General features: G+C 39.3%; 11 protein-coding genes and 1 non-coding gene across 30 annotated transcripts; 8 read left to right on the top strand and 4 right to left on the bottom strand.

Annotated features, from left to right (window-relative positions):
• Nucleotides 1-3817: 3817 nt before the first annotated feature.
• On the top strand, nucleotides 3818-17075 carry LOC131952698 (organic cation transporter protein). The gene is made up of 12 exons (XM_059315471.1): nucleotides 3818-3864; nucleotides 8540-8682; nucleotides 9123-9336; nucleotides 9599-9702; nucleotides 10045-10199; nucleotides 11501-11669; nucleotides 12163-12420; nucleotides 13150-13287; nucleotides 14230-14321; nucleotides 14906-15087; nucleotides 15612-15763; nucleotides 16812-17075. Exons 2-12 carry the CDS (start codon nucleotides 8540-8542, stop codon nucleotides 17002-17004), a joined length of 1800 nt encoding a protein of 599 aa, XP_059171454.1. The 5' UTR covers nucleotides 3818-3864; the 3' UTR covers nucleotides 17005-17075.
• A 3596-nt stretch (nucleotides 17076-20671) lies between these two features.
• Nucleotides 20672-46600, top strand: LOC131952706 (organic cation transporter protein). The gene is made up of 13 exons (XM_059315482.1): nucleotides 20672-20771; nucleotides 32155-32304; nucleotides 39236-39455; nucleotides 40183-40286; nucleotides 40462-40616; nucleotides 41119-41287; nucleotides 42117-42404; nucleotides 42726-42863; nucleotides 43049-43137; nucleotides 43262-43443; nucleotides 44140-44291; nucleotides 44656-44758; nucleotides 44937-46600. The coding sequence occupies exons 2-12, from the start codon at nucleotides 32162-32164 to the stop codon at nucleotides 44741-44743; spliced, it is 1728 nt and encodes a 575-aa protein (XP_059171465.1). The 5' UTR covers nucleotides 20672-20771; nucleotides 32155-32161; the 3' UTR covers nucleotides 44744-44758; nucleotides 44937-46600.
• Nucleotides 46601-47237: 637 nt separating this feature from the next.
• LOC131952705 (organic cation transporter protein) lies at nucleotides 47238-57162 on the top strand. 2 transcript variants are annotated; one of them, XM_059315481.1, is made up of 12 exons: nucleotides 47238-47426; nucleotides 48375-48479; nucleotides 48757-48982; nucleotides 49522-49625; nucleotides 49995-50149; nucleotides 50437-50605; nucleotides 51058-51345; nucleotides 52000-52137; nucleotides 52539-52630; nucleotides 55779-55960; nucleotides 56358-56509; nucleotides 56966-57162. In XM_059315481.1, the coding sequence occupies exons 2-12, from the start codon at nucleotides 48421-48423 to the stop codon at nucleotides 57063-57065; spliced, it is 1665 nt and encodes a 554-aa protein (XP_059171464.1). In that variant the 5' UTR covers nucleotides 47238-47426; nucleotides 48375-48420; the 3' UTR covers nucleotides 57066-57162. The 2 variants fall into 2 exon arrangements, with proteins under 2 accessions (XP_059171464.1, XP_059171463.1); XM_059315480.1 differs by having other exon boundaries at nucleotides 48375-48528.
• Nucleotides 57163-64364: 7202 nt separating this feature from the next.
• LOC131952701 (organic cation transporter protein-like) lies at nucleotides 64365-99989 on the top strand. Of its 2 annotated transcripts, XM_059315474.1 has the most exons (13): nucleotides 64365-64466; nucleotides 65951-66105; nucleotides 67579-67733; nucleotides 68357-68600; nucleotides 69905-70008; nucleotides 70384-70538; nucleotides 85654-85822; nucleotides 87771-88055; nucleotides 88501-88638; nucleotides 89257-89348; nucleotides 94978-95159; nucleotides 95774-95925; nucleotides 98648-99987. In XM_059315474.1, exons 2-13 carry the CDS (start codon nucleotides 66103-66105, stop codon nucleotides 98730-98732), a joined length of 1764 nt encoding a protein of 587 aa, XP_059171457.1. In that variant the 5' UTR covers nucleotides 64365-64466; nucleotides 65951-66102; the 3' UTR covers nucleotides 98733-99987. The 2 variants fall into 2 exon arrangements, with proteins under 2 accessions (XP_059171457.1, XP_059171458.1); XM_059315475.1 differs by lacking the exon at nucleotides 65951-66105 and having other exon boundaries at nucleotides 64406-64466; nucleotides 98648-99989.
• On the top strand, nucleotides 71126-77003 carry LOC131952702 (organic cation transporter protein-like). Of its 2 annotated transcripts, none has more exons than XM_059315477.1 (7): nucleotides 71126-71155; nucleotides 72120-72404; nucleotides 72836-72973; nucleotides 73839-73930; nucleotides 74587-74768; nucleotides 75754-75905; nucleotides 76537-77003. In XM_059315477.1, exons 1-7 carry the CDS (start codon nucleotides 71148-71150, stop codon nucleotides 76619-76621), a joined length of 942 nt encoding a protein of 313 aa, XP_059171460.1. In that variant the 5' UTR covers nucleotides 71126-71147; the 3' UTR covers nucleotides 76622-77003. The 2 variants fall into 2 exon arrangements, with proteins under 2 accessions (XP_059171460.1, XP_059171459.1); XM_059315476.1 differs by lacking the exon at nucleotides 71126-71155 and adding an exon at nucleotides 71213-71241.
• An 8738-nt stretch (nucleotides 99990-108727) lies between the features above and the next one.
• Nucleotides 108728-203629, top strand: LOC131952683 (uncharacterized). Of its 4 annotated transcripts, none has more exons than XM_059315449.1 (8): nucleotides 108728-109282; nucleotides 156901-157133; nucleotides 195532-195655; nucleotides 198938-199084; nucleotides 200411-200554; nucleotides 200765-200977; nucleotides 201441-202061; nucleotides 202742-203629. In XM_059315449.1, exons 1-8 carry the CDS (start codon nucleotides 109165-109167, stop codon nucleotides 203044-203046), a joined length of 1905 nt encoding a protein of 634 aa, XP_059171432.1. In that variant the 5' UTR covers nucleotides 108728-109164; the 3' UTR covers nucleotides 203047-203629. The 4 variants fall into 4 exon arrangements, with proteins under 4 accessions (XP_059171432.1, XP_059171433.1, XP_059171434.1 ...); XM_059315451.1 differs by lacking the exons at nucleotides 108728-109282; nucleotides 156901-157133 and adding exons at nucleotides 174981-175034; nucleotides 180284-180765; XM_059315452.1 differs by lacking the exons at nucleotides 108728-109282; nucleotides 156901-157133 and adding exons at nucleotides 174991-175063; nucleotides 180284-180765.
• Nucleotides 203630-208576: 4947 nt separating this feature from the next.
• On the bottom strand, nucleotides 208577-262263 carry LOC131952686 (cilia- and flagella-associated protein 298). Of its 5 annotated transcripts, none has more exons than XM_059315458.1 (9): nucleotides 262247-262263; nucleotides 217291-217381; nucleotides 214245-214414; nucleotides 213622-213789; nucleotides 212487-212554; nucleotides 211959-212117; nucleotides 211270-211401; nucleotides 210348-210443; nucleotides 208577-209257 (listed from the first exon to the last, which is right to left on the bottom strand). In XM_059315458.1, exons 3-9 carry the CDS (start codon nucleotides 214381-214383, stop codon nucleotides 209147-209149), a joined length of 873 nt encoding a protein of 290 aa, XP_059171441.1. In that variant the 5' UTR covers nucleotides 214384-214414; nucleotides 217291-217381; nucleotides 262247-262263; the 3' UTR covers nucleotides 208577-209146. The 5 variants fall into 5 exon arrangements, with proteins under 5 accessions (XP_059171441.1, XP_059171438.1, XP_059171443.1 ...); XM_059315455.1 differs by having other exon boundaries at nucleotides 217295-217381; XM_059315460.1 differs by having other exon boundaries at nucleotides 214245-214385; nucleotides 217295-217381.
• Nucleotides 214681-214844, bottom strand: LOC131952715 (U1 spliceosomal RNA). Its single transcript, XR_009388560.1, has one exon. It is a non-coding gene; the product is annotated as a U1 spliceosomal RNA (small nuclear RNA).
• Nucleotides 220062-226341, top strand: LOC131952682 (DNA helicase B). Its single transcript, XM_059315448.1, has 9 exons — nucleotides 220062-220413; nucleotides 220597-220852; nucleotides 221534-221706; nucleotides 222417-222679; nucleotides 222977-223195; nucleotides 223755-223945; nucleotides 224520-224666; nucleotides 225314-225864; nucleotides 226142-226341. Exons 1-9 carry the CDS (start codon nucleotides 220218-220220, stop codon nucleotides 226312-226314), a joined length of 2169 nt encoding a protein of 722 aa, XP_059171431.1. The 5' UTR covers nucleotides 220062-220217; the 3' UTR covers nucleotides 226315-226341.
• On the top strand, nucleotides 226380-232456 carry LOC131952684 (DNA helicase B-like). The gene is made up of 9 exons (XM_059315453.1): nucleotides 226380-226536; nucleotides 226968-227151; nucleotides 227712-227796; nucleotides 228746-229187; nucleotides 230035-230106; nucleotides 230215-230370; nucleotides 231183-231401; nucleotides 231725-231833; nucleotides 232095-232456. Exons 1-9 carry the CDS (start codon nucleotides 226441-226443, stop codon nucleotides 232454-232456), a joined length of 1725 nt encoding a protein of 574 aa, XP_059171436.1. The 5' UTR covers nucleotides 226380-226440.
• Nucleotides 234529-263416, bottom strand: LOC131952680 (trithorax group protein osa). 9 transcript variants are annotated; one of them, XM_059315438.1, is made up of 19 exons: nucleotides 262815-263416; nucleotides 259328-260199; nucleotides 255264-255398; nucleotides 254929-255129; nucleotides 254748-254786; nucleotides 247615-247738; nucleotides 245634-245738; nucleotides 245297-245416; nucleotides 243979-245178; nucleotides 243363-243880; nucleotides 242462-242536; nucleotides 240310-240501; nucleotides 239995-240214; nucleotides 239072-239828; nucleotides 238611-238948; nucleotides 238370-238465; nucleotides 237910-238100; nucleotides 237678-237801; nucleotides 234529-237390 (listed from the first exon to the last, which is right to left on the bottom strand). In XM_059315438.1, exons 2-19 carry the CDS (start codon nucleotides 260090-260092, stop codon nucleotides 234716-234718), a joined length of 7875 nt encoding a protein of 2624 aa, XP_059171421.1. In that variant the 5' UTR covers nucleotides 260093-260199; nucleotides 262815-263416; the 3' UTR covers nucleotides 234529-234715. The 9 variants fall into 9 exon arrangements, with proteins under 9 accessions (XP_059171421.1, XP_059171423.1, XP_059171424.1 ...); XM_059315440.1 differs by having other exon boundaries at nucleotides 239072-239825; XM_059315441.1 differs by having other exon boundaries at nucleotides 245646-245738.
• A 13276-nt stretch (nucleotides 263417-276692) lies between these two features.
• Nucleotides 276693-288299, bottom strand: LOC131952700 (uncharacterized). The gene is made up of 6 exons (XM_059315473.1): nucleotides 288109-288299; nucleotides 283637-283821; nucleotides 283105-283161; nucleotides 281823-281974; nucleotides 281582-281738; nucleotides 276693-280784 (listed from the first exon to the last, which is right to left on the bottom strand). The coding sequence occupies exons 1-6, from the start codon at nucleotides 288164-288166 to the stop codon at nucleotides 280638-280640; spliced, it is 756 nt and encodes a 251-aa protein (XP_059171456.1). The 5' UTR covers nucleotides 288167-288299; the 3' UTR covers nucleotides 276693-280637.
• Between the last annotated feature and the right edge of the window lie 59 nt (nucleotides 288300-288358).

Below are 288358 nucleotides of genomic sequence, written 5' to 3'. Positions count from 1 at the left end.
CTCTACTTTAGATCTGTGTTAAACTGAAATAATCCTCTCTTTAGATATGTGTTGAACTGAAACAAATCCTCTACTTTAGATCTGTGTTAATCTGAAATAATCCTCTACTTTAGATCTGTGTTAAACTGAAATAATCCTCTACTTTAGATCTGTGTTAAACTGAAATAATCCTCTACTTTAGATCTGTGTTAAACTGAAATAATCCTCTCTTTAGATATGTGTTGAACTGAAACAAATCCTCTACTTTAGATCTGTTTTAAACTGAAATAATCCTCTCTTTAGATATGTGTTGAACTGAAATAATCCTCTACTTTAGATCTGTTTTAAACTGAAATAATCCTCTCTTTAGATCTCTGTTAAACTCAAATAATCATCTCTTTAAATTTGAAATTATTTTCTCTTTAGATATGTGTTCAACTGAAATAATCCTTTCTTTAGATCTGTTTTTAAACTGAAATAATCCACTGTTTAGATCTGGAATAAACTAGCACAACACACTCTGTAGGTCTGGGTTACACTACAGAACTCTCTCAACTCTCCCCCCAGTCAACAAATGTTGACACTGGCCCACCGATCTCAAGTCTAGCAGCGTTAACCCCGTCTAGCGTCCATTGATCCCTCTGTTGCTGTCTTGTTTACATGCCTACCCCCACTGTGTTGGACTACAGGACATACAACCCACCAATATAAACCCTATACCACTTCAAGTCCCTGGGTCATAAAACACCTTCGACACCGGGTGAGACCCATACACGTCGGCCGTGAAAGAGTTCATACACATACAGTCTATGTAATGACTTGTACATGTTATTCCTGTTTCGTTTTTTATTCGAGTGGCGAAAAATTTGAAAAAAAAAAAAAGCAATTATTTTTTTAACTTTCGCACGGCTGAAAAAGACAACTGTCTATTCGCACGGCTGAAAGAGACAACTGTCTATTCAGAGGGAAACGATTTCGGGATAGCTCTGCGGGTAATTGGAATTTTCAATCAGATCGATTCACTTGGACGAGGCGATACGGCCCAGTGATTCGGGCGTTTATCTCGCTTTCTCCGACCCGCCGCCCATTTCCGATCAGTTCTTGAAAATCGATCATTGATAGTGAATGATCTCATCGGCTTGTCGATATCCAATTAACTCCGATCAGTGGAATCGACTGCTGTAGCGTAGGCAGGGGTTAGGGGTTAGGGGGGGGGGTCAGAACCCCCCTCCCCCATAGACCCCTCGGTAGATAAAGGTTGAGCGGGGGTGCAAAATCAAAAGTCTGAGGGGGGGTGCAAATCAAAAGTTTGAGGGGGGTGCAAATCTAAAAATTTGAGGGGGGTGCAAATCAAAAGTTTGAGGGGGGTGCAAATCAAAAGCTTGAGGGGGGTGCAAATCAAAAGTTTGAGGGGGGTGCAAATCAAAAGCTTGAGGGGGGTGCAAATCAAAAGTTTGAGGGGGGTGCAGATCAAAAGTTTGAGGGGGGTGCAAATTAAAAGTTTGAGGGGGTTGCAAATCAAAAGTTTGAGGGGGGGTGCAAATTAAAAGTTTGTCCTCGGGGGCCGGGGAGGGACGCTACGCCTCTGATATATACATTTATGATGCGGGAAAAAACTTGAACCCCCCCCCCCCATGAGACGATCCTGGCTACGCCACTGGCCTGAGATTTACTGTAGCCAACAATATCAAACACGAGATTTACTATAGCCTCCAATATCTGAGATTTACTGTAGCCAACAATATCAAACACGAGATTTACTATAGCCTCCAATATCTGAGATTTACTGTAGCCAACAATACCAAACATGAGATTTACTATAGCCTCCAATATCTGAGAGTTACTGTAAGCCTCCAATACCTGAGATTTACTGTAGCCAACAATTTTCGTATTTAGTATAGCCTCCAATACCTGAGATTTACTGTAGCCAACAATATCAAACACTAGATTTACTATAGCCTCCAATATCTCTGATTTATTGTAAGCCTCCAATATCTGAGATTTACTGTAAGCCTCCAATACCAAACACAAGATTTACTGAATCCACAACTATCTGATATTTATGTATTGACATTCTGTGTGTAAAGAGCACTAAGCAAAGTAAAAAGGCGATATAACCATAAACTGTACTACTCGTAGTGCCAATAGCCGCGTCTTGAGAAGCGTGGAGCCCGCTAGAGTCAACTAGAGACAATTGTTTGACTGCCAAATAGTGCTGTTTCCCGACAGAGAAATGTACGGGTTCTGATTTATGAGCCGGCCCACACTATGTCTGGTGACTAGAGTCTTTTAGGTTATATTATGTGTAGACCTATTGGTATTTTTCTAATGCTGACAAGCTCGAAATCTGCAAGCATGGGTTACATTTTTATCACAGACTGAAACACCACGTCATAACGGGCAGAACCACCTCAACATGAAAGACTGAACACCCCACCATGAAAGACTGAACCACCCCACCAAAAGAGACTGAACCACTTCACAAAATGAGACTGAACCACCCCACCAAAAGAGACTTAACCACTCCAAAAGAGACTAAACCACCCCACCAAAAGAGACTTAACCACTCCAAAAGAGACTAAATAGAGACTAAACCACTCCAAAAGAGACTAAACCACTCCACCAAAAGAGACTTAACCACTCCAAAAGAGACTAAATAGAGACTAAACCACTCCAAAAGAGACTAAACCACTCCACCAAAAGAGACTTAACCACTCCAAAAGAGACTAAATAGAGACTAAACCACTCCAAAAGAGACTAAACCACTCACCAAAAGAGAGTGAACCCCTCCACCAGTCCACAACATAATAGAATCCTCACGTTTCCAAATTCCACTACACTACTGACCGAGCATTCAATAACACTTGGTCCCATGGGATCGATAATAAATAAGTTCGATCAGTCCATCTGAGCATACCTCTGTACTTTCATTGATTGGGGAACCGTACAGGCATTTTTCTAGCATATTCCAAACAGCAAGGAATTTGACCCGGGGGTCAAGGTGCCCCAGCCGTGTTGAATAGACCCCAACGAAGGCAAACAATCTTATGTCGGATCTTCTAAATGCAAACACAACCGTAGTTTGAAAGCGAACAACATTATATAGACGAGAAATCTTATTCAGCCTTTAGACCAACAATAATTTGTGTTCTTTACCTACACGAAGAAAAAACCTCGTAGGCTATTTCAAATGCAAATACCGTAGGACGATAGATTCAATGTAAACAACATTGCATAGACTGACGGGGGGAAAACATCGAGCGCCTAAACATAAAGTAGTCTGCTGTGATTGATGTTTGCATAGCGTTGTTGTTTGATGTTAGCAGTAGCAACGTTCTGACAGCGAAGGCCTTAAGTCTGTGATAGATTTTTGGGAGGGGGGGAGGTGGACTCACTGGCTGAAAATGTTAACGTGTATACCTACATTTTAGGCTGATATAATGTAGTCGCAATGAAGTGGCGAATGAATATGTGGTATATTATTATATTTTCAAAATCTGTCGGCTAGCGGTGCAACTTATTGATTTACCTAATCATTTTAAATAGCCACAATTTTGCGAAATAATAATTTTAATACTAAGAGTTAATGTATAACATCTCTCAAAATCACAACCATCCCTCTTTTCAAAATGATAAAACACCCCGATTCAGGTGATTTAGCAAAAGACATTTTCGTAAAGAATTATTATGTTTAATAATTATGTTTGTCTCAAATTTTTTAACTTAATATTTAAAAACATATAAAACACTGCCTTCAATTTAAGCATGAGATCCAATTAACTAAGGTTGGTTGAAAATTCCTTAATATTTCCCTGGCAAACAAATTCAGTCACATGATCTTGGGATCACTAAAAATAGTCACCTTTCATTAGGCAGATTGTTCAGGTATAGTTACACTAATAGGTAAAATCTTAGTTTAGCGTCGTAAATTCGGCCAAAACTAGTAATGTAGGAGAGAGTGCATTAATGAATATGTCATTAAATATGAGTATATTTTCGTATATTTTGATAAAATATGATAAATAATTGAATAATAGATCACCATTTATGGTTAAATCAATTTAAATATCCTGAAATTAATTTTTATCAACCCTGTTCGAGATAGTAAATTTGCTATTAAAAACAGCAGCCATCTTAAGAAAATGTTATTTAGAGTAGCTTCCCTTTCATTTCTATTCGTATAAAAATGTATTTAAATATGATTGTCTTGTTGTATAGTCCGTATTACAAAGCATTTTTTTTTTAATTCTGCTCTTTAAAAAATGAATTTCCTAACAAACAACTTTATTAATTCTAGAAGCATTGTGAGATGCAACTTGTATCCATGTTTTAAATCACGTTTTTTTTTACTAATGTTTATTTGATCTTACTATTACTATATAGTTTGAGTTTTTTCTTATTGTTTGAAAGTTCATTATTTTCATTTCAGGTTTTTCTTTTCATCAATTAGTGATTCTATCGTAACTTATGACATTTTTTACTTCTCTTTACCTTAATTAAACCCAACCTCCGTCATATTTTTGTTGTCAATGTCACCACAAGTCATAAGGGGTCATCCATAAATGACGTCACACTCGTAGGGGGGGGGGAGGCGGGTCGGTAATTTTGTGACGATGTGTGATGAGGGGGAGGGGGGGGTTCAGATATTGCGACGTCACATTTTTGCATTATAAAAAAGCAATGTTAGAAAACGAATTTTAGACGTTATTTCTCGTTTTAGGAAACTGTTTTAATAACTTGTAATAGTTTAGACAAGATTTTGAAAAAATATCGATGTTTAAAAAAAATTCAACTACAATTTTGAGGGGGGTTGTAGGTTGAGGTGTGACGTCATTTTAGGGGGGGGTCTGGCTTTTTGTGACGACGTGTGACAGAGTGGAGGGGGGGGGATGGTAAAAATCGTCAAAAAAAGCGTGGCGTCATTTATGGATGACCCCTAATGTAAAATATTACTCTTCGCTCTGCCTTATCTAAGATCTCTAGCCATAATTTTGACAACAATAAATGTTTGTCATCATTTATATATACAGAGAGACAAAATGTATTATCCACCAGCTTCCCTCATAAAACATCATCTAAAATAATCAGCCACTCCACCCCTTAAGTGCGTGTTGTCATTATGGTCGATCGCAAGTCTCCACCTGCCAGACACATTTTGGTTATCCTTTGTTGTCAAAATGTCAATATTAAGTACCCAAGTGAGTGATATGGGGTTGTCCATAAATGATGGGACATATGATTTGCTACGGGAGTGAGTGAAGATTTGTGACGTCAACTCAGGCGGCTCCGTAATGTATGACGTGTCGGTCTCATGAAAGGAGGTGAACGGGGAAAAATACCTAGGTGGTTGATGGAGAACCTCTATAATGCTTTGTTCAATCAAAATAACGATAACTAAGCATTAGTATACGTATACCTTGCTTAAAACGAATCATCACAAATGTTGCAAGCCTGCTAGTGTAAGACATTTGGCAAAACGGCCTTAACTTAACACATTATCCCCGTCAAAAAGGCTTGCCACCAAATGCCTGCCGACGAATAAGCCGCGTCTAATGCGGGGCGTTAGGAATACGGCCATTAGCATGGGCCGCGTTAGAGCACCAGTAGGCTATCGCGCTTTGTAAGAAATACTTAAATTCATCCTGTTTTCACCACGCTTCTTTTGGAGCTTAACATGGGTAATCTAGTTCTATACGGTGAGAGCTTAATACCTTTTTAAAGGGCCGAATGTCTCAAGACAGCAAGCTTGCAGAAATAACTACGTACGTTTAAATGGACGAGTGATAGGTATGTTAGGGGCTGTTTAATGAACACCAACTTAGGTAATCAAATTAAACGTCGCATAAGCGTCAAAAAGGCAGTGCTTGTTGTTTTTTTTATATAAAATTAGCCTAACGGTCGGCGGTACCGGTACATGACGTCACGTGCGAGCGTTAACTCCGTGACGATGTACTAAGTGGGTGAATGAAAAAGGTGGGGTTCAAGAAATGCGACTCAGCAAGCTTTTTACATTTCTTGACCCTTCTTAATGGTTCTATCGTCCCCACTGAGAAAATGGATCACCAATGAATGACGCGTCATACTTCTCCCACAACCATCCCCTGTTTTCACGAAAAAAAAAACCTGACCCGTCTCCAAAATCACATCGCTGAGTTCTACTCAACCTCTCCCCACCACAAATCACAATTTCTATCTGAAACAATATGTTCATATGTTTGTTCTGTAATAATGCACGCTGTCATTACTATCCTAAGAGCGACGCCATTTATGAGCGATCTCATATTGATTTGATTACTGCAAATAAAATGTTCAAAAAGTTCGACCTCCCAACAATTGTTGTGGTCTTGGATGCACACTATTAAGTCTGAAAAGGTCTATTAGTCATTCATGTCAACTATATTGGAAAAAAAATTACTATACAGGGGGATCATCCATAAATGACGTCACGCTTTTCTTAAAGATTTTTACCTCCCCCCAGTGGCGTAGCGAGGTCGGGTGTCACCCGGTGCGGCACTTAATGGTGTCACCCCCCCAGAGGCATAGAGACCCTTCCCAGGGACAAACTTTCAAATTTTCGATTTGCACCCCCCCCCTCAAACTTTCGATTTGCACCCCCCCCTCAAGTTTTCGATTTGCACCCCCCCCCCCTCAAACTTTCGATTTGCACCCCCCCCTCGAGTTTTTCTCTATATATTTTGCTATTTTTTGCCTTGGTGTCACCCCCCTAAATGGTGTCACCCGGTGCGGTCCGCACCCCCCGCCCCCCTCTCGCTACGCCCCTGCCTCCCCCCCTCCCCTCCGTCACACGTCGTCACAAAAAGCCAGACCCCCCCCCTAAAATGACGTCACACCTCAGCCAAAACCTCCCTCAAAATTGCAGTTGAATTTTTTTTAAAACAGCTATATTTTTCCAAAATCTTGTCTGAACTCTGTCAAAATAGAGTATTTTAATCAATTGTTACTACAATGTATTAAAACAGTTTTCTAAAACGCAAAATAACGTCTAAAATTCGTTTTCTAACATTGCTTTTTTATAATGCAAAAGTGTGACGTGGCACCATCTGAACCCCCCCCCCTCCCCCTCATCACACACCGTCTCAAAATTACGGACCCCCCTTCCCCCCTACGAGTGTGACGTCATTTATGGACGACCCCCAGGCATATATTAAAACAATACAAAACAATCATATTAAACCACAAAATCAACACAAAAGACATGCGAATAGACAATTTTTCAAGGGAAACTACTCTATTATTGTTTTTGAAACATGGCTGCTGCTTGTCTTTACTCATTGCTGTCTCGAACGGGGTAGTTTAAAGTTTATTCCAGGATATTTATGACTGGTTTGGTCTTGGATTGTGATTTGTTATTCAATTATCTGTTATATTATGTAAAATATGACATAAATATGGCCAAATTAAAGAAATATTCATTAGTTACCTTCATCGCTCATTACTAGCTACGTTGGAATTTACGACGCTAAACTAAGATTTTACCCACTAATACACTACTAGACTCTAGATCTAGATTCATTCTACAAGACTGTAGATCTAATTAATAAACTACTAGGTCTAGCGAGAGTCGATTTATTTTTTAGATCTAAACCAAACTAGATTTCAAAATGGTATAAGTTCACCTGAATTCTAATTAGTTTTTTTTATTTAAAATTTCCCGCTGAAAAAACTTTGACAGCCGAGTTAAATTTTTAAAAAGTTAAGATTTAAGACTAAGATTTTCTTCTCTAAAATTCTATTTCTTCCCTTCTTGATTCTAGAATAAGTCTTAGAAACTAATTCTAGATCTAGATCTAGATTCTAAGATTAGATCTAGGTTCTCTTGTTGTAGACCTTTAGATCTTACTTCTATACTAGATCTATATTAAGAATTATTAATTTAATACTAGAGTAGAGATTAGTATAGTTAGAGTGTTAGACCAGAATTTCTTCCAGGCATCTTTTCGATGAAAATGAAATTTATATAGAAAATATATACTTTTAACAGTGTACCCCCCCCCCAAAGAAAGTCTATGCCCCCCCCCCCCCCAGAGAAAAAAGTCTGGAAGAAAAACTGTGTTAGACTAGTAGTAAGTAGAGCCAGCATTATTCAATCATTAGTCTTGAGAAAATTTGAGTAACTGAACTAGATCTAGATCTAGATTCCAGTTTTAAAAAAAATCCACAGAGGTTTTGGAAGGAACTAAATGCTAAATGATCATAAAAGTAAAGTACACCTCAAATCTCTCAGTGAGGTAGATAAAACCTGTTTCAGTGACCTCGGCACATGTGAAGTAACAGTGATAGTGTGGTCAGCACTACGACCATCCATATTTACTTTCCATAGCATGATTGTAGCATTAATCAGAGCTGGGTAGACCCATTGGCATCATATGGGCTTGGGCCCAGGATCCAAACTCTAGACTTTCTGGCTATCTGTTGAATGCTGTACCATACGACCACACTTACCCAACTGAACAATTTTTACTAGTGGTAGGCTAAGGCTTAAAAGTATTGATTAGTTCATTTTATATATTTTTGTGTGATTCATAAAATCTGACAACAGATGGATTTTGATGATATTCTTGAGTACATTGGAGACTTTGGAACCTACCAAAAAAGAGTTTACCTTTTGCTTTGTATTTTAACAATATTTCATGGGATGAGGATGGTGGTGATGGTATTTATCCTCTTTGTACCTAAACACAGGTGAGATAGAAATAAATGGAAAAAAAAAGTTCTGTTAACAATTGTCAATGTAAGGAAAGTAAATCTAAACAAATATTCTCTGTTATTTCCCTTTACATCAATATTGGGGAAAGTCTCACCTGGAAGTATTTTGTTTTTTGTGACCTGGTTATGTGGTGTTACTGGCATACTCGCCCTATAAAGCTCAGTTTAGAGTATTGACACTATATATATATATATATATATATATATATATATATATATATATATATATATATATATATATATATATATATATATAGATAGATAGATAGATAGATAGATAGATAGATAGATAGATAGATAGATAGATAGATAGATAGATAGATAGATAGATAGATAGATATAGATATATATATATATATCATACTTTAAAAAAATTAAATGATTGTATTGTTTAATGTTTTGAATTTCCACTACAGATGTCTGATACCAGGGTATTTAAATGATACTTATGAAGTGACCACAGCAGAACATCTAGCAGCTGTAGAGAAATCCATTCCACCAGGCAGCTCATGCTATGTCTATCAGCTGGACAACTATACAAGTAGCGGGCCAACAACTAGTGCAAGCCTGGTCAAATGTAACCATTGGGTGTATGATCAGTCTATGATGTTTTCAACAGTAGCTAGTCAGGTATGTTGGCCATTTTAACTCCACAACCTGGGCACTCAATCCTTTTGAGTAGTTTTAGTTTTAAAGATGGAAATTAATTAAAGGGCTACAGAGTTAGGAACAAATCTATCTCTTGCATAATTTTCTACAACATTAAATCAAAATCTTATTTTAAGGTGTCAATATTTCCAAAACTAAAAATAATTTTAATGTGAGTTAGAATTTAAGAGTGTTTGATTAGGAAAGAAAGGATAACATTTTTACAACTGCAACTCATTACCAGTTCAACTTGGTTTGTGATGAAGCTCTGAAAGCCTCTCATGAGACAATGATTTACTACGGTGGATTTTTGGTCAGTACCTTTGTTATAGGAACAGTTTCTGACCGGTAAGTTACCACTGTGGTTTTTATCTGTTTGGGATATTTTTGTTTTTTTTTTTGTCACTTATGGGACAGCGTGTTTTGACATTGAATCCTTAAGTCTGTAGAAGGTCACTCAGTCTACCCAAGGGTAAATAAAGGTAGCTGAGCATAGAACTGATCACATTATCCTTTCATATGCTGAGTTCACAGGAACAGGTCAACTATACTTCTTCTGCCCTATTGACTATCAGGTCCAAAGGTTGTTTTCTATATTGTTGCCAATGTATTAAGATTAAATTTTATTAAGTTTTTTAATAAAATGTAAATATTTTAAAAATATTATTCTTGATGAACGTTGACTTTCAGTATTGGACGCAAGCTTTGCTTATATTGGTCCTTGACTGTTGCAGTTGTAGCTGGCACACTGTTAGCCTTCACTCAAAGTTTTCTCACCTTTACAGTCCTAAATTTTATTGTCGGAGCAGCTACTGCAGGCATCTTCCCCACAGCTTACGTAATGGGTAAGTCATCCCCACAGCTTATGTAATGGGTAAGTCATCCCCACAGCTTATGTAATGGGTAAGTCATCCCCACAGCTTATGTAATGGGTAAGTCATCCCCACAGCTTATGTAATGGGTAAGTCATCCCCACAGCTTATGTAATGGGTAAGTCATCCCCACAGCTTATGTAATGGGTAAGTCATCCCCACAGCTTATGTAATGGGTAAGTCATCCCCACAGCTTATGTAATGGGTAAGTCATCCCCACAGCTTATGTAATGGGTAAGTCATACCCACAGCTTATGTAATGGGTAAGTCATCCCCACAGCTTATGTAATGGGTAAGTCATCCCCACAGCTTATGTAATGGGTAAGTCATACCCACAGCTTATGTAATGGGTAAGTCATCCCCACAGCTTATGTAATGGGTAAGTCATCCCCACAGCTTATGTAATGGGTAAGTCATCCCCACAGCTTACGTAATGGGTAAGTCCCCACAGCTTATGTATCCTATGTAATGTATTAAATACTTCAAACAAAGTAGATCACTTTGCTGGATCTAACCTACTTGTCATTATTTAGTTGTTTTGTATAAAAAAATATCAATGTCTTGTCAGCGTTAGATGTTTGAGTGTCACCCACTTAACACATTAAAAAAAGCAGCCTGTTAATGTTGACCCAATAGGGATAGAGCTAGTTGGGCCATCTAAAAGATCTCTGACTGGAATGGTTTTTCTCCACAGGGATAGAGCTAGTTGGGCCATCTAAAAGATCTCTGACTGGGATGGTTTTTCTCCACAGGGATAGAGCTAGTTGGGCCATCTAAAAGATCTCTGACTGGGATGGTTTTTCTCCACAGGGATAGAGCTAGTTGGGCCATCTAAAAGATCTCTGACTGGGATGGTTTTTCTCCACAGGGATAGAGCTAGTTGGGCCATCTAAAAGATCTCTGACTGGGATGGTTTTTCTCCACAGGGATAGAGCTAGTTGGGCCATCTAAAAGATCTCTGACTGGGATGGTTTTTCTCCACAGGGATAGAGCTAGTTGGGCCATCTAAAAGATCTCTGACTGGGATGGTTTTTCTCCACAGGGATAGAGCTAGTTGGGCCATCTAAAAGATCTCTGACTGGGATGGTTTTTCTCCACAGGGATAGAGCTAGTTGGGCCATCTAAAAGATCTCTGACTGGGATGGTTTTTCTCCACAGGGATAGAGCTAGTTGGGCCATCTAAAAGATCTCTGACTGGGATGGTTTTTCTCCACAGGGATAGAGCTAGTTGGGCCATCTAAAAGATCTCTGACTGGGATGGTTTTTCTCCACAGGGATAGAGCTAGTTGGGCCATCTAAAAGATCTCTGACTGGGATGGTCATCCAACTGTTTTTCTCCACTGGTGTTGTGCTGTTGTCTGGTCTAGCCTACTTGACCAGGGACTGGAGGCATCTAGTGCTGTCTATAACCCTTCCTCTGATCATCTACTACTGTTTTTGGGGGTAAGTCACATGAGTTTGTCATTATCTTCTCTTACATCCAGTTTGATTTAAGTAATTCAAGCTATCAGTACACCTACTTGTTTCTACCAAACAAATAACATTGACCTATTTAGGCCCTACATATATTTTAGAAAGTTATTCTTAATCCAACATAGGGCTACCTCCTAATTATTTGTAATACATGTATCACTATAGAAAAAAAGAGCTAAAGATTTTAAATTTTCTTTAAGCCTCTATATCATTATTTGTGTTCTAAAAAATTGATTTTAGTCTTCTAGCTAGCGTTGTATTCATTTGATCAAGCCTTCTATATTGCACTAGCTAATACTTTATAATTTCAATGGAAGCAGTTAGCATTCAAATTTTTGTAAAACATCCTATGTAGCTAATGTAAATTTAAAAATGAACTGTTCAAACGTTAAAATTTTTGTAAAACATCCTATGTAGCTGATGTAAATGTAAAAATGAACTGTTCAAACATTTGACATTTCAGTTTTATTCCAGAGTCGACAAGATGGCAGATCCAGAAAGGTTACTTCAGGGACGCCCGCCAGACTGTGCTAGCTGTTGCCAGGATTAATAAAAGAGAGGTGCCAATCTCAGTTTTGGATGCTGTCATGCCAGATGTGCCAGGTAGAGTAAACTCTCAAGGTCACAGAGAGAAGGCTAACAAGGTCAAAGGTGGAAGTTTCTTTGAATTGTTCAGGTACAGGATTCTCTTCATTCGAACGTGGATTATCTTTTATAATTGGTAAATTCATTTCTTATACATTCATTTTTTTATAGAATATTCAAATTAATTTATAATGGCCTTGGCCCAGTTGGTTGAGAGGGACCAGGTCATTATTGATAACATGGACAAAAGTATTTTGGCGATTCTTTTACATTTTGTAAAGTTACTGAAAATATTAAAAACAAGAAATGCATCCAAAAACCACTCAATCAATTTTTAAATCACATTTAATAACATTGTGTGCACTGTTACAATAAATTCCTATCTCCCTTTTTCAAGACCTTTGGGCCAATGACATTTATAAATTAATTTTTCACAATTTTATTTTTGCAATAGGCCTACATTATTTGCCAAATTCAGTCATCATGCTAATAGTCAAGTGTTCTTCTGTTGCACATGTGGACATTTTACCTGTAGGGTTATTATTCAATATGTAAAGTAAGCTTAATGTAAATTCCCCTCTCGGACTGAATGATTCATAGGGAAGATGAAGTAGAGTTCATATGTTTCTTGACATCAGCAAATGAAGGTATGGTGTGGTCAGCACGATGCCCAACAACCTTAACTTTCATGTTAATGAGTCAGATACCCATCAGAGCTGGGGGACAACCTTCAGGCTCAGGACTGGGCCTGGATATGAACTGAGATGCTTGGTTAGAAATCAAATGCTTGCCCATTACATTCAGTAATGTTCTAATGAACTTGTTATATTGTTTACTGTGTAGATCTTGGTTCTGGTCTTCCCAGGTTTGCCATCAGCCTATCTTTTTACGGACTCAACTACAACTCCGGTAACCTTGGCGTTGGTTCCATTTTCTTAAACTTTTCTTTAGCTGGACTGGTGGAGTTTCCAGCCTATATTTATACTCTCTGCACTATAAACAGGTATGCTTATTTTACTTTGGTTTTTACTATAAACAGGTAGGCTTATTTTACTTTGGTTTTTACTATAAACAGGTATGCTTATTTTACTTTGGTTTTTACTATAAACAGGTAGGCTTATTTTACTTTGGTTTTTACTATAAACAGGTAGGCTTATTTTACTTTGGTTTTTACTATAAACAGGTATGCTTATTTTACTTTGGTTTTTACTATAAACAGGTAGGCTTATTTTACTTTGGTTTTTACTATAAACAGGTATGCTGATTTTATTTTGGTTTTATTCATTTTCTTTATGTTCAATAACAAACAGGCTAGGGGTCTGTGTGGTTGAGTTGGTTAAGCTCATGGTTGCTTAACTGAAAAGTCCTGAGCTCACATTCCGGGCAGATGATGCTCAATAGCTGGGTACAACAACCCATCTAGGAGAGACAACTCCAAAAACAAACAACTGCTCCCTTGTAGTTTGTTCTTGGATGGATAAAGGCTACAAAAAAAAGGCTGAAGTCAGCATCAACAGCCTATAAGACTCATAACATGCTAACCTTCAATGTTTCATTGTTTTTGAGGAAATCCCTTCAAACATTACAATTAAGAGGGAATAAGAAACAGAATAACAAAAAAAAATAGTTCTGGTGAGTTCTCAGCTAACATTTAACCCACTTTTGACCACAACATGTAAGGGACCTAACCAAGTCATTAATAAGACATGCAGCCTCAGTTGCAGGGATCATGCTAATGTTTTTAAAAAATCATCTTGTCAAAAGTGTAATTACTGTCTAGACCAAGGGAATCAAGAATTACAACTCTAAAGAAATGTATGGACCTATTCCAATTGAAACATGTTTTAAAGGTTTTTATGTAGAAATTATAAAGATAATGATCATGTAGCCCAAGTTTACAGATTTAAAAGTTGTAGAGTGTTTAAAAGCACTTGTTTGTACACAGGCTAGGGCGTAGGCTTGTACACTTCAGCATGATGGCCACTGGTGGGATGGCCTGCTTGTCTTGTGTTGTCTCCATCAAGTATGCTCCAAAAGGTAGGTGCCTCTAGTTACATGACAAATATTATGTTCCAAAAGGTAGGTGCCTCTAGTTACATGACAAATATTATGTTCCAAAAGGTAGGTGCCTCTAGTTACATGACAAATATTATGGTCCAAAAGGTAGATGCCTCTAGTTACATGACAAATATTATGGTCCAAAAGGTAGATGCCTCTAGTTACATGACAAATATTATGCTCCAAAAGGTAGGTGACTCTAGTTACATGACAAATATTATGGTCCAAAAGGTAGGTGCCTCTAGTCACATGACAAATATTATGGTCCAAAAGGTAGGTGCCTCTAGTTACATGACAAATATTATGGTCCAAAAGGTAGGTGCCTCTAGTCACATGACAAATATTATGGTCCAAAAGGTAGGTGCCTCTAGTTACATGACAAATATTATGGTCCAAAAGGTAGGTGCCTCTAGTTACATGACAAATATTATGCTCCAAAAGGTTACATGACAAATATTTCAACAAGGCAACAGTAATTCCATCTTTTGATCTCTTCACTTTACATATAGGTATTTGTATTTGTTATATGCTGCCTGTGTATTCACTAAATCATTCCTCTGCAGACTACCAGTGGCTGACTGTGGTTTTAGCAATGATTGGCAAGTTGGGTTCTGCAGGTGCATACAGCACTGTGTACGTGCACTCGACTGAACTCTTCCCCACGGTCATACGTCATTCAGCCTTTGGGGCCAGTGCCAGTTGGGCCAGGATAGGGTCCATGTTGTCACCATACATCGCTGCCATGGTAAGTAGCTCAGTCTTGTACCAACCTGAGGTCTTCCTTCTAGCACATCCACATGGGACTATAGTAGGGCAAAGTACCATTTTTACCTGATAAAGTTAATTGGAAGCGGTTACTTTTTGAAAAAAACTATACAGCTTGAAATAAAGATGTCTTTGCCAGTAGTTGAGTAGGCATTGAAAAATGTATTAATAATTAATTAAATATTTCTTTTCAAGTGGGTTCAGATATAAAAACTATCAATATGGGGTGGAGCGGGCTGACTTGAAGAGAATAATTTGTACATTTGGTGTATAAAATGAGACAACTTGGAGCCCATACCTGTCCCCATCATAATCTGACCAACTTGATTTATGTATCATCTATTAATAACCTTCATTGTACCTAATCCCCCCACCGACCCACCCCTTCCTGAGTTAGTTTTGATTGTTCTGGTTAGAGTTAATAGTTCATTCCTAACTTCAAAATTTAATTCTGTAATTGGTCATGCAGGGAAGTAACTCATGTTTCTGCTATTGGTTATGCAGGGAGCTAATGATAGTGGTATTTTTGGTCATGGTCTGCCCCTGTTGATCTGTGGCTGTGTGATGCTCAGTGCTGGATCCTTGGCCCTGCTGCTGCCAGAGACACTCAACAGGAAACTGCCAGAGACCATCACTGATGCCAGGCACTTCACCAGGTGGGTTGGTCTCTACAGGCACTTCACCATGTGGGTTGGTCTCTACAGCAGGTGGGTTGGTCTCTACAGGCACTTCACCAGGTAGGTTGGTCTCTACAGGCACTTCACCAGGTGGGTTGGTCTCTACAGGCACTTCACAAGGTGGGTTGGTCTCTACAGGCACTTCACCAGGTGGGTTGGTCTCTACAGGCACTTCACCAGGTGGGTTGGTCCCTACAGGCACTTCACCAGGTGGGTTGGTCTCTACAGGCACTTCACCAGGTGGGTTGGTCTCTACAGGCACTTCACCAGGTAGGTTGGTCTCTACAGGCACTTCACCAGGTAGGTTGGTCTCTACAGGCACTTCACCAGGTAGGTTGGTCTCTACAGGCACTTCACCAGGTGGGTTGGTCTCTACAGGCACTTCACCAGGTAGGTTGGTCTCTACAGGCACTTCATCAGGTGGGTTGGTCTCTACAGGCACTTCACCAGGTGGGTTGGTCTCTACAGGCACTTCACCAGGTGGGTTGGTCTCTACAGGCACTTCACCAGGTGGGTTGGTCTCTACAGGCACTTCACCAGGTGGGTTGGTCTCTACAGGCACTTCACCAGGTGGGTTGGTCTCTACAGACACTTCACCAGGTGGGTTGGTGCACTTCACCAGGTCGGTTGGTGCACTTCACCAGGTGGGTTGGTCTCTACAGGCACTTCACCAGGTAGGTTGGTCTCTACAGCAGGTGGGTTGGTCTCTACAGGCACTTCACCAGGTGGGTTGGTCTCTACAGGCACTTCACCAAGGGGGGTGGTCTCTACAGGCACTTCACCAGGTGGGTTGGTCTCTACACCCCTTCACACTTATGAGTTTCAACTAAAAATCTGCTCTGTTTATCATTCTCTTATATAACAATAGGCTCAATTTGTAACCTGCAAAAGAGAACTAGCTTTTAACATTGTGTTGTTTTTTGTGTGTGTTTTTTTTGTACACCTGTCATCTGACAGACTTTGTTTGCTAGTTATGGCAAGAATAGGAAGGCCTTCAACAATTTAAATATTCTTATTTTTTTCAAAGGTCAGCCTATATGACTGGTGATGTCAATATAGTAACAACAGGAATGAGTGTGGGTACAGGTGTTGAATTGGGGACTGATTCAGACAATGATGAGAGGACAGGAACAGACAATGATGTGAAGACAGGCAGTGATGTGAAGACAGGCAGTGATGTGAAGACAGGCAGTGATGTGAAGATGGAGACAAAAACTTGAAGCTGTTAGGCCATCAACACATCAAACATCTGGATGTTGCTTGAGTTTATGTGAACCTACCTCAGACATGACACCTATAATATTGACCTACCTCAGACATGCAGGCTACTTTATTTATCTTAATAAAGCAAGCAAATGTTCTTTATATAAGTGTCATACATTTGTTAGTTTATTTTTTAAACTGTAAAATTAATAGCTTAAGACACTCGTTTGTTCCAGCCTTAAAAAAACAACTCTCTGTCTATACGACTGAAGCTTTATTTTATTAGTCGTTTTTATTTTTAATGTTTGATGTGTTTCTGTCCAATTCATTCATTTCTTCACACTCTCCCCACCCCCTTACGCTTTTGGACCTTACGTGTCCCAGTTTTATATTCACAGTAGGCCTATGGATATAATTATAATACCAAGTTTCTTGTTGACAATATTGACCCACATTTTTTTTCCCCAAAAAAATGTGGACCAACAGCTTGAAACTTTTCCGAACGGGAAAACCCGTAGGTTTTCCAACGGATCCGAGCCACGTCAGGTCCGTGGGATTGTGAGCTTATGTGTAAACACGTTCTGGTGTCCGTATTTTTACGTGGGTGTTTTGTGTAGGTCTATATTTAACTATTGCTCAATAGAAATGAAATATGTAGGCCTATGATTTTTAAATGCTATTTATGTGCTTTAGTGCTAGGCTACCAACTATAAAAAATTGTGGGATTAAGTTTGAAAAGTGTGCACTATTAAAAATTCTCTCCTAGTCTATCCCCATACATGACGTAAATTTCCTGATAGTTGTTGCTATGTTGGCCACTTAGTCCTATTCTGTGGCTTCACTAGGAGAGGGCGACACCAAATGGACGGTAACCAAAGTTTACTGAGAATATGGGACAGCACGGTCGGACACAACTGAAAGTCTCGAGTTCGGATACCGAATCGTCCCACTCCTTTGGACACTTGACTTACTTTAGGGATGGTTTAACGGCTGTCAATATGTTGAGGTCAAATAAGTAGATGAACTTTAGCCCAATGGACTGAGGGGAAAAGTTGATTTAGCCTATCTAGTTAGAATTTGGAAAAGGGTGACACCAAGGCGAAAATATATTATCTCCATCCTACATCAGATTAAGTTCTACTGGGTATACGTGTGTATATATTAGCCAACACGTGGGGGGGGGGGGGACACGCTTGGTCAACTTAAAATGTTGTGACGCTGTCTCCAGATGTAAACAATCAACACGGCCATGTGACATCGAAGCTGATGCAACATCTGGTCATGCTTTAGACTCAGGGGTCTCCAAACTTTTTAGCCCGAGGGCCGCATTAAATATAAAAAATCAGTTCGGGGGCCAGAGTTTTTTCCAGGCATCTCTTCGGGGAGGTACAGCCTCCCCCCGAAGAATGGCTACCTCCCCTTCTCCCCCCCCCCCCCTCACGAAATATAATTTATATAGACATGTATACAAATTTCAAGTGTCGTCGTCCACCCCTCCCCGGAGAAAAAATTCTGAAAGAAACACTCTCAGAAGGCCTTTTGGTGGGTGTATAGATCAGAAACTAGATTTCCCTCTCTTGTAGTTTTAGGTTCAGGAATTTTAAATGGCGTGTAGTGTTATGTTTGCAGCAGAGGCCAATTTCTATACTTTTCATCAGACATTAATGACAGCGGCCTGCTTTATTTTCCATAATTACCTGTTTCCTTTCTTAACTTAATACCCTACTCAGAACTTTCTCACAAGTTAGTCATCTTATCGGTAAATCTTGCTATACTGTGTTTGTATCATTCATTCAACGTCTCTGAACTATATATGGTTGAGCCCATGTGACTATGTGACCTTATTAAATTCACCATCTTCAACACAGGATTCGCTACACTGCGTATGTCCACATATTAAGCACACAAAGCTTGCTGGTGAATAAATAATACAGTGCAGGAACATTGGTCGTAGAATGTTTTTCTCATTACACATCTGCTCCGCTTGTCCAACCAAGCCTTTCTTTATGCCACTTTCCTCCATCAACAGTCCAGTCCAAGTTACAATCAGCAAATTTTAACTCATTGAATATATCATCTACTGTAACAGTGGCATAAATGCCAGCTCTTGTGGTATGTTCATGTTTTCATCCACACCTCTAATAAACACAAGCAGTTGAGAGGTGGAACCGCTGTCCAGCGACTCATCCATTGCAATTGAAAACTTGCGAAACTTGCTTACATTTTTAGCTATTTAAGTCACAGTGTTTATACCAATGTCTGCTACGTAGTAGGCAACGGTAGTTGCACCCTAAGCTACATTTTCAAATTGTTATGAATTTTCTGGGCAAAGTTCCTCAGCCACCTCCAACAGAAAAAAATTTCCGTGGACAAAAAGATCTCCGCGGGCCGGATGAGAAGACCTCGCGGGCCGCATCCGGCCCGCGGGCCGTAGTTTGGAGACCCCTGCTTAGATGTACCCTTCTCGAGACTTGACGCACTTTACTCTGCTTGTTGTCAACAATGTTGATTATAGACAGATGTCTATAATTATTTACAGCAACACAGCCGGGGACGGGATCAAGGGGAAGAACTGGTATAGACCCTATGGGGTCATCCATAAATGACGTCACACTCGTAGGGGGGAGGGGGGTCCGTAATTGTATGATGAGGGGGGGGGGGTTCAGATGTTGCGACGTCACATTTTTGCATTATAAAAAAGCAATGTTAGAAAACGAATTTTAGACGTTATTTCGCGTTTTAGAATACTGTTTAAATAAATTGTAATAGTTTAGACAAGATTTTGGAAAAATATCGATGTTTTAAAAAAATTCAACTGCAATTTTGAGGGGGGTTGTAGGTTGAGGTGTGACGTCATTTTAGGGGGGGTCTGGCTTTGTGTGACGGAGGGCAGGGGGGGGGGGGGTAAAAATCGTCCAAAAAAGAGTGACGTCATTTATGGATGGCCCCTATGCCCCACATATTAAGAGGATTAAGTCAAGTTACAAGCTTTAACTTATAACTAATATAACCTATTCATTGAGTCTACTTGTTGAGTATAGATTTATTGTCTATAGATTATGTTTTATTCAAAATAACAGCTATGTTATAGCCTGTCCGTAAAGCCTTATTATAGTAGCTGGTCTTGCAGACTAACATTCAATGTAGGCCTACTACCTATGTGTTAGTTCATGACATACGCCAACACGTGTAGTTTTACGAGCAGTATGTGTGTCAAGTATTATTATGACAGCTGTATGTCGAAGAAAGACAAGTGATGTCAACTTAATTGCTTATAGACTAAAATGGGACAGACGAATGTGTGCGGACTACTCTATTGAAGTTTATTTATAGTCATTGGGGAAACTCACACGACCCACGCAGTTTTTCATATTTTTAACACGTGTAGATTATAAAAATGCGATTGAGACAAAATTAACAAATATTGTATACCAATTTTATAAATAATAATTTAATGTTATATTTATTTGACAATTGACAAAATGTTGAATGTAGTTAGTCAATAAAATTCTTGATCTAACATTATTAGGCCTATCATAATATCATAATGTTGCATAGTTTTTATTTGACTTTGACCTACTTACAATATCCGGGAAGTTGATAATCGAGAAACCTAGCTTTGGGAATTCCCGAACAAAATTTCCAAGTGGATTGGAGTTCATTTAAAAATACTGTGACACATCTCTATGTACTTTGGCTTAGTTTTTATTACAGACGGTATAAAACCGTATGCGGTGTAGAGGACTAGAGCAATACACACGACAATAAGCGATTTTCTTACAAGGTACGTTTGGTTTTAATATTTAACATATTTTTGTTATGTGTATAGGCCTAATTAATAGGTCTAGACATTTTTTTCCTACTTTTTAGTAGTTCTTAATTAGGAAATGTTAACAGAACCGATCTGAGCTAAATTTAACGTACATTTATTTGTCAAAGCTAGGCTTATTGGATATTTCATGATGTAATTTATTGTAAAATAAATGATCTGGGGCCCTACTTTCCATTTATGAGATCTTTAATCGATATTAATTTTTTTTTCTTCTAGTATAGGCGTTTGGTCAGAACAATAATGGGGAATATGTATGTCGATTCACAATACTATAAGGCTTAAGGGGGGAGTTGTGTTGCATTAGACGTTTTCTGTTGTAGTGGTGTTTATAGACTAGATATAATTGTGTTTATAGACTAGATATAGTTGTTTGGGGGATTAGGTGTAGTGGTGTTTGTGGGATTAGGTGTAGCAGTGTTTGGAGACTAGGTATTGTTTCTCTGTATTATTTCTATATTAATATCCAAATACACCTGTATAGGCTCCAGTAATGGTTTTACCACACCAACGTCCTATCACTACACCAACGTTCTATCACCACACCAACGTTCTATCACCACACCAACGTTCTATCACCACACCAACGTTCTATCACCACACCAACGTCCTATCACCACATCAACGTTCTATCACCACATTAACCTATCACCACACCAACGTCCTATCACCACACCAACGTCCTATCACCACACCAACGTCCTATCACCACACCAACGTCCTATCACCACATCAACCTATCACCACACCAACGTTCTATCACCACACCAACGTCCTATCACCACATCAACCACACCAACGTTCTATCACCACATCAACCACACCAACGTTCTATCACCACATCAACCTATCACCACACCAACGTCCTATCACCACATCAACGTTCTATCACCACATCAACCTATCACCACACCAACGTTCTATCACCACACCAACGTTCTATCACCACATCAACCACACCAACGTTCTATCACCACACCAACGTCCTATCACCACATCAACCTATCACCACATCAACCTATCACCACATCAACCTATCACCACACCAACGTTCTATCACCACATCAACCTATCACCACACCAACGTTCTATCACCACATCAACCACACCAACGTCCTATCACCACATCAACGTCCTATCACCACACCAACGTTCTATCACCACACCAACGTCCTATCACCACACCAACGTTCTATCACCACACCAACGTCCTATCACCACATCAACGTCCTATCACCACACCAACGTTCTATCACCACATCAACCACACCAACGTTCTATCACCACACCAACGTCCTATCACCACATCAACCTATCACCACATCAACCTATCACCACATCAACCTATCACCACACCAACGTTCTATCACCACATCAACCTATCACCACACCAACGTTCTATCACCACATCAACCACACCAACGTCCTATCACCACACCAACGTTCTATCACCACATCAACGTTCTATCACCACACCAACGTCCTATCACCACACCAACGTCCTATCACCACACCAACGTCCTATCACCACATCAACCACACCAACGTCCTATCACCACACCAACGTTCTATCACCACATCTATCACCACACCAACGTCCTATCACCACACCAACGTCCTAGCACCACACCAACGTTCTATCACCACATCTATCACCACACCAACGTCCTATCACCACACCAACGTTCTATCACCACACCAACGTCCTATCACCACACCAACGTCCTATCACCACACCAACGTTCTATCACCACACCAACGTCCTATCACCACACCAACGTCCTATCACCACACCAACGTCCTATCACCACACCAACGTCCTATCACCACACCAACGTCCTATCACCACACCAACGTTCTATCACCACACCAACGTCCTATCACCACACCAACGTCCTATCACCACACCAACGTTCTATCACCACACCAACGTCCTATCACCACACCAACGTTCTATCACCACACCAACGTCCTATCACCACACCAACGTCCTATCACCACACCAACGTTCTATCACCACACCAACGTTCTATCACCACATCAACGTTCTATCACCACATCAACGTTCTATCACCACATCAACCTATCACCACACCAACGTTCTATCACCACACCAACGTTCTATCACCACACCAACGTTCTATCACCACATCAACGTTCTATCACCACATCAACCAAACCAACGTTCTATCACCACACCAACGTCCTATCACCACACCAACGTCCTATCCCCACACCAACGTCCTATCACCACATCAACGTTCTATCACCACACCAACGTCCTATCACCACACCAACGTTCTATCACCACACCAACGTTCTATCACCACATCAACCAAACCAACGTTCTATCACCACACCAACGTTCTATCACCACATCAACCTATCACCACACCAACGTCCTATCACCACACCAACGTCCTATCACCACACCAACGTCCTATCACCACACCAACGTTCTATCACCACACCAACGTCCTATCACCACACCAACGTTCTATCACCACACCAACGTTCTATCACCACACCAACGTCCTATCACCACACCAACGTCCTATCACCACACCAACGTTCTATCACCACACCAACGTCCTATCACCACACCAACGTCCTATCACCACACCAACGTCCTATCACCACACCAACGTCCTATCACCACACCAACGTCCTATCACCACACCAACGTTCTATCACCACATCAACCTATCACCACACCAACGTCCTATCACCACATCAACGTTCTATCACCACACCAACGTCCTATCACCACACCTACGGCCCATTCACCACACCAACGTCCTATCACCACACCAACGTTCTATCACCACATCAACCACACCAACGTCCTATCACCACACCAACGTTCTATCACCACACCAACGTCCTATCACCACACCAACGTTCTATCACCACACCAACGTTCTATCACCACACCAACGTCCTATCACCACACCAACGTTCTATCACCACATCAACGTTCTATCACCACACCAACGTCCTATCACCACATCAACGTCCTATCACCACACCAACGTTCTATCACCACATCAACCAAACCAACGTTCTATCACCACACCAACGTCCTATCACCACACCAACGTTCTATCACCACACCAACGTCCTATCACCACATCAACGTCCTATCACCACACCAACGTTCTATCACCACATCAACCAAACCAACGTTCTATCACCACACCAACGTTCTATCACCACATCAACCTATCACCACACCAACGTCCTATCACCACATCAACGTTCTATCACCACACCAACGTCCTATCACCACACCAACGTTCTATCACCACATCAACGTTCTATCACCACATCAACGTTCTATCACCACATCAACGTTCTATCACCACATCAACGTTCTATCACCACATCAACGTTCTATCACCACACCAACGTTCTATCACCACATCAACGTTCTATCACCACATCAACGTTCTATCACCACACCAACGTCCTATCACCACATCAACGTCCTATCACCACATCAACGTCCTATCACCACATCTATCACCACACCAACGTCCTATCACCACATCTATCACCACATCAACGTCCTATCACCACATCTATCACCACACCAACGTCCTATCACCACACCAACGTTCTATCACCACACCAACGTTCTATCACCACACCAACGTCCTATCACCACACCAACGTTCTATCACCACACCAACGTCCTATCACCACACCAACGTCCTATCACCACATCAACGTCCTATCACCACACCAACGTCCTATCACCACATCAACCTATCACCACATCAACCTATCACCACATCAACGTTCTATCACCACACCAACGTCCTATCACCACACCAACGTCCTATCACCACACCAACGTCCTATCACCACACCAACGTTCTATCACCACACCAACGTCCTATCACCACACCAACGTCCTATCACCACATCAACGTTCTATCACCACACCAACGTCCTATCACCACACCAACGTCCTATCACCACACCAACGTCCTATCACCACACCAACGTTCTATCACCACATCAACCACACCAACGTTCTATCACCACACCAACGTTCTATCACCACATCAACCTATCACCACACCAACGTCCTATCACCACATCAACGTTCTATCACCACACCAACGTCCTATCACCACACCAACGTTCTATCACCACACCAACGTTCTATCACCACATCAACCAAACCAACGTTCTATCACCACACCAACGTTCTATCACCACATCAACCTATCACCACACCAACGTCCTATCACCACACCAACGTTCTATCACCACACCAACGTCCTATCACCACACCAACGTTCTATCACCACACCAACGTCCTATCACCACATCAACGTCCTATCACCACACCAACGTTCTATCACCACATCAACCAAACCAACGTTCTATCACCACACCAACGTTCTATCACCACATCAACCTATCACCACACCAACGTCCTATCACCACATCAACGTTCTATCACCACACCAACGTCCTATCACCACACCAACGTTCTATCACCACACCAAAGTTCTATCACCACATCAACCAAACCAACGTTCTATCACCACACCAACGTTCTATCACCACACCAACGGCCTATCACCACACCAACGTTCTATCACCACATCAACGTTCTATCACCACATCAACGTCCTATCACCACATCAACGTTCTATCACCACATCAACGTTCTATCACCACATCAACGTTCTATCACCACACCAACGTTCTATCACCACATCAACGTCCTATCACCACATCAACGTTCTATCACCACACCAACGTCCTATCACCACATCAACGTCCTATCACCACATCAACGTTCTATCACCACACCAACGTCCTATCACCACACCAACGTTCTATCACCACACCAACGTCCTATCACCACACCAACGTCCTATCACCACATCAACGTTCTATCACCACACCAATGTCCTATCACCACACCAACGTCCTATCACCACACCAACGTCCTATCACCACACCAACGTTCTATCACCACACCAACGTCCTATCACCACACCAACGTTCTATCACCACATCAACCACACCAACGTTCTATCACCACACCAACGTCCTATCACCACATCAACCACACCAACGTTCTATCACCACACCAACGTCCTATCACCACACCAACGTCCTATCACCACACCAACGTTCTATCACCACATCAACCTATCACCACACCAACGTTCTATCACCACACCAACGTCCTATCACCACATCAACCACACCAACGTTCTATCACCACACCAACGTCCTATCACCACATCAACCACACCAACGTTCTATCACCACACCAACGTCCTATCACCACATCAACGTCCTATCACCACATCAACGTCCTATCACCACATCAACGTTCTATCACCACACCAACGTCCTATCACCACATCAACCTATCACCACATCAACCTATCACCACATCAACGTTCTATCACCACACCAACGTCCTATCACCACATCAACGTTCTATCACCAATCCAACGTCCTATCACCACATCAACGTTCTATCACCACACCAACGTCCTATCACCACATCAACCTATCACCACATCAACCTATCACCACATCATCGTTCTATCACCACACCAACGTCCTATCACCACATCAACGTTCTATCACCACACCAACGTCCTATCACCACATCAACCTATCACCACATCAACCTATCACCACATCAACGTTCTATCACCACACCAACGTCCTATCACCACATCAACGTTCTATCACCACACCAACGTCCTATCACCACATCAACCTATCACCACATCAACCTATCACCACATCAACGTTCTATCACCACACCAACGTTCTATAACCACATCAACGTTCTATCACCACACCAACGTCCTATCACCACATCAACGTCCTATCACCACATCAACGTCCTATCACCACATCAACGTTCTATCACCACACCAACGTCCTATCACCACATCAACGTTCTATCACCACATCAACCTATCACCACACCAACGTTCTATCACCACACCAACGTTCTATCACCACACCAACGTCCTATCACCACATCAACCTATCACCACATCAACCTATCACCACATCAACCTATCACCACATCAACGTCCTATCACCACATCAACCTATCACCACACCAACGTTCTATCACCACATCAACGTCCTATCATCACACCAACGTTCTATCACCACATCAACGTTCTATCACCACACCAACGTCCTATCACCACACCAACGTTCTATTACCACACCAACGTCCTATCACCACACCAACGTCCTATCACCACACCAACGTCCTATCACCACACCAACGTCCTATCACCACATCAACGTTCTATCACCACACCAACGTTCTATCACCACATCAACGTTCTATCACCACACCAACGTTCTATCACCACATCAACCAAACCAACGTTCTATCACCACACCAACGTCCTATCACCACACCAACGTCCTATCACCACACCAACGTTCTATCACCACACCAACGTCCTATCACCACACCAACGTTCTATCACCACATCAACGTTCTATCACCACACCAACGTCCTATCACCACACCAACGTCCTATCACCACATAAACCTATCACCACACCAACGTTCTATCACCACATCAACGTCCTATCACCAGACCAACGTCCTATCACCACATCAACCTATCACCACACCAACGTTCTATCACCACATCAACCTATCACCACACCAACGTTCTATCACCACATCAACCTATCACCACACCAACGTCCTATCACCACATCAACCTATCACCACACCAACGTTCTATCACCACATCAACCTATCACCACACCAACGTTCTATCACCACATCAACCTATCACCACATCAACCTATCACCACACCAACGTCCTATCACCACACCAACGTTCTATCACCACATCAACGTTCTATCACCACACCAACGTCCTATCACCACATCAACCTATCACCACATCAACCTATCACCACACCAACGTTCTATCACCACATCAACGTCCTATCACCACACCAACGTTCTATCACCACATCAACCTATCACCACATCAACCTATCACCACACCAACGTTCTATCACCACACCAACGTTCTATCACCACATCAACCTATCACCACACCAACGTCCTATCACCACATCAACCTATCACCACACCAACGTTCTATCACCACATCAACCTATCACCACATCAACCTATCACCACACCAACGTCCTATCACCACACCAACGTTCTATCACCACATCAACGTCCTATCACCACACCAACGTCCTATCACCACATCAACCTATCACCACACCAACGTTCTATCACCACATCAACCTATCACCACACCAACGTTCTATCACCACATCAACCACACCAACGTCCTATCACCACATCAACGTTCTATCACAACACCAACGTCCTATCACCACACCAACGTCCTATCACAACACCAACGTTCTATCACCACATCAACGTCCTATCACCACACCAACGTCCTATAACCACATCAACGTTCTATCACCACATCAACCACACCAACGTCCTATCACCACACCAACGTTCTATCACCACACCAACGTTCTATCACCACACCAACGTTCTATCACCACACCAACGTCCTATCACCACATCAACCTATCACCACACCAACGTCCTATCACCACACCAACGTCCTATCACCACATCAACGTTCTATCACCACATCAACGTTCTATCACCACATCAACGTTCTATCACCACACCAACGTTCTATCACCACATCAACGTCCTATCACCACATCAACGTTCTATCACCACACCAACGTCCTATCACCACATCAACGTCCTATCACCACATCAACGTTCTATCACCACACCAACGTCCTATCACCACACCAACGTTCTATCACCACACCAACGTCCTATCACCACACCAACGTCCTATCACCACATCAACGTTCTATCACCACACCAACGTCCTATCACCACACCAACGTCCTATCACCACACCAACGTCCTATCACCACACCAACGTTCTATCACCACACCAACGTCCTATCACCACACCAACGTTCTATCACCACATCAACCACACCAACGTTCTATCACCACACCAACGTCCTATCACCACATCAACCACACCAACGTTCTATCACCACACCAACGTCCTATCACCACACCAACGTCCTATCACCACACCAACGTTCTATCACCACATCAACCTATCACCACACCAACGTTCTATCACCACACCAACGTCCTATCACCACATCAACCACACCAACGTTCTATCACCACACCAACGTCCTATCACCACATCAACCACACCAACGTTCTATCACCACACCAACGTCCTATCACCACATCAACGTCCTATCACCACATCAACGTCCTATCACCACATCAACGTTCTATCACCACACCAACGTCCTATCACCACATCAACCTATCACCACATCAACCTATCACCACATCAACGTTCTATCACCACACCAACGTCCTATCACCACATCAACGTTCTATCACCAATCCAACGTCCTATCACCACATCAACGTTCTATCACCACACCAACGTCCTATCACCACATCAACCTATCACCACATCAACCTATCACTACATCAACGTTCTATCACCACACCAACGTCCTATCACCACATCAACGTTCTATCACCACACCAACGTCCTATCACCACATCAACCTATCACCACATCAACCTATCACCACATCAACGTTCTATCACCACACCAACGTCCTATCACCACATCAACGTTCTATCACCACACCAACGTCCTATCACCACATCAACCTATCACCACATCAACCTATCACCACATCAACGTTCTATCACCACACCAACGTTCTATAACCACATCAACGTTCTATCACCACACCAACGTCCTATCACCACATCAACGTCCTATCACCACATCAACGTTCTATCACCACATCAACGTCCTATCACCACATCAACGTTCTATCACCACACCAACGTCCTATCACCACATCAACGTTCTATCACCACATCAACCTATCACCACACCAACGTTCTATCACCACACCAACGTTCTATCACCACACCAACGTCCTATCACCACATCAACCTATCACCACATCAACCTATCACCACATCAACCTATCACCACATCAACGTCCTATCACCACATCAACCTATCACCACACCAACGTTCTATCACCACATCAACGTCCTATCACCACACCAACGTTCTATCACCACATCAACGTTCTATCACCACACCAACGTCCTATCACCACACCAACGTTCTATTACCACACCAACGTCCTATCACCACACCAACGTCCTATCACCACACCAACGTCCTATCACCACACCAACGTCCTATCACCACATCAACGTTCTATCACCACACCAACGTTCTATCACCACATCAACGTTCTATCACCACACCAACGTTCTATCACCACATCAACCAAACCAACGTTTTATCACCACACCAACGTCCTATCACCACACCAACGTCCTATCACCACACCAACGTACTATCACCACACCAACGTCCTATCACCACACCAACGTTCTATCACCACATCAACGTTCTATCACCACACCAACGTCCTATCACCACACCAACGTCCTATCACCACATCAACCTATCACCACACCAACGTTCTATCACCACATCAACGTCCTATCACCAGACCAACGTCCTATCACCACATCAACCTATCACCACACCAACGTTCTATCACCACATCAACCTATCACCACACCAACGTTCTATCACCACATCAACCTATCACCACACCAACGTCCTATCACCACATCAACCTATCACCACACGAACGTTCTATCACCACATCAACCTATCACCACACCAACGTTCTATCACCACATCAACCTATCACCACATCAACCTATCACCACACCAACGTCCTATCACCACACCAACGTTCTATCACCACATCAACGTCCTATCACCACACCAACGTCCTATCACCACATCAACCTATCACCACATCAACCTATCACCACACCAACGTTCTATCACCACATCAACGTCCTATCACCACACCAACGTTCTATCACCACATCAACCTATCACCACATCAACCTATCACCACACCAACGTTCTATCACCACACCAACGTTCTATCACCACATCAACCTATCACCACACCAACGTCCTATCACCACATCAACCTATCACCACACCAACGTTCTATCACCACAACAACCTATCACCACATCAACCTATCACCACACCAACGTCCTATCACCACACCAACGTTCTATCACCACATCAACGTCCTATCACCACACCAACGTCCTATCACCACATCAACCTATCACCACACCAACGTTCTATCACCACATCAACCTATCACCACACCAACGTTCTATCACCACATCAACCACACCAACGTCCTATCACCACATCAACGTTCTATCACAACACCAACGTCCTATCACCACACCAACGTCCTATCACAACACCAACGTTCTATCACCACATCAACGTCCTATCACCACACCAACGTCCTATAACCACATCAACGTTCTATCACCACATCAACCACACCAACGTCCTATCACCACACCAACGTTCTATCACCACACCAACGTTCTATCACCACACCAACGTTCTATCACCACACCAACGTCCTATCACCACATCAACCTATCACCACACCAACGTCCTATCACCACACCAACGTCCTATCACCACACCAACGTCCTATCACCACACCAACGTTCTATCACCACATCAACGTCCTATCACCACACCAACGTCCTATCACCACATCAACGTTCTATCACCACATCAACCACACCAACGTCCTATCACCACACCAACGTTCTATCACCACACCAACGTCCTATCACCACACCAACGTCCTATCACCACACCAACGTCCTATCACCACACCAACGTCCTATCACCACACCAACGTTCTATCACCACATCAACGTCCTATCACCACACCAACGTCCTATCACCACATCAACGTTCTATCACCACATCAACCACACCAACGTCCTATCACCACACCAACGTCCTATCACCACATCAACCTATCACCACACCAACGTCCTATCACCACACGAACGTTCTATCACCACATCAACGTCCTATCACCACATCAACGTTCTATCACCACACCAACGTCCTATCACCACATCAACCTATCACCACACCAACGTCCTATCACCACATCAACGTTCTATCACCACACCAACGTCCTATCACCACATCAACCAAACCAACGTTCTATCACCACACCAACGTCCTATCACCACACCAACGTCCTATCACCACACCAACGTCCTATCACCACACCAACGTTCTATCACCACACCAACGTCCTATCACCACACCAACGTTCTATCACCCCACTGACAGAAGAGAATTGTTTTCAGATCGAAGATGAATTTTGACGATGTTCTACAGTACATTGGGGAGTTCGGGCTCTACCAGAAACGTGTTTACTTTCTGCTGTGTTTGTTCTGTATATTTCACGGGATGAGGATGGTAGTGATGGTCTTTACATTATACCAGCCAAAACACAGGTAAGATGGTAGTGATGGTCTTCACATTATACCAGACAAAACACAGGTAAGATGGTAGCGATGGTCTTCAGACTGTGCATAGGTATAGCTGCCACGCCCAATGAGCCAGCACCTAGATAAAAATTGGTCGTTTCACTTTACATCGAAACACCCCCATGCCTATACACGAATAGTTTCCAAGCGCCTAGGTGATTAAAAACACTTGAGTTAGCAAAGCAATTAAAATATCTTGGCCTAATGTCTCTTACGTCATTAAAAGTATGAGAGCGAAACATGTAGGCTAACTAGACCTAGATTGTTGCATCAGAAATACGGATCATATAGACATATAGGCTACATACAATTATTTTCTCATTTTATGGAATTATTTTAAAATTTATATTGCAAAAACATTTTAATTTAAATTTTTTAAATAGCTTAACATTGAACACACACACACACACATATATATATATATATATATATATATATATATATATATATATATATATATATATATATATATATATATATATATATATATATATATATATATATATATATATATATATATATATATATATATATATATATATATATAATATAAGCGGGCTGTGTCTGTCCTTCCTTCCGTCCGTCATCGCTATAGATTTTGGAACCATAAAAGTACATAAAACACACACACACACACATATATATATATATATATATATATATATATATATATATATATATATATATATATATATATATATATCTGTATATATATATATATAGGCCTATATATATATATATATGTATATATATATATATATATATCTATATATATATATATCTATAATATAAGCGGGCTGTGTCTGTCCTTCCTTCCTTCCTTCCGTCCGTCATCGCTATAGATTTTGGGACTATAAAAGTAAACTACGCACCATGCTGTGCTTTTCAGTGCACCGCAGTGTCTTATTATAAGTATTAGAGTAGGGTTTGTTTATATAGCGGCATAGAGCTATTTTATAATTTCCACTGTTTGTACAATTTTGCATAACGTAAAGAGAATATAAAATACACGCACATTGCTAAAACATATTAAAAGGATCAATGTCAAATATAGTTTTCGTTAATATTCCTAGAAAAAGTGGATACATTTTAATAACATAATAACTGTAGGTTAGAAAAATCAAATGAATTTAACTCTTTTCTAATTTTGACAAAGGAGGTAATTTAAAAATACATTAAACTCACGCTAATAAAAAATGTGAATGCAAATATATGTTCGTCATAGAAGGAATTAGTGTTGCAATAATATAATTAGCAAAATGTGAATGCAAATTATTCGGATGTGTAAGAGGAAATTATTGTTAGAAAATTATAATTAGCATGGATTGATAAAAGGCAATCTTTTATTTATTTTATTCACTGAATGTAGGCCCTACTGTTTATTACTTATAATTTTTAATCAACTATTCAGCACTATTATAGACGCGTCATCACGTTCATTAGGTGCGCAATGGTTTTAGTTATGAAACTCTATTGTAAATTTTTAAAATTTAAAGTACTGGAAAAAAAAATGCGTGAATGGATACAGTGAAATATTGTAGGTAAAACACAGATATTTAAAATACTGCCTATTATTTATACTGTTTACTAATTATTATTCTATCTTTCGGTTTGAGGACAAGCTAGGGGTTTTATAGGAGAGGCGTAGCGAGGGGAGGGCATATGTCCCCGGGTGCCGACCTTAGGGGGCGCCAAATTGGGTTGGAAAAAATTTGCGAGGGGGGGGGGGTGGAAATCGAAAGTTTTAGGGCGGGGGGGGGGGGGACAGGGGTGCAAATCGAAAGTTTGAGGGGGGTGCAAATCACCGGAAAGGGCGCGATTTGGCGCTACGGGCTAGACTGTGAGCAATATGCCTTTATGATTGCATTTAAATTGTGTTTATGTTATGAGTGTTGTGTTTGTTTTTTCGTTTTTTTTTTTTGTTTTTTTTTTGCGTTCGTTTATGTTGTGTTTAGTTTTGTTCTGTTCCCAAGTTGGTACATTTAAAAAAGATTTACCGTGGCGGAGCACGGGATGCAGCTAGTCTATAATATAACGCTGCTGGTAGTGTGTCAGTCCTTCCTTCCTTCCTTCCGTCATCGCTATAGATTTTGGAACCATAAAAGTAAACATTCGCACCATGCTGTGCTTTTCAGTGCACCGCAGTGTCTTATTATAAGTATTAGAGTAGGGTTTGTTTATATAGCGGCATAGAGCTATTTTATAATTGCCACGGTTTTTACTCTTTCGCATAACGTCAAGAAAATATTAAATACACGCAAACTGCTAAAACGTATTAAAAAGATTAATGTCAAATATCATTTTCGTTTATGTTCCTAGAAAAAGTGGATACATTTTAATAACATAATAACAGTACGGTAGAAAAATCAAATTAATTTAACTCTTTTCTAATTTTGACAAAGGAGGTAATTTAAAAATACATTTAAACTCACGCTAATAAAAAATGTGAATGCAAATATACGTTCGTCATAGAAGGAATTAGTGTTGCAATAATATAATTAGCAAAATGTTAATGCAAATTATTCGGATGTGTAAGAGGAAATTATTGTTAGAAAATTATAATTAGCATGGATTGATAAAAGGCAATCTTTTATTTATTTTATTCACTGAATGTAGGCCCTACTGTTTATTACTTATAATTTTTAATCAACTATTCAGCACTATTATAGACGCGTCATCACGTTCATTAGGTGCGCAATGGTTTTAGTTATGAAACTCTATTGTAAATTTTTAAAATTTAAAGTACTGGAAAAAAATGCGTGAATCGATAAAGTGAAATATTGTATATATTATAGATACTGCCTATTATTTATACTGTTTTCTAATTATTATTCTATCTTTCGGGTTTTATAGGAGAGGCGTAGCGAGGGGGGGGGGGCATATGTCCCCGGGTGCCGACCTTGGGGGGCGCCAAAGTGGGTTGTAAAAAATTTGCGAGGGGGGGGGGGTGGTGGAAATCGAAGGTTTTAGGGCGGGGGGGGGGGGGGGACAGGGGTGCAAATCGAAAGTTTGAGGGGGGTGCAAATCACCGGAAAGGGCGCGATTTGGCGCTACGGGCTAGACTGTGAGCAATATGCCTTTATGATTGCATTTAAATTGTGTTTATGTTATGAGTGTTGTGTTTGTTTTTTCGTTGTTTTTTTTGTTTTTTTTTTTGTTTTTTTTTTGCGTTCGTTTGTATTGTGTTTAGTTTTGTTCTGTTGGTACATTTAAAAAAGATTTACCGTGGCGGAGCACGGGATGCAGCTAGTCTATAATATAACGCTGCTGGTAGTGTGTCAGTCCTTCCTTCCTTCCTTCCTTCCTTCCTTCCTTCCTTCCTTCCGTCATCGCTATAGATTTTGGAACCATAAAAGTAAACATTCGCACCATGCTGTGCTTTTCAGTGCACCGCAGTGTCTTATTATAAGTATTAGAGTAGGGTTTGTTTATATAGCGGCATAGAGCTATTTTATAATTTCCACTGTTTGTACAATTTTGCATAACGTAAAGAGAATATTAAATACACGCACATTGCTAAAACATATTAAAAGGATCAATGTCAAATATCGTTTTCGTTAATATTCCTAGAAAAAGTGGATACATTTTAATAACATAATAACAGTACGGTAGAAAAATCAAATTAATTTAACTCTTTTTTTCTAATTTTGACAAAGGAGGTAATTTAAAAATACATTAAACTCTCGCTAATAAAAAATGTGAATGCAAATATACGTTCGTCATAGAAGAAATTAGTGTTGCAATAATATAATTAGCAAAATGTGAATGCAAAGTATTCGGATGTGTAAGAGGAAATTATTGTTAGAAAATTATAATTAGCATGGATTGATAAAAGGCAATCTTTTATTTATTTTATTCACTGAATGTAGGCCCTACTGTTTATTACTTATAATTTTTAATCAACTATTCAGCACTATTATAGACGCGTCATCACTTTCATTAGGTGCGCAATGGTTTTAGTTATGAAACTCTTTTGTAAATTTTTAAAATTTAAAGTACTGGGAAAAAAATGCGTGAATGGATAAAGTGAAATAGTGTAGGTAAAATACGGTATTTTAAATACTGCCTATTATTTATACTGTTTTCTAATTATTATTCTATCTTTCGGGTTTTATAGGAGAGGCGTAGCGAGGGGGGGGGGCATATGTCCCCGGGTGCCGACCTTAAGGGGCGCCAAAGTGGGTTGGAAAAAATTTGCGAGGGGGGGGGGGTGGAAATCGAAAGTTTTAGGGCGGGGGGGTGGAAGGGGTGCAAATCGAAAGTTTGAGGGGGTTGCAAATCACCGGAAAGGGCGCGATTTGGCGCTACGGGCTAGACTGTGAGCAATTTGCCTTTATGATTGCATTTAAATTGTGTTTATGGTATGAGTGTTGTGTTTGTTTTTTCGTTGTTTTTTTTTGCGTTCGTTTGTGTTGTGTTTAGTTTTGTTCTGTTCCCAAGTTGGTACATTTAAAAAAGATTTACCGTGGCGGAGCACGGGATGCAGCTAGTCTATAATATAAGCGGGCTGTGTCTGTCCTTCCTTCCGTCCGTCATCGCTATAGATTTTGGGACTATAAAAGTAAACTACGCACCATGCTGTGCTTTTCAGTGCACCGCAGTGTCTTATTATGAGTAATAGAGTAGGGTTTGTTTATATAACGACATAGAGCTATTTTATAATTTCCACTGTTTGTACAATTTTGCATAATGTCCAGAGAATATTAAATACACGCACATTGCTAAAACATATTAAAAGGATCAATGTTAAATATCGTTTTCGTTAATATTCCCAGAAAAAGTGGATACATATTAATAACATAATAACAGTACGGTAGAAAAATCTAATTAAACTGCTTAGTAATTTTGCCAATGGAGGTAATTCAAAGATAAATTGAACTCACGCTAAAAATGTGAATGCAAAAATCTGCAAGACGGAATAATTGTTGGAATAATATAATTAGCAAAATGTGAATGCAAATTATGCTGACGTGTAAGAGTACATTATTGTTGGAATATTATTATTAGCATTGATTGATAAAAGGCTATCTTTTATTTATTTTATTCACTGAATGTACTGTTTACTAATTATAATTTTTAATCAACTATTCTCCATTACTATATTAAGTCATCACGTTCATTAGGTGCGCAATGGTTTTAGTCATGAAACTTTATTGTAAATTTTTAAAAGTACTGAAAAAAATGCATGAATTTATAAAGTGCAATATGGTCGGTAAAACACGGATATTCTAAATACTGCCTTTAATTTAATTGCGGAAAAGCTAGGGGTTTTATAACAGAGGCGTAGCAAGAGGGGGGGGGGGAGGGTGGAAATCGAAGTTTGAGGGAGGTGGGAGGGTGTAAATCGAAATTTTCCGCCGGCGATCGGAAAGGGCGCGATTTGGCGCTACGGGATAGACTGTGAGCAATATGCCTTTATGATTACATTTAAATTGAGTTTATGTTGAGTGTTGTGTTTGTTTTTTCGTTTTTGTTTTTTTCTTTGCGTTCGTTTGTGTTGTATTTAGTTTTGTTCTGTTCCCAACTTGGTACATTTAAAAAAGATTTACCGTGTGTTGTGGTTGTGGTTGTGTTGTGGTTGTGTTGTGGTTGTGTTGTGGTTGTGTTGTGGTTGTGTTGTGGTTGTAATGTGGTTGTAATGTGGTTGTGTTGTGGTTGTGTTTTGTTTGTGTTTGTGTTGTGTTTTTGTTTGTTTTGTTCTGTTCCAAAGTTGGTATATTTTAAAAAGATTTACCGTGGCGGAGCACGGGATGCAGCTAGTCTATAATATAAGCGGGCTGTGTCTGTCCTTCCTTCCGTCCGTCATCGCTATAGATTTTGGAACCATAAAAGTAAACATCGCACCAATTAGTGCTTTGCAGTGCATCGCATTGTCTTATTATAAGTATTGGAGTAGGGTCTGTTTATATAACGACATAGAGCTATTTTATAATTTCCACTGTTTGTACAATTTTGCATAACGTAAAGAGAATATTAAATACACGCACATTGCTAAAACATATTAAAAGGATCAATGTCAAATATTGTTTTCGTTAATATTCCTAGAAAAAGTGGATACATTTTTATAACATAATAACTGTAGGTTAGAAAAATCTAATTAAACTGTTTAGTAATTTTGCCAAGGGAGGTATTTTAAAAATAAATTGAACTCACGCTAAAAATGTGAATGCAGAATCTGCAAGAAGGAATAATTGTTGGAATAATATAATTAGCAAAATGTGAATGCAAATTATGCAGACGTGTAAGAGTACATTATTTTTGGAATATTATAATTAGCATTGATTGATAAAAGGCTATTTTTTATTTATTTTATTCACTGAATGTAATGTTTACTACTTATAATTTTTAATCAACTATTAAGCACTATTATAGACGCGTCATCACGTTCATTTGGTGCGAAATGGTTTTAGTTATGAAACTCTATTGTAAATTTTTAAAATTTAAAGTACTGGGAAAAAAATGCGTGAATTGATAAAGTGATATAATATGGTAGGTAAAACACGGATATTTTAAATACTGCTGGGGGTTTTATAGGAGAGGCGTAGAGAGAGGGGGGGGGGGAACATATGTCCCCGGTTGCCGACCTAAGGGGGCGCCAAAGTGGGTTGAAAAAAATGTGCGGGGTTGGGGGTGGTGGAAATCGGAAGTTTGAGGGCGGTGGGAGGGTGCAAATCGAAAGTTTGAGGGGGGATTTTATGTTATGAGTGTTGTGTTTGTTTTTTCTTTCGTGTTTTTTTTTTCGTTCGTTTGTGTTGTGTTTAGTTTTGTTCTGTTCCCCAGTTGGTACATTTAAAAAAGATTTACCGTGGCGGAGCACGGGATGCAGCTAGTATATATATATATACGTATCTGCTTTATTATGTATTTAGATATCTAAAAGTTCCTAACTTTTGAACAGGTGTGCTATTCCTGGCTATTTGAACGACACGTTTGATGTGACGTCACTAGAGCACCTAATGGCGGTCAACAGTTCCATTCCCTCTGGTGACTCGTGCCACATATACCAACCTGGCAACTACACATACGACGCTGACAACCGGCCAATCAACGCCAGCCTCGAGAAGTGCACGCGCTGGGTCTACGACGAGTCCGTGTTTGTGTCAACGGTGACTGGCCAGGTACTAGAGCCACTTGTGCAACCCATTTAAAACTGATTTTATCCCTTAGATCAGAGATTCTGCTGCTTAAAATCATTGTACTTCCATGCAGCGGAGTAGCTAGCAATTCATAGATATGATATTATGTTTATAGAAAGCAGGACCTATTCGAGGGAGGGGCATTTTCCAGACTAGCCTCAGGTTGTTATCTATATCCATCAATATTTCAATCCAGAGCCTCATATTATACACACACACACACACAAACACACACACACATATATATATATATATATATATATATATATATATATATATATATATATATATATATATATATATGTGTGTGTGTGTTTATGTGTCTGTATATTCACATGTTTTAACTTCACATGTTGCAATAAAAACGCATATACCAGCTTTCTATAGAATTTGTATGTGAAAATGAATTTCAATTATGCATGTCTCCCACAGAGTTTCTTCCAGGCATCTGGAAAAAAATTTACCGCCGCCCCCCCCCCCCCCCCCCGAACGAAATGAAATTTATATAATTTATATAGAAAATATATACTTTTAACAGTGTCCGCCCCCCTGAAGAAAGTCTACCGCCCCCCCCCCCCCGAAAATTTCAAGTGCCCCCCCCCCCCTCCCCGGAAGAAATAAGTCTGGAAGAAACACTGGTCTCCCATGAACTACAACGAACCTCCACTCATGTCAATATTACCGTTGTTTTTATCTCATTATTCCTCAGCTGGATCTGGTTTGTGATGATTCCACCAAAAGATCTCACGCAGCCATGGTGTTTTACGGCGGATTTCTGATCGGCACTTTTCTTTTGGGAACAATCTCAGATTAGTAAGATAACTCGATACTCGTTATTAGCCTTCATTATCGGTACCGCCATCAATGAGCTGGTAGTGCCGACAATCGAAGGGGAAAACCCTTTAAATGTTGGGGGAAAGTTAGCTAATCCTTATGTTTGAATTAATGGTTTTAATTAATGAGAATGTAAATATCTGACTGATTTCAGTTTTGGCCGGAAGATCTGCTTGTATCTCTCTCTTACTCTGGTGGTAATATTCGGCACCGGCCTCGTTTTCACCAAAAGTTTTATAGCCTTTACAGTGGTCAACTTTTTTCTGGGGGCAGCAGTCCCTGGCATGTTCCCGTCTGCTTTCGTTATCGGTAAGTTTCTTTTTTTAAAACGTTACAAACTAGCGAACGCTTGTTATTTGAGAATTAGATGTCGTAAGTAAATATAGAATCTAGATCTAGATCTAATTCATTATTTTAAAATGATGCATTTGATTATTAATATTAAGTTTATTTTAAAATAATATTAATTAAATAACTTGTTCGTGATTTAAAAAAACAACGAAAAACAAAATAATTTTTGAATCATTAAAAATACCTAGATCTAGATCTAGATCTAGGTGTCTAGATCTAGACTAGATCTAGATTAGTAGATCTAGATCTAGATCTAGTTCATAATCATAGTTTTGTTAAAATTTACCAACTAAGAGTAAATAAAAGAAAATAGTCTAGGTCTAGATAATACTATTAAGATATTTTTGCTTTAAAAAAAATACTAGGATATTATTATATTTATATGATGCATGATATGCATACAAGCAAAACTCATTACGGAATCCTAAACAAACATGTCTAAACATGATGTTTTGTCCAGGCATTGAACTGGTTGCACCAGCTAAAAGGACCTACACCGCCTCCATCATCCAGCTATTCTTCTCCACTGGGGTTGTCATCTTATCCGGGTTGGCCTTTCTGATCAGAGACTGGCATTATCTCCTGGTTGCCATTACAGCTCCCCTCGTTCTCTTCTACCTCATGTGGTGGTAAGTTGATGTTTCATAAACATTATGTTTATCTGATAAAAGGGGTCGGCATGGTCGAGTCGGTAAAGCTCATGGTTGCTAAACCGAAAAGTCTCGAGTTCGAACCCTCAGGCAGATGAGGCTCGTTAGCTGGGGACAGCCACTCTTCTATGAGAGACAACTCCAAAATCAAACAACTGCTGCCTTGTAGTTTGTTCTTGGTTGAACAAAGGCTATGGAAGCAAATCCAAAAAAAAAGCAGGCTGAAATCGGAGTCAATGGCCTCAATGGCGCATAACCAGTTGACACGTAACGCTTAATTGTGTTGGAGGCATGGTCGAGTCGGCAAAAAACTCATGGTTGATAAATTCGAACAAAGTCTGGAGTTCAAACCCACTGGCAGATAAATCTCGATCCCCTTCAACACTAATAATTAAGAACGAAGAAGAAGAAAGAATATCTGATAAAAGCTTTTTTTTTTTTTGCTATAAGTAGTATAAGTCATAAGTATAAGAGGTACAAAAATACATCATGTAGTCTAAATTTTATTTTGGCGTATTTCGGTTAGGATGACAGTATAATTCATTTAATTGTAACACACATTTAAATGTAACACATATATATATATATATATATATATATATATATATATATATATATATATATATATATATATATATATATATATATATATATATATATATATATATATATATATATATATATATATATATATATATATATATATATATATAAGAATGTGCTGACTATAGTTATTTACCATAAATATTTGTATAAGTACATATAAGTACATCTATACATATTTTACACTTGGAATTTTTGTTATTAGCCTAATCCCAGAATCCCCCAGATGGCAGATCCAAAAAGGACGCTATGAGAAAGCACGCCAGACGGTGCTTCAAGCAGCCAAAGTAAACAAAAAGGAAGTTCCCAGCGAGATTTTAGATGCCGTCATGCCAGTTGACGAGGATGAGGAGAGTATAGCCTTGTATGACCTGGAGAAGAATGAGAGAGAAAGAGAGAAGAAGGCAGCAGAAGTCAAAGAAAAAGGTCGACTGATTGATGTTTTCAAAAGTCCTGTGTTGTTTGTTAGGACAAGCATTATCTTTTTTAACTGGTAAGTTGCTTTTTTTACAATTAATTTAGTCTAACTAGTTTCGTAGTGAGGGATGAAGAATTCTATAATTAATTACTCTTAAATCACTTACCACTAAAATAGCCTACCATTGGCCTGCTGCATATTAAATATCCATATCATTTTGTTTCTGTTTTGCCTACAATTTATCTAAAACAGTTCATGGAATTTTAAATTACTGTTTATTTTTTTAAAAAACTTGATCTTCATATTATTTTTTTGTGTTTTTCTTTGAAATATTGTGTACATAAATTTTTAATGTTACATTGGACAAACAAATACTTAGTTGAAATAACATTTCAGGTTTGTGATCAGCATGACATTCTATGGATTAAATTTTAACATTGGAAATCTTGTGGGTGCTTCCATGTTCCTCAACTTCTTTATATCAGGACTTGTAGAGTTCCCAGCTTATCTTTTACCAATGTTCACAGTAGACAGGTGGGTTATTGCCCTTGTGTTGACAAAATTAGAAGAAAATTATTAGAATTAATTCTATTTACGCATTTACAAAAAATTTTTTTTATAAATCTAATGAATTTTTTAAACAAAAGTACCAGTTGTACTAAGAGGAAATATTTAGGCCTATGCTACACATTAATCTTGATAAATAAATCTCTCATCAGATTTGGCAGAAAAGCTGTACATTTTGGCATGTTGATATCAAGTGGTGTTGCTTGCTTAGGCTGTGTTTTTTCAATCATATTTGCATCTGGTAAGTTTTACCACAAATTCACCAAACATCAAGTGCTATGAAACATAAGTTTATCATTTTATGTAAATAACATCACAAGATGTAGTTAACCAATTCTCTTGATAAACCCAAATTTCCTCTGCAGACTACCCTTGGATAACAATAACCTTGGCCATGATTGGAAAGTTTGGAGCTTCCGGAGCCTTCTCCACTGTGTACATGTACTCCTCCGAGATCTTCCCCACCGTCATTAGAAACTCTGCCCTGGGGATGAGCTCCAGCTGGGGTAGAGTGGGTGCCATGTTTGCTCCCTATGTTGCTGCCATGGTAACGATACACATATTTTATATTTTTTCATGAGTTTTTGTGAATATATTTGTCTGTCCTCAATTAATTTTCATACAATGTTTTAACAAACCACAATTTGATAGTTACATTTTTAAAACTCAATTTTTCAAAGTTTTCATAGAAACAATATCTTAATTAAGACATTATAAATCGTATTCTTAAAGAAACTGGAGCTTGAGGCCTATGGTACCCCTACTATGTTCTGTTATACAAGTACACAACTGATCAATCCTTTAAATAATAATATCACTAAATTTATAAATGAATTAGACAGGTTACAAAATCATGCTTTAGTTATTGCATATACAACTGAGGTTAATAACTGTAGCAAAAGGCTCTAAATATCCAGTCTGGGCAAGGATGTGAGCAGTGTTTCTTCCAGACTTTTTTCTCCGGGGGGGGGGGGGCACTTAAAATTTTCGGGGGACGGTTAGACTTTCTTCGGGGGTGGACACTGCTAAAAGTATATATGTTCTATATAAATTATATAAATTTCATTTCGTTCGGGGGGGGGCAAAAAATTTTCAGGGGCCCCCCTAAAGAGATGCCTGGAAGAAACTCTGGATGTGAGACCAGGGTGACAGTCTAATAATTGATGATATTTATGATGATATTGATGATGACAGATACTAAAAGTTATCAGCAGTCTAAAGTAAAATTTCAAACATTTTTCAGGGAGCAAAGGCAGAAGGGGAGCTGGGCAGAAGTGTCCCCCTGCTGGTCTGTGGGTGTCTGGTCATCTGCGCTGGCATGCTGTCCTGCTTCCTCCCTGAGACGTGGGGGAGGAAACTTCCAGAGACCGTCAATGACGCCAAGAATTTCACAAAGTAGGCCACCTTAATGTTAGCTTTTGTTATAAGTAGGCTGTGTTGATGCTAGCTTTCTATTAACTTCAGAATAAATTATCTCTAAAATACACAATAATTGAGTTAAAATGTCCATGAGCTTTCCAAATTTTTTTTTAAAGTAGAGTTCCTCTTAAGACGGTGCAATCTATTGGGTAGATGTTTCTTGACCTCTGCATAGCTGTCTTTACCTGAGTCTCCTCAGCTCTGATGAGTACCTGGCTCCAAATCTAATAATCATTTACCTATAGAATCTGCAGGTTTGAAAGGGGGCATAGCTAATGATTATCTTATGTTTACACCTGAAATATTGTAGTAATAAAGTATATAACCACTATTTTCACAGAATTGTTAAGGAAAATAGTTTGTTGACCAAGGTCAATACAGATACTGACAATTCAGAAACAAGCTTGGCTATAGAGAACTGCTGTTAAATCCAATGTTTACAGGTATTAATTTATAGTTTTCTTACATTGCATAAACAAAAGTTATCTTAACTGGCAATATTTTTATATTTTTTTAAAGGTAGTTTGTATGTTTATGAATTAATATAGCAATACTTTTTTTTAACAAAAAAAAATATGATTTGTATGTTTATGAAATAATTGAGCAATATTTATTACCTAGGATGATCCACACTTTCAATATAACAGATCTGATGAAAGGGGCATAACTGTGAACAGGTTGGACCAAGACAAGATTAGTCTATAATATAAGTGGCAACACAAGACAGTTTGCTTCAGTCAACTTCTCTTAAATAATGACTTCAGCTTCTTAGTAATCTCCCATAATGAAGAATACTTTAGTAGTACATTAATCTGACTTTGTATATGTTAGTCTATTGGACCATTGCCAAGCAGCAATGCACGTAACTGCTAAACTAAAAGTACAAATACTGGATTTGAGTCAGCTTTGATGGTTATCTTTCTTGAGTTAGGGAAAGTAAAACCAGCTGGGCAAAGAACTGACCACACTATTTCTTCATATAACTTTGAGACATTGATTTGTAGTGCATCAATTAAGAGATGTCATGGCCGAATGATAGAGTGTATGAGTGCTAGACTGAAAGCCTTAAGTTCAGATACCCTGACTAGACTTCACAGGATGTCCACCCAGCTCTCTTAGCTAGGCCAACTTGACCTGTTACAAAAGTAAAGGTGGCTGAGCATAGTGCTGACCACACTATCCCTTCATATACTGAGGTCACAATTGAACTCTACTTAACCTACCCCATGGACCGTGAGGTTTAAACGAGTACTTGACTTACATTAATCTGATTAAAGCAGCCCATTAATGTGCCATAGCTAAGATGACCTTTAAAGATTTTTATCAAGAATGATTAAGTACAGATTAATCTGCCATTTTGAAAATGGACTTGCTGTACTTTTTTATACCTTCTTAAATATGAGTTAGTAGTTCACTACTATAGAATTGCTTGAGCATTATATTAACCAATCATAATGAAGTAGTAGCTCATTCATTGAGAGTGCTTTTTGCAATACTGAAATCTATCATATTAAAAAATACTCAGGGATTTGAGATAGATCTATATGTTTTATGCAAATCCTAAAATTGTAAGAAATTATTCATGATAAATGAAAGGGTATTAGCTATAAAATACTTGATATTTTGATTTGAGCTTCTTTATTATTGATATTAATTATTCATTATAGTATCTGCTTCATGTCATGTGTAAATATGGATCTAGTGACTTGGTGTAGAGAGAGATAGGCAAAATATGATGATGGCATTAAATTGTAGATTCACTATGTAGCCTAATATATTGAGTGATGAAATATGTGGGCTTAGTACGAGATTTGTTTTTGTTTTTAATCACCCCATTCCATTTTAAAAGTAGCCAATATTGTTAAAAATGTAGAATCTATCATTTTTATGTTCACACAAAAACCCAGGATTAAATTGATATGATTATACAGCATGCAGGTTTTGCCAAAGCTGTTGTTTGCTCATGAGGAAAAATTCACTGTTTACCTTGGAATTTCATGACATTTTACTAAAAAATGAATGAGCTTATTATAAAAATTTATTTTTTAAAACTGTAAATGACTTTTTATGTTATAACATATAGTTACTATAGTACCTCATGTGTGAAATTTAAGGTTGATATTTCGTGTCTTTGCTATTTATCTAGATCTGTTTGAGTTTAGTGTAAAGATGGTGTGAGTTCTGTTTAGGTTCACTTGTCTTAAATGTTGGACAGGGTAAATGATCTCACTCTACAATACATTGTGTAATGTTATTTATTTCCTAATTAAAGATATTTCATGATTTGATTTGCAATCTTTTTTGTGTACAATGGTGTGAGAATGGGGTTTTGTAAATGGTAAGGGGTTCAGTTTTCAGGTGTTATACTCATGAAGTCACTTAGACAATACAATATAGGCTAGTTATAATCTAGACTAGGGAAGAGTTTAGATAGAAATAGAAGTAGAATCTAGATCCAAAGTGAGTAATTGGCCTACAAGTTCTCAAAACATTGTTTGGTAAAAAAAAAACCATCAACAGTGTAATTGATATTTCCTTTGGCCGATTCTAGTCGGAATAAGATACGCATGCGATACGCATGCGCAATGGAGAGAAACTACGACTTAGCGGCGATGTTTTCGATGGTACTGCGCATGCGTGTGTTTACAACCGCAGAACCCTAATACCAACCCTAATCCTATCCTATCCTTAACCCTAACCCTAGCCCTAATCCTAACCCTATCCCTAATCCTACCCCTAACCCTCATTCTAACCCTAGCCATAGGTCACTGCGCATGCGCAGAACCATCTTTTAATCCTTGTATGTTACTAAACTATAATAGACAAATCAATTCGAAATTTTATTTTATATGGGTTTAATTGAATAGGGGGCTAATATTGCTAATAATATTGAAGCTTATCTCTAGTCTATTATTAAAATTATACAGTAAAAAGACGAAATAATAATTTTACTAAGTTTAGCGGGCCTTCACCGGCATAATATGACCTTCATATCAATAAAACCCGCTATTCGTAAAATATAAAAGGCAAAAAAGAAACCGGTTCTTCTACCGAGTTATAATATAATAGATCTAGATTCTAGTAACAGTAACAACTAAAGTTAAAGGAAAGGTAAAACTTAGATCTAGTCTAGATCTGTGTCTTGATTTTTTTATGCTTGACAATTTAAAACTAACATAGATCTAGATCTTAGTTAGTAATAGTACTATTACTAACTAAGATCTAGATCTATGTTAGTTATTAATTTATTAACCGCCAGAGTTTCTTCCAGGCATCTCTTCGGGGTCGGTCCCCCCCCCCCCCCACACCCCGAACAAGATAGGATTCCCCCCCCCCCCCCCCCCCAAGAAAAAAATCTGGAAGATACTAGATCTAGATCTAGTACTTTTCTCTTAACATGACTTTTCTAAATAAAATAAAAGAATAAAGTATAGTATAAACTAAAGAAGTTAAAAATGACCTCACACTCAAAGGCCACAACCCAGTCCAGTAGTCAGTGAGTAGTCTGTAGTAATTTAGTAGTAAATCTCTACTCTAGAATCTAGATCTCATAATAGATCTAGAATCTAGATCTAGATCTACATGTCATTACATTTAGATAGATAGTAGATAAATCTAGATCTTTAGTATTCTTTAGAGATCTAGATCTAGTATACATATTTGATAGTCTAACTAAGTCTTGTTTTGTAAGTAGATCTAGTACAGTCCTAGATCTACTACTAGAAGAGCAACTTCAGGTTATCATCAAGTAAAGCAAGTAGCTCATTATTTATAGGCCCCTAATCATTATAGATCTAATAAAAATTCTATAGTAGATCTAGATATTAGATAAATAGACAAGTTACTGTACTAAGTAGCAACGTCCTATAAAAATAGATTTAGTTGTCTGAGCATTTATTTAGGTTATGTAGGTCTTTATAAACCATATGCTTCTAACTTATTATTGTTGTGATAATAGCCTATATAGGCCCATAGCAGGGCTAAGGCCTATGGCATACAGTAAAGCCTATTGTTACATATTACATGTCTTTAGTGTGAATGTCAACATATTTTCCTCAGGTTCTAGCAACATGAGTTTTGATGACATTCTTCACTACATTGGAGCATGTGGACTTTACCAGAAGAGGGTTTACTTTTTACTCTGCTTGTTCAGTGTCTTTCATGGTATGAGGATGGTGGTGATGGTGTTTTTGCTTTATATTCCCAAACACAGGTGTGGGTTAAAATTTACTTAAACAACACATTAGTTTTTATAGCTTGATTAAAATGCTTGTTTTCTGATTGTTGCCTATTATAATATTGGGCACTGCGATTGTTCCAATTTTCATACATAAATAATTATTTTATATCTAACTTTTATTAAATTGGATGGATACATCACTCATAAATTTTTTTTTATATTATTATATTTTATCATTCAATATTTTAATATTTATTTCAGGTGTGAAATCCCCGGCTATCAAAATGACACCTTTGACGTGACATCGGTTGATCATCAGGCTGTCTTGAACATGTCGATGCCACTTAGTGATAGTGACTCGTGTTTTGTGTATTTACCTGATAACTACACATACGATGATCATAATCAGCCTGTTAATGCTACCAGAATTAAATGTAGCAAATGGGTCTATGACCAGTCAGTGTTTTTTTCTACAGTTGCTAGTCAGGTCAGTTGTTATATTATGACATAATCATGGGCGTAAAAAAATGTATAAAAATTAATAGGGATACATATTGTTCATTCAGCATCCTGTAGTAATATAACTAAGATAATACAATGAAACTCTAGATGTGTACTTCGCTAGATGACTGTCTTTAGATAATTGTATTGTAACAAATGATGCTGTTAAAATATAATGCAGAGGAACCACATGTAGATAAAAAGATGGAAATTGTTTTGTGTGGTCTAATTCACACAAATCCAACAGATCATTTATCAACTACATAAATTCATGTACTGTATTTGTTAGGGACATAATGATGAGCTATAAGGCGAATAGTTCTCTATAAATAGGTCCAGCATTGATACTTACTATTTAGATAACTTTAGGTGAATTATTTTGACCTTATCCAAACTCAACCTCCGTAACTAGAGACATTGGGGTTACCATATTACAACCATCTCTTCATTTAACATTTTTAACATTTAACAGTCTAACAGAAATTTAAAATGTTGTTATGAATTAAATCCCTCTTAACTCTACAGTTCAACCTTGTATGTGATGACTCTCCTCAAACCTCTTTGACCACAATGATATTCTATAGTGGATTCCTAGCTGGCACATTTGTACTGGGCACAGCATCAGACATGTAAGTAAAGATGAAATTTTTTCTTTCATCAAACATTCTAACTAGTTTTATTTCTTTCTCTTGATACTTTTTTTATAACTTGCCTTTGGTTTTCTATCTTTATATATATTATTTTTGTTGTGATTTCCCCTTAGTTATGTATCCTCCTTTTTCAGCATGGATGTCTCTTCTTCCTTTATAAATTTCTTATTTTACCTTCTTGATTCTATGCCATTTAATGAGCTCTGCTAAAACACAAACAATTCTGAATATTAAGTACAATCAGATAACAATTCAAATTTTAAAAAGTGATCAGAATAGTTAATCTCCCGTGTTTACATACATTATTCAGACGTCTTATTATTTAATATAATTATTTTTGTTCAACAGTCTGGGCCGCAAGGTCTGCTTGTACGTCTCTCTGACGCTTGTTACCATCATGGGGACTGGCCTCATTTTTAGTAACAGTTTTATAACATTCACAATCCTAAATTTCTTTGTAGGCCTGGCCACACAAGGGATTTATCCATCTGCCTATGTGATAGGTAGGCCTGTTTATGTTTTCTTGTGTTATAGGTAACTTATAAGTCAAGGCTTAGTTTCTCTAAAAGACTAAAACCCAAAGATTTATTCATAATAACTTGTAAAATAAGTTTTTACTTGTAAGTGAATTTTTTAGTTTTTTTTTTTTTAATTTTGTTATGTTATCCTTCAATACTTAAAGTATTGATAAAAATGCATGTTCCTGGGGTTAAAGAAACATAAGTTCATTTTAGGCTATTGTTTTGTTCACAGATTTTTATTAAGGTTATTTTTTTTTTTCGTGTTTCAGGTATTGAGCTAGTTGGGTTATCTAAAAGAACAAATGCAGGGATGATAACTCAGTTGGCCTTCTCCACTGGAGTTGTCTCCCTGGCTGGTCTAGCTTTCTTGATCAGGGACTGGCAGTATCTGCTGGTGGCTATCACAGCACCTCTTATCATCTTTTATTTCATGTGGTGGTGAGTTCGACAAGAATACTACTTTAAAACATTTTTTGTATGAAAGTTAGTGATTTATTTCAATTTATTTCAATTTATTTCAATTTCATACCTCAAAATAATTTTTAAAAATGTGTATAGTAAAACTTGCCTATCTCATAAAAATCCTACATTTTTGTAGTAGTTGCTTTTAAAACAAAATTGATCTGATAAAGATAATGTAAAACTGATGGAAGATTTTAGAAAATTTTAGCTAATTGTTGTAATGGGACAATTTTTATAGAATATTTGGTTAAATTATCTTGTTTGTTTATTTGCATTGATTAGTTGTTATACTTACATCTTGTTACTTTAGGTAGATGAAGTAGACTACACCAGTTTCTGTTACCAAGGCATAGACAACATGATTTTATGATTTTATTAAACTCTGTTTAAGAAAAAAACCTTAAAACTTGTTTAAATTTATTATCTAGCTTTATACCTGAATCACCAAGATGGCAGATCCAAAAGGGACACTACTCTAAAGCTCGCAAGACAGTGTTAAAAGCAGCCAGAGTAAACAAGAAAGAAGTGCCAGACTCTGTATTGAATGCCATTTTACCCCACAAAGATTGTGAAAAAGAGTTCATGCTTGCTAAAGACACTGTTGATAATGGAGGGAATGTTAAGGATAAAAGTAATGAAAACTCCAAGGGTCGTTTAACTGACCTTTTCAAAAGTAGAGTTTTATTTACAAGATCAATTATTATTTTCTTTAATTGGTAAGTCTGAAATTTTTTTTTCTTTATTTTTTTAAATGTTATTGTAAGTGTAATACTGTTACATAAAATAGAGACAGACATTAAACATAGGATCAAGGTGAGGTAGAGGACATGATCGCCCAACATGTCCATAACATTCAATTTAGGACACTGGTCTTTTGATGGAGTCAAGATCATTCTCATATTTGTTGTGATCATTTTCCTTATTGTTAAGGCTCTGGTTGGACTGAACTTTAGACTTGTGATAAGCTTGATCTTCTGGCTTTATGATAATGATCAGGCTATTCCTGAGGGTTTTTTTCAGACATTTTTCACAGGGTGATTGCACTTGAAACTTCTATGGGATGGAGAATGGTTAAAGTATATATTTTCTATATATATATATATATATATATATATATATATATATGTATATATATTATATATATATATATATATATATATATATATATATATATATATATATATATATATATATATATATATATATATATATATATATGTTTATTTCATGTGTAGGTGGTGGATGGTGACCCTCCGAGAGATGTGCCTGAAAGAAATGTCGCTTTTCCCTGACATTCAGCTTTTATTATGACTTTCTTCATGACTTTCAGGTTTGGGAAATGCTTTAATTTATTTGTCCTTGACCTTCAGGTTTGTGATCAGCTTGACCTTCTATGGCCTGAACTTCAACACCAGGAACCTGGGGACAGGCTCCATCTTTCTCAACCTGTTCCTGGCTGGCCTGGTGGAGTTCCCAGCCCACCTCTTCACGTTGTTCACTGTTGACAGGTAGGCTACATACACAACTTTTTTACATGTAGTGGAAGCTACATACACAACTTTTTTGCCTGTAGTGGTAGCTACATACACAACCTTTTTGCCTGTAGTGGTAGCTACATACACAACCTTTTTACATGTAGTGGTAGCTTTATACACACCTTTTTTTACATGTAGTGGTAGCTACATACACAACTTTAAAAAAATGTAAAGCTATATCCAGAACTTTTGAAATAACATGATGAAACACTTCATGCTTAAATTATTTAAGCTTTTACAATGCTGTGTTACAATAGCAACTGATTTTTTTAATGTATCAAACAACAATTGTCCATACAAAATGCTTTACTGTTTTAGTTTCTTCTACCTGTAACCTATTAACACATTTCTAAATCTATGTCTTGTCTCCCCAGGCTGGGTCGTAAAGTTGTCCACTGTCTAATGCTGTCCACCAGTGGTGTGGCCTGTCTCAGCTGTGTTGTCACAACTGTCTTTGTCTCTGCTGGTAGGTCACATGTGTTGCTGAGTTACAACTGTGTCATCTCACTTGTTTGTGGGTGCAACCTGATTTGTCATAAACCGGCTTGTTTTAGTATGGGTTTATGATGTATTCAACAAAATAATTAAATTGAAGAAGAGAAAACTACAGATAAATAAGAAATTACAAGCTACTCATAATTGTTGTCACATGCGCAAGGCATTAGGGATGCACACTGTAGGGTTACATTGTTTAGAGTTCTCAACATAATTAAAAAACACTAAGTAGCCACCTCCAAATGTCATTGAGACAGCACAGAAAAAAACTGCAAGTCATGTATAAATTATAATATGAACTCTATATTCCTAGGAAGGAGATACAGATTATATTTTAATGACATGGTTGACTGAACAAAGTATATCTTTATTCATAGAGAAATATTGTTTATTTAACCCTTTGAGCCCGCCAGGCCGGTAAACCGGCTTCAACATTAGGCATATATGTCCGAAAAGCCGGTTTTCCGGCCCGATGATCTAGCGTCTTATTCCTAGCGGCCGGTATGACGTCTTATTAAATATAATTAGCGGAAGACTGACTAAAACTGCGCATATGTCTTTTTAGTGCGGGAGTGCGGGATTATGATTCTAAAAGTAGATTTTAGAAAGTGAAAGTGTTTACATTTCGTAGCAATGCCGCCAAAACGAAAAGCTGAGCCACAGCCATCGACTTCAGCACATAAAGTTGGTGCAAAAGATGAAGCAAAAGACCGAAATATCAACAAAAGAAGTAGAATGACTGCATCTCAGGCAATACAACTACTTATTGAATCTGATGAAGAAGATAATATTCCTGGTCTATATTGAATTTGAGACTGAACACAGTGACATAAAATTGACAGTGACAATGAAACTGTTCAAGTACGTTCTGATGCACGTGATGCCAAAGACAAAGACTTGACGAAGCGAAAAAAAACTGTTTACTGGTGCAAAACATGCGAAGTTTTTCTTTGCATCGGGTCCGGCAGTGATAACTGTTTTGAAAGTTATCACACAAAAGTGGACTTCTGGCGTTGAACTAGTATGGCCAGGTATCAATAATAACAAAACAATTACTAAATGTAAATTGGTTTCTTCTATGTTCTATCAAAACAATAATTATGTGTTCGTTTTATATACATTGTTCTGTTCATACATTGTAAAAAAAATGAAGAATTTCAGAATCTTGCTGCATTGTTGTTTGATCCTGAGTCTGGATACCAAATTTGGCTTGATTATCTCAAACGGTTCAAAAGTTATAGGCAAAGTTAGGAGCAGATAAGTGAAAATTGGTTTGGCCCTGGGAGCTCAGGACATGGGAGAAATTAGGCCAGGGAGGCCAGGGCTCAAAGGGTTAAAAAAATAATATTTCATTCAACTTCAACAAATGCCTTGTACTGTTTTTTTTAATATTAGCAGAAGGGGGATTAAATCTTAAAGCTAAGGGAATGGTGGTTAATTAACAAATTAACAAAAAAGGGTTGTAAATTGTTACACTGTTTTCACTTGAATTCTTCCCCCAGATTATCAACAAATAACTTGAAATCTTCCCTCAGATTATCAACAAATAACTTGAAATGTTCCCTCAGATTATCAACAAATAACTTGAAATGTTCCCCCAGATTATCAACAAATAACTTGAAATGTTCCCCCAGATTATCAACAAATAACTTGAAATGTTCCCCCAGATTATCAACAAATAACTTGAAATGTTCCCCCAGATTATCAACAAATAACTTGAAATCTTCCCTCAGATTATCAACAAATAACTTGAAATGTTCCCCCAGATTATCAACAAATAACTTGAAATGTTCCTTCAGATTATCAACAAATAACTTGAAATGTTCCCCCAGATTATCAACAAATAACTTGAAATGTTCCCCCAGATTATCAACAAATAACTTGAAATGTTCCCCCAGATTATCAACAAATAACTTGAAATGTTCCCCCAGATTATCAACAAATAACTTGAAACCTTCCCTCAGATTATCAACAAATAACTTGAAATGTTCCCCCAGATTATCAACAAATAACTTGAAATGTTCCTTCAGATTATCAACAAATAACTTGAAATCTTCCCCCAGATTATCAACAAATAACTTGAAATGTTCCCCCAGATTATCAACAAATAACTTGTAATGTTCCCCCAGATTATCAACAAATAACTTGAAATGTTCCCCCAGATTATCAACAAATAACTTGAAATGTTCCCTCAGATTATCAACAAATAACTTGAAATGTTCCCCCAGATTATCAACAAATAACTTGAAATGTTCCCCCAGATTATCAACAAATAACTTGAAATGTTCCCCCAGATTATCAACAAATAACTTGAAATGTTCCCCCAGATTATCAACAAATAACTTGAAATCTTCCCTCAGATTATCAACAAATAACTTGAAATGTTCCCCCAGATTATCAACAAATAACTTGAAATGTTCCTTCAGATTATCAACAAATAACTTGAAATGTTCCCCCAGATTATCAACAAATAACTTGAAATGTTCCCCCAGATTATCAACAAATAACTTGAAATGTTCCCCCAGATTATCAACAAATAACTTGAAATGTTCCCCCAGATTATCAACAAATAACTTGAAACCTTCCCTCAGATTATCAACAAATAACTTGAAATGTTCCCCCAGATTATCAACAAATAACTTGAAATGTTCCTTCAGATTATCAACAAATAACTTGAAATCTTCCCCCAGATTATCAACAAATAACTTGAAATGTTCCCCCAGATTATCAACAAATAACTTGTAATGTTCCCCCAGATTATCAACAAATAACTTGAAATGTTCCCCCAGATTATCAACAAATAACTTGAAATGTTCCCCCAGATTATCAACAAATAACTTAAAATGTTCCCCCAGATTATCAACAAATAACTTGAAATGTTCCCCCAGATTATCAACAAATAACTTGAAATGTTCCCCCAGATTATCAACAAATAACTTGAAATGTTCCCCCAGATTATCAACAAATAACTTGAAATGTTCCCCCAGATTATCAACAAATAACTTGAAATGTTCCCCCAGATTATCAACAAATAACTTGAAATCTTCCCCCAGATTATCAACAAATAACTTGAAATGTTCCCCCAGATTATCAACAAATAACTTGAAATCTTCCCCCAGATTATCAATGGATCACCACAACCCTGGCTATGATAGGCAAGTTTGGTGCTGCTGGATGTTTTGGTGTGTTGTTTATGTACTCATCTGAAGTTTTCCCCACCGTCATCAGGAATTCTGCGCTTGGGATTAGCGCTACCTGGTCGAGGATTGGGACAATATTGGCCCCATTTATAGCAGCACAGGTACTGTTTTAAAATAATAATTTAATAATAAAATATTTTGTCACTGTTCTTTTTTAAAACGGTTTTCAGTGTTAAAAATGTTTTACTTATATTGAAACTGTTACAATCTTATAGTGGCTCCAAATCGTTTTTTTTTCAAGATTATATAGTAGTCTGGTTGGATTTTCATTTTTGTATTTTCTTATTCTTGGAACTTTTCTTTTGTTTTATGCTTCGTTTCTATTTTTTTTTTTTATTTGGGTAGGTTTTGTTTACTTTTTAAATTTGTGACAACTCTTTAGTTGTAGCATCTGTTGAATCTGACTGTAAAATTATGGTGTAAATTTAAATAAATCCACCCATAAGTGTCTATGAGTTTATTAAATTTCTACGGGGAAACTATTTTGTTTTAATCTAGGGTGTAGAGTCAAGTGGGGGACTTGGCACCAGTCTGCCTCTACTAATCTGTGGCTGTCTCATTATTTGTGCTGTCATGCTGAATTGTTTGCTGCCAGAGACTCTCAACAAAAAGTTACCAGAGACACTTCAAGATGCCCAGTCTTTCACTAAGTGAGTCATGGTACCAGGGGCAAATAAAGGGATGTGACCAGGGGTAAATAAAGGGATGTAACCAGGGGTAAATAAGGGGATGTAACCAGGGGCAAATAAAGGGATGTAACCAGGTGTAAATAAAGGGATGGAACCAGGGGTAAAGAAAGGGATGGAACCAGGGGTAAAGAAAGGGATGGAACCAGGGGTAAAGAAAGGGATGGAACCAGGGGCAAATAAAGGGATGTAACGGGGTAAATAAAGGGATGTAACCAGGTGCAAATAAAGGGATGTAACTAGGCATATGATGCTAAAGATAATTCAAAGGTATTTTTACTTCCAGCTTACCATAAATGACAATAACCATTTCAAGTCATATCCATACCTTCAAACTTGGGCATTTGTCTTATATTAAGTCCACAATTCTATAACTTACGTTTGTTTAACTCTAAATTTTTCTACTTTTTATCTTTCCAGTGGCTCTTCTTCCAAAAAAGCAGACCCAAGTAATGGTGATCAAGTAGTGCTTGATGTGAATAAAAAGCTGTTGGTGGCAGATAGAATAACATCATGTTAAAATTGTTTTTATCATTTGACTCTGGTACAGCAATAATACAACAGGGATTCTTCCATTGCTCAATAAGTGCTTTAAAAAATGTTAGTGTAAAACTGTGTTTCTGGGATAATTAATTGTTTAATAATTATTTTAGATAATTTTATTGTAAAACTATGTGCATGAAATATTTAATATCAAACTAAGAAATAAATTCTTTGTATTAAATTATGATTGAACAGTGACACATGTCTATTTGTCTAAAAATTAAGTAACGTGTGATGTTAGAGTATGGTTTAGAGAGGATTTTATTTTGGCTGGTTTTTAAAATATGGGATGTTTAAGTTAACGTCCTCCATGGTAATAAATATTTGAAGTTAGAATTTTTAAGTGCATAATAGTATTATGTAATATGCTGTGGCTTCCAATTAGCTGCTGCAATTTTTTCTAAAACATGTCGGTGTTTATATTTTTGATACATTATTTTTGTATGCAATATATACATGTTATATTTTGTCAGTCTACTATTTTTTTTTATTGACAAATGTTATTGACTAATTCATACACAGTTATTATTTTAAAATAGTCTCAAAATACTGATGTATTCTTTAGAGATTACATTTTTTTAACATCCCACTGAATAAGGTAGTTAAAGAAATTCTAACATGGCAGCATATAAATGTATATAAAGGGAAAGCACTTTACAAGCACACTGTACCCCATTAGATGCTAGGTGTGTCCAGATAAATACATCTGTTTTGTAGCCTCAGAAGCAGTTACTGTTGCAAGCACACAGTACCCCATTAGATGCCAGGTGTGTCCAGATAAATATATCTATTTTGTAGCCTCAGAAGCGGTTACTGTTGTTTTAAGGCTAAGTTGGGTTAACCTCTTGTCGATAGTTTTAGATGTTTACATAATTTTTATGTTAAACTTGAACAATTTTTCTTTTGGGTTTGAAATGCTTGTGTAATTATTCTTTCTCTAACGAGTCTATTGATAACAACAATAGCTGTTGCTCTGTGTCATCTCTTTGTTATGTATCTAGTATTATGATTTCATGTTTTGATTAACAAAAATTAGACTTAATCAAATATATTGTTAATAAATGGAAAGCTGGCTTATTTTTTACTGTTAATACATACATTAAGCTACATTAATTAAAATGTGAATTTTTTAATTGTATTTTTCAGGGACTATTTTTTGACAGACATATCATGTAATTGACAAAAACATGTTTACATACTATTGAGATTTCTTCTCAGACTTACTTGTGTGGGTTGTAGGTTAGTGCAATGTTTATATAGATTTACTAAATGCATAATTTATATAATGTTTTAATCAGTTTTTTTTATACCTTTATATTTTATTTCTGATATGTTTTTAAACCTAAGAGGGTATTATCTACATATTATAGTTAACTGTTTTTAGATTGACTAATTACTATGTCTAGATTATGTTTATTTTTTACATATATTCCTTTGCAATTCTACTTGTTGAAAATAAATTAAGTTATATATTTATTTGTTTACAAACTTTACAATCTAAGCTTTATGCTGCCAGATTTTTCCAAATGTGTCATATAACAAATCAACATAGATTTTGCCAATTTGTAATTTTTTGAAAGATTTTTTATTTAATGCAGTTGCAATTTTTTTTATACAATAGTAATTTATTTGTGGCTTCTTCATAATTCCCAGTTTTGTATTACTTTTTTTTAGTATGTACTACAGATATTCCTGTATTGACCCACATTTTGTATTTTTACAAATACCATACATTTCTGTAAAAACATTGAATAAATGCTAATCAAATGTATTTAATGCAGCAACTGATACTAAACAGCTGATTTAGCAAAGAACCAACCCACCGGTTTCACACCATAATTTTTTGTTTAGCATATTTTTTGTGTACTGTACTTAACATCAGTCCCTGACAGCTGGGCCGACAAAACTTAGCATAACCTGTACTGGGAGGGACTTTGTTGTATGTACCATATGGTACACCTATTTTATGGTTGTATGTCTCATATGGTACATCTATTTTTTGTGCATCAGACTTGACATAATCCCCAGACAACTGGGCCGACAAAACTTTGTATAACCTGAGCTAGGAGGGACTTGGTTTTATGTCTCATATGGTACATCTATGTTTTGGTTTACTGGTTATTATGTTCTGTGGAGTCTTCCAAGTCTTCTAAACATAGACTTAGTTCTTCATTTTCCAAAAATATGCTATGTGCTCAGGTTGCTGGTAGTATTGCAATATTTGTTTAGGTTTAGGGTCATGTGGGTTATGGTTTTTGTGATAGGGTTGGCATTGAGATTTGATATTTATCTATTAATTTTTTATTTATTACCAGTAGCTTAACATCCACTTTCAAATAAAATTCCTTTATTGTGGTATTTTTGGACACTAATTAAACATCCATCTGTCCTAGTCTTCTGTGTGTAACTTGAGTGAATATTTTCTTAGATCCCGGCTGCTCTCGAGGTCAGTACGTTCATTCACGTCTTCTAGAATTTGCTGTTGTTGGCGGTTGTTAGTGTGGGATGTTGTGTGGTTGTTAGTGTGGGATGTTGTGTGGTTGTTAGTGTGGGATGTTGTGTGGTTGTTAGTGTGGGATGTTGTGTGATTTGTTAGTGTGGGATGTTGTGTGGTTGTTAGTGTGGGATGTTGTGTGGTTGTTAGTGTGGGATGTTGTGTGGTTGTTAGTGTGGGATGTTGTTAGTGTGAGATGTTGTGTGGTTGTTAGTGTGGGATGTTGTGTGATTGTTCGTGTGGGATGTTGTGTGATTGTTCGTGTGGGATGTTGTGTGAACCACACGAGAAACGACTCCAACAATATGCATTCAGAAATATAAATACAGGATTTGTTGGAGGGGGGGGGGGGGTACTAATAGCCAAAGGCAGTTAGCCCCCCCCCCCCCTCTCCCTCTGCAGGATGGAAATTTTAAGTGCACCTCTCACCCAGAAATTTCAAGTGTCTCCCTTCCACCCCACCCCCATCTTTAAGACAAATTCTTAAAGCAATCCTGATGTAATAGCCTACTTATTTTAAAATGTGCACCTAATTAGCATAATGTATTTCCCGACGTCTGTAGAATCAAGATGACGTATGACAGCCAAGTTATCGAGTGTCCGATCTACCCGTTGTTTTCTTGTAAGTTGGGCCACTTTTACTTGTAGGACAAGTTGCTGCGGGACTGGTCACGTGTTGTCTAGACATCCGGGCAACCAGCTTCAAACGCTGATTCGACTGATGGAAAATAAAAGGTTCCAAGCGAATGATTTTAACATCTAGCGAGAAGTTGAATTTTCGTGCAGTGGCGAAGCCATGTTTTGTGGCGTCGATGTCTAAAATCTTTATCGCCGAATTATGAAATGTTTATTTTGAGTGACAGTAAAAAATGAAATGAAAAAAGTTAAAATGGTAAGCGTATCTCTTCTTAATTCCGTTTGTGCCCAAGACACATGGGGCAGATGATGTATGGAGGGCGGAGGGATAGTGTGGTAAGCATTATTCCCAGCCGCCTTTGTTTCCCTAACGTGAGTTAGGTACCCATCAGAGCTGCGTGGACTCAGGGACGTTCCACTGATTTGAACCCGGATTCGAACTCGCGACTCTCTGCTTAGCAGTCTAGCTCTCAGCGGCCACGCCGTTTAGCATGCTATGATGACTGGAGAATACCCTAGGTAGCCACAGTTTTGTTTGTTGAATTACGACTGTCGAGTGTTTACATTCTGCTGTCGCCTGACCTGACAATGAATATGAATTGATCCCAAGAATCAATGTTTTAAAGTGTGCAGCTGTAGAAGGTGACGTCACCTACACACAACTATCGTCTGCTCGTGCGTTCCGGTCTGTTGACAAACAGCTCGGTGTGTTGTTGATGTTTGCACTCAACCGTGAAGTCAATGGCCGCGTCTTTTGTTAGCTTCATCCTGAAGTGAATACACTGTACTAATTAATTAGTCCTTAGGTTCATTTACTAGACTAATTCCTTCATCCTTATGTAAGTACGTTTAATATAGGCCTGCTATTACTAATTACTATGTGGATGCGTCGTACATATAGCAGGAAAGGTCGGGGGGGTCCATCATGATGTTATACCGAGTTACGTAATAAAGAAAAAAGTAAAGATCTAGCGTTCCATTAGGCAGATGAAGTAGAGTTCATGTTTCTTGTCAACACATATGAAGGGAACTGTGGTCAGTACTATGCCCAGCCAGCATGAGTTAAGTACCTATCAGAGCTGGGTGGACTCAAGGACGTTCTACAGACTTGAACCCGGATTCGAACTCGAGACTTTCGGGTTAGCAGCCTAACGCTCTGCCACTTAGTTTCGTAATGCTGTGGATAATAACAAAGTTATGTTTGTTGTTGCTAACTTTTTAAAAAAAATAACGTTCTTGTGGTACTAAATTATGTCTTGATGTACGTGTGGTAGAAGGAGTTATACTAAAACAGTTATGTAACAATAACGTTAGGGGTGGTGATACATGAAATGATATATAACGATATATATATATATATATATATATATATATATATATATATATATATATATATATATATATATAAGAGCCTCCTCCCTATTAATACAATGTTTTTTTAGAGTGCCGTCCACTTAGTGGTTTGTGTAATAGGAAGGTAAGGAGGGTTGAACATCGCATTGACTAATAATAGCATTTCAATAGAGGGTAGAAGGTAAATTGTTAAAGAAAAAAATAAATTTGCAATGATTAGAGCAAGGGAAATACCTGAAACAACTAGGATGCTTATTACTTCACGTGAATAGCGGTCTGGTTTTAACTTGTGAACAACGTTTATAATAAATATTTGACACAGGTTAATATTTCAATGTTGGTGTACTGTGTTATTTCGGCTTGACTAATGGTGTATGTTAGATCTAGCATGACTACTGGTGTATATGTTGTATGTTAGATCTAGCATGACTACTGGTGTATATGTTGTATGTTAGATCTAGCATGACTATGGTGTATATGTTTTATGTTAGATCTAGTTTGACTAATGGTGTATATGTTGTATGTTAGATTTAGTTTGACTAATAGTGTATATGTTGTATGTTAGATCTAGCATGACTAATGGTGTATATGTTGTATGTTAGCAGTAGCGTAGCGAGGGGGGGGGGGGCGGGGGGGGGACATATGTCCCCGGGCGCCGACCTTAGGGGGGCGCCAAATTGAAAGTTTGAGGGGGGGGGGGTGCAAATGAAAAGTTCAAGGGGGGTGCAAATCGAAAGTTTGAGGGGGGGGGTGCAAATGAAAAGTTCGAGGGGGGGGGGGGTGCAAATCGAAAATTTCTCTCGAGGGGGCGCCAAATTGGAAGTATGTCCCCGGGCGCCGGGAAGGGTCGCTACGCCTCTGTATGTTTGATCTAACTTGATCTTTGTAACGATGTTCTATGTTAGTGCCATTGTTTTCTATCAATTTTAGCTTGACTTATGTGACAATGTTCGGTCTTAGATCAAGCTTGACCTATGTGACAATGTTCGGTCTTAGATCAAGCTTGACCTATGTGACAATGTTCGGTCTTAGATCAAGCTTGACCTATGTGACAATGTTCGGTCTTAGATCAAGCTTGACCTATGTGACAATGTTCGGTCTTAGATCAAGCTTGACCTATGTGACAATGTTCGGTCTTAGATCAAGCTTGACCTATGTGACAATGTTCGGTCTTAGATCAAGCTTGACCTATGTGACAATGTTCGGTCTTAGATCAAGCTTGACCTATGTGACAATGTTCGGTCTTAGATCAAGCTTGACCTATGTGACAATGTTCGGTCTTAGATCAAGCTTGATCTATGTGACAATGTTCGGTCTTAGATCAAGCTTGACCTATGTGACAATGTTCGGTCTTAGATCTAGCTTGATCTATGTGACAATGTTCGGTCTTAGATCAAGCTTGACCTATGTGACAATGTTCGGTCTTAGATCAAGCTTGATCTATGTGAAAATGTTCTCTGTCAATTCCAGCCTGTCACTCTGTAATGACATGTATGACGACCAAGATCTAGCACTGACAACATTCCACCCACTTGTCAGACCCGCCATCTTGTACATCTCCGACATGTTGCCTAGAGCAGGCTGCGCGGGATCAAACATTTGACGACATTGAAGTCACAGTCATGCTCGGGAAATCATGACAGTGAAACAGTGACATTGAAACAGTGACATTGAAACAGTGACATTGTAACAGTGACAGTGAAACAGTGAAACAGTGACAGTGAAACAGTGACAGTGAAACAGCATCTTTGATGCGGCATGGATTTTATTTGTTCAAACTCGTCAACAGCAACAAACAAAAAAACCCACATAACATTTTTACCTTCCCATGGCCATTTTGTTAAAGCACCTTCACATGTGTGGAAAGAGCGTAGACCGGGGGTTATAAACCCCATGTTAGACTCCAAAATTGGGGGTTTGTCGCGCGTTACGTTAAAACTGTTGGGGACTTAGCGCTAGTGTCGCTTTCTTTCTACTATTTAATTTTTAAAACTCTTTAATGTCATATAATCATAAATAACATTTTGACGTTCTTAGAATCATTATCCCCCCCTCTCGCCCCATAATCAATGTTACCTTCACTGACGTGTGAACTTTTACTCTTCCCACCCTCCGAGTTTCTTTCAGGTATCTTTGTTGGGGGGGGGGGGGGGGGAGGGGGGACTGTCCCCCCACCTACCACTCCATAACAAAATATAATTTACATAGAAAATAAATGCTTTTACCAGTGTTCCCCCCCCCCCCCCCCAAATTTCAAGTGACCCTCCCCCCCCCCCCTTCGGAGAAAATTGATCTAAAAAAAACTGCCCCACTCCCTGCTAGAAGGAAAACTCCGCATATGGAGTTGTGTCCCCTACATTAAACTGATGCGCAACTCTAGCCATTTTGAACGTCAATTCGTTAGTTATCAAATACTCGGACTTAAAAAATAGGACAGTGGTCAATACATTTATCAATAATGAGTCGTGGTTTAGGAATTCAAAAAATAAGTTAAGAAACAGAAGTAACTAACCTTTAGAGAAAATAGCCAATAAGAACTTCTATCAAAGGTCATGGTCAAAGGTTAAAATAAAAACAAAAAAATATTTTCAGTCATTCTGGCTGCGCCTCGCTCGAATTTAGCACGAAAACAGGACAACAAAGGTAAGCAGTTTAAAAACTGCTATTTTTGTGTTCTGTAATCTAGATCTACGTGTTTTTAACGTTGTTTAGTTATATATAGCAGCCCCTTCTCGTTAAAATCACGTGAATCAGTTTCCTGATATCGTGAGGTTTGAAGGACTGATGCGGTGACCAGTGGTCACACAAAACTGACTGACTGTCTAGATATTTGTCACATCATCTTGACTAGCAGACGGACTTAGACCCAGGCAGCGTGGGCTCACTGTAACACAGGTATGACGTGCGCGCTTAGAGGGGGGGGGGGGGGGAGTCGCAGGAAAAAAGTCGCAGGAAAGAAGTTAAACATTTGCGTTTGCATGGAATTTGCTTATAAAATTGATTTCATGAAATATTTCTTAAAATACAAATTTAAAAGAAAAAGTTTGATACTATTAGAACATAACAAAACTCAAATTATTTTTAAAGTTAATTGAAAATACAAACAAAAAGTTAACGCAAACATTAATAAGCTTAATGATCTAATTAATTAATATTAATGAAAATATTGAGTTAGTATGAAAAACATGTAGAAAAGATGTGAAATGTATAAACATTTAAAAGGTTGTTGTACTAAAGATTGAAACGAATGTTCAGAACGAATCAGTTGTATTGTATTATTGTAATACTAGATTTGGATTGGCGCAGATTGAAAAGAAGACGGAGTTAAAAGTGACTTGCCACATGGAACTCCTCTCCAGTCAACACTGACCAAGCTAATCACACATTCATTACCAAATTATTCCTCAAAAAAAAAAAAAAAAAAAAAAAAACTGTGACTTTTTTTTACCGTTCAGTTTTTTTTCTAGTGTGATTTTTATATTCCCCAATACGAAACATCTCGTGTAAACACAACAACTTGTGCACTGTTTCAGTTAGGTGGACCAAATCTCATACCTAAATATGAGCCATGTCCGTTTATTGGAAGTGGTATTTTACTCTAGCTTACGGTTAGTTCAAAAACCTTTAAAACTTGATACTTTGATGTCTTATTCTCAAAAAGCACATAAAATAAAAACCTTCGGCCTATGTTTGATAGTAAATGAGCGGTTCTGGCACAAACTAACCTATCATTTTTTTCAACCGGATTTTACTGGATGTGATTCCCAACCCTGACTTTTTAAACCCACGTGACAGTTTAGGGGAGCTTACTGTCGATTTTTTAAATGTCACATTGCTCTAAGATTTTTTTTTCCTGTTGATATTTTTCCTTTCCCCTGATTTTCCCTGACTTTAAACCCCCACTAACCCCATTGACAACAGTTTGAAGCTTACTCCGAAAAACATTGACACCAAGAAAATATTCTTTAAAAAATATTGTTGACTTAGCAGTGATAAAGCGTACTGTTTATATGGTGATTACATCCGGTTTATAAATTAAATTATTTCTTAGATAAAACTACCCTTAAACCGTACGACAGTACTGTAGATTAAAAAAACTGGCAGTACAAAATCTCTACTGTGTTCTATAATATTCGACTGAGTTCACTCAGCTGCTTTAGGTACCCAGCAGTAGGGCCATTACATTGCTCTAACAATCAAACACTGTGACAACAAACAAGGAAATGAAGTTGTATCTTTTCCAAGTCTAGACCGGTTGTTTAGCATCCCGTGTTTATCCATTTAAGTACCCCCAACCCCCCTCCCCCTCCCATTCCATACCAACGCAGTGCATGACCAAATTAAATAAACCAGGACAATTTAAAACCTAGTCTTGACAGCCTCACCGGCAAATAGGTTGTGTGCGCATGCGCAAGCTACTGTCCTAGTTTATCAACATCGCTGCAGTTGTTATTCCCCACAAGATTTCCGGCTAGCAGCTAGGGACGGTGTTTCTTTTGTGGGAGCTCCTGTTTTATTTTTCTCTCTTGTAATGGTCAGTAGATTTATTTTATCGCAGGCGATACTTAAACATGTGACCGTTGGGAGGGTGGGGGGGGGGGGGGGGTGATTTACTGGATGTATGATACAATAAAAGTATCTCAACTTTTACAAGGCAGCAATGATGGTTGCCATGGAGACAAAACTCGTTGCCGAGATAATAGGTCAACAATGGCGACAGGTGTTGGTGTTAAGAGGCTGAGTGGGGTTGAGAGTGTGTGTGTGTGGGGGGGGGGGGGATTGTCTTGAAAATCCATCGCTAAGTGGCCTTGGAGTAGGATATGCATATAAGGTCATTGTTCAGGCTGTCGTTATATAACCTGTACTTAACACCAAGATTAGCAGTGGCGTGGCTAGGGTTATACTTAACATTTAGGTGAGTAGTGGCGTTGCTAAGTTATATTTTACATTTAATTTTGAGTTGCGTAACTAAATTATTTTTAACGTTTAGGTTAGCAGTGACGTAATTAAGTTATACGTAACACTTAAGTTAGCAGTAACTAAGGTAGCTAGGGTTATACTTATTATTAAAGATTTCAAGAAGAATCATAAATATAAAAATTAACATAAGTCGATATTTCCAAGTTTTGAAAAAGTTGTTCTTATTGAAGTTAACATCCCACACGACTAAAATAGTCAGTAGCTTGCACTTTGAACCCTACGATACAATTATCTGCCGCTTATTACTGTCCGTGTTGGGGACTAACACATGTAAACATTGGTGAACACAACTCACCCGACTGATTGAGTATAGTTACTAATTAATCGGATTATATCCCTTTTAGACATTGGATATAGTCATCTTTAAATTAAATTTTAAGGATAAATGTAATATTTAATTAGATTAAAATCTAGATATTCGTGCGTTGTCATCGGAGACAAATATATCAGGAACAAATGGCTGTATAGAAGTGGGTCCAAATTGAGTAACAAGATGTGCCACAACCCCATTAAATGAACTAACGCTGACTATAAATATAAATGTTAACGTGTGTGGCATACTTTAAATGACTGATGTCGGACATGAAATTGTGTCCGATAAAGACGATGTAACGAATGCATTAGGCATGGATTTGACGCCATTGTTTCCGTGTTGCAGGCGATTTAATTCTCATCTGGTTCAGTAGTAAGACTAGCGAAATAAGAACAAAAAAGAACGGAAAGGTTACTTCAATACAGTGGCGTAGCGAGGTCGGGTGTCACCCGGTGCGGCACTTAATGGTGTCACCCCCCCCCCCCCAGAGGCGTAGCGACCCTTCCCGGGGACAAACTTTCAAATTTTCGATTTGCACCCCCCCCTCGAACTTTCGATTTGCACCCCCCCCCCCCCCCCTCAAGTTTTTCTCTATATATTTTCCTATTTTTTGCCTTGGTGTCACCCACCTAAATGGTGTCACCCGGTGCGGTCCGCACCCCCCGCACCCCCCCCCCCTCGCTACGCCCTTGCTTCAATATCTGCCATTTTCAGACGACCAACAGGATGTTGTTTGATGACGTCATCAAGCACGTGGGCGAGTTCGGCCTGTACCAGAAAAGGGTTTACTTCCTGCTCTGTTTGGTAACCATCTCTCATGGTATGGCCATGGTGGTGCTGGTGTACCTCATGTACACACCTCGACACAGGTGAGTGGACACAGGTGGGTAGACACATCTAGACACAGGTAAGTGGACACATCTAGACACAGGTGAGAGGACACATCTAGAGACAGATGAGTGGACACACCTAGACACAGGTGAGTGGACACATCTAGACACAGGTGAGTGGACACATCTAGACACATGTGAAGGGACACATCTAGACACAGGTGTGTGGACACATCTAGACACAGGTGTGTGGACACATCTAGACACAGGTGAGTGGACACATCTAGACACAGGTGAGTGGACACACCTAGACACAGGTGAATGGACACATCTAGACATAGGTAAGTGGACACACCTAGACACAGGTGAGTGGACACACCTAGACACAGGTGAGTGGACACACCTAGACACAGGTGAGTGGACACATTTAGACACAAGTGAGTGGACACTCCAAGACACAGGTGAGAGGACACAGGTGAGTGGACATAGGTAAGTGGACACACCTAGACACAGGTGAGTGGACACACCTAGGCACAGGTGAGTGGACACATTTAGACACAAGTGAGTGGACACTCCTAGACCAACCAACCAACAAAGCAAGCAAGCAAGCAACCAACCGACCAACAGACCAACCAACTTGACTATCCTTGTATCCCCACCAGATGCGCTATCCCGGGGTATCCCAACGACACCTATCACGTGACGTCACCCGAGCACGAGCAGGCCCGCAACCAATGGATACCACCAGACGACTCATGTTCTGTGTATAGCACCATCAGCAGCACCACCAACAGCACCATCACCATCACCATCAACACGACCACTATTGGAATGAACGCTACCACAGTAAAGTGTGACAGCTGGGTATTTGACCAGTCCGTGTTTTACAACACAGCCGTCAGTCAGGTATGACTTTATAACACCTGCCAGTCAGGTATGACTTTATAACACCTGCCAATCAGGTATGACTTTATAACTGCCGTCAGTCATTTATGACCGATAACAAACCCGTCAGTCAGGTGTGACTTTTAGCACTGTCGGTATTTTGCTATTTTTGACCGGATCTAAACAAGACACTTATTTACTGTAGTGTATTTTCCGCAACAATCGTATCCCCCATAATTGCATAAAAACAATACTTAACATTTAACCAAAATACTACTACATTTGTTTAGTTTTCTAGCCTTTCTTTCGACGAATGTAAATCTTTTAAATGTTTAGTTTTTAGAAATAGTCATCTAACATTCTCAAACACTTTTCCGATTTTAAATATTCTTGTCCAAACAGTTTTAAATATTAGCTTAACCAGCAATCGTTACTAACGAGATTAACCTAAATTCACCCACTAATGAGATTAACCTTAATCCAGTCACTAATGAGATTAACCTTAATCCACCCACTAATGAGATTAACCTTAATCCACCCACTAATGAGATTAACATTAATCCACTCACTAATGAGATTAACCTTAATCCAGCCACTAATGAGATTAACCTTAATCCAACCACTAACGAGATTAACCTTAATCCAACCACTAATGAGATTAACCTTAATCCAGCCACTAACGAGATTAACCTTAATCCACCCACTTATGAGATTAACCTTAATCCACTCACTAATGAGATTAACCTTAATCCACTCACTAATGAGATTAACCTTAATCCACCCACTAATGAGATTAACCTTAATCCACTCACTAATGAGATTAACCTTTATTCACCCACTAATGAGATTAACCTTAATCCACCCACTAATGAGATTAACATTAATCCACTCACTAATGAGATTAACCTTAATTCACTCACTAATGAGATTAACCTTTATTCACCCACTAATGAGATTAACCTTAATATACCCACTAATGAGATTAACCTTAATCCAACCACCAATGAGATTAACATTAATCCAGCCACTAATGAGGTTAACCTTAATCCACCCACTAATGAGATTAACCTTAATCCACTCACTAATGAGATTAACCTTAATCCACTCACTAATGAGATTAACCTTAATCCAACCACTAATCAGATTAACCTTAATCCACCCACTAATGAGATTAACCTTAATCCACCCACTAATGAGATTAACATTAATCCACTCACTAATGAGATTAACCTTAATCCACTCACTAATGACATTAACCTTAATCCAACCACTAATTAGATTAACCTTAATCCAACCACTAATGAGATTAACCTTAATCCCCCCAGTTTAACCTGGTCTGTGACAGCGAACACCAGGCGTCTCACGCTGTGATGATCTTCTACGGCGGTTTTCTGATTGGCACTCTGGTCATGGGGGCTGTCTCAGACATGTAGGTATAGCTGTCAGACATGTAGGTATAGCTGTCAGACATGTAGGTATAGCTGTCAGACATGTAGGTATAGCTATCAGACATGTAGGTATAGCTGTCAGACATGTAAGTATAGCTGTCAGACATGTAGGTATAGCTCTCAGTTTTCTGATTGGCACTCTGGTCATGGAGGCTATCTCAGACATGTAGGTATAGCTGTCAGACGTGTAGGTATAGCTGTCAGACATGTAGGTATACCTGTCAGGGGTGTTGTAAATAAGTGTAAGATGAGTGTGTTCTACTATGTGAATGTAGGTGTTGGGTGTGTCATAATACATGTAGGCATAAGTGCCTGTTGTGTCGTACTTCTAGAAGTATTTCACGTTTCGTCCCTAGCATCGGCCGGAAGTTGAGTATGTTTGTGGCCATCGCCTTGGCAACCATCACCGGAACTGGGCTGGCGTTTGTCAACAACTTCGTTGGGTTTCTCATCCTCAACTTTTTTGTCGGCTCAACGGTAGCTGGTATCCTGCCGTCGGCAATTTTGATAGGCAAGTATGGCTGAATTATAAATATGACTGAAAGCCAACTTGACTGATTAGCAAACGTGACTGTCTTTAGCGGGAAACAGGGGTGGTGTTTTGATACAAGTAAATGTAAATAATTAATAATTAAGAAGGCACGTATAATGTTTCAAAGACATACTAATTTAAAAGTAACGGTCAAATGATTTAAGTACATTATGTGGTACACTTACGTCAACATATGAACAGTAGATCAGGTAAAAAAAAAAACCAACAAGATATTGAAAGTATTGTGTTTCTAAAACATATTGTTGATATTACTGTTATTTATTTATGTGAGTTTTATCATTTGGTGTGAAATAAATTAACTCTACTTCATCTGCCCATCTCTAAGTCTAGAGAGGAATCTTTCCTAATTTTTTTTACCATCAGGAGTGGAGCTGGTTGGACCCTCCAAACGGACCATCACCGCCATCTTGACCCACATGTTTTTCGCGTGCGGCGTTCTGTCAGTGGCTGGCCTGGGTTTTGTCACCAGAAGCTGGACACATCTCTTACTGGCTGTCACCCTGCCCAAACTGGCATGTTTTCTCATGTGGTGGTAAGTTCACCCTGCCCAAACTGGCATGTTTTCTCATGTGGTGGTAAGTTCACCCTGCCCAAACTGGCATGTTTTCTCATGTGGAGGTAAGTTTACCCTGCCCAAACTGGCATGTTTTCTCATGTGGTGGTAAGTTTTGTGTAATCTCACTCCTGAAAGCTATACACTCTCTTTCTTGAAATTTTTCTAGTACAACATTTTGAAATGTTCTACTTCATTTCATAAACCTTTCAATTAAATCATTGTTTTTGGCGAATGGATATGGTTAAGTATATAATAACTATATTACCCGGGAAAAACTCCACTACAGAAAACACGTGTATCTAAATGAATGGTTAGTCTCTATTTTTCCCCACGTTTTCTTTAACTTGCTTTCGCGTCTGTTTGTTTGTTTGTTTGTTTGTCTTTCCATCAAATCTTGCGATCGAAATTTCGGGCACTTCCCAGTTAGCTAGCGCGCTGAAATTTTCAGGGTTTCCGATGACAATACAATATTCAATTATTATTATTACTAAATTGATCCATGTAAAAATATTTTATTGATCATTTTAGACTCCTATTGATTTGTACAAAAAAGGGACATAACCTAGTAATTGTAATTTGATAAATACAAGGTTAAGTACTTTCCCTCTTCTGGCTTACTGAAAAACAAATGAAAAATCATGAAGGAGCGAGCTTTTCTACTTTTTAGTTCAATCAGAAAACGTGTTTCTTTTTAATTTCTAATGATAATTATGAGAAAAAAATAATTATACTTGAAACTACTTGCTCTAGCTTAATACCCCCTCGCACCTCCCTATCACCAGTTGTAGTACGTTTTATTAGTACCTAGCATAAAGATACAACATGACAAATGTTTACTGGCTTGGAAATAAAACAAATACCTATTGGGGAAAAAAATCTTTGTAGTTATAAGCTTTGTCACAAGCCCACAAACAAACCAACAAACAATTACAACAGCCATTTTGATATTTTAAAAAGCTTAAAATTTACCCAATGCCTGACAGGTTTGTTCCCGAGTCGCCGAGGTGGCAGATCCAGAAAGGGCAGTACGCCAAAGCTCGCCAGACGCTGGCGCACGCCGCCAGGGTTAACGGCAACAAGGTGCCCGAGTCTGTGCTGGACGAGGTTATGCCCCTTGAGCACCGCCACGACAAGCTCCTGGTGAACGGTGTCAAGGGCAACAACTCCTGCACGAAGACGTCAAGAGACGAGAAAGTCCAATCTCGGTTTCTGGACGTTTTTAAAAGTCCAGCTTTGCTTTTAAGGGTCGTTATCATCTTTTTCAACTGGTAAGCAATCAACTGCTTTTTAACATGCATGTGTAGAATAGGTATATTTATTGAATAACTTGTATGTTTGGGTTCGGGATTTAGGTTTATTTTATGATGGATGCAACCTCAAGTTATTAGTGTATCTACTTACTGAAGTAATTAGTGTATCTACTTAAGAATTACTTTAAATATGTAGATTTTTAAAATTCTAGACGGTTTATATAATATATTACATGTGAGTTTACGCAAACTTCTAAATACACCTCTTCTTTAGCTCTACTTGGTTGCTATTCAGAAATTTAAGATTATTTCAAGGTTATTTTAATATTTTGGATATCTATAGTAGTTTTGTGAGCAGATTTGCCCTTTATCCTCTGCAGGTTTGTCAGCGGTCTCGCCTACTTTACATTCTGTAGTTTTGTGCGTATATTTGCCCTATATCTTCGCAGGTTTGTCAGCGGACTGGCCTACTTTGGACTGAACTACAACATCGGCAACTTGGGGACAGGCAGCATCTTTCTCAACTTTTTTCTGTCCGGCCTGGTCGAGTTTCCTGGTCATCTCTTTACTGTGCTGGCAGCTGACAGGTGACATACGGGTTTCTTACTGTCATGACACGTACTGACATGACATGCATGACACTTCCTGACATCTATAACACTTCCAGACATAACATGCATGATACTTCATGACATTTATGACATTCCCCGACTTGACACTTCTTGTCTTAACAACACTTGGTATGACATTAAATGTTTGACGTTGTTAAGTCCTACAAACTTCAATACAGTTTAAGGCTAGTAAGAATACGGCCGCAAGATATCCTATTTTATCCTGGTGTTTATGTTTACCCAACAGGATAGGCCGCAAGATATCCTATTTTATCCTGGTGTTTATGTTTACCCAACAGGATAGGCCGCAAGATATCCTATTTTATCCTTATGTTAACGTCCCACAGGATAGGCCGCAAGGTATCCTATTTTATCCTTATGTTTATGTCCCACATGATAGGCCGCAAGATATCCTATTGTATCCTTATGTTTACGTCCCACAGGATAGGCCGCAAGATATCCTATTGTATCCGTATGTTTATGTTTATCCCACAGGATAGGCCGCAAGATATCCTGATTTTATCCTTATGTTTACGTCCCACAGGATAGGCCGCAAGATATCCTATTTTATCCTTATGTTTACGTCCCACAGGATAGGCCGCAAGATATCCTATTTTATCCTTATGTTTACGTCCCACAGGATAGGCCGCAAGATATCCTATTTTATCCTTATGTTTACGTCCCACAGGATAGGCCGCAAGATATCCTATTTTATCCTTATGTTTATGTCCCACAGGATAGGCCGCAAGATGTGCCACTTTCTCCTTATGTTTATGTTTATCCCACAGGATAGACCGCAAGATGTGCCACTTTATCCTTATGTTTAGTTTACGTCCCACAGGATAGGCCGCAAGATGTGCCACTTTCTCCTGATGTTTGTCTGTGGAGTTGCCTGCCTGTGTTCTGTCCTCTCCATTGTGTTCGCCCCTGCAGGTCAGACTTGGATTTATTTTTAGATTTACGGAAATACTTTCTGGTAAGGGAAACAACACAGAAATTGTTGGGGTCATCCATAAATGATGTCACGCTTTTTTATGCTAGTAGCCTCCCCTTTTTCCCATTGTCACACATCGTCACAAACCCCCCCCCCCCCCCCCCCCCCACCAATCACAAAGGCGTCACACCTCAAACTACAACCATCACACCCCTTCCTTCAAAATTGAAGTTATTTTTTTTTAATATCTATTTTATCAAATTTTTTTACTGATCTTGGCCAACTTTAATAATATAAATCAATGTATGTTACAAATTACAGCAGAAAAATATTTTTAAAACAGGGAACCGCAATTTAAAAAAAAAAATTCTAAAATAACTTTTTAAAATACAAAAGTTTATTCTCACAGATTCTGAGCTTCCTCCCCCTTCCCTGATCACAATACGTCACAAAATTTCGCCCCCCCCCCATTCCCCATTGTCACTATAGTGTGATGTCGTTAATGGACGACCCCTTTTGTCAAAAAAGAAAGTTTTATTAAAACTGATTTTATAAAATCTCTAACATAATACAACCACAATAATTTAGAAAACGTATTTGAACGTACAACTTTAAAAAAAAAATTGAAAAAAAAAACTGTGTTGGAATGTTTCAGACCTTCAGTGGATCACGGTTATGTTCGCCATGATAGGCAAGCTTGGTGCCGCTGGAGTTATGGGGACTGTGTACATGTACTCTATTGAAGTCTTCCCCACCTCGCTCAGGAACTCCGCCATTGGAGTCTGTTCCTGTTGGGCTAGGGTCGGCTCCATGCTGGCTCCTTACATGGCGGCTCAGGTAACTAACTCACCTGTGTAGTGGCTCATGGGACGGTGGCTCCTTACATGGCGGCTCAGGTAAGGCTTGCATAACTCACCTGTGTAGTGGCTCATGGGACGGTGACTCCTTACATGGCGGCTCAGGTAACTAACTCACCTGTGTAGTGGCTCATGGGACGGTGGCTCCTTACATGGCGGCTCAGGTAACTAACTCACCTGTGTAGTGGCTCATGGGACGGTGGCTCCTTACATGGCGGCTCAGGTAACTAACTCACCTGTGTAGTGGCTCATGGGACGGTGGCTCCTTACATGGCGGCTCAGGTAACTAACTCACCTGTGTAGTGGCTCATGGGACGGTGGCTCCTTACATGGCGGCTCAGGTAACTAACTCACCTGTATAGTGGCTCATGGGACGGTGGCTCCTTACATGGCGGCTCAGGTAACTAACTCACCTGTGTAGTGGCTCATGGGACGGTGGCTCCTTACATGGCGGCTCAGGTAACTAACTCACCTGTGTAGTGGCTCATGGGACGGTGGCTCCTTACATGGCGGCTCAGGTAATTAACTCACCTGTGTAGTGGCTCATGGGAGGGTGGCTCCTTACATGGCGGCTCAGGTAACTAACTCACCTGTGTAGTGGCTCATGGGACGGTGGCTCCTTACATGGCGGCTCAGGTAACTAACTCACCTGTGTAGTGGCTCATGGGACGGTGGCTCCTTACATGGCGGCTCAGGTAATTAACTCACCTGTGTAGTGGCTCATGGGAGGGTGGCTCCTTACATGGCGGCTCAGGTAACTAACTCACCTGTGTAGTGGCTCATGGGACGGTGGCTCCTTACATGGCGGCTCAGGTAACTAACTCACCTGTGTAGTGGCTCATGGGACGGTGGCTCCTTACAAGGCGGCTCAGATTTATTGTTGTTGAAACTTCGTCGGTCTCGTGTATTGAACCATTTCAATCAAGGCTGGATGTCAACGATAACTCTGTTTATTTTATTCTCAGGGGGCCAGAACTGTGGGAGTTTTGGGGAGTAGCGTCCCCTTGTTGGTCTGTGGTTGTCTGGCTCTCGCTGCCTCGTTCATGTTCTTTGTTTTACCTGAGACCATGAACCAGAAACTGCCGGAAACTATCGGTGATATGATGGAACTGACCAGGTAAGACAATGGCCAGGGGTGTAGTAGGCCCTACTCCTCTTATACTAGAAATGACCAGGTCCTACTATCAATGGTATGATAGAACTGACCAAAAAATAAAATGCCCAGGTTTATCAGGATGGATGTGGTGATGTAACTAAATGGTTTGACACGGTTCTACACTGCGGGTGACAGTTGTATACATATCTACAGGGCGATACAAATGAGATTCTGTATCTAACATGTGGGGGATGCGGTGGTTAAAAACAAAGCCGATTTATTTACCGTTATTGAGATCATCTAGGAGCATTAATGACAGGGAGAGGGTATGTGGATGGGTGTGGAGGGGTGTTGATGGGTATGGATAGGTATGGAGGGGGTGTCGATTGGTTTGGAGGGGACGTGATGGGGATGTAGAGGGGGTGTGGGTGTGAATGGGTGTGGAGGGGGTGTTGATGGGGTGTGGAGGGGGAAGCCCTTTCAGTGACCGAGCTAGACAACACACCGTACCCTACCGGCGTGACACACTACACAAACTGTGATATTATAACACCATTAGTTTTAAAATCTCAGGTGTTTATAAAAATGTCATGTTAAATAAAACAACTTAGAGTATAAAGTATAAACAAATAACTCTATTTTCAATATCCAGGAAACCAAAATGTGCTCATAAGGATAAACCAATGAAAGTTGAAATCGATGTGGCATCACCAGCACTGCTGGATAATGTATCGTGATGTTGCCTGAAGATGCTGAAGTCGACGTTTTCTGAAGATGTTGAAGTCGATGCTGTCTATAGATGTTAAGGATGATGTTTCCTAAAGATGTTGAAGCTAATGTATCGTGATGTTGTCAGAAGATGTTGACTAAGAGGAGCCTACCATGTTTTCATTATTTCTGCTACTTGCAGATATTTTTGGTTGACAAAAAAATGTAACTGATGAACATAATTGATCTATTTTATGTACATTGTATAGATACTATTTTTATTGCACATTTTTAAATTCTCATGTTTACATTGCGTTTTTAATTTTTTTATATCAAGGTAATATAATACCTTTGAATTGTTTGATGGCTATTTTTATGCATTGAACAGATTCTGTTTTATGTTTTGGTTATTTGATCGTTAATTACTAAGTTCTGTATTTGATAAAATACTTTGATAAAAAACGTTAAGATTATACAGTTATATCAAATCCTTGTAAAAATCCTTGTGAAAATGCATGTGATTGGGTCAATGGTTTGCTTACAAGAATACTTCTATTTTAATCTCTTTGTGTATATATAACTTCAAGTGCAATGGGAAGCTATTTGTACTAAATACTTAACAGATAAACTAAATTCATGGTTATGTCCCTTTACGGAGTGGTTGAAACTGTATGTGTGTGACCTGCGCACAATGAATATGTTGATGTGAACTTTAACAACCTGAATCAGTATGTGGTACAGGGTAAACAGTACACAACTAGTAGGGACTTAACATATACTATAAATTAACAGGACATAATAACACATTTTTAAAAACAGTAAAAAAAAAACATCAACAAAAAACCTTATAACTAATATTATTATGATAATCAACGTTGGCGAAGGAGATATTCAAAATGCTAATAATTCAAAATTACATCAATTCTCAAATTAGGCAGATTCCAGAATAAGTGAGGATATTTTTAGTAACATTTGAAAACTTAATTTAAACCACGTGACAACCACAATTACGATTAACTACATACAGATCAGGCGGATTTATTTTAAAGCGAATTGTCTTTGTAATTTACAGGAGAGAGAACCATGTCAAGAAATGATTTGACAGCCTGAAGAAACAGCGCCAAGAAGGTAAAAACGGAACATCAACAACAGGCGTAACAAAACGTGATGTGGTGTCATGTCATGGTGACATGATTATCTCTGGCGCTGAAAAACAACCGTCCAACCGTCAGATCGTCTTCTGAGCTAAAGGTCAGGTTGACCTGATAAAAACAAAAAACAAGTGCTTTTTTTTTTATCTAAACAACTGAATTGTTGACCGACCGAAAGATGACCAGGTCATGTGACAGCACACACACACTCATACACACACACACACACACACACACATATATATATATATATATATATATATATATATATATATATATATATATATATATATAAATTATATATATATACTAGCGTACCCGTCCCCGCGTGTTGCCGCGGGAATAAAAGAAAGTCTGTCTAAATATATAAGAAAGGTTTCATCAATGCGTTACCAATCATATATTTTTAGGCGCCTGACCTTATTTTGTAAAAGTGAGTTATTTAAATGTAAACAATGCCTGCGCTTGAATCATAAATATCGGGACCCGAGTTTCCCTTTACTACCGCATGAAAACTTGGAGCCTCCGTTTACACTACCGCAGGGGTGCCGCGTTTTAAGGAGCCAGGGGCCGTACGCATAATTTAGTTAACGTTTGTAACGCCCCATCCTATCCATTGTCTATCACACTGTTTAGACCAAACGTAGTCGCCAAAGCGCTCACGGGAAAGACCAGGGCGCCAAATCAAATCCTGCCGGGGGGGGGGGAAGCCCATGCAAAATTAAATTCCCACCACCACCCACCCACCCGGATAAACTGTGTCGAACCGCAATCGTCTTTTATTTTTATATACCGTAGATAGAGAAAAATACCACCATCCCGTGGCGCCGCCCTTGCGACATTAAAAATGTTTTTTTACAGAGCCCTTCCCCAGAGTGTTCTCATGAAGTCACCAACGTTTGATGGCGATCGGATGGATGGTGACAAACCAAAATAGTTTTTTATTTTTACATACTGTATATAGAGAAAAATCGCACCCTCCCGTGGCGCCGCCCTTGCGAAATTATAAAAAATATTTTTTGCAGAACCCTTCCATGTAGTGTTCTTATCAACTCCCCAAACTTTGATATCGATCGGATGAATGGTGTGAAACTGCAATCGACTTTTATTTTTTATATACTGTATATTGAGATACATCACACCCTCCCGTGGCGCCGCCCCTGCAAAATTAAAATTATTTTTTTTACAGAACCCTTCCCCACTGTGTTCTAATGAACTCATCAAAGTTTGATGGCGATCGGATGAATGGTGTCAAACCAAAATCGACTTTTATTTTTACATACTGTATATAGAGAAAAATCGCATCCTCCCGTGGAGCCGCCCTTGCGAAAATTAAATTTTTTTTTTTTGCAGAACTTTAAGGTAGTGTTCTAATCAACTCCCCAAAGTCTCATGCCTATCGGATGAACGGTGGAAAACCAAAATCGACTTTTATTTTTATATAGCGCTAAAAGAAAAAAAAATAAATCGCGCCCTACCGGGGCGCCACCCCTGCGAATTCGAAATTTTTTTTTCTAAGAAACCTTTCCAGAAATATTCACAACAACTTCCCAAAGTTTCATGGCGATGTGATGAGAGGTGTAATAATGCATAAAAGACAGACAGACAGACACACAGACAAACATACATTGCTTTTTATATATATAGATAGATAGATATAGATAGATGTACATTAATTTTGTAATGTAATTTTACTGTTCTGAATTTGACTGGTTTTTCTACATCATTATAGTAATCACTGTAACACACGACATTGATAGGACCTTCAATATAACACGACATTGACACTAACATCAATATAAATGTAACACGACATTGACACCACCATTAACATAACACGTCGTTGACACCACCATTAACATAACACGTCGTTGACACCACCATCAATATAACACGACATTGACACTACTATCAATATAACACGACGTTAACACCACCATCAATATAACACGACATTGACACTACCATCAATATAACACGAAATTGGCAACACCATCAGTATTAGACGACGTTGACACCACCATCAATATAAATATAACACGACATTGACACTACCATCAATATAACACGACATTAACAACAGCTTGAAGCTGACTCCGAAAAACAGTAACACCAAGAAAAAAATATTTAAAAAAAAATAATGTTGACTTAGTAGTAATAACGCGTACTGTTCTTTTTTTATAGCTATTACATGTTGTTTATAAATTATTTCTTGGATAAAATTACCGTTAACCCATACCACGGTACCAACGCAGTGCGTCACCAAATTAAATAAACCATGACAATTTAAAACCTTGCCTTGACAGTCTCACCGGCAAATAGTTTGTGTGCGCATGCGTGAGCTTCTGTCCTAGTTTATCAACATCGCTGCAGTTGTTATTCACCACAAGATTTCCGGCTAGCGGCTAGGGACGGTGTTTCTTTTGTGGGAGCTCCTGTTTTATTTTTCTCTCTTGTAATGGTCAGTAGATTTAAGACACGATTTATTTTATCACAGGGGATACTTAAATACGTGACCGTGGGTAGGTTGATGGGAAAGGTGGGGGGGGGGTGATTTACTGTTTCTCAACTTTTACAATGCAGCAATGATGGTTGCCATGGAGACAAAACTTGTTGCCGAGGTCAACAATAGAGATAGGTGTTGGTATTAAAAGGCTGAGTGGGGTTGAGTGTGTGTGTGTGTGTGTGGTGGGGGAGGGGGCAGGGGGATTGTCTTTAAAATCCCTCGCTATGTGGCCTTGGAGTAGGATCTGTAATATAAGCGGGCTGGTAGTGTGTCAGTCCTTCCTTCCTTCCTTCCTTCCGTCATCGCTATAACTTTTGGAACCATAAAAGTAAACATCGCACTATGCAGTGCTTTTCAGTGCATTGCAGTATCTTATTATAACCAATAGAGTAGGGTTTGTTTATATAACGACATAAAGTTATTTTATTTAAAACACTGTTTTTACTCTTTCACATAACGTCAAGAAAATATTAAATACACGCACACTGCTAAAACATATTAAAAAGATTAATGTCAAATATCATTTTCGTTTAGATTCTCAGAAAAAAGTGGATACATTTTAATAACATAATAACAGTAGGGTAGAAATATTTAATTAATTTAACTCTTTTATCTAATTTTGACAAGGGAGGTAATTTAAAAATAAATTTAACTCACGCTAATAAAAAAAAATGTGAGTGCAAATCTACGGACGTCCTAGAAGGATTTAGTGTTGCAATAATATAATTAGCAAAATGTGAATGCAAAACTGAAAAAAGGCGTGAATTGATAAAGTGCAATATGGTAGGTAAAACACTGATATTTTAAATGCTGCCAATTATTTATTGTATGCAATGAACGTATTGTTTAATAATTATTATTCTATCTTTCGCTTTGCGTACAAGCTGGGGTTTTTATAGTCGTTCACTAAATCGGGCGTCTCAAAATCACTATTTTTTTTGTTTTTGTTTTTCGGTGTTAACAGATGGTGACATTTTAGAATTATAGTATAGAGAATGCTGGGTGCAGACGCCTGGGAAAGCGTGTTTTTCGGTGGTGATTCTAATTGCATTGCCAATGTGATTTCTTAGAACCATAAAAGTAAACACCACTTGCCGTACATTTATTTGCATCGCATGTTTTATTGTAAGTTTTGGAGTAGGATCTATTTATGTGACTTAATTTTTTTTTATGCTGGAAAGGCTCTCTTTGGGCTCGGACGCCTTGGAAAGGATAGTGTTCGGTGGTGATTCTAATGTTGTGGTTGTGGTTGTGTTGTGGTTGTGTTGTGGTTGTGTTGTGGTTGTGTTGTGGTTGTGTTTTGGTTGTGTTGTGGTTGTGTTGTGGTTGTGTTGTGTTGTGGTTATGTTGTGGTTGTGTTGTGGTTGTGTTGTGGTTGTGTTGTGGTTGTATTGTGGTTGTGGTTGTATTGTGGTTGTATTGTGGTTGTATTGTGGTTGTGTTGTGGTTGTGTTGTGGTTGTGTTGTGGTTGTGTTGTGGTTGTGTTGTGGTTGTGTTGTGTTGTGGTTGTGTTGTGGTTGTGTTGTGGTTGTTTTGTGGTTGTCTTGTGGCTGTGTTGTGGCTGTGTTGTGGCTGTGTTGTGGTGTTGTAGTGGTTGTGTTGTGGTTGTGTTGTGGTTGTGTTGTGGTTGCGTTGTGGTTGTGTTTTCTTTGTTTTGTTCTGTTCCCAAGTTGGTACATTTAAAAAAGTTTTACCGTGGCGGAGCACGGGTATGCAGCTAGTATACATATAAGGTCATTGTTCAGGCTGACGTTAATGTATATAACCTGTACTTAACACTAAGGTTAGCAGTGGCGTGGCTAGGATTATACTTCACATTTAGGTAAGTAGTGGCGCAGCTAAGTTATACGCAACACTAAAGGTAGCATTAAAGTAGCTAGGGTTATAGTTGTTATTAAATATTTCAATAAGAATCATAATTATAAAAGTTAACAGTAAGTCTATATTTCCAAGTTTTGAAAAATTAGTAGTTTATTTTTTTGCAGTCCGTTCTTATTGAAGTTAACATCCCATACGATCATACGACTAAAATGCAGTCAGTAGCTTGCACTTTGAACTCTACGAGACAATTATCTGCCCCTTTTTAACGTTCGTGTTGGGAAGACAGACATGCAAACATTGGTGAACACAACTCACCCAAATGATTGAGTAGCGCTACTAGTTAATCTGATTACCTCCCTTTTAGACATTGGACATAGTCATCTTTATATTAAATTTTAAGGATAAATTGAATATTTAATTAGACAAAAATCTAGATATTTCTACGTTGTCATCGGAGACAAATATATCAGGAACAAATGGCTGTATAGAAGTGGGTCCAAAGTGAGTAACCAGATGTGCCACAAACCAATAAAATAAACCCATGCTGACTAAAAAAAAAAAGAAATGTTTACGTATGTGGCATAAATCGCTGCAGTCGGACATAGGAGTAGTATAAAAAAATTTACTGTAACGAATGCATTAGACAAGGATTTGACGCCATTGTTTCCAAGTTGCAGGCGATTTAATTCCCAGCTGATGCAGTAATGGGACAAGCCAAATAAGAAAACAGAATAAAAAACCGAACCGAATAGTTACTTCAATATCTGCCGTTTTCAGACGACTAACAGGATGTTGTTTGATGACGTCATCAAGCACGTTGGCGAGTTCGGCCTGTACCAGAAAAGGGTTTACTTCCTGCTGTGTTTGGTGACCATCTCTCATGGTATGAACCTAGTGGTGCTGGTGTACATCATGTACACACCTCGACACAGGTGAGTGGACACATCTAGACACAGGTGAGTGGACACATCTAGACACAGGTGAGTGGACATATCTAGACACAGGTGAGTGGACACATCTAGACACAGGTGAGTGGACACATCTAGACACAGGTGAGTGGACACATCTAGACACAGGTGAGTGGACACAGGTGAGTGGACACATCTAGACACAGGTGAGTGGACACATCTAGACACAGGTGAGTGGACACATCTAGACACAGGTGAGTGGACACATCTAGACACAGGTGAGTGGACACTCCTAGACCAACCAACCAACAAAGCAACCAACCAACCGACCGACCAACCAACCAACCGACAGACAGACCAACCAACCAACCAACCAACCAACCAACCAACAGACCAACCAACCAACCAACCAACCAACCAACCAACCAACCAACCAACCAACCGACCAACCAACCAACCGACAGACAGACCAACCAACCAACCAACCAACCAACCAACCAACCAACCAACCAACTTGATTATCCTTGTATCCACACCAGATGTGTTATCCCGGGATATCTGAACGACACCTATCACGTGACGTCAACCGAGCATGAACAGGCCCGCAACCAATGGATACCACCAGACGACTCGTGTTCAGTGTATAGCACCATCAGCAGCACCATCGCCAATAGCACCATCAGCAGCACCATCAGCAGCACCACCAATAGCACCAGCACCATGGACACGACCACTATTGGGATGAACGCTACCACAGTCAAGTGTGACACCTGGGTATATGACCAGTCGGTGTTTTACAACACAGCCGTCAGTCAGGTATGACTTTATAACACCTGCCAGTCAGGTATGACTTAATAACATCGTTAGTCAGGTGGGACTTTTAATACAGCCGTGATTTTGCTATTCAAGACACTAAGTCACTAATAAGATTAACCTTAATCCAGCCACTAATGAGATTAACCTTGATTCCCCCCCCCCCCCCCAGTTTAACCTGGTCTGTGACAGCGCACACCAGGCGTCTCACGCTGTGATGATCTTCTACGGCGGTTTTCTGATTGGCACTCTGGTCATGGGGGCTGTCTCAGACATGTAGGTATAGCTGTCAGACATGTAGGTATAGCTGTCAGACATGTAGGTATAGCTGTCAGACATGTAGGTATAGCTGTCAGACATGTAGGTATAGCTGTCAGACATGTAGGTATAGCTGTAAGACATGTAGGTATAGCTGTCAGACATGTAGGTATAGCTGTAAGACATGTAGGTATAGCTGTCAGATATGTAGGTATAGCTGTAAGACATGTAGGTATAGCTGTCAGACATGTCTGTCAGGCATGTAGGTATAGCTGTCAGACATGTAGGTATAGCTGTCAGACATGTAGGTATAGCTGTCAGATATGTAGGTATAGCTGTCAGACATGTAGGTATAGCTGTCAGACATGTAGGTATAGCTGTCAGACATGTAGGTATAGCTGTCAGACATGTAGGTATAGCTGTCAGACATGTAGGTATAGCTGTCAGACATGTAGGTGTAGCTGTCAGACATGTAGGTATAGCTGTCAGACGTGTAGGTATAGCTGTCAGACATGTAGGTATAGCTGTCAGACATGTAGGTATAGCTGTCAGATATGTAGGTATAGCTGTCAGGTGTATCCTAGTACATGTAGGTTAATGTGTTAGGTGTGTTCTACTTTATGCATGTAGACATAGGTGCTTGTTGTGTCTTTCTTTCTTCTAGAAGTATTTCACGTTTTGTCCCTAGCATCGGCCGGAAGTTGAGTATGTTTGTGGCCATCGCCTTGGCAACCATTACCGGAACTGGACTGGCGTTTGTCAACAACTTTGTTGGGTTTCTCATCCTCAACTTTTTTGTCGGCTCAACGGTAGCTGGTATCCTGCCGTCGGCAGTTTTGATAGGCAAGTATGGCTGAATTATAAATACGAGCCGACCCGCGGCGTTATTTCTACTTTTCAGTAATTCATAATTTGTGAATTCGACAGTACCACTGCTGTCACTGAAAATATTTGCTTTAAAACACTATCAGTAAGTCGTTAAGGACGATACCCCCCTCCTTTTCCCCACCCCCCGTGAAAGCAGCCTCCCCTTAGCTACCTCCCCTAAGTTTAAAATCGTTTCAAACTAAATTATCTGCCCCTAATAGCCGTCACTAAACCCGTCTCTACGATTGTAAACATTTAGCGTGAACCACAGCTCACCAGACTTCCTAGAGAGAAAGAGATGGGACTGCAAGACGAGCTTACAGCTTGTTTTCTAACGTCTCCAAGAAGAGAATTATATATATAGATGACTGAAAGACAAACTTGACTGATTAGCAAGCGTGACTGTCTATTGGATGGAAACCCATGTGGTATTTTGATACAAGTAAATGTAAATAATTAATAATAAAGAATGCACGTATAATGTTTCAAAGACATACTAATTTATAAGTAACAGTCTAATAATTTAAGTGCATTATGTGGTACACTTACGTCAACAGGTGAGCAGTAGATTGTGTAAAAAAAAAACAGGTTATTAAAAGTACTGTTATGTTTATCAAACATTCTTGATGTTACTGTTATGTTTTATCATTTGGTGTGAAGTAAACGAACTCTACTTCATCTGCCCAATGGATCGCTAGGGCTAAAAAGGAAATCTGTTCCTATTTTTTACCACCAGGTGTGGAGCTGGTTGGACCCTCCAAACGGACCATCACCGCCATCTTGACCAGCATGTGTGTCGCGTGCGGCGTGCTTTCAGTGGCTGGCCTGGGTTTTCTCACCAGAAGCTGGACACACCTCTTGTTGGCGGTCACCCTGCCCAAACTGGCATGTTTTCTCATGTGGTGGTAAGTTCACCCTGCCCAAACTGGCATGTTTTCTCATGTGGTGGTAAGTTTACCCTGCCCAAACTGGCATGTTTTCTCATGTGGTGGTAAGTTTACCCTGCCCAAACTGGCATGTTTTCTCATGTGGTGGTAAGTTTACCCTGCCCAAACTGGCATGTTTTCTCATGTGGTGGTAAGTTTACCCTGCCCAAACTGGCATGTTTTCTCATGTGGTGGTAAGTTTACCCTGCCCAAACTGGCATGTTTTCTCATGTGGTGGTAAGTTTACCCTGCCCAAACTGGCATGTTTTCTCATGTCGTGGTAAGTTTACCCTGCCCAAACTGGCATGTTTTCTCATGTGGTGGTAAGTTTACCCTAGTCTAAGTTACGTGTATTATGTTTTGGCAATTTGCGATATTTGTTTTATTTCCAAGCTTATTACTAAAATAATAATCATTAAAAAAGTTTTAAAAAAACCCACGTTTTCTGATTGAACTAAAAAGTAGAAAATAAATACTATACATCACAATAATGCAAGCGATCACTCTACTATAAGCGATGAAAAACGTGGGGCGCCGAAGTAAAAGTTATATTACTATTGATTAGATAATACTATTGACTTTTATTAGGGAGCTTGTAGAGAGTCAACAGTATTAGAAACTGTAAGAAAATCACGGCGCCCCACGTTTTTCATCGCTTATAGTAGAGTGATCGCTTGCATTATTGTGATGTATAGTATTTATTTTCTACTTTTTAGTTCAATCAGAAAACGTGGGTTTTTTAAAACTTTTTTAATGATTATTATTTTCTACTTTTTAGTCTTTGTCTGTTTATTTGCATTGAAATCTTGCTATCGATTTTATCTTTTCACTTTTTTTTGGGTAAACGAAGACAACTCGTAAAAAGACAACTCGTAAAAAACGAGAGACCCTTTCTTCTTCGGTCTCAATCGCAAGTGAATGATTGTCAGAGGTTAGTTGATAGCGGTTAGGACGAGGGCTGGTTACTGACTAGAACACATAGATTTGAACCCGTGTCGAGGGGGATAGCAATCGTGTGCCCAACCACTCGACCATATCGTCTCCCCCAAACTGGCCACCAGTGGTAATAGTTACCTCCTGTAAGTTTAAAGTCGGTTCAAACTAAATTATCTGCCCCTAAGCCTGTCGCGACGTGGGATCGTACGCTTCACTGCGCGCGGCAAGAGAGAGGCGAGCTACGCGTCGCTCTTTTTTTTTTCTAATGGCTCGCAGAGGAGAATTATATATATAGATTATATAGCGGTCTAAAATGCTCAATAAAATGTTTCCATTGATCAATTTAGTAATAATAACAATTGAATATTCTATGGTCATCCAAAAGAAAGCTTCCCTGAAAATTTCAGCGCGCTAGCTAACTGGGAAGTGCCAGAAATTTCGATCGCAAGATTTGATTGGAAAAACAAACAAACAAACAGAGAAAGCAAGTTAAAGAAAACGTGGGAAAATAACTATTTTTTAAATTTTCTTTTTAGTAAAAATGAATATCCAAATGAATAAATTAAAATTAAAATAGTAAATCTATATTTAAGTTTTTAGAAACAAAATAAGGCCTAAATATTTGCCTTAAACCCCATTTAATTAAATGCCACTTCTTAACGTTGTGGTCGGCTCCCAGGCGTAAAGTCAAAGAGCCGTGACCAACAACTCACCAGCGTAGAATGATTGCATGAGATTAATCATGCTATCGTTCCTTCGGATATTCAGTTTAATCATCTTTGAATTAATTTAATATCTAATTAGATTAAAAGTTGGATTCAGGTACGAAAGTATATGTAAATTTTAAATAAAATTGCTACATTTGTAGCATACCTAAATTGAGTTACAAGATTTGCCACAAATCCACAAACAAACAAACAATAATAAAAACAGCTATTGCGAACTAAAAAAAAAGCTTAAAATATCATTAAAAATATATTTCTCGATGCAGGTTTGTTCCCGAGTCGCCGAGGTGGCAGATCCAGAAAGGGCAGTACGCCAAAGCTCGCCACACGCTGGCGCACGCCGCCAGGGTTAACGGCAACAAGGTGCCCGAGTCTGTGCTGGACGAGGTTATGCCCCTTGAGCACCGCCACGACAAGCTCCTGGTGAACGTTGTCAAGGGCAACAGCTCCTACACGAAGACGTCAAAAGACGAGAAAGTTCAATCTCGGTTTCTGGACGTTTTTAAAAGTCCGGCTTTGCTTTTAAGGGTCTTTTTCATCTTTTTCAACTGGTAAGCAATCAACAGCTTTGTAGCATACATGTATAGGTATATTGATGGAATAACTTGTAGGTTTGGGTTCGGGATTTAGGTCCATTTTATGATGGATGCAGCTTAAAGTAATAATTGTATCTACTTACTGAAGTAATTCGTATATCTACTTAAGAATTACTTTAAATAAGTAGATTTTTAAAAAATTCTAGACGGTTTGTATAATATATGTGAGTTTTCACAAGTTCCTATATACACCACTTCTTTAGCTATACTTGGTTGCTATTCAGAAATTTAAGATTATTTCAAGGTTATTTTAATATTTTGGATATCTATAGCAGATTTGCCCTTTATATTCTGTAGGTTTGTGAGCAGATTTGCCCTTTATCCTCTGCAGGTTTGTCAGCGGTCTCGCCTACTTTATATTCTGTAGTTTTGTGCGTATATTTGCCCTATGTCTTCGCAGGTTTGTCAGCGGGCTGGCCTACTTTGGACTGAACTACAACATCGGCAACTTGGGGGCAGGCAGCATCTTTCTCAACTTTTTCCTGTCCGGCCTGGTCGAGTTTCCTGGTTACCTCTTCACTGTGCTGGCAGCCGACAGGTCAGCACTATACCCAGCTGCTTTATTTTATTCAACGTCAGTCAGGTACCCATCAGAGCTGTGTGGACTCACGAACTCTTAAGCGCTACCATCCAAACACGTAGTCCCCTACACCTATGAATATAACCTACTTTCACGACGTTATGGCCGTAATTAGCCGAAGTTGATTACATAAAGATGGAATTAAATGGTTTGTGTTTTCATGGTTGTCGAGCATCAATGTGTAGCTACACACTGTTCTAGTCTAGAATCTTTGTAGTTTTAGACACACTTTCGTGTTTCCTAACTAGGTCAATGTTTACTTCACATAGTATAGGCCAAAAGATATCCTATTTTATTCTTATGTTTATATTTATCCCACAGGATAGGCCGCAAGATATCCTATTGTATCCTAATGTTTACGTCCGACAAGATTGGCCGCAAATTATCCTATTTTATCCTTATGTTTATGTTTACTTCCCACAGGATATGCCGCAAGATATCCTATTTTATCGTTATGTTTATGTCCCACAGGATAGGCCGCAAGATGTGCCACTTTCTCCTTATGTTTATGTTTATCCCACAGGATAGGCCGCAAGATGTGCCACTTTATCCTTATGTTTAGTTTACGTCCCACAGGATAGGCCGCAAGATGTGCCACTTTCTCCTGATGTTTGTCTGTGGAGTTGCCTGCCTGTGTTCTGTCCTCTCCATTGTGTTCGCCCCTGCAGGTCAGACTTGGATTTATTTTTAGATTTACGGAAATACTTTCTGGTAAGGGAAACAACTCAGAAATTGTTGGGGCCATCCATAAATGATGTCACGCTTTTTAAATGATACTAGACTACCCGTTATCTAGTTAGATAACTGTGGGTTTCGGGGGTCATCCATAAATGGCATCACGTCTGTCAGCCCTTATCATCCCAAAATAACCAGACCCCACATTCAAAAAGACGTTTTTTATATTTTAAAAACTCTACTAAACTCTACTTAACCTGCCCAGTGTCCCGCCAAGTCTCAGACATGTTTGAATTTTTAAAAAAAACCGATTCCGGCCGAGCATGGCTCTGACCACACTATCCCTTCATATGCTGAGAACATAGAAACAGGTGAACTCTACTTCACCTGCCCTGTGCCCCGCGAGGTCCTGATGGTCAACCTTATCATTCACACGTAGGCCTTAAGAAAAAAATAATTGAAAACATTGTTGTAAAAAGAAAATATACCTTTTTACTATTACTAAAGTCATTGTTCTAAACTTTTCTAATTAATGTGGTTAATCTACCTATGAATATATCAATAAATTAATTAAAGGCTTTAAATTAGTTTGTAATTAACAGTGTGTTTAAGAAAGAACAATATTTACCACCCAAAACCTATTTTACAGCTCTACACATAATGCAGATTCTCCCTAATAACAAATAAAAAATAAAAATAAAAAAACAATGAGTTATCAAACGTCACTATTCAGTCAAAGTTTAGCCATTGTTCTAAAACTTTAAAATTATTGTGGTTAATCTACCTATGAATAAATCAATAAATTAATTAACGTCTTTAAATAAATGTGTGATTAACAGTCTGTCTGCAATAAAAAATTATTCTCTACCTACATACTATTTTACAGCCCCCATATAGAGCAGTTTCCTTATAGTACCAAATCAGACAAACAAACAAATAAATATTCAAACATGTAAACAAACTTGAGTTTTAGTAGTATACTAGAATACCCGTCATCCGTTGGATAACTGTGGGTTTCGGGGGTCATCCATCAAAAAACATCACGTCTGTCACTCAGAGGCATAGCGACCCTTCCCGGCGCCCGGGGACAAACTTTTCGATTTTAACCCCCCCCCCCAAGATTTCGATTTTCAACCCCCCCCCCCCCCTCAAATTTTTGATGTTCACCCCCCCCCTACTCAAACTTTTGATTTGAACCCCCCTCAACCTTTCAATTTATTTTTCCAAACCATTTTGGCGCCCCAACATATGTCCCCCACCCGCCCCCCCTCCACCTCTCCCCTCCCCCCCCGCCCCCCCCCCTTCCCCCTCCACCTCCCCCCCCCCCCCCGCCTCCCCTCCCGCCCCCCCCCCCCCTCCTCGCTACGCTACTGCAGTGTCACTTATCGTCACAAAAAACAGACCGCACATTCAAAAATATGTTTCTTATCTTTTAAAAACACCGAAAACACCGATTTCGGACTATCCCTTCATATACTGACGTCACATGTGACCTACTCAACTCTACTTCACCTGCCCAGTGTCCCGCCAAGTCTCAGACAACATGTTTTTATCGTTTAAAAAACGATTCCAGCCGAGCATGTGTCTGACCACACTATCCTTTCATATGCTTAGGACAAAGAAACAGATGAACTCTACTTCACCTGCCCTGTATCCTGCCAAGTTCAGATAGGCAACTTTATCATTCACATCTAGAAAAAAAAAATTGAAAAAAAAATATCATTGACATATTAGCTATTTACTCGTGACGTCACAAGTGAATTTTTATACTATATTTTAAGTCTCCTTTTGCAACTTGATTTACTCGCACAGATCTAGATCTAAGTCTAGTAGTAGTAACTTTCAAATTAAATTTTATCTTAAATTAGCCAAACAAAGATTTATATAAAATAAAGAAGGTCTGAAATTATCTAGATCTAGATAGAATTATCTAGATCTAGATTAGATTCTACGACTCGTTTGCTTAAGTCTTAAGTTTAGTTTTTCTTGCTAGATCTAGAATCTAGATCTAGATCTAATCATTAGGCCCGGAGCGAGCATTTCAAAATTACCATATTCCAAACAAAGATTTATATAAAATAATAAAGGTCTAAAATAGTTTAGTATATAGAAAATCATTATTATCTAAATCTAGAAAGAAAATTATCTATATTTTAGATCTACGACTGAGCTATATTTAGAATTTACGTTTATAATTTAGCAAAATTACCGGCATCTAAGCCGCGTATGAATCTTAAGCTACACCAATAGGCCCGGGAGCGAGCATTTCAAAATTACCATATTCCAAACAAAGATTTATACAAAATAATAAAGGTCTAAAATAGTTTAGTATATAGAAACTCATTATTATCTAAATCTAGATAGAATTATCTATATTCTAGATCTACGACTGGTTTGCTTAAGTCTCGTTTTTTTTATTGTATTTATAACTAATAAATCTTTGATTTGACCTAGATTGTCCTAGATTCTAGATTCTAGATCTAGATCTATAAATAACTTTCTTGGACAGATTTTAGATCTAGAGAAATTTATCGTAAAACTAAATGAAAAAGACAGTTGAAAATTGATATAAGTGTTGGAACGTAATAAATACAGCAAACGGACGTATTGTTTAAGTTATAACCGACAGAAAATTAGATTTAGAACGCGTTAAACTTTTGAATGGGAACACAATTTTCTTCGATAGACGCCGCCATTTTATTGTACTAAATAGTAAACAAGAACCTGTGACGTCACTATTCCCACAAAAATTTTAGTCAATGTTTTAACATTTTGAAAAAAAATGGGTTACTCTACGTATGAATAAATCAATTAATTAATTAACGTCTTTAAATAAATTTGTGATTAACAGTCTGTCTGCATTAAAAAATTATTCTCTACCTACATACTATTTTACAGCTCTCCAGATAGAGTCGAACATATCACAATACTCGATCGGACAAACAAACAAATAAATATTGAAACATGTAAACAAACTTGACTTTTAGTAGTATACTAGACTACCCGTCATCCGTTGGATAACTGTGGGTTTCGGGGGTCATCCATCAAAAAACATCACGTCTGTCACTCAGAGGCATAGCGACCCTTCCCGGCGCCCGGGGACAAACTTTTCGATTTTAACCCCCCCCCCCCCAAGATTTCGATTTTCAACCCCCCCCCCCTCAAACTTTTGATGTGCAACCCCCCCCCCCCACTCAAACTTTCGATTTGAACCCCCCTCAACCTTTCAATTTATTTTTCCAAACCATTTTGGCGCCCCAACATATGTCCCCCCCGCCCCCCCCCCCTTCCCCTCCCCCCGACTCCCCCCCCCCCCCCGCCACCCCCCCCCCCCCTCCTCGCTACGCTACTGCAGTGTCACTTATCGTCACAAAAAACAGACCCCACATTCAAAAATATGCTTCTTATCTTTTAAAAACACCGAAAACACCTATTTCGGACTATCCCTTCATATACTGACGTCACATGTGACCTACTCAACTCTACTTCACCTGCCCAGTGTCCCGCCAAGTCTCAGACAACATGTTTTTATCGTTTAAAAAACTATTCCAGCCGAGCATGTCTCTGACCACACTATCCTTTCATATGCTTAGGACAAAGAAACAGATGAACTCTACTTCACCTGCCCTGTATCCTGCCAAGTTCAGATAGGCAACTTTATCATTCACATCTAGAAAAAAAAAATTGAAAAAAAAAATATCATTGACATATTGGTCTAGAACCTGTGCCACCCGCATGAGAGCGGACTACGCTACCAACTTAGCTATTTACTCGTGACGTCACAAGTGAATTTTTATACTATAGTATAAGTCTCCTTTTGCAACATGATTTACGCGCATAGATCTAGATCTAAGTCTAGTAGTAGTTTACTTTCAAATTAAATTTTATCTTAAATTAGCCAAACAAAGATTTATATAAAATAAAGAAGGTCTGAAATTATCTAGATCTAGATAGAATTATCTAGATTAGATTCTACGACGTTTGCTTAAGTCTTAAGTTTAGTTTTTCTTGCTAGATCTAGAATCTAGATCTAGATCTAATCATTAGGCCCGGAGCGAGCATTTCAAAATTACCATATTCCAAACAAAGATTTATATAAAATAATAAAGGTCTAAAATAGTTTAGTATATAGAAAATCATTATTATCTAAATCTAGAAAGAAAATTATCTATATTTTAGATCTACGACTGAGCTATATTTAGAATTTACGTTTATAATTTAGCAAAATTACCGGCATCTAAGCCGCGTATGAATCTTAAGCTACACCAATAGGCCCGGGAGCGAGCATTTCAAAATTACCATATTCCAAACAAAGATTTATACAAAATAATAAAGGTCTAAAATAGTTTAGTATATAGAAACTCATTATTATCTAAATCTAGATAGAATTATCTATATTCTAGATCTACGACTGGTTTGCTTATCTCTCGGTTTTTTTTTATTGTATTTATAACTAATAAATCTTTGATTTGACCTAGTCTAGATTGTCCTAGATTCTAGATCTAGATCTATAAATAACTTTCTTGGACAGATTTTAGATCTAGAGAAATTTATCGTAAAACTAAATGAAAAAGACAGTTGAAAATTGATATAAGTGTTGGAACGTAATAAATACAGCAAACGGACGTATTGTTAAAGTTATGACCGACAGAAAATTAGATTTAGAACGCGTTAAACTTTTGAATGGGAACACAATTTTCTTCGATAGACGCCGCCATTTTATTGTACTAAAGAGTAAACAAAAAACTGTGACGTCACGGTCCCGCCGAGTGTAGTGGTCGTTCTAAACTTTTTAAAAAAAATGGGTTACTCTGCGTATGAATAAATCAATAAATTAATTAACGTCTTTAAATAAATGTGTGATTAACAGTCTGTCTTAAAACAAAAAATTTTCTCTACCTACATACTATTTTACAGCTCTCCACGATGAGTGCAACCATGCGAGATAGTCAATCAGGCAAACAAAAAAACAAACAAAAAAACAAACAAAAAAACAAATAAATATTCAAACATGTAAACAAACTTGACTTTTAGTAGTATAATAGATAGATAGATAGATAGATAGCTAGATAGATAGATTAGCCTCCCTTTCCCCATTGTCACACATCGCCACACTCACTCCCCACCACAAATGGCGTCACACCTCAGACTACAACCTTCCCACTCCCTCCCTTCAATCACACTTGAAGTTATTTTTTTAATATCTATTTTATCTAAATTGTTTACTAATCTTGGTCAACTTTTAGAATATAAATCAATGTATATTATACACTGCAGAAAAAAAATCTTTTTAAAACGCGGAGCAGCGATTAAAAATATATTTCTAAAATAACTTTTTAAAATACAACAGTTTATCGTCACCCTTTCTGAACTCTCTACCTCTTCCCTGATCACAACACGTCACAAGTTTTCAGCCCTCACCCCCCCCCCCCTCCATTGTCACTATAGTGTGATGTCGTTAATGGACAACCCCTTTAGTTCAAAAAGTTCTATTAAAACTGATTTTATAAAATCTCTAACATGATACACCCAGAATAATTTAGAAAACGTATTTCAACGTACAACTTTTAAAGAAAAATTGAAGAAAAAAAAACCAAAAAAAACTGTGTTGGAATGTTTCAGACCTTCAGTGGATCACGGTTATGTTCGCCATGATTGGCAAGCTTGGGGCGGCTGGGGTTATGGGGACTGTGTACATGTACTCTATTGAAGTCTTCCCCACCTCGCTTAGGAACTCCGCCATTGGAGTCTGTTCATGCTGGGCCAGGGTTGGCTCCATGCTGGCTCCTTACATGGCGGCTCAGGTAACTAACTCACCTGTGTAGTGGCTCATGGGACGGCGGCTCCTTACATGGCGGCTCAGGTAATTAACTCACCTGTGTAGTGGCTCATGGGACTCCTTACAAGGCGGCTCAGGTAACTAACTCACCTGTGTAGTGGCTCATGGGACGGTGGCTCCTTACATGGCGGCTCAGGTAACTAACTCACCTGTGTAGTGGCTCATGGGACGGCATGGTCGGACGGTAGTGAGAACGACTGGTTACCCGAAAATCTCGAGTTCGGATCTCAGTCTGTAGGAACCAGCTCTGATGGGAACTTGACAACTCTCGCTAAGGATATTCATACGGCTAGGCATAGAGCTGGCCTTAGTATCCAAATGTATGGTGAGGTATTTAGAACAGTTGAAATCTACTTCACCTGCCTCATGTGTCGCGTGCACGTACGGGAAGACATCCTGAGATGAAGTTACATGACATTTAGAGCAGCTGAAGTAGACTTGGCGTTTGTTCTGAAGACACACTCACTTTCATTGTCGTCTTTAATGATTTATTGCAGTCAAAACTTCGTCGCGCTCGTGTATTGAACAATTTCAATCAAGGCTGGATGTCAACGATAATTTTGTTTATTTTATTCTCAGGGGGCCAGAACTGTGGGAGTTCTGGGGAGTAGCGTCCCCTTGTTGGTCTGTGGTTGTCTGGCTCTCGCTGCCTCGTTCATGTTCTTTGTTTTACCTGAGACCATGAACCAGAAACTGCCGGAAACTATCGGAGACATGATGGAACTGATCAGGTAAGACAATGGCCATGTGTAGTATGGGTGATATGATGGAACTGATCAGGTAAGACAATGGCCAGGTCACAGTATCAATGATATGGTAGAAAAGACCAAGTAATAAAATGCCCATTGGTGTGGTTATGTAACGAAATGATTTGACAATCTTCTCCGCTATGGAAGGAACTCTCGTTTCAATATCTACAGGCCGACATACAGGAGATCATGCCTCTGCCGTGTGGGTGTTGTGTTCATTTAAGAAATCGGATTAATTTACCGTAATTGATGCCATCTTGGAGCATCAATAGGGTTCGGCGTGGTCGAGTCGGTAAAGCTCAAGGTTGCTAAACCAAAAAGTCTCGAGTTTGAACCATCGGGCAGATGAGGCTCGTTAGCTGGGGACAGCCACTCTTCTATGAGAGACAACTCCAAAATCAAACAACTGCTGCCTTGTAGTTTGTTCTTGGTTGGACAAAGGCTATGGAAGCAAATCCAAAAAGAAATTGCAGGCTGAAATCGGAGTCAATGGCCTCAATGGCGCATAAGAAGTTGACACGTTTACAATTGTGTTGGAGGGGGTTCCCTTACAACATTAAAATTAAGAACGAAGAAGAAGAAGAAGCAGCATCAATGACGGGGTGAGGTGGTATGGAGGGATATGGATGGGGGTGTGGAGGGGGAAACCCTTTCAGAGACCACGACAGACAACACACCGTACCTACCGGCAAGACACACTATACCACCGGTTCCCTACCTGGGGGTCGCAACCCCCGAAGGCCTTTCTGGGGGGCCGCCAACTGGTATACTAAACCTTAGTAATGAGAAACAAAACATAAATATTTAGAAGAATATCTGAAATTCGGCTTTACTAACATCACTGGAAATGGAATAGGGAAGAAGCAATGCGTACTGTACAAAGTTGTTTTCAGTCACGAGTTTATGAAATCTTCAAAACTAAAACGTCATTTGAGACGAGTCATTCGAAACACACCAAAAAAGATATGGAGTTCTTTCGTCGGTATGAAGCTAGTTGCAAACGTCAGAGACTTGATCGAACTGGAAGTTTTCACGAAGGAAACACAGCATTAGTGCAAGCATCATATTAAGTCGCGACAGGAAAATCCAAGCAAAAAAAAAAAACACACAATAGGAGAACATCGCATCAAACGCTGCATGTTGAAGATGGTGAAGTTAATTCTTGGGGATTCCAGTGCAGTAAAGATGCAACAAATATATCTGCCTAATAATACTATTCAGCGGCTTTTAGCAGACATGTCCGTAGATTTTAAATAAAAATGTTTTAATGAAATTAAGCTTTCACCATTGTTTGCTTTTCAAGCTGATAAATCAACAGACGTGAGTTCGTGTTCGCTGCTGCTAGTCATATATTCATTCATATGTTGGCAAAGAAGAGTTGCTCTTTTGTGAAGATAGCATGGAGAAAATAAATGCGTTTTATGAAACTGGATGATTTAAATGGGTTAAAACGGCTGTGGGGGTTTGTACGTATGGTGCGCCATCTATGATTAGCTCAAAATCGGGCTTTCAAAAAACGGAAAAGATTTAGCTCCCTAACCACTGCCCTCGCTATCAAGACTCCATTGCTAGAAAAAGTCATAAATTATATAAAATCTGGAGCCTTCAAATTCAAAGAACTCAGCAAAAGCATTAATATAGATCATGAGGTTCTGCTCTTCTACACTACAGTACGCTGGTTGTCAAACAAAATGTTGTGAATCGTGTTTTTTAATTGAAATCTGAAATCAAATTGTTCTTGGAAGTGCAAACGAATCAAGACCTTTTGGTATACTTAAAACGACATAGAGTAGCTGGAGAGTGTATCATACCTAGCAGATGTGTTCGAACATCAACATAAGCTACCTGAAGCTTCAGGCAAAATGAAAGAATATTATCACTTTCCATGATAAATCTCGGGGCATTTTAATCAAAGCTGCAAAATTGGTGAAGAAAATAAATCTAGAAAATATTTTAAATTTGAGAAACTCTGCAGTGTGGTAGATGAATCTGATTGTGAGATAATTAAATTTTTGAAAGAAGCAATTTCTAGGCATCTTGAATCTCTTGTAAACGAACAGCAGCGCTATTTCTCTGAGCTGAAAAAAGAAGAATCTGCATTGACGCATTACCCATTCTCTTCTTCCCTTGATGTTGCCAGCATTCCCGATGAATTACAAGATGAATTCTTTGATTTGCAGAATGATTTCGTGTAAGATGAAAAACGGCAGACATAATTTTGGTGTAGTATTCACCATTCATACCCAAACGTAAAATTAATTGGCTTTTCGAGAATATATTTTCAACACTATTCTCCGATTAAAAACAAAATTAAGAAATAAATTGAATGTTGATGATGACATAGGTTGGCGTAAACAATAACTTAACCGCAAATGTTTAGTAAATAGCATGCAATTTTACTCATGGTATTTAATCAGATATCAAGGGTAGTTCATATTTAAAGTCTACTAGAAAATCTTATTTTAGTGCTTGTTAATTTCTATACTGACTTAGGCTTTTTAATTCTATGGGGGTCGCGGGTCACCTATTTTTTTTATAAAAGGGGGTCGCCACTCGAAAAAGTTTGGGAACCACTGCACTATACAAACTGATATTATAACATTAGTTTTCAAATTTTAGGTTTTACTTATTTTTATATGGCATGTCGAGTAAATCATCTTAGTGTATTAGAGTAAAAACAAATCACTCTATTCTCAATATCCAGGAAACCAAAATGTGCCCATAAGGATAATCTGATGAAAGTTGAAATCGATGTGGCATCACCAGCACTGCTGGACAATGTATCGTGATGTTGTCTGAAGATGCTGAAGTTGGTTGTGTCTGAAGATGCTGAAGTTGGTGATGTCTGAAGATGCTGAAGTTGGTGATGTCTGAAGATTCTGAAGTTGGTGATGTCTGAAGATGCTGAAGTTTGTGATGTCTGAAGATGCTGAAGTTGGTGATGTCTGAAGATTCTGAAGTTGGTGATGTCTGAAGATGCTGAAGTTGGTGATGTCTGAAGATGCTGAAGTTGGTGATGTCTGAAGATGCTGAAGTTGGTGATGTCTGAAGATGCTGAAGTTGGTGATGTCTGAAGATGCTGAAGTTGGTTGTGTCTGAAGATGTTGAAGTTGTTGATGTCTGAAGATGCTGAAGTTGGTGATGTCTGAAGATGTTGAAGTTGGTTGTGTCTGAAGATGCTGAAGTTGGTTGTGTCTGAAGATGCTGAAGTTGGTGATGTCTGAAGATGTTGAAGTTGGTGATGTCTGAAGATGCTGAAGTTGGTTGTGTCTGAAGATGCTGAAGCTGGTTGTGTCTGAACATGCTGAAGTTGGTTGTGTCTGAAGATGCTGAAGTTGGTTGTGTCTGAAGATGCTGAAGTTGGTTGTGTCTGAAGATGCTGAAGTTGGTTGTGTCTGAAGATGCTGACGTTGGTGATGACTGAAGATGCTGAAGTTGGTTGTGTCTGAAGATGCTGAAGTTGGTTGTGTCTGAAGATGTTGAAGTTGGTTGTGTCTGAAGATGCTGAAGTTGGTGATGTCTGAAGATGCTGAAGTTGGTGATGTCTGAAGATGTTGAAGTTGGTTGTGTCTGAAGATGTTGAAGTTGGTGATGTCTGAAGATTCTGAAGTTGGTTGTGTCTGAAGTTGCTGAAGTTGGTTGTGTCTGAAGATGCTGAAGTTGGTTGTGTCTGAAGATCGTGAAGTTTATGTTGTCTAAAGATGTGAAGGTCGGTGTATTCTGAAGATCTTAAAGTAGGTGTTTTCTAGAGATGTTATTCCCGCTAATTGCATTTCATCTATTTTATGTACATTGTATGAGTATTATTTTTATTCCACATTTTTAAATTCTCATGTTTACATTGCGTTTTTAATTTTTTTATATCAGGGTAATATAATACCTTTGAATTGTTTGATGGATATGTTTATGTATTTAACAGTTTACGTTTTATGTTTTGTTATTTGATCGTTAATTACTAACATGTGTATTTGATAAAATACTTTTGATTATCTCAAAACGTTAAGATTATACAGTTATAACAAATCCTTGTAAAAATCCTTGTGAAAATGCATGTGATTGGGTCAAAAGTTTGCTTACAAGAATACTTCTATTTTAATCTCTTTGTGTATATATAACTTCAAGTGCAATGGGAAGCTATTTGTACTAAATACTTAACAGATAAACTTAATTCATGGTTACGTCCCTTTACGGAGTGGCTGAAACTGTATGGGTGTGTTACCTGAGCACGATGAATATGTTGATGTGAACTTTAACAACCCGAATCAGTATGTTATATGTGGTACAGGGTAAACAGTACACAACTAGTAGGGACTTTAAAAAAACATATGTAATAAATTAACAGGACATAATAACACATTTGAAAAAAACAGTAAAAAAACAAACAACAACCATATAACTAATATTAGTATGCGAATCAACATTGGCAAAGGAGATATATTCAAAATGTTAATAATTGAAAATTACATAAATTCTCAAATTAGGCAGATTCCGGAATAAGTGAGGATATTTTAAGTAACTTTTGAAAACTTGATTTAAACCACGTGACAACCACAATTACGATTAACTACATAAAGATCAGGCGGGTTTATTTTAAAGGGCATTGTCTTTGTAATTTATAGGGGAGAGAATCACGGCAAAAATGGTTTGACAGCCTGAAGAAACAGCGCCAAGAAGGTAAAAACGGAACATCAACAACAGACGACACATGACGTGATGTCAGGTCATGGTGACATGATTATCTTTAGCGCTCAAAAACAACCGTCAGATCGTCGTGTAAGCTAAAGGACAGGCTGACCTGATTGAAACCTTAAACAAGAAGTTTCTGTTTTATCTCAACAACTGAATCATTGACCGACCGAAAGCACGCGGCGTTGTCAAACAACATAGTTTATGTCTCATCGTTTACATATTGAACTCTATTCGTTTTGTATTAGATCTATGTATAAGTAAACTATCTTAAATGAATGAAAGTAGGCTACAAGTAAGAAAGAAATATTACTATTGTAAATCTGTATCAGTCCTCACAAGCCGATGATGAAAACTGTAATACTAAAGCGAACACACAACTGGCGCTGTAAATTACGTGTCTGAGGCAAAAAAATATATATATATATATATTCATGGAATTCAATTAGTTCATGAAATTTCTATGTGACTCTTATTTACATACACACGCATGCATATTATATATATATATATATATATATATATATATATATCTATATATATATATATATATATATATATATATATATATATATATATATATACACACATATATATATATATATATATATATATATATATATATATATATATATATATATATATATATATATATATATATATATATATATATATATATATATATATATGGTAGAACTCCCCGTAGATGCCGTGGTCAGCAAGGCGAACTTCTGGTTTCTAACACTACCCCAAATGGCCCGAGTTCGAAAACCCACATGAAGATGAGGTTCGATGGCTGGGGACAGCAACCCATCTAGCATAGAAAACTGCAAAAACGTTTGCTGCTTTGAAGTTTGTTCTTGGAGGGATAAAGGATATGGAAACAAATCCAAAAGAAAAGTTAGCTGGAATCCTAGTAAACTTTGGTGCATAACCTGCAGACACTTTAAGCCTTGATTCTATTGGATGAAATCTTCTCCAATCATTCACTTTTAAGAAAGTAGAAGAAGAAGAAATATCTCATGGGTCCCCAAAATGAAACAACAATCAAGTTCGTGTGGCTTTAAAATAAAACGACAATTAGAAAGCATATATATATATATATATATAAATATATATATATATATATATATATATATATATATATATATATATATATATATATATATATATATATATATATATATATATATATATATATATATATAATTGTCCGACGGCGTATATTGCTTGGTGCTGATCTAAAAAGCCCCCCCCCCCAACCCCATTTACATCCGGCCACAAAGCCCTGCCCTCGCTGCGTGAGGTGTTGTTTGATTTCAACACGGCCAAGACAAGTACCCTTTAAGTGCTGTACTTGGACGCGCCATAGGCTGTCAACAAACACGACACTTGGCTGTTTACAAGTGGACTCGTCCACCTACAGGGGTGCTCAGGTACACTTTATGAATGAAGTTTCCCGAGTAAAACCGACATCAGAAACTGAATGACCGCTGTAGCACCCACGGCGTTTAACGCGTTTAACTGTAGATTCACCTGCTGCTAATTAGTGAAATTAATTAAGCTGATTAATTATTTTATCCTGCCTCTTGCCTGTCGTCAGTGTGACATAAGGCGAGCCGGGTGACGGCCATAAAACAAACGTGGCCATAAAAGTACAGAACAGCCGGGCCATCTTAACATCAAAACCTCCAATAAGTATTAAAACCGGGGGGGGGGGGGAGAGGGGGGAGCTGCTTAAAGCCTCAGGTTGCAACTTCATTTATCTAGTATTAGTAAAGATGTCCAGATCATGTGAGAGCATTCAGTGGAGGGATGTCATATATACACACACATATATACATATAAATATATATATATATATATGTATATATATATAGGCTATATATATATATATATATATATATATATATATATATATATATATATATATATATATATAAATTCTTCGATTTGTTCTAATGAAGTGTAGAAAAGATAGACTTCATATACTTTAGGGAATATAACAACATTCTTATAATACTTTTACATTGTTTACATTATAAAGCTCTAGTTTATACATAACGTTAACTTTTACACCGATCTCAACTTACAAAACTAACGAAGACCCAGCACTATAAAATGATTATATCATTTTTAAATTGTATCATAAAAAACAGCTCCAATTACTTTCCTCTGTACCGTACTAACCTCTATCTTGTGAATTTTTAGGACCAGGTGTAATACACCCTAGGTCGCCGTGCTGTAGAGTGCGGCCCCTCCCCCCGTTAAATTTCTCCTGAGTTTTATACCTACTCTGTTCCCTAATCCCGTGGGGCGCACGGGGTGGGGGGGGGGGGGGGGGGGGGCATGGCGCGCGGTGATACGAGGCGCTGACGCGGTAGTGTCACAGCCAGCGCGCGGCCCTATAAAAAAATTGAGACGGGGGTGAGATCGCTTGCTTCACCAAACTCGAGGAATTTTTCTATTTATTTTCCTCCGTCACCGCTTCTCTGTCAGTGACAATCAAGGGGTGCTGACTTTTGTACACCCTGTTTTCATTCATTTAGCGGATTATAATCGGATTATAATCAGATTATGAGTCGTTTTTTTAAATATAATTCACTGAAGGTTAAGATTATTTAAAATAACGTTAAAAGTTTCGTTTGTTTTTAAAATAAGTTGGATTTCCCATGTGATTTCTGTGTTGGAAGTTTGTTTCGTTTTCTAATGGATAACAATTTCAAAGTTTGGATTTTGATAGCAGACGTGTGAAGCTTGTCAGTTGATGAATGACATGTGTCATGTGATGGTAGGTGACTGACATGTCATTTGAAGTTCTGTAATGACAGTTGTCATTTAGTGAATAATGCACAATACAGCTCGTCAAATGACTGTCACATGTCTAAAATCATTCAAGCGTTACTTAGTAAATAGTATTCAAGCCATTAGATTTAACGATTCCGATTATTGATAGACAGTTCAATATTGTAGTAGTGATAGCGGTTATATATTGATCTACGATCTATTTGATGTTTATGTAAAGGAAATCGAGATTAACTTTGTTTAAATGTAACGTTTCTTACTTTCGTCTTATTATACATGAGCATTTAGAAATGTGGTTTCCCATTTTGGGGAGGGGTGGGGCGGCAGATTAGCTCACTGAAAGAGAGGACTGTGGGTTCGGATCCCAATGAGAAAGATAATTTCCTGTCCCTGTCGATGTCTCACACCTGTAACTAAAACAGACCGGCACCTGTCGTGGTGGGGCTAGAGCTAAACTTTCAACTTCACGGTCTGATGGTTCCAAATCTGACAGGATTTTAGATCTAGGTGGCACTGAGATTTTCATTAGCAGTAGCACACGAGCATATGTTTCAACTGGGGACTAGCTAGCAATATAGAATTTATTTTAAAAAATCCACACACATACACGTGAACTCAGTTGTTATATATATATATATATATATATATATATATATATATATATATATATATATATATATATATATATATATATATATATCGACTAGAGATTATTCAAAAGTTGTGTACTTGAAACAGCACATGTTTAGTTCTATATTTAGACCAGGACTCTCAAACACCCGTGTTTCACGTATCACAAAAAACAAACGGATGATTGATAAGTTGTTTACTTTCAACTCTCACGTGACCATCACGTGATGCGGTGAATGATTCGTCACGACGGTCTGTTAATGAATGACTGAGTCATTGTTGCTCCATTGTTGTTAAATAAGTCGATCATTGTTTTTTTTCTTGCATCACGTGATACTCTTGATCACGTGATTTATCTTTAGGTTCTTTTCGTCCAGTAAACGGAGCAGGTCGGGGTAGGGGGTTGGGGAGATCGGGCACAAACTTTGTGTGAGCAGAATTTTAATCACGTGATAATTATTCTAATTATTTACGTCATGTGCTTATAAAGTCTAATGCTCACACGGGCATTTGTTGACGATGTGGAATTGGTGTATTTTTTTTTTACACTGGGTGTTTTCATGCTACTCTGTTTTGTAGGGGGAGGGGGTGGACAGGAGGGAGGGGGGGGGGTCCAACAGTGAGGTTCATCCTTCAATTAATTCATCAAAATCCAAAATGACGAAACCCGAGGTAAATATATTCAAATACATCAAAATAAAGACAACTGATTCTACCTCAACACTCCAAACTACCTTCTTAAAATACATTTTGTAGCTAGCACATGTAGCGTTTACTGCAATATAAACAAAAACACATTTACATACATAAATATAAACGACTGGGGTAAAGAATAGATCAAGATGTCGTTTATTTCCATGAAATAGCATTTGGTTTAAATTTATTTGATACATGACTTTATTGGGCATTTGACATTACTGGTCATATTTACATTTCTGGATATAACATTATTGAAATATGACATTACTAGACATATGACATTACTGGACATGAAATGACTGGCCATATGATATTACTGGATTTATTCCATTAATGGACATATGACGACATTGGACCTATGACTCTCAAATATTTTGTCAATATACGACTGTTTTTGCCGTCTGTATAAGATGATCGTAGAACTAAGCAAGACATACATCATCTCTAACAACGTTACTGACGCCACTTGCATCAACTTTATCTGTGTGACACTGACTCCACTGCCTAGTATCTTACTCTACCAAGTGATGTCGTTAATATATACATATGTATGTATATATATATATATATATATATATATATATATATATATATATATATATATATATATATATATATATATATATATATATATATATATATATATATATATATATATATATATATATATATATATATATATATATATATATATATATATATATATATATATATGCTAAGAAAATGAGAAAGACAAAACTAAAGGGGGGGGGGTGAAGGTTAACGTAGTGGTAAGTGTATTAAATACAAATCAGGTGAATCTTGAGTTCACTCAAGCGTAACCGAGCATGAAATGTACGCTGAGCTTTCATTTGGCTGAAATAACATGGAGGTGACCGGCGGTTAATTTGATGTCTAGAAAGATGAGAGAGGGAAGACATGTAGCCGATGTTTGTCTCAGGTTGATGTCTCGGTCTACCCATCTTAGATGATGTTAGATTGGATGGTATCAGTCAGTGTCTGGTCGGTATACAACATGATGGTAGATCCCGTGTATACAACATGATGGTAGATCTCGCTATGCTTGGGTGACTTCTATTCATAGGCCGACATGTAAGTGTAATCAATCTCTCACCAGTCAACATGCTCGTTTCCCGAAATTCTCAGATAGTCTGTAGTTTAATTGTCGACTTAATTAGCAGGTGATTTGATTACATTATGACCACCCGGCTCTTGTGGTTGCCTGACGTAAGCCATAATTAATAAGCGGCTGGACAGGCACTGACCACAAGGACTCTCTAACGTCTAGAAAGTTAACAAACCTGATGAACTCTACTTCATCTGCCCTAATACTACAGATCTGAATCTATAAAAACCTTCTCTAAAAAGATCCCTACACCCTAACCCACCCTACCCCTGGGTCACCCACTCTACCCCTGGGTCACCCACTCTACTACCCCTGTGTCACCCACTCTACCCCTGGGTCACCCACTCTACCCCTGGGTAACCCACTCTACCCCTAGGTCACCCACTCTACCCCTGGGTCACCCACTCTACTACCCCTGTGTCACCCACTCTACCCCTGGGTCACCCACCCTACCCCTGGGTCACCCACTCTACCCCTGGGTCACCCATTCTACTCTTGGGTCACCCATACTACCCCTGTGTCACCCACTCTACCCTTGGGTCACCCACTCTACCCCTGGGTCACCCACTCTACCCCTAGGTCTCCCACTCTACCCCTAGGTCACCCACTCTACCTCTGTGTCACCCACTCTACCCCTGGGTCACCCACTCTACCCCTGGGTCACCCTCTCTACCCCTGGGTCACCCACTCTACCCCTGGGTCACCCACTCTACCCCTAGGTCTCCCACTCTACCCCTAGGTCACCCACTCTACCTCTGTGTCACCCACTCTACCCCTGGGTCACCCACTCTACCCCTGGGTCACCCTCTCTACCCCTGGGTCACCCTCTCTACCCCTGGGTCACCCACTCTACTACCCCTGTGTCACCCACTCTACCCCTGGGTCACCCACTCTACCCCTGGGTCACCCACTCTACCCCTGGGTCACCCACTCTACTACCCCTGTGTCACCCACCCTACCCCTGGGTCACCCACTCTACCCCTGGGTCACCCACTCTACCCCTGGGTCACCCTCTCTACCCCTGGGTCACCCTCTCTACCCCTAGGTCACCCACTCTACCCCTGTGTCACCCACTCTACTCCGGGGTCACCCACTCTACCCCTGGGTCACCCACTCTACTACCCCTGTGTCACCCACTCTACCCCTGGGTCACCCACTCTACCCCTGGGTCACCCTCTCTACCCCTGTGTCACCCACTCTACTCCGGGGTCACCCACTCTACCCCTGTGTCACCCACTCTACCCCTGGGTCACCCACTCTACCCCTGGGTCACCCACTCTACCCCTGGGTCACCCTCTCTACCCCTGGGTCACCCACTCTACTACCCCTGTGTCACCCACTCTACCCCTGGGTCACCCACTCTACCCCTGGGTCACCCACTCTACCCCTGTGTCACCCTCTCTACCCTTGGGTCACCCTCTCTACCCCTGGGTCACCCTCTCTACCCCTGGGTCACCCACTCTACCCCTGGGTCACCCACTCTACCACCTGTGTCACCCACTCTACTACGGGGTCACCCTCTCTACCCCTGTGTCACCCACTCTACCCCTGGATCACCCACTCTACCCCTGTGTCACCCACTCTACCCCTAGGTCACCCACTCTACCCCTGGGTCACCCACTCTACCCCTAGGTCACCCACTCTACCCCTGGGTCACCCACTCTACCCCTGGGTCACCCACTCTACCCCTGTGTCACCCACTCTACCCCTGGGTCACCCACTCTACCCCTGGGTCACCCACTCTACCCCTGGGTCACCCACTCTACCACTGGTCACTTACCCTACCCCTGGGTCACCCACTCTACCCCTGGGTCACCCACTCTACCCCTGGGTCACCCACTCTACCCCTGGGTCACCCTCTCTACCCCTGGGTCACCCACTCTACCCCTGGGTCACCCACTCTACCCCTGTGTCACCCACTCTACTCCGGGGTCACCCATTCTACCCCTGTGTCACCCACTCTACCCCTGGGTCACCCACTCTACCCCTGGGTCACCCACTCTACCCCTGGGTCACCCACTCTACCCCTGGGTCACCCACTCTACCCCTGTGTCACCCACTCTACCCCTGTGTCACCCACTCTACTCCGGGGTCACCCACTCTACCCCTGGGTCACCCACCCTACCCCTAGGTCACCCACCCTACCCCTAGGTCACCCATTCTACTCTTGGGTCACCCATTCAACCCCTGGGTCAGCCACTCTACCCCTGGGTCTCCCACTCTACCCCTGGGTCACCCACTCTACCCCCGTCTACCACAAACTTTCAAAACTTCAATTGTCGAAGAGTTCGTTGATCTTCTCCCCCCAAATCTCCCCCCCCCCCCCTCTCTCTCCACGATCTGAGTACCGTGGAATTCCATTCCGAGTTTGGTAAACTAAATTTCACGCCCCCACCCCCACCCGTGACCCACTTGTATTGATAAGATTAACAGACTCAAGCATTCCTCCACCGTGTTATTGTTTATCTAGAAATCTACAACCGGAAATAGAATTCGTTTTATCCGGATCCCGTTTTCTAGTATTGTTATAACCCCTCTAGCTTAAGGAATACCTGGATTTTTTTTTTTTGTTCGCCGAAGTTTTTTTTTTAAAGTGAAGTTTTCTGATTTACATGCGTTGTTAACTTTACGAGCGTACACCGTTTACACACACACACACACATATATGTACGTGTGTGTGTGTTTATAGACCGATATAGTATACAGAGAATTAAAATCCTTTCTTAACAATACATTCAATAAGAGGTAGGCATATATTGTAAAGCTTAATGTGCTTGTAACCTATATTAAATGTTCTTTTAGTTTTTTGTTTGTTTTGTTTTTATGGCTAGGGACCACACAAGGATGTGCTAGTCCAAGGACACGTAGAATTTTATTTCTGTTGTTTACATTAGTCACTGTGTTCAGTGGTGTGGTGATTACAACTCAGATTGACGTCATCATTTTGTGTGTAAATATTCAACTTGTCAAGGCTGTGATCTTTTCGCTGAGGAACATATTTGACGAAGCATGCCTTGTGTAATTTGACTCGACATATTTCTATTGGATTACCAAAGAATGAAACGTGCGACATCTCCCCTCCCCTCCCTAGTACCAGCATGACTGGGATTAGATCCCGCTATGAAATACACTGTGCATTACGTCACTGTTCTTGTTGGATGACGTCAACGGCTGTGAGAATGCCAGATCAGGACACGGATTTTAATTCCTTGGCGGAAATGTTCGGGCGATTCGGTGAGGGGTAGACCGTGGGGGGAGGGAGGGGCTGTCGGACCATGCAGTTGACCTTGATCCCTGGTGTCGTACAGTACGCTGACGTCACAGGCCTGGCCCTGGTGCTGACAGTTTTCCTGCAAGTCGTCTGCTCGCATGAGTACTTTGGGTTGAACGCAGGTGAGTACAGTGTGTGTGTGTGTGTACTTGTGTGTGTGTTTTTGTGTTTGTATGCTTGCTTGTGTGTTTGTGTGTTTGTGTGGTTATGTACATGTTTGTGTGTTTGTGTGCTCATACAGCACCCTGTGATCTCCACAATGAGATACATTGCACTACATTCATGTAAACTGTAAACTATGAACCCATGAATACAGTTCCAAATTGGAGAAACCTTGAACTTGAAGTACCATGAACAGCAAGCTCAAATGTTTTGTTTATAATAAAAAGATGTATAAGAAAGCTAGTTACGTGAATGAGATGTGCTTACATTTATCTTGGGAGTTATATAGTTAAAGAAAAACAATTTTCGACGAAGTTAAATGTAGGTAACATTCTTTTTTTTCTGCATTGGCAACTTGTTAGACTTTACATAACAGTGGCGTCACTAGGTTGGGTGTTACATGGTGTGGTGACTGAGGATGTCACATGGTGTGGTGACTGAGGGTGTCACCCGTTGTGGTGACTGATGGTGTCACATGGTGTGGTAAGGTGTTACACGGTGTGGTGACTGAGGGTGTCACATGGTGTGGTAACTGAGGGTGTCACTTGGTGTGGTGACTGAGGGTGTCACGTGGTGTGGTAACTGAGGGTGTCACGTGGTGTGGTGACTGAGGGTGTCACATCGTGTGGTGACTGAGGGTGTCACATGGTGTGGTGACTGAGGGTGTCACATGGTGTGGTGACTGAGGGTGTCACATGGTGTGGTGACTGAGGGTGTCACATGGTGTGGTGACTGAGGGTGTCACATGGTGTGTTAACTGAGGGTGTCACATGGTGTGTTAACTGAGGGTGTCACATGGTGTGGTGACTGAGGGTGTCACATGGTGTGGTGACTGAGGGTGTCACATGGTGTGTTATGTTAACTGAGGGTGTCATATGGTGTGGTAGCTGAGGGTGTCACATGGTGTGATGACTGAGGGTGTTATATGGTGTGGTAACTAAGGGTGTCACATGGTGTGGTAACTGAGAATGTCACACGGTGTAACTGAGAACGATTTCGCACCTACGGCTTGCTATTACCCTCCATCCATTATTAATTTATTTCACCCGGATAAAACATTGTACATTTTTAGATTTTTCGATTTGGGGTCACCCCCTAAATGGTGTAACCCCGCCTCTGCTAACCTATTCCCCCCCCCCCCCCCACGCTGTTAGTGATATAAATGAGAAGCGAGGTAAAGTTTAACTGTACCTTCCCCAGGTACACCAATGATATCCAGGTGAGCTTTACTCAGGTGGGATGATTTGTGTTTACACAGGTCAAGGTCGTTGGATATTTTTTTACCTTTCTAAAAAAAAAACTCTGTTCCGTTTCTTAGGAATAACAAAATGATGTATGAAAATAAATTTATTCCCATGAAATTCTTTCAATAAAAATACCCGTGACCCGTTAAAAACTCCCGGTAAAAATGCTAGTATTTGCTTGTGTTGGGTACATGAGTCATTACGGGCGCGGTGCGTGTGAGAAAAAAAAAGTCTTTTATTCCTAAGTCACCTTAGCTTGTGTCGTATGGTCAAATATACGCCAGAAAGTAATAGTAGGGTGTAATGTAATCCTGCACCTATGGCTTGAGTCTCAGTTACCGCCCTTATCATAGCCCGTCATCTTATGGCTATACCAGGTCTAGGGGCAGGGGAGGTAAAGAGGTGTGGACGTAGAAGGGAGGGAACTCTAGTCACAGTTTGGCTCGGTTAATTACTCTTTGCTGAGATTTTTCGACTGCTGGATTCCAATTCTAGATTATACATGGTCGATTAAATTGTTTCGAATTTAATTTTTTTGTTTGCGTTTAAGCCGTGGTCGTCTTTCAAGTATTTTTTTAAAAGGGAAAGCATGCGTGTATGTGTGTATGTGTGGGTGGAAAGGTGGGTGTAGTAAGGTGTCGCCGTACGCGAAATATCACTGGTTACGCATGAGTGGGTTTGTAAGAGGCCGATGAGGTCACCACATTAAGCACGTGCTGACCTAGACGGCTGCCACTAAATGCACGTGAACGTTACAAAGACGTCTGCTCATTTTACATGGACTGTTTGTAACAAAGAAATGATGGGGGGGGGGATTATGTTTTTACAATCTACATTTTGCATGCAGGTCAGCCGTTAATTCTGGTGTGTGTTGTGTGGTATATGGTGCTTGGTGTGTGGTGTTTTGTTCGAAGTGGCCAGATTTTAGAGTTAGTGTGTGGTGTTTTATCTGATGTTGCCAGAGTTTAAAGTTAGTCTGTGGTGTACAGTAGTCATGTGTGATTTTTTGTCTGATGTTAGCATATAGAGCTGGTGTGTGGTGTACTATAGAACTATAAAGTGTTATTTGAACACCATACGGACACAGAATGCAGGCATAGTGAAGACGGTGTTGTGTTCGCTGTGAACTTCCCTATCACAGACTGTATGAGGAAGTAATAGTTAAGGCCGTGTATTAAGGTTTAAGTCAGTCAGTCTGCCTCTGTGTATTGCCTCTGTGTGTGTGCCTGTGTGTGCCTGTGTCAGTGCCTGTAGAGGTCTTTGCTAATGTGTGTTGTAATGTGTAGGCTAGCAAGGTGTGTCAACGTATGTGTCAATGTGTGTCAAAAAAATGTTTCAAGATGTAAGACCTATGTAATCTCAAGATCTTTGATTTGTCTTCAAAATAGTGTAAACTATGTCTACCAATAGGTTTTTGTAAAAAAAAACCAAAAGCCAATTTTCCATTTTATTTTTGCTCATGCATCTGCATTGATACAACATGACTCCAAACAGTAATTCACAATTTTTACTCAAAGATGTAGACGTTTTCTTATGATGAAACAACCATCCTTTTCATTAACTAAATGAAAGTCCTGCTGTCTACTGACAACCTTCATTTTCTTTAGCTAAATGACAGTCATTTAACGAAAAGCAGAATACACAGTAAACTTTTGTTTGATGAAATACCTTTAAATTAATTAAATTATAAGCTTATATGTGGTTCAATCAACATTTGTAGCTGAAATATAATGAACATATCTTAGTCTAGCCGACCTCAACAATCCACACAACCTCCCCACCCCACCAGCCACTCCACCCCACCCACCCCACGACTCCACCCACCCCACCCGCCCCACCACTCCACCCCACCCCACCCCACCCCGCCCCACCACTCCACCCACCCCATCACAAAGAAAGCACACCTGCCCGGTTCAAAAAGTCGCAGAGAAATCGATCTGAAAGGCACAGATCAAAGACATTTGTTCTCAACAGGTGCAGATATGTCACACATTTGCCGGTGATTTCATGCACCATAAAACATATGATTTCATGCACCATAAAACATATGATTTCATGCACCATAAAACATGTGATTTCATGCACCATAAAACATATGATTTCATGCACCATAAAACATATGATTTCATGCACCATAAAACATATGATTTCATGCACCATAAAACATATGATTTCATGCACCATAAACGTGTGATTTTAAGCACCAGGCAATTCATGCACTATAAAACATGTGATTTAATGCACCATAAAATGCACCATAAAACATGTGATTTCATGCACCATAAAACACGTGATTTCTTGCAACATAAAACATGTGATTTCGTGTACCATAAAACATCTTATTTCATGCACCACCAAAAAAGTTATTTCATGTACCAAAAACATGTGATTTCATGCAGAATAAAACATGTGATTTCATGCAGAATAAAACAAAAAATGTGATTTCACGACTGTGCCCTACAGCGGGTCGACCTGGGACAAACGTATAAATACGTCTAGTCCTTGATGTGCTGTTGATGCGGGCCAGCTTTGATTGGCCTTAAATTACGACCAGTCACACCTGTACGGCGTTTACCTGCGCGGTGTGGACGTAGAAGTGGTCGTAAATTACCCCCCAATAGGTGTGGAGCGTTAGAAGTGGCGTCACAAGGATCGCTGTCATCCAGTGCTTTAACTCGTAATGTTTTTAATGTCACTGTTACAAGGAGGGTCAGGCTATTTTTAGACTTTCGTTTACTTGAAGTAAAAACACTTTCGGGTTTGATGTTTTTAGACCGCAGAAGATGTGTCGCATATCTTAGCAGCGAGCCGCAGAACACAAACCGAAGACCACAAACCGCAGACCACAAACCGAAGACCACAAACCGCAGACCACAAACCGCAGACCACAAACCGCAGACCACAAACCGCAGACCACGACGTTAAGATCACACGGAGCAAAGGACATAACACACGCACCAAGGGACATAACACACGTACCAAGGGACATAACACACGTACCAAGGGACATAACACACGTACCAAGGGACATAACACACGTACCAAGGGATATAGGGGACATAACACACGTACCAAGGGACATAACACACGTATCAAGGGACATAACACACGTACCAAGGGATATAGGGGACATAACACACGTACCAAGGGACATAACACACGTACCAAGGGACATAACACACGTACCAAGGGACATAACACACGTACCAAGGGACATAACACACGCATTAAGGGACATAACACACGTACCAAGGGACATAACACACGTATCAAGGGACATAACACACGTACCAAGGGACATAACACACGTACCAAGGGATATAGGGGACATAACACACGTACCAAGGACATAACACACGCACCAAGGGACATAACACACGTACCAAGGGACATAACACACGTACCAAGGGACATAACACACGTACCAAGGGACATAACACACGTACCAAGGGACATAACACACGTAGCAAGGGACATAACACACGTAGCAAGGGACATAACACACGTAGCAAGGGACATAACACACGTACCAAGGGACATAACACACGTACCAAGGGACATAACACACGTAGCAAGGGACATAACACACGTACCGAACGACCCCCTCATTGTACCCCAATAACCTACTTTACACAGTCCCCTTAACCCCTGGTCTCCGTTCACACTTGATCCAAACAGCCGTCCATTTGTGTTTGTCTAGATGGCCGTCCAATGGTGTTTGTCTAGATGGCCGTCCAATGGTGTTTGTCTAGATGGCCGTCCATCTTTGTTTGTCTAGATGGCCGTCCATCTTTGTTTGTCTAGATGGCCGTCCATCTCTAGATGGCCGTCCATCCGTGTTTGTCTAGATGGCCGTCCAATGGTGTTTGTCTAGATGGCCGTCCAATGGTGTTTGTCTAGATGGCCGTCCAACTTTGTTTGTCTAGATGGCCGTCCATCTTTGTTTGTCTAGATGGCCGTCCATCTCTAGATGGCCGTCCATCCGTGTTTGTCTAGATGGCCGTCCAACGGTGTTTGTCTAGATGGCCGTCCATCGGTGTTTGTCTAGATGGCCGTCCATCGGTGTTTGTCTAGACGGCCGTCCAACGGTGTTTGTCTAGATGGCCGTCCATCGGAGTTTGTCTAGATGGCCGTCCATCTGTGCTTGTCTAAATTGAAACATTGACTGCTGCTTGTATGGAGATCAATTGATGTACGGAGTAAGATTTTTCCTCAGTTAGTAAAGACCTGTGTGAAATCGGTGGGGTGGTGAGGTTGTGGGGGTGGTGAGGTTGTGGGGGTGGTGAGGTTGGGGGTGTGATGAGGTTGGGGGTGGTGAGGTTGTGGTGGTGGTGAGGTTGTGGGGTGGTGAGGGTGTGGGGTGGTGAGGTTGGGGGTGTGATGAGGTTGGGGGTGGTGAGGGTGTGGGGGTGGTGAGGTTGTGGTGGTGGTGAGGTTGTGGTGGTGGTGAGGTTGTGGGGTGGTGAGGTTGGGGGTGGTGAGGTTGTGGGGGTGGTGAGGTTGTGGGGGTGGTGAGGTTGTGGGGGTGGTGAGGGTGTGGGGTGGTGAGGTTGTGGTGGTGGTGAGGTTGTGGGGTGGTGAGGGTGTGGGGTGGTGAGGTTGTGGTGGTGGTGAGGTTGTGGGGTGGTGAGGGTGTGGGGTGGTGAGGTTGGGGGTGTGATGAGGTTGGGGGTGGTGAGGTTGTGGTGGTGGTGAGGTTGTGGGGTGGTGAGGTTGGGGGTGGTGAGGTTGTGGGGGTGGTGAGGTTGTGGGGGTGGTGAGGTTGTGGGGGTGGTGAGGTTGTGGGGGTGGTGAGGGTGTGGGGTGGTGAGGTTGTGGGGGTGGTGAGGTTGTGGGGGTGGTGAGGGTGTGGGGTGGTGAGGTTGTGGGGGTGGTGAGGTTGTGGGGGTGGTGAGGTTGTGGGGGTGGTGAGGTTGGGGGTGTGATGAGGTTGGGGGTGGTGAGGTTGTGGTAGTGGTGAGGTTGTGGGGTGGTGAGGGTGTGGGGTGGTGAGGTTGGGGGTGGTGAGGTTGTGGGGGTGGTGAGGTTGTGGGGGTGGTGAGGTTGTGGGGGTGGTGAGGTTGTGGGGGTGGTGAGGTTGTGGGGGTGGTGAGGTTGTGGGGGTGGTGAGGTTGTGGGGGTGGTGAGGTTGTGGGGGTGGTGAGGTTGTGGGGGTGGTGAGGTTGTGGGGGTGGTGAGGTTGGGGGTGGTGAGGTTGTGGGGGTGGTGAGGTTGTAGGGGTGGTGAGGTTGTGGGGGTGGTGAGGTTGTGGGGGTGGTGAGGTTGTGGGGGTGGTGAGGTTGTGGGGGTGGTGAGGTTGTGGGGTGGTGAGGTTGTGGTGGGGATTCATCCCTGACCTGGACAGGTGCGAGTCAGGTGAAGTATTTTTGACCCAATTAACCTGTACCTAGTGTTTGCTTGTCTCGTAAACTCGCCGTAGGCATCTATTAGTTCGACCAACCAGGCTTTTTTTCCTATAAAGTATAACTGACTTTTCACCTACATTTTGTCGCTATGGATGTTTATGGAGCATAAATCAATCCTATAAAACATAATTAGACTTTGATGTGTAGCTTAAGTGCTGCAGAGTGGGAAAGGGGGGGGGGGGGCGATCTTACCCGAGGGGGGTAATATTTATAACATGTATAATGAATTTAGGTTAGGTGACGAAATGGAAAGACTGTATAAGGCAAGTAAAATGGATGTCATGTGAGTGCTTTAACTGATTGCAGATGATTTCTTGATTGGGTTGTTTTAGACTGCAGACAAATCATGCTGTAAGTGGTGGGTGGGTGGGTGGGTGGATGGGTGGGTGCGTGGGTGGGTGGGATCCCGTATCAGTGGACACAACACTACAACAACTCAAACACAGGCAGTGTGGATGGCCTGTTGTGGATGGTGGATTGATGTGATGGATGGCTCATGTTAATGGCCAATGTTGGATTGATGTGTTGGATGGCCTGTTGTGGATGGCCACTGTTGGACTGTTGTGGTCAATGAACCGTGGTCAACGGCCTAAATCTGTAGCATCTGAAAGTTGACCAACTCCAAAAATCTGCACAACTTGTCCCATTGTTTATTTTCTCAAGTGCCAGATGTTTTCTTGGAGCAAGAAACCTACGGCTGGGACAGCCTAGTCACGGGGAAAAGCGCGTGCTTGCTAACCTGAAGGTCGCGGGTTCGGAACCCGGGCTTGCGACCGTACATCGCCATCCAACCCTACTGTACCTCATGTTAAAGTCAGGTGGTGCGATGTCGTCTGGGGGAGGGGGGACGGGGGAACCCACGGGTCTGTGGGCTGTGAGCATGGGTGAGAGAAACGCTCTTTATCAAATTCCAATCCTTCTGGCTGAGTATAGCTCGAGACGGTTATGGTCGCATGGGAGACAGGAGAGAGAGAGAGAGGGAGAGGTGGAGAGAAACATGCGGTTTTAAAATTCGCCTCGTCACCTCTACTCACTTGATTACAGCAGTCACGTGATACCCTGTCATCAAATTAAATCTCACATCTTTATTGACCCTCATCTGGTCCGATATTTTAAAGACAGGGATTGGATAAAGGGGGAGGGGCCAAGATCACCGGATGTTGACGAGACCTTACTCTAAAAATATCTTCCAATAAAAACTCTCGTAACAAAAGTTTTCATAGGGCGAGAATTTTTTGATTCGTTTCCGTAACAAGGATCAGCTTTTAAACGTCACTTCCTGTTTGTGTGATTGCCGTGAGGGTGCGGGGCTGTACACCTTCTAAAAATAGATGGGATGCGTGGAGCCAACGCTCCAATGTATCAAATCGCGTGCAGAATTCAAAGAAACAATGGATGCTTGAAGTAATTGCACATGTGTGATTTAGATTTAGTGTGTGTGTGTGTGTTGGTCACATGATTTAGTGTGTGTGGGGGGGGCAGCTGGATAGTGTGGTTGGTCACGTGAAATAGAAATATATATATATAATTTATTTACAAAATTTATACTTGAAACCAACCCCCCCCCAATCGTGAATTTAAGTGCGCCCCTCCCCCCATCCACCCCCCCCCCATCCCCCCCGAAACGTTTCAAGTACTACCCCTTCCCATCAGAAGGAAAAAAAATGTCTGAAAGAAACTCTGAATCCTCATTATGTTACATTAAGAGCTTCGTCTTGGTTTAGTGTGAATACAGTTACCATCGATTCTACCCACCGATGGGGTACGGTTAACCGAAATGTACCAATCATGCGGTGATAGCGTCATTACACCACCAGTGGTTTTCAACGTCTTCTACTTTATGTTTTAATCACCCCTACCCTCGAGAAAACATCCCCCCCCCCCTCACATAAATCATTAGAGTAAAAAAAAATTGTCTGAAACTTTAAAAAATATCTAATGGCAAAGGAAGATTTCCTTACATAATAAAATGCCATTAGCACGACATTTTGGCACAGTTTTAAAAAAAAGTATGTTTTTTTTTTTTGCTCATCTGTCTGATAATATAGTTCTGTAGCTGTCTGATAATATAGTTCTGTACTGTAGCTGTCTAATAATATAGTTCTGTAGCTGTCTGATAATAGTTCTGTAGCTGTCTGATAATATAGTTCTGTAGCTGTCTGATAATATAGTTCTGTAGCCGTCTGATAATATAGTTCTGTAGCTGTCTGATAATATAGTTCTGTAGCTGTCTGATAATATAGTTCTGTAGCTGTCTGATAATATAGTTCTGTAGCTGTCTGATAATATAGTTCTGTAGCTGTCTGATAATATAGTTCTGTAGCTGTCTGATACTATAGTTCTGTAGCTGTCTGATAATATAGTTATGTAGCAGTCTGATAATATAGTTCTGTAGCTGTCTGATAATATAGTTCTGTAGCTGTCTGATAATATAGTTCTGTACTGTAGCTGTCTGATAATATAGTTCTGTAGCTGTCTGATAATATAGTTCTGTAGCTGTCTGATACTATAGTTCTATAGCTGTCTGATAATATAGTTCTGTACTGTAGCTGTCTGATAATATAGTTCTGTAGCTGTCTGATAATATAGTTCTGTAGCTGTCTGATAATATAGTTCTGTAGCTCTCTGATACTATAGTTCTGTAGCTGTCTGATAATATAGTTCTGTAGCTGTCTGATACTACAGTTCTGTAGCTGTCTGATAATATAGTTCTGTAGCAGTCTGATAATATAGTTCTGTAGCTGTCTGATAATATAGTTCTGTAGCTGTCTGATGATATAGTTCTGTAGCTGTCTGATAATATAGTTCTGTAGCAGTCTGATAATATAGTTCTGTAGCTGTCTGATAATATAGTTCTGTAGCTGTCTGATAATATAGTTCTGTAGCTGTCTGATAATATAGTTCTGTAGCTTTCTGATAATATAGTTCTGTAGCTCTCTGATACTATAGTTCTGTAGCTGTCTGATAATATAGTTCTGTAGCTGTCTGATAATATAGTTCTGTAGCTGTCTGATAATATAGTTCTGTAGCTGTCTGATAATATAGTTCTGTATCTGTCTGATAATATTAATAATATAGTTCTGTAGCTTTCTGATAATATAGTTCTGTAGCTGTCTGATAATATAGTTCTGTAGCTGTCTGATACTACAGTTCTGTAGCTGTCTGATAATATAGTTCTGTAGCAGTCTGATAATATAGTTCTGTAGCTGTCTGATAATATAGTTCTGTAGCTGTCTGATGATATAGTTCTGTAGCTGTCTGATAATATAGTTCTGTAGCTGTCTGATAATATAGTTCTGTAGCCGTTTGATAATATAGTTCTGTATCTGTCTGATAATATAGTTCTGTAGCTGTATGGTAACATAGTTCTGTAGCTGTCTGATAATATAGTTCTGTAGCTGTCTGATAATATAGTTCTGTAGCTGTCTGATAATATTGTTCTGTAGCGCCTTCCAGTTAGTCCCATGCGTCAGGTTACCGTGAAATAAAAACCAAGGGGAATTAACTATCGTTTGGGACAAATAAGGGACTTAACTGCGTGTATACCAGTTTCGTAGTTAAGATTATGTTGTTTTCAGCGTGTTTTTCTTTTTTAAAGCGCGTTGAAGTTGATCTCCCTTGGAATAGTTTGAAGTTGAAACTGTCGTTCAAAAGTGCCCTCAACAAAAGGGGTGTTAGCCTTTTTTTTCGCTGTCAAGGAAATTAAAAGAAAGTTTGTTGTTTTTTTAAAGAAAAAATTCTTTTAAAGTTCTGCTTTTTATTTTTAGAAAGACACACATTTTGATTCAACCTTGACCTAGCCCAAGGTAGAGGGAGGGGGGGGGGGGTCATGCTTAGGTAAATAAACATTTAAAAACAAACACAAAACTACAAATTATATTTTCAAAAATAAATCGTTTTTCTTATAGTGCGAACAAAATATCTTGGATTCATTTTTTAGTTGGTCTAATTTCTGGAAAAATATTTGGTTAAACTATCTGGGCCAAAATATTTAAAAAACACCTTTAAATCAACACATTTAGCCATTTGAAACACTCAACGGACACCATCAGACATACACCATCAGATATATACCATCAGATATATACCATCAGATATATACCATCAGATATACACCATCAGATATACACCATCTACACTGAAACCTTCTCTACTGACACCTTCTACTCTGACACCGTCTATACGGACACCGTCTATACTGACACCTTCTATACTGACACCTTCTATACTGACATCTTCTATAATGACACCTTCTATTCTGACACCTTCTATACTGACACCTTCTATACTGACACCTTCTATACTGACACCTTCTATACTGACACCTTCTATAATGACACCTTCTATAATGACAACTTCTATACTGACACCTTCTATACTGACACCTTCTATTCTGACACCTTCTATACTGACACCTTCTATACTGACAACTTCTATTCTGACACCTTCTATTCTGACACCTTCTATACTGACACCTTCTATTCTGACACCTTCTATACTGACACCTTCTATAATGACACCTTCTATTCTCACACCTTCTATTCTCACACCTTCTATTCTCACACCTTCTATTCTCACACCTTCTATACTGACACCTTCTATACTGACACCTTCTATACTGACACCTTCTATACTGACACCTTCTATACTGACACCTTCTATACTGACACCTTCTATACTGACACCTTCTATAATGACACCTTCTATACTGACACCTTCTATACTGACACCTTCTATACTGACACCTTCTATACTGACACCTTCTATACTGACACCTTCTACACTGACACCTTCTACACTGACACCTTCTACACTGACACCTTCTACACTGACACCTTCTACACTGACACCTTCTATACTGACACCTTCTATACTGACACCTTCTATAATGACACCTTCTATAATGACACCTTCTATACTGACACCTTCTATACTGACACCTTCTATTCTGACACCTTCTATACTGACACCTTCTATTCTGACACCTTCTATACTCACACCTTCTATACTCACACCTTCTATTCTCACACCTTCTATTCTCACACCTTCTATTCTCACACCTTCTATTCTCACACCTTCTATTCTCACACCTTCTATTCTCACACCTTCTATTCTCACACCTTCTATGCTGACACCTTCTATGCTGACACCTTCTATGCTGACACCTTCTATGCTGACACCTTCTATGCTGACACCTTCTATACTGACACCTTCTATACTGACACCTTCTATACTGACACCTCCTATCTGACAACTTCAGATTAACACTTCCATGCTAACACCTGCTATACTGACACCTCCATACACCTTTAGTAATTTACAATTTAGCACAGTTATAACTCCTTGTTTTATTTGCTCCCCTCCCCCCTGTCCGTCCCACCCCCCCCCCCCCCCCCACATGACCCCCAGCCACGAGCCAGTCACTTGTTTCTTGATTTCAAATCTTGTTCAAATACGTCACGTTGGCCAGATTTCTTGCCCTGGTCAAGTTGATCTCAGCTTCAACAGCAACCGCCATTTTTCCCCTGGACGTCACATCCGTTTGGCGTAGACGTGATAATTTAAACTTAAACACTAACCTTAAACTCTCACAATCCGCTTGATCGCTGCCTAAAGAAAAGATTCGTGTGCTTTGGAGAGTCTGGGGTCACCCACAACCCCTTTTTTTCGTTTGCACACACAGACGCATATATATATATATATATATATATATATATATATATATATATATATATATATAGGTATATATATATATATATATATATAGGTATATATATATATATATATATATATATATATATATATATATATATATATATAGGTATATATATATATATATATATATATATATAGGTATATATATATATATATATATATATATATATATATATATATATATATATATTATAGGTATATATATATATATATATATATATATATATATATATATATATATATATATATATATAGGTATATATATATATATATTATATATATATATATATATATATATATATATATATATGTATATATAGGTATGTATATATAGGTATATATATATATAGGTATATATATATATATATATGTATATATAGGTATATATATATATATATATATATATATATATATATATATATATTATATATATATATATATATATATATATATATAGGTATATATATATATATAGGTATATATATATAATATAGGTATATATATATATATAGGTATATATATATATATATAGGTATATATATATATATAGGTATATATATATATAGGTATATATATATTATGTATATATATATATATATATATATATATATATATATATATATAGGTATATATATATAGGTATATATATATAGGTATATATATTTATATATATATATATATTATATATATATATATATATATAGTAGAAAACTCACAACGGGGGGGGGGCGACGACGACGGGGGGGGCGGGGGGGAACTGTGTCTACTTTAGCCGTGTTGTTGTCTTAAAGAAACGTGTAGATCGAGCTTGTGAACATAGCAATCCGCTACTCGTTAAAACAATTCTGGGCGGGACTGGTAGGAATTTTTTCCTTACGTACCATACTAGCGTCACGTGATGGGGTCAAGGGACCAAACGTAAACAAACATAATGTCACGTGATTAGCGTGTATGGTGGTTATTCTGGATGACAGGTGAGAGATTATGTGCCAGCACAAGTTAGGTGGGAGAGCGTGTTGGTGGTGGGGGGGGGGGTGGGGGGTGGGGCGGAGGGGGTGCTTAACATTTAATTTTAGGGTTAAGAGGTGCAGAGTTGCAGCACCCACTACACGATCTATTCATTCACAGAACGATAAATATCTGTCTCTGTATCTGCGCTGTGACGTATTGTGACTGTGTCTATCACTGTATCACCTCATGACTGTGTCACCAGTCACTGTATCACCACATGACTGTGTCACCAGTCTCTGTATCACCACATGACTGTGTCACCAGTCACTGTATCACCACATGACTGTGTCACCAGTCACTGTATCACCACATGACTGTGTCACCAGTCACTGTATCACCACATGACTGTGTCACCGGTCACTGTATCACCACATGACTGTGTCACCGGTCACTGTATCACCACATGACTGTGTCACCAGTTACTGTATCACCACATGACTGTGTCAAAAATCACTGTATCACCACATGACTGTGTCACCAGTCACTGTATCACCAGTCACTGTATCACCACATGACTGTCACCAGCCGTTGTGTCGGTCTCTATGTCGCCATGTAACCTTCACAACACTGGTTTGTCACTACTTTCGCGTGTCACCCAGACTGTCACAACGTCACAGTGTCACATCGTCACATTTTTACAACGTGACAATTTCGCAACATCACATCTTCAAAATGTGACTCTTTCGTAATATTACGTATAGTCACATTTTAACAACGTAACAGTCTCCTAACTTCACATCGTCACAAAGTCAGATCGTCACAAAGTGACATCTTCACAAAGTCAGATCGTCACAAAGTGACATCTTCACAAAGTCAGATCGTCACAATGTGACATCTTCACAAAGTCAGATCGTCACAATGTGACATCTTCACAAAGTCAGATCGTCACAAAGTGACATCTTCACAAAGTCAGATCGTCACAATCTGTTAATTTCGTAACGTCACATCGTCAATGTCACAACCAAACGTAACAACCGAAAACTGGCGAAAGAATATTTGAAGTATCGTGTGCTGTGATTGTCCCCTGTGAACACAACTCAGGTTTGTCCCCAGCCACAGTGAACCCTTGTTGCGCCCCGCTGGCCATTGTTGGGCTTATGTTATCGTGGCTTACGTCCCTTGTTTAATAAATTAATTACCAATTATACACTTGCACGTTACGTAAGAGTTAATTATGTTATTTCATATCTACGGCGCCGTCACAATTAATTAACTATCTACTGCCATCATCATAGGCGCTGGTCACAATTAATTAATTACTACCTTAATTACTGGAGGCGTGGACCGAACTTTCTGAAAGATTTGAGTCCAAACTTTTTAGGACCAGAGCAAGTTTATCCTTAAAACTCTTCGTTTAGGCATACATTAATTAATATTCATATAATATAAACGATAGAATAATATTAGCTAAGACTTTCGCTCTACATACAGAATCTCACCCCCCCCCCCTTGTCACCCCACCCCTAAAGTCAACGCCCATGTTCATCATTAACCGAATTATTCAAGGTACTGTCACATTTTTTTGTACCGGTGCACGCAACTTTTTTCATAGACCTACCTTGAAAAAGTTCGGGTTTGTTCAGGGGAGAGAAGAAAAAAATGTTTACCTCAAGGCCAAGAACTCCTGTCGTGCTACCAGAGTTATCTCCCCTACTGGTGTAACAAGAGACGTTGTCGCGAGTGACGGTCCTTGTGACACATTGGAAGATAAATGACCCCAGGCGTGATATGGGAACCAACACGGAAGACAACTCAAACTTGGGAAGACCGCAGCGTGAAGAGTTAATGCCCCTGAATCCTTGGGGAGGAATTTAATTTTCAAAATTCCATTGGATTTTATGGCGCAATATGGGTCTATGACGCGCTGTCTAAAGGGTGGTGTGGTGGTTTATTTATTTTGTTATATCGTGTTATATGGGGTGAGGTTGTGGTCAATAATATATGTATGTGTTATGTTATTATTCATCCTTTCCCGCAAATGAAGTAGAGTTCATCTGTTTTAATGACCTTGAAAATGTAGTCAGCACTATGCCCAGCTGCCTTTGTTTTTCCTAACGTGAGTAAGGTACCCATTAAAGCTGGGTGAACTCAAGGACGTTCTACTGATTTTGAACCCGAGATTGGCAGTTCGGGTTAGCAGTCTAGCTCTCTACTGCTAAAAGCCTAGCGCTCTACCGCTAGGCCACTCCGCCCCTAATGTTATAACCAGAGTTTCTTCCAGGCATCTGAAATGAAATTTATATAATTTATATAGAAAATATATACTTTTAACAGTGTCCGAAGAAAGTTTACCCCCCCCCCCCCCGAAAATTTCAAGTGCCGCCCCGGAGAAAAAAGTCTGGAAGAAACACTGGTTATAACTGCGATACCTAAAAAGAAATATACGTATCATTTTTTGACATATGCCTACATATTTTAGCAGCATTCGCACTAGTAAAAGTGTATGAAGAAAATGTTTACTACTATAAAGTAGTAGTCTATGGAAAATATCCACGACGTAATATGGTGTGTAATGATGTGTCAAAATGTGTCATGTCATACGGGGTTGATCTCCTAAAGCTTGCACGATCCCTTAATAGTTTAGTGGTTAGGGTTTTAAACATGTGTTCTACCACTCGAACAGTTGGTTCCCATAAGCCATGTTCAAATACTGTTCATTGTGTTGATTTTTTTTTCAGATAAAATTAATAATGTCGGTATCGATTGAAATTTGGATTTTAGAGACTACTTTCGTGACGTCACCAAGGTCACGTTGAAGGTTGCTCCCATTGATCGTTAGTGACACCTTCGTTTGTCATCTGTTAACCCTTTGGTAACCACACATTAAACTTTTGACTTAGACACACATCAACCCTCTGAAATCCACATCCTAACCCTTTAACTCATGTATATATTAACCCTTTGATAGCCACATTTAATACTCTGGTAGCCACATGCACACCTTTAACCCTTTAAGTCAGGAATAAGCTAACCCTTTGATAGCCGCACGTTAACCCTTTGATAGCCGCACGTTAACCCTTTGATAGCCACACGTTAACCCTTTGATAGCCACACGGTAACCTTTTGATAGCCACATGTTAACCCTTGACTCTCCAGCTGAGCATGTTGAATAGCTAATTATAACCGTCAGCCGAAACGGAAGTTGTTGACGTGACGGCAATTAACCCTTTGGAACCTGTGATTTTCTCAATCATTGGCCAATACGTTTCATACAAAATGTTAACCACAGTTTCACAAAACTTGTTGACATGAAGGCGGAAGGAGATGTAGGTTTACATGTTGCTGTAGTTACCATGGAGGATGGTGTCAGCTTGTTGTGGTTTCTATGGTAACAAACAATACATTGATGGAATAGTGGTAGGTTCTTTTTGGCGCTTTAGAGGTTTTTGTACTTTCTTACACAGCGATTTATTTTATACATTGGCGATATGGGACCACTGGGACCAACGCTAAATTAGGTAGGTAGGACTAACGCTAAATTAGCTAGATGGGACTAACGCTAAATTATAGATGGGACTAACGCTAAATTAGGTAGATGGGACTAACGCTAAATTAGGTAGATGGGACTAACGCTAAATTAGGTAGATGGGACTAACGCTAAATTAGGTAGATGGGACTAACGCTAAATTAGGTAGATGGGACAAACGCTAAATTAGGTAGATGGGACGAACGCTAAATTAGGTAGATGGGACTAACGCTAAATTATAGATGGGACTAAAGCTAAATTAGGTAGATGGGACTAACGCTAAATCTGTGTAATGCCACCATCGCTAGATTTGCTAAATGCGACCTTAATTAGATCAGCAAAATCAATTTTTAGCAGCGAATCTAGAATCAATGAAATCAACTTTGATTCAGCAAAATATTTTTACGTGTCTGTTTCCTTGGGCCGCGTGCAACATTAATTCCCGTTCATCAACTTGCAACAATCTTTAGAATTGGCCGGGAGTTCAAGAAAATCTCAACAGTTTTTAATCACGGCGTCGCTATTCAGCTACTTTACGAGGGGGGGGGGGGTGTGGATAATCTTAAAATAAGGAAATTGAAAGGTGTATTCTCGGATCGATGAGGGTGGGGGTCAAAGGTTAATTAGGTGTGAATCAAATGAATGGAGCGCTGTGCCGTTGAATAGGGAACCGTAGGAACGTAGGAAAAGTTTTTTAAAGTTTGATCCATCTGCCGGCTATCATGCGATTTTTGCTGAGGCTCTGTTGAGTGGGGACAATTCTAGAGAACGAATGGCGCTGTTTAGTGGCCCAATCACGTGACGCACTGTGACGTAGTGGCCCAATCACGTGGCGCACTGTACACAGGTCACCTGACCTCCTGCAGCAGTTCTGGCGATTGTCTAGACGTGGAGGTGTATAAATAATGGAAGGCTGTGGAGCCACGAGAATTACTCAGGCAGAAAAACGTATCCAGCACACACACACACACACACACACACACACAAAACCTGGCGCACTTAGCTAGAGGTTCCTCCATAGATGACGTCAAGCTTTTCAACACCCATCCCCCACCACCCCTTTTCATCGTCACACATCTGTGTTTCTAAAAATAAATTAGACCCCAGTTCTCAAATGAGGTCAAGCCAACCCACAACCCCTCCCCATCCATCGAATGTCAGTATTATTTAAACCAGCAATTTTTTTCTAAAATGTTAATAAGCTCGGTCAGTCAAATATAATAACAGTGTTGAGAAAAATCAGAAAGAATTCTTGTATTTGTTGAACAACTTTATCGCTTACCCCCGGGCTGACGAGGGGTAAGGTTTAATAGTCCCCGCTGGGTTATGATCGGTGGTGGTGGGGGGGGGCGGAATTTAGCCTTTTTTAAAATCTTTTTGTACTGTCGAATACGGTGAGGGGGGGGGGGGTAAATATAAGACTTTTCAGATTATTTTTGTGTGTCTCTTATTTTTGACACCGTTCTCGTAGGGCAACTTTGACTATAGACACCTTTCTTATTTGACACCATTTTTAATAGAAGATTTAGACACCTTTTTTATTTGACACCATTTTTAATAGAAGATTTAGACACCTTTTTTGACACCATTTTTAATAGAAGATTTAGACACCTTTTTTATTTGACACCATTTTTAATAGAAGATTTAGACACCTTTATTTATTTGACACCATTGAATAGAAGATTTAGACACCTTTTTTTATTTGACACCATTGAATAGAAGATTTAGACACCTTTTTTTATTTGACACCATTGAATAGAAGATTTAGACACATTTCTTATTTGACACCATTGAATAGAAGATTTAGACACATTTCTTATTTGACACCATTGAATAGAAGATTTAGACACATTTCTTATTTGACACCATTGAATAGAAGATTTAGACACATTTCTTATTTGACACCATTGAATAGAAGATTTAGACACATTTCTTATTTGACACCATTGAATAGAAGATTTAGACACCTCTAGCGTCAAACACCTGGACTCCGGACACATTCATTCGTGTGACACACTCATGATGCGACACACTGATAATACGACACATTCATAATGCGACACATTCATAATGCGACACATTCATGATGCGACACACTGATAATACGACACATTCATAATGCGACACATTCATGATTTGACACATTCATGATGCGACATACTCATAATACGACACATTCATAATGCGACACACTCATGATTCGACACATTCATGATGCGACACATCCATGATGCGACACACTCATGATGCGACACACTCATGATGCGACACATTCATGATGCGACACACTCATGATTCGACACACTCATGATGCGACACACTCATAATACGACACATTCATAATGCGACACACTCATGATTCGACACATTCATGATGCGACACATCCATGATGCGACACACTCATGATGCGACACATTCATGATGCGACACACTCATGATGCGACACATTCATGATGCGACATACTGATGATGCGACACTCATAATGCGACATACTGATGATGCGACACATTCATAATGCGACATACTGATGATGCGACACATTCATAATGCGACACACTCATGATTCGACACATTCATGATTCGACACACTCATGATGCGACACACTGATAATACGACACACCCATTATACAACACATTCTAAACAGAGCCTAACAAACACAAACAACTCCATAAACATTAGCGACGAATTCTCCTGTGGTGAAGATTTTAAAAATCATGACGCTTCACTCATTAACTTGATTTAATATGCACATAAAGTTATGATGTCAGTTGTTCACAGCTTGGCAATTATTACTTTTTTTTCTAGAATTCCATAACTTGAAATTTTACAGACAGCTTGTTTTTTGTGTTATGTATTTTGTGTTGTTTTTTTTTTTATTTCCAGGGAAAATCCCAAAATGACCTGTCTCGAAAAAAACTAAAATAGGTCATATAAAATGATCTAACCAGGTTGAAATTCGCCATGTTAAAAAAAAAGCCAACGATTGTGATTGAAAATAGAATATTTATGGAGAGGGTGGTTTGATTGGGGGAGGGGGGTATTTGTGGTTAAAAGATTAAATTTATCTTATATTGTAAGGGTAAAAAGTTGATGAATTGAGCCGTAATTAGATAGCGTGTTTTATGAGGGCTAACGTAAGGGCAGGTAAAAACACAATTTTGATCCGTCTTTACAAAACTGTAAAGCGTCTGCCATTGGACACTTTCGTAGCGAAGACCTTTTTCAGATACAGTGTCACGTGGTCAGGGTATCACGTGGTCAGGTATGAATGACTTGCCTGTGTAACCATATGTTGCGAAATAACTAGTTGCTGTGTGGATTGCTTGTATCACTCTATTTCATGGATTGTTGTCATAGTACAAATCTGTGTAAATGTGTGAATTTCTGTGGATGTGTGAATTAGCGTGAATTTTAGCAGTCTTTCTTGAAAAAGCCTGTACTTGAGATTCAGCCTTAAGCCTTTCAATCCTGTAATGTCCCCAGTCTAATTCCCTGCAACACATTTCACCCGATCTCTTTGTGATTCATCCTATAGCCATGTCGACACAACGGTTGTTTTGTCAGATCTAGATCTGAGGCTGACACACTTTAGATCTAGATCTAAGGCTGACACACTTCAGATCTAGATCTAAGGCTGACACACTTCAGATCTAGATCTAAGGCTGACACAGGTCAGATCTAGATCTAAGGCTGACACAGGTCAGATCTAGATCTAAGGCTGACACAGGTCAGATCTAGATCTAAGGCTGACACACTTCAGATCTAGATCTAAGGCTGACACACTTCAGATCTAGATTTAAGGCTGACACACTTTAGATCTAGATCTAAGGCTGACACACTTCAGATCTAGATCTAAGGCTGACACAGGTCAGATCTAGATCTAAGGCTGACACAGGTCAGATCTAGATCTAAGGCTGACACAGGTCAGATCTAGATCTAAGGCTGACACAGGTCAGATCTAGATCTAAGGCTGACACAGGTCAGATCTAGATCTAAGGCTGACACACTTCAGATCTAGATCTAAGGCTGACACACTTCAGATCTAGATCTAAGGCTGACACACTTCAGATCTAGATCTAAGGCTGACACAGGTCAGATCTAGATCTAAGGCTGACACAGGTCAGATCTAGATCTAAGGCTGACACAGGTCAGATCTAGATCTAAGGCTGACACAGGTCAGATCTAGATCTAAGGCTGACACACTTCAGATCTAGATCTAAGGCTGACACACTTCAGATCTAGATCTAAGGCTGACACAGGTCAGATCTAGATCTAAGGCTGACACAGGTCAGATCTAGATCTAAGGCTGACACACTTCAGATCTAGATCTAAGGCTGACACAGGTCAGATCTAGATCTAAGGCTGACACAGGTCAGATCTAGATCTAAGGCTGACACAGGTCAGATCTAGATCTAAGGCTGACACACTTCAGATCTAGATCTAAGGCTGACACAGGTCAGATCTAGATCTAAGGCTGACACACTTCAGATCTAGATCTAAGGCTGACACACTTCAGATCTAGATCTAAGGCTGACACACTTTAGATCTAGATCTAAGGCTGACACACTTCAGACCTAGATCTAAGGCTGACACACTTCAGATCTAGATCTAAGGCTGACACACTTTAGATCTAGATCTAAGGCTGACACACTTTAGATCTAGATCTAAGGCTGACACACTTTAGATCTAGATCTAAGGTTGACACACTTTAGATCTAGATCTAAGGCTGACACAGGTCAGATCTAGATCTAAGGCTGACACAGGTCAGATCTAGATCTAAGGCTGACCCACTTTAGATCTAGATCTAAGGCTGACCCACTTTAGATCTAGATCTAAGGCTGACCCACTTTAGATCTAGATCTAAGGCTGACACAGGTTAGATCTAGATCTAAGGCTGACACACTTTAGATCTAGATCTAAGGCTGACACACTTCAGATCTAGATCTAAGGCTGACACAGGTCAGATCTAGATCTAAGGCTGACACACTTCAGATCTAGATCTAAGGCTGACACACTTCAGATCTAGATCTAAGGCTGACACAGGTCAGATCTAGATCTAAGGCTGACACAGGTTAGATCTAGATCTAAGGCTGACACACTTCAGATCTAGATCTAAGGCTGACACAGGTCAGATCTAGATCTAAGGCTGACACACTTCAGATCTAGATCTAAGGCTGACACACTTTAGATCTAGATCTGAGGCTGACACTGAAACAGCTCAACAGTCTTTGCCTTTACACCCCATATTTGTTGTGACAAACTCTAGCTAGTGACATGTTCCTGTTTATTTCTCCTAACGTCAGGCAGGTACTTGTTTTAACGGAGTGTACTCGTAGATGTCTGCAGTCTGGGCAGAGATCCGAACTCGAGATCTTCAGGCTGGCAGTTGAGTACTCTATCACCCAACCACGTCGTGTCTTGTAATTGCAGAAAAAGCCGCTTACTGTAGACGTTTCTTTAATCTTTATTGTAGCGTTGGGAGGGAAATTCTACAACACAATTAAATATTACATGTAAGCAGGTTATACGCCATTTAGGCCTTTGGATCCGATTTCAGCCTGCTTTTTTTTTTATTTGCTTCAGTAGCCTTATCCATCGAAGAACAAACTACAAGGCAGTAGTTGTTTGATTTTGGAGTTGTCTCTCCTAGATGGGTTTCTGTCCCCAGCTAGTGAGCCTCATCTACCCGGGATTCGAACTCGTGACTTTTAGAGTTAGCAATCCTGCGCTGTCCGGCCGTGTAGGCTTAAATCACATTTCTCCTCGTCAGTTTGTGTCTCCTGTTATCAAAATATATTAAAAAAACTGGTTTCAACGCTTTGATCTGGCAACCTCGCTTTTGTAGGTTTTTAACGTGAATGATGTTGAAAAGAAAGAATGGACCATAAATGGATGTTTAAAAGCTTTTGTGAAAGGCAACCCGTGAACAAAGGGGGCGGTATCAAGTCTGATAAAAGAGAGCGCTTGTTTGAAGTGTGTGTGGGGGCGGGGGCGCTGATAAGGGGGCGGTATGTGTTGTTTTGGTGACCGAGGAATTTTCCCGGAATTACGTTCAGTGTTTCTTCCAGACTTTTTTCTCCGGGGGGGCACTTGAAATTTTCGGGGGGGCGGTAAACTTTCTTCGGGGGGGCGGACACTGTTAAAAGTATATATTTTCTATATAAATTATATAAATTTCATTTCGTTCGGGGGGGCGGTAAAAATTTTTCGGGGGGGCTTTGCCCCCCCCGAAGAGATGCCTGGAAGAAACTCTGATTACGTTCTGGAATTTCCTAAAGCCTTTTTTTAAAGTTAAGAAATCAGATCGCTAGTATATTAAAAGTTTCTTTATTACAGGACTATATACATATATATATATATATATATATATATATATATATATATATATATATATATATATATATATATATATATATATATATATATATATATATATATATTAGTCTTTTTCTTTAGCTTATTACCATCTCACCCCTCCCCTTCTTGTAAACAGCCACATAATCCTAACCCCCGCCATAACCCCCACCCCAACCCCCACACTAACCACCGCCATAACCCCCGCCCTAACCCCCCACCCTAAACCCTTCCTAACCCCCACCCCAACCCCCACCCCAACCCCCACCCCAACCCCCGCCCTAACCCCGCCCCGTTCACAAACCGAACATGTCTATACCAGACCACAACAAGAAGCTCAAGTTTAAACCAAACATAAACTAAACCTAAACCCAATGTCAACCACTACCACTCAAACCACGTGACTGTGTGTACAAAAATCTGGCATAGCGACACGAGCTCGTGTTTGTTGGGCATGCGCAGTACATCGTCCCGTCGCTGGCTGGTTTTGATGGTTGGTCTGCTAATTGATGGAGTCAGGTCCACGTGGCTTTGATCTTCCCTGGCCCGTGACGAACACCACACGTCACAGCATCTTGTCGCTAGCCTCCCCTGCCCACATCTTGTAACTGTCGCTAGCCTGCCCTGACCACAAACATCTTGTAACTGTCGCTAGCCTGCCCTGACCACAAACATCTTGTAACTGTCGCTAGCCTGCCCTGACCACATCTTGTAACTGTCGCTAGCCTCCCCTGCCCACATCTTGTAACTGTCGCTAGCCTCCCCTGCCCACATCTTGTAACTGTCGCTAGCCTGCCCTGACCACAAACATCTTGTAACTGTCGCTAGCCTGCCCTGACCACAAACATCTTGTAACTGTCGCTAGCCTGCCCTGACCACAAACATCTTGTAACTGTCGCTAGCCTGCCCTGACCACAAACATCTTGTAACTGTCGCTAGCCTGCCCTGACCACAAACATCTTGTAACTGTCGCTAGCCTGCCCTGCCCACATCTTGTAACTGTCGCTAGCCTGCCCTGCCCACATATTGTAACTGTCGCTAGCCTCCCCTGCCCACATCTTGTAACTGTCGCTAGCCTCCCCTGCCCACATCTTGTAACTGTCGCTAGCCTCCCCTGCCTACATCTTGTAACTGTCGCTAGCCTGCCCTGACCATAAACATCTTGTAACTGTCGCTAGCCTCCCCTGCCCACATCTTGTAACTGTCGCTAGCCTGCCCTGGTCACATCTTGTAACTGTCGCTAGCCTGCCCTGACCACATCTTGTAACTGTCGCTAGCCTCCCCTGCCCACATCTTGTAACTGTCGCTAGCCTGCCCTGACCACAAACATCTTGTAACTGTCGCTAGCCTGCCCTGACCACAAACATCTTGTAACTGTCGCTAGCCTGCCCTGGCTACAGGCGTAGCTGCTAGACCAGTCTATCGCATGAGTTGTGAACTTGCACATTCAAGTGCATATATCCGTGCACACCTTTACGCATATAGTATGTCAACAACTAGGATATCATAAAGACGTAATGTACATGCCCATCTAGGTACCAATCTCAGTACACATCGAGACACACACATAAGTGCCTTTAATAGTGCACCTAAAAGTGCAAAATATGTGCAGACCATTACGCACACGCCTTTCATTTTCAGAAGTCCAATAAAACATAAACATGAACTCTTTCACCTTTGACCCCGTCCAAATTTTACACCCCCCCCCCCCTCCTCCCCTCGCCCAAAACAGACCGCGACGTTGTCCGTTACTGTTACAATTACAGAGATATTGTCAATGGCAAAGTGCGAGTTTGTCAAAGATTGTGCTACACTGAAAGTGACAATGGCAGTGTGCTGTTGCACTGTCGGTGTGACCCATACTGGCAGAGTGACCTACAGCGTCAACTTTAGTGATAATGTGACCTACATTGTGACAGTGTGACCTGTATTGAGAGTACGCCAGTGTGAATCTTGTAAGCGGTGAGCTATTTGCGAACGAAACAACCCCCAGGCGCGCGATGTGTGCGGCAGATACCTGGCTAATCTTGTCATGATCGGCGCTAGTTCAAATCCCATCAGCACGATCACAACAACACGCATGGTATACACGACAGCACACATAATATAACGACGGCACACCTTATATACACGACAGGACACATAATATACACGACAGCCCACATAATATAAAGACAGCACACATAATATAACGACAGCAGAACTAATATAATAATTAAATACACGACAGCACACATAATATAAACGACAGCACATATACAGAGCACATAATTTAACGACAGCGCACATAATTTAACGACAGCGCACATAATTTAACGACAGCACACATAATTTAACGACAGCACACAATATTTAACGCCAGCACACATAATATACACGATAGCATCCAAATATATGTTTGTGTTTCGCAAATGTGCTAGTAAATTCCCTATTTGCGTTTCCGTTGTTTTAAAGATCACACTGTATGCTAAGCTCTAAGATCACGTAGTTTGAGTTAAAGATCACGCTGCTTGTGAGTTAAAGATCACGCCGCGTGCTCCACCCACCTCTAGGATCACGTTGAAAGCAAGTACGTACAATGCCTTTAGAAATCCGAGCTTCTATCTCAGAGCTCAATTCAATGATTGATTTGGGCGTAATCGAATCTATCCCTTAAATCGATTACCCTCTCCTCGTCTGTTATCATGTTTGGTCCTACAAGATTGTCTGGCTTCTTCTCTGGAATCTTTTCTCATTTTGGCTCGTCTGAAATCTTTCCAAAAATCTTTCCTCATCCAGTCTGAAATCTTTCCTCATCCAGTCTGAAATCTTTCCACATCCAGTCTGCATTCCACATCTATGCCTACATCTCTTAATACGTACATCTGTCAATGCGAATATTTTTCTACGCGTACGACCTAAGCCTCAGTACATCTACACCTGCGTACCCGTACTTTAACCTGCGTACATCAGTACGTACACAACCACCGTACTTTGACCTGCGTACATGACCGTGTACACAATCGGCTCAGACAATTATTCCTGTCTTGTGTCCGTAGAAAGTTTGACTGTAACAGGAAACTTTGTTTTAATTGGCGACCAGAGCTGGCTGAATTTTAAGTGTCAGGCACCCGACTTGATTCAAAGACATTCTCGCTCACCGTCACGTCACACGTCACCGTTAGATCACGGTCACGTCACCATTAGATCACCGTCACGTCACCCTAAGATCACCATTCAGACCGTCACGATCACCATTAGATCACCACCAAATCACCATTCTTTCGCCGCCCTCCAAGAACCTACCATTGATTACCCTACCAACTTATAACGCAAACATTTGCTCAACTGATCTCCCCTTGTGATCTCTGACCATGACGTCATCCCTCACCGATTAGGATGTCCTCCCCCCCCCCCTCCCCCTCCCCGGACACCTTTTTTGATGTTCAGGTCGTCGTCTGATGGTAAGGTCACCTGACCGTGTCGGATGACAGTGTCGCATGACGGATGACGGACGGGACGGTTTTGTTTGAAACTCGTGATCCCGGCGTCCAAGTGGGTTGTTCAAATATTTGGAGTCATCTCCCCTTTATAACAATCTCGTATATTGTCTTCCCCTTGTTTGATATCTGGCCTGTCTATTCAAGCTCTCCCAACTCAACGCCAGGATAGAAAAAAAACATTTACCCTAATGAGGACAAAAGATAGGATGGAATGTCCTTTTATATTTTAAATTTTTTTTTATTCAAAACTATTTTTTGAATGTAAAGACATCTTGATGCTTAATGATGTAGTGTAGGTCTGTTGTTGTCGGCCCTTTGGGTTACTTCCCTTTGTCAGTGTTGAACTGAGTTAAAAAATGGTACAATAAAAAAGTTTTAGGCAGATAAATAATCCATAGTGTGGCTCTAACGAATGTTGGTTGTGGGTTGTATTTGAGGTTGTGATTTGGGTGGGGGAGGTGGGGAAGAAAGATAAAGCTAAATGGCCAAGTCGTGCATTATGAATAGATTATGGCTTAATTGTATTAATTAGATAATACACAAATTATTTGTATGTATAAATTTTACTTCAGAACAAGACAGACTTTATAATCCCCTACCCCAGGCTTGTGGTTCCCTGACATCTGCTTACGGTGCCAGAGACACCCCTCCCCCCCCCCCCAAAGCCCCACCCCACCCCCCACAGCCCCACCCCACTGACATCTGCTAACGGTGCCAGAGACACCCCTCCCACCCCCCCCACAGCCCCCCCCCTCCACAGCCCCCCCCCCTCCACAGCCCCACCCCACTGACATCTGCTTACGGTGCCAGAGACACCCACCCCCCCTACAGCCCCACCCCAGCACGTCATGAGAAAACTCTGGAACCAAAAGTGTGATGCCCCTAATGGCGTCTTTCATCTGACGTCTTGCGTCATTCCGGTCCTAGACGAGATGTGTATAACCAAAGACCCTCAGAACTAAATCAATTACGGGCGGGCTGCGTCTTCCCAGTCCGCTGTGAAAGGGGGGGGGGAGGTGTGAGGAGAGACAGAAGGAATCACAAGTAGATATGGAGAAGGACTTTGTAGGTCGGATGTCAATTTGTCTGGAGAATTTACTTTTAGTCGGGTTATTATTTATTTATTTATTTTTTGGTCAACTTTGACCTTTTGATTTAGCTGACTAATGAGACTTGTGTTGAATCCCAACTGTGCCCAGATAAAAAAAAAAGTGAATTGAAACATTTGAAAGAGATTTGGCTTTATTTCCTAAACCAAAGTCTGGCCAGTTGTCTGTACATGGTTAGCTTTTATCATTATTGAGGACAGTCCTAACTCCATTTGGAGTTTTTTACATCCATATGCCTTTCATCCATCCATAGTCATTACACTAAACTTTGATATTACGTTTCACTGCATTGAATAAGTACACTACTTTCAAATCTTTTATTTTATTTAGGTCTGTCTAAATATAGACTTTAAACGTATAAATCCCTGTCTGATATTATCGAAAAGTATTTTCTGTTGTCTATGTCATCTGACATTCAGTTGATCGCTTAAGTCTATATTTGACTTTATGACTGATGACTTGCCATCCCCGACTTTTGGAAAATAGGCAGATATCTGACTTAAGGCATCCTGTAACGGCTAATGGGTTGTTGCTTTTTTGTGTGTTTTTTTTTTTTTTATTATTATTTTTTTTTTTTGAATTTTGTCATGTTCAAATTTCAAAATTTCACGATAGAGGCCTTGGTAAAAAAAAATATCTTTAGCGAACAGAAGCTCTTGTCATTATCGCTTTTTGAAGATCAGATTAACGAGATAAAAAAATGTTGTTGCAAATTTGAAATTAAAATTGATAAACTAAGTGCCGCTATTTTTAAATGGTTCTACAGCTTCCGATATTTGTTTGAGTAAAATGAACCCATCTTCATTAAAGCCCATTATTTAATTAAAAGAATGACTAGGGTGGGGGTACGGGGGATGCAAGGATGACTCAAGCTGCTGAGAGTTATCTAATCCCAGGCAGAATGACCCCCCCCCCACACACACACAAACACAAAAACACACACTCTCCTCTAATCAAAGTATCGAATATAGTATTCGTCCAGTCGTCAAGTATAATCGTGATGCTTTGAAGAAACAACAAAATACATTTTTTCTGGAATTATTTTAATAGCTTGCATTGAAGCGGATATTAGTTTAATTAATCGTTCATAATTAGCTGTAAAAATATAATCGCCCACAATTAACGGCACAATAATGAAAAATATGCGACTCACAAACACAATGGTAACATCACAAACACAATTGTAACATCAGAACAAAGTTTAAAAATTACAAGTAAAAATGTATATAAGAGCAGATATTTTAGGATTCCATTGTATGTTATCAAAGGATATCCTGTTATTACTGAAGCCGAAAGTAATGATAATAAATCTTTAAAATTTCCAATTATCATTATTGTGCAAAATTAATTTAACCAGCTGAATTAGAGATAAAAATTTGTTGACTGAATATTTATCAATTGCATTACGGATATTTTATTTAAAAAGGTGGTATTAAAATAACTTTTATAAGATCGGTTAACTTAGTTGCCAATGTGGCAAATCTGCGTTGGGCTGAAACTCCTTATAGGGGCATAAATTTGATCGGGCATGTTTGCTCGGGCGGAAGCTATTTGGTCACGTGACACTCACGTGTTTAGATGGGCCAATGAGGAAGTCTGAAGTTGTCACCTAGGTGACTGGAGTTGATGAAAAAATTCAGTCAGTGAAGACTTGTGGTCTGTGTGGATGGTCTGCTGGTGGTTCGAAATGGTGCTATGGTGCTGCTGTATACGGCATTGTGGTGCTAGATATTGTGTTGGACTATAGAGTTGTTTAAGGCTGGACTATATAGGTGTATGGTGCTATGGTATATCTGTGTATGGTACTGCTGTATACGGCATTGTGGTGCTAGATATTGTGATCGACTATAGAGTTGTTTAAGGCTGGACTATATAGGTGTATGGTGCCATGGTATATCTGTGTATGGTACTGCTGTATACGGCATTGTGGTGCTAGATATTGTGATCGACTATAGAGTTGTTTGGGGCTGGACTATATGGGTGTATGGACCGGTGATATATCCATGGGTGTATGTTGTTGGACTGTATGGTGCTATGGTATATGTGTGTATGTGTGTATGGTGCTATGGTATATGTGTGTATGGTACTGCTGTATGCGGCGTGGTGATGCTGCATTAAAGGCTGCATTAAACGGCTAATGTATATCCTAATGTCTATTCTAATGCCCATTCTTATGTCTACCCTAATATCTTTCCTAATATATATCCTAATGTCCATCCTACCCAGCACTTGGCCCTACTGTTTACCCACGATGCCATGCTCCCTCCCCACCTGTTGATTCAGTCCCATGCCCAGGTAGAGACGGCTGGACAGAAAAATATTGAATTTACGGCTGGACAGAAAATATTGAACCTACCGGCAGGAATAGGGAGATAAATAACACGAGCAGAGGGGATTGTCTGGGCTTGTTTGGGCTGGGGGGGGGGGATAGGACGGAAGGGGCTAAAAATAAACTCTGCTCACAAAGGATCAATTAAACGGGCCTTGATCACGTAGCCAATCAAAACAAGGAATAAATTTGCCGGAGAGAGACGCCTGGTATTACGATAAGATATCAGGGGCGGTAATTGTGGTTGGTGGGGAAAACAAGCGAGCTAATCAGGAGTAACATAATCCGCTTAGGCGGATTTTCACTTTTCCTGGGAAGTTTTTTTTTTTTTAAATATTCCCTCTTGTTCTTAAAGTGAACCTAAGTCGGAACATTATTTTAGACTAAGGCGGGTAGTTTTAACAACATGGTTATGTAATAATAAATCATTTTTTGTTGACAAACGGCTTCGACAAGGGAAGCTACTTTATTACGAGCACGAAGAGTTAACAAACTTAAAAGTTTTTTTTTTTTTTAATTAACGAAAACGAATCAAATATACAAAGGGCTTTATTTGTTTTCACAGTGATGGGCTAAACGATTAACAGGCAGGAAATGAGATGGCGGCCTTCCTTAATGGCCGATACTCTAATTGTAACTATTCGAGTGCAGTTTTATCTGGCCAATTCTTTAACCAACACCACAACACATGCCCGTACAGCGGGGCAAAGGCGTAGCTAGGGAAGGGCGGGTGGGTGGCCACCCCTGGCGTCAACCCACAAGTGGGCGCCTAACGGGGTAGGGAAAAATGTAAACAGATTGTTACATAGCTTTACGTACTGAATTAACTTTTGTCTACATCACTTGTTCGACACCAACGTAAAAACCTTTAAGGGGCAAAGACAGGGGGAGGAGTGGGGTTTCTGCCAATATGAATAACTATACAACTGGGGGGGGGGGGGGGTTTGCCAATGTGAATAAGTATATAAATGGAGGGGGGGCAAAGTTTGGGTCGCCACGCCACTGGACGGGTGAACTTTTAACCAAATCCCGCCTGTCACTACGCCTGTAATTTAGCCTATAGTGTAACCAGCACATATGTTTAACATGATGACTGAGGCTTTGCTTCTATAGCCGTGGGCTGCGGCGTGCCACCTAGATGGTAATTTAAGTCTTAACCTGCTATTGTGTTGTTTCTTGATGGGGTCTTTACCCTGCTCTGTGAAGGTTTATACAGAGCAGTGTTTTTGTTTATAACATGATACATTTTCTCTACCTTGCTCTGTTAAGTACTATCCTGCTCAAGGTGGTTGTTTTTAAAAGATAAGTTGTCTACCTTGCTCTGTTAAGTACTATCCTGCTCTTGTGTTTGTTTATAAAATGATACATTTTCTCTACCTTGCTCTGATTATCCTGCTCAAGATGGTTGTTGTGGTTTGCTGGTAGCTATGGGAAATTTGTTTCAGTTATTTACAAAATGACAAAACCAATACCTTATCTTTTGTACTTGAATGTCCCTGAATGTTGTGTAGTTTTGTTCTGTTAAGGCGACACTCAATTTCTAGCTGGACTCCCTCTTCCTACCTCCCTCCCTCCGTCCCTCCCTCCCTCCGTCCCATCCCCACCCCCTCTTGAGGCCATATTTGAGGACCAGACGGGGACAGTTGGGGTACACAGCATGCGATGACGTGGATGTAATCAGTGCTTAATGTCAGCCGGTTCTCACCAATGGTCATTACCGGCATCGATTCTTCTACGCAATCAGACAATAACGATCTAATTCAGAAATCGATTACCGAGTTAGTTGGTGGTAAGTCAGTTAACTCTTGTCTTTTTTTAAACGAGTCGTCCATGTATGACGTCACACTTCTAGGGTGAGGAGGAGGGTCGGAATTTCGTTGCGGAGATCTTTTTGTCCACAGAAAAAATCTCTGTTAGAGGTGGCTGGGGAACTTTGCACAGAAAATTCAAAACAATTTGAAAATGTAGCTTTGGGTTCAACTACCATTGCCCGCCGTGTTGCAGACATTGGTGAAAACATCGTGACTCAAATAGAGAAAAATGCAAGAACGTTTCACTATATTTTAATTGCGATGGATGAGTTGCTGGACAGCTGTTCCACCTCTCAACTTCTTGTGTTCATTAGGGGTGTGGATGAAGACATGAACATAACACAAGAGCTGGCTTCCCTACATAATATGTATGGCGCTGTTACTCAGAATATATTCAATGAGTTAAAGAAACCAATGCTCCTGCACTCTATTACTCATATGCAAGCTTTGAGTGCTAAATATATGGACATTAGCAGAGTACTGAATCCTATGGTGAAGATGGCGAATTTAATAAGGTCACATGGGCTCAATCGTAGATATAGAATACGTGAAGAATAATTTGAGAGCAAACTTGGACCTCGAGTGTGTTGTCGGCCCCCGACAGTGTTTCTTTCAATATGTATATATTTCTATATAAATTATATTTTGTTGGGGGTGGGGAGTGGTGGACGTTTTTCGGGAAAGGGGGGGGGGGGGCTCCATAACACCGACGATATGCCTTGAAGAAATTCTGGCCTCGAACTGATATTTGATAGTCAATGCGGCCCTCGGTCTGAAAAGTTTGGAGACCCCTGCTCTATGATGACCAATTAATATTTTTTTAAAGAAAGGGATTTTTTTTTTTTAAATGTCAACTGCAATTTTAAGGTGGGTTGTAATTTGAGGTGTGTTGTCATTGTCATTTTAGGAAAAGTGTGTGGCTTTTGTGACGATGTGTGACGGTGGAGGGGAGGAAGGGGGGAATCTCCAATAAAGTATGACGTCACCTATAGATGACCCCTGTGGAGATAAAGAACCTGGTAGAGTTTTAGGATCTGTTTTTTTATTGTTAGTAGCTACATTTTAGACTAATGCTGTTGGCTCAATGGATGACTTATTTAACAATGAGAACAAGTTTATCTTAAAAACTTTTCTGTCAAATAGCTGCTTAAAGGACCCATTCATAGTGTATAGTATGACCAATATGTTGGTTATGTGGGGAAATATTGCGGCAAACTTTTCGTAAATGTAGTTATTGCAACGGTGTTGCTCCCCCCCCCCCCGCCCTTACATCTCCCCTCCTCTTACTCCCTTGCCCCTCCACGCAATTAACTAATTAAAAATATGTCTACTGTAAAACAGAAGAAAAAAATGAATTTTTAAATAAGTTTTACAATTTTTTTTTACTGCAGATATTCCTCCAGGGCCCTCAATCAGAATGTTCTAAAAATAATCTGGGTGTAATGGCTTGTGTGATTGGTTGAAATAATTTGGGTGTAATGGCTTGTGTGATTGGTTGAAATAATCTGGGTGTAATGGCTTGTGTGATTGGTTGAAATAATTTGGGTGTAATGGCTTGTGTGATTGGTTGAAATAATCTGGGTGTAATGGCTTGTGTGATTGGTTGAAATAATTTGGGTGTAATGGCTTGTGTGATTGGTTGAAATAATCTGGGTGTAATGGCTTGTGTGATTGGTTGAAATAATCTGGGTGTAATGGCTTGTGTGATTGGTTGAAATAATTTGGGTGTAATGGCTTGTGTGATTGGTTGAAATAATCTGGGTGTAATGGCTTGTGTGATTGGTTGAAATAATTTGGGTGTAATGGCTTGTGTGATTGGTTGAAATAATCTGGGTGTAATGGCTTGTGTGATTGGTTGAAATAATTTGGGTGTAATGGCTTGTGTGATTGGTTGAAATAATCTGGGTGTAATGGCTTGTGTGATTGGTTGAAATAATCTGGGTGTAATGGCTTGTGTGATTGGTTGAAATAATCTGGGTGTAATGGCTTGTGTGATTGGTTGAAATAATCTGGGTGTAATGGCTTGTGTGATTGGTTGAAATAATTTGGGTGTAATGGCTTGTGTGATTGGTTGAAATAATCTGGGTGTAATGGCTTGTGTGATTGGTTGAAATAATCTGGGTGTAATGGCTTGTGTGATTGGTTGAAATAATCTGGGTGTAATGGCTTGTGTGATTGGTTGAAATAATGTGATCCAGTGCTTGAGGTCAATTAGCGGCGTGCGAACTGTTCATTCAGAAAGTTTTGTTATTTTATTGAACATCACCTGTGTTGTACGTACACACACACACTCCTGACACCGTCACAGTAGGGGAAGTAGATTTCAGAAAAATGTGTTTTCTACTTTCACTATGTTGTTTCACTATGCAATATTAGGAAGCTAACAAACCTGTTTTGGCCTAGTTATCAGTCGGCCTTTTATATGTCGGCGTTTTGTCCGAAATTAGGAGCTGCTTGCCAATGCAATTTACACCCATCTAGAACAGTTTGCGGATCGCTGTTTGAGAACAATCTCAGCCCTGACAACACACAGACAGACAACACACAGACAGACAACACACAGACAGACAACACACAGACACCACACAGACACCACACAGACACCACACAGACACCACACAGACAGACAACACACAGACAGACAACACACAGACAGACAACACACAGACAGACAACACACAGACAGACAACACGCAGACAGACAACACGCAGACAGACAACACGCAGACAGACAACACGCAGACAGACAACACGCAGACAGACAACACGCAGACAGACAACACGCAGACAGACAACACGCAGACAGACAACACACAGACAGACAACACGCAGACAGACAACACACAGACAGACCACACACAGACAGACAACACACAGACAGACAACACACAGACAGACAACACACAGACTACACACACACAGACAACACACACACAGACAACACACACTCAGACAACACACACTCAGACAGACAACACTCAGACCATGACAAATGACCTGTCAACCAGACCTAAAACTGACCGCACGAGGGTCGAGTCTTATCTCAAACTTTTCCTGTCTGCCGAGATTTTTTTATACCCTCCCCCACCCCACCCACACATTTTTAATACTTCTCGAATGACGTCCAATGACGATGATTTCCGTCCATTCAGAGACATGACTGCTTCTTAATTTGTCTTTTAATCTCTTGTTTCACACATTTTGTATGTGCTAATGTTTGTATTGACCTATGAGTTTTGTAAATCCATGTTGGTCGTCAGGAAATAATAGATCTATATTTAGATTCGTCAGTCATTTAACACAGAGAATGTGTGAATATGAGGGAGTTGAGGGGGGGGGGGGGGGTCGACAACCCCATCAAGTAAAATAATACGCCAGAGAGCAGAGAATGTTATGTATTGAGCTGTCCTTAAAATAGTTTGGGCAATAATGAAAACTTTTAGTTTAGTCCGGTAGCTATTTCCTCTGAGGGACCTCAGCAGAGGCGTATCCAGGTTTTCGTTGTAGGGGGAGCGAAAAGAGCAAAAAAAGGCGCCGAACTTTTAACACGTTCTGTATACGTGTATTATATATATATATATATATATATATATATATATATATATATATATATATATATATATATATATATATATATATATATATATACATATATACATATATAATTACTATCTGTATGTCATTACTTCGCTATGATGTAAAATAAATTAACACACAATGTAGGCCGACAAAACAAAAATTGTATCGATCTAAACAAAAAAAAAATATATATATATACACACTACAGCCAAAAACAATGAACGTAACACAATCTGTTTTGTAATTCTTGTAAAAAAAAATTCTTACATAATAATTCCTGGGAAATTTTTTAAGACAAGTGAAATAGGGGAAATAATCACTCTCTTAATATAAATATGTATATATCTACAAATTTAATTATAAATGTCAAAAACAAATAAATAATTACTTTAGAATATAATGAAATAGTTTAACACTATTCGTGTTTACAAAATGTTTTTGTCTGTAATCAGAATTTAATAAATCTTCATCATAAATGCTAAAGTATTACAGCATAATGAAAGTTTTTAAAATCAGAGTTGGTATAAAACCACGCTTTTCGATATAATAGACAAACATTCGGATTAACAGCCTACATTTAACTAAATATTGGTGTTTTAGTTCAGATCATATATTTTTAATTAACTACTAATTAACTACTGCTTCTGTGTGTTCTTTAAAGATCATTTTTAACATAGTGATTGGTATGGGTTAGATCACTGTATTGATCATACACATTTTTACTGGTAATTGCAAAAACAATATTCACAGAGTTTTACTTTTAAAAAGCTAATTTTCTGGCGGCATGGTACTTTGGTACATCATTACGAGTTTTTCTACATGTACTTAACAGATCAGTTCGGGGTGGGTTGGGGGGGGGGGGTTCATTCACCACTGTTCGTTCACTTTAGGTCAATTATCCAACCCAGTGTATACCTAGGTGTGACATTAATGTCGCTCTACACAATTGTGGTGGTGAGGTGTGTGTGTGTGGGGGGGGGGGGGGGTGGATAACCAACTCAGAGTGAACATAGCGTCAGTTTTTAGATGCCTGTTCTAAACATACATATATATTACACAAATATATACTACACAAATATATATTACAGAAATAGATTTAAATAAGTAGCAGTGGTATTATGACAATATTTTTTTACAGAAGGGTCCATGGGGGAGGGGGGGGGTTGTAACTGTTTCATATAATTTGTAATCGTAATCACTATCGCCCAGACTGTAAGAATACTACTACTTCATCGTGATGACGTTGTTGACCTTGTCAAAATGTCCCCCACCTCTACGCAGTTTGCTCATAAGTAAATTTAAATAAAGGTGCCACATGAGTTGTATTTGTTTCTGTATTGTAATTTTTTTTAAATTAATCACACGATTCAAACTGTATATATAAAGTAATTATGTGTGAAGTTTTATGTATAACATTTTCTTATTCAATTATTCGTAAGCAAATACATTATACAGTTGCCCTAAACTTAACGCCCCTCTTGCCAAGTGGTAATACCGTAGAGGTTTTTTAAACATTGCAATGCATCGTAATGGTTATTTTTAGAATGGCAAACTGATGCAGCTGTTAATACGTGTTGTAAACGTAGACACTACTAGACTAGTACAATAATGCTTAATTGCTGTATGAAAAGAAATCTTGTGATTTACATAGATGTGCCGACCAAAAATATTTTTTTAACAAATATCATTGTTTAAAAGTTTGAATTTAAAAAGTTTCCAAAAAGGCGCCACTTTGATGAAAATGGCCAGAGGGGGAGCGGCCGCTCCCCCTGCTCCCCCCCCTGCGTACGCTACTGGACCTCAGACACCGTGAAGTAGACCCACTACAGTTTGCAGTTTTGTCATTGCAGTCATGAAATATCCATTTGTGATATACGCTGATCATACACTCTACTTCACCTACCGACAGACCCCCTGCCAACCTCTCCCCCCTCCCCCCCCCCCTCTATTGTTCTACCTACCAGATCATCAAGTCAGTTCCCCCACGTCCCATCTAGTCTAGAGAAGCATCCAGTTGGTTGTCCCTGAGTATACCCCCTCTGGCCGGCTGGGACTTATGCCGAGTGGCTCTCTACAGTGCCAGGTTTCTGACACGAGCGGCCAAAACTCTGGCACTGGCCAGGTTTTTTTTAACACGAGCGGCCAGACGGGCGAGATGGATAGGGACGTGTTTCGTGACGTATGTCTGGCTCCAGACTGCTGCACGTGTGTGGCTGTGTGTGTGACTGTGTGTGGGGCTCTGTGTGTGAGAGCGGCTTTTTGTGTCTAAATGTGGCTGGCTTAATGTATGAGTTGGGCTAAAGACGTTAAGAAAATGAATCGTCCACCTGGTCGTCTGTCGGCATTAAACGTCATTACGTGACGGGCAAATGGAATCAACTCATTGGTTCTCTGTGATCACGTGGCTTGGATCTGCTGACTCACTGGTTTGTGTTGTTTATAAATAGCTCGGGTCTTCTCTCTCTCCCCACCCCTCCCTGCACCGCGACCTCTCTAATTTTCTCTCTACCTCCATAGGAGATCACACCCCAGCTCCCTCTGTAGGTGTTCGCCTTGCTCTCCGTCCCTTGCCCACCTCCTCCCTAGCCTCCCCCTCCCTAGCCTCACCCCGCCGAGCCCTACCCCTCCCTACCCCCTCCCTATCCCACCCCCCTTCCTAGCCCACCCCCTTCCTAGCCCAACCCCCTTCCCTATCCCCTCCTTCCACCCCCTTCCTATCCCACCCCTCCCTATCCCACCCCCTTCCCTATCCCACCCCTTCCTATCCCACCCCCTCCTATCCCACCCCCTCCCTATCCCACCACCCCTCCCGAGCCCACCCCTCCCTATCCCACCCCCTCCCTATCCCACCCCTCCCTATCCCACCCCCTCCCTATCCCACCCCCTCCCTATCCCACCCCCTCCCTATCCACCCCCTCCCTATCCACCCCTCCCTATCCCACCCCCTCCCTATCCACCCCCTCCCTATCCCACCCCCTCCCTATCCCACCCCCTCCCTATCCACCCCCTCCCTATCCCACCCCTCCCTATCCCACCCCCTCCCTATCCCACCCCCTCCCTATCCCACCCCCTCCCTATCCCACCCCCTCCCTATCCCACCCCCTCCCTATCCCACCCCCTCCCTATCCCACCCCCTCCCTATCCCACCCCTCCCTATCCCACCCCCTCCCTATCCCACCCCCACCCTATCCCACCCCTCCCTATCCCACCCCTCCCTATCCCACCCCCTCCCTATCCCACCCCCTCCCTATCCCACCCCTCCCTATCCCACCCCTCCCTATCCTCCACCCCCTCCCTATCCCACCCCCTCCCTATCCCACCCCCTCCCTATCCCACCCCCTCCCTATCCCACCCCCTCCCTATCCCCCCCTCCCCTATCCCACCCCTCCCTATCCCACCCCCTCCCTATCCCACCCCTCCCTATCCCACCCCCTCCCTATCCCACCCCTCCCTATCCCACCCCTCCCTATCCCACCCCTCCCTATCCCACCCCCTCCCTATCCCACCCCCTCCCTATCCCACCCCTCCCTATCCCACCCCCTCCCTATCCCACCCCTCCTATCCCACCCCCTCCCTATCCCACCCTCCCTATCCCACCCCCCTCCCTATCCCACCCCCTCCCTATCCCACCCCTCCCTATCCCACCCCTCCCTATCCCACCCCCTCCCTATCCCACCCCTCCCTATCCCACCCCTCCCTATCCCACCCCTCCCTATCCCACCCCTCCCTATCCCACCCCCTCCCTATCCCACCCCTCCCTATCCCACCCCCTCCCTATCCCACCCCTCCCTATCCCACCCCCTCCCTATCCCCACCCCTCCCTATCCCACCCCTCCCTATCCCACCCCTCCATATCCCACCCCCTCCTACAGACACACACCCCCAATGTTGGCCATCACTTAATTAAATTATTTATACACAACAAAATCTCGTGGGCCGGCCGGTGGTTTCTGCAGCTAACACGTTTTGGCCATGTGGCCCTTGAGAGGCCATCTGACCACAGGACTGTTTAAGGTCGCGTCTAGAGCAGACTTTGGCCATTTGGCCTATCAAACACATACGTAGGCCAAGATGATTTACCTTGAATGGATCATTTTTCTTCAGTTTATGGCCAACAACCCATATTTACACACACGCCGCATCCACACAACCCACACGCACACATTCACATATTCGCACATGCACCCTCACAACTTAAGCCTACTCTCACTCTGTCACTCCCCCCCCCCTCTCTCACACTCACTCTATCTCTTATTGTGTCTGTCTCTCTCACACAACACACAGATCTCGCTTTGTCTCTCACTCCCTTGTCCCCTCATCCCCCACCCCTCCCTCACCAGCCCCACCAAGATTCCCACACCTATAATTCAATAGCCACCCCCTCCCACCCGCCGTAAATCTCACCTACTCAGCCGTCAGAAGGGGCAACGACTCTAAAGACAGCGATGCAATCCATTAGCTCCCCTGTCTCATCTGATCAGGGAATCAAGGGACAGAATCCAGGCGGCCATTGAAACCAGAGTGATCCCCCAACAAGAGACCGTATAGAGTTGAAACGTCTATGTTCCCACAATCATTAAATCAATGCTGGCTATTTAAACCCAAACACTTCATCAGTAAATAAAGTATGTGGGGGTGGTGGGGTGTTGTGTGGGGTAGGATAATTAGAGGTTTGATTTGGGGTTGGGGGTGGAGGTGTCACGCGTATTCAAGTTGAGGCGTGATTGGGGGGGGGGGGTGATTGGTAAAAGGGAAGAGATAATAAACTAGCAGACTCTGATGAGTGTAAATAAAGACAAGTGCCTCAAAATCAAGTGAGAACATGAGAAAACTAAAAGTTATACCTTTATGAGAACGTGAGACTTGCAAGTATGTGTCCTGTCAAAGTAAGACATTTGTGTGTCTTGACAAAGGTGAGACGTTGATAAGTGCGACTTGTATGAGTGAGACCTGTCATCTAGAGTGTTGTAAAAAAAATATTGTTCCATTAAGTTGATCCATTCTCCACCAATTGGCTCTCCATTAGACTGTGTATCTATGTCCCCTCTAAGCTGCGCGGTTGCGCGGCCGCGCAATAGTTTCTAATTGCCGCGCAGTCATTTTGTAAAATACATGTATCCTTCTATTAGACTTTTAAAACACCGCGTACACTAAGTATAAGTTGCGCACGATCTTTTTACCCTTAGAGGGAACATTGCTGCGTATGACATCTGTCTTTTGTATGTGCCCATCGTAAGTTATATCTGCCCTCACCCTAGCCACGATGCCTAACCAATATCTGTATTTCATATCTACACAAAGTCTGCCTATTGAGTTATTCCAAACCTCCCTAAAGCCTATCCACTAAACAGCCCTCTAAGGGCGCTCCGTATCTCCATCACCAAAACAAAATCCCAGTTATGGCTCTTGGTACTAATTTTAGCTGTTCACAAGCCTTAAATATCTCGCAATGGCCGTGTTTCAGCGCCAACCGGATGCTGAAATCTCCTATATATTTGTTCCAGTTCAAAGGGCAAAGGCCGGAATAATTCAGCTTCCGGTTACACGCTCGAGCAGGCTGCCAGTTGCATGTTGGGGAGATTCAGACGCCGATAGGTGTCATACTCACGCTGGGAGGCAGTGGTGCAACAACGCCCGGGGTGGGGGAGCTTAGAGGCGAGGGGTGGGGGAGCTTAGGGGCGAGGGGTGGGGGAGCTTAGAGGCGAGGGGTGGGGTAGGATCGAGGGGGAGGGGTGGGGTAGGATCGAGGGGGAGGGGTGGGGTAGAATCGAGGGGGAGGGGTGGGGTAGGATCGAGGTCAAAGTAGAGAAGATTCTGGAGGTGGGGCGGTAAGGCGGTGGAGAGGTGACATGTAGTGATATTTTAAAATGATTTCTAGAACCGGAAGTAAGATTAGCTAAAGTCTTTTGTTCCACCGTTGTCTTGGCTTTACTTGAAGACGTAATTGTGTTTGGGATACCAGAAACAGTGACGTTGGGTCACTATGTGACCTTGATCTACACATAACTGCTACTTCTAGGTCAAGGGACGAAATAATACATAAAATATCTACATTTTCATCTACTTTTTAAATTAGAATAACTACTCAACCATTCCAACACACATTGCGAACTTAACTACACAATGGAAACGAAAACCTTCTGTACTAAACAATCAAACCTCTGGGCCTCTCGACTTTTCCATATATCTACAATTCCTAACCTCGCGCTGAATATTCTCTAATACACACACTCAGCAGAAACCTAAATCCCCCCTGATAGACAGGCAGGGGAAGTAATGAAGAAGGGAGATAAATTCTACATTTGCTATCAATGACTGGCCTTATATTTCCCGCTGTCCGCGGCCCTCCTTTTATGGGCCATCAAGGCCGGACGTTCACCAGACGTGTACATGGCCCGGGGCCACTCTGCCTCATTGGCCGACACGCCATACCCCCCTCGCGCCATCGGCCTCTGCCTCAACAAAGGTCAAATTGATCTGACCTCGTGACGTAGCACGCACGAAATTAAACCTTGATGCCAATCTAGAATGTTTTCATGCCGGGTTCTTCCACTTATCACATCTTCCAAGATCGATCATGTGACTTATCGCCCGCATATCAAAGATAGATCATGTGACTTATAGCCCGCATATCAAAGATCGATCATGTGACTTATAGCCCGCATATCAAAGATAGATCATGTGACTTATCGCCCGCACATACACACATACAACATGGCGAGCAGGAAATGACTTCATGAAGTCAATCACACCCAGATTTTGTGGAGGCAGTTTTAAAGTTTAGGACAATTTCTGCTTGTTTATAGTCATACCCCGTTATTTCATTGCCATACAAATAATGTGGACGTCTTTCTGTAGCAGGTGGACGTCATTTTGTCTGATTGTTTTGTTGGATGAAAAAACTTGACAAGTTGTTTAAACATGTTGATTTGACTGGTCCATTTGACAGATTCATCTGCTATGAGCTGTCACTTTTAGAATTCAAGTCCAAAATCTATTTATAGACGAACCATTCACAAACCAAAGCAAACAATCAAGTTATCGTTGACCTACATTCCATAACCGTCAGTTGTCTGACCTTCATCGACCCATATTCCCTCTCCCACGTGACCTCCATTGCTTATTCTGATTTCCAATCATCTTCGATCGATCAGATACGTGATCTTTAAAAAACAACGTCACTGCCAACAATACTTCAAGAGTTGTCAAAGTGCTAACACCTCCAAGAATTGTGACGCCTTTCTTTGAGTTTTATCACGTGTTATTTTAGACCAACTGTTTGTGTCGACGTTTGCGTGAGTTTGGGTTGTGTGCTGAATTATGTGTGTGCTGTGAGCTGAATTACATGTGTGTTGTGAGCTGAATTATGTGTGTGCTGTGAGCTGAATTATGTGTGCTGTGAGCTGAATTACATGTGTGTTGTGTGATGAATTACATGTGTGTTGTGTGCTGAATTATGTGTGTGCTGTGAGCTGAATTACGTGTGTGTTGTGAGCTGAATTACATGTGTGTTGTGAGCTGAATTACATGTGTGTTGTGAGCTGAATTATGTGTGCGCTGTGCGCTGAATTATGTGTGTGCTGTGAGCTGAATTACATGTGTGTTGTGAGCTGAATTACATGTGTGTTGTGTGCTGAATTACATGTGTGTTGTGTGCTGAATTATGTGTGTGCTGTGAGCTGAATTACGAGTGTGTTGTGAGCTGAATTACATGTGTGTTGTGAGCTGAATTACATGTGTGTTGTGAGCTGAATTGTGTGCACTGTGCGCTGAATTATGTGTGTGCTGTGAGCTGAATTACATGTGTGTTGTGAGCTGAATTACATGTGTGTTGTGTGCTGAATTACATGTGTGTTGTGTGCTGAATTATGTGTGTGCTGTGAGCTGAATTACATGTGTGTTGTGAGCTGAATTACATGTGTGTTGTGTGCTGAATTACACGTGTGTTGTGAGCTGAATTATGTGTGTGCTGTGAGCTGAATTATGTGTGTGCTGTGAGCTGAATTACATGTGTGTTGTGAGCTGAATTACATGTGTGTTGTGTGCTGAATTACATGTGTGTTGTGTGCTGAATGAGTGTATGTGTTGTGTGCTGAATGAGTGTATGTGTTGTGTGCTGAATGAGTGTATGTGTTGTGTGCTGAATGAGTGTATGTGTTGTGTGCTGAATGAGTGTATGTGTTGTGTGCTGAATGAGTGTATGTGTTGTGTGCTGAATGAGTGTATGTGTTGTGTGCTGAATGAGTGTATGTGTTGTGTGCTGAATGAGTGTATGTGTTGTGAGCTGAATTACATGTGTGTTGTGTGCTGAATTACGACAACAATTTTTGGATTGTTGTGTTATAAATCATGGTCTCAACCAGCAGACCATTCTTTGCACGTGTAATACGTGAGATTAAATAACAAATCGTGACGCATATTTGATCAATGTGAAGTGAGATAAGGTGAGATATTTGGTGAGATGAGGTGTAATGGTTGGTGATATATTTAAAGAAGTTATACAAAAACATTTGAAGGAAAAGTGAATGCACAGCGTAATACATTTTATATAACCTGGGGTGGTATTTTCAACAATTCACGGGTGCACACATTTTGTGATACATTATGTGACATAGCTCTGCACATAGGATGAAGATTTCATTACACCACACATACACGACGCACTCTCACACACAATCCTTACAATAAAATGTATATTTCGCTTTAAAACAAAACAAACTAAAAATAGCCAACCGGATACGGAATTAAGGACACGTGTGCGCATGCACGGGAAATCAACAATTATGGCGTCTAGTGGCGGGCATAACTCGTGTCATCAAGCTCCAACTGGCTGATCTCCCCTTGAAAATATCGCTCCCCTCACATTATCACAAACTTTCATTTGTTTGGGAAAATTTATTGTCTCCCCTAAATTTCCCTATTTTTATCTCCAGGGTTTTTCCCCCTATAGAAAGGGACATAACCGGGATTTAACGCGAGACATAGAGTGGCTCCGGTCATTTCTGTGTGTGGGGTGGGGGGGGGGGGGGGGAGGTTTGTTTAGTCTGTGGACCGGATGTTGCTCGGGGTCTGCGGGTGTTTGCCTGCCAGTCTAGAATTACCCTGACCGCTAGCATTGGTTAAATGTCCGTACCTCCAGCCATGTTTAGTTCTGACGTGGCACCCCACCCCTCCCTAGTCCATTGATTGTAACCCAATGACAAGTTAAATATACAGCACCGACCCGAGCAAATAATTAAGCTCTAATGAGTGTTTTATCATTTTATATTTCTTCATTATTTTTTTTTCCTGGAATCTGCTGACAGCAAGAAGTGGAAATCCTGAAAGTTCCAGAATAGTGTTAGGATACCCGCGGCTTTTGAATCACAAGTGGCCCTCTAAACTGACTCTTCATGCCCGTCCATACATGACTATACTGACTCTTCATTGCCGTCCATACATGACTATACTGACTCTTCGTAGCCGTCTATACATGACTAAACTGACTCTTCATGGCCGTCCATACATGACTATACTGACTCTTCATGGCCGTCCATACATGACTATACTGACTCTTCGTAGCCGTCTATACATGACTATACTGACTCTTCATGGCCGTCCATACATGACTATACTGACTCTTCATGACCGTCCATACATGACTATACTGACTCTTCATGACCGTCCATACATGACTATACTGACTCTTCACGGCCGTCCATACATGACTATACTGACTCTTCGTGGCCGTCCATACATGACTATACTGACTCTTCATGGCCGTCCATACATGACTATACTGACTCTTTATGGCCGTCCATACATGACTATACTTACTCTTTATGGCCGTCCATACATGACTATACTTACTCTTCATGGCCGTCCATACATGACTATACTTACTCTTCATGGCCGTCCATACATGACTATACTGACTCTTTATGGCCGTCCATACATGACTATACTTACTCTTTATGGCCGTCCATACATGACTATACTTACTCTTCATGGCCGTCCATACATGACTATACTTACTCTTCATGGCCGTCCATACATGACTATACTGACTCTTCGTGGCCGTCCATACATGACTATACTGACTCTTCGTGGCCGTCCATACATGACTATACTGACTCTGGTCGTCCATACATGACTATACTGACTCTGGTCGTCCATACATGACTATACTGACTCTTCATGGCCGTCCATACATGACTATACTGACTCTTCATGGCCGTCCATACATGACTTTACTGACTCTTCATGGCCGTCCATACATGACTATACTGACTCTTCGTGGCCGTCCATACATGACTATACTGACTCTTCATGGCCGTCCATACATGACTTTACTGACTCTTCATGGCCGTCCATACATGGCTATACTGACTCTTCATGGCCGTCCATACATGACTTTACTGACTCTTCATGGCCGTCCATACATGGCTATACTGACTCTTCGTGGCCGTCCATACATGACTATACTGACTCTGGTCGTCCATACATGACTATACTGACTCTTCATGGCCGTCCATACATGACTATACTGACTCTTCATGGCCGTCCATACATGACTATACTGACTCTTCATGGCCGTCCATACATGACTATACTGACTCTTCATGGCCGTCCATACATGACTATACTGACTCTTCATGGCCGTCCATACATGACTATACTGACTCTTCATGGCCGTCCATACATGACGTAACATCATAAATCCGATTCTTACCCACCCCCAACAGTAAAACGTCGTCCCCTCCCCTCCTACCAATTTTTCCCACCACCCCCCCCCCCCCCTTATACTCAATAAAAAAGATCATTATAAAAAAAACAAAATTAAAAAAAACCATATAATTTACTCCTGTCGGTACTCCGACAAGTGCGTCATATTTTTACTTTTATTTATTAAATTAAACAGTGTAAATAACTTGTATTAATTAATATAATCTAAACTTTCTATTTTTAAATTTAAAAAATGGAATTAAACTAAATTAATATAATCTAAACTTTCTATTTTTAAATCAAACAATGTAATTAAACTGTATTAATTAACACAATCATCAATGCCAGCCACGGTGTAATTCGTTAGGATTTGTTGCATTGATCCAACACAAAATATTCTGCATATTTCGTTTTTAAATTCCGTTACAAATTTAAATTTTTCTCGAAAGTGAAACCATTTTTTGCATCCCCGCATTTGAAATGGTAATGGATCTCGCTTAATGGGGATGTAAAAAGATTAATGGGGGGACATTAGCGGGGAAGGTAAAATAAAATTGTATAATTAAATTTTAAAATTTTCTCTTTCTAATGTAAAAATGTGTATTGGAAATGTAGGCTTAATGCCTGTAGCACAAAAGTAGGGTAGCTACTAGTTGTAGCACAAAAGTAGGGTAGCTACTAGTTGTAGCACAAAGGTGGGGTAGCTACTAGTTGTAGCACAAAGGTGGGGTAGCTACTAGTTGTAGCACAAAAGTAGGGTAGCTACTAGTTGTAGCACAAAAATAGGGTAGCTACTGGCTACAGAAAGTGTCAAGAAGATTTGTTTATTTTTGTTTAAAAATTTGTTTTGCTTTGTTTTTGTTATGTTGTTTTTTTTGTTGTTTTGTTGTGTTTTGTTTTATAGATCCACAACAAGCCTCATATACTCGCTCATACATAGTTTGCCTCACACACTAAGCTTCAACATTAGACCCCTCCACCACATACGGGGGGGGGGGGGTCGAATGGTAGAGCACATGAAAGTCTCGAGTGCGAATCCAGGTTCAAGTCCGTAAAACGTTTCTGAGTTCAACCAGCTCTGATGGGTACCTGACTCTTTTATAGAAAGTAAAGGCGGCTTGGCATAGTGCTGACCACACTATCCTTTCATATGCCGAGGTCATAGATACAGGTGAACTCTACTTCACCTGCCACAGAGACCCTCAGATTCATACTTTACTTTTCTAGCATCCACCCTTATAACTTAACCCTTTTCACCTACCACCTTCTCCCCCCCCCCCTTGTAGTATCTCCACTTATCATCCATGATACCTGTACCTAATTAACTCTACTCATTAATTTGTTCTCTCCCCCCCCCCCCCCCAGGGGCAGTAATCCGCACCCTGCAGACGCTCCAGGCCTACGCCTGTGACGGTGACGTGCTGGAGGTCAGCTGCCCCTCCAGGACCGTCATCAGCATCCAGTACGCCAAGTACGGCCGCTCCGTGCCTAGCTCAGCCATGTGTGCCGGCCCCACCCTAGAGGCCGGCCTGGTGGACGTGTACGCCGGCATCGGGAGGGTAGAGAACACCAACTGTATCGCTGTCAGATCTCTGGAGGTAAGGCACATTTGGTTTAGCCGTACCATCATGGAGGTAGGGCACTTTTAGCCGTACCATCATGGGGAGTACGGCACTTTTGGCTTAGCCGTACCATCATGGAGGTAAGGCACTTTTGATTTAGCCGTACAATCAGGGTGAGTGTAAAGTAACAGACTTTACTGCTTGTGTTTTCAATGACACGAGAATGGACAGACTAGGGAATGGACAGACACAAAAAAACAAAAAACGATGAATAAAATTTAATCTTTCTGGTCCATTTGATAGACAATGATCTCACAGAGGAGAAAAAAAAAACAGCTTTACCTCTAAATAAACAAGCCCCACCCCTTTTCCTCTACCCCCCCCCCCCATTTATTCCGTACCTCCCCCCCCCCCCCCCCCCATACTGGTCAGCCATTTCTGTAGCAGACTCCATATGACAGCTGCTGCAGCTGATGACATTTAGCTGTCATATGGCTGTTGACATCCAGTAGCTGTCATTCAGTAGTTGTCATTTAGATGTGCTTTTGTCATACATTTAGCGATGGTACAATAGTTTCTGCCTACATCCAATTAATTTTTCAAGGGAAAAGTTGAGTTAAGTATAACAACACTCGAACTGCTAGGGTGTTAGATGTTTTTACTCTAACTCTAAAACCACATGAGACCTATACAATATGTTTAGGATGTGTCCACAAATTAGGTAATGCTGTTTCGGTTTTCTTTTTGTTTGTTTTTTTACTTTCTTGTGTACGCAGTACGCAGTATAGATGAAGTATTGTAATCGTGCTTAAATAGCGCAATCGAGATTTGTGACGCTATCCTTATTCGGATAATCCTTATTGCAGTGTTTAATTTTTTCTATAAATTTCATATTTTCTCTATTTCGTGTGGGATAGGGCCCGTGCTTTGAGGAGGGGGGGGGGGGGCAGTGATTCCCCAATGAGATGGTTAAAAAAACGGGTCTTGTCTTGATGTATGTCTGAGAGAGAACACAATAACATGAATTCCGCTTCAGCTAGGTGGTCGACATTCCATGTTCATAACAGATCCTTTTCGTACTTTTTTTTTCAATTTTTTTTCCGTAATCGGAAGTTGTACTTCATGACAGCTTCCTAAAGTTTTCACAAATAATTTCCATAAAATCATGATCTAAGAATGTCTAAGAACATTCGACTTGATGTCTTTCTCGACAAATTACGAGCGGATTCGTCAAAAACTTGTACATCCCTAGAACCCGATCACTGCGCCCCAACTGTTGTACACCAATGTACGAGACAGTGTAGGGGAGATCACTCCTGTTTTATGATTACTTACTTTTCTTTACTGCGTTACATTCTAATATATTCAGAGGCGTAGAGAGGAGAGGGGGGGGGGCAGTGTTTCTTCCAGACTTTTTTCTCCGGGGGGGGGGGGCACTTGGGGGGGTAAACTTTCTTCGGGGGGGCGGACACTGTTAAAAGTATATATTTTCTATATAAATTATATACATTTCATTTCGTTCGGGGGGGGGCGTTAAAAGAGAGATGCCTGGAAGAAACTCTGGGGGGGGGGGGGGGGGTGCGGACCGCAACGGGTGACACCATTTAGGGGTTGACACCAAGGCAAAAAATAGCAAAATATATAGAGAAAAATGATAATTCCACTTAAAGTTATTAATTCGAGTGTTAAATAGTGTTTTAAGAAAGTTTGAGGGGGGGGGGGGGTGCAAATCGAAAATTTAAAGTTTGTCCCCGGGAAGGGTCGCTACGCCTCTGGGGGGTGACACCATTAAGTGTCGCACAGGGTGACACCCGACCTCGCTACGCCACTGAATATATTTAAAAACATTTTTAATCCACAAGTACATTTTCTTAAAGTCCAGGTCTATAAATAAACTTGCTTATATCAAGTGTTTTCTAAAAATAGTCGCTTCTAACCCCGTTTAATCCAATTTCCTACTAAAAAAAATGTCCCCAGTCAACTATGTCCCTACGTCTGACATCCACACGAGCTGAGCCAAAATTGGACTGGTTTCAACCAGCAGACGTGCGATAAATAAACAACATAAATCTCGCCATGTCCCGCCAACACACGTCACCGCTCACACGGCAAGATGGCCGGTCTGGAAAGAACGATAACCGAAAAAATAATTTAGGTTTATCCATTGGGAGAGAAATGACTCCCTTTAATCATTATTATAGATAAGTAAGCCTACTTCAAGATTTAATAGAATCCAAGAACTATTTTTGGACATTGGACGATCAAAGTGAGGCGATACCGGCCACTTCGAACAATGGTCGTACTTTAAAAAACAATGAGGTGAAGAATCGCCACCCCCCCCCTCCCACACACACAGAGAATCTCCCCCACCCCCGATAACCACTCAAACATTCCTAAGAACCACCACCACCCCTGAGAACCCTCCCTCTCACCCCCGCCCCACCCCTAAGAACAAATCCCACACCCCCTGAGAAAAACTCCCCCCACCCCCTAAGAACCACTGCCCCCTATTTATTCTGTTGAATAAAACAACCCCGTGGGTCGATCACGAGACCCCACGGGCTAGAATCCAACATAAACAAGCGACATGTCGACATAAGGAGCTTATGAGCTTAAGCTCCGCGTACCTCAGAGTTTAAGGTAAAGCCACGGCCCTGTTTGAAGGGGCCATTGATCAAGTGGTTACATTGTCAAACTCTGCCTACCTGGACAGGCAAGGGGAGATCATTTAATAAAGACGTGTCAGGGGAGGTGATTTACTGGCGAGTTCTCGGTCTTTACATTTTTCTACGGAACTGGAGGGGAGAGGAGAGGTTAGTGGCCTTACTCTCCATTCAATAATTATTCAGCTTTGAAGATAGTTTAACAAAAGCAGATAGAGATATACGTTAAAAAAAAACAAATAAATTTAAATTTTTTAAAATGTTCAATTGTTTTTAGCTTCAAAATCTACTGCTTCGCTTGTCATTTTCCAGAGTCCTCATCCCCCCCCCCCCCCTCAACATGTACCTCGATCCCAGGGGATGAACCGGCACCCTCCTGGGCGGGGTGCATCAGACTTTGTGACATTGTGTAACAAAAGTGAGTGGGTGTAGTATTTGTGTACACCTTAGCCTTTGCTTTAAGAATGTTATTTAACAAATGGATCGATGGACCTAAAACTCGCCAGGATTTAACAGCATTAAACTGTGGTCAATGATTTTTTTAGAGTAAAATTGTGACGTTATGTTACGCTGTGGAGTGGGGGTGGGGCTAGTAAAGCCTGACACCCTTCATGGACTTCTGCATGACTTGACGCCATATTTCGCAAATGGGGGGGGGGGGGGACACCAATTGATATTTTATCAAACTGTCTAGAAACAAATGTATGTCGAGCGGTGTTAATAAAGCTAATGCCAGTAAAACTAATTATTCATCTAATTGGGGAGGGGAATTTTGGGGGGGGGGGGGATTTTTGGCAAAGTCCACATTTGTTTTTATATTGATTCAATTGATGGGATATTTTCATTACATGTTGGTAGAATGTGTAGACTATTTCCACTCCATGTTATTAATTAAGGAGGTTAACGCCAGTCAGTAAATCCTTCTCACTAGGTATTACAGCGGGGGTCTAGATGGGTTTTCTTTAGGAGATTCTGAACTGTATCAGTGTGTGCCCCTAGGCCCTGTCTACTTTGACAGGTAACGAATCTGTTACTGTCAAAAGTCGTATGTGTTATGTTGGACGTTGTGTCAACACACACAAACATGCAGTGTTACAATACTTTATATGTGTTTCCATTTGAAAATCTACACACAATGTATTTTTTCGTCCATTCCGGTATTGTGAGAGCTTTACAAGTATAAGCGCTTCGCTGTTCAAAGGGAAGTAACTCATTTAATATTAATGTTAGTGTTTTATTTTTCATGATTATCTTTCTTTGACTGTGTTTTTCTCTAATCTCTCTTCGACGGGTTAAGTTATTCAAAATAATTTCATTTTATTTACATTTTATTTTTGATAAAATAATGCTGCAGACGAATTTGTCATGTTAAATGTCAACAGGAGATTTTATTGGATTTAAATATTTTTACTTTCTCGTATATACGAAGTATAGAGAAAGTCTTGTAATCGTGCAAAAAAAAATAATCGAGATTTTTACAAATCTCGACGTTTTACACCTCACTGATACGGAAAAACATAATTTTGCAATCTTGTCCGTATGTCTGTGTGTCTGTCTGTCTGTCTGTCTGTCTGTCTGTCCGTGTGTAAACACGATAACTTGAGCACCGTTACAGCTAGGTTGATGAAATTTCATATATAAGTATTTTATCAAAATCGTAGATCCGTATCAACTTTTGAGCGATTTCCGATAACCGGAAGTGGTACTTTTCCTATTTTGAATTTTTCAAAAGCCTATAACTTGAGTACTATTTCAGATAGATAAATGAAATTTCACACATAAGTAAAAGATCTAATTCTCTACCTTCTGTTAAATTGTGAGTAATTTCCGTTGACTGGAAGTAGTACTTAACGCTACTTCCGATTTCTCAAAAAACTAATGTAAATTTTAAAAGTACTAATAATATTGCGCACTATTATGCGCTTTTTTATTTGGCGTTCACTTGGTGTGCAATTAATTTGTCTACGAGATTTTATTCTATTTTTAAAACTTTAAGTATTTAAAATGGATTAAAAATCATGTCTATAGCCCGAGTTCCCATCCCCTGTTATTTTATATAAGAATATTCGAGAAAGATTAGGGGAGATCACTCCCAGTTTATTTAAAATATTTTTTTGCCATGAAATGGCATGCTACACTTACACACTTACAAGACGTCTTACACACGCACACACACCCCTAACAAACAAGCAATTCGACACACTCCGATTAAAGCACCCTCTCCCATACTCCTCCTGCACCCCCTCACATCTAGGGATGTCAAACAAAAAAAGACTGCCACACATGTTATCAACATCACAGTGGTGCTGATTCTAGACGTCCACACCATCGGAGTAGTGGCTGGGTGAGCTAAAGAAAGGGGTTGGGGTGGGCTTGGTGGCAGAGGGGGGGGGGGGCACGAAATAGAATTTATATAGAAAATATTATTCTATCACCAGTCTCCACTCTGCTGGCATAACACAGTTTTTATAAGTGATGATTGTCAGTATTTATTTATATCTGAAGCCATCGGATGGGAAGCATGTATCAATTTTATTTACCTAAGAAACGTTAAATTAAGAAAATTCCATTAAAAGGGGTCTGTATTACATGAAAACTTTTCGATCGCTAAAATCACCACACCTACAACACTTAAAATATCTACATCTTGTATCTAGGTAAATCAATGAAGAACCTAAACTAAACGAAGCTTGAGAAAGCTAAAAAAAAAAAATTGAATCCGTGACCTTTCACCCCTAAGGTAAGACGACAACCCAAGAATGTCGGGACATGAAAGGGGAGTTAAGCGCTGAATTGTCTCCTAGTTTTCAACTTCCGATAGAATTTTTAATAGCCTTGTCTCCCCTTCAAATCAATCTTCTGTTCCCCCCCCCCCCCCCCCAATCCCCATGCCTCCACCAATCTTCAGGCTTAACGTCAAACAATCTCTTAGGCTTCCCCTTCCCTCCCTCCCCTTCCTTCCCCTCTGTTCTCTCTCCACTTCCGTTCCCCCACTCCTCTTCCCCCCCCCCTCGACAGTTTCTAGTGTCGGGTACTGGCTAAAGGAAGTGTAGACCAGAAAATCTCCCGGCACTTTCTTCTGTCCTGTCACAGTTTAATGGCTCGTCTGGTGGGGGGGGGGGGGGGGGGAGGTGGGTTGGGGAGGGGAGGGTGGTTGATGTGCCTTTGAAAAAAAAGAGGTGAGGGTGGAAAGTGGGGGGCGGGGTGTAAGAATGTGATCTTGTCCCTCTGCTTGTCATTCATGTTTTCTCGCAGATCTGTGTGTGTCGGGCTACACAGTGTGTTGATGGTGTGTTATTGTGGTGTGTTGATGGCCTATTGTGCTATGTTCCTTCTTTACTCCGCTCCTGTGATATTAAACGAACCATCCTATGTCGAGTTAGCCGCGAGAGTGTTAAGGGAATTAATTCAATTTTCACGGATTGTTTTTATTCTCTCTTTAATTAAATCAAGCAGAGTTGTCGATCCTGGGAGTGTTTTATGAAGGTAATCACCGAACGCTTCAATCAGGGGGGGGGGGGGGACATAGAGGGGTGGAGGCAGGCGTTGTTAGTGGCACACTAATGTTGAACATACTGGGCTCTGCTCACGTCTGGTAAAAACTGGGCTATCTTTACAACACTGACTAAACTATGTACTTGACTCTAAGCTGAGCGTTAAGACATTCTATATTGATGTATTGAATGCTAAGGCCTCACAGTGACATTATCATTCTATACAAGTAGGCTAACACATGATATGACAGATATGTACATAAACGTACACATAAATACACATACATGTAGACTCTACAGTAGAGCTAGTAATACGTGTAGGGTCGGCTTTAACGTACACTTATAAATGTACACGTACATGTAAACCTTCATATACATGCAGAAATACTCTAATTATTCACATAATTATGCATTGACAATTTTATCCACACACACACACACACCACACACAAGACAATAGATACAGAAGTAATACAATTGCATAATACCAAATAAATTGTCCAATGCGCACATCATGACATAATACAACATGGGGAAGCAACATACTATTCCCTTACCCACTGATTTTATAAACGCGTCTATACACAATTAGAGAGACCGTCGCAGATAGCTGCAGATAAAATTAGATACGTTCATGTCATCAAAACCTCGGGACTGTACACGTACCGCCCTTCATCTTATAATTAATATAATCTTCATCTTCTTATATTCACCTTATAATCTTATATCGACCCTCTAATCAGTTCTGTGGCGATGTACAACCAGCTGAGGGTGACGCAAAAAAAATTCTTTCATAAACCGGGGTCTGACACCTGCGCCTTTAGGCAACCAACCGTTTTAGGCACGTCTTAATTAGCCGAGTCCAATTACCCCTCATTTATTGACCAATCAGGTCCCGGACCCGCTGATCAGGAGCGCAGGTGGTCAAGTCGCTAGCTCGTTAGACCTTCGTGCTGTTAATTTAAGACAATTATCCCCGTGTTGAAGCTAGGCCTGTGCTACTTAATGACGTAATTGTTAGTTGGGTTGGGGGCGGGGCGGGGCGAATATTAAAGACCCGTGTCAAGTTTCAACAAGGGACGACAAATCTTTGTAAAGGGGGGTAATAAATGGATTTAGTAAAGGGAAATAAGTAGGTGAGATTTTTTTTTCCCATAGACGGTACAATTCAGGTCATGTGACCCAGAACTAGCCAACCGTGAGAAGCGTGTCGGTGAAGTTACACGGTCGTCTGCCGGGATGCCATGACAGCTAACAATGGAGGTCAAGGTCGTGTGTGTAGCGTGAACGTGTGTGTGTTGTGTTGAGAGGTCACGGCTCTAGCGATGACGCGGCGCTGGACGGTGCCAGCTAGTTCAAGGTCGACCTGGAGTATGTTCCTGTTGGGATATATTGCCCTGTTGGTGAGTTGCATATTTACAACAAAAAATAGTTTACATTTTATCTGAGAGGACTTTTATACCAGGCAGATGTTGGGTCGGCGTGTTGGGGGTTTATAATGGGGCCACATGCAGGATGACCCTGGGGGTAGTTTTGGCCCCTGGTGGGAGCAGTTTTGGCCCCTGGGTGAGAGCTATCAAACCGGAAGTTGTGGACATGAGCACCCAGATGGGAAGGGAAATCTTGTGCTACTCACCATTTATCTGTCCGTTAAACTCTGCTGCAGCTACACTAACGATGTTCAGAGGTGTTTAGTTATAGATTATAGATGGATGACAGCTTGTGGTTTGTAAGGGGGGGGGGGTTGTTAAGGTGTGGGTGTAGAGTGGGGGATGTCTGTGTGAGGGTGATGTGTGTGTCTGAGGACTGGAATTGGGAAAGTGAATCTGTGAGGGTTTTGTATGGAAGTGGGGTGGTGTAGTGTCGGTCTGAGGGTGGATGAGGTGGGGTGGGGTTTCATCTTGACATATGCTCAACGTGTTTTCCGCAAAAGCTAACGGCTGAAATAATTACGTTGACTTAATTAATAATTATTGGAACTCAACCATGAAATGTCACATGTTAATTATTACTGCCACCACTGTTGAGTAATTATCAGATGGGATGACGTGTTGTTTTGGTCACCATAGAAACCGTTGCTAGGGCACACGATCAAATACACTATCACAGATCTGACATTGGTTTAGAACATCAGCCAAATATGAGGACTATCTAAAAACCTAACATTTGGCTCTTGGGACTCAAGATTTCAGTCAAATAATTTTTTGTCGCTTATGGCCCAATGAATGAACCAGTATATTTATAGCACTTCTTTATAAAATAAATTCAGATTCATGTCCGTATGACGTCCATAGGTCCACCAGCTCTGAGGGTCAGTAAAACACATGAGCTCTACTTCATCTACCCCTTGCTCTCTAAGAAGACAAGATGATAAAAAAAACCAAAGAAGAAAGCCATTTATCCTCGTCATATCCCAGACAAGCAGTTGACTAGCCTGTGACCGACACGTAGCTAATTAATTAATTAGCCTAGTATCGGTGACGTGGTGTACCCGCTGATTGTTACAGAAATTATTTCCGGTACCGCGGGCGATAACATTTATTCATGTCCTGGCGACTGACATATGGCAGACGATAGTCTGGCTACGTGGCCCAGACTGACAGACTTTTGTCTGTATTGACAGACTTTTGCCAGTAGTGACAGACTTTGGTCTTTCAGTCAGAGTTTTTAACCATTCCACTCGACCCGACTCTTTAATGAAATGTAGCGATCCAATTGGTTTTTTTTTATTTACACAAGGATTTGGACCGATCCTATTTTAGTTTAGTTTTTTATTTGGGAATTGCTTAATCTCGTTTTATTTCCCTCAACAACTATCTATTTTAGGAATTTTAAAAGAATGCTAATATTAAAATCTTCACCATTCAGCTTTGAGAGACACTGGTAAATAGTTAGTAGTGATAAAACGCAAATCGTAAATTTACTACCGTCAATTACTTTAAGGGACGGCAATTTCTAATGTATGGCTCAAGGGAGATAATTCTGCTAAAAGGGGGGGACAGCCATAAACACAGGCAGAGACGTCTAGTGATGGGTGGGTTGGTGTAGAGGCCAACACATTTCTCTTCCGTATTTAATTTGGTTATCTTCTAACCTTTCCAGTGGCCTTGACATTGGGTTTTGTTTGTGTAGTGTCATCTGGACGGTGGTCAGGCGGGGGGGGGGGGGGTCTTAGTCCAGGGCTCTTGGTAGTTGTTATAGGGCTCTTTGTTGGTCATTTACATTGAACAATTAGGTTGGTCTTTATACATTAACTTTTGTGTTGGTTTTGAACCCATTCCAGCCAAGTACTTCACCATCAGTCCATCCACTCTACTCCACCTACCTACTCCACCATCAGTCCATCCACTCTACTCCACCCACGTACCACACCATCAGCCCATCCACTCTACTCCACCCACGTACCACACCATCAGTCCATCCACTCTACTCCACCCACCTACCACACCATCAGTCCATCCACCCTACTCCACCATCAGCCCATCCACTCTACTCCACCCACGTACCACACCATCAGCCAATCCACTCTACTCCACCCACGTACCACACCATCAGTCCATCCACTCTACTCCACCCAAGTACTTCACCATCAGTCCATCCACTCTAATCCACCTACCTACTCCACCATCAGTCCATCCACTCTACTCCACCTACCTACCACACCATCAGTCCATCCACTCTACTCCACCTACCTACCACACCATCAGTCCATCCACTCTACTCCACCTACCTACCACACCATCAGTCCATCCACTCTACTCCACCTACCTACCACACCATCAGTCCATCCACTCTACTCCACCTACCTTCCACACCATCAGTCCATCCATCTACTCTACTCCACCCACCTTCCACACCATCAGTTCATCCACTCTACTCCACCATCAGTCCATCCACTCTACTCCACCCACCTACCACACCATCAGTCCATCCACTCTACTCCACCCACCTACCACACCATCAGTCCATCCACTCTACTCCACCCACCTACCACACCATCAGTCCATCCACTCTACTCCACCCACCTACCACACCATCAGTCCATCCACTCTACTCCACCCACCTACCACACCATCAGTCCATCCACTCTACTCCACCCACCTACCACACCATCAGTCCATCCACTCTACTCCACCCACCTACCACACAATCAGTCCCTACAGATTAGCCCTTATAGTTCACACATGTACCAAGTACCAACGGGGACCAAAGTTAGAAAAACTCAGATGAACGACTCACTAAACACGTGCATGCCAGGTGGAGGAAGAAAGCATATTCTCATGGGTGGGGGGGGGGGGGGGGAGGGCACTGTGACTACTGTAGGGAGAAGAAATGTGAAAACTGACCAGCACTTGGTTCAAGAGAAGGGCAATCCGTTTTCAATTTTCTCCGTGAGTACCGCCCCGTCCACCCCCCCCCCCTCCCGCTCTGTTGTTAAAAGGTTAACTTTTCCTCCTTCGTTGAGTTCCCATAAAGCGAGCGGCCCTTGAAATATGCATTAGGCCAAGTTACTTCCCTTTATACCGACCCCATTTTTCCTAGGTTTATTTTCTTTCAATTTTTTAAATCCCCGGCTAATTTGTGACCTCGAACTTGCTAGATAACTCACCTGACCTTGACCGCCCTTTACTCACCTATGAGGCTTAGCGCGTGTGGGCCAACAAGATGACGTCACCAAAGAGATATTGACTCCGACAGGGTACCGAAAATCTCCCTGATTAGAAGTTGGCGGATTATCTCCCTGATTAGAAGTTGGCGGATTATCTCCCCTGCATCAACAGCTGCTTGGTTCAATAGCAGGAAATTGACATAAGCGGCCATGATGGCTAGCTGACTGCTGCTGGCTGAGTTGTCTGCCCGTGGAAGCAGGTGCAGATTAATCAGTTTTCTCATCCCGCTTATTACAAATTAACACCCCCCCCCCCTCATACACCAGTTACAATCCAATATGTATTTAATAATTTTTTAATTTCTAACATGTGGGATTTTAATTATCTACCTTGCTTCTTGATTCGCTCCCCTATTTAAAAAAATATCCTGGAAAGAAAATTAACACTGGAATCTTATTTCATCCTATTTGTGCTAATTAAGACTTTCCGGTGTGATTTTTTTTTGCATTAAACAACAGAAGCAGGAAACTGAAAGATGGAGGGTGTGGGGGGGGGGGGTATCTGTTGAACACATGTGGCTGCCGCATACCACCACATCGGCATAGCTGGGTTAGGCTCAGGTGTTGGAGGTTTGGGTTAGCGATGCTGACGGTATCTGCGGAGACAGAAGATAGATGTATCTGGCAGATAGATAACCGGAAGTATCTGCTAGAAATGGTTTTAGAAATGTTTAAAAATTGAAAGTCTGTTATTAAATTATGTTGCCGGTTGGTTAATGGTGCCGGAAGTGTGGAGCTACCGGAAGTGGGGACTACCGGAAGTGGGGACTACCGGAAGTGGGGACTACCGGAAGTGGTACCCTGCTCCTTAACTCCCCGCCTGCGCTTGCCTGAATCTTATTAAAATAATTTCTCTCTCATCAAGCCAAGCTGAATGTTAATTATGCCTCGCTCTTCCATCCTCCCTTCCCCAACGCTTGATACCAACCCCCCCCCCCACCTAACACCCCCCCACGCCCCCCGAACCATACACCCACCCTCTCCACATAAAACTGAGTTTATTTTATTTCAAGGCTGTCGGAGAAAAATGTAATGGCCGACCTTGAAAAAACCCTTCTGGAAACGGAACCTATTTCCGCCCGCCATATTGGATCGATCACGTGTTTAGAACGTGTCCCATGATGCCTTGCTCCGGCTTTGTACGGCTAATACAACCTGTTTATGCTTCATCATGTTCTCAATAGCCGCTCACAACACCAAGTCCTTCAGACTGAACATGACTTTAAAAGACGCGATGACTTCTCGATGACTTCAGATGTCAGTTACACAGGATAAGGCTTGGTGGCTGAACGTAGAAAAGTTAACACAATTTTTTTTTAATGTTCACATGCATTATGATATCCCGAACAGAAAAAAAAAACTTAACGATCAGACCACATCAACACATGACACCACAGCAACCCATGACACCACCACAACACTTGACACCACGACAACCCATGACACCCCGACAACCCATAACACCACGACAACCCATAACACCACGACAACCCATAACACCACGACAACCCATAACACCACGACAACCCATAACACCACAGCAACACATGACACCATCACAACACATGACACCGTCACAACACATGACACCACGACAACCCATGACACCACGACAACCCATAACACCACGACAACCCATAACACCACATCAACGCATAACACCACAGCAACACAAGACACCATCACAACCCACACTGACCCACACCTCAACCTTTGACCCCACCACTACCTCATCATGAACACGACCCCCACAATGACCCCTACATAATCCACACCACACGACTGAACCCAACCCCAAACCTTGCTCATATTCCAAACAAAAATAACCGTTAGCATCGTTAGCACACCCCCCCCCCCCCAACACGCGTGCTCCTGCTCCTGAGAGCTGGATCAATAAGACTTAATCGTGGTTTTTATTTAAGGAGAGGGGGGGGGGAGATAACTCTTTGTCTTTTTCAGGTCAGGGAGTAAAACCAGCCCAACCTGACCTAGATTCGTATTGAATTCTTCTCCAAGATTTTACTCCCCTTCCCAGAGTTGTTGCCCTCGTCCTTGAATTATTTCTCTTGTCCTGGGTTAATGCTCTTGTCTCCCTTATTTATATGTACACTAGCTGCATACCCCTGCTCCGCTACGTGAATCTTTTTTAAATGTACCAACTTGAGAACAGAACCAAAACAACCACAAACACAAAAGAAAATACAAGCGCCAACAAAAAACAACGCAAAGACAACGCAAACGCAAATAAACAAAAAACACAAACACACAAAAAAAAAAAACGAAATCAAACACAAACGCAACTCACAAACACAAACTCAAATGGAAAAAAAAAACGCAACACAAACGCTAAAGCTAACGCAAACGAAAAACACAAACGCAACCGCAAAAAAAACAACATAAACACAATGCAACACTAACTCAAACGCAAACACATACGAAAACGCAAACACAAACTCTAACGCTAATGCTAACTCAATACAAAAACACAAACGCTAACAGAAACGCAACACGCAAACACTAACACAATTTAATTAAATAGTTTTATTTGACCCTATTGTTTTTAAAATGTATTAAGTTTTTTCTAGGACTTGAAGCGAAAATATCATTTGACATTGATTCGTTAAATATGTTTTAGTAAGTTTTAGTAATGTGCGTGGTTTTAATATTTTCTTCATGTTCGTTTGTTGGCGTATGCGAAAGAGTAAAAACTTTTCCGACAATAAAAAAATTAAGTCGTTACATAAATAGGCCCTATTCCATTACTTATAATAGATAATGTTATGCAAGGAAATACACATCTGTTTTTTTTAGATTCTATAGCGCTGACTGACTGAACAAATACTACTTGGCCGCTTATATTATTTATTTAATGTATGAAGATTTGTGTCCTAATAGAATGATGTAATGTTATGCATAGATGGTTATGTCTTTACATTAGGCTGTTTAATTAGTGTATGGACGGATATAATGATAATAAGGTTAATTACTGTATGAACGGCCTACATGTATGTCGAGATATATGATCTGTATTCGTAAATTATATTGGCGATGTTTAAGTTTAGTTTAACATCAATCAATTAATGTGTGGGGGGGGGGGGGGGGGGGCGGTGTTTTAGATATGTGGGGCAGTGTTTTAGATATTTGGGGGAGTGTTTCAACTATGTGGGGGGGGGGGGGCAGTTTTAGATATTTGGGGGAGTGTTTCAACTATGTGGGGGGGGGGGGGCAGTGTTTTAGATATTTGGGGGAGTGTTTCAACTATGTGGGGGGAGGCAGTGTTTTAGATATTTGGGGGAGTGTTTCAACTATGTGGGGGGGGGGGGGCAGTGTTTTAGATATTTGGGGGAGTGTTTCAACTATGTGTGGGGGGGGGCAGTGTTTTAGATATTTGGGGGAGTGTTTTAACTGTGTGGGGGGGGGGCAGTATTTTAGATATTTGGGGGAGTGTTTTAACTGTGGGGGGGGGGGGGATAGCTGTGTGGGGACATTGTTTTAGTTGTGTGAATGGGGGGGGGGCAGTTTGTTCTGTGGGGTCCATGTGATTTATATCTGTGTGCGACTACATGACGTACCCCCCCCCCCCCATCCGTACTTTATTTAGTAGCCTATATATTACTTTTATACCGAACAGGTTTTCCCCTAAAATCTTCCCCTAAGGTCCCCGACCCCGAGGTCACCCGATTGATTAAACTGGCCCCACTTTTCTAGAACACGTTTAACCCACTGTCACCTAGCTGAAGAAGGGGACCCTATTCTCAGAGGACATTACGTAGAAGCTAACTTCGTTTTCCTATCCGGGTCATCTATTTTTAGACCGCTCAATACCCACTCTAGGGGCATGACCCGGCATAGAAAAATGGAGGAGAAGAAAGGGGAATAATCCATTGGACTTCCTGAATCCAGTGCCAGGGGAGGTAACCCGGACCCAAGGTCTAGCACTGATGTATACGTCCGCTTTGGTCACACAGATTTTGTCCTTCTGGTGGTGACAAGTTGATAGTGACAAATTAGTTTAGTGACAAGTTGATTGTGACAAATTTGTTTGGTAACAAGTTTATTGTGACAAATTTGTTTAGTAACATGTTTATTGTGACAAATGTATTTAGTGACAATGTTTTCAATGATAAATGTGTTAAGTGACAAGTTTTATTGACTCAGTTGTATTTTGACAAGTTTCAATGTTTGAATGGGGGGGGGGGTCGCTGGGAGCCTAACGGTTGTGCGTGTTGGAGTTACGGGGTGGTGGCTAACGATGGTGGAGGGGTACTCTACTACCCTAATAAATGTGAACCATTCCCCTCTCCCCTTCTTAAACACTTCACGTAAAAATGTATCCAACATTTCTACACATATCATAACTTACAAGAGTGGCGATATTTTTTGAGTGACCTTGAAGAAACGAATGTGACCTTGCAATCAATAGTTATAGCTAAGACCAGCATGTCAAGTGACCTTGAAATAGTCAGTTATCAGCCTCGGTGTGAGTTCTATAAATGACCTTGTGTAGTGTTCATTGATTCGTCTAAATAACCTTGTGAGCAGAATGACGTCATAATGATCTCGTGAAGACCACAAGGACATAATTTTACCATCACACATCAAGAAACATAATTTTACCATCACACATCAAGAAACATCATTTTACCATCACACATCAAGAAACATCATTTTACCATCACACATCAAGAACATCATTTTACCATCACACATCAAGAAACATCATTGTACCATCACACATCAAGAAACATCATTTTACCATCACACATCAAGAAACATCATTGTACCATCACACATCAAGAAACATCATTTGACCATCACACATCAAGAAACATCATTTTACCATCACACATCAAGAAACATCTTATGCCGTGAATCATCGATTTGATGAGCAAAAACCAAGGCCTGTAATTTGTATGCGTCGTGACGAACCCCACGTTACCTCCCTTGTATGCATTTTTACATCGCATCAGGCTGCCTTAAGTTTCATAGCTGGTATTTATATAACAGAACTTGTATTTATATAACAGAACTTGTATTCATATAACAGAACTTGTATTCATATAACAGAACTTGTATTTATATAACAGAATTTGTATTTATAAAACAGAACATGTCTTTGTAAAACAGAACTTGTATTTATAAAACACAACTTGTATTTATAAAACAGAACTTGTATTTATAAAACAGAACTTTTATTTATAAAACAACTTGTATTAGTAAAAGAGAACATGTATTAATAAAACATGTATTTGAAAACATAAACAGAACTTGTATTTATAAAACAGGGCATGTATTTATAAAACTGAACTTTTAGGCCTATTATAAATATACGAGCCGGCCCGCGGCATAACATACGCCGCTATTTAGTTGTTTCTAATTTTCAATAATTCATAATTTGTGAATTCGACAGTACCAACGCTGACACTGAAAATATTTCTTTAAAACACTATAAGTAGCTCGTTAAGGACCATAACCCCCCCCCCTTCCTTCCCCCCCCTCCCCCCCCCCCCCCCCCCCCCTACGTTTAAAATCGTTGGCTCTGCTTGTAAACATTTAGAGTGAACACAGCTCACTAAAACCATGTAGGGGTGGGGAGGTAGGGAGAGCGTTTGCAGCTTGTTTTCTAACGGCTCGAAGAAGAGAATTATATATATAGATGCTATATTTTTCTATCGACAAAAACAATTATAATTTGTTCCATTGTTCCTACTGGTGGAGTAGTTAGGGCTGTTGACTAGTCTAGAGGTCTCGGGTTTAATTCCTGTTTCAACTTCAGTCAATAGGGGCAGCTAAAATAGTACTAGAAATACGTAGTCCCACTGGCTAGTGTAACTATAGCGGTAAGCCCTAGCACAAACTGTGCTAAAACTCTGTTGCCTACACTCTGTTGCCTACTCTCCGTTGCCTACTCTCTGTTGCCTACACTCTGTTGCCTACTCTCTGTTGCCTACTCTCTTTTAGAGGTTCTTAGGTAAGCTTTGACCGCCAGATCAGCATAAGTCTATCTCAACTCACCTTTAGGTCATTAAAAGACTATTGCCACCCCCCCCCTCCCTCTTCCCCCCCCCCCCCGCCACCCCTCCCATCACTAAGCCATTGATCATGAGTTAACCATAACCGACTCAACATATTCTGTGTGCGATGTCTTGACTCACTCACCCAATCAAAACAGGGGAGTTAATAAAGACACGCAGTAAATGAAAGTTTGAGTCACTGGTGCATCATCTGCTCCTTGCAAAATTTTCAGCGTGTGTATACGTCACCAGCCCGTGTTGACCGGATGGTGAGCCAAGTATCTTTTATATAGCCTGAATGCACCCAGTGAACTTCTAAACTTTGAGCTAAAAATAAATATCCCATTCTGTTTTAATAAGTTGAATATGTTCCCGATACGGTAACGATCGAATGTCTCTGACGGTGGAATGAATCAAACGTTACAACAACGAGATGTGTTCAGGCTATAATAATAATGTGCTGCGACTCAACCACGACACAATTCGTGCAGTTCATCGATTTCAAATACGAGGATTTAGACTTGAAGTTTACAAAGAATGTATTGATTAAAATTGAAGTGTTCATTTAACGGGAATTTCCGGAGCTATTTTTGCTCTCGTGTTTACAGCACGAGCAGAGCGTATTATTCACACACACACACACACACCCTCCCCCCCCCCTCTGAGTAAGTCGCGAGCTAGCGTTGTGTGTACAAATGGAGGGTGGCTTCTGCTAACTAGAAAGCGTGGGGCGGGGTGGGAGTGTTTGTTGATACTGAGAGTGGTATCGTGTGAGGGAGATGGAGTGGGGGGAACCGCATCGTGTGTAGGGGAGGGGAGGGAGATATGGATTGTAACATGTCTGGCGTGCGGGGACGGACACTGCTGGTACGTTCCGGTATTTAGTTTTGTTCCGCTGTGTGATCCAAGTTTTTAATTCGCGGGAGGTGGAGTCCGTGACACGACGTGAGTTCAAAACATGGATGACGTGATTTCTGTGCCGGGTGGTGTTGTGAGTGTCATCTAGCGTGTGTCTTGACCGGTGTGTCGGACCTGCGTGTCTTGACTAGCTGTCGCTGTGTTGACGATTCTCTTAGTGTTAGTTTACATTTGACCTGGTAATTCTAAAAACTTCAACTAAAACCAAGTTGGTTTTTTTTAGTCAGTTCTTGATTTTTAAAAATGTGTAGGTTATAATTGTAATAAATCTTATAAATGGATTAAGTTGGCTTTCATTAGATAATTGTGCAAGTATCAATTTCTATGAGTCATGTTGTAAAAACCTATTTTTATAATTTATACGCCATGGACGTGTAGATCGATTGTTGTGAGTTGGTGTGTAGTGGTGTGTGGTGGTGTGTAGATTGTTTGAGAATTTACACATGGACCTAACATACCACCATCACAACACCGCAACATTTTTATTGATTTCTGGTCCAGTTGTTATAGTTGTTACAACGTTGGGAGTACATGATCTCTCCTGTCTTTAAACCAAACAACTGCGGATTTAGCCCTTCCCCACCTCATGTCGTGGTTCTAATTGAAGAACAAAGTTAAACACCGCGCACTTAATTAATTAGAGAGGTTATTAAGAGAACCTGTGATTGGTGTCAAGAGAGGTCAATGACCTACAGATTTGCCGCTGATCCCGCTCTAGGATTCGTGGGGCTTTTTCTATTAGTACTACTTTTTATCTCTTGGTACTACTTTCTTTCTACTGGTGCTACTTTCTTTCTACTTGTGCTATTTTATTTCTACTGGTGCTACTTTTTTTTTTACTAGTGGTACTTTTTTACTAGTGCTACTTTCTTTCTACTTGTGCTACTTTATTTCTACTGGTGCTACTTTTTTTTTTACTAGTGGTACTTTTTTTACTAGTGCTACTTTCTTTCTACTTGTGCTACTTTATTTCTACTGGTGCTACTTTTTTTTTACTAGTGGTACTTTTTTACTAGTGCTACTTTCTTTCTACTTGTGCTACTTTATTTCTACCGGTGCTACTTTTTTTTTTACTAGTGGTACTTTTTTACTAGTGCTACTTTCTTTCTACTTGTGCTACTTTATTTCTACTGGTGCTACTTTTTTTTTACTAGTGCTACTTTTTTACTAGTGCTACTTTCTTTCTACTTGTGCTACTTTATTTCTACTGGTGCTACTTTTTTTTTTACTAGTGGTACTTTTTTACTAGTGCTACTTTCTTTCTACTTGTGCTACTTTTTTCTGTTAGTGCTACTTTTTATCTCTTGGTACTACTTTCTTTCTAGTAGAGATACATTGTTTCTACTGATGCTACTTTCATTCTATCAATGCACCTTCTATCAGTGCTACTTTTATCAGTGCTACCTCTTTCGGTGTTATCTTCATCCCATCAGTATTCAGCAGCTCCTCCTCCACCCCACGAATCATTAACGTAACGGCTGTCTAGGGACCCTACATCCACAGGGACGGGGAACGAGTCAAGCACGAACAGAACTGAAATGATGCTCACACTTTATTTATTTCAAGCCCCCCCCCCCCCTCTGTATTGACTAGTCGCTACAATTTCAACAAAAGGAAGTTGATTTGGTGGGCTGTTGTCGAAGATGTGGAAGGTGGAGTGGGGTTGGGGTATCTCTGGGGCTTTAGGTGATTTAAAACTGAATGGTGTCTGTAAATTGGTGAGCGGCCCATTAGACGCACGACTCAGTGCACAATTATATCACAAGCACGTGCACACACACACACACACACACGTCCACAATCACACACACAATCACTGGTCACACACTCAATTCACACACAATTATGCGTACCTCTGGTTGGTACCGCAATGACTTCAGTGGACGTAAAGATAAGTGGGGTAAAACTGATCACAAAACTACTTCATACGCCAAGGTCACAAAAACAGATGAAGTCTACTTCATCTATCCTCATCCAGCGCCAAGTTCGAATGGGTAATCTTACATTTACATTAACGCACGCACAATCACTAACTCCCAATATGCCTCGCTTTCCATCCGTAAGTTTACCATCAATTCTACCATCCTTTTACCGTCAATTTTTCCTATCCTTTTACCATAAACGTCACTATTTATTTGAATAATTCAGAAGTCATGCAAGTCTTTAGTTTCTGCCGATACAAATATTATCATAAAATGTTAGTTTTTAGTTTCTGCCGATACAAATATTATCATAAAATGTTAGTTTCCTCGTGTTACAGACCTCCCTATCGTCCGCGCTGTGTTCAGGCAAGGCTGATACAAGCTAATTTTCAAAAAATTTCTTTAAAATTTCCTCCCCCTTTCTTACCTTTCTAGCTTCCCCCCCCCCCCTTACGTCTGCTTCTATCTCGGTAGTATCCGGGTTGAACGCGTGCTTGCGGGTGTGCGTGTATGTGAGTGAGTGTGCGTGCGTACGTGAGTGTGTATGCGTACATTTGTGTGTGCGAGAGTGTGTGTGTGCGTTCGTTCATCTGTGTTAGTGTATAGTAAGTGATAGTGACAAAATACGATGGAAACGGTGTATGTGTGAGAGTATAGTAAGTGTTAATGACAAAATACAATAGAGATTGTGTATGTGTTTACATGTCAGATCGATGCTGGTACACTAGTCGTGTTTTCTCAGCTTGACTGGGGGGGGGGGCAATGAATGCATAATTAAACATCCACGGGGCGCTTCCAGAAGTCAATCGAAGCTTGTTCAAGCATGTACTGTGTACACCACTCGCTGTGTGTACAACATGTGTACACCACTCGCTGTGTGTACAATACTGTGTACACCACTCGCTGTGTGTACAACATGTGTACACCACTCGCTGTGTGTACAACATGTGTACACCACTCGCTGTGTGTACAACATGTGTACACCACTCGCTGTGTGTACAACATGTGTACACCACTCGCTGTGTGTACAACATAATGCGCACAACATGCTGAATGCATGATGTGTAGGCCTAAAACACGCTGTGTACAATACGGCTACAGGACATTACCCCCCTGGATATCCCCCCCGGACATTCCCCCCCCCCCCCGAATTTACCCCCTGTCAATTACTCCCCTGTCAATTCCCCCCCCCCACCCCCGGGGAATTACCCCCCCCCCCCCTCTCAAGTTAAAATCCTAACTCCAACTAGAATTTTATACCTATATACTACTTTAATCCAAACCTTAAAAAAAATACCAAAACCTAAGCATCCACCTTAGCCTAAAACTTCACACAAAACCAAAACCAAAGCTAGACACAACCCTAACCCTAACACTAGCTCTAACCCTAGCCCTAACCCTAACCCTAATCCTAATCTTAACCCTAACCCTAACCCTAACCCTAGCCCTAACCCTAATCCTAGCCCTAATCCTAATCCTAACCCTAGCCCTAAAACCTAACCCTAGCCCTAAAACCTAAACCTAGCCCTAAAACCTAACCCTAACCCTAACCCTAACCCTAACCCTAGCCCTAGCCCTAGCCCTAGCCCTAGCCCTAACCCTAACCCTAAACCTAGCCCTAACCCTAACTCTAACCCTCTCCGGGGGGGGGGGGGGGTAATGTCCTACTGGGCGGGGGGTAATTAACAGGGGGGTAATTGACGGGGGTAATTGACAGGGGGGAAATGCCCTGTTCCCTTACAATACACTCTGTGTACAACACTGTGTACAGCATTCACTGTGTACATGAATGTATATGTGGTGTGTATGGTTTTCAGTAGTGAGATGTATATACGATGCAAATACGTTAATTTCACTTTGTTTAAGTGTAATATTTACAAATATAGATCATAGATCTAAATCATATGATATAAATCATATGATATAATGATATAAATCATAGATCTACCCTATACTTACCCAACACCACATAAACACCCTGACACCACCCTGACACCACACAACACCACACACCACACAACACCTGCGCCACACCTCACACTGACACCACACATCACACAACACCACACAACACCTCACAACACCTGCGACACACTGACACCACACTATCACCACCCTGATAATTCATCCCGAACCTATCATGTACCTCAATAAACTAACACCCCCCCCCCTAACTCTAACGTTGTCAATGTCAAGGCCGGATTTGTTCCCGTGACTGAACGAGTGTCCGCCATGTTTGTTCTGGACGCTCTGGTGGCCGTGGTAAATTATCACGTGATAACATCGGCTCTTGTTTCACATTGGGGGGGGGGGGGGGGGTCATCAGTGGGCATATCAACGTTGGCGCTTAAAGCGGTGGCTCTCGGTGCTGTGGGTCTGTCTGCTCTGTAGGTCCGTCTAGTTTGTGCATTCTTTGTTGCTTGCGTAGGTCCCCATGAGAATCTGTAGGTCCCCATGAGAATCTGTAGGTCCCCATGAGAATTTGCAGGTCCCCATGAGAATCTGTAGGTCCCCATGAGAATCTGTAGGTCCCCATGAGAATCTGTAGGTCCCCATGAGAATCTGTAGGTCCCCATGAGAATATGTAGGTCCCCATGAGACTCTGCAGGTCCACATGAGACTCTGTAGGTCCCCATGAGACTCTGTAGGTCCCCATGAGAATCTGTAGGTCCCCATGAGAATCTGTAGGTCCACATGAGAATCTGTAGGTCCCCATGAGAATCTGTAGGTCCCCATGAGAATCTGTAGGTCCCCATGAGAATATGTAGGTCCCCATGAGAATCTGTAGGTACCCATGAGAATCTGTAGGTCCCCATGAAATTCTGTAGGTACCCATGAGAATCTGTAGGTCCCCATGAAATACTGTAGGTCCCCATGAGAATCTGTAGGTCCCCATGAGAATCTGTAGGTCCCCATGAAATTCTGTAGGTACCCATGAGAATCTGTAGGTCCCCATGAAATTCTGTAGGTACCCATGAGAATCTGTAGGTCCCCATGAAATTCTGTAGGTACCCATGAAACATTTCGTCGCCAATGATGTCGGGGGGGGGGGCGTGTGGTCATCTAATTGAAACACCACTTGGAGAAATGCAAAACACGACCGGATAAAGTCTGTGAGTGCTTTGACCTTGACCTTGACCCCCTCCACCCCTAGACCCGCGCCTTGCCCCACCTCTAGATCCCAACCTAAATCCGCCACCCATACAGTATATCCCCCCCCCCCCCCCCCATTTTCTCTCCACCCTACACTAAGCCTCCAAAGCCCATGTTTTACAAGTGCTCTTGACACTGCCCAGACTAACATAGTCTATCTAGTTAACCACAGTTTCAACTAGCACAATTATAGCACTATCTTTCTGTTAGATTGTTGGATCATGTTTTAATATTATTTTTTAAATGAATGTCTTAAAACAAATTACCCGTTAATATTTTTTTTAGAATTTACAGTATTGTTTTCTCGTTGTCTGCATTCAAAATATTAAATTCAGTTTTTATTTCATCAAAAGTTTTACGTAAACCAGTTGAACTAAGCTTTGAAATCCATGTTGGTTTGTAACGTTGTGTTTCGCGATTTAGAGCGACCGAATGCGCTTTGGATATTTAGCAGACACCGTTCTTCATCCCGGGGATAAATATTTATCGGAACAAATTTTTACATTTAGCTCATGTTTATCGCGTTACCATGGACACCAGGTAGTGTAGAAGGAAAAAAAACAGCCAGCCTGGCCGGTCAAACTATAGTGAGCCAGCTACTAGAACAAAATGTTGGCCAAACCAGAATTTGGTCGTGTGACCACTCTCGCGTTTTGGAGTGAATTCTGTGTATATGGAGTGGATTATACGGCGACTTCACGGATTAGTGTTGAGGGATTTGGAGTGCGTCTGATTTGATGATCTATTGGATTAAGATTTGGCCCAGATTATGGCGGCAGTGGCCAGCGGAGTACACAGGATAACGGCCATCCTGTTGGCCAGTTTGTTCTACGCGGTGAGTTTAGTCTGATGGTCACATCATGATGTGATTTCTTTTTTAACTTTTACTTGCTTGTAATGTTCACATCTTTATGTGATTTATTTTTACTTTTCACTTTCTTATGATGTTCACATCTTTGATTTCGTTTTTACCTTTTACTAGATCTATCACATTTTCAGAATAAAAATGTGTTAATGATTTTACTTTAAAAAAAATTTTTATTACACACCATCACCCCACCCAACGGAATTTTTACTTTTTAATTTGGCTGAAGGTGTGAAGTTGTCGTCTGTTCGGTGCGTGACCTTGAACACCCAAAGGTCGGCAACGAATCGCTTAAGTTATCTCCCTTATCTGACGTTGATGCGCTCTTCCCTCCCTTGGCTGGCTTCTAATTGACTTGAAGTCCTTTTGTTGACTCGACGTAATGAGGAGATAAACTCGTCTAGTCTTCCTTTTGTTGACTCGACGTAATGAGGAGATAAACTCGTCTAGTCTTCCTTTTGTTGACTCGACGTAATGAGGAGATAAACTCGTCTAGTCTTCCTTTTGTTGACTCGACGTAATGAGGAGATAAACTCGTCTAGTCTTCCTTTTGTTGACTCGACGTAATGAGGAGATAAACTCGTCTAGTCTTCCTTTTGTTGACTCGACGTAATGAGGAGATAAACTCGTCTAGTCTTCCTTTTGTTGACTCGGCGTAATGAGGAGATAAACTCGTCTAGTCTTGGACACTGAGCCCGTGGTGCCAGAGGAGTGTGGGGGGGGGGGGAGGTCTAGTCTTGGACACTGAGCCCGTGGTGCCAGAGAGTGGGGGGGGGGAGGGGGGTCTAGTCTTGGACACTGAGCCCGTGGTGCCAGAGGAGTGGGGGGAGGGGGTCTAGCCTTGGACTGAGACCGTGGTACCACAGAAGTGGGGAGGGGGGAGGGGGTCTAGTCTTGGACTGAGACCGTGGTACCAGAGGAGTGGGGGGGGGGGTGTCTGAGCTCTACAACGGAAGTGATGTGGGGGCTTCTAGTCATGGACACTGGTGGGGGGGGGAGGAATAGTCTAGGATCGTGAGCGCTTAGTTCCAGGGCAGTGTTGTTTTTGTGGGGGCGAGAGGGAGTCTAGTTTGGGACAGTGACCATATGGGGTTCCAGTTCCGCCGTAAATCTGGCAGGCTACAAGGTTGAGTTAATGTAACTTAGCAGACCTGTCTTAAAACTGTACGAAATTGTTATTGATTTGTACGGGTCAGGACATAACCCGAGGTCAAGGGTCGCATGTGTCGGCTGTGATTGGGAAGGTACATGACGTCTGCCTCACGCTTGGCCTGCCGTCAGGTGAGGTACCAGACGGGGAACGTCCTCATGTACCAGCCGACCCTTTCATTGCCGTCTGCTCCACGTCTGCTGATAAAACTTCCCGCCACGCTCAATCAAAATGTTCAGGGGGTACGTTTTGATCTTGTTCAGGGCCTACATTTTGTTCTTGTTCGACGCGGCATAACATCTTGATAGCTGAATGTTGCCGCCCTTGTATCTGAATGAGAGTTTGTTCCCTTGTATCTGAATGAGAGTTTGTTCCCTTGTATCTGAATGAGAGTTTGTTCCCTTTATTTCAGGTTATAATCTGCACCATGTACTAAACACTTAAGCTGTTTGTCTACATGCCCAGACTATTATTATATCTAGTGTGTATTGTTTTCTTTGTAAGGCCTACAGCTGTAAACATGCAGTATGAGGTGTGTATATTGGGGGGGGGGGGGGGGGGGCGCCACACAGAGGACAAAACCAATCATACGAGAGTATCGTGGCAGTCATACGCACTTTGAACTTTGAAATCGTCTGAGATTTTGGGGACAATTAATTTTCCTTGATTCGCTCAATAATTTATGATTACAGTAAACTTTCAATAAGCCTTGTCAACCACCACATCATGATCCCTATGGAAATTACCCGAAAACATTTCGCTCAAACAGGTGTAGGTTATGTCTACATGATAAGGATGCCCCCCCCCTACCCCTAGCAAACATGCAAGTTTCCCTTCAGCAGACGGCATACACACACCGGTCTGTTCACGGCTAAAGGTGTCTAAAAATTGCCGAGCACCAATTTTCTTGCCGATCTAAATGTGTTTATCTGGGGTCCTGTAAATCTCTTCTGCCACCGTCGATATGTTTACGAGCAGAAGATAAAAGCTGGGGGGGGGGGGGGAGCACGTGCTCATGGCTAGGGAGAGGTGAATAAAACAAAAACACGGCCAAATGAAATTTTGAAACAAACTGCAGCTTTATTCCATGTTGAAATGCTTATTTATTGTATCTATTTCATTCGCGAAGGCGGGGATGTTTTATTTCCTTGTTTTATTTCTTTTTTTTTTTAATGTTATGCTTTTCAGTTATTTTAAAATTTTGTTATCGTTTCTTGATAAAGTAATTTAAGAAGAAACTTTTTTTTTATACATGTATTTCCATAAAACTTAATTTTTAAAAAGACGCTGAACGAAACTACGAACATACACGAGTACAGATACAACACATACAAACACGCGTTTCAAACTACGAACATACATGGGACCATAGACACCACATACACGCAGCGCTTCAAACTACGAACATACATGGGACCATAGACACCACATACACGCAGCGCTTCAAACTACGAACATACATGGGTCCATATACACCACATACAAGCAGACGCTTCAAACTACGAACATACATAGGAAACACCCCATATAACCAGGCGCTGTCTGTTGTAACCAGTGCTCACGTTTGACGCACGCGACGTGTGCTATAGATCACCAGACATGATAACAAGCCGTACAACGGCAGATGTTTTAGGTTCGTTAAGTCGAGGATGGTGTAACAGCCACCACACACACGGCAACATGCATTCCCTTTTTTGACGTGTGTGTTGGTTTGACGTTGTGTATCGTCTAGTTTGTTGGTAAATATTGAAACAAATCCCAAGGTAAATCAGTTGTATTGTATTAGCTTCATCCCGTTATCATTGTTGTGTTTTTTGAGGTTCTGATTAGCGGGTAGATTAGGTTAATCCGCTGGCTAATAGGGATACAGGTTAGGTGAGATTAGTTTGTTGACACAATTCGACTTACGTATGTTTAGTGGATTAGGTTAGATTAGGGTTGTTAACTCGTCACATGTATACCTGTACCTTTGGTGTGGCAGTTCGATTTTTGGGGCGTGGTTTTCATACATCCCCAGGGGTGCAGCTAACGGGCATCTGTCTGGAAAGTGGTGCCTGGGGCCATACTTCCAAGGTCAGACCAAGACTTCCAAGGTTAGACCAAGACTTTCAAGGTCAGACCAAGACTTCCAAGGCCAGACCAGACCAAGACTTCCAAGGTCAGACCAAGACTTTCAAGGTCAGACCAAGACTTTCAAGGTCAGACCAAGACTTTCAAGGTCAGACCAAGACTTTCAAGGTTATACCAAGACTTTCAAGGTCAGACCAAGACTTTCTAGGTCAGACCAAGACTTCCAAGGTTAGACCAAGACTTCCAAGGTCAGACCAGACCAAGACTTCCAAGGTCAGACCAAGACTTCCAAGGTCAGACCAAGACTTTCAAGGTCAGACCAAGACTTTCAAGGTCAGACCAAGACTTTCTAGGTCAGACCAAGACTTCCAAGGTCAGACCAGACCAAGACTTCCAAGGTCAGGCCAAGACTTCCAAGGTCAGACCAAGACTTTCAAGGTCAGACCAGACCAAGACTTCCAAGGTCAGACCAAGACTTCCAAGGTCAGACCAAGACTTTCAAGGTCAGACCAAGACTTTCTAGGTCAGACCAAGACTTTCAAGGTCAGACCAAGACTTTCAAGGTCAGACCAGACCTTGTATATAGGAGTGTGTGGCGATCAAAGCAGAGTTCTAGCACGCTACTGGGAGGACTTCACGTGTGTGTGAGGTCCAGACCTATCGTTCAAGATTGTTGACACGAATTTAAAAATCTCATGTTAACTTAGGTGTTTGTTGGCTGCCTATTGTTCGAAGACATGCTAGAAAGTATGCCCTATCTTGTTGGTAGGATACCCAAGTAATCAATCAATTTTCCTCTTGGCTTTTGTTATCATACTTGTATCAACGCTGTGGTATATAATTGTTATTCTAAGCATTGTACGTCAGTGTCTACTTCATCTTCAATGTGTGCATACTCCAGTGTGTAAGTTAGTGTGTACGTCTGTGTGTACGTCTGTGTGTAAGTCTGTGTGTACGTCAGTGTGTGCGTCAATGTGTACGTCAGTGTGTGCGTCGGTGTGTGCGTCAGTGTCTACTTCATCTTCAATGTGTGCATACTCCAGTGTGTAAGTTAGTGTGTACGTCTGTGTGTAAGTCTGTGTGTACGTCAGTGTGTGCGTCAGTGTGTACGTCAGTGTGTGCGTCGGTGTGTGCGTCTGTGTGTACGTCTGTGAATGTCAGTTTGTATGTCGGTGTGTACGTCAATGTGTGCGTCGGTGTGTACGTCGTTCCACTCGCCGTGTAAGTCAAGTCACGTGACAACACGTGCGGTCACGTGATCCAGGTGAATGACCTATATTTGGAGCACACCCCAGCCTATCATAACATCGATCTACAAACAACCACGACCGCAGGTATTTGACGAGGATAAAAGAATTTTGCCAGCTTCTACAAGAGGATATCGATTTTATTCCGCTAGTTTTTTTGTCCTGGTTTTTAGATTTTTTATCACAATAATTCTCGCAATTATTTTTTTTTTTACTGAAACCAGCTTTATCGCTTTCATGTATTTGTTTTCTGTGGACGTTTTAAAAAAAAAAAAAACAATTCTCCAGCAGCAAATACTGGTTCGTTAGGCCTAAAGAGTAGCAGCTAATGGGGAACATTTGTATTGATGTTTTCAGCTATATTAAAAGGCAATCTGAAAAAAGACTCACTACCCTATCCAGGGATGTAGCGACCCCTCCCGGCGCCCGAGGACAAACTTTCACGTTGGCGCCCCCCCCCCCCATATATTGTTTATATTTATAGTTCAAAATAGCAGCTAAAATGAGCTTATTTTGGCGCCCCTAGGGTCGGCGCCCCGGTATATATGTACCCCGCCCCCCCCCCCCCACTCCCCCCCCCCCACCCGTCGCTACCCCTCTGATCCTATCAAACAAGAGACTTACAGAATGGAATGCTAAAAGACTTCAGGCGGCGCCACATCGGGCACCTTCTCAGTTTGTTTCTACAGCATGTCTCAGGCTTATCTTTACAATGGCATCACCGGCTCATATATCTCACATCAGATTATTATCCTGTGCAGTGGTATAGCAAAAGTTGGGATTATAAAAATTTTAACTTCATCGCGTGGTTTTTTTTTTTTTATTATTCTAGGCCAACAAACTGGGTCGTGTTCAATTGAATTTATTTTTGGGAAAATGTTTTTTTTTTACATTTAAAAAATTATTACATACTGGAAATGCCGGGGGGGGGGGGGAGATTTTACCGACAAATAGCACAAAAACGATGGCAGTTTAAAAATGTTTGTCTTAGATATGTGAAGCGTTGATTGGTTAAAAATTTGATCTGGTCACTCGCAGTCCATGTCAACAATTTGATCTGGTCACTCGCAGTCCATGTCAACAATTTGATCTGGCCACTCGCAGTCCATGTCAACAATTTGATCTGGTCACTCGCAGTCCATGTCAACAATTTGATCTGGTCACTCGCAGTCCATGTCAACAATTTGATCTGGCCACTCGCAGTCCATGTCAACAATTTGATCTGGACCCTTCTCAAACAAATGGTCAATTGAAGTGGTCCAAATAAAAAATATTGATCTGGTCCTTTGCTTTTCTTTCTGTTTTTTTTTTATTTTCTAAATTCACGTGCAGCTAAGATTGGATTTGAGCACGATGGCACACTTTCGCCTCCAGATAATTATTTTAAAATATGTTATTTTCTAATTACCTTGAGGCAAAGTTGTACTTTTCCCGGCCAAAAATTGAGCTCTATTTGGCCAGTAAGCTGCTGTCAAGCTAATTGACAACTGGCCACAAATTGTCTGCCGGCTGACGATGTGGTCTACAGACAGGCGACACAGCGAGCATCTGATATTCCGATAACGAGGTCTTGCTTACTTTTCCGTTAGGCGGGCTCACAAAAATCAATCTGGCTACTTCTATCAGACTTCCATCCGGGCAAGTCTCTTTTATGTTGGACAATTTATGACAGAAACCATAAAAATCTGGCCAGTTAAAATACAGCCGCCGTATAGGCGTATAATGAGATAACAATTCTGTAGTTGGTTTTGTTTGGTTTTTTTTTTTTTTTTTTTGTCGCAACATTTTGTGGGAAACGGGGAATACATCTTGATTGAGTAATTGAAAAAAACAATAAGCAATATTGATTTGGCACATTATGTTGAAATAGCCAACTGCTTAAAAAATCAATGCATTAAGAAAGGGGGGGGGGGCTGAATTAATAGTTTAAAAACCTGCAAACGCCGTAACACTTTAAGTATTTTTATTTTTTAAGCTGCGTTCATTTAATTTCAGATAATATAAGCTTTGCATTTAGCTGTTCTGATTTTTTACATGAAAAAAAAAACATTGATTTTTTTTTACCTTCCCTTCATCTTACGTCTGCTGTCATGTTGATGTAAACAAATCCAGCCAATCACATGCATTTTTTTAACACGAGAAGGGGGGATAACTCAATGATGAATAAATTCGTTTGAAAATGGGAGGCCATCCGCCTTAACATTCTAATCTATTAGGTTAGATGCTGTGTTTTTTCATGAATAGTGAGAGACGTCTAGATAAAACTAGTTGTGAGGATTAATCACGTTAGATGAATGTGGGTGTTAATCACACAATGATGGTGTTGTAGTTTTTTTTTTATCGGCCTACAGGTCACTTCTGTACACCAAACTTTTCGTCTATGAAGAATTTTGATATTACTTTGCAATTTTTATTTTTTTATTAATCTTCTTTTGTCCTAATTTAGTTAAGAATACATTTCCAACCAACAAATTAAGTATTATGTGTCAACTTAGTATGCGCCATAAAGGTACAATTCCAGCCTCTTTTTTTTTCTCTTTGGGTTTGCTTACATAGCAGCTGTCTAAACAAGAACAAACTACCAGTAGTTTGAATTTTGGAGGTTCAAACTCGGGACTTTACGATTCAACAACTATGAATTTAACCGACCCGACCGCTCCATACACTGTTACGTCTGAGTTTCTTCCAGGCATCTCTTCTGGGGGACAAAGCCCCCCCCCCCCCCCGAAAATTTTCAAGTGCCCCTCCCCCCTCCCCGGAGAAAAAAGTCTGGAAGAAACACTGGTTACGATTTAGGGCAGTATGGTGTTTCACGAGCATGGAGGATGTGGATGATTGGGTGGGCTCTATATAATATATGCATATATATATATTATATATATATATATATGTATATATATATATGTATATATATGTATATATATATATATATATATATATATATATATATATATATATATATATATATATATGCATATGTATATATGTATATATGCATATGTATATATGTATATATGCATATGTATATGTATGTATATATATGCATAATACGTAGTATATATTACTTTATATACTAGGGTCGTTGTTCTTTCGATACACTCTTGCCCCATTGACATTTTGAATAACAAATAAACGTAATGTAAACCTAATTTTGGTAGAGACTGTAAATCATACGTATTTTTCTGACGCTTTTCACACATTTTCTTTGTTGTATTTTTCCCCCTGAAGAGTTCCCCGGAGAGTTCCACTTTAGTTTGAACTCGGGCCAAGGAGAGCTCCACTTACCTTGAGCATTGATTTGTGGGACGTTTGACTGTAGACTGAAGCGGCTATTGCTGGGACGTTTGGCTTTAGACTGAAGCGGCTATTGCTGGGACGTTTGACTGTAGACTGAAGCGGCTATTGCTGGGACGTTTGGCTTTAGACTGAAGCGGCTATTGCTGGGACGTTTGGCTTTAGACTGAAGCGGCTATTGCTGGGACGTTTGGCTGTAGACTGAAGCAGCTATTGCTGGGACGTTTGGCTGTAGACTGAAGCAGCTATTGCTGGGACGTTTGGCTTTAGACTGAAGCGGCTATTGCTGGGACGTTTGGCTGTAGACTGAAGCAGCTATTGCTGGGACGTTTGACTGTAGACTGAAGCAGCTATTGCTGGGACGTTTGGCTGTAGACTGAAGCGGCTATTGCTGGGACGTTTGGCTGTAGACTGAAGCAGCTATTGCTGGGACGTTTGACTGTAGACTGAAGCAGCTATTGCTGGGACGTTTGGCTTTAGACTGAAGCGGCTATTGCTGGGACGTTTGGCTGTAGACTGAAGCGGCTATTGCTGGGACGTTTGGCTTTAGACTGAAGTGGCTATTGCTGGGACGTTTGGCTTTAGACTGAAGCGGCTATTGCTGGGACGTTTGGCTGTAGACTGAAGCGGCTATTGCTGGGACGTTTGGCTTTAGACTGAAGCGGCTATTGCTGGGACGTTTGGCTGTAGACTGAAGCGGCTATTGCTGGGACGTTTGGCTTTAGACTGAAGTGGCTATTGCTGGGACGTTTGGCTTTAGACTGAAGCGGCTATTGCTGGGACGTTTGGCTGTAGACTGAAGCGGCTATTGCTGGGACGTTTGGCTTTAGACTGAAGCGGCTATTGCTGGGACGTTTGGCTGTAGACTGAAGCAGCTATTGCTGGGACGTTTGGCTGTAGACTGAAGCGGCTATTGCTGGGACGTTTGGCTGTAGACTGAAGCGGCTATTGCTGGGACGTTTGGCTTTAGACTGAAGTGGCTATTGCTGGGACGTTTGGCTGTAGACTGAAGCGGCTATTGCTGGGACGTTTGACTGTAGACAGAAGCAGCTATTGCTGGGACGTTTGGCTTTAGACTGAAGCGGCTATTGCTGGGACGTTTGGCTGTAGACTGAAGCGGCTATTGCTGGGACGTTTGACTGTAGACTGAAGCAGCTATTGCTGGGACGTTTGGCTTTAGACTGAAGTGGCTATTGCTGGGACGTTTGGCTGTAGACTGAAGCAGCTATTGCTGGGACGTTTGGCTTTAGACTGAAGCGGCTATTGCTGGGACGTTTGGCTGTAGACTGAAGCGGCTATTGCTGGGACGTTTGGCTGTAGAATGAAGCGGCTATTGCTGGGACGTTTGACTGTAGACTGAAGCGGCTATTGCTGGGACGTTTGGCTTTAGACTGAAGTGGCTATTGCTGGGACGTTTGGCTTTAGACTGAAGCGGCTATTGCTGGGACGTTTGGCTTTAGACTGAAGCGGCTATTGCTGGGACGTTTGACTGTAGACTGAAGTGGCTATTGCTGGGACGTTTGACTGTAGACTGAAGCGGCTATTGCTGGGACGTTTGGCTGTAGACTGAAGCGGCTATTGCTGGGACGTTTGGCTGTAGACTGAAGCAGCTATTGCTGGGACGTTTGACTGTAGACTGAAGTGGCTATTGCTGGGACGTCTGGCTGTAGACTGAAGCGGCTATTGCTGGGACGGTAGACTGAAGCGGCTATTGCTGGGACGGTAGACTGAAGCGGCTATTGCTGGCTGAGACATGAACTCGCCCTATACTAGGTGGCACTGTGATCAATACACTGAGCATTAGACTCTACTGTTGGGTTCTCTATGGGTGGGACCAAATAGAAATATCTACCCGCAGGGGCCGTAGATGATTGGATCGCACCAGTTTCGATTTCAAATATAAAAACTGTATGCATAAAGCATGATTTAAAGCTTCCCAACTGTATGCATAAAGCATGATTTAAAGCTTCCCAACTGTATGCATAAAGCATGATTTAAAGCTTCCCAACTGTATGCATAAAGCATGATTTAAAGCTTCCCAGCCCCCACGGTTATAGAAGGTGGTGATCTAGAACAGGGGCCGGAAATTATTTAGGACCGCGGGCCGGTCAAATTATCTGGTGCACCGGAAGTCACCAGTGGCGTCGCTGTGGGTGGGGGTAGAGGGGGTAGCCATAGGAGGAAATCCCCCCCCCCCCCCCCCCCACCCCCCCCCCCAAATAAAATAAAAATTACTTTATTTTCGTAGAAAATCATCTATAATTTAATTATTGTCCTCGTCCCTCCCCCTTGAAGTTCCCTCCCCCTCCCTCCTCACCACAGGACACAAATGTCTGGGATAAAAACTATGTCTGAAGTGATGTGCATATTAATTCAAGAGAAACAAGAGACAGCCTAAAACAAAATCTTGGATTGCTACAATGTTGAGTATAAAAGTATAGGCCATGTATGTGATCAAAGTAGCATACGTGATAGAGGATAACAATTTAGAATCTGTTCTACTGTAGGCTACATGTAATTATCTTGACGCTTTATTATTTACAAACTGTCGTGTCTATAGTCAAGCATAAAAAGCGAACTCGTTATACTTAGACTATGAGAGTCGATTAAGTAGAAGCCAGGAATCAAAAGAAACATTTTTTTACACAAAACACGTACATATACAACTAAACCACAGGCATAGGAAACGTTTAGAAGACAAAAAAACTTTAATTTACTCCTCTAAACGTTGAGATCTTTATTCTCTAAAGTCTTGACGCCCTGAATTGAAGGCAAGAATCTCGTTGTCTTTCAACTGTTTGTATTTTTCTTAAACTAAAATCGTTGCGGTATTTTTACTTGACACTAGACGGGCCGAATAAAGCGAACTCGCTGGCCGGAAGTGACCCTCTTGTCCTAGTTACCCGACCCCGGCTAAGCACACCACGTATCCGCCATCACTCTGTGATCTATTTGTGTTACACTGGTCAAGTCTTCCAGCTGTTTAACATTAGCCAGACCTTCCTCCCGTTTTGGAATCTGAAGCCAAAACAAAATTCCGCAAGTAGCAGCGACCATAACGTGTTGCGGTGGATGGGGTGGCCAGAACAATATTTTCATTAGGAGCCAGAGAAAGTCGATGAGCTGTACAAATGAGATTCTCGGGTCCCAAGCTCATCTCGCGATACTTACATCCCCTAATCGAATACGGTTGCCATGGTAAAAACCAACCCTCTCCAGGCTCAGTATCGATCCTACACCTGGCTCGTCGATTACGCTAAAAGTTTGAATACCTATAATTGGGAATTGGTGGATTTGATCTTTGGACCGCATGATCTGTGAATGACGTCAGGTTCTTGTCGAGGGAATAGGGCGGAAATAAAGCCCGCACCTCCGTTTTTATAAGTAGGTAAGGAATCGATTCCAAGAGCTGAATCCTTTCAAGTTCTTTTGTCTTTTTATTAGTGCCTTGGCGGTATTCGATTTCACGAAGCGATTGAAGTGTCGTATTGCAGCCAACCGTTTTGATTATAAGTTGTTTTCTTATCGCTTGAAAGTTTGGCTTCTTATTTTAAGTTCCACTGGCTTACAACCACGGAGACGTAAAGGGGAAATATAACACAAAAAAAAGATCGGAAAATGATGGAAGGGAATTAACTGTCTTTTGTAGAGCTGGGTAGATTTATAGTTGGGACGTCAGGATTGTAAATGGTTGCCCTAACTAACTGATAGGTACGGTTGCTAGGCAACGTATCAACATTAAACAGTGAGTAGGTATGATCGCGGTTTGAAAGCTGTTGGTCCAGGAAGTGGGGTGAAGGTGGGGTTGGTGGGGTGAAGGTGGGAGAGTGTTGTATGGTCAGCAGATGTTCGTTGTATGGTCAGCAGACGTTCGTTGTGTGGTCAGCAGACGTTCGTTGTGTGGTCAGCAGATGTTCGTTGTATGGTCAGCAGATGTTCGTTGTAAGGTCAGCAGATGTTCGTTGTATGGTCAGCAGATGTTCGTTGTATGGTCAGCAGATGTTCGTTGTATGGTCAGCAGATGTTCGTTGTATGGTCAGCAGATGTTCGTTGTGTGGTCAGCAGACGTTCGTTGTATGGTCAGCAGACGTTCGTTGTGTGGTCAGGAGATGTTCGTTGTGTGGTCAGCAGATGTTCGTTGTGTGGTCAGCAGACGTTCGTTGTGTGGTCAGCAGACGTTCGTTGTGTGGTCAGCAGATGTTCGTTGTATGGTCAGCAGATGTTCGTTGTGTGGTCAGCAGATGTTCGTTGTATGGTCAGCAGATGTTCGTTGTATGGTCAGCAGATGTTCGTTGTATGGTCAGCAGATGCTCGTTGTGTGGTCAGCAGACGTTCGTTGTATGGTCAGCAGACGTTCGTTGTGTGGTCAGCAGATGTTCGTTGTGTGGTCAGCAGATGTTCGTTGTGTGGTCAGCAGATGTTCGTTGTGTTGTCAGCAGATGTTCGTTGTGTGGTCAGCAGATGTTCGTTGTGTGGTCAGCAGATGTTCGTTGTATGGTCAGCAGATGTTCGTTGTATGGTCAGCAGATGTTCGTTGTATGGTCAGCAGATGTTCGTTGTATGGTCAGCAGATGTTCGTTGTATGGTCAGCAGATGTTCGTTGTATGGTCAGCAGACGTTCGTGCTATGGTCAGCAGATGTTCGTTGTGTGGTCAGCAGATGTTCGTTGTGTGGTCAGCAGATGTTCGTTGTGTTGTCAGCAGATGTTCGTTGTGTGGTCAGCAGATGTTCGTTGTGTGGTCAGCAGATGTTCGTTGTGTGGTCAGCGGATGTTCGTTGTGTGGTCAGCAGATGTTCGTTGTGTGGTCAGCAGATGTTCGTTGTGTGGTCAGCAGATGTTCGTTATGTGGTCAGCAGATGTTCGTTATGTGGTCAGCAGATGTTCGTTGTGTGGTCAGCAGATGTTCGTGCTTTGGTCAGCAGATGTTCGTGCTTTGGTCAGCAGATGTTCGTTGTATGGTCAGCATACGTTCGTTGTATGGTCAGCAGATGTTCGTTGTGTGGTCAGCAGATGTTCGTTGTATGCTCAGCAGATGTTCGTTGTGTGGTCAGCAGATGTTCGTGCTATGGTCAGCAGATGTTCGTTGTGTGGTCAGCAGATGTTCGTTGTGTGGTCAGCAGATGTTCGTGCTATGGTCAGCAGATGTTCGTTGTGTGGTCAGCAGATGTTCGTTGTATGGTCAGCAGATGTTCGTTGTATGGTCAGCAGATGTTCGTTGTATGGTCAGCAGATGTTCGTTGTGTGGTCAGCATACGTTCGTGCTATGTTCAGCAAATTAGTAAAATGACCGGCAGAAAAGTAAATTGACCAACATTCAAAAACGTCTAGCAAACGAACGGAAAAAAAATCAGATGAGTACATTTGGCCGACAGACTAATAAGACCGACAGACTGATACGGCCGACAGACTAATATGGCCAACCTCGAGATTAGCTGTCTGTCACGTCGAGCGGGCAAGTAATTAAACCCACGGGTCAGTCAGCACGCGTCCAATGCTGGACAGACAACCTTTGGTCAACCCGGCACGTGTCGGATGTTGGATGACCTTGGTTCGTCAAGGTCAAATATTTGGTGTCAAATGGCCATCAAACGGACTGAGCTCACTACACCGCGGACTACAATTTACTTTTTGGGCCATCAGTATAAGCACATAGGGAGTTTCTTCCAGGCACATCTTCGTGGGGGCTCCGCTTCCCCCCTCCCCCACCCGAAGAAAGTCTACCGCCCGATTCCCCCCCCCCCCCCCCCAGCGAAATGGAATTATATAGAAAATATATACTTTACCAGTGTCCGTCTCCCCCCCCCCCCTGGAAAATGTATTCCGCCCCACCCCCCGAAAATATCAAGATATCAAGTGTCGTCGTTACCCTCCCCCCCCCTAGAAAAAAGTCTGAAAGCAACACTGAGCGCATAGTTCTGCCTATGGTTATCAAACACGTTTCAATCCCAACCTTTCTAACATCATAGCTTCAACTGTTTGTCTCTCCCAATCACGGGTTTTATAATCTACTTCATATAAGCCTTCAGGCAGTAATGCCACACAAATGCCCAAATTACCAAACAAGCGTGGCATTAGGGCATTAAGGGGCAGGAAGTATGGGCGATAGCTTCTCTCGGTGCATTTAGGGGACGCTACTCGAAGTAGGAGAGAGTTGGATGAGATACAAGGGGAGATCAATCTCAGGACAATTTACTTGCGACCTCAGGCGATAGACGCCCTTTACTAGGAAATCTTCAATACTCAAATATTGTGTTCAATATGTTTCTTTCAATACACACCCATCTCTAATTGGCGTATTTTGGTAGATAACAGAATTTTTCTAATACTAGGCAGATACACATTTCTAATATCTGGAGTATTCGAGTCTGAAATATATTTTTTAATGACCGGTCGTTATATGTACGATGTAATCGTCTTATTTATTCTAGGATGCGCGTGTGAAATGTATGCGGTTTTTTTTTCTCCTTGTTCCTCGCCCTAATGTCCCCCCCCCAAACCCTTATGTCCCCCCACCCTAATGTTCCCCGCCCTAATTTCCCCCTACCCTAATGTCCCCCCTAACCTAATGTTCCCCACACTTAAGTTCCCCCCCCCCCAATGTTCACCCACCCACGCTAATGTTCCCCCCACCCTAATGCCCCCCCCCAAATCCTTATGTTCCCCCCACCCTAATGTCCGTCCCCCCAATCCTTATGTTCCCCCCACCCTAATGTCCGTCCCCCCAATCCTTATGTTCCCCCCACCCTAATGCCCCCCCCCCCCCAAATCCTTATGTTCCCCCCACCCTAATGCCCCCCCCCAAATCCTTATGTTCCCCCCACCCTAATGTCCGTCCCCCCAATCCTTATGTTCCCCCCATCCTAATGTCCCCCACAACAAATGTCACCCAGTCCCACCGTTCTATGTGTGTGCTCATGTCCCCCCCCCCCCAGTCCCCCAGTCCCACCACTCTATGCCTGTGCTCATGTCCCCAGGTGATGCTGGACCTGTGTGAGGATAGAGCGAGGTGTGCTGTGAGGGCCAGTCCTGAGACCTTCACACAGGACCCGTGTCAGGACACGTCCAAGTACCTGGAGGTCCACTACAAGTGTCGGCCAAGTAAGTTTTGTTTTGTTGTTGTTTTTTTTGGGGGGGGGGTGTCATGGGGGTCATACAAGTGTCGGCCAAGTAAGTTTTGTTTTGTTGTTGTTTTTTTTGGGGGGGGGGGGGTGTCATGGGGGTCATACAAGTGTCGGCCAAGTTAGTTTTGTTTTGTTGTTGTTTTTTTTTTGGGGGGGGGGGGTGTCATGGGGGTCATACAAGTGTCGGCCAAGTAAGTTGTTTTATTTTTTTTGGGGGGGGGGGTGTCATGGGAGTCATACAAGTGTCGGCCAAGTAAGGTTGTTTTTTTTTTTGGGGGGGGGGGAGGGTCATGGGGGTCATACAAGTGTCGGCCAAGTAAGGTTTTTTTTTGGGGGGGGGGGTGTCATGGGAGTCATACAAGTGTCGGCCAAGTAAGGTTTTTTTTTTTGGTGTGCTTGGGTAAGGGGGGGGGTGTCATGGGGGTCATACAAGTGTCGGCCAAGTAAGGTTTTTTTTTTTGGGGGGGGGGGGTCATGGGGGTCATACAAGTGTCGGCCAAGTAAGGTTTTTTTTTGGGGGGGGGGGGGGTCATGGGGGTCATACAAGTGTCGGCCAAGTAAGGTTTTTTTTTTTTGGGGGGGGGGGTCATGGGGGTCATACAAGTGTCGGCCAAGTAAGGTTTTTTTTTTTTGGTGTGCTTGGGTAAGGGGGGGGGGTCATACAAGTGTCGTACAAGTAAGGTTGTTTTTTTTTTGGGGGGGGGGGAGGTCATGGGGGTCATACAAGTGTCGGTTAAGTAAGTCTTGAATGCAAGGGTTATACAAGTGTCGGTAAGTTATTTTTTTTCGTGGGGGGGGGGGGGGGGTGTATGGTGGTTATACAAGATTAATTCTTGGTGGGGGGAGGGATGGCATATAAGGGGATAAGGGATACACCACGACACCTAACACGAGAGTCCTGGAGTTTCGGACTCTATGACTGTAGGACGTGCCTGAGTTTACCCAATTCTTATGTAAACCCGACCCACGAGGCTGTGCACAGCGCTGACACATGAGATCTACTTCATCTACCATATCAACCGTCATGTTAGAAAAGTTTAATTCCATAAACGAAGAGTCGTACATGCGTCGGACATAATCTTTGGGTGGGGGGGGGGGGGGGTCAAACATGTATAGGCTAACGGAAGTTTGACGGGAGGGAGGGGGGTACCAATAAAACATCACTAAAGTTTTTACAGCACAGTTTAAAAAGGAACAACAAATAAATCAAACCCCGAATAATTCAGTAACGAAAGACGAAAATATTTTCATACATCCTGCTAAAAAACTAATATATTCATACATCCAGCTAAATAATTCTATTTTGAAATGTTTTTCTTCCATCTTAACGATCCCTAAAAGCGATCTTTAAATGTTAATCAAAACACGATTTTCCGCGTTTGTTCTAGAAGCTCCCATTTCTCCCCATCTTACATCCCCCCTCCCCCACCCCCTTGGGCGATCAACATCCGCCTTTAATAAAAAAAAAAAAGATTTTTTTTTCTTAGATCAAGGAAAGATCAGCGATTGTATTACATTGATGAAAATGTTTTATCAAACAAAAAAACGTGGTTTAAAAATCTCATATTGTATTACCCAGTTAAGATATTTTTTTGAAAGTTCTCTGTGTCATTTCAGACGATTTCATTCCGTGCAGGCACAAACAACAAAAAATATCCGATTTCAAAATTCGTTTGGCCACCAAATTTTAAAATTTCAAACTGGCATACATACATAACCTCAACAACCGCCCACAAATTGTGGGACAAAACCAAACAAATCCGCCATTACAAGATGTATAACTCTGGCCACATAAGCCTGACGTCTGACACAGCCAGTCGTGTTATTATCGAGAAAACGTCACAAAGATGACGTGTAAAACTGGACCACACGAGAATATTTGGCGGGATGAAACAGGCTGGTTGAGATAAAATCGAACACGGTTGTTTGGGGGTCTGACAAGGCTATTACTTTTGTCTGATAAAAGGGAAAACCTTTACGGTAGAGAAACCAGTATATAAAACAGGATGAGATCTATGAATTTAAAATTAGACATGAATAAATTATACAGGCAACGTTTCAAGTCTTACGCCAGACGCATTGGTTTCACTGTTCACTGTAGGTTACTGGAAACCTTACATTTTTTTTAAAAGAGTTTCATTTAATTGTAGCATATCAAACATCTCAAATGAGCCAATAGCTAGTCTCCCCTGGGCTAATAGCTAGTCTCCCCTGGACCAATAGCTAGTCTCCCCTGGACCAATAGCTAGTCTCCCCTGGGCCAATAGTCTCCCCTGGACCAATAGCTAGTCTCCCCTGGACCAATAGCTAGTCTCCCCTGGACCAATAGCTAGTCTCCCCTGGACCAATAGCTAGTCTCCCCTGGGCCAATAGCTAGTCTCCCCTGGACCAATGGCTAGTCTCCCCTGGACCAATGGCTAGTCTCCCCTGGACCAATAGCTAGTCTCCCCTGGGCCAATAGCTAGTCTCCCCTGGACCAATAGCTAGTCTCCCCTGGGCCAATAGCTAGTCTCCCCTGGACCAATGGCTAGTCTCCCCTGGACCAATAGCTAGTCTCCCCTGGACCAATGGCTAGTCTCCCCTGGACCAATAGCTAGTCTCCCCTGGACCAATAGCTAGTCTCCCCTGGGCCAATAGCTAGTCTCCCATGGGCCAATAGCTAGTCTCCCCTGGGCCAATAGCTAGTCTCCCCTGGACCAATAGCTAGTCTCCCCTGGGCCAATAGACTCCCCTGGACCAATAGCTAGTCTCCCCTGGACCAATAGCTAGTCTCCCCTGGACCAATAGCTAGTCTCCCCTGGGCCAATAGACTCCCCTGGACCAATAGCTAGTCTCCCCTGGACCAATAGCTAGTCTCCCCTGGACCAATAGCTAGTCTCCCCTGGGCCAATAGCTAGTCTCCCCTGGACCAATAGCTAGTCTCCCCTGGGCCAATAGTCTCCCCTGGACCAATAGCTAGTCTCCCCTGGGCCAATAGTCTCCCCTGGACCAATAGCTAGTCTCCCCTGGGCCAATAGTCTCCCCTGGACCAATAGCTAGTCTCCCCTGGGCCAATAGTCTCCCCTGGACCAATAGCTAGTCTCCCCTGGGCCAATAGTCTCCCCTGGACCAATAGCTAGTCTCCCCTGGACCAATAGCTAGTCTCCCCTGGACCAATAGTTATTTCTAGCATTGTCTGTGGTAGGGGGTTGGAATTGTAAATAGCAATCCATTAGTAGCAACATATTGTAGATAATGTCATGGTGCCTGTTGTTTCCAGATGAGTTTGAGAGCCAGACAGTCTGTGAGGGTCAGGAAATGAAGATCTCCTGCACAAAAGGTGACAAAATAGCCGTCTACTCCGCCATGTTTGGACGCAGCCCTAATGGAAGTGACCAGTGTCCAGCTAACAAACAAGGCTACATTGGTAGGTTTTATTGTTTTCAAATACATTATATGGGCTATGTATCAGGCTATGCCACAGTAATGGAGAATGTTACCTCACCTGCAAATGGAACCAACCTCTTTAATTACAAGAACTCTACATGTTGTCCTATAAGAATTGTTAACTCTCAATTTTCAAAACTTTTCAATCATTTTTTTAATACCTATATATATTATTCTCTTCATGGAGACCATAGAAAACACCAAGCCTAGCAGCCCCCTCTCTTCCCTACCACCCCCACCTCCACATGGTCTAAATGTTTACAATCGTAGAGCTGGGTTTAGTGACGGCTATTAAGGGCAGATAATTTTGTTTAAAATGAGTTTAAACTTAGGGGAGGTAACTAAGAGGAGGCTGCTTTCACGGAGGGGGGGTGTGTAGGGTAGGGGTTGGGGAAAGGAGGGTTGGGGGGGGGGGGTATCGTCCTTAATGGCCTACTGATAGTGTTTTAAAGCAAATATTTTCAGTGACAGCATTGGTACTGTCGAATTCACAAATAATGAATTACTGAAAAGTAGGAAATAAAACAACTAAATAGCGGCGTATGATGCGCCGCGGTTTGGCTCGTTATCTATATTTTTGGCAGTATGTCCAGCTTAAGTAATTTATGTTTAGTTGCCTCCCGTGGTTCAAATGTTATTTTATTCACATTTACCAGTAATTTGATAAGCCCCACCATCCACAATATAAGACAGTGTGGCCTAGAATTTGAATTCGGGTTCAAGTTAACAGAGCGTCCCTGAGTCCACCCAGCTCTGATGGGTACTTAACCCTCACTGTGGAAAGCATAGGCAGCTGGGCAAAGTGCTGACCACACTATCCTTTCAAAATGCGAGGTCATAGATACTGGTGAACTCTACTTCACTTGCCCCAGGTTTAAAAGGGAAGTTCACCAACAACAAATCAAATCACAGTCACCAGCAGATGTACACAAACTTAGCCATCAACCTAATACATCCATTGTGGACCCTGATTCAAGTTATTTTCCTTTCAAACATGTCAAGTGTCTCTCTAGATCTAGATCTAGTGGCCTATGTTGTTAGCACTTTAAAATTCTTTACAAATCATTGAGTTTGGTAACAACTGCAGGGTTGGTTAACCCCAGGTAACTCAAATTTTGCCACTAAAATAATCAAACATTTAAATCAATTATTGATCACTCATTAAAATTTACTTGGAGAAATCATAAAGTAAATTTTCCGCAAATTTTGCATCTCACAGGCTTATTAAACAGCACAAATATTTGACTGAAAAACTTATCAATGCTGTTTTCTTTCAAAGTTGAATGGACAAATGTTCTATTTTTAGATTGCCAGGACCCCGGAGCAGTGACAGAGGTCCGCAACAAATGCCAGTCCAAGAAAATGTGCAGGATACAAGCCAATGAAAGCATCTTCGATAACCCATGCACTGTGGGGATACAAAAGTACCTGACTGTATCTTATGCTTGTGGTAATTTACAATTTTATCTGACTGTATCTTACGCTTGTGGTAATTTACAATTTTATCTGACTGTATCTTACGCTTGTGGTAATTTACAATTTTTTTAAGTACACACTAGACATTGTTCATTGACAAAAGTTGATTTGTTGACTAGACAACCTTGACTTTGTTCATTGACTAAACTTGATTTTTTTTGACTTGACTTACCTTTTCCTTCAGTACCAAGGAACATCCTGAAGGATGTCCCCAAAAAATCCACCCCAAAGAAAAAGAAAAAGAAGAAAAAGAAAGACAGGGTGACCAAGGTCACAACCCAGACATCAGAAACCACATCATCACAACCAGCTCATGACAACATCTCGGTCTCATCCTTCCCTAATGTGTACGAGACCTACGAGCAAACAGTTGTTACCCAGAATTCCCTGCAAAAAGGCGAGTTTTTTTTTTTTTTTTAAATATATTCAAGTTGTCTTATCTTGTAAATATGATCTTTTTAATTTATAATCTTTGTTACAACTCTATTAACCAAAAGCATATATTTTATGAAATAAAATTTTGATATTGATTTCCTTTTTAAATGAAATTTTAGATCATCTCAACAAAAACTGTTTAATATTTAGGACTAGGATTATGTTATCCAAAAACATAACCAGATCTATACTTAACTTTAAAAAAAAGATTAAACCTATAGTTGTTACTATATAGAAGTGATATAATGTATATCAGTGATATAATCTATAACTTCATGATGTAATCTATAACTCATTGGAAATTATAGTGATACAATTTATAAAAAAGTATAATGAAATTATCTTTAGTATAGTATAGTGATATAATGTATAACGTAGTGTTAATATATTCTTTAACATGTTTATTTTGTGATTTCCTCACACAGATCCTGACGAACACGACAGTGACGTCAAAACAGTTGAAAACACAACTGCCAAAGATGACATCCACCCAGCTCCTGTCATGACAACAGAGCCGGCAGTAGAAGAGGTGTCAGTGGTCAACGAGGGTGGACAAGAAGTGTATTATAAAAACACTGATGACATCACTACATCTGATATCCTGTCGCAGAATATAAAAGAAACTAAAGAGGAAGAGGTTTTTCATGATGGGGATAAAGGGGTTGATGAAGATGGTAAAGAAACAGTGGATGATGTCATTAGTCAAGTTAATAAAGAAACAGGCAGCAGGGATGTACAGGATACCAAGGGAGATCATTCTAAATTTGCAAGAGAAGATAATCACAATCTTTCTCTCCCCACAAACTATGTTTCTGTGCCAACCACTGTAGTTCCTAGTTTATTAACCAACAAGGTGCAGGGGTCCACATCAGCCCCAGCAAGTAAACAAGACTTGCCACCTACTTATGTGACAGAACGCAATTTGACTGTTCTCTGTGTCAATTACACAAAGCCAGTGGTCAGGTGGGCGGGGCCAGGGAGGTCAAAAGGTGACAATTTTATTGGATTTCTTAAAGATTGGTTCAGCATTTATCACTACCTCAAAAGTGAGTACTATTACTTCATTAGTGTTTTGTGAGGTTTTTAAAATACTAGGTTTTAATTTAAACTCAACACTACTTTTATTAAAAAAGAATTGCATTCTATCTAATTTTTATAGTAAAATTTTTTAACCTTAATACCTATTTAACTCAGTACCTATACCACTTTGATATGTACATTTTAATATTTAGATTTGTCTCTAGATCACTAGATATTCTAAAATGCTACACTTTTTAATACCTATACAAGTGAATACTTAACCACTTTGATATGTACATTTTAATATTTATATTTGTTTCCACATCACTAGAAATTTAAAATAATACACTTATTACAGATATGCTGATCTACAAACACAAAGACCTAAATGAATAATTAGTGAATTATATTATAACGAGCCGACCCGTTTTATTTTCTACTTTTCAGTAATTCATAATTTTTTAATTCGACAGTACCAATGCTGCCACTTAATATATTTGCTTTAAAACACTATCAGTAGCTCGTTAAGGACGATACACCAAAATTTAGCGGTAGGGAGCGCGCTTACAGCTTGTTTTTTTAGCGTCTCCCAGAAGAGAATTATATATATAGATTTTAATTAGTGTAGTAGACCAATCAATGTTATCCATTAAACTATTTGAACCATTGAATTAATATTCTCTAACCTGTCCTTTGTATTTCCTAGTTCATCAAGAGAAAGCAATTCTGTACTTCACTCTGGGTGTTGCCTTTGGGATCATCGTCATTTTAGTCGTGGTGCTAATTAAAGTCTGCTGCAACTTCCGTCGCAACATCCGCGCCAGGCTGGATGTCTCAGAGCCAACCCACCGTAGCGCTCACATCAACAACCACAGCTCCTTGGATGCTCCCATGCTAGAACATTCTGATTCCATGGACAGAATAGAGGTGGTTCGCTTCAGTCCCAGGAATACTTTAAGAAGCTTACGAAGTAATTCCCACAATAGAGACTTAGTCAATTATTATGGGTAATGTTTTATTTTATTGCTTAGCTTGCTTGGTATCTGAAATAAGGTATGTTTGATTCACCTAGGAATACATCAATTTGTCACTGAAGGCTGCTGATATACTTCCTTAACTTGGTTTACATCTGAAATCTTGCTTTATTTAAAGATTTTTGTAAACACGTTAGGTGTGGTCAATGGATTGCAACTTCCATTTTTTTTTTTCTAGAAAGATTGAGTTCAAAAATAGATTGTGATGTCTAAATCTATTGATCTGCTGCTATATAAGATTTTTTAAAATTTGTAAACCTTATCAACTGCCTGGTATACAAATAAAAAATTTAGCGAAATATTTATCACAACATCTATGGCAAAATGCCAGCCAGTATTATGTTTTGAGCAACATTAGAATTTAATACCAAGAAAACGAATAAGATGTTGCTCCTTATTTGAACTTACCAAACTCTTTGATGCTACAGATCAAGATTTCTTTGAACTCAGGTCATTTGATGGCCACCACAGTAGACACCTGTAATTAGTGGTAGACCAGGTCCCACAGCTCAAAGCTGACATATCTAGCTGACCACATGTCTAGCTGACCACATGTCAAGCTGACCGCTCCTTGACACATCCACCTGACCATATCTCTTTGTTTTGTTCATGTTTTAATCGGGTTACTTTGCCTTAAGTATCTGTATAATATATTTGGTTTTGCCATGCTTGTTACTTGCAATTATTTATTTTTTTGTAAATATCATTTACAAAGTGCACAATTTATTTACTTTTTGTACTCGACCTACTTTAAAAAGAAAAAAATATCCTCACATTAAATCTTCATTTTTGGAAGACTAACAATATGTCTGAGATTGTTTAATTATCATTATCAATAATAACTGTATTTTCTACATATTTGTCTAATCACAAAAGTTTTTAATTTTAAAGTTTTTTTTAAAGAATAAATAGGTGTCAAGAAATTAATTAAATTTAAGAATTTTGTTCACTTGTAGAAATCTGGTTATATTTTTTAAGCAAATGGTTCAGATTAAAATGTATATCCATCTTAAGTGTTTTAATATCACTTTTGTTACATCGCTTAATATAATTTGGAAAAACTGAACAGTATTTGAAGTAAAGATTATATTAGGGTATTGAGTTGTTTTCAACAATCAACTTAATAAGTTTTAAATTAAGAAAGAGAATACTCAAAGGTGAAAGTAATTTAACTGTTAGAAAATATAGACCAATATTAATAGTATATAATCATTGAAGACCCTACTTTTTAAGAGCTTACTTTTTGTATAACATATTTTAAATTCGATTTGCATTTTCAATGTATGTTGATATGCTGTTGTGATAATCTTTGAACAAATTTTTATTGAGTCCCTCAGTTTAATTCTTATTCAATAATCTTGTATATGAATGTTACTTATCTTAGCATAATTTAATTTTACTTCATTTGTGTTAAAATAAAATACAAAATTAATGTGTAAATATATTTTATGCTGCAATTTCTTGTTCATATTTTCATCCACTTCTAAGTTTGTCATAATCTTGAATGAGAACTCTAAGATACGAATGCTTTGAATGTTGCTTGGTTAAAAATTCCATATGTGTCCATGTATTTATTTTATACATCTATTAATTCTGGCAATAGTCTGTTAACTGTTAAATTATTTAACTCCTTTTTTTTAATAATTATTATAATTAATATCAATGTCATATATGTATATATTAGGTCATTCTGATGTGCACATTTTTGAATGAATTTAAGCATTTATATGTTAATAACATATCAGTTACGTTGAGCTTATTTTGCTGTCAATGTTTCTTTAACATTTTTTAAAATGACACAAGTATACCTCAGTGAAATGCATGTGGGGGGGGGGGGGGGAGGGTGTGGTTGTTTTTTTTATTAAGTGTGCAATCTGGAATATTAAAAAGCTTTAAAGGGATTATTAATAGCATGAATTATTATGTTTCAGCTTCTGTTAACACAAACCCAAGTCAACCAAATTAGGTTAAAAACTTGGGTTTTCATTTAAAGCAACACAGATATATGAATTAATTAAAATAAATTAGCTTGATAAATGTACTGGTCTATCTGGAGATTTTAAAACTGTTTAATTTAATCCTTTTTAAGATGCTTATTAATTTTTTTCTATATCCTGGTTATAACAAGACTTCAATTCATTTTGTAGCAAATCCAATTTGTTTTGAAATGGACAGTCAAATTTTATTTTTAAAAATGTCCACCTGTCAGTAATATTAGACATAAATGTTGATATTTGGATAAAACAAGGCATCCAGTGACATGGTACTGTACTTTTATCAATTTTACAACCCTACACACCTTGATTAATGATATAGTGGGTTTAAAAATTAGTTTGAATTATAAAGACATTGTCTACTTAATATCTACAAAAAAAATTTAATTGTTAAATTTGTGACAACTCCAATCTATAGTTAAGTCACGATAAATTCAGTCTAAAATTAGGTCATAATACTATCTATAATTAAGTCATGATTTGTAATTTTGACAATTAGGTCATGATATAGGTCAATTTATAATTAGGTCAACAGATTATGTCTACTTCTAGTCAAATATGGGGTTAAGTTATTTTAATTTGTTTCCACAACACAATATTGAATCCTATCTCTTCTAATCCGTGTCTATATCAGTGTCTATTTCATATACTGTATGCATTATGATTGTTGAAAAACTGAGCAAATGTGTTCAGTAGATTGTGTGTCTAGCTGCTACTCATTCCATGGGCACCATAGTACCTTACAGTTCAACTAAAATAACAAATTACTTCATGAAAGTACTTACACTTCAACTCAAATCACAAATTACTTCATGAAAGTACCGTACACGTCAGCTCAAATCACAAATTACTTCATAAAAGTACCTTACACTTCAATTAAAATAACAAATTACTTCATGAAAGTACCTTACACTTCAACTCAAATCACAAATTACTTTATGAAAGTACCTTACACTTCAACTCAAATCACAAATTACTTCATGAAAGTACCTTACACTTCAGCTCAAATCACAAATTACTTCATGAAAGTACCTTACACTTCAACTAAAATCACATCTTATATCTTGAAGTTCATTCCAAAACCAATGTTTCAATACAGTAGGTCTATTGACTATTGATCACAAAAAAGGTTGGAAATTGCTGCTTTTAAATTGCTGCTTTTAAATTGATGGTTCTTGCCTTGTGTGCTGTAATGTATGAACCTAGCCATGCCAATCACATTTTGTCATTCCGAGTGGCAAACATTGTAAATGGGAGATAATTTCCTCAATGGTTGTGTCACCTTGGATTGTGCTACCATTGGTTGTATCACCGTAGAGTTTTACCATTGGTTGTATCACCGTAGAGTGTACCATTGGTTGTATCACCGTAGAGTGTATCATTGGTTGTATCACCATTGCACCAAAGATATCCCAAGTATCATGTCACAATAGAAGTTTGGCCAATGCTAACATGGCCAGCTGTATTTTGGCCAAAGTAGTTTGGCCAGTGGTTGTATTAACTATGGTTGTGACACTAGTGGCTATTGCATCACTAGTTGTCTTTAAACTTTACATATTTTTAAAAAAACATATTTTTTTGACAAACATCTAATTAGTAACATCATGGTTGTGATCTATCTACTGTAGCATTGTTTAGAAACTTCATCATCATATACATGTATACGTAATAAAACTTTAAGAATTTGTTAAAGGATTTTGTTATCAACTGCATAATTTTCATTCAACAGTTTTAAGTTGTTGCATTAATTTCATCAGGAACATATTTTTTATATTGAATATGAGAAACAAACAAGTATTATTGAAGTGTTATGATTGTTTCTAGACATAAACAGAATGGCTGTTTTGTATTTTTCATCTATGGGTAATATCAATATTTTTTATAACTTAACCATTGTAATATTATAAATAGCTGCATACAAAGTGTATCTAGTAGTTGAAGTAAGGGAGACAAATGTTGCCTAAAGACATTGAAGGTGTACTGCCCTTGACTCTAGCCAGCCACTGTGTAGCAGTAGCCCAGTGTTTGTGTGAGAAAGATTTTACTTCTGCTGGTTGTGTCTTGTGTGCATCAGGAGAGAGAAAAATGTAAGGAAAATGTTCAAAGTAAACGAACAAGAATAAATGAAGTTTTTACTGGCACAAGTTTTACACGCTATGTAACAAGTTTAACTTCTGATGTTTATAGAGGTATTGATTAGAGTACAGCTGCTTTATCAGTTCATGTCAACCTGATTATCATTGTACTGATTTATAAACCTATTTGTTGCCTAGCCTTGCTACATAAATGGCATACCATTTTTTTTTATAACTTTCTTTAGAAAATATCATGAAATAAATACTTATTTAAGATGTAACACCTTGAATAAATGTTGCCATGTGTTGCATGTATATTTGAGCTAGATTTCAGCACAGATCTGGGGGAATAAAAGTACAAATATTTTAGCCTGTATAACTGCTAAATCTGGCTAGCAAGAAGTATATATATTTTTTAGCCTGTAAAGCTGCAAAATCTGGCTAGCAAGAAAATGTAGGTCATGAGCAGAAGCCTGTTCACTGATGTTGACAAACAATTGCTGTCTTCTGTGTAAGTGTTGCGGTAAAATCACGATATAGCGTCGGAAATTATTGGGTAATGTTCGTTGAGTTTCGGTAACATTCGTTACTGTAAACCATAGTTTATTTGACCGGTGAAATAAAAATAGAGTCAGGTGCATTAAATTATTGTTTTAACGTAATTTAATGTTTAACTGACAAAAAAATAGCAATAATTAGTAAATCTAAATATTATTAATAAAGTCGAGTGTAGTAATTAATGTTTTTTTTTTTAAGAAACAGAAAAAACCTGCAGAAGATTTGCGACAACCAGCTCTAGTTCTGTTAGTAAATAAGACGATTAGATTAACTGAAGTTAAAAGTAGTAAGAATATCTAGAATAATGTTTAGTAGCAGCAATAATTAGCACATACACTTAAAATAATTAGAAATACAAAATAATTAGCAAAACAGTATTTAAAATGCAACTAAAATCAATCCTTGCACATTTTTAAACATTATGTATTAAAAATAATATGGCGGCAAATAAATTATGGTTTACAGTATTTCCGGTGGTTTCCGGAACGGCTCGACAGACTACGCCATAGTTTTACTGTTTTTTACTGCTGTACAGTTCCGGAATAATAACCGACGCTATATCGTGATTTTACCAGTGTTGCTTGTCTGTGTGTGTGCAGCTTTTAACTGATGGTTCATTTGATTTTTTTGTATATTAATTAAATATATAAACTGATTCTCTTTGTGAAACTGTTTAAAAATGTTTTTATCACTCTCTAACCATAAATTCTTCCCAAAATACTACAACAGGACAGTAAACCTTTCTTTGTGTTTTAGAATGAACACAAAGCTTCTACTCCAAAACACCATCTAAGACTCTGTTCCCACTGATTAAGTCCTCAACTCCTGCTCTAGACCTGCATGTCATACATCATGTATACCAAAGACAAAATCCTCAATATAAAAACAAATGCAAATCTTTATTCAGCAGTTTAAAAATTGAACTGTGGCAGTAATGCTGCTGTATAATGTACACACAGCAATTTAGTTCAAATACATTTGGTTTGCAATGAGTAAGAAATAATAAAACCTTTATTCTAAAACAGACATACTTCAGACCTTAAATAAATAAGTTTAGACTCAAAATCAAGGAGCATGAATAAAATATTTTTTTAAATGTAAACTGTAGCACAATAGACCTACTAAAATATCAAATGAACACTTGTTGAACTTTATTTGAATACAAACAAGCCGAAATTGAAGACATTTCAAAATTATTGTAGTCAAACATTCATACATCGTGATGCTGTTCCCATTCATACATGGTGGTGTGATGATGTTGATGTTCCCATTCATGCATGGTGGTGTGATAATGCTGATGTTCCCATTCATTCATGGTGATGTGATGATGTTGATGTTCCCATTCATGCATGGTGGTGTGATGATGCTGATATTATCATTCACTCGGGCTGGGTTGTGATGTGAATGTAAAATGGTATGTAAAATGTACAGAGAAGTGAAGCAGGCAACACTATCTGGGTCCCCACTTGATATCCTTCAACCCTTGGAACTGGCGCTTGAGTTCATTCTTGTCTGCCCAGGTTGCGTCAAGGTATGAGTCATCGTCTGCTTGTTCCAGTTTCTGGAATAAGTCGGCACATTTGTCAGGCATCAGGTCAGTTTCTAAGTCATGGAGTCAGTATGGGAGTCATGGGGTCGGCATGAGATTCGTGGAGTCGGCATGAGATGCGTGGAGTCAGTCTGGGAGTCATGAGAGTCTGCGAGTCATGGGGTCGGCATGAGAGTCGTGGAGTCAGTCTGGTAGTCAAAGAGTCGGTATGGAATTGTACATTTTTCCTAAAGTCTAGAATGTAAAAAAATCCTGATAAATTCAGTTGGGGTAAAAAAAAAAAAGTTATTTTTGTCAGATTGTTTCTAGTTCTGGTCAATAAAGGCCTAAGGCAGCAGAAGCTGGTAAAATCTCAGCAGGCTACCACTGGCTATTGAACAAAAATCTCAGCAGGCTACCACTGGCTATAAAACATCTCACCAGGCTACCACTGGCTACAAAAATCTCAGCAGACTACCACTGGCTATTAAACATCTCACCAGGCTACCACTGGCTATAAAACAAAAATCTCAGCAGACTACCACTGGCTATAAAACATCTCACCAGGCTACCACTGGCTATTAAACAAAAATCTCAGCAGGCTACCACTGGCTATTAAACAAAAATCTCAGCAGGCTACCACTGGCTATAAAACATCTCAGCAGGCTACCACTGGCTATAAAACAAAAATCTCAGCAACCAAAAATGGTGGCACGTTACTTTCATCTCTAGATGGTGGCACGTTACCTTCATCTCTAAATGGTGGCACGTTACCTTCATCTCTAAATGGTGGCACGTTACCTTCATCTCTAAATGGTGGCACGTTACCTTCATCTCTAAATGGTGGCACGTTACCTTCATCTCTAAATGGTGGCACGTTACCTTCATCTCTAAATGGTGGCACGTTACCTTCATCTCTAAATGGTGGCACGTTACCTTCATCTCTAAATGGTGGCACCTTACCTTCATCTCTAAATGGTGGCACGTTACCTTCATCTCTAAATGGTGGCACGTTACCTTCATCTCTAAATGGTGGCACGTTACCTTCATCTCTAAATGGTGGCACGTTACCTTCCTCTAAATGGTGGCACGTTACCTTCATCTCTAAATGGTGGCACCTTACCTTCATCTCCTCCTGTTTCTTGTAGTAGTAGGCCATCATATGCTTCTGTTCTTCTGCACTCACCACTGGCTCTCTGGCTGGGGCACCGTGACCTTTCTGTAGACAATGTTACAGTTAGACTAGAGTTAAGTGGTGAGGTGAGCCACTCAGTTCTGATGGGTACCCAGCATGAATTAGGGAAGATGGCTGTGTTTACTTTACAAAGAAATGAAGGATTGGGATTTCAGGGTTTCACAAAACAAAACTCAGTTCATATTATTTAGTTAATTAGGTAGTGTGATTAACAAGGTAGTGTGGTTAACTAGGTAGTGTGATTAACAAGGTAGTGTGGTTAACTAGGTAGTGTGGTTAACTAGGTAGTGTGGTTAACTAGGTAGTGTGGTTAACTAGGTAGTGTGGTTAACTAGGTAGTGTGGTTAACTAGGTAGTGTGGTTAACTAGATAATGTGGTTAACTAGGTAGTGTGGTTAACTAGGTAGTTTGGTTAACTAGGTAGTTTGGTTAACTTTATTCAAGGTAAAAAGAACAGTCAAGTAAAAGCTTTTTTGCTGTGTTTATTTTACAATGTCCGTGGGCTTTGTTGTCTCGTCAAGGTTAGGAGGATTTGAGTCAGGGCAAGTTCTGGAGTCAGGGCAAGTTCTGGAGTCAGGGCAAGTTCTGGAGTCAGGGCAAGTTCTGGAGTCAGGGCAAGTTCTGGAGTCAGGGCAAGTTCTGGAGTCAGGGCAAGTTCTGGAGTCAGGGCAAGTTCTGGAGTCAGGGCAAGTTCTGGAGTCAGGGCAAGTTCTGGAGTCAGGACAAGCTCTGGAGTCAGGGCAAGTTCTGGAGTCAGGGCAAGTTCTGGAGTCAGGACAAGCTCTGGAGTCAGGGCAAGTTCTGGAGTCAGGGCAAAATATTTAGACTGATGTCAAGATTTCAGACCAACCTTCTGAATCTTGGCGACAATTTTTGTTTTTTCATTCTTGCCGACAAAGTCACCAAGTTTCTTGTGTGAGAGCAGCTCCTTACCCGCCCACCACAGCGATGCCTGGTCGATGTCAATGACCTCTAGGCTGGCCTGAATAAAATGGTTGAGGAAAACGGCAGTCAGTGATTAGTCAACTTTCTCAGCCTTCAATTGTTGAACTTTACACTGGACTTAATGGGAGAATGGGAGGGCATGGTCATACAGTAGAGTGTAGAACTGCAAACACAGAGCTTTTTAGTTTAGATCTCAGAGAATGGGAGGGCATGGTCATACAGTGTACAGCTGCAAACACTGAGCTTTTTAGTTTAGATACCAGACTTAATTCCGCAGGACATTTTGGAGACTACCCAGTTTTGATGAGTACCTGATTTTGATGAGTACCTGACTCACGTTAGAGAAAGTAAAGGGGGCTGGGCATAGAACTGACCACACTATTTCATTATATGCCTTGGTCATATAAACAGGTGGACTCTACTTTACCGCCAGGTTAAGAAGGGTAACTTTAAAAAAAAGAAATCATTTTTATAAGTAATGTGGACAATCTTTATTTAATACTAGATTGTGTTAAGACAAAATTAAAAGATCATTTTAATGGGTTGTTTATTTAATACTCGACTGGGTTAAGAATAAATTAGCCAAATGTGTACCTGCTTCCCTGATAGATCCTCTGTGTTTTCAAACTCGCATTTGATTGGTTCATACGGTGGGAGACCCATGGGGTAAACGATCATGACAGCTCCGCGTAAAATGTCCAGCGCGTCTTGGATGGTTTTCTGTGTCACCAAGACGTCAGCCTCGACTTTTTTCTACAGGAAACAATTCATTTCATGCAAATTTTAGCCTCTCATCAGTAGCAAAACATTAAATGTTTGGAACCAGAGCAACATGGTACAAAGTAGAAACATCTTGGGGAAGTAGCCCTTCATTGTACTTGTAGAGGGAGATAAATATTCTAAAATATTCAAAATTACATTGGACATTTCTTATGGTGTATCAATGTATCTTTTTTTTTTTTATTTATGTGATAAAACATCTGTTTAGTAAAACATTTGTATTGAGCGCAAATGTTTACTAGAGAAAAAGAGTTTAGTTAAAAAAACCAATAGCTCACTTCAGAAGCATCAAGCCGGGAATCTTTTTTAAAAAAAATTATTATTTTGTATAATTTTATTTACCTTTGAGATCATATCTTTGGCTTCTTTAATTGTTTTTGTTAAGACTTCCGCCATCTTAGGGGTAGGAGCTGTCAAAGATAAGATAGAAAAATTGAGCTGGTGGTTTGATTTGATTTTCATCCATTTCACACAGAGCCAAAGCACTAGGCCACAAACACACAGACTAGAGAGTTTTCTTGATTGAATGTTTTTTATGTTCTTTGAATGTGTATTTTTATAGTTGTTACCAGCTGCCAAAGTACTTATTGGCCAACATGGTTCTTCATCTTGAATACAATTTTTTAAAATTATAAATAGTCCATCTCTCATACACTAAGGCAGGGGTCTCCAAACTACGGCCCGCGGGCCGAATGCGGCCCGCAAGGTCCTCTCATCCGGCCCGCGGAGATCTTTTTGTCCACGGTAAAAACGTTTGTTGGTGATGGCTGAGGAACTTTGCTCACAAAAATCACGACATGCCTGGAAGAAAGTGGCCCCCGAACTGAAATTTGATAGTTAATGCGGCCCTCGGACTAAAAAGTTTGGAGACCCCTGCACTAAGGTATAAGGGTTCGTCCATAAAAGACGTCACACTCGGAGAGGGGAGGGGGCTATTAATTTTGTGACGATGTGTGATGAGGGATGGTGGTTCAAACAGTGTGACATCACACTTTAACAATTTTAAAAACTGCTTGAAACCAAATTTTAGCCGTCATTTTGCTTTTAAGAAAACTATTTTAGTAAACTGTAATAGACATTGACCAAGCTAAGTCAATATTATAAAAGAGAACAAATGATGTTAAGAAAAATCAAACTGCAATTTTGTGAGGGGTTGTCATTTTAGAAGTGAGGCTGTGGCTTTTTGTGGAGATGGAGAAGAGAGGGGAGGCACACGTCGTTAAAACAAGCTGGACATCATTTATAGATGATCCTAATCCAATACACTTAGTGTAAAACTAAGCATATACAGAACAGTATCACAACATACACTAGCCTATAACAGTGCACTGACAAAGCAAGTGCTGAGTGTTGAACTAAAGTGCTGAGTGTTGAACTAAAGTGCTGAGTGTTGAACTAAAGTGCTGAGTGTTGAACTCACTCAAGTGCTGAGTGTTGAACCAAAGTGCTGAGTGTTGAATAAAACCACCATCCTCACCTTGTCCGTTACGACAACCAATTTTATCTTTGTTGACCTTGACCCCTCCACTGGGCTGGCATTTCTCCCCCCACTCGTCCTTGAGCTTTAGTTCTTCTATCTGTTCATCTGTCAGACCCTGCATGTTGGGTGGGAGGGACACTCCATGCTTGGCCAGCTCCTCCATTTCTGCATTAATATTAAATATTTTAAAAATCTGGTGTGATGTTATTAGAATAAATATGGTTATAAAAACTAGTTTGATTTTTGACAGAGTTTACTTAAGATTGGGTGCATTTGATGTTTTAGGATTTTCTGTATCTAAACACAGGCAAAAACAATTTAGCTGCTTACATTTTATCACAGAAAATGTAAACACAAATGACAGAACTACGTCATGTGGTTTTAAAAAAAAAAAATTTTTAATTTTGTCGACAAAGCTCTCTGAATTTGCAACTTTTATACATTGATTCTAAAAATATCAAATATCTGAATTATTTTCAGGTCTAAGTTTTTTATTTTTTTATGGTCTTTTTTTTATCCATGTTAACAATAATTATCGAGCCCAACTTATCAAACTAGACAGCCTCCATTAACAAAAATCAGTGTTATGCAGTGTGGCTGTAAATTTATAATCAACATACCACCACAAATTCTGTCAACTTTGAGCCTTCCATTGAATATTATGGCACAGTCTTTCAGGATATCAGCCATAGGCGTGTCTAGTGTTGCCTCATACAAGAATTGGCTTTCGTCACCTCGTTTGATGTGTATCTTCACCATGGCTGCAGTAGTTATAGCATACAATTTTTACCTGTAGAGTTAAAAAAGTTAAACACAATAATAAGTATGTCAATCTTGAAAAAAATTGGGCCCCTACAATTACAATAGCTCTAGGTTTGACAGTTACCTAAGCAATAGTAAATATAGCATTTAAAATTTTTGACTAATGGATAATAAAATAAATAGAAATATGATGGAAATTTAATAGAAGCAACTGAAAATTGAAGGGATGGTATTTCGGAGTTAAGCGACTACTCAGAAGTGTTTGAGTTGTTCCTAAATCTTCATTGTTTGAGTCAGGGGATAGCGCGAACGCAGTCCCCCCTACGAAAAAATTACGCACCCGAGTCACCCACATTTGGGGTGATCGCAGGGGTCAACCCACACGAAGTGCAATGTGCAGGCCTCGCCCTGGGAGGACCTCCTTGCTGATCAAGGTGCCTCCTGTGCCAGGTAAGTATGCTTAGATGTGAGCGCTGAGTCAACACTTAAAATGGAAAATTATAAAAAGCTAAAGCGTGCAATCAACTACATATTGTAAATTTAAAATTCATATATTCAAACAATATAGACATTAAAGTTCACAATTTAATACAAATATTTTATACGTAATATTTGTAAAAATAAATATTGCATATTAAAACAAATAATCCATGTAATATGCTAACACCATGTAAGAAATATTTACTGCGAGTTGCCTCCCTTATTTAAAAAAAATTTCTTTTATTACTTCCCATTAATTATTGCGTTGGTTTACCTTCTATTATAAAAGTATAGTATTATAACGATTTTTTACATTTTTATCGTTTCTATTTTTTAATATTTATGAATTTATTATAAAAATATAAAGTCAATGCTTTATTTTTAAAATACAAATTAGAAATATTTACTGCGAGTTGCCTCCCTTATTTAAAAAAAAATTCTTTTATTACTTCCCATTAATTACTGCATTGGTTTACCTTCTATTATAAAAGTATAGTATTATAAAGATTTTTTACATTTTTATCGTTTCTATTTTTTAATATTTATGAATTTATTATAAAAATATAAAGTCAATGCTTTATTTTTAAAATACAAATTAGAATTTTATTTTCCATTTTAGTTCATTCTAATAATACTGAAATTTTTGAAGCATGCAAATCAACTTGATAAACATTTTTATAATACTGAGGACAACAACTTAAAAGGGAGACATTCAGAGTAAGCAATGGTTGTTTTAAATACTTTCAAAGTAAAAAAAACAAAGCAGTAAACGGAAAAGTAAATATCCCTAGCAGTTTAAGATCACAATGTAAATATAGAAACAAATGGTGTATTGACTAGAAAGCAAGATTTCTAAACCTTATGTTGATGTACTTGGGGGACTGTGGTCAAAGGGTAAAGAATTTGACAGCTAAACCTAAGACCTCGAGTTTGGATCTCGGTTTCGACTTGTGAATGCAGGACAGCCCTTAGTCCACCCAGCTCTGATTCATATTAGTGAAACAAGGTGGCTGTGCATAGTGCTGACCACACTATGCCGAGGCCATTGAAACAGAAAAACTTCACTGCATCTGCCCCATGTGAATTTGTCTTAGGCACGAACAGGAAATGATGATGATGTTAATGTACAATCTGTATATGTATAAAGCAGTAAATCTAGATCTAGACCTAGCTTCCTAGAATTCAGACTTAAATATTTACTAATAAAACTATAGAAAAGCTAAAAAGTTGTTTTCAGCTTCTCTCTAGTTTATTATTATTATTATTAGGCCTATGGTAAAACCTTAGTTTAGCGTTGGTTGTTATTCCGGAATGGTATAGCAGTAAAAAACAGTAAAAACAATGGCAAAGTCTGTCACACAGTTCCGGAAGCCACCGGAAGTACTGTAATAGATTTATTTTAATTGTGTATTAAATACTGTTTTACTAACCATTTTGTATAACTAGTTATTTTTAAATGTTTCAGAAAAAACTTTCTGCTACTAAACATTGTTTAACAGGGTTCTGGAAAAAGTCTTGAATTTAGAAAAGTAAATTTCAGACTTTAAAAAGTCTGGACGGGATTACACTATGGTTTGACGTTTTTTCGCCTGATTGCAGAAGAAACCAGATTTCTCAGTTACTACGTCATTATTACTACTCTCCAAAATGTTTTTAAAATCTTTGCAAAAGCTGATGATTAGGGCTAGACTAACCCACCCCTCCTAGTAACTAAATAATTGTGTGGTTACAAAGGTTTGGTTTCTAGTCACTTGTACTATTTTTATAGTCATTTTTACATTTTCGTAATCATTTTTACTATTTTCGTAATCTAGATTTTTTTTTACTTAGCCTAGCAGCTAGCTAGATCTAGATTATTCTAGATCTCTAATTAATTAATGATTGCAAATCCGCTGCAAGCCAAAAACATTAAACAAATTATTACATTTGACATTATTATTTATATTTATAGATCTATTTTTAATTTTTATATCTACTAATTTAAATCTACTATTATATTTATTCCTGTCTTCTTCCGTTGATTAAACTTAAAAAAATTAAAACATTAATTTACTAGAATCGACTTTCACTTTATTTACAAATATATTTCAATGGTCAAATAAACCATGGTTTACCGTAACTTTAGTTACCAAAACTCAACAAACATTACCCAATAATAATTATAATTTCCTACGCTAAACTAAGGTTTTACCAGGCCCATTTACTAGATCTATTATATTAGGCCTAATATTATTTATTTTAAAAGTTGTTTAAAAAAAAAAAAATTTAATGAAAATATGAAGGCCTATTCAGTATTTGTAGTATTTTCACTATTATTTAATTTTGAATTTTGATCTACACAAATTTAATATTTTTTTATGTTTTAATTTATTTTAAAATTTCAAACCAAAAAATAAAATATATCTAGACTAGATCTAGATCTACCTACTGATATTCTGTTGAGTTTATGGTCACACGATATCACGTTAGTATTCAGAATAGTCTGACTCTATGACAGGTGTAGTTCTAGCTAGATCTAGATCTAGATCTAAGTCTACTTGAGAAAAATTTCTAGCAGCTTCCGCAAACTAAAATTGTTTGGCAATGAAGCAGTGAATGTCATGACTACGATATTATAAAATAAATAACAAAAAAGTTCAAAACTAGAATTCAGATCTTATATTAAACATTGTACTCGATATATAAATTAGACTAATAGAGTATCAGAAAGTTATAAGATACATTTACATTTTTTATATATATTATTTTAAAAAATACAAATGTTACTAGATCTAGATCTAACACTGCCTAAAGAAATATATTTATGTGTGACTATTTTTGCCCGCTCCCCCCCCCCCAACTCATTGTTACAAAATGCCAGATATCCCCCCCCCCCCAAACACACACACCCCACCACCCTTTTAGAATTTCCTACCTTTGTATGTTTGTTTTTTTAAACGCTATTTGATTATAAAATAAAACCTGAACTCAATCAACAATTAGCATATCTAATAAATCTCCAGTGCAATTTTGGGGCTACAATAAATAAAATAAACTCTTTTTAAAAACGCGAAGTAACGGATAAAAAATTAACAACACTTATTAACGTAAGTGTTTCGAGACGCTTTTTAACCACCTCCTCCGTCAAACATCGTCACAAAAGTTCACATAAGTTCTTCCCCCTCCCTCTTCCTCCTTGGAGGATTACATCTTGTTTTAAAACTATGAGACTTCTTTCTTATCTTTTCGAGTATACTCAGAGATGTCACAAGAGGGTGTGGGTGACACAATGACGTAAACTTGCTAACTTATATATATATATATATATATATATATATATATATATATATATATATATATATATATATATATATATATATATATGTATGTATATATATGTCCTATATATATATATATATATATGTATGTATATATATATATATATATATATATATATATATATATATATATATATATATATATATATATATATATATATATATTGTTTCTTGGGTGTGGGGGGAGGGTTAACACCACGAAGTGCCGCACAGGGTGACACCTGACCTAGCGACGCATACACGTGGATATATAATATAAAATATAAATAACCGCTTAACCCTTATTGGGTCCCCAATGGGGCACCACAGAGAGGTGTGTCTAGGGGTAAAGTGCCGCATGGCGCCGACCACTCTTTTACATGCTTACACCTGGATATGGCATATATATATATATATATATATATATATATATATATATATATATATATATATATATATATATATATATATATATATATATATATATATATATATATATATATATATATATATATATATATATATTGTGGATATATAATATAAAATATAAATAACCGTTTAACCCTTATTGGGTCCCCAATGGGGCACCACAGAGAGGTGTGTCTAGGGGTAAAGTGCCGCATGGCGCCGACCACTCTTTTACATGCTTACACCTGGATATGGCATATATATATATATATATATATATATATATATATATATATATATATATATATATATATATATATATATATATATATATATATATATATATATTGTATATGGGGGTTAGCACCATGACGCCACTGAAGGCCTATAGGCCTATTAAGGGGTCGTCCAAATGACGTCACACTCGTAGGGGGGAGGGGGGAGGGGGGTCCGTAATTTTGTGACGGTGTGTGATGGGGGGGGGGGGGGGGTTCAGATGGTGCGAAGTCACACTTTTGCATTATAAAAAAGCAATGTTAGAAAACGAATTTTAGACGTTATTTCGCGTTTTAGATAACTGTTTTAATAAATTGTAATTGGAATTGATTAAAATACTCTATTTTGACTGAGTTCAGGCAAGTTTTAGAAAAATATCGATGTTTTAAAAAAAAATTCAACTGCAATTTTGAGGGGGGGGGGTTCGTAGGCTGAGGTGTGACGTCATTTTAAGGGGTCGGGGTATGGCTTTTTGTGACGACGTGAGACGGAGGGGAGGGGGGGGGAGGTAAAAATCGTCAAAAAAGCGTGACGTCATTTATGGACGACCCCCTAATATAACTATTAGGCTTAGCTATTATTGGATTCTAGTTCCTTCATTGTTGTGTCACAATTTAGCTAGCCATATGAAAATTCCAAACAATAAATGAATAAAATTTAGAATTTAGTTTTGGATTTAGTTTAGAGTAGTTTAGACTATGATCTTGACGCAATATAGGTTATTTATAGCTTATTCGAAAAATGAAAACTTTAAATTTGCTTTTACTGATTTTTAAATAACATACGTCTTATAGTTTCTTCTATTCTTTTGTTACATCTAATATTAATATGTATAGAATCTATTAATAATATAAATTAAACTAAGATTTGCCTTTATGGTATATGATTTTATTTTTAAGCTATCATTATTTCTGGGAAAAAGGGGAAGCTACCCAAGTTAAACCAATTTAAATCTAGATTCTAGATCTACACGTAAAGAAGACAAAGAGCCTATGCAATATGCTAGATCTAGATCTAGAGTCTAGATATAGATATAGATCTAGAAAAGATAGATATTAGATCTAGATCTAGATTCTTAAAAATGTCTAGATAGCTGAGGACTTTTTTTGTGATCTGTATAGATCTAGATCTAATCTAGATCTGGAACGTCCCAAAACATTTTTTTTTATCAGATTTTGGCACTGACTTGTCACTAGATCTAATCTAGATCTAGAGCTAGAAATAAAATAATATTTATTTTAGGCGACGTATGCACGTCTTAAGTCAAATTCTAAATCTAGATTCCAGATCTCGAATCTCGATTTTTCCAGAATGTCTAGATTATCTAGAATCTAAAATTGTACAAACTAAAATAATGAAAATAAATTATGAATGGCAAGCATAGATCCAGACCTGATTGGCAGATTGAAGAAAATTTCTGGTATTCTCCAGCTGCCTTACAACATCAACAATAAAGTTGGTGATGAATGCAGTGATGATGAAGATGATGAATATGAAGATACAGTTTATATTGGTGAAGGAGCCTCTGACAGAATTGTTACATCAAAATTTCCAAAGGAAAAAGATGGTTATCTATATAATATAATTTTATAAATTTAATTTTATTATTAATTTATAATTATTAGGCCCCTATACTCAGTGTTTTGGGGCAGGAAGGACTAAACAAAAGTGTGACATCAACTAATGACAATTATGGATAACCCCAAACAATTTCTATTTGTTTTTGCTATTTAATTTTTTTTCTCAACAGTGGTTATCAAGGTATCCAGCGCAAAAAGTCTCAGCTGTAAAGGAAGATTTCTGTTGACTCAGAGCTACTGGCATGTGACGGTCTGGGTGGAGAAGAAATATTTGAGGCTACCACCCTCATATCAGATCATCAAAGATGATTCTCTAGTCAGGCAACAAAATCTGGTGACAATATTTTTAAGTGATTGCCTTAGCCAGGTGAAAGATAAATCTGTAGACAAAGATGGGTTGAAAGCATGCTTTGAAGCTTTCTGCAGGTATTGCATTTTATACTTTTAACTTGCTTAGACAAAAAATTTACTTTTTTCATATCCGTTTGTCAAAAATGTTAGTAATGAATTCCAAAATATTTTGTTTCCATGTTTCCTGCATTTAGTGGTAGGTTTAGGCAATTGTATGGTTACTCTGATTACTCTTCACTGCTTCTGTTTACTCCTCTCAGCCTTTGTCCAATATCATATTTAGATTTAGTAAAATCAGGACTATCAAACACTTAATTGTTCTCTTATTTCTTATTCTTAATTAGTTGATTTAAGACATAATAATCTTGGACTATTTCTGTTAATTTTTTTTTTGCATTATGTTCGTTATGTAATTTTAGATTAATTGTTTTACAACTTATTCAAGCAAGTCCTAAAAAAATTTGTTTTTTTTTAAATTCTAGCTATGCTTGCTCATGTATGTTATACAATTATATAATAAGACCAATGTAATAAATAAGAACATATTTCTGGTGACTCCTGTAATTAGTGAAATCAAATAAATGTATCTCTCGTGCAATGATAAACTGTACGCACATTGTCAAGTGTCTGTTGCTTGTTAATGGCATCTAAGAATTCAATTATTAAGGCTGATAAGTCTCTGGTATTTTAAGTTTCTCTTTCTTGCTGTTTATTTTAATTTGAAATAAACCCAGAAGAATGTATCTTCCTCACCAGAGTGTCTCACAAGGAAGAAAGCCTGAGTTTCTTTACTCTTGAAGAAACCTTGAAAGAGTATCTGAAGCTGGAACCAAAACAATGTTACCTGGACATGCTACCACAGGCTATGTACGGGAATCACAAAAGAGAAGACCACTCTATTCCGATGATGGAACATGTTATTGGGAGCGGTATGTAGATGACTTGATCATCTTAATTTACATTTCAATCTTTAAATGTTGGAATATATTTAATATTCCTTTTTTACGTGTTTAAAATTAAAATTTTCATGGCGTTTGAGTTTAAAGTTTTATTTTGCAAATTTTACCATCAAGATTAGTAGAAGTAGAAAACATTTTAACACCATTAATTAAAATTAATCCAGTGGCAACAACAGGATTAAGTTCCCTGTGAGCAGCTAGTTGAAATCATCATCATATTGTCACATCATCACACTGTCACATCACATTGTCACATCATCACATTGTCGCAACATCATATTGTCACATCATTCCCCTCGGTACTCAGGGCACAAAGGGTCAAAGTGCTGTAATAGTTATATAGTGGGATTGAAACCAGAGAAATGTTAGCTTGGAAAATCAAAATATTTCTCTGTACAAAACAACCTCTGTTCTGGAGAAAATCATCACCAGAATGTGAAGAAAATGTAAATGATATAAAAAAATTTACCATGTAAATGTGCCTCCAAGATGTCATGAACCAGCTAACCATACATCATGAACCAGCTAACCATACATCATGAACCAGCTAACCATACATTATGAACCAGCTAACCATACATTATGAACCAGCTAACCATACATTATGAACCAGCTAACCATACATTATGAACCAGCTAACCATACATTATGAACCAGCTAACCATACATTTTGTCACTAGAGCTTGGGGCCACAGTGCTGTTGGCTGGGTCACACCCACTGTTGGTGAAAACTCTGTCAGAACTGCTGCCGTTTTCCTTCGCCCAGATCCTGCACAAGTTGAAAAGTTCAAGTTGTTTCAGACCAACCGCCAACGCCCAGAAACATGGGATGGAGATTGTGGAGAAAAAGAAAAGATATCTTGCAGCAGAAGCTGAAGATGCTACAGTGACGACTGCAAACGAAATGGCCACAGAAAGACCCTGGGAATTTGTTTTTAAAGATGTTTGTTGTTTTTTAATTTCCTTTAGTGTTGTGTGTGCTTCGGAAGTTTTATTTAGTTTGTTAATGAGAAACTTGATAAAGATATTGTTACTGAACTAGCTTTTAAGCTCACAGCCTTTTTACTGACAGACACACATAAATTGTTAAGATAGAAACAATTATTTTGTGTGTTTGTCTTGTGAGAACATTGAAGCTACTGTATATTTATAGTGCTAATCTTTCAATGGTAGTCAGGGTGACTATGTAACTAGACTATAAAAAATAATTCTACTACTCACACCTGGTTTACCATTGCAGATAATTGGCAAGAAACTCCACATCTACGGCACAGAAGCAAAGCTGAAAACCTACAAGGAAATGGGCTACATGTCCAAGACACCGCAGACACCCAAAGATGCTGTTTACATCTACGATGTTCTTAAAACTGACAGCAGTCGCAATGGGAACATGTACATGGGGCTGAAGAAGCTGAAACTCAGTAACCTGTTAAAGAAATTAGACTACTCTATCACTTCAGTAAGGGATTTGGCTCAGTAATCTGTTAAAGAAGTTAGACTACTCTATCACTTCAGTAAGGGATTTGACTCACTAACCTGTTAAAGAAGTTAGACTACTCTATCACTTCTGTAAGGGATTTTTTTGACTCACTAACCTGTTAAAGAAGTTAGACTACTCTATCACTTCTGTAAGGGATTTTTTTTACTCACTAACCTGTTAAAGAAGTTAGACTACTTTATCACTTCAGTAAGGGATTTTTTTGACTCACTAACCTGTTAAAGAAGTTAGACTACTCTATCACTTCTGTAAGGGATTTTTTTGACTCACTAACCTGTTAAAGAAGTTAGACTACTTTATCACTTCAGTAAGGGATTCATCTCAGTAACCTGAGCAAATTTAAAATGTCCAAAAATCAGAAAAAAAAATTAAAATTTTAACTAGAAAATAAAAAAATTTCTAGTTTGATGAGATTATTTAGATTAATTTCTCTCTCATTTAAAATTAAACTCACACTTGTATTTTTCAATGAATATTGTAATCTTTATTTGAAGTGAACTTGTTTTTGTCATGGTGACAGGACAAAAGATGGTCAGAAGCTCTAACTTACCTGGAGAACAATGGTGTCATCAAGTGTGAAGTTGTGCAGGGGGATACAAATGTCTTCTTGCTACACAACTGGAAGGCTGAGGTGGATGCCACCCTTGGTGTGGAGACCATATTGAAACGTCACCAGACAGACCCTCTTCAATGGGATGTAGATTTTAACAGGTCAGGGAAAGAACTGCATAAAATATCTATATATATAATTCTCTTCTTGGATACCCTAGAAAACACCAAGCTGTAAGCACGCCTAGCAGCCCCCTCTCTTCCTCTCTAGGCATATCCCTACCAGCCCCACATGGTCTGGTGAGCTGTGGTTCACGCTAAATGTTTACAATCGTAGAGCCGGGTTTAGCGACAGCTATTAGGGGCAGATAATTTAGTTTGAAACGATTTTAAACTTGGGGGAGGTAACTAAGAAGAGGCTGCTTACACAGCGGGGGTGTAGGGTAGGGGTTGGGGGAATGGAGGGTGGGGGTAGTATCGTCCTTAACAACCTACTGATAGTGTTTTAAAGCAAATGTCTTCAGTGGCAGCACTGGTACTGTCGAATTCACAAATTATGAATTACTGAAAAGTAGAAAATAAAACAACTAAATTGCAGCATATGATACGTCGCGGGTCGGCTCGTTCCTTTTAACAGGTCAAGGAAAGAACTGCACAAAATATTCCTTTTTTATTAATGATTTTTGTTTGATAATGTGAGTAAATGTTTTGTTGTACGTACTTTTTGTCATTTCAGTCCAGATTTTGCCCACATCCGTGCTGACAGAGATCAGATAAAAGCCTCTCACCTGATCTGTTGCCTGCCCATCACAGTCATGTCAGGGAGGGGTGGGTGTGGGAAAACTACTGTAGTCACCACACTGTTAAAACATCTTTGTGATCAGTAAGTCTTAGGCTTAGTTAACTGTTGGCCTTAGGGTGTTAGGGTTAGTTAACTGTTGGCCTTAGGGTGTTAGGGTTAGTTAACTGTTGGCCTTAGGGTAAGTCTTAGGGTTAGTTAACTGTTGGCCTTAGGGTAAGTGTTAGGGTTAGTTAACTGTTGGCCTTAGGGTAAGTGTTAGGGTTAGTTAACTGTTGGCCTTAGGGTAAGTGTAAGGGTTAGTTAACTGTTGGCCTTAGTTAACTCGAGGTTAAGTTAAGTGGTAGTTTAGTTGACTTATGACCTAGGTTTAGTTAAGCGTTAGTTTAGTTGACTTGTGTTAGATTTAGTTGACTTATGTGTTTGGTTTAATTGACTAAAGTATTAGGTTGAATTGACCTAAGTATTAGCTTTATTTTACTAAAGTTTTCGGGTTAGTTGACTATATTCTAGAACATACATCAGTGTAAAGCAGTTGTGTCTAGTTAATTTTATTACAAGCAAATCGATCCCTATTGTGAAAATAATCCAAAAATGTATTTGCTTGTCTCAAATGCTGGTAAAAAAATTAGCTGTGGCCAATTTTAAATCCATTTGTGAAATAACCTTAACTGGACAACACCTCTCTGCTATAGAATAAACTGTCTGCTATAAAATACATCCCATTTTAGGGAGGAGAGTAAAATCCAGGACCAGAAGCTTTTAGACTATGATGAGTGGGACGAAAGTCTGGCTAGCTCACCCCCACCCACACAGCTGGCCAGCTCACCCCCACCCACACAGCCAAGTTTAGAGAAAGTGCCTGAAAGTCTGGCCAAGTTTCAAGTGGCAGAGTCAGGGGAAGACAATTCATCCAGCAATCAGGTGAAAGGCACCAAGGATTGTTTAGGCCACACAAGGTGCTATAGTCAGGAATCTGGTGCTAATCAGAGTTTAACCAAACACCAGCTGTCAGGAGATGGTCATCCATTGTCCAATAGTCAAGTGCCTGACCCCCCTGTGGTAGACCCCCACAATCCTGACCCCCCTGTGGTAGACCCCCACAATCCTGACCCCCCTGTGGTAGACCCCCACAATCCCCACCCAAAGCCCCGGTCACAGAAAGAGAACCTTCAAGCAGAGGTTGTATCAGACCTGATAAAAATTTTGAACCATTCTAAACCTGACGATTGCTCTGAGCTACAGGAGTTCAAAGGTCAAATTTTGCTGACAGCTCCCACGGGTGAGTAGAATTTTGAGAGATTTTGCTTTATCTGCACCCCACCCCACATTGTCACAGCTTTTAGTTTACTTACCATTTACTTGTTCTGTGAAATTTGTATGTATAATTATCTTTTTTTGTATCCTTGAATCATCACCACATTATGATAAAAATGTGCAGGGCTAGAGTATCTAAATGAACTCTGGCTTAAATATATATATTGTTTTGCTACATTTAGATTCTTATTTTTTATTCTCCCTCTAAATTAACTGTACTATTGGCTGCATGCTGCCATCAGGTAAAGCTGCAAGACTTCTTGGGTGTAAGGCCAAGCTACCCTCTGCCACTCTACACAGTGTCATCATGAGCTGGAGGATGCACCTTAAGGAATCTCGCGATCGGCCGTGGAAATACGCCAATGTTCAAGTACAGAAATTAAAAACTTTTCCCATCAGTTTTAATCCCAGTTGAAGTTAGTAGTGTTTATATGATTGATTAAATTTTTAAAAATTATTTGATACAAATTTAAATTGGCAATTTCAGGTTTTAGTTATAGATGAGTGTTCACTTCTGTCCGTGCGTCTGTTTGCGTCTGTCATGAATGTTTTGTTGGCTGAGGCAGACTTGAAGAAACTGATCTTATTGGGTGACTTCAGACAGCTGCCATCCATAGAACCAGGGGAACTCTTTAAGGTAAATCCAGGTGATTTACTCTTTAAAATATCTCAGTTGGGCTGTGTCATTTGTTTTACACATTTTTTCATAGGGGCACAATATTTTGTTAGGGATTTATTGCTAGGAATTTATTGCTAACAAGTAAAATACGTAGATCCATTAAGATGAGAAAATAAATAGTAACTATACAAATGCCAGTAGCCTAAAAGTAATTTTTTTTTAAATTTAAAGTAATCATTAAATTATTTCAGAAGCTTTTGGGATCACTTTTTAAATGGACATTATTCCATATTTAATGATGTAATATATTTTAAGTACAAATAATCAATAAGAAATTAAAAAGTAATTAGAGGAATTTAAATGACTACAATAATTGTTATGATTATCATTTGTGCCATGTACATTAAATATTTTACATTTTGAATTGATGTGTGGTTGTTTTTTTAAAGGATGTTTACCACACCTTATGTCACGTGGGTAATGGCCTTGGGTTTAGTATTGACCTGACCCACAACCACAGGTCTGAGTCTGAGTTGATTGTCCACAACGCTGCCCTCATATCCAGTATGACCATGCCAACTTTTGACAGTGGGCGTGGCTTCACTCTAGTCGACACTTCAGGAGATGACAATGGTAACAGGATTTTCTAGATCAACCACCAGCACACATTGGTGTAGCTGGTTCATCAATAATTTAAACTTGATGAATTTGTTTAGGATTGGGATTACATTATCGTGATCTAGACAATTTTTGGGTATGGCTTCTCCAGAAATGCCTGTAGTTTATTTGGTTCCCAGAAAAATATACAATAGGAAAACTATGCAAACAGAAAAATGAGCAATTACAAACTAATTATACTTCTACACTTTAGTTTTATCATAATTCATGGAAATAAGTTTTATTATGCTACAATTTACATGTAGTGACTCTTTTAATGTCTTTATTGCTCAGTTTAGAAAAAAAATTCCCTTGCACACTTTCATGGGCACAGTTTTCCATTGTGCATCTTTCCGGTCACCAGTTTATTTAGCCCTGTTTTGCAGCTAAATCTTTTTCAACGTATTATAGGGTTTAAATTTAATTGAAATAAATTTGAATGTTATTATCTTAGAAATTTAATTCTCAATGCATATCATCACCTAGAGTGAAACATTTATCACAATGTGTCATGTTATTCTTGACCTTTTGTCCAGATCGGGATGAAGCAATACGACATTTGTTGAAAACTGTTCCAGCTTTGAAGTCAGATGTGGACTCACAGTTTGTAACATTCAGAAAGTAAGCATTGCTATGTTATTCTGTTTCTAGTGTAACCTGTTTTTACCTTTCAGACTGAAGAGTTTTGTATTTTGTTGTGCTTAATCCTCATAAGTGATTGAAAAGTTGTGGCCAACTAAAATTTTGAAGTCATAAGACATCCCTAAGCCCATTTAGCACAAAAGTGTACCTTGCATGTCTGTAGAACCTCACTGAGTCCATTGAGCACAAAAGTGTACCTTGTATGTCTGTAGAACCTCACTGAGCCTATTCAGAACAAAAGTGTACCTTGCATGTCTGTAGAACCTCACTGAGTCCATTGAGCACAAGTGTACCTTGCATGTCTGTAGAACCTCACTGAGCCTATTCAGTACAAAAGTGTACCTTGCATGTCTGTAGAACCTCACTGAGTCCATTGAGCACAAAAGTGTACCTTGCATGTCTGTAGAACCTCACTGAGCCTATTCAGTACAAAAGTGTACCTTGCATGTCTGTAGAACCTCACTGAGTCCATTGAGCACAAAAGTGTACCTTGCATGTCTGTAGAACCTCACTGAGCCTATTCAGTACAAAAGTGTACCTTGCATGTCTGTAGAACCTCACTGAGTCCATTGAGCACAAAAGTGTACCTTGCATGTCTGTAGAACCTCACTGAGCCTATTCAGTACAAAAGTGTACCTTGCATGTCTGTAGAACCTCACTGAGTCCATTCAGTACAACTTTGTAACTGTAGGACATCACTGAGTCCATCCAGCTATTTTATGTACCTGGCATGTTAGGCATGAGTCCAGCTTACTGATGAAAATTTACCTTTTCTGTAAAATCTTGGTACACACCAAATATATGACACCTTTTTGCTACACCATTTGAATTTTTTTAGAAAATATTTGTCTAAATAGAACAATATGACACCTTTTTGCTTTACCCTTTGACCCTACTTAGAAAACACGTGTCTGCCTTGTATCCCCAGTGCCCACTGTAGGGCAGTCAACGAGCTGTGCTGTAAACACTACAACAACCACCCAATCAAAGACGTTAAGCTAGACTTTCAAATTGGTGACAAAATTTGTCTCGGCAAGAATGCCTATCTCACAAACCACTGCAGGCTTATCATTAGCCAGTACCTCAAAGACTCACCCCAGCTCCAAGAAGCTTTTCATGCAGCTAAACAAACACTGGGTAGAAATAATGAGACAGGGGCAGGTAAAGCACATCAGGAGGTGAGTGGAAACCAGAGTTACCTCGATGCAATCGCTGTGGTGGATTTACTGACAGGGGGTGATGCAGTGTTGGAGGAGACAGTCAACAGCTTGAGGGAGGCGGAGGCAGAAAGAATAAATGAGGCTGAGAGGAGCAGGCAAGAGAGGCTTGAGAGGGCCAAGAAGAAAGAAAAAGAATGGGCAAATAAGCGGGTAAGTGCTAATGGTCTAACTAACCAGTAAGTGCTAATGGTCTAACTAGCCAGTAAGTGCTAATGGTCTAACTAACCAGTAAGTGCTAATGGTCTAACTAACCAGTAAGTGCTAATGGTCTAACTAGCCAGTAAGTGCTAATGGTCTAACTAACCAGTAAGTGCTAATGGTCTAACTAGCCAGTTAGTGCCAATGGTCTAACTAGCCAGTAAGTGCTAATGGTCTAACTAACCAGTAAGTGCTAATGGTCTAACTAGCCAGTAAGTGCTAATGGTCTAACTAACCAGTAAGTGCTAATGGTCTAACTAGCCAGTTAGTGCCAATGGTCTAACTAGCCAGTAAGTGCTAATGGTCTAACTAACCAGTAAGTGCTAATGGTCTAACTAGCCAGTAAGTGCTAATGGTCTAACTAACCAGTAAGTGCTAATGGTCTAACTAACCAGTAAGTGCTAATGGTCTAACTAACCAGTAAGTGCTAATGGTCTAACTAACCAGTAAGTGCTAATGGTCTAACTAACCAGTAAGTGCTAATGGTCTAACAAGTCACTAAGTGCTGTCATTTATTCATTAATTCACAATTTAGCTGAAAATTGTCATCCTTGGAGCAACAAGAATTATTAAATAACTCAGTGCTTATATACGAGATCACTATCTTTCAGGAAATGGGTCTGTCACCTTATACTGACAGACATTTTCTTCTAGGTGACAAACCTTTCATGTTAACTGGCAGTGCTATTGAAATTACAAGACCACCTTTTTTGTTTAATGGCAAATGAGATTAAATTCAATTTTCTTTTTGTGCTGGAAATATTTAAAAGTCTCATGACATTTTACTGTCTTGTTCCAGAGAGCAGATGAAAGATTATTTGGAGAAAGTAAGGAAAAACTCTGCAATGGGGAAGTTTTCTTTATCATGGATGTAAGAATTTTTTAAAATATTTATTTTGTAAAGATATTTTTTGCTTGAAAGAGGGAGAAATTATTGCAAAAGAAAGGAATGAATAATTGTTGATGTTTTTTTTTTCAGGAGATTGTGAAGTTAGATGATGGGAAGCCAGTAAAATACCTGGTACTCTCTGACCGTGATCCAGAGGTGCCAAGGGTCGTGTGCATCCCCATGAAACAGCTGCGGAGAGAGTGCCACATGAAGCATTCTTGGGTCCGCACAATCCACACATTTCAGGTCAGTCAGCAACAGTAGAGTGGCACTGTCTAACATTAGTTTAGCTAGATGGCTGCCTACAACAGCACTGTCTAACATTAGTTTAGCTGGATGGCTGCCTACAATCTGTTGTGATACTTGAATTGAATAACAAAGTCTTTAAATAGCCTACAGATTCAGTGTTTGTTCAAGGCATCTCTTATGTGGAGCTCCGCCCTCCCGAAGTGAGTCTACCGCCCGCCGCCGCCCCCTCCCCCCTCCGAACGAAATGGAATTTATATAGAAAATATATACTTTTAACATAAATATATACTTTTAACATTCTGCTTGTTAGCAGTTATTCGATATTGGAGTTTTCTCTCCTAGATGGGTTGCTGTCCCCAGCTAACAAACCTCATCTACCCAGGGGTCTGACCTATTGTAGGTAGCAATCATATGCTCACCCACCCGACCACTCTGTCCCCAGCTAACAAACCTCATCTACCCAGGGGTCTGACCTATTGTAGGTAGCAATCATATGCTCACCCGCCCGACCACTCTGTCCCCAGCTAACAAACCTCATCTACCCAGGGGTCTGACCTATTGTAGGTAGCAATCATATGCTCACCCGCCCGACCACTCTGTCCCCAGCTAACAAACCTCATCTACCCAGGGGTCTGACCTATTGTAGGTAGCAATCATATGCTCACCCGCCCGACCACTCTGTCCCCAGCTAACAAACCTCATCTACCCAGGGGTCTGACCTATTGGAGGTAGCAATCATATGCTCACCCGCCCAACCACGCTGCCCCCACCTTTCTGTTATTTCTCATGTTTTTCTCCACTGTTTTCAGGGCTCCGAGTCGGACACGGTTGTGTATGTCCTCGGTACGGCCATCCCACAAAACTGGCAACATGTCTACACCGCCATCACACGAGGCAAGAAGGCAGTTTACGTGGTTGGTCCGTACACAGAGCTGTTTACTGCTGTCAATAGACGGGAGTCTCCTCGCTTCTCTTGGCTGCGCCAGAGACTTAGAGCTATGATCAAAGAGAACTTTGACTTCATCATGGTAATGTTTTCCTTCTGTTTTATTCAATATGCAATACTTATACTTATAGCCAATTTTTATACTTAATAGGCTACATAGCTTTATGTAGTTTAAAGGCTTATTTTAATTCAAAAAGATCTACATAGAGGAAAAATCTGCAATTATCTGCAATTTTGTTTATGTCATTTAATTTATACAAATTTAGGAAGAATTTAATTAATCATTATCATCTTTCCATATTTGGAAAGATCCATTTCAAATTTTAGTTTTAATGACCTTATCAGCTATTATAACAAAACTGATGTGTGCACAATGGTAAAAACACTTAAAATCAATTGATGTAGTCATGCCTAGAGGCAGCCAACACAAGTTACCAGGAAACCGTGTGTGATGACTGTTTAAGCCTTACAGATGAGTTCTCAGAGAGTATGCTACAGCTGCTGGAAGACTCAGGTCAGTTGATAAAATCTGGGGCATGTCCTTTGGTAACCTAGATTGTATACACTCCAAAATCTCATGCATGTCTTTTGGTAAACTAGGTTTCACCACTCTAAAATCTCAGGCATATCCTTTGGTGAATTAAGTAGCAAAGTTATAACATTCAATCTTATCCCTTAACAGTTATTGTAAATTAATTACAACTGTACCTTTAGCAAATTAACTGTGCTAACATGTTGATCCTATATTTTTACAAAAATAACTGTTTTTTTCCAGATGCAATTAACAGTCAGACAGAAAGAGAAAATGTCACCCACAGTCAGATAATGGACAATGCTCAAGAAGATTGGCTGCTCTGTACACAAGAAGATTGGCTGTCCAGCTCACAAGCCCTCCAAGAAACTGACCTGAGTTTAATGCCAGAATATAGAAGTAAAACTGCTTCCCCTCCACAATCACCAGCAGCCAGCAACCAACAGTATGAAATGTCCCCACACAAAAAACCATGTCCTGAAAATCAACAGACCAGTCCAGGACTAGCCTTAACTTTCACAAATTCTCTCAACATCAATGCAGAGACAGATAATGAATCCCCCTTACCCAGAAAAGTCCCAGATGTTAGAAGAAAACTTGTATAAAGCAAACAGAGCCTATATTTTATTGTACAATAAAACTACTCAATATTGCATGTTTTAATGTTGAATTATTAAGCAACACCTTGCATGTAGAATCACAAAAGTTTATTCAATAAAAGTGGACATGACTGATACATGAATCGACAAATCTCTTGTAGTATTTTATTTTTATACATAAAAAATAGAGCACAGTGAAAATATTAAAACAAACAACACAACATCTCTGCAACACTTCTTCAGGAAAAAAAACCTAAGGAAACAATACAACATGTATACTATTTATGGCTGTAAATTTGAAAAGCCAGAACCTGCAGACTGAATACAGATACCATGGTTTTCATCATACATTTGTACACAAAGGAAATTGTAGCCAAAGTTACAATAACAATTTGCACCGCTAATCTGCTCAAATACTGCCTGACTACACAGGTTTGAGTGTGGAAGATTCCCCTCTACTTATAACAAGCACAATGCTTTAAAAAAATGTTGCAGCAACATACCAAGAGAGCATTCATGCCTTCCTCCTCCGCTACCCTTTCACAATAAAAACAAATATTGACAAACTATGTACAGTTAAGCAGAACTGATTTTAAATAATTCTCTAAAATTAAAATGCTTCTCCTCAATGCCTTGTAAAGTCCAACTTATGTCTTTACATAACATTACTGAGCTTATTAGCTGTGCACAATTATACATCCACTATGTATTCATTTAAAAACAACATCCCTTTACAATTAATGTACCACTTCACCTCCCTCAACACACACAACTTTGAAAAACAAAACCCCTTCATTTATTTTTTAAAGTTGTGCTTGAGGGATGGCTAGATGCAAACATTTACAAACCAAAATAAGATTGGGAAATACATCTGCATTATGCTTAGATTTGCTGTACAAATTAGTCAATTAAATAGATTCTTTTAAATATGGCATCAACAATACAAAAAAAATTCTTAGAAAAGGGAAATGACAATATGAAAGAACACAATGATATGTTTACTTTACATGGCAGTAGGGATCTCTTAGCTTGCTACTTCATGGAAAAAATTGTGTTGAATAACATGAAGGTTCTGACCCTTTACATCTATTGTACACATCTGAATAGTTTGTTTTTTACAGTATGATGAAATCATGACAACATTTTATAATTAAATATCAACCATGAAAGTTACATATGATTCCAATGAATGGAAAGTAATAATATGAAAATAGTGGAAATATCCATAAAGAATTAGTAATGAAAGAAAATTGACACCTCAGAGAGAACTGTGGGATCCATCATTGCAGCTGTGTTCTATAATTTATTTGGTTCCACTAACTGTTTGTTATCTATTCACAAAAACAAGTCTGTTTAGTAAATGCCTCATTCATTATAAATATGTACATTTTTTCCCTTGCTCTTTTAGTAGATTATGGATGAGGTATTTATTGACATTTCACAAAGGTTTATATTCCATGAAAAAAATGTATATAACATTTGACACCAATGGAAATTTCACTTTATAGCACAAATCATAGGAAATGTGGATAATGGGAGAGGGGAGTGGTGTGCTAAAATTAACATTTTTAAAAGTAAACTTGCTTCCAGTTGTTTTTTCAAATCATATTGTAATGAGAAATTTCAAATATACCAGAAGCAATAATGTACTGCTTCATGGCCTAGTAATTTTAAATTAAAATTTTACATATACTTTGATAAACAATCAGATTGTGTTAGCAGTAGGATTTCAAAAACAAAACTTGTGTTTTTTAGTTACGTAAGAACATAGATTTGAGCAAGACATTTTAATTCAGACAATAAAAAAAGTTGTATTGATGCTCCTGGTTGTCACAAGAAGAATATATCCAAACAAATAAATTGTCCAATATTACACAGAAAAGAAGAAATATATAAAATCAGGGCCTGCCATCCAGTTAACATGGCATCCATTTATTTCCTACTTTTAAAAACTAACAAAATCCAAGTCTTTCACAATTACAGTTCTCCCTAGATAATGAATATAAAATCTTATATTCTAATTTTCGTCGCTTTTTTAAAAAAAACACCTCATTTTCATTGGCTATGTATTAAAAAGGAAGACATAACAAAAAAAATATTTTGTCAGATAGCAACATTGATGGAAAAGTTTTAAAACTAAAACATTTTGATCTGGTACAGATCTGAAAGTAAATCTGCAAAAAAAATCACATCCTTCTTTTGTGTGTGCCAGTGAGTGAGATTTAGAGTAGATCAGTTGTAGCAACAGCAGTGAGTGGTAGGGTGTCATGAGAACTGAGAACACTCAAACAGAACCTCAGACAGGGTGTTGGATACGCTTTGGTCAAGTATCTGGGACATGACCAGGTTTAACAGTCTACTTTGTTGTTGGACAAACATCTTGCGATTGTCTGGTACACGAGCCATGTGGAGAAGTATTGAGGCGGCACGTCTGAGCATGTCTAGGGACGTCCCCATCACTTCGGGATTACTCTGTAACACTTCAAGCCCTTGCTGGTTGGCTATGGCAAGAGCATTTTGTTCAGCGGTTTCCAAAAAGTCAACAAGCAGGGAGACGCATGGATGCTGCAAGGCAACTGCACGAGCTGCACTTGACTCACCAGGGACTAGCAGAGACAGGAGGACAATGGAGAACTCTCTTGTGATCTGGTGGTTTCTGTCTGCCAGTAAGCGCACCAAGACATTGAAGAGTTCTATCAGTCGTTTGACTGGGGGAGTGGCCAGGAGCAGATCAACGTTGGTTTCATGAATACACAATTTACACAGTGCTTCCAGCACAAGTCTTTGAGGTGATAATACAGATCCTGGAGTCAGAGTTGGAAGAGGATCCCTGGCAACAGATGCAGGACAAATAACCCAGTGGAGAAGACCTTCCAACAGTGGAAAGCAAACTTGCTCAGAAAAATTGCCTAACATAAGGTGTCCACAAATATTAGCTAAAATAACTAGAGTGTTCTCTCGCAGCTGGTCCAGGTAGTCCCACCACCAGTGTTCATCATCATACACCCGCGGTGGCTCCTCCCTCTCTTCCTCCTCTTCATCCCCACTTGGCAACTTTCTGGGGGGTGGTCGCTCTGGGTGGCTATGGTGTAGCAAGAGCAAACGTCCTAAAACCCTCATGATACCTGGATGCTTGCATATCCGTGCCTCATTGCCAGGTACACATGAAAGTGAGCGAATGATATTGGAAATACACACACAGCGCCTGCCTAGCTCATCTCTACTTTCAGGTGTAACACACAGTGGGGGATCATCTCTTTGGAATGCCTCATCCTCCATATGCTCATCTTCTTTAAGCATATCAGCAACAATGCTGGCTGACAACTCTTCTGTCTCAGAGACATAGCTTTCATTAAAAACTGTATTCTCGCAGCCCATCAATGCTTTCTTAAAGCAGCTTTCATCTAACTGCTCGGTTTCCTGTTTTTCAGTTGGTTTACCTTCCATCTTTTTCTCTTCTTTTATCTCCTTACCATCACCAGTAAGACTGGTTTCCATGACAGCACTGGTATCAGCTTCCATACTGACCCCACTGCCACTAGTGTTCATGGTACTGTTCATTGGCTCAGCTGTTGCATCCACAGCCATGTCTTCCTCACCATCAAAACACTCAGCTTTAAGAACAGGTGGGGAGCTGTTGCTACAGGTGTCAGCTTCCTTTTCTTCACTTTTGTTAGAGCTGTCTGCCCCTGAATGGTTCTTATCAGCAGCTGGTGGGGAATTAGTCTTGTCCAAATGATTCACCATGGGGGACAGTTTGGGTTCTTCTAATTCTCCATTTTCTACTGGTTTACATTTTGTGTTCTCTTTATCAGCTTTGCAGCTTTCTACCTTTTTTGTCTCATCTTCCTCTGTGTAAGGTTTTAGTGAATTATTTTCACCATCAAGATCATTAGCGGTAGATTCTTTAACCTCTTTACTTTTGGTGTCACTGTTGGAAAGGTCAGTGTGACTATCACTTTTGTCACTGTTCTCAACAGGTTCTTGTTTAATTTCCAAAGGTGTGACACCAGTTTTATTTCCCTCAGAAATACTTTCACCATTGCACAGTTTGGAATGATATGCTTCGGAGATGGAATTGTCAGTGACTGGATTTTTGGGCTCAAGGGTGGGTGAATCATTTGAAACTGCAACATTGTTAACAGGTGACAGATTGCTTAACATAGCTTTATGCTGCTCTTCAGATTTTGTATCACTCTGACAAAGTCCTATTCTGTCATTATTGTTATTACTTTCTCTAAAATTAACTTCTATAGCATCACATTGTTCTCTTTTGCAACTTTTAACACCTTTTTGACCTAAACAAAATGAATCAGAGCACTTTTCTTCCTCTTCCTCACTGCATCTATTTCTTTTTCTTCTAAATTTTCCAGAAAGAAATGTATTAGAATTGTCACTTTCTAAATGAGTCAATATATGGTGAGTGATATCTCCCCGACCAGAAAGCCAATGATCAGGTTCAGTGTTAAAGTTAGTGTACAGGTCCCAGTCTTTGGTCTCCACAACAGTTGTGTCTGCGGGATTGGGGTCAACCTTGACTGGCAACCCTTTTCTAGATATCATTGTGTAATTGGGACCTGACAGACGAAATTGTTTAGGGTCGTCCTTTTTGTCTTCATCTTCACCTTGGTTTTCAACTTGTTGCTCACAAGTTTCCTCTTGTGAAGAGGACAATGGTTTGACCTTAAGTTTGTAATTATGATATCGATGCCTTCTGGATTGTCCTTCTTCGAGATCTTGAAACTCATCAAACATTTGCATGAGGCAATGCCTGAAGTGTTCTGTGAGCACCTCGAGCAGCCCTGGTAGAGTATTTAAGCTGAAGTAGCCATACGTAGCATCATCATACAGGAGTATGTTTAGGGTGTCTAGTGCCCATGTACTTTCAGCTAGAAGCCCTGATTTCAGAGCTAGCATCAGTCTCCAGGCTTCAAAAGGAGCTGCAAAAATTACAAAATGGTATTATTGGTAAGAAATTTTTAAAATTAAAAAACAAAAACAAATGTAATTGTCTTAACATTTTTACAAACTTTTATTGTGATTTTTTTTTGACAGAGATTGATTTAGTAAACATAGATTACTTGTTTCCTTTATTGAAACTAACTTTTTGGCCTTAATGAAACATCAGTAACAGCAAGTATTTTAATATCATAAAACATTTAGGACTAATTTTTTTTATTTAGTGCATGCTTTTTCATCCAACAAATGAAATAAACTTAATTCTAACCCAAATCTTTGTGAGTCAGCTTTTTCCTCTTTGTAGTGGCTATGCCGATACCCTCTACACAATCAGATGGGAATATGAGTTCCTTCTTGGTCATAGTTGTTGTAGCCATTCCTACATATGCAGGCTTAAAAAAATAAATGAAATGAATATAATTTCAAACAGCAGTAGTTTTTTTCACAAACAGTAAAAAACATATTTAGGTAACACTTTTAACAGGTCAGAATATACTTACTGGCATTTTTTGAGGAACTCCAAAGCGAGGGGGAGGTTCTCGGTTTTGTGGTGAGTTTCTGTGACCTAACTGACGAACAAAGGGTCCCATAGGTGGAGTAGAGGGAGAGGGTGGCGGCATGTAATTTGGGCCACCCTGTGGCATGCGTGACCTCTGCATTGGTGACCATTGGTTCACATCACGAGCTCTCTCTAAAGAATTATAAAATGTTAGTTTAGACTGTTTCTTTCAAATGTTTTAAAAGTATATCTGTAAGAAATGACAGTCAAAACAACATCACAGTTTGCATTTTTTTATATGAATGTTAGGTTTATGAAATTAAAATACATCAAAATAATTTTCTTTGAGAGCAAAGAATCAGTTTTTAGTGTGATTAGCAACGGTTTAGATTCTAATGGTGTAGAATTTGCACAAGGTGAGCCAAAGAGTTCTAATGCTGATAAAAGCAAAATACTCCTACCATCTGGAGAGGGGGCTTGCCTCTCTGAGGGTCCAGAAGCATAACTCATGTGATTACCCATGTTTGGGTTGGACCAGTCAGAATACTGATTTGGCACTGTTAACAAAAGAACCAGTTCTATGATTCAATTTTGTTCAAGGATTAAATAGAAATATTATCTAAGGGAAACTAAACATCACTTATGTTCGTTTTGTTAAAACAAGCTTTTTTCTTTTATATTACAAGTACATCTGATAATTACCTGAATCATCTGGAAACCTTTTGCTTGGTGTTCCATACATGGTGCCAGGTCCTGGTGGTCGTGGGCCTGGATATGGGCCAGTTGGATAATTGGGGTACTGTGGTCCCGGATAGCCAGATTGTCCATGATATGGTGGGCCTGGAGGTGGATACTGACCAGGTGCATCTCCTGCCTGAGGAGGTCTAATGCCTAGAGGCTGTGTGGGTCCTGGGAAACGGGTGCCTGGATACATGGGAGAACTGCTCTCTCCAGGCTGCTGGGGAGGCTGCTGACTTGGGGCCATTCCAGGTGTAGGTCCTGGTGGTCTCATTGCTAGGTTGGGGCTGGATTGATCAAATCTGAAATAAATTAATTTTAGACATAAATAAGTTTTCATAAAATTACACAAACTAATATTGTTAAGGCTATGTTGATCTATTATAAAAGCTAAGATACAACAATGTGATAGTTATGTTAGGTACCTGTCAGCTTGTCCAAAAGGAAACTGACCACCACTAGAAGTTGGTGGCATGCTGGGCTGGTTAGCATTGGGAGGATATCCACTCATCTGCTGCTCTGGTACTCCATATCCACTAGATGAAATGGGTCTACTTGTATTGTTGGACACTGTCACATTGCCAGGAAAGCTTGATGACATGGGAGTGGAGCTGGCAACGGACATTGCCTGAGGTGGGGGAGTGAGTTGAGGTGGCATTCCTCTTTGTTGGAGATAGCTTGATTCATCAGAGAACGGGTCTTGAACACTAACACTGTCTGAAGTGACTGGCATTGGCCCAGAGACACTACTATGTGGTGGCATAGGTGGAGCAGAGCTGCTGGTAGGAGGAATAGGTCCCCCTGGTGGCTGCTGTAGCATTGGCCCTCCATACCCTGGAGGTGCCCCTGGCATCATTGGTGGACCACTCATCATATTCCCGCTGTTTGAATTGGTGGGCATCATTCCAGGCTGACCCTGCATCATATTAGGCATGGGTCCGCCCATCATTCCAGAAGATCCCATTGGAGGACCTCCCATCATGTTACCCATTCCAGAATGAGTCCCAGATGCTCCCATCATATTGTTAGGTCCCATCATCATGTTAGGACCACTCATATGAGGGTTTGGCATGCTGCCGTCAGGATTCTGCATGTATGGAGGAGGCATATTTGGAGGGTAGGAATCCATTTGATTATTTGGGACACTAGGAGGGCGGAATGCATCATTTGAGTTGGAACCTGCTGACAACAGATGGAAACAAAAAGATTCATATATTAACTGATATCACTAGAACACAGAAAGTTATTTACCTCTGAAATTCCTTTTACTGAGTCACAATTAAAAAAACTCTTTGTTTTCTTATGTTAACTGCCCTGATACAATTACAATGTTAAAAACTTAACAAACCTGGTGATGGAGCCCTTTTACTTTTCTGCTCACGTTTATGAGCCAACTGAGCCTCCATCTGAGCCAATATAGGAGCTGGATTAATGCCACCTCTATCAAACTTGCATTCATAATTAAACAAGTATCGAATATAATTCTTCTTGAGAGTAAAAGCAGCACTTGCTGAAGTACCAATATTGACTACAGTGCAAATGTCCCTCCACTTTTTTCCTCTTGTAACCTGAGCAAAAGAAACAAAAGACTTGTTAGACTACAGAACTTTACGTGAAAAAATAAAATAAGTTATAAAAACAAATGGTTTTGTTAAAAACTGACCTCTTCAAATCCACCTTTATCTCTGACACAGAAATACAACTTATAGAGATCAAGTGGTGTTTTACTGATGACAGGTAAAGCTGTTACAGGCTGACCACTTTCTTCTAGGTAGCTCAGTACTCTCTCTAAGAATAGTCGTCGATCTGGTTCTGGGCCCATCTCAAATAATTTGGACAAATCAGATGAGGATTTCTGTGATAGATAATTTTTACAAAGGTTATTTAAAGATCTCAACGAGAAATGATGATTCACACCTTGTTTAAAATACACATCCATTATTAACAAAATATTAACACTTTTTACAAAAGTTCTTAAAAAAATTAGATCACTCCAAAAAATTTTGTGATTGGCATTAAAAAAATCTTTTGTTTAAAAATGTATGACTTTCTTTAATTTAAAAACAATGTATAAATATATCTACTATTGTATAGTTAGTAAATTATTAAAATAAACACCAGCACATATGATTTCAGTAGAAATTTACATCATGCAATGTCATACAATTAACAACATACTTCACTCTAAACTATTTTTTAAAATCTAATAACAAAAATAAAAACAGCGTTTAAAAAAATAATTGGGAATGGATTTTTATAAAAGCATGGATTGTTTCAAATACTACGTCATCAGTCATACACAGTACTACCTACAATCATACCATTAAATTATTAAAATAATAGTCAAATCTAGTTTCATAACATTCTTACTTCTTTTTGTTCAAAGTATGTTGTGATTTGCATTAATTTTTTTTTTAAACTTTAATTTGATCAAATACCCAAACTTATTAAATGGATAATTGTACTGTGAAAGTTTTTAGCAATTAAGTAGAAGAGATATTTTGTAGTCAACTGCTTTTACCGGTACTAGAAGAAATTCAATAAAAACATACATTTGAACAGGTGGAAATCTCTTGGTAAATTTTTCAAACAGTAACACAAAAGTTCAATAACAAATTCAGGCATTTAACAAGGAGCAAATAATAATGTAATATCATGCAAGTGATAAGACATCCAATTATTTGGCAGAAAGAATGAAAAAAAAAAATAATAAGATAAATGGGATAAGCAAATATAGATAATAGCTTTGATACTAAATAGAGCCTTGAATGACTATAATTTATTTGGAAATTATAATAGCTAACATAACTAAGCTCTTCTGCTTATAATATGGGTAAAAGTTTGTTAACGTAATTATGCAAGTATTAAGATTACAATACTGCCAATTTAATTCTTCCTAAGTTCTTTTGGTAGTGACTGAGTAATATGCTACTAACTGATCTAAGATAAACACCACAGACTGTAGCTGATAAGACAACTACATTTTTGTGTCTGATGCGCATAGTTGCTAAATGGTGATGGGGAAGAAAAGCATGATATAGATCAGAATTATTAGTGCCTCATCGTGACAAAAATCTATGGCCTAAAACTCAAAATAAAGGCAATTATTTTTAGGCTGCACCGGCCACCTGCAAATAAGAAATTCATGATTCAAGATCTAGTGATGGGGTGCTGTCACAATTCAAAATAAATTATTAACTATTTGTTTGTTAGGAAACAAATGCCTATTCACCATATACAAAAAAATACACTTAGTGCATGAAACTTAAAACTGCAAAGAGACAGCAAGGCATTTTATTAAAGTAACACCTTCCCACAAAACAAGATTCAATCGCACAAAATGGAGACACCAAATTTTTTTAGTCCAAAATTTAAAGAAAACACTTAACTTATTTATTTTCTATTTTATCTTATTTTATTATATTCAGGATTTATGTAGGTAATATAGAACTTGGAATTACTGCAATACTTTATAAACCAATAATTAAAACTTGTTTTATAGGGAGAGTAGGTTTTGGTGTCACCATAAGAAGCATAATTAGCAGGAGTGGCCGACGCAAGATAGAACATAAAAATAGAACATGGTTATGTTGCTGCTGATGTTGCTGCTGCCTCTGCAGGGTAAATGGGAAGGTAAATAAGGCATTAAGGGGAGAGTTTAATAATTCAAAATAAAAATAATCAACAAGTGTCGCTATCACCAACGACAAGGGAAGAAACAAAACGAAAAATACAAAAAGTAGTGGCAACACGAGCGTTCCCAAAATCAAAACTATTTTCATGTTCTGAGCAAATCAATCCGTGCGGCCACTTACAAGGGCCCCAGGGCTGTTGGGTTCCTCTGTGTAGTGTGGCCCGGCTGAGCCGGCACGAGGCTGGCCCTCCAACTCCTACAAAGTCGGCCAAAAACAAAAAAAAAATTGGGAGAAAGAGAGTTAGGATTTGTGAACAAGGTGATGGGGGTGTGACAACAAGAGGAACATAACAGTGATCTGAAATACTTTATTAAATGAACTTCATCCTTTGTATCACTATATTTTTACATTTGTAAATCTAACGTGAATCTAGGAATAAAAGCATAAATTAGAAGCTAAGATAAATCATGAGTAATAAAAAAGATTTGATGTCATTTAATTTAACATCTAAAGCAGCCAACTGAAAGCAGTTACACGCTTTTTCTTTCTGGTTAACATGAATAACTAGTTCTGACATGGTTCTTTTGCATTTAAAAAACTAATGCAGTTTTTTCTGCTGAAAGCAGAAATTTTATATTTGAAAAATTGTGAATGAGCATAAATGGCTCTTGTCACTCATCATTCCTGATCACATTCACACAGAGTAAAATAATTAAAATAGAGATGTCATACAGTGAGCATTCAAAAATGGAGAAAAAGTGATGATGCAAATCAACATAAGCATTGATCCATAATCTAATGCCTCTGTGCTTAGTTGAGCATAACTTTGTTGTGTTTACTTGACTAGTAGTTTAAACATTTAGAGTAAGTCACTTTTTCAATTGTTTTTAAAAAGCTATGTGTTTAACAAAAAACATGAAATCACAGAAAGCACTTCCCATTAACTTAAATATAAAATAACATGACCTTTAGAATCAGAATGTGAACATAATGTTATTAGTGATTTTGTTGCTTCTTTAATATCTTAACCAAGTTAGATTATACTATTTAAACAAAAAGAATAGAGAAAAGAATTCAATACCTTAACCTTCTTCTTCTTTTCAGGTGGATCATCAGAAGGTGTATTAGTGCCAGCATTGATGTTGTTGTTGTTCATTGGGGGCATGCAATTCATCTGTGGTTGGTGTTGAGGCATTTGTCCCATTGGCATATTCGGGTTGTTACCACCAGCATTAATTCCAGGGTGACCAGGCATCAATGGTCCATTGTGTGTCATTAACGGACCATTTGGGCCCATCATTGGACCATTTTGATTCATGTTCATATTGGGGCCTCCCATATTGGGTGGCATCATATGAGGTCCTCCCATATTAGGGGGCATTTGATTAGGTCCTCCCATATGACCAGCATTCATCATACTATTTGGGGGCATACCATTTGGCATCATTCCATGGGGGCCCATTCCATGCCCCATTAGGTGAGGATGGCCTCCATGAGGCCCCATGTGGTGTGGGTGCGCATGAGGATGATAAGGGATAGATGTGGAAACACTTGTAACTGGTGATGCTATACTCTGAGTCACTGATGTTAACATAGGACCTAAAAGTTAAAATAAATAATGTCAACAAATTTTATACATGTCAAGAGAAATGTGCTAACAAACTTTTATGGTAGGGAACTATGTAAGATTGCTTTACCTGTATTAGCTGTGGTCACTACACTGCTGCTGGATGAAGGCATTGATGACATGGCAGATGACATAGATGATGGAGGCAATGGAATCCCGCTGTCATTGTAAGGCATTTTAGATTCACTACCCATGAGATGGTGAGGGTGTTGCATGTGTGGATGATGTAGGTGATCACTAGTGTTATGCCCAGGTGGGCTAATGTTTTCCAATGTCCGGGAATTGTCTCCGTTGTGGTGAGAACCAGAAGGTAGAGGTGAAGCTCCTGATGGTGTACTTACAGAGTCTGAGGTTTTTTCACCTTGATCAGAGGAATGGAAACCACTATCAACAGAGGTGGAATCACTTGGCACCCCCCCTGAACTGTCTGATCCTGTGGTGGACTCGTTATTTGGCAAATCAGGATGGTGTGCTGTGGTAGAGTTGGGTCGTGATGATGAATCGTGAGTGTCAGCATTGGACAAAGGTGATGTTTGATTTTGATCACCACCATGAGCAATACTAGATGAGTTGTTGGTCATAGCTGCTGGGCTGTGAGCTGATTTAGGCACTGGGGAAGATATGGATGGGCCTCCAACTATAGATGAGTTCATCCCACCAGAACTACTCCGTGCCAGCTGTTCAACTGCATTTGACATACTATTTAAACTTGGACTGCCTAAATTTGGAGAATTAGTCATATTGTTCATCTGAGCCAAAGGCCCTCCAGACTGGCCAAACATTCCTCTGGAGGGACTCATTGAGCCTCGGCTATGAGACATCCTAGGACCAACTGTGTTAGCAGCAGCCATCATGGCTGCTTGAGCAGCTTGGGCTGCTTTGTTTGAAGAGCTAGTATGCTGCTGAGGCATCATACCTGCCTGTCCTGATAGATTTGGTGCCATAGGTCCAGAAGTAGACCCAGGTGGCATAGAACCTGGACCTGATGGTTGTGGCATTCCATGCTGTCCTGGCATAGGTCCCATGCTGTAGCCTGGGTATTGACTGTTCATCATAGGACCCATATTTGTGTTACTTTGTGGATAAGCACCTGGGCCATAACCTTGCTGTCCCATACTTCTATTCATACCAGGCATGTTCCCATACATTGGAGCACCAGGCATTTGACCAGGTCCATTAGGATACATATTAGGCTGGGGTACAGGGTAGTTTTGCATAGGTCCAGACATAGGAGGACCACCCATACCAGGCTGTTGTCGACCATAGTTTCCTGTTGAACATTTTAAAATAAGTTTCAGTGACTAACAATTCTAATGAATCAGCACCTAACTGTTACATTAATAAAACACAATGACTGAACAAACTAAATTGTATGAAAATAAATTCACCTTGTGGATATTGTGCATTGTATTGAGGAAAATGTCCTGGCATTGGGCCACTTCCCATCTTACCAGAGCTGGGCATATAACCCATTGTGTTGGGAGGTGGCATCATTTGTTGATTGTACCCTAGGGGTGAAAAAATCAAAATCATGGTTTCATATTATTTTTTTTTAAAACAAATAAATTGAGATAAATACATAATAGGAAATATTTCAGAACAGGAGAGTTTGGTTTCAATTGGTGCTAACAAAATCAAATAATTTTAGTTAAGTTATATTGATGAGCTAAATTACACTAAAGAAAGTCAAGGTAAAAAAAAAAAATAATGAAGTAAAACAAATACCTGTGTCCATACCTTGCGTAGCCATGGGGGACTGAGTCATTCTATTATGTCCATCTACCTGTCCGGAAGGGGGACGTACAGGCATAGGACTGCCAGCTTGGACACCTATGAAATGGGGAGAGATTAAGAGAATAAGTTAGGCTTGTATTCCAGGAAAATAAAATCATTAGTACACCAAAAATAAACATGGATACAAATTGCTTGTATCACTTGGAAACGTTGAGGCAGGTTTCCAGCTAGAATATAGTAAAATGAGCAATGTTAGTGATTTCATTATAAGGGTACAACTAACTGAAAAATGCAAGATTTGTTTAAATTAAGATTTTGATTTGAGTAGTTCAAGTTAGTATTCTACACACACACATTTGCGACGTTATTAATAAAATGTGTACTGTTCACAAAAAAGTTAAGTCTGTTGTGCTCAGAGAAAAAAAAAGTCCGTGCTATTCTAAGCATGCAAATGACCTTTATTGACACGGAGTTTCTTGTCAAGGCCTCAATCGTTCGTAAAAATAATTATAGCCAGAGGGGTATCCCAAGTCTGCTCCGTGTTTCCGACTTACGCCACTAATGGACGGGCGAGGTCAGATCTTATTCAAACTTTTTTTCCCCGTCTTTATATAGTTATTATAGAATAGATATCATTAATACACGCTATATATGCTGCAACAACTTATTTTGCATGGGTCAACAAAACGAGAGAGGTCGAATTACTAATGAATAGCAAGCAGTAAGGAAGCCGATAATCGGGAGAAAGGGAAATTACTGCCATACGCTTTTTTACACCAAGCCTTCCCCATCCCCATTTTAATAGGTTTCCACCCCCACAACCCTTCCCCCTCCCCCCTATCCAATGGGGAAATTCCCTAACTTTAGTACGATCACCACGTAACCACATAGCGCGCGACTTATCAGCCCCCGTCCCTCCCCTTCGGCACTCTTTTTCTCTTCACTCTAGTCAAAAGCAGCGCATTAATTCACGTCTACCGGAATCTACCATGTGTAATGAGGAAAGAGAGGGAGAAGGGGGGGGGAGGTGGTGGCCTATTGATAGCTGTAACAATAACAACAGTTCATGATCAGCTGTCAGACCGGCGTGCAGTGTATTTTTTTTTCCTGCTGGAGGGTTTCAATCAGAGCTCACTCAGAGCTAAACATTCTTCACTACCTGCTTATGTATCCCTACACAAAGGTAGGATAACCTATCTCATCTTACAATAAAATACACCTTTTTTAAGTTGAATTATTTGACATCGGTAGAAACAAACGAAAAAACATTGACTATCTAGATAAAGATCATCTTTAAAACATAGCGCTAAATAAAAATGTATTGGAGAAAAAGCGTTTATGAACAATTATAAACACGTGTTTAAATAATTTATCAACAAGAAACATGTATTTAGTGATAGTGCAACTCAAACAGTTTTTAAACAATTTACCAAGTGCTAATTAAAAAGCTATCCAACTAAAATTAAGCACCCATGATGATTTAATATGCTAAATAAATTTTAATGCAATTTAAGTACAGTACAGTTGAAAAATGTGGAAAGAGAATGTGAGGAAATAGTTAACTACACATATTAAAAAAGAATAAACCTTGTTGAAAAAGGATTTTTTGTCATGCTTATAAGTTATTGTGTGTTTTATTTATATATCAGTATAAATTGGGCATATATTGCCTGCTAATAGAACAACAATAAACTTAAATTAGAGGTTAAATTAAAACAGAACACAAACACAGCTTAAGTTATGCAGCCTAAATGTAAATACATTGTATCTGATAAGCTTTATTCAACTGCTCTATGGTAATGGTGAACTTTCTGTACTTTGGGCTAGGATTTTTGGTTAGCTAAATTCAAATTAGCAAATTAATGAGCCAAAATAGTAATGAGGGTTTTCAATTTGGTATCATTTATTTAATAGTTTTATGCTATAGAGATGATAGTGAAAGAAAGAAAAAATGTGCCAATGAAGTACCAACCTGGAATGGAAGCAGGAGTATTAGATCTTGAACCAGATGAACCAACTGGAGATGGTGCAGGTCTAGGGCCACCAGTTGAGCCACGGGAGTTGTCTCCACTCAGGTCTTCTGATAAACCAAGATCCTATCATAGAAAAAATAAAGGATCAGTTTATCACTTGTCACATCCAAAGTTAGACATTCAAATAATTTGCTTGATTCCAAACTCAGTGGTCAGAGATTTGAGTCCATCTGCTGTCTAAAAGCTGATAAGAGCCTACCAGTGCATTTGTTAAACTAAAATTGCATGAGAGAACTAGTTTATTTAGAAAAACTCATGCAAGTCTAGATTACGACTGTTACTTGGGTATAAAAATAGCTTTTTATTTTATAAACATGGCATCTGAAAGAAGCATATTATTTACAGATTAAAGCCAAACACTTAAGTAATAAAATATATTAACCACAAAAAATAACACAATATAGGCATATAAAGCCAGTCTGCTTATATATTATATAGAGAGATACCCTTCAATGACAAAATATTTTTAAAACCACACCCAATTGGGATACTTTTGAACAACAATATCATTTTAAAAATAAATTTCTCAATAATGGAACCAACGACAGAAATACCATATTATAATATAAAACCCTACCCCACCCACTGAAGTAAGAAATTAAAACGAGCTCAGTACAGATAATTTATTTGTTTGAATCAGAGCCCTTCCGTGTACTCCCCCTCTTCTCACCCCTCTCCGCTCCTTTTTATTCGTTCAGCCGCTTCTGCGCTCGTTAAATCTTTAATGCACAGCGTACAGTGTGATTCATGTTAGCTTTTTCTGCTCTTTCTATCCAACAACAGTTTATTTATTTTTGTTATAAATTCAAAAATGGTGACAACGATTGAATGATTACGGTTCTCCTTGCACACAAGCTAAGCACAAAATTGTTTTCGAGAGAAGAGAAAGACTTACCGGGTGTTTTAACGACGAGTGACTGTTTTACCCGCTCTTTAACTTAGTCACGGCTATTTTAATGAAAACCTCGATCCCACGTCCATTCTCTATGACGAATGAGAAAACTACATATTCTAGACACAGCACAGAAAGCCTAGCCAGGCGTCGTTTAAGTCTCTAACCCTAGCTCCAGCATTGGAAAAGTATTGGACTGAAACCAAGCTCTATTATCACCTGGGTCGAGCCACTATGTTGTTGTATGCGCAGGCAGGCAGGCAAGCCAGGCAGACACTATACACACCAGCTAGGCTAACCACACGGAGAAGGTATCGATTCTCCCTACCAAACGATACCTAAATTTTACAACGTATTGGATTCGTTGAGACTCAAGAAATAATAGAACTGCGATTACTACTAGATCGAGTCTTTATTAAAGCTTTGATATTGGAATTGGCTAACAATTTTAAGAATATTAATTATTAATCTTAACTGACTGCATACTGTCTACATTTACAACTATTCATATCTCTCTCTCTCTCTCACACACACACACACGAGACTGCGATGAATAGAAATTACATCCATACATAAAGCCTCATATACACGCGGCTTGTCATACATGAAACCTGTTTTTACGTGTTAAATATTAGAGATGAAAGCTTTATTATAACTTAAGTACACTGCGTGTGAAGGGAATTTTAGAAGCACTTCACGCGCATCAGGTGAGGGTGGTGGTAATAATGAATACTTATTTTTATAACTATGGGGTTTCAATAGGAGGGGAAGTAGAGAATATTGAGGTAGCAATCATCGTTTTTAAGTTTAAATTATAAATAATTCATCTGTTACTATTAGTTTAAGAGAGTCTGTACTGTTTACTGTTGTTTTTCCCCCCTAGGCGGGTGGGGTTCTAGTTGTTTTGTAATCGCTTGTGATGAGGAGCAAAAGCAGGTTAAATAGAGTGACGTCATTTTTGAACGACCCATTACCTCTTACTATTAGACAAGAATATGTTCATAATATGTATGCTCATGGAGCTGCTACGGTGTAGTGATAGATATTTATTTCAACATGTGTGTAAGTAACGCATTAAGAAATAAAAGACACGAAAACAGTGAACTAGTAATCAAAATATGCAATGATAACTGATAACTGCAGTCACTGCTCTAGGCTAATAGATAAAATACAATGTTTCTACTTTCACTTTTGGGTAAAAACGACTACTTTTATCTCAGGGGAATTCCGTTTTTTTCTTTCCAAGAGAACCTCCCCTCTCCCCCCCCCCCCTTTCCTCTTCCAGCACAACACATGCACGTCTAAACATTCAGCTGTAGTCAGACAAGCCATCCCCATTAGCTGAAATGTCTCTCGGCTTCTCCAGTCATGCGGGCTTTAAATATGAGCAAGTTACGGACCAGTTGTCTACAACGTCCAGCTTAAGTTCTAGCATGCTCATAAAACCAGTACAGAATATAAAACTTTTTTTTTTGCCTTCATTTAAAACTCTCTTCTCACGGGGTTTGCGCCTTTTTAACTAGTCTCATAAAATCCTTCAAACATTAAACTCAAAACGTTTATTATATAGATCTAGACCAGGTTCTTGCAGCCGGGTGCATAGAATGGTTTATTTATAAGGGCTAAGGTAAAGATTATTTGCATAAAAGTAGTAGAGTTCTGCTATGGCAAGATAAAATATAGTTCTGTATCTTCCAACGCGAATCTTTACTTCTGTAGTCTACTTCTCATGCATACCTAAAGTTGCCCCCCCCCCCCCCCAACCCCTCTCAAATAAAGACTAAGACATTTATCATAGGATTGCGCCCCTTTCCATCGTGTTATTCAGCTCCTTTTTATTCTCACTTCGTGCTGCTCCAACGCACTGAAAAATAACGAAAGCCAGCCAGCAACTATCGAGCAAGCGCAAAACCCCCGCATGAATCGCGGGGAGGGTAGGCTATGCTAGGAAAATTTAAGTGTTGGACTTGGTTTACGTTCCACCTAGCAATACTGGCTGTTATTATGGAGAGCGAGGAAAAGAATAACGCTGGGCTTGCGTATTCGCAACATCCTGTTGGGAGACGAAATGTTGTCTGTATGTGAACGTGTCGAATACACGCAAAATAAGACAAAGAATGCTAAATAACAAGTCAATTATCCGATATAATATTCGGTTAAACGCATTGCGCCAAAACGGATTTCGTCTTATTAGAAGCACAGCTTGTGCTGACTGCCTGAGCAAGGGCCGGGCAGGAAAGCTAGCTCGTTGTGGGCCGAGGGTAATCTATAGCTGAGGGCTAGAAAATCAATACACGCCAGCATGGAGGAGAGCCAACACAAGGCTTATCACAAAATGAAGCTTTACTACAGAGGCCGGGGCCCTGTAAGGGTTACACAGAAGTTGTTTTTTTTTACAACTGTTGAGAAGGAGCTAAAGGAAATATCTTTACAACTGAGTGTACTGAGGTAGTTGGTTAGAATTATATATGGGTTTTATGAAACACTGTAACTAAACATAAAATTTTGAAACAGTGTTTCTGACATTGTTTAATATTTTTTTATATAGGCCTTAATCACTATTTTCAACTAAATAATGCATAAAATCCTAGGCTTACACAGCTCCTAATTTGCAATAGGATATATAAAACAATCACTTATGTATATATATATATATATATATATATATATATATATATATATATATATATATATATATATATATATATATATATAGGGAGTGAGAGATAAAGAGAGTAAGGGAGATGGCAGTGAAATACTGATAAAGAATATAATTGAATAAATGTATCCGTCCTCTCCACCCCCCCCCCCCCATAAAAAATGAATATATGACTAATGTAGAAAAGAATATTGCAGTTATATATTATCTGCTTAAAACTATCTGCAAAGTAAACGCTAAGTATGTGTATAACTAGCCTTTTTACGACTTTAAACAACATACACATACCATAATATTTATTAAGTACAAAATGCCTGGAAGTACACACTGAAGCCTATCTATGAGATGTATGCTAAAGCCAAGGAAATGATACCCAACATATGTTAATCTATTTTTCTTTTAATTAAGTGATCCCTTTAATTTAAATGCATAAAAATAAGGGAAGTTTAAGACCATCAATTATCTGTAATAAAAACAAAACATTACAAATTAAGGGGAGGTAAAAAAAATCATTTTGAATAAAATATTCTCGTTTCAGTGTTAGGAAACTATCCCTGACAGAGCCCCACAATTTCCTCCGAGGCAGATGTGGGGTTTTTCCTCTCGCGCCAGTCAAGCTTATACCGAACGTCGGCTCTGCATGGGTCTCGTTGTTATTTTTAGACAGGCCTATCAGTCTTTTCCCTATAGCCTGAACAAAGAGTAATGGCAAACGCGGAGTTTTATGTGAGGAGATTTCGAACCTAGCAGCATTGAGGGAAGTGGAAATAAAGGGAGACAAAATATAGTTTGGGAAAGGGAATTCCTCGAGCAACGACGCTGTTTGCGGCCAAATGTTATTTAGAACAGCCTCAACTCTAGAGGGAATTAACAGTAATTACTAAAAGGGAATTTAACACACACACACTGAGGGAGAAAGAGAGAAATACACCCAACCGCGCTTGAATTGACCATAAGCATCTGGATTGCAAATGTTAGATTAACTTTAACATGTCGGCAGTTAGCCCTTTATAACTTGGTCAAAATGCACCAGAAAGTTTACTATCCATACTTCTGATAGGCAAACTTAAGATAATATGGTTATGTGCCAATGCTATGACTACGTTATAAATCATTTTTTCTATAAACACAGAGAGTTCAAACACACAACAAAACAAGTTCCTCGGTCTTCATTTATTAACTTAATCTTTTGAAAGAACGGTCCTTAACTGGGTTAGTTTACTTCCTATCAAAAGCTTAACAGTCTTTGCACAAGATAGCTAACTCAAAGAGGAATGTATATATATATGTATAAATAAAAACTTGAGAGATATATCCACAATTGTGCCCTCCCCCCCCCCCCTCCATATTAGACAATCATGGTCTACAATTGTACAGCAACACAAGCATGGTCTAAAACATGTAAACACCAGACAATCATGGTCTACAACGTCTACACACCAGATAATCATGGTCTACGTGTACACACCAGACAATCATGGTCTACAACGTGTACACACCAGACAATCATGGTCTACAACGTGTACACACCAGACAATCATGGTCTACAAGGTGTACGCACCAGACAATCATGGTCTACAACGTGTACACACCAGACAATCATGGTCTACAAGGTGTACGCACCAGACAATCATGGTCTACAACATGTATAAACAATCATGGACTACACTTGTACACACCAGACATCATGGACTACATGTGTACACACCAGACAATCATGGTCTACGTGTACACACCAGACAATCATGGTCTACGTGTACACACCAGACAATCATGGACTACACATGTACACACCAGACAATCATGCTTTACATGTAAACACCAGACAATCATGGTCTACGTGTACACACTAGACAATCATGGACTACACATGTACACACCAGACAATCATGCTTTACATGTAAACACCAGACAATCATGGTCTACGTGTACACACCAGACAATCATGGACTACACATGTATACACCAGACAATCATGCTTTACATGTAAACACCAGACAATCATGGTCTACGTGTACACACCAGACAATCATGGTCTACGTGTACACACCAGACAATCATGGTTTACATCGTGTACACACCAGACAATCATGGTCTACAACGTGTACACACCAGATAATCATGGTCCACACTTGTAGACACCAGACAATCATGGTCTACATCGTGTACACACCAGACAATCATGGACCACACTTGTACACAACAATCATGGACCACACTTGTACACAACAATCATGGACTACTCTTGTACACCACAGACAATGATCGTCTTCATGTATAGACAATCATTGTCTACACTTGTACACACCAGACAATCACCACACAATCATGGTCTACAACATGTACACAACATGATACATTGTCAAAATCAGCCTGTTAAAGATAAGCATTATTAAGGCATAATGTACTAGATTCAAAATATAAATCTATATGTATGTTCCTTTCACCCTTGTCCTAACTATCAGGACAATTTTTTATTTGAATAGCATGGAATAAAGTTCAGCTTAAGGGTTATCTTTCAATGAATATGAGTGATAGGTTGTATACATCTGAGTACTAAAGGGTTGAGATTTGAATTTCTATTTAAAAAGCTCTATGAAACAAAAGAAAATTTAATGTTGACTCAATTTAATATAGTTGTACTTAGATGTTAACATGGTAGAATTTCACAGAGAATCAACGCCAACAAGTGCTGGAGTAGTTACAAAACTAAGTGCAGAGGCATTGCTAAAAATACTGTTTACTAAACAGCCATTTCTATCATTAACAGTAACTGCTTATAACATGGTAGCCAACACAATGCACTGCACCAAAAACTTGAAAGCAACCAGCCAGTGTGTTACTATCATGCCAAACACCTTTTATAGTGCCTTCCCTCCCCCTTTGTTTATGGCTCTTATATTTCTGGCCTACTTGCAATGATCTATTACCAGACTTTTACTTGTACACTATCAGCACACCAAGACTACCCATTCTTCAATAGTTACATGTTGTCACAATATTCTTGAGGACTTTAAAAACTGCTTGTTACCATTAATTCAACAGAGTAGCTGTTCGCAACTAGACATACTTTCCATTTAAGTTAATTGCATTTAAAAACAAACAACTTTTCTAAACACTTCAGATATATAGTGTGGTCCTAATACTACATAAATAGTATAAATACATAAATATCATGTATGTATTCCGAGTTAAGTCATTAAAGTAGTGTATTATAGTAACTATACAAACTAGAGAAATTAAGCACAAGTTTCATCTGTTCACTATTTTGGATAGTACATTGCTTGCAGTAGTTGCATTAGATATGGTTATATTAAAATAAATGTCAAATAAATCCTCCCCATACAAAGACAAAGCCTAAACAAAATCTGAGAGCAAAAATTGTTTTGACTCATATGACAAATTGGGAGCAATTTATGTATACCATGTCAGGCTGCATAAAGATTAGATCTAAAACCTTGCCCACACAATAGACCCTCAGTAAAACCTAAACATAATGACTTTAAAAAGTTAAAACTTACAGATTTCATATCTTGACTGTTTTCTTCTTGTTTCATAGACTGAAGTATATAAAATGTAATAATTGATAACTTTGAAGAAAGCACAACAATCCATAACAAGTGAAAGAATTTGAAATTTTAAAAGTTAAAAAAAGAAAAAAGAACTGAAGACAAAGTTTTAGGGAATATATTGTAAACTTACATAAACTGAACCATGGTCAGAAGGAGATGGTGATGGTTGTTTGGGTGAGTTTTGTACCATGTTCTGCATCTGTTGTATCTGTGACTGTTGTGGAGTTGGTGGTCTAGCGGCGGGTGATAACGGTGGTCCAGGAGGTTGCTGTGAAGGAGGCATGTACATTTGTGGTTGGGGTGGTCCGTGGCCATACATTTGGTTAGGCATCTGCAAATAAACGTTTTTGATATCAATACACATACACATTAGAAAGTTGTTGATTCCTCTAGTAAAAAGTGATTAGGTGCTTTATAGATGTTTTAAAGAGATCATTGTCTATCAGGTATAATAAAAATGTTCACCTGTCCACCCATCATAAACCGCTGAGGGCCAGGACCCATAGCCATTTGCTGGCTCATGTATTGGCCGCCCTGTGGTGGGTAGGAGCCCCCCATAGTTGGCCGGCGGCCTTGGCTCATGTCGTTATTGCCGCCAGACTGAAATACACATTAAAATATGTTAATTAGCTTACAAATCATTTATGTAATTCCTCATTCAACCCTAATATATATTGTTTATATTAACCTTATACTAAAATTCAGGGAAATCAAATGTATTGTTTCATCTATGACTGGGAAACAACACAATATTACCTTATACAAACAACAAAAAAGTACAATTAGGAAAACACTTTTTAAAAAAAAACAATACATACAACTAATTATTCACACTTTTCAGACAGAAATCCTACACCTAAGAAATTTTAACATCTGTTTAGACTACAGCAATATCAAATATCCATGCATCAAGAAACTGTAGCACAGATATTACTGATAATTATAGTGAATCACCATTTCAGGGAAAAAAATTGATAACGTAATTACAGCTTTTTAATTATCAATAAAAACTTTCTATACACAAAAACAGCACTTCAAAACTTAGCATGCCTTCTACTAGACAACTCAAGATTAATGCTAGAACAGTTGAAAATATAAGCACATTCTACTGTACTACAAATTTGGATGAAATACTTAGGAAGATCTCATTGAAACAAAACTTTTGCCAATCAATAAAATTGTACTACATGCACTTAAAAACAACTGTCAATTGGGAAACATTGTATGCGATGCCATATACATTAAAAACATTAAGTTTTTAATACAAAACAGACATTCACTTGATAGTTAATATTTAAGTTCACCCACACACACCCAAACAATAAGTAAGTGTACAAATCAATGTGCTGTTTAGTTAAATACAAAGAAAAAAACTGGCCATTAAAAATAAAAGTCTAATCAATGCATTTTTACAGTAAAGTTAAACTTTAGAATGTGGGCCAAAAATTGTCAGAACAACAATGTTTAGCTTAAAAAATAAACCATGGTCTGCAAAAAAAAAAATAATCTGGGATTACACATTATACAACAGTGCACTAATTTATTAATAGGTGGGGGAGGAGTTTCCCTATCCTTGCCAACAGCTTGCAAACTTCATCTCTAACCCACATTGAAATAAAAATACGTAAGAGTTAAGAATAGAATGTAATCTGCCCGAGCGCTGGGTAACTAAACGAGGGGAGGGAGAGATTGAAAGAAAAAAAAATGTTTCAAGGTTAAGTCTTGACCTCGTTATTAAGACGAAGAGACAGAAATACCAGGGGTCATCGAGTGCACATTCTATTGCAGGCACTTGCACTGTTCTATTTATTGTGTTCTCTGAAAACAGCTGTCAAACGTTTGCTTACGCGTAGCTCTCAGCGTTGGTTATTAGCGTGAGCCTATTGAAAAAAAATTGTGACCGAGACATGCTCCGCATCACCCCCCACCGTCTCCTCTCTCCCTCACAGTTCCGCCCCCATAACCCCTCCTCCCCCCCTCCCCTCTGCGGCTCAATTTCTTTTCAATTCAACTGTAGAGTAAAAGAACTGGAAAGCAATTACAAGTACACGCGGACAGACGAACACATTTTTTTTTTACTTCAAGGAGAAAATAATCCATTGATGCGGTGTCAATGCGTTGTGATGTCTATTCTTGTGTAGTAAGTGTTGGGAAAAAAAAGAAAAAAAAAAACTTTTGACTGATAAAATAAAATGACGTGTATTTACACGTGTAATTTGTAAAGAGGTTAAGTAACACAGATAAAATAGTGTGCCTAACCTATTCAGATCAAGTCGGTACGTTCAAAGTTATTTCAATATTTCAGCCATCTTATAAATTTCGACATTTTTGTATAGGATCGCCTCACGAAAATTCGTATACAAATTCAACATATCAGACGGGTTAACTTCTGAAAAGCTTCGCTGACACCGGTTGTTGGGTAAAACTAAGCGCTCTAAGCATTTAACTGATTGTGTGACCTGGGTAATTCTGGGAAATACAAATACAGTAAAGTAACAATATGGACCTAGACCACTAGCAGTTTTAAACACCCAGACTTATTGACTACAGCTATCACTACGTCATGTCCCACCACCCTCACCCTTTTTTTTTGTAGACAGCTGGGCTAGCTTTTTACTTGTGACGCCTCGGCTGACAACATATCCATAAACCCGAACAGTAAAATAGCAGGGGGTGGGAGGGGAGAGAGAACGTGGAGGCGATTCGAAAATTGAATGAAAGAAAAACTGGGTTACGACAGGTCATCGAAATGTCAGCAATGATACTGGCAAGCCAAGTTTACAATGCTCAGGTAATAGCAGTTGTCAGTTCTTAGAGTGGGGGCAAGTAGTACAGCCACTTGTGAATGACATGTTTAGTACACACGTCGCACTTTTAGCGCCAATTAGCAATCATACATAAACGCTGGATATAAATAGGAATCTATATTTAGTTCAGTTAAAAATGCAAACCCCTTACATGCGACAAAACAATATAATCAAAATAGGGTAATAGAGAGGCTATTTCTTAAACAAACATAAATTTTGCAAATTGTAATGATGCACAATTATGTTTTAATTATTTTTTTTTAATTGACTATGCATATCTGAAAAGTATTAATATTTGGCGCATTCATATCCAACACACATCACCGCTAACTCATCAGTGTCAACACGTAGCCTACAATGGTATGAGGGCAAAGTACCAAATCAAGCTGGGGCCACACACGGTCAATATTTATTGACTACACAGCCGCATTGGTGTGATTGAGATAAACGCGTGAAGGGTCAGTGGCCTTGATTCCCCCCCCCCCCCCTCAACTAGTCTTTTAGAGTGCGCTGAGTACTGTGATCAAATTAGATCACGGTCGCTCTAATAATGGAACGTGATGATGCAAGGGGTTTTCGTGACCTGGTTCACTTTTTATTGTTTTCAAGCCTTTCCTAACCTTTGCCCGCCCCACACAGTAAAGGCGGTTGACTGGATAAGTATTGATTGATATGAGTGGCCTTGACAAAGGCTAAAGTACTGCACCATGAGAACCAAAACAGTGATTATTAAAAATGCTAAATAAAACCAATTAGAGATAAGTTGTATGCTATTTCATTTTGCAAACTCTATGTAATAATATGGTGAGTGCAATAGAAAAACAATTTAGAATGACTAAAAGTGCACTGAAATTTAGGGCCAAAGGTTTATACATTACTGCTTTAATTACAGGATAATTTTGAGTTTAATGTAAACTAAACAGAAAATGTGCTCTTGCCTTAAAAAGCAGGAAGTAATATAATTATTTATATGCTGAGAATGATAATTGAAATGGTAAAGGTCAAGAGTACAATTAGGCAAAAAAAGTTCCCACTGAACAATCACTGGTGTAACTAATTTAAAATTATAATATAATTAATAATACATTTTTAGCTGAATACAACATGTTTAGAACTAGCATGGAACCCTGGTCCTTATTAAACTAACATCAAATATTTGTTCAAGTGAATCAAGAATTAATCACACAAATACGATCAGACAAAAAAATAAATACTAAGAATTTTGCTACAAATGTGAAGCTGTTGTTTTGGAACAAAGAAATACTGAATGAAAATAAATCTGGATTACAGGTGATTAGTTAACAAATTTAGAAAATGTGTAAGAATCCCTTTTCATTCAAATAGTTACTAATTAATAAGCAAAAATAATGGTAAAAAAAGCTGACTGGAATAAAATTTTAAATAGTGCATAAATATAATATTAGTATTGTGACTCTGACTAGCTTAAGTATAGGATAAGTCCGTAAGTAATGCATCAATATGGGCAAATTAACATGCAAGTTGGAAGCAGATTTTTTTTAAACTTCCAGATCTTGTAACAGGTTTTAAAAAATTAAAAAAAACTAGTAAACAAAACAGCATGCATACATTATAAAACACTGCATAAAATGAACTTAAAACTGGATGCAAAAAAAAAAATTAAAGCATTACTAAAGCACAATGGTTGCAAGCATGGGTAACAGTGTCATTGGAAGGCATGAACTGTTTAATAACCAGATTTACCTGACTCCGATATAGTGTAGAGCCAGGTGCTTGTTGAGGATAGGTGTATGGATGGCCACCTAACCGAGAGCCCCAACCAGGAGGCTGTTGCTGTTGGTGGTGCAATGAATATGGAGTTTGAGGGGGTGAATTCATTTCACTCTTTGACTGAAGGCTGGGTGCTAGGTTGTCATCACGACTACTTGATGAACTAATAGACAATGATGGTGTGGCTTTAGTGATGGTGCTGGAGGACTGTAGCAGATTATTCAGTGTTGGTGTGGTCCCTGTTTGCTGGACAGGAAACCCATGGCCTGGCACTGAATGCATTCTATGAGGACTATAGTTGCTTGGTTGATTTGGGGTAATAGAGCCTATGGAGTTCGATGTCATTGAATAAATAGGATGCATTGATTGCTGTATTTTGTTTGGCGCAGATCCTGGAAAATATCGAGCATGTTGGGCATAAGGATGAGCATGTCCTTGATACTGAGAATTCACAGGATAATCTGGATTGATATAACCAGTTGTGGGTCTGCTAGTTGTGCCACAGGCATCATCATCAGGTGAATTTCCACCAAATTCTGAACCTTGAATTTGTGTTTGGAATTGTGACCTGAACCCAGAGCCTGTAGCAGACCCACCATACCCTGGTCCTGTCATTTGGTGGGTATTTACATTGTTTACTGATCCTTCTTCCATTTTATCAAATTGTTCTGGATCCCCAGTGAATCTTGAACGAGCATGTCCACCACCCCCAGGATAGCAGTAAGTCCCATTGTTCATATCTGTCTCAAAAATACAGCACTTTTTTTCTAGATTTTTTTAAAGTAAATCCATTTATCACCAAATTGTTTTTTTCTGTTCAATTTCCATTTCCTTTAAATTTACATCTGCACAAGCAATAATTGTGAAACAGGTAATAATATAAAACACATACAAAGTTAAAACCCATAGGCAATAGCAGCAAATAGTTCAAATAGATAGAACACTAATAGTCCTTAAATTAAAATACATGTTAACATCAGAACATCCTGTGTAAAATTTCAACTGAAATCAAAACTAGTAGGCTACTAACAAACTAGAAAAGCATTATAATCCAGTAATACCACAGGTGAATGCTATGAATTGATGGTTTTTGTTATGAGATTCCAAGATTTTGTAAAGACAGACTTAAGAAAAACAAACTTAGCAAGACGTTATGTCACACTGTCAGTCAAGGGGGTCTGAAAAGCTGCTAGGCTGAAAACTTTGGTTGATAAAAACATTTTAAGAAAGACAATCCACTTAAAATTTAGAATTAATCAAGATTTTGTTGAGAAAAAGGATAGGAATATATGGAGATAGACATAGTAGATCCCCTGTCCACTTATAGTTTAATCAGTCTAGGTAAAGCCAAAAGGCTAAAAAAAAAATCAATGTCGTGGGAATGGTTTGTCTATTTTATAAAACTAGACTAAAGCAAACAAGGTATTTGAGACATATTAGGAGTAAAAATCATATGTACATGTGTAGCTAAATGGCAACATGAATAACGAATGTTTGACAAATAGTGCTACCCCTGTTTATTTCCCATTGTATGAGAAAGAAAATTTAAATAAAAAGAATAGAGGAACAAACAATGTGGTGACTAGTAATTGAAGATTCTAAACTATTAATTATACCTATTACAGAAATAATGCTTACATAACACTGTAAAACATTGATAATTATTATAAATTTTTTTGGATTGGCTAGTAAAATGCTGGTAATTCAGCAAAACCTAGAGAAAACCATATTCCTAAGATATGTATCAGTCACACCAAACAGTAACCATACATGGATAATCCCTAAGATCAAGGATAGCTTAGTAAAAAGGAAATTGTTAATGCCTTTTTAAAATTGTTACATTGATATGATGATCTTACCAAAATGTAGTTGGCCTGAAAAGGACTATTTTACGTAGACCCTATGTTTATGTAAAATCATGTAATACTAATGTTACGTTTTTAAATAACTATTAACTAAAACAAACCTAACTACTTACTTACACTTTAAATATTACAAATGTTGGCCTACATTTATTTCTGATAACAGGCCACTGTAATACTTTACAAATGCTACTATTTAGACTAATGCTAATTATTCTGTAAAACATTAGGAGTGTGGTGTTTTAAACTTTTTAAATTTAACTAAGCCTACAAAATGAAAGAGTAAATAGTTCTACAATCCAAATGATAATGTATTTTTTTTTAAATGCTAGAACTATTACTTTATTAGTGGCCCTATATTATGTTACATTTGAAATTTGAAACCCAATTCCCTTATTAAATTATAGCCTACATGAAATCAATCCATTCTAGATCTAACTCTAGAACTATTTTGATAGTCCAAACCTACACATTGTTATTTTCTTGTGTGACAAGTAGATTTACTAGATTTAAGAATCAAATACTGATGTGATAAAAGAAATGAGAGGATTTGGAAATAGTGATGCATAGACCTAGGGCCTAGATGAATATTTAAATGTGTAGAGGCGATAGATCTAGATTTATTTATTTGTTTGGCCTAATGATACATAAACCTAAGTGAATATTTAAATGTGTAGAGTCCATAGTTAAAATCTAAATTACTTTTTCAGTATGACTGGTACTAGACTAGGCTAGAGATGGTTAACAGCAAGTAATTCAACATGTCAAACCTCTAAAAATGAAATTCTTACAAAAGTAAAGTTAGATTCTAGATCTAGATCTAGTCTAGATTCTAGATCTAGATCTAGAATCTAATTCATAATACAATCAGTGACTGCTGTTACCAGATCTAGAAATCACATCTAGATCTAGATCTCTAATTGTCTCTAGATCTAGATCTACTTTAGTTAGACTCTCAAGTGAGTCTACCTACAGTAGATCTATAGTGACCTAGTCCAATAATCTAGTGACTAGTCATTATGTATTTCACTTAGATCTAGATCTAGGCCTTTTTAAGTCTATAGTGACTCTATAGTCTATAGACTATTATAGGGCAGTATGAGTAGTATTAGGGCACTATTATAGGCCTAGATCTAGATCTTTATTCTAGAGATTTAAAGAATCAAGATCTAAGAATCTAGATCTATAAATAAGCTAGATCTAGGCCTAACTAATCTGTCTATTCCCTGTAAAAAAATATTCATATTGCTAACCTCACTAAGCACCAAATTTCCAAAAGTAGGCCTAGACTAGGCCTTAAAAAATGCCTTGTAATTCACCGATTGTTTATAACTTTGACAGAATTTTAGGCAGAGTCGTGTTACAAATGGAATTTATTATAACAGTTTTCAACAATATAAAATGCTCATTACAAGTTACAACGCTTCGGATTAGTACAATTTCTGAGTAATGCTTCAAAACTTCACAAAGTCAGTTCCCTCACGACCTCCATGTTGGTCTGCCATTTCTGACTGCTAAGAAGAAAGTTGGCTAAACGCTACGCTAAATAAGGGTAAATCAGACAAATGAAGAATAGCTTAAACTACGTTAATACTCACCCCACAGTCAAAAATGTTAGACGATTGTGTATAATACAAGACAGTGGCGATTAAGACTACTTAGTTGCATATAATCTAAAACTTCAGTGATTCGTAAGTTAAAAAACGGTAACGCACCCTGTCTTCTGAAAGTTGTATCCACAACCTTGATGATCCAAACTGCTGCTTCCTGGTATAGCTCTATAATTCCTATTTTTTTTTTATTTTGCACGTGGGTTCCACGCTGATGCCAATTGATGAATAACAACAAAAACAATTTTTTTTAAAAAGGTTAGGCGCCAGGCAGCATGGTCTTATCATACAGAGATATTGTACACTTCAATAAGCGGGAATATCACAGGTTTTCGACAGTTTTGAATTCATCCGCAATGGCGTGTTATAGGAAGGGTCATACGTCTGACCCTTATCAATTGTTATGTGTACATTACTTTCGTTTTTTATAGCTTCCGTAGAAAGGTAACACTCATTGGAGGTTGTTTTGGCACACAGCATCCGCTAAACAGTACTTGGGAATTCTTCTTTAATGCCTTGACTGAGCGCAAGTTTACGCTGTGATGCGCCAAGCATTCTTTTTCAGTCATCACTTCTATAGAACGCTTACAAAAGCCTCCTGCGAATCAAAAACTTCAAGGAAGAAAAGTAGTTATAATGATGATAATGCTACTAATAATATGCTAAAGATATAAAGATTGTATAAAAGTGTCTGCATCTACATTAAAATATGCATTAAATGATCTTAATAAACTATTTTTTTCGCCAGTACATTTTTTTTGTTTTGTGAGGGAGGTGAAGAGAACAGCAAGAAAATACCACAGGTTTTCGTGTGACGTCAAACGAAGGCCAAAGCTCGTAGATGTTATCGAGCGAGGGCTAATTTTTTTTTTATATTCAGCTCAGTTGGCTGTTTTTCATTCTAATGGCCAGAAAATGATCTAAAACATAATTTTTCAAATCTATATTGTCGGAAAATGTTTGTAAAATACAAATACATATGAATGTTGATTGTAAATTATAGTTAAAGCCACAAGTCTGTAATAAAAGTAAGCTGGCTGTTCCCGTTATAAAACTCCACCCCGTTTTGTAGCCAGAAACTTTTCGTAACACAAGGCTTTAGCAGTCATGCCGCGCGCATCGAGCGAGGAAAGAGGTCGACAATCGACTGACAGAACGCCAAGGGTGAAAGGGAGGCAAATCTCACATTCTCGACAAGCTTATTTTTCTACACTGGTGAGTCAATCGACTCAGTACACGGCGAATACAGAAAAAAAAATCTGTTGAAACAATCTAATATTGTTTCACATTCTTCAACACTAAGCTAAATTTTATATACCAAATAAAAATATAATTAAAATTGTGTCTTTTTTTTAAAAAACTGTTTTTTTCCTAATTTATTCTCGCAGTGACAGACACTATCCATCCTAATGGGAGCACTGCCTTGGGATGGGCGTTGGAATAATTGCTAATGCTAGGCTTAATTGTATTTAAATTATCCCTAAGCAGATGAATGTTTTTCCTCTTGGCCATAGTTTCAATAAACATTTTCAATATGAATGTTAGATATTGTATTTTTATCTTCTGAAAATTTAAGTAAAGGGAATTGTACACACTCAATGTTCAACTTAGGCTCTCTGGGGTGCTTTTTTTTTTAAATAATCATTAATGTAGGGGAGATAATAATGGAATAGAAAAAATTTTTAACCAACAGAGTAGTGCTAATTATTTCGATCAAGGATAGAGAGACGTTTGTTTATCTTAAAAAAAGATATGATTATCCATTAATCATACGTCCAGGGAGTAAAATAATTTTATACTCCCCTACCCCAAACTCATCCTGTCTTCTGTATTCTTGCCTTGATATCTGTCAGCGAGTGTAAACTAAACTTACCCACTGCTTCCAACCAACGCCCTGCTACTTATCCAGTGTTTCTTCCAACTTTTTTCTCCGGGGGGGGGGGGGGGGGGGGCTTGATATTTTCGGGAGGGGGGGAGCGGTCAACATTTTCCGGGGGAGGGGGGGGCGGACACTGGTAAAAGTATATGTTTGCTATATAAATTCCATCTCGTTGGGGGGGGGTAGACTTTCGTGGGGGGGGGGGGGGGGGGGGCTCCGACCCCCGAAGCGATGCATGGAAGAAAAACTCTACTTATCTCATCTACTTTTGTGTTACCTTAGTTTTGTTGATTTTTATATTTTAGAACTACTTTCATTTATTCTGTCAGACCTATCTAGAAGTTTTGTTTTTAGGATTATGTTACAACTTCAGTTAAGTCAAAATTTTCTAGCTGTTCATACAGAGGCGTAGCGACCCTTGCCGGCGCCCGGGGACAAACTTTCGATTTGCACCACCCCCCCTCCCCCCCTTAAGATTTCGATTTGCACCCCCCCCCCCCCACTCAAACTTTCGATTTGCTCCCCCGTCGACCTTTCAATTTATTTGTCCAACCCATTTTGGCGCCCCCTAAGGTCGGCGCCCGGGGACATATGTCCCCCCCACCCCACCCCCCTCGCTACTCTACTGTGTTCATATAAAGCTTCAATGCCATCCCATTTTCTGTGGTATTCTTCACGGTCCTGACTACACTACTACTATAAGACGGAGAGAGAGAGAGGGAGGGGGGGGGGGGGTAAAAGGCACCCATTCATATCGTCTAGTGGAATCAATCTCTGATGCTTGATGCAGAGGCGTAGCGGGGGAGGGGACATATGTCCCCGGGCGCCGACCTTAGGGGGGGGCGCCAAAATGGGTTGGAACAACAAATTGAAAGTTTGAGGGAGGGGGGGGGGGTGCACATCGAAAGTTTGTCCCCGGGCGCCGGGAAGGGTCGCTACGCCTCTGGCTTGATGAATGATGCTGCATCCAAGGTTTCTTTCAGACACTTCTCCAAAGGCACTTTAAACTTCCGGGTAGGGGGAAGCGCACTTTCATTTTCCGGGGGAGGGGGCGCTGGGTAAAGTATCACATCAACATCATTCCAGTAGAACCCTCAAGGGGCATAGGAACGCAACCACACTTCTTCATCGTACTCGGTTATGGGCGATTCCTTCAAGTTAGGCCCACGTCATTCCGGCTGCTTCTGCTTCTCCTATAGCTAACCTTTCCCAAGTTTGTTTTGGCCCACCTACTCTCCTCTTTCTTTGACGATTCCAGTCTAGGCCCTGTCTGGTGATATAGCTAGTTGGTTTACACAAGATGTGTCCAATCCATCCCCATTTGCGCTGTTGTAGTTCTTTGCCAATAGGCTCTTGTCCAGTTTTTCTGCCCAGGTTGGCATTTTTTGTATAATTTTTCTTCTATTTTTTTCCCGAAGGCAGAGTTTCTTCCAGGCATCTCTTCGGGGGGGCGAAGCCCCCCCCCCCCCCCCGAAATTTTTTTACCGCCCCCCCCCCCCCCCCCCCGAACGAAATGAAATTTATATCATTTATATAGAAAATATATACTTTTAACAGTGTCCGCGCCCCCCCCCCCCCGAAGAAAGTTTACCGCCCCCCCCCCCCGAAGATTTCAAGTGCCCCACCGGAGAAAAAAGTCTGGAAGAAACACTGCCCGAAGGGAGGGGGGGGTGGTGCCTGAAAGAGACACCATTAAGAAGATGGAATGGTGGGAATAAGGGAGTCAGCCTTACAATCCCACTGAACAGTACCAAGCAGAGGCGTACCTAAGCTGAGGACGAGTGGGAGGCCGCTCCTGTCACCAACCCTAGGGGACCCCAAAAGGGATAGGGAAAAATATTTTTAAAAACTCATTTTTAGCCTCAATACTGAATTATACAAAGTCGAACATTTTTAGCCTCAATACTGAATTATACAAAGTTGAACATTTTTAGCAGCATTACTGAATTATACAAAGTTGAACATTTTTAGCAGCATTACTGAATTATACAAAGTTGAACATTTTTAGCCTCAATACTGAATTATACAAAGTCGAACATTTTTAGCCTCAATACTGAATTATACAAAGTTGAACATTTTTAGCAGCATTACTGAATTATACAAAGTTGAACATTTTTAGCAGCATTACTGAATTATACAAAGTCGAATATTTTTAGGAGCATTACTGAATTATACAAAGTCGAACATTTTTAGCCTCAATACTGAATTATACAAAGTTGAACATTTTTAGCAGCATTACTGAATTATACAAAGTTGAACATTTTTAGCAGCATTACTGAATTATACAAAGTCGAATATTTTTAGGAGCATTACTGAATTATACAAAGTCGAACATTTTTAGCCTCAATACTGAATTATACAAAGTTGAACATTTTTAGCAGCATTACTGAATTATACAAAGTTGAACATTTTTAGCAGCATTACTGAATTATACAAAGTCGAATATTTTTAGGAGCATTACTGAATTATACAAAGTCGAACATTTTTAGCCTCAATACTGAATTATACAAAGTTGAACATTTTTAGCAGCATTACTGAATTATACAAAGTTGAACATTTTTAGCAGCATTACTGAATTATACAAAGTCGAATATTTTTACGAGCATTACTGAATTATACAACATTTTTAGCAGCATTACTGAATTATACAACATTTTTAGCAGCATTACTGAATTATACAAAGTTGAACATTTTTAGCAGCATTACTGAATTATACAAAGTTGAACATTTTTAGCAGCATTACTGAATTATACAAAGTCGAATATTTTTACGAGCATTACTGAATTATACAACATTTTTAGCAGCATTACTGAATTATACAACATTTTAGCAGCATTACTGAATTATACAAAGTCGAATATTTTTAGGAGCATTACTGAATTATACAACATTTTTAGCAGAATTACTGAATTATACAAAGTCGAATATTTTTAGGAGCATTACTGAATTATACAATGTCAAACATTTTTAGCAGCATTACTGAATTATACAATGTCAAACATTTTAGCAGCATTACTGAATTATACAAAGTCAAATATTTTTAGCAACATTACTGAATTATACAAAGTCGAATATTTTTAGGAGCATTACTGAATTATACAACATTTTTAGCAGCATTACTGAATTATACAGTCGAATATTTTTTAGCAACATTACTGAATTATACAACATTTTTAGCAGCATTACTGAATTATACAACATTTTTAGCAGCATTACTGAATTATACAAAGTCAATATTTTTAGCAACATTACCGAATTATACAACATTTTTAGCAGCATTACTGAATTATACAAAGTTGAACATTTTTAGCAGCATTACTGAATTATACAAAGTTGAACATTTTTAGCAGCATTACTGAATTATACAAAGTCGAATATTTTTACGACCATTACTGAATTATACAACATTTTAGCAGCATTACTGAATTATACAACATTTTTAGCAGCATTACTGAATTATACAAAGTCGAATATTTTTAGGAGCATTACTGAATTATACAACATTTTTAGCAGAATTACTGAATTATACAAAGTCGAATATTTTTAGGAGCATTACTGAATTATACAATGTCAAACATTTTTAGCAGCATTACTGAATTATACAATGTCAAACATTTTAGCAGCATTACTGAATTATACAAAGTCAAATATTTTTAGCAACATTACTGAATTATACAAAGTCGAATATTTTTAGCAGCATTACTGAATTATACAAAGTTGAACATTTTTAGCAGCATAACTGAATTATACAAAGTCGAATATTTTTAGGAGCATTACTGAATTATACAACATTTTTAGCAGCATTACTGAATTATACAACATTTTTAGCAGCATTACTGAATTATACAAAGTCGAATATTTTTAGGAGCATTACTGAATTATACAACATTTTTAGCAGCATTACTGAATTATACAACATTTTTAGCAGGATTACTGAATTGTACAAAGTCGAATATTTTTAACAACATTACTGAATTATACAAAGTCAAATATTTTTAGCAACATTACTGAATTATACAACATTTTTAGCAGCATTACTGAATTATACAAAGTCGAATATTTTTAGCAACATTACTGAATTATACAACATTTTTAGCAGCATTACTGAATTATACAGTCGAATATTTTTTAGCAACATTACTGAATTATACAACATTTTTAGCAGCATTACTGAATTATACAACATTTTTAGCAGCATTACTGAATTATACAAAGTCGAATATTTTTAGCAACATTACCGAATTATACAACATTTTTAGCAGCATTACTGAATTATACAAAGTTGAACATTTTTAGCAGCATTACTGAATTATACAAAGTTGAACATTTTTAGCAGCATTACTGAATTATACAAAGTCGAATATTTTTACGATCATTACTGAATTATACAACATTTTTAGCAGCATTACTGAATTATACAACATTTTTAGCAGCATTACAGAATTATACAAAGTCGAATATTTTTAGGAGCATTACTGAATTATACAACATTTTTAGCAGAATTACTGAATTATATAAAGTCGAATATTTTTAGGAGCATTACTGAATTATACAATGTCAAACATTTTTAGCAGCATTACTGAATTATACAATGTCAAACATTTTAGCAGCATTACTGAATTATACAAAGTCAAATATTTTTAGCAACATTACTGAATTATACAAAGTCGAATATTTTTAGCAGCATTACTGAATTATACAAAGTTGAACATTTTTAGCAGCATAACTGAATTATACAAAGTCGAATATTTTTACGAGCATTACTTAATTATACAACATTTTTAGCAGCATTACTGAATTATACAAAGTCGAATATTTTTAGGAGCATTACTGAATTATACAACATTTTTAGCAGCATTACTGAATTATACAACATTTTTAGCAGCATTACTGAATTATACAAAGTCGAATATTTTTAGGAGCATTACTGAATTATACAACATTTTTAGCAGCATTACTGAATTATACAACATTTTTAGCAGGATTACTGAATTGTACAAAGTCGAATATTTTTAGCAACATTACTGAATTATACAAAGTCAAATATTTTTAGCAACATTACTGAATTATACAACATTTTTAGCAGCATTACTGAATTATACAAAGTCGAATATTTTTAGCAACATTACTGAATTATACAACATTTTTAGCAGCATTACTGAATTATACAGTCGAATATTTTTTAGCAACATTACTGAATTATACAACATTTTTAGCAGCATTACTGAATTATACAACATTTTTAGCAGCATTACTGAATTATACAAAGTCGAATATTTTTAGCAACATTACCGAATTATACAACATTTTTAGCAGCATTACTGAATTATACAAAGTTGAACATTTTTAGCAGCATTACTGAATTATACAAAGTTGAACATTTTTAGCAGCATTACTGAATTATACAAAGTCGAATATTTTTACGAGCATTACTGAATTATACAACATTTTTAGCAGCATTACTGAATTATACAACATTTTTATCAGCATTACTGAATTATACAAAGTCGAATATTTTTAGGAGCAATACTGAATGATACAACATTTTTAGCAGAATTACTGAATTATATAAAGTCGAATATTTTTAGGAGCATTACTGAATTATACAATGTCAAACATTTTTAGCAGCATTACTGAATTATACAATGTCAAACATTTTAGCAGCATTACTGAATTATACAAAGTCAAATATTTTTAGCAACATTACTGAATTATACAAAGTCGAATATTTTTAGCAGCATTACTGAATTATACAAAGTTGAACATTTTTAGCAGCTTAACTGAATTATACAAAGTCGAATATTTTTACGAGCATTACTTAATTATACAACATTTTTAGCAGCATTACTAAATTATTCAACATTTTTAGCAGCATTACTGAATTATACAAAGTCGAATATTTTTAGGAGCATTACTGAATTATACAACATTTTTAGCAGCATTACTGAATTATACAAAGTCGAATATTTTTAGCAGCATTACTGAATTATACAATGTCAAACATTTTTAGCAGCATTACTGAATTATACAATGTCAAACATTTTTAGCAGCATTACTGAATTATACAAAGTCAAATATTTTTAGCAACATTACTGAATTATACAAAGTCGAATATTTTTAGCAACAGTACTGAATTATACAAAGTCAAATATTTTTAGCAGCATTACTGAACAATACAAAGTCGAACATTTTTAGCATTACTGAATTATACAAAGTCGTTAGCAGCATTACTGAATTATACAAAGTCGAACAGTTTTAGCAGCATTACTGAATTATACAAAGTTGAACATTTTTAGCAGCATTACTGAATTATACAATGTCGAACATTTTTAGCAGCATTACTTAGCATTACTGAACTATACAAAGTCGAACATTTTTAGCAGCATTATTGAATTATACAAAGTCGAATATTTTTATCAGCAGTACTGAACTATACAAAGTCGAATATTTTTAGCAGCATTACTGAATTATACAAAGTCGAATATTTTTAGCAGCATTACTGAATTATACAAAGTCGAATATTTTTAGCAGCATTACTGAACTATACAAAGTCGAATATTTTTAGCAGCATTACTGAACTATACAAAGTCGAATATTTTTAGCAGCATTACTGAATTATACAAAGTCGAATATTTTTAGCAGCATTACTGCATTATACAAAGTCGAAGTTATATAAAAACAATACAAATTTTAACTGGTAAACTATGAGGTCGTCCATAAATGACGTCACACTCGTGGGGGGGGGGGGGGGGGGAGGGGGTTGTAATTTTGTGACGGTGTGTGATGAGGGGGAGGGGGTACGATGGTGCGACGTCACACTTTTGCATTATAAAAAAGCAATGTTAGAAAACGAATATTAGACGTTATTTCGCGTTTAAAAAAATGTTTTAATAAATTGTAATAGAAATTGATTAAAATATTCTATTTTGACAGTTCAGACAAGATTTAGGAAAAATATCGATATTAAAAAAAAAAAATTCAACTGCAATTTTGAGGGAGGTTGTAGACTGAGGTGTGGCGTCATTTTAGAGGGGGGGGGGGTCTGGCTTTTTGTGACGATGTGTGACGGAGGGGAAGGGGAGGTAAAATTCGTCCAAAAAAGCGTGACGTCATTTATGGATGACCCCTATACTATTAAATCTAACAACTATATCTATATGATAATGCTTAGTATTTTATGAAATTAAGCTCGTTTTGAATATTAGTGACTATTTTTGAGTTATATAATAGGGCGGCTGGTCTAGCGGTAGAGCGCTAGACTGCAAATATGAAAGTCAGGAGTTCGATTCCGAGTTCAAGTCAGTAGGACGCGTCCCTAAGTCCACCTAGCCTAACTCATGTTAGAGAGAGCAGAGGTGGCTAGGTATAGTGTTGACCACACTATCTCTTCACAGAATCAAGTGAACTCTACTTCTAAAGGACCGTACATGTTGGAAAAGGAAACTTTCCTTACTTTACTTACTCGAGTACTTTTAAAATGAGTAACGCGTGCCGAACATGTGTGCAAGTAAGGTATCATTTCTGATAACAATTGTCACTGTAGCAGTTTGTTCCCACGCGTGCCAATGTCACCCATTGATAAAGCCATTTCTTGAGTAACAGCTTCTGTCACACAATTACAGAATTTGTAATCAACATTTTAATTAACTATTGACAGGTCTGTTTTAAAGAAACGACATCAATCAAATTGGACCAAAAAAATTTGCACCGGACATGAACCACCGACCAAATCAGGGGGTGGTGACTGCTAACGGTTAACCCATCCCGGATCATTTCCCAACCCCTGATATTAACCCCTACTCTGCGGTCGATTTTCACCATATATATTAGCCCCCCCCCCCCCCAAGCAGAGGCGTAGCGACCCTTCCCGGCGCCCGGGGACAAACTTTTCGATTTGCACCCCCCCCTCAACCTTTGAATTTATTTTTCCAACCCATTTTGGCGCCCCCTAAGGTCGGCGCCCGGGGACATATGTTCCCCCCCCCCCCCCGCTACGCTACTGCCCCCAAGAGTAGGACATTACCGCTTGTCGATTATCCCTCCCCCTTTTTTTTCTTTGTCCCAATCATCAAGTTGACTGTATTTGTAGACATTTTGATGTTGCTAAAGAGCTAAATTTGAGTTTACTTTCTGACGTCATTTTTAGGACGGTTGCTTTTTGTGACGACGTACAATGATAGTGTGGTGGGAGGGGTGGGGGAAAGATAGTTTACCGCGTGACAAGAAACATGCGCACAGAAAAATACGCACACGAAAAATTTTGCGTATTTCTTTCTGTCAATAAACGACGTCACACGTATACAGAGAAGTGAAGAGGTTCAGAATATTTGAAACAAATTATGTGGGAGGAAGATAAGTGTGACGACACAACGTTTGCATTTTAAAAAGTTGTGTTAGAAACTGAATTTTAGTCGTTATTTGACAGTTTTAAAAGCCGTATTTAAATAACACTTGATATAGAATTTGATTTATATAGGCCGTAGGCCTACTCAATGTAGTCAGTAAATATTTTAGAAAGGAATACTACACTTTTGAAGAACAGGGGAATCTGGCTTGTTGTGACGATAAATGACACTGAGCAGGGAGAGGTTTAAAAAAAGTATGACATTGTTTTCAGATGACCCCTTGAACATTTTTCTGTGTGCAGAGTTTCTTCCAGGCATCTCTTCGGGGGCTAAGCCCCCCCCCAACGAAATGAAATTTATATAATTTTTTATAGAAAATATATACTTTTAACATTGTCCGCCCCCCCCCCCCCCCTACCGAAGAAAGTCTACCTCCCTCCCGAAAATTTCAAGTGCCCCCCCCCCCCCCCCAACAAAATGAAATTTATATAATTTTTTATAGAAAATATATACTTTTAACATTGTCCCCGTCCCCCCCCCCTCCCGAAAATTTCAAGTGCCCCCCCCCCCTCGGAGAAAAAAGTCTGGAAGAAACACTGTCTGTGTTTGATGTAGTTCGCGCGCGTGTGTGTGTGTGTGTGGCGGGAGGTTTCGATCTGCCCAGCAGAGTTTCTTCAAGGCATCTCTTGGGGGGGGGGGGGGGGGCTCTCAAGTCTAAAGTATCCAGAAGAAAATATATACTTCTACCCCCCCTCCCAGAGAAAAATGTCTGAAAGACACAGCTGCCCAGTCCTGGATTATTGCTGAGCATCGAACCCAAACTCCTTGTCGGCCGTAAGACACGAGTAGACCACTACATAGGGATTAGGGTTAGGTTGAGAGTTTAGGGCTGAGTTTAATAAACATGGTGCCATGGCTTTGGTTAAGTACCATGATGGAAAATGCAAATCGATCCTAAAGATAAGAAATTGCTCTATTTTTAAAAATCAGAATTGCATCAGAGGAGTATCAACATCATAATTTTAATTTTAAAAGTCCGTGAAGTTTTGCTTAAAGCGAATCATTTACCGAGAAAAATCTATTGGATATCAGTCTGTTCTTGCTTTAGCTAATCTAGACAAAGTTTGTGTAGTTTTGCTTTAAGCGAACCACTTAGGGGTCATCCATAAATGACGTCACACTCGTAGGGGGGAGGGGTCCGTAATTTTGTGACGATGTGTGATGAGGGGAGGGGGGGGGGGGTTCAGATGTTGCGACGTCACACTTTTGCATTATAAAAAAGCAATGTTAGAAAACGAATTTTAGACGTTATTTCGCGTTTTAGATAACTGTTTTAATAAATTGTAATAGTTTAGACAAGATTTTGGAAAAATATCGATGTTTAAAAAAAAAATTCAATTGCAATTTTGAGGGGGGGGGGGGTGTAGGTTGAGGTGGGACGTCATTTTAGGGGGGGGGGGTCTGGCTTTTTGTGACGTGTGACGGAGGGGAGGGGGAGGTAAAAATCGTCAAAAAAAAGCGTGACGTCATTTATGGATGACCCCTTACCGAAAAAGATCTATTGGATATCACGCTGTTCTTGCTTTTAGCTCATCTAGTCAAAGTTCGTGAAGTTTTGCTTTAAGCAAATCACCGAGAAAGATCTATTGGGTATCACGCTGTTCTTGCTTTAGCTCATCTAGTCAAAGTTCGTGAAGTTTTGCTTTAAGCAAATCACCGAGAAAGATCTATTGGGTATCACGCTGTTCTTGCTTTAGCTCATCTAGTCAAAGTTCGTGAAGTTTTGCTTTAAGCAAATCACCGAGAAAGATCTATTGGGTATCACGCTGTTCTTGCTTTAGCTCATCTAGTCAAAGTTCGTGAAGTTTTGCTCTAAGCGAATCACCGAGAAAGATCTATTGTGTATCACGCTGTTCTTGCTTTAGCTCATCTAGTCAAAGTTTGTGTAGTTTTGCTCTAAGCGAATCACTCACCGAGAAAGATCTATTGGGTATCACGATGTTCTTGCTTTAGCTCATCTAGTCAAAGTTTGTGTAGAATAGCTTTAAGCGAATCACTTACCGAGAAAGATCTATTGGGTATCACGCTGTTCTTGCTTTAGCTCATCTAGTCAAAGTTTGTGTAGTTTTGCTCTAAGCGAACCACTTATCGAGAAAGATCTATTGGATATCAGTCTGTTCTTGCTTTAGCTCATCTAGTCAAAGTTTGTGTAGTTTTGCTCTAAGCGAACCACTTACCGAGAAAGATCTATTGGGTATCAGTCTGTTCTTGTTGCTCATCTAGTAAAAGATCTAAGCGAACCACTTACCGAGAAAGATCTATTGGATATCACGCTGTCTGGAGATCCCAATATTAACATCTGATCAATTGAATTTGTTTTCAGTATGAGCAGAACTTCTAGTTGTGTCGTAATTAATTTGTGCGGTCTAATGTAAAAAAAAAAAACTATTAAGGGATGCGAAGGTCTCTTGTTAGGTCAACTTTGGGATTGCATAACGTCCCTGAGTCCACTCAGCTATGATGGGTACCTGACACACATTGGGGGAAAGTAAAGGCGGCCGGGCATAGTGCTGACCACAGTATCACTTCATATGTAGAGCTCTACTTCACCTGCCCTATGGATCGTTAGGTCTGAAAGGTGGACTTAATTTATTGTAAAGCTTAGAGGTATGACATTTGTTCTGTTTTGTAAAATATCAATGTGAATCATTTGATATCAAGAAGTTGTATATACTTGCAACTTTGCACTGTCACAATATTAGTGTTGCAACTTGGTAAGACACATCATCATGAAGATGTCAGTTTAACACTTAGTAAATGTTTGTTCTCTGCAGATGAAAATGTTTTTTTTAATGAATATTTTTTTAAAGCTCAAAACTACTCAGCCAAATTGACAAAAACCCCATAAAAAATGTGTTCCATAAGGGAAGCTGCCACTGAGATACCATGCTTTAAGTATAATGGGTAGTAAAGGAAACTTGTAAGTGTAAAATTAGTAAAGGAAACATGTGTAAGTGTAAAATTAGTAAAGAAAACGTGTAGTGTAAAATTAGTAAAGGAAACATGTGTAAGTGTAACATTAGTAAAGAAAACGTGTAGTGTAAAATTAGTAAAGAAAACATGTAAGTGTAACATTAGTAAAGGAAACGTGTAAGTGTAAAATTAGTAAAGATAACGTGTAAGTGTAACATTAGTAAAGAAAACATGTGTAAGTGTAAAATTAGTAAAGAAAACATGTGTAACATTAGTAAAGAAAACATGTGTAAGTGTAACATTAGTAAAGGAAACATGTGTAAGTGTAACATTAGTAAAGGAAACGTGTAAGTGTAACATTAGTAAAGGAAACATGTGTAAGTGTAACATTAGTAAAGGAAACGTGTAAGTGTAAAATTAGTAAAGAAAACATGTGTAACATTAGTAAAGAAAACATGTGTAAGTGTAACATTAGTAAAGAAAACATGTGTAAGTGTAACATTAGTAAAGGAAACATGTGTAAGTGTAACATTAGTAAAGGAAACATGTGTAAGTGTAACATTAGTAAAGGAAACATGTGTAAGTGTAACATTAGTAAAGAAAACGTGTAAGTGTAACATTAGAAAACATATTGTAAGTATAACACAAGTAAAGAAGACAACACACAAGTTCACCGTTACAACAGCCCATTTATTACATTTGTTGCTAAAAAAAACCTCTGACAGTAGCTAACATTGAAATGTCCACGCTAGAATTCACGGGAGCACAAAAAGCGTTATACTGAGATGAGTATTGAAAGATAAAGTAGACACTCAATATCATTGAAAACAGTTATAGCCACTCAATATCATTGAAAACAATTACAGTTGCAATTACTATAGAAAAAAAATAAGATTGCTTATAAAAAATATGAAAAATTTAATATCATTAGAATGTAAATACGGCACCCAATGGTGAAGATAAAGCTAAGGACTAAGCACTTAAAAACTTCAAGATGAAACCTAAATGTCATTTCGCTGCCTGTAATTGAATTATCTAAACAAAAACAAATGTACTAATTCTGGGATCAATTTCTCTCATCATTAAGATGACTAGAATTAATTCATGTACACATTTTCTCCAAACAAATGTATACATTTTTTGAATTGATCTTTACTTCTGTGTTTGGTATTTTAACATGTTTGCAGCTGTGGATTAGCACAAATTAGGTTTACTAGTCAGCTGACCTCAGAAAATTAGTTTTTTTTTTCATTCTGTTCAAGCAAGGAAAGGTAACTCACAAATATGTCACTTCTTCCACTAAGTATCTGAACAAGCAGGTAGATGTGTTATTTGGATATAGAACACACAGGACAGTAAGAGCACACACAAGAGGCAACATGTTTCAGCACAGATCATTTCTTCTACAACACCAAACCTCTCCACAGAAAATGGCAGTCTTTTCATGCCTTTACAACTAAACATGTTTTGATTACTTGTTTAGTTTGATTTTGATGAAATTGTATGTTCAAACTTTTGCAAAACAGCCCAACTGTATTGGATATAAAATGTAATTGTATGTTCAAACTTTTGCAAATAAGCCCAACTTTATTGGATACAAAATGTATTAGAAAATACTTGAGGATAAACATGCAGATAGATTTGAAAAAATAATTAACTGTGCTAGCTCACGCACAGACAAAAACTTAGCAAATGAGCAGTTGCGTCAGACACGTGTACCTAAGTCTGAACTCTGAGCAAACAGTATAACAAAAATAGTTTTACAACATCTTTAACTAAACGTGTCTGTGCCTTAATGCTAGCACTGAGCAAACAGTATAAAATAATAATAACAGCCTGAAAGCAACAGCATAGACGCCCCTGTCCAACTATCTTCTCTTTCATTTATAACTGATTGAACAAGTTGAATGTGCTTTGATCTTTTCTCAAGTCAAACGCTCTTCTTTATTAGAAAGGTTTAATGACTTGTTTTAAAAAAAAAAGTAGAGTATGCTGTATTGCTCATTGACTGCAAAAAGTACACCCAGGCACCTAATCTGAATGCTTGAGGTCATTCTTGTAAAAATTAATGTATAATTTTAAAATAACTTACAACAAGACCCTAATAAAATAAAAAGCAAACCCTAGACCAAGCCTACAGTTGCATAGAAAAGGGAATAAGCTTTGCTCCACTTAACAATGTAACTTCAATGAGTTCATACACAACAGCTGTGGAGTGGTCAACCAAGTACAACTGACTTCCCCATCTGTTCATTAAGTACATGTGAGAGGTAAGTAGCTGCACTCTACCTTTCTAATGCAAAGCTAATTATGTATTACACCTTTCTATAACGGAAATGGACCAAAATAATAGTTGACATAAACAGTCAAGAAATTGATTCAAGAAATTAGAGTCCGCTTTGAACAAAACAATGAAAAAATTGTTTCACCACTACAAGCTCTTTCATTTCTATTAATTTCTTCCTTTTGAAGGTAAATGTGTGCCAACAAGGAGTAAAAAAATAATACAGTTACACCCAAAATTGATAATTACAATGTGTAAAAAAAAAACCACACATGTAAATATTGCTTTTCCATAAATAATTAAATATGTAAACATTCCCTGGGGTACAAAAGTGGTTTGCAGGTAGACACAACCTCTTAGGGTGGTGTGGTGGAGCAGTTAACTTCAAACATTGACATTTGAAGAGTCAAATAGTTATTTTCTCTATCATTTACATATTCAATGTAGTTCTGACAAATTTAACCGTATGAAATTTTAAAGGGGGATTTTTCACCGTTGCCACCCTTTTTTAAGATGTTGGATGCAAGGGGTATAAAAATAGTCCAACAGCCATTTGTTACTAGGTTCTCAGGAGCTTTGAATGGATTAGCATTCTTACCCTCAAGGGATTGAATACACATTAGTTCACAACAATATTTCAAATACCAAATAAAAAGTAAAGTTATCAAAAAATTAAATGCTGACACTTTACAATTGTGCTTAAAATAAAAATACTGACACTTTACAACTGTGCTAAAAATAGAAGCAATTAATACAAGACATGTCACCAAGAGAATAGAGCTGGGATTACATCACTGTATATAAATAAAAAAATTCAGATGTACAACAGTGTAGACAATGACTAGAAGTATACACAAGATTACATGAAGATATATCACATTTAGTCAACAATCAGCTGCCCAAATTAGTAGAGTAAAAAATAAAATGGATTATAGACTAGACTGTTTGATCTGGCCTGCCCTATAGTCTCAGTTATTGCACTACAATGGTAACTTCATTGACCTAGCCTTTAAAAAAACAATGTATTAAAATAGAATTAGGAGACAAGTTTGAGCAAGTACCTGGCCAGTACAGGCATGGTGCCATCTTACCCTTGTGCAGGTGGTGTTAAAACTAACTTGCATTGTCCTCTGATGGTAGGTCACATGGACATTTACTTAATTAATTAAGTGTGAGGGCCTATGAGTATGTTATGTAAATAAGCATGGTTGACCCTCTTATAAATGGATGTATACATTCCATAATACTTTATATTAAGAATCAGGATAAAAGAGTATTTAAAGCACATTCAAATAATCACAAATGTGATTATTGCATTCATAACTAACAACTTTAAAAATGTTAAAAATACACAATACATTTTTAAGAACAATAAGTATAATAAATGATCTTCTATGAATGATTATGCCATTAAATAGATGACAAAATATCTTGTTTTCTAATTCTAGACCATGCACTGTTATAGGCTTCACACAGTAAAAAACCGGAGTTTCTCTCCAGGTATTTTTAAATATTGCAATGTAAAGAACACAACTGTAAAAAAACAAACCCACACCACAGTGTATTGCATAATAAATGTAAGACAAAAAGGAAAATACACCTTGGTATATACAAGTTAAAAAGCACAAGTTGTATCTTACAGAACAGAATGGCACTATAAGATTGTATAAAGATATGAGCTGCAAGGAGCTAAAGATCTTAAAGAAACAAACTCCATGAATCAATTTCAGGGGTTCAAGGGGAATACAAATGTTAAAATACAGGAACACATTATTTTATGCTTAAAAATTGATTAGTTAAACAAGAGATTAATAATAAAAAAAATTAATGTACAGAGATTCTGCCTTTGTAAATGTTGAGAAAATACCTCAAAAAATTGATCACACAACAAAGTAAAATTCACGTCTGTAAGCAATAATTTTAAATACAAAAAATTATTTCAATTAAAAGGAAAAAAAAAACTTATCCCTGGCATAGTTGTACATTTTAGTTTCCAGGGCTGTAGCTTGAATGATTGATATACATATATATATAAATATATATATATATAAAACACAGGCTATTCCTTTCTAAGATATGTTTTCAGAAAACAAAGACTGGTGATATTAAATGTATATTCTTGCATTAAACAAACTAGGACTAACAATCAACAGAAGAAAAGCCTACTCTCTTTAACAAAAGTTACAGTAAATGAAGGTTAGTACATAGTAAGGGTACACTGCCACCATTATCCTCAGCGTCTTGACACTGTGTACTGCCGACTCCATCCAGTATTCCAACATTGTGGTTGTTGTCAAGGTGATTCAGTGTGCTTGTAGACAGTCCTAGACCTAAGCATTGGTTTGAGGAGGGTAATATTCCTGCAGTGGGGCGTTAGGTTGAGAGCCATAGGCGGGGGACCCATACTGCTGGGAATCATTGGTAGCCAGCATGGGTTGCTGGGTAGGATGCAAAATAACTCCACCAGAGGATACGGTCTAGCAGAAAAAAAAATTATTAAAACATTAGGAACTGTGTAGAAGAAAGAAAACTCAACTCCAACTCTTCTGGTAGTGAAAAGCCAACAAGCTGGACTTCTTAATGGTTTTTGGCCTAAGTACTTGTTGTAAAGGAAGCTAAAGCTAATTATGTTTAATACAATCAGGTAAAGAAGAATCATATCATGGAAAAATAACTTAAAAACCTTAGCTCCAATAAAATGTCAATGGGTATAGGAATCTATTCTGTATAACATTAATAAGCCACGGAAGTATGTCTGTTTATTCTATTTTCAACTGAAATGCAACAGGGTTTGTATGTTTACAGATTTTTTAATTCAATTTTGTGTGTGATCTTCCACAGGGGCTGTCAAGAATTACCCAAAAATAAGTCAAACCAACCAAACTGATGTTTCCAGGACTATTGCAATTACTCTATTTGTAGCAGGGACCTCAGCGAGGATAGTATCAAAGGTATTCGAGAGGCCCATTAAATATTTAAAAAATCATGCGCGGTGTAATTAAAATCAATTTGGTTTTAAAATTAGGACTGTTTGGTTTTTTCGGACTTTAAAATAATGTGGATGTATATCACGTTTTAGTATTTTCGGTAACAATATGATAGAAGGATTCTCGTTAACTTGGTGGCCTCCATTTATTAAAATGTATCTTTTACTAATCTAATACAAATACAATTGTTATGTACAAGCACCATTTAGCACTAAGTTAAAATGTACTCCTCATATTCTAATCTAATTTTTTAATAATATATTTCTTTAAAAAAAAAACCAACATACCTTGGCACAGCAAGTGAGGTAACAGCACACAATAAACTGTGCAAACAGAGCTACCCAAACCAGGATGATCACAATAAATATGGACATGATGAAGGCATAGATTGTTTCAAATGTGTCACATGTCTCTTGGAAACTAGTCACCTGACCATCTGGACCCCTAAAAATATTTACAAACATATGAGACATCTATAAAAGAAATACCCACCAAAGAATTGAAAAAAAAAATGTAGAGGCTACCCACTTGCATGTGCACTTGTTGTCACCAACAGTTTCACAGGATGCTGAGAATATAGCTGCACCAAATAGAAGCAGGACTACTGTTAGGCCAGATACGACAATCAGAGCACCCATCACCAGCAGGGACAGGATACAGAACACCAGGGAGGTCACATACTGTTGCAGATATGGGCAGATACAGTCTACACAATGTCACATGCACAAACATTTTTAAGCTTGTCATCTGAGTATATTACACAGAATAAGATAGAATTGTCTGCTGCTAAGTAATGAGGTTTGGATAGACCACATCAAGCTGTAGTGTAGATGATGGTTTCTTATTAAGCTGACATTGCCTGTCAAGGCAGGTTATGCAGGATAACTTCATGGCCTAGATAATGACATTCAATACTCAAAAAAAAAACACTGTCTCCACACCACTAGTTTTAACTAGCCCGGAATTATTTTCACGTTTTACCGGAATAATTTTTTTCCACTACCCCTGCGGCTAAACAACCCATATCTTTTTACCTGTTAATTTAAACCCCACACTTTATTGATAAAAATTAATCGTAATTGAATGCCACACTTATATACATTTTAAGGAATTATTTATTCGTTGAAGAAAGAAAATTAGGCCTACTTAGTTTTAAAGAAGAAAAAATAAAGAGCTGATTTTTTCAGGCAAATATTACGCTTCTGTCGGGAAAATTAACAATAAGAATTACTTTTCATGAGTTCTTATTCATAGAAAACAAAAGTACGTCCATTATTCTACAAAAATAATGGATCAGATTAGTCTTAGTATAAATATGTTAATTTTGGTTAATTTTATAATGCGGCGACGTAAACGTTCAGACGCGGCCGCTATACAGCATTCGGCAGTGTTATTTTACACAATTTTTTTATATAAAATCAATCTAGCGAGAAAACTACAAGAAGTAAATACAACAAAAAATGGCTGCTCTAGCATTATCATGACCTAGATTTACGATTAAAAACTTGGATGCTGAAAAAAAAAATGAATTAAATAGGGAAAATTTTATCGGACGCTGGCCTGTCGACTGCTGGGAGTGTCGTTACGGACTTAAAGAGTTAAACACTTGCCAGGCAGAGAGAATACTCCTGTCATTGAGGTTGCTGACCAGCGCTACAATAAAGCTTATAAATCTCTATCGTTTAAAAATTCAAAATCTCGTTAGCCAGGAATTATTTTGAATGCAATAATCACATTTATGATTATTTAATGGGCTTTAAATACAAATATTTTAGCAGCAGAAAAAATTAAAAAAAACAAACTAACTCACCATGCACTTGTTCTGGACTAAAGCAGCAATAACACCTAAACACCCAGGAATGATGTACTGAAAGTGACAGAGACATACAATTGTTACGTTTCATGCACTTTATATTTAGTCATATAAACAAATGGAAACGTTGATTAGAGTACAGTAGATATATCAAAAGTATAAATACAATTATATTAATAGATTAAAAAATGAGCAAGCAGCACAAGGATTTTAAAATGGTAAATTGTATGTTGAAGTCAAACCACCCCAGTACTAGTAACTTAAGAGCAGCTTTCATTTTTCTCCTACAGGAGGGGAGAGGGGGCAGTGCCCCCAAAGAGATGCATGAAAGTAACTGTGCACAAGAGAAGTATCACACTTAGCTGACACTCAACTTAAACCTCAAGAGCTGTGGCAGCCAGCTCCATGTGTCCTTGGCACAAAAGGGAAAAGATGATGATGAACTTAAACCTCAGGTTATTCCCTTGTCCCTGGCATACATCAAAGTACCATACATTTTGAATTAAAAAATAATAGTAGAAAAACTTACTAGAAAGCCTAAAACCCAAAATGGAAACGATTGGATAATCTTAAAAGATTCAGACCAATCTTTCTCATCATTAGAATCTTCTCTAGTTGAGTACTTTGTTGTGAAATCAGTTGACTTGACCTCTTTCTTTATGGCATCATCAAAAAAGTTAGCAAAGAAGTACAAAAGAAGAGCGAAAGCCACACCTAGGGATTAAAAAAAACAACAACAGACACTTTACTTGTAAGGTCAATGCTAAAAAACAGTTTGATTGATTCTAGGTGGGATCACATGGCCACATAACTAAAAAAAAATAAGCCAAGCCCAACCAGTCCAATGCCATAGTTTTATTTAATTTAGTAATATGACATGCTACACCAAAATCAAACTAGTTGTATGTGTTAAGCTCATGTCAAATGAGAGAACTAATTTTGTATACAAACAATCTGAGTAAAAGAGTCTATTTCTTCGGCTTAATATCAGTCAAATGGGAGAATTCATGGCTGCTAACATGAACTTCGAGAGTTCTAACCCCCGGGAGAGAATGCTTGTTAGCTGGAGAGAAAACTCCTAAATCAAACAGTTGTCGAGACCCTTATTTTAATGATATCTAATCTACAGTTTTGATTTTATTTATTTTATTGGTACACTTTGTAGGCATAAATAGTATGAAACTAGATACAGTGTAAAGAATATAGAACATATTATATAGGCCTTATTTTTTCATCACCATAAAAAAATCTCAAAATATTATCACAAATTTAACAGCATAATTATTTATTCTTTTTATTTAAAATTTAGGCAACTAGTTGAAGTTGGGGCATGGATCATGTTTTAATTGTAGCATTCTTGTATACAAGAATTTGTAGGGCTCAATGTCAGGGTAAAAGATTTAGTTATACAAATACAAAAGTAAGGCCCAAGAAGCTCCAAATTTGTATTGTGCCACGGAACTAGCCAAGGAGTTGCATTTGACTCAAATTTGGTTTAGAAGAAGATACATGATCTAGCATCCACAGACCATATACTTCTTGCCTATACTAATCATCCGGGCCAAGATAGCTTTTTTATTGCAAAAATCCACAGCGAGATAGTTTTTTGTTCCATGCTTTTGGTGGAATGCTTATAGATGGATATATCATGAGTGTTGTATGTAGCTCTTTTTAAAAAAATTGATATTTTTTTTAAACAAAGAAAACCGTAACAATGTTGCTCATGTTTTCTTGTTAGCTGGAGAAAAATCTTGGTAGACGGGTGATTGTGAGTTCATAATGAGAATACTATTTTAGACTAGGTCTAGCCTACATTTTTAAAAGTGTAGATTTATATTAAAATTCTAAACATTTGTCGCTCACTCTCGCTGATTGAGGGGTCACAGTCAGTGCATACAAAAACTTTAACATAGATAATAGACTGAGCAATAGCAATATGACAAACATGCTTAGGGTCATTGTGAGTTCATATAAACTTGTAAGTGGGAGAAATATTTAGCCACATTGTTAATGTAAGGCTAATACCTTTCTATTCTTTAGCACTTTGTATTGCTGTACTAATAGAAAGCATAGAAGTATATAAACAATTTACAAAGTGTACTTTATTTTTTGATCAGTCATTTTTATTAGGCCTATAAACATTACAAAAAAAAAAAAAAAAAATCAGCAAAATTTACAAAGTCTTCTAAAACAGAACTAAATCTACTAAAACATACTTTATGACACCATTATTCACACAGTGCATCCACCCCAGTTCATTAGCCTTCCATAAAAAAAAAATAAATTTCATTGGCAACTTCTTCCAAGCCACATTTACAACATGTCACATCCTCATCGCATTTTATCTTTCTTAGGAATGCCAAGCAACAGAAACAAATTTCAAATGCAGTGTTCCGGGTGGTTTTTGAACAGGATGGTATTCTAAGTCAAGACAAAAAAAAACAAGCTGACAAACACACCTGACAAACGGAAAAATTGCAAGACATAACAATACAAATGAAAAGTCTTTGCATTCTGCATTAAAGTTAATTGTAAATAGCAGACAACTTTGTATTGACCACTCCCCCCAGCTTAAGACTCAGGTGTGGGTAAGATAGGAGACAAAAATGTTACATGGCCAGTGGTAGTAAAACTACATTTAAGCGGATTTTCTTTTGCTGCTCAACATTTACGTGCAGTTGAGCGTATTTAATTCAAACACAACCAAAACATACAAAAAAGCTTAGAAAACACTAGATCTACCTTCATTATTATGCTATTCTTATCTTTCAATTAAAAAATCTCTAAAATACCGCTTCAATATCAAACCAAACTATGTGAATATTTAACTTGAAATTATTAATTTTACACACATTACAAGCAACTGGTAATAATTTATGGTGTTTATGAGATGTGCTAGGTGAAAATGATCACCCCATCAATAATGCCATTTTATTTTTATTAGGGCCTATAGGCCTAATATTTTTTTGGTGAAAACGAGGGTGCGGGAAAAAGTGTGCCGCGCAAGAATCCAATCAATTGGCTAGATTTATGACTAAGTATTTTTTATGTCTAACCTTATTATTGATGATCGTTTTTATTATTTTTTTTTAACTGGAAGTATTGCAGGTTTTGTAACTTGGTATAGGCCTACTTACCCTTAAATCAATTTTAAAAGTATAGCATGCTGATTGTGTACATTAGTGTACAAAGATAGTAATAAACAAAACACAGAAATATAAAGTTCCAATAGGGCTTGTTAGTAGGTCACAACTTCTCGTTCTCGTACTTGCCAGCGATAGTAGATTTCGAGACCGTAGACTTACAAGCCCTATTGCGATGTGCCACACCCCCTCAATAACGCACATCTATATATAATTCTTGGGGACATTAGAAAACAAGCTGTAAGCGTGCCTTGCAGTCTCCTCTCTTCCTCTCTAGGCATATCACATGGTCTAGTGAGCTGTGGTTCACGCTAAATGTTTACAAACGTAGAGCTGAGTTTAGTGACAGCTATTAGGGGCAGATAATTTAGTTTAAAACAATTTTAAACTTAGGGTAGGTAACTAAGAGGCTGCTGCTTTCAGGGGGGGGGGGGGGGGGGGGGGTAAGGGTTGGGGGAAAGGAGGGGGGGGTATCGTCCTTAACGAGCTACTGATAGTGTTTTAAAGCAAATTTTTTCAGTGACAGCAGTGTTACTGTCGAATTCACAAATTATGAATTACTGAAAAGTAGAAAATAAAACAACTAAATAGCGTGCATGATACGCCGCGGATCGGCTCGTGTTTATTATTTTAATATTAGGCCTAAGCTGTTTGTTTATCTCACTTTACAATAGTAGTAGCTTTTCTTACTAAATCTAGAATTTACCCAAATTTCAAATTAAACATGACTACTGAATGATAGACATCCATATTTAATCCATTAGGGACTAATTTTGAAGTTTTTAGTTCGTTTTAAACTAAATTACTTAATTTAATATTTATTGACACTCACTGCCATGGACAACACATCTCTCCATGACAACTCTTCTTACCCCTGAAGGCACTTGAAGCTAAAGAGAACCACAAATGCGGTTAGACTTTTTAAGTGGCCATGTACCCAGAGTTCCCCACTAGTGATCATCAAATAGCAGTCACGTGGTCAAAAAAATAAAAAAAATTTGGTTGTCATTTTTTGGCCACTCTTATAAAAAAAAGGGTTGACTATATTTGATTTATTTTTTCATAGACTGATAAAACTAATAATGCTTTAGTAGGGAAATCAATTTTGTAATAGGGAAATCTATATTTAAAAAGTTCTAGTATTTTTGATGAAACCAACTTTTAAATTTAGCCTTCATTCTCCAACGCAAATTTTAAAATGCTTTTCTGGCATATATAGCCCTGCCACCTATAGCTTGTTGTTATAACGTGAAAGTCCCGCCATTTTGCGCGTGGTAAACATTTTAAAAACTAATTAGTAGAAGGTCTCTGGAATTTGGCCGAAAAATCGTCGGAAGTCAAGCGTCCGGTCCGGGCGCCATATTGTTGTTAGCAACCGGCCACGCCTCCGGGTTAGCGAGAAATACTAAATAGTAGGCCTAATAATAATTAAAATTAATTTTCAAATTTTTATTAGGGGCCTACTTATTTGGGTAAGATTAAGATTTTTACTAGATCTAGATTCTACTAATTAAAAAAAAACAAACAAGAAAAGTGTTAAGTTTTAACGAAGGTCACAGGTCAAGTATTCTTTCTTTTATTTCTTTTAGTTTCAGTCAAGTTCAGGGGGGTGCCACAGGCTGACCTGACTGGAATTTTTTTCAGTAATTTACTAATTTTGCACAGAAATTTAAAATATGCTAAATTGGCTTAGTTTACTAGTGTGCTGGCTACTAGATCTAGATCTACTGATACATTTTTTATAAAAAAATTATTTTGAAATTTTGATTTTCGCCAAAATGCCTACTGACTGATTAGACCGATTAGGCGTTTCGCGTCTCGCAATTTACCAGCACCCCATTGCACATCGTTAGCTTACCTCCAAGAACAACTAATCCTGAAATGCTTCCAAGCACAATAGCTCTTGATTTAATCATTTTGATTACGGGAATGCTCAAATTCAAAAGGGAGTATGCTCATGCACTCACTTTGGAGTGAGATCTAAACTAGTTTTCTAACAGCCTGTGGAAAAAACAAGTGCAACAAAAATATTAGTTTCGGCTTTCCAGGAACGATAGCCAGATAAAATCTATGAAAGCTAAAAGCCAAAAAAAAAAAAAAAATAAATA

The sequence above is a fragment of the Physella acuta genome, unplaced genomic scaffold (assembly GCF_028476545.2).
Source record: "Physella acuta isolate Inbredline_101_S28 unplaced genomic scaffold, ASM2847654v3 ptg000889l, whole genome shotgun sequence".
Taxonomy (NCBI): domain Eukaryota; kingdom Metazoa; phylum Mollusca; class Gastropoda; family Physidae; genus Physella; species Physella acuta.
This window is presented reverse-complemented; position numbering and strand designations above follow the sequence as displayed.

What these genes read in the sequence shown, in the direction of transcription:
- LOC131952698 (XM_059315471.1), top strand. Translation starts at nt 8,540, where the DNA reads ATGGATTTTGATGATATTCTTGAGTACATTGGAGACTTTGGAACCTAC. An exon ending in CTCTTTGTACCTAAACACAG is followed by an intron (nt 8,683 to 9,122) that starts GTGAGATAGAAA and finishes TTTCCACTACAG; the next exon opens with ATGTCTGATACCAGGGTATT. An exon ending in CCCCACAGCTTACGTAATGG is followed by an intron (nt 10,200 to 11,500) that starts GTAAGTCATCCC and finishes TTTTCTCCACAG; the next exon opens with GGATAGAGCTAGTTGGGCCA.
- LOC131952706 (XM_059315482.1), top strand. Translation starts at nt 32,162, where the DNA reads ATGAATTTTGACGATGTTCTACAGTACATTGGGGAGTTCGGGCTCTAC. An exon ending in CCAATGTTCACAGTAGACAG is followed by an intron (nt 42,864 to 43,048) that starts GTGGGTTATTGC and finishes ATCTCTCATCAG; the next exon opens with ATTTGGCAGAAAAGCTGTAC. An exon ending in GACGCCAAGAATTTCACAAA is followed by an intron (nt 44,292 to 44,655) that starts GTAGGCCACCTT and finishes CTATTTTCACAG; the next exon opens with AATTGTTAAGGAAAATAGTT.
- LOC131952705 (XM_059315480.1), top strand. Translation starts at nt 48,386, where the DNA reads ATGAGTTTTGATGACATTCTTCACTACATTGGAGCATGTGGACTTTAC. An exon ending in CCCCATTTATAGCAGCACAG is followed by an intron (nt 55,961 to 56,357) that starts GTACTGTTTTAA and finishes GTTTTAATCTAG; the next exon opens with GGTGTAGAGTCAAGTGGGGG. An exon ending in GATGCCCAGTCTTTCACTAA is followed by an intron (nt 56,510 to 56,965) that starts GTGAGTCATGGT and finishes TTATCTTTCCAG; the next exon opens with TGGCTCTTCTTCCAAAAAAG.
- LOC131952701 (XM_059315474.1), top strand. An exon ending in ACAACACAGCCGTCAGTCAG is followed by an intron (nt 68,601 to 69,904) that starts GTATGACTTTAT and finishes TAATCCCCCCAG; the next exon opens with TTTAACCTGGTCTGTGACAG. An exon ending in ATGGGGGCTGTCTCAGACAT is followed by an intron (nt 70,009 to 70,383) that starts GTAGGTATAGCT and finishes TTTCGTCCCTAG; the next exon opens with CATCGGCCGGAAGTTGAGTA.
- LOC131952702 (XM_059315477.1), top strand. An exon ending in ACTGTGCTGGCAGCTGACAG is followed by an intron (nt 72,974 to 73,838) that starts GTGACATACGGG and finishes TACGTCCCACAG; the next exon opens with GATAGGCCGCAAGATGTGCC. An exon ending in CATTGTGTTCGCCCCTGCAG is followed by an intron (nt 73,931 to 74,586) that starts GTCAGACTTGGA and finishes GGAATGTTTCAG; the next exon opens with ACCTTCAGTGGATCACGGTT.
- LOC131952683 (XM_059315449.1), top strand. Translation starts at nt 109,165, where the DNA reads ATGCAGTTGACCTTGATCCCTGGTGTCGTACAGTACGCTGACGTCACA. An exon ending in GTACTTTGGGTTGAACGCAG is followed by an intron (nt 109,283 to 156,900) that starts GTGAGTACAGTG and finishes CCCCCCCCCCAG; the next exon opens with GGGCAGTAATCCGCACCCTG. An exon ending in CCAGAATTCCCTGCAAAAAG is followed by an intron (nt 200,978 to 201,440) that starts GCGAGTTTTTTT and finishes TTCCTCACACAG; the next exon opens with ATCCTGACGAACACGACAGT.
- LOC131952686 (XM_059315458.1), bottom strand. Translation starts at nt 214,383, where the DNA reads ATGGTGAAGATACACATCAAACGAGGTGACGAAAGCCAATTCTTGTAT. An exon ending in AGTTGACAGAATTTGTGGTG is followed by an intron (nt 213,790 to 214,244) that starts GTATGTTGATTA and finishes ATATTAATGCAG; the next exon opens with AAATGGAGGAGCTGGCCAAG. An exon ending in AGAAACAGGAGGAGATGAAG is followed by an intron (nt 209,258 to 210,347) that starts GTAAGGTGCCAC and finishes GACTTATTCCAG; the next exon opens with AAACTGGAACAAGCAGACGA.
- LOC131952682 (XM_059315448.1), top strand. Translation starts at nt 220,218, where the DNA reads ATGGCAAGCATAGATCCAGACCTGATTGGCAGATTGAAGAAAATTTCT. An exon ending in GGAACATGTTATTGGGAGCG is followed by an intron (nt 221,707 to 222,416) that starts GTATGTAGATGA and finishes TTTTGTCACTAG; the next exon opens with AGCTTGGGGCCACAGTGCTG. An exon ending in TTAAAACATCTTTGTGATCA is followed by an intron (nt 224,667 to 225,313) that starts GTAAGTCTTAGG and finishes ATCCCATTTTAG; the next exon opens with GGAGGAGAGTAAAATCCAGG.
- LOC131952684 (XM_059315453.1), top strand. Translation starts at nt 226,441, where the DNA reads ATGAATGTTTTGTTGGCTGAGGCAGACTTGAAGAAACTGATCTTATTG. An exon ending in GCACAATCCACACATTTCAG is followed by an intron (nt 230,371 to 231,182) that starts GTCAGTCAGCAA and finishes CACTGTTTTCAG; the next exon opens with GGCTCCGAGTCGGACACGGT. An exon ending in ACAGCTGCTGGAAGACTCAG is followed by an intron (nt 231,834 to 232,094) that starts GTCAGTTGATAA and finishes GTTTTTTTCCAG; the next exon opens with ATGCAATTAACAGTCAGACA.
- LOC131952680 (XM_059315438.1), bottom strand. Translation starts at nt 260,092, where the DNA reads ATGAACAATGGGACTTACTGCTATCCTGGGGGTGGTGGACATGCTCGT. An exon ending in GCAAGCCCCCTCTCCAGATG is followed by an intron (nt 238,101 to 238,369) that starts GTAGGAGTATTT and finishes ATAATTCTTTAG; the next exon opens with AGAGAGCTCGTGATGTGAAC. An exon ending in GCTGACTCACAAAGATTTGG is followed by an intron (nt 237,391 to 237,677) that starts GTTAGAATTAAG and finishes TAATTTTTGCAG; the next exon opens with CTCCTTTTGAAGCCTGGAGA.
- LOC131952700 (XM_059315473.1), bottom strand. Translation starts at nt 288,166, where the DNA reads ATGATTAAATCAAGAGCTATTGTGCTTGGAAGCATTTCAGGATTAGTT. An exon ending in AGGATTAGTTGTTCTTGGAG is followed by an intron (nt 283,822 to 288,108) that starts GTAAGCTAACGA and finishes TTTAATCCCTAG; the next exon opens with GTGTGGCTTTCGCTCTTCTT. An exon ending in GACAACAAGTGCACATGCAA is followed by an intron (nt 281,739 to 281,822) that starts GTGGGTAGCCTC and finishes AAATATTTTTAG; the next exon opens with GGGTCCAGATGGTCAGGTGA.